Source organism: Podarcis melisellensis (assembly GCF_964234715.1).
Source record: "Podarcis melisellensis genome assembly, chromosome: 10".
Classification (NCBI taxonomy): domain Eukaryota; kingdom Metazoa; phylum Chordata; class Lepidosauria; order Squamata; family Lacertidae; genus Podarcis; species Podarcis melisellensis.
In genome coordinates this window covers 51,184,724-51,415,985 of record NC_138542.1, presented here as the reverse complement: position 1 = coordinate 51,415,985, position 231,262 = coordinate 51,184,724, and the positions used below count along the sequence as shown (strand labels likewise).

The window sequence follows — 231,262 nt, the reverse complement described above, 5'->3', positions numbered from 1 at the left end:
TACTAGAACTGAGTAAAAGTAAAGGGACCCCTGACCATTAGGTCCAGTCGTGGCCAACTCTGGGCTTGCAGGACTTATCTCGCTTTATTGGCCGGTACAGCTTCCGGGTCATGTGGCCAGCATGACTAAGCCGCTTCTGGCAAACCAAAGCAGCACACGGAAACGCCGTTTACCTTCCCGCCAGAGCGGTACCTATTTATCTACTTGCTCTTTGACGTGCTTTTGAACTGTTAGGTTGGCAGGAGCTGGGACCGAGCAACAGGAGCTCACCCCGTCGTGGGGATTCGAACCGCCGACCTTCTGATCAGCAAGCCCTAGGCTCTGTGGTTTAACCCACAGCGCCACCCACGTCCCAAGGTACCATTGTACTAGAACTGAGCTCACAGTACTTTTCCACAAATATCCACTCCTGGTTTTATTCCAGACATTGTTTGTTTCAGGAGTCTGTTTTAGTGGTGAGAGGAGGGAGGGGAAAGAATATTTTATTATTGCTGCTGTTAAACAAAGGGAATTGGAAACCTTTGGCCATTACTGCCACGACAGGAAATGTCACGCCTGGGGAAAGGGCAGATGTGGCCCTCCAGGACTCTGTTTCTGGCCCTCAGGACTCTTTGTAGACCACTCACCCTCCTGAGCCACACCCTCACCAGTTATGCTTTGCACCGGCCTTGAGTGCTTTTGCTGGGCTGCCCGGGGGGGGGGGCATCTTAAACTCTTGGTTGCCTCAATGAAGAACTGAGGTGTGTGAATGTGAAGAAACAAGCCTATTGTACAAAGATAAATTCACATTTAGTTCTCCACCCACCACTGACATGAGGCCCACACAAAGGAACATGGCCATTAATTTCCCACCCCCAACTCTACCGCACATCACCCAGAGATCTGACTTCTCATCCCTGACCTAACAGATTGAATTAACTGCAAAAAAGAAGAAAAATCCTATGCAGTCTTGCCAGGTCCAGGTTAGAAATGCAAACCTTTTCATTTAAACTTGTCACTTAGCACTGAGAAGGAACCCCATCGAAGAAAAGAAGAATCCAGACTCTTTACTTGGTTTATTTTTTTCCTTGCGACTTCCTTGTCGAAATAGCTGGGCATATGTCGGAAGGGATGAATTTCCTTCATGAGCATAAATCACCTAACGGGAGAGGTAATCGCAAATACAAGGTCAAATGAGCCAGTCGCTGTGGTAATGGCTAGTAGCTCTTGCTAGATCTGTGTAATTAATCAGCTAGTGTAGGTATTAGCGTTGCGGTTGAAGCCTTGGAAGAGATTGTATCTGTATCTGAAAAGCCTGCAAGCTGGGACTTGTTTTTCCTCATATGATTTCATCCAGAGCTGTTTGCTGTGTGTCTATTCTTTGTCATTAAAATTTGGACCCTGCTGATTTTACTCCTGTGTGGCGACTTTTACTGCAAGGGCAACCTAGATCCACGCTTCCACTGCATGCGTGTCTTCTCTCAGATTCCAAACATTCCTTTTAAACTTTAAAAACTTCATTATCATTAATGGATATCTGGGAGCAGGTCTTCAATGCCTTCTATGTCCAGCTTCCTTTTCCCTCATCACTTGCAGAGCACCCTCCCTTTTTTGACAAAATGCTGCTTCATGTTTACAGTGTATACAGGCTATGTACATTACTTCAAGGCTGTTGTTTTCTAAAATGTACTCCTGCTGTTTATCTTGACCAAGGCCAGCCCAAGACATTTTGCTGCCTGCATTCCATCTGCAGAAGCTGATCAGCATGGCAGCTGAATCAGATTTCAGTACTCGACAGGACAGTGTCCTCCCCAATGTCAGAGGGCAGCGGACTAGCTTAGATGGTGTGGGGCAGGTGGTGGGGCACACACAGAACTACCGGTATGTCCTCCACAGAGAGGAATAGCCAAGCGTCTGTCACCCACAGCCCCTAACATTTTCTTCCTGAGGCAGCTGCCTAATGGTCAGGCCGGCCCTGATCTTGACAGCTTGTGACAGGTAAGGTTGCAGGCTGAACAAGATAATATTCTCCCATTGCTTCTGTAGCAACCTTTCCATCAAAGTCTTGCTATCAGTCTAGTCTTACAATGGCATATGTATTGCGCTTTGACAGCCCAGGCTGAGATTCCCACATAGCAGGGAAGCTTGCTGGGTGCCCCCCCCCCAACCAAGTCATTTTCAGTTTATCCAACTTCTCAGAATTTGTGGGTTCATGTACACCTGACTCAGCTCTTTGCACAGAGGTTGGGCTGAAAGTAACAAATTGTTATAGGTAAACAGCTGTCACAGCAGACCAGAACCAAAGTTTGTATAACATGAAGCAGGGCAAAGATGTAAAGGATTTTTTTTCCAGAAATCTGGCTTCTTCAATGGAGCTTACTACAGAAAATATGTGCATTAGATTGCATCTTCAATCAAGAAGTTATGCTTTTGAGCTCACCAAGACAAGCATCTAAAATGTAAAATACAACTGTGATTCATTTGTTTGCACACTTGCAGGGAGAAAACCAGCAAGTTATAAAGTTATAAAGATTTGGACCCTGAAACTGTGCAGTCTCACAGGTTGAGAATGAAAAGCCTTGAACAGCAGCCCCAAAAAATGTTTTGAAAATTCCATTTCAGCTCTGGAATTCCTTCATGAGGGACATGGAGGGCATCGAACATCCCGTCTTCCCCTTCAGGGCTAAATAATGACAGGAAAGAGATGAACTGATGTGATGAGGAGCAAGATGGGCTGGGGGAGGAAACTGAAAAACAAAGCACAGGCAAAATAGAAACATTTTCTATTGTGGTTATATAAACCACTTAGCTATTTCTGTTGACTACTGGAAACACTGGTAAGCAAAACCTAGGCTGGAAGAATCTGAGCTGTGCCGATTTGGATGGAACTGGCCTGATCCATGGCTCTGGACTAATGGAACAGACCTGTAATGGTTCTAGGGGTTGCTCGTGTGTAAGTTGCCGCCACTCCTGGCTAGGTTGCCTGGTTGAACCCTTTCTGTCTGGACAGCCTTTCACCCATGCCTGTCTCAATCGCTGGCAGAATCCGTCAGTGGGCGTTTCTTGAACTTCTTCCAGCAAAGAAGTTCTTTGATGCCAAGTCTCCTCCTACTCTCCCTGCGCGGAAGTCTTCTGCGCAGGGAGGATGTGGGCAGCGGAGTAACCGTGCTCTCCCCGCTGGTCTCCAGCGAGGAGTCCTGGAGCCTCCTCTCCGATTCCCCCATCTGCCCCCCTTCTCCACTGGTGTTACGCTGATTTCCTTCCCCAGCAGATGGGCTGCCTCTCTCCCTGCTGGGACCCTCTCCGGCATCCCTCCGGAGCCTTCCCTCCGCCTCTGGCTCCGATGGCAGTTCCCTGACAAGACCGGAATGTACAATGTTCAGAAAGCACAAAAACCAGTGAACTGCAGTTCACAGTTCAAAGAAAGCATCATCAGAATACATTTAGAAGTGTGCATTTGGAGAGGAAAATGCATTTAGGAATGTGTATTTAAATGTGAATTTTCATGCAGCTTTGAAAAGTTAGCAAAAATACTTAGGTCATACATGGGATATGATTTATTGCTTTTTTTTTGGGTGTTCACCCCCCTCCAGTCAGTCTCTAGCCCCCTTCTCCCAGTGCATACTCATCAGTGTCCTGCCAGTCCCTGACCAATTGCTATCCCCACCTTCCACAAATGTGCAGAAGCACTTTCGTATTGCATCCCAAAAAATGTTTGCGATATACATTAACAGAAATTCCAACTGTTTATTAGGCATTACAGATACTGGGAAAAGTTAATTTCACAGTCAACTATACCATTGTTCAAGACTCATCAAAGGAAAAATCGGTGAAGAGCAGCTTAGGAAAATAACAGCTGATCTCAATACCATGGATCTTCCTTGGCTTTTAAGGCTTAGGGTCCCTTGGAAGCAGTTTCTGAATACACACATTGCTGACAACATCCAGATATGGCCAGACATCTTCTCTGTCTCCATCACCCCTGATGCTGTACTGTTTCCAAAAGTAAGTGCTAACCTCTTTGTATGCAAAGAGGTCTTTATGTGCAGAACGCTTCCAAAAAACCCTGTTCCTAAAATTAGGTACCTTTCTAAACATACAAATTTTTTAAAAAGTGAAAAACAAAAATGCAAACATTTTTTTTAACGGAAGTAAAACAAGGATCCAGTCCATGTTCAGTGGTTCTTAAAAATGAACAACAGTTTTTAATACTTCTCATTCTTTCAACATTTGGCCATGCCCAAAGTTATTTTTTATATATAAAAAATCAGGCTGAGGTCCGATTCTATTTCATCGAAGTCAACAATAAGATCAGGCACTTTGTGTGGATCTTAGTAATACATATTATACTTTGCTGCAGCACAGAGGACATGTTAAAAACGAATTGGGGTGTGCGTGTGTGAGGAAACAATTCTGTGTTCGCTACCCACTCTTTTTGGCATGACAATCAAAATGGCACATTTTTATTTAGCTGGTTGGTTTCATCTCCCTGACTTGGTTCCTATAGCTCCCTGCAGAACGAATTAGGGCATCAGAACTGAAAATAAATCCAGCCTTCAATCCAGAAATGGTCCCAACAAGGCTGGTTGATGGCTAAGTTCTATCCATTATTGCCATTTTTTATCCACCTTGGACAATTCAAGAGCACCAGAAGTTGTGTGCTCTTTGGAATAGCAATACTGATTCTAAGAGCTGCAAAGTAGCCTCAACCAAATTTCGGGGAGTCCACATCCTGAATTGTTACACAATAACTTTTCTTCTTAAGCGTGAGCAGAGCCCTGCACATCTCAGCTGTACGCACAAGGCTCCTGCACACACCAGCTGCTTTATTTGATTGGATGAAGCGGATCTGAATGTGCAACGACAAGCACACTCAAGTCTACTTCCTTCATTCAAATAACAGAGCCCCCATGTTTGCCAATGGATCAAGGCAACAGTTGTCATAATTTGGCTTCCTCCTCTTGTACTGTGGATTAAACAGCAGAAGCAAAACGATTTGTCCTAGCAACTGAAAGAAACAAAATCATGGGGGCCTAACTAGAACATGTTACGATTCTTATAACGGCACCAATAGATTTAAGTTTCAAACCCACCAATATTCCATCTCCCCCAACAACAGCAACGAAACTCTTTGGCCTATGAAAACTATTTTTGGTTTTGCAGTTCAATACTTACACATGCTCTACACTAGGTAGCTAAACCTTTTCATGTATCTTTTCTACTTTCACAAACAACCTGTCCAGGTCATTCTTGACATCCTCAAAGGAGCTCTTCAACGACTGAACGTCATTCTCGTTGGTTTCTATTTTCACAGAGTAAGCAACCAGACTGTCAACTGCAGTCCTGAGCATTTTTAAGTCGGTTTCAGCCTGGCCGAGAGAAGATCGTAGCTCATCAACATAACCCATCACAGAAGAGAGTTCTCCTAGATTATCTCTGGATTGCCCTGCATCCATCTGAGGCTTTTCTTTATCCAGCAGAGCACGGACTTGTTTCTGGATGTTATCAAGTGCATCGGCGTTGTTTGGGAAGTCGCTCACGCTCCTCCTTAGCTCCTCAACATCACTGTACATGGAGAGCTGAGATTCACTAAGGCTCCTTACGGTATCTGTCACTGAACGCACCTCTTTCTCTAAATTACCCCAGATGGAGCCTAGCTCTTCCTCTAAAGCAGCTAGCTTGCTGTCATATTTGGAGAGAAGAGATTCCATCCCTTCGGTGTCTTGTGCAGATGGTGACCTCAAAGCCTCAAGGCTCTCTTCTATAGACCTGAACCTGGATTCAAACCCTTCACTGTTCATTTGCAGAGTCGCTACGATGTCTCTGGAAAGAGCATCACCTTCTTGCGCATCGGCAGAAGTCTTGATGTGCATGAGATCTTCCCGCAGTCTCTCAAGCTCACCAGGGAGATGTCCAATAGCCTCTTCTGCTTTAAGAACTTTATCCTGTAGAGCTTGCAATGAAATGTGCTCTGCGTCAGCCACCTCTTTGAACTTATCATGCTCCTGCTTGAGATTGACCAGTTCTTTGACTTCGGACAACACATCTGATTCCATCAAATCTATCATACTTTTCAAGGACTCTATAGTCTTCTCTTTTGCTTTCATGGATGTCTGCATCTCGTCAACGACGCCTTTCAAAGCATGAAGTTCATGTTTGTACACCTCTGCTTCCCCTAGGGAAGCCACCTTCATTTTCACTTCATTGATTTCCTCTTGGCTCCGTTTCTGAACATCTGTGAATTCGGCAATATTGTCGTTTATTGACCTAGTTAACTCAGTTAGCCTGTCTTCCACAGTGTTCTCCAGCGACGTGAAATCTCGCTCTCTGGCGTCTTTTACAACGTGAATGCCGTCAGACAGGTCTTTCAGAATTTCGTTTTGCAGTTTCTGAAGAACCTCACCAATGCGAGCGATCTCTCCCTCCCCTTGCCTAACAGCCTTCTCTGTGACTTCTTGTTTCTGCTGAGCATTTTTCAGCGTCAATTCAAAACCTCCAAATGCAGACTGAAGAGACTGCACCTAAAAGAGAAAAGCACATATAGGTAAATCTAGACATGGAGCATGCATCGCAGGAAGTTCTACAAGGCTCACAGGAAGCCAGATAGGGGGAAATGAGCAGTGGAATGGAACTAAGTGAGCAGAACTAGTGGACAATAATTAATGTGAGTTCAAGTGCACTTATCTGCACAAACCTATGTTGATGCACCCATGATTCAATCATTTAGACTGAGTAAGTTTCCAATTCAAATAATCGTAGAATTGTAGTGTTGGAAGAGCCCTGAGGACCATCTAGCCCAAATACAGGAATCGAGCCTGCGACCTTGGCATTATCAGCACCATGCTCCAACCAACTGAGCTATCCAAACATGTTTTGTCTGGGGTGATTATCCTTTCTAATCTTATACTCTGCAGTGCTTAGGTGCGGAACCAGAATCTAGCCTCAGAAATCGGATGTAGAACCATATGTCCATGTTAGGGCACATGATTTACATGCATAAAAGGCATTAACTTCCTCCATTAAGCAATTCTGAAGAATAGCAGAACAGGGACAGGAATCTTCTGCATTTAATGGCAAATCAGATCTATGGGGATGACTCTCCCCATGCATCTGTCTCCGCACGTAAATTGGGTGCTAACGTATTGATTCGTGGTTCTCAAAGGATGTGGCACGCAACACTAGTGTGGCAAAAACGGAAGTGTTCTGTGTTATAAATCAAGAACTTCTTTGAGCTATTTCTTTTCGTTTTCCAATGTATTTCTTATCGATAAAAAAATTGGTGTGGCACGAGCAAATTTTTATTCTGAAAGTGTGGCCCAGAGAAAAACGTTTGAGAAACGCTGGTCTCATTTCCGGGCCAGCTTTCCCGGGCGCCAGGCACGGGGCCAGCAGGCATGCCAAGCTCCAGCCGAAGCCCCATTATGATGCCCACAGCGCGGCCATGGACGGAGAGGTGGGCAGGTGGGTGGCAAGTCTGGGCCGTGCCTCAGCACGCAGGCAGCGAGGCTTCGGATTGGCTGGGACCAATCAAAGCCCAGCTCCCTTCCTCCACAGGGCAAGGAGAAGCCGGGGGGGGGGGGGGAGAGGAGGCAGCCGAGGAAAAAAAATTGCAAAAAAAATGGCACAGCCCGAACGATCAGGCCGATCCAAGTGGCGATTTCAGGACCGCCCATGGGCCGGATCCAGAGGGCAATTGGGCCTGATCCAGCCCACGGACCTTAGTTTGCCGACCCATGTACTAGAGGCCCAAGTGGCCTATGTGGCTAGAAATGCCTTTCATCAGATCTGTCTGGTTCGCCAGCTATGGCTGTTCCTTGACAGGGACAGCCTGACTACTGTAGTCCATGCATTGGTACCCTCAAGTCTGGATTACTGCAATGAGCTCTGGATGGGGCTGCCCTTGGGCTGGGTTCCAACTAGTGCAGAATGCAGCAGCCAGACTGCTGGTGGGAACACACAGCCAACGACCTGTGACACCATTGTTAAAACATCTCTACCAGCTGCCCATCTACCACCAGTAAAAACTTGAGTAGTAAAAAATTTAAAAAAAAAATGTGATCCAAACAATTCCAAAATCCATGTTGGATTAAAATCTGCTGGGTTTCATATTTTCTCTGCAATTACGCACACTACTCACAAGAATCTGTGTGCGCAGCAAGGGATCATTGTCATTCCCTTAATAAGCAGCAATACAACAGAATAATGGCCCCACTGGGTGCCACTCCAGCAGAATGCAGACTTCCCTATCTTAATATTTAGAATGCCATACTGGCACAAAACCAGGCATTAATTTAGGAGCATTATGGACGTTATCAACCTTAGAAATGCAAATTTCTTCAGCCGGCCTTACTTTGTAGGAAGTAGATGTGGAGGACATTTAAAAAAAACCCAAAAACTAAACTATCCACTTTCACAGCCAGCATTTACCCCATGAGTTGGCAGAGTAAACTCTCTGCCAAGGGCATGTCTAAATTCGTTCTTGGTAATAGTTAACTATAATGTAGAGTTAAATGGTTTCTATTGAATGCTTTTAACTTTGCAGCTAAACACTCTTAGGAGCCTGACCCCAAGGACAACTGGAGCTACACCAACATAGGTATTCACACCATGAATTTAAAGCAACGTGATGCCACTTTTTTCAGCTGGAACTTGCCAGAACTGTTCCAGCACCTCTCAGGCGGGCACCCTTGCCATTATAAGAGAATAAGGGAGGTGTTCATGGTGAGTTCTGGCACCTCTTTTTCTAGAAAAACAGCCCTGTTAATAAGAGACCCCATTCCTCTCAAAGAGCTACAATTCCCAGTATATTCTACGAAGAGGGATTGTTTCTTTGTTTAACTATAATTCAGTGAAGGGAACACCAGTATCCTAAAAACTCTCAGCTCCTGAAAGGAGTTAATATTATTAGAAATATGAATTTGGAGAACTGTTAAACAGGTGATATAATTAAATTCAGTTAGCGGGGACTTGAAGAAGTCAGTTATCAATGTAATGAAATTAGGGATTTGAAGTAATATTTTTTGTGGTTTTTGTGTGTGTGTTTTCTCTGTTCTGTGTTTTGTAATGTTTTTCTTTTTTCTTTGTGATAAATGTGAAAATCAATTTAAAAAATTGGGGGGGGGACCTCTCAGCTCCCTTAACGAACTACAGTTCCCGGAACTATTTCGGAAATGCCGCTTTATGTGTGGTGCAAATGTGACTATGTGGTTAAAGCTCCATATAGCATATGAAGAACCTTATGTAGTATCCAACCATGTAGATTCTCTAGTGCAAGAATGTCTGCTTATGCAATGTAATTTCCCCCTGCAAAGGTGCTCAATTTAGGGGCACCCAGGGAGTGGGAAGGGAAGCTCCACTGCACCATCAGAAATCCTTGCCCTAGTGGATCTCCTTTGTTGGATACCACCCCTTAGGTTTCTTTTAACCAGCCTTTGCCCACTTGGTGCCTTCCAGATGCTTGGACTACAATTCCCAACAGCAAGTGCAGCCATAGCCCAAAACATCTGGCGGACACCAGATGGGCAAAGGCTTCCCTTACCTAAAATATCATCTCACCCATTGCAGATGCCTTCTCATCAGAAGGCCCAGTCTGTACAATGTATGAATCAACCCTTTAACAGGCTGACCCTTTGGAATTCCCTCCTGTGATGTCTCAGACAAATGCTGCCCCTGTCATGTACATGATCAGCACTTACAAAATACCTTTCAAGTCAGGAGTGCGGAACCATTAGCCATCCAGAGGTTACGAAACTACAATTGCCATCTTGCAATTGCAAGCTTGGCCCATGGACAGAGATGATGGGAGTTGTAGTTCAGCAACCTCTGGAGATCCAAATGTCCCCCACACCCTGATTCTTATCCTGGTCTGCATCTATAAGGATTTTAATTGTTTTTATTATTGATGTTTTATTGTTAAGCGCATACAGATGGCTCATGGAAAACAATTCATAAGTTAATGAAATAAAAAATAAATAAAAAGGGGGTGCAAGGCAAAACTGAAGGCGGGGCCTAGATGTGGTCTAAGAGTCATGCCAAGGATCTTGTACGAGGGGCCAAAAGTGCAAGTTATGCAACACGGTGGAAAGGTGAGACTGCACTGGCTTGATACTCCGTGCATGAGGACAAGTTTTGGAAGATGCTAAACTGGATGACTGATTTAGGATGGGGATTTCCCAAGCCCAAAAGGAAACACAAAACATGGTGCAAACAGAATCCACAGGAAGATGGGAATTGGCTGCTGAGGCCTAAGTGCTTTCCCTCCCAGAATTTTCCTCACAAGGAATAAAAACACTCCCAGGCAAAAGCTGTTCACAATCCAAGCTATTCCCATGATTCCATTCAAATGAACGTTTGGCACATCCAACTGGGGCGCTACAAGTGCCAAGCATTCTCCTGAACCAAGTCGCCCTTGCAAAGTTTGGAGGTCCTCGCCAACTTTCTCCCTCCTGGCTTACATCCCCACCCCATCGCATTCATCAGAGGCCTCCGAGGGGGCGGGGAGACCATTGCAAGGCCTTGCAAGACCCATAATTTGTAAGACTCTGGCTTTAATGGTCCTTTGGGGGAGAAGGAAGAGAACTCCAGGGGACGACGTCGATCACTCCACCTATTCCAAAATACAGACTTCGGAGCCAAAGTCCCACCCCGACGGCACCCCTCACCCCCCTGCAACTTCGCAAAAAGTTTTAAGAAAATGCAGAGCCGGTGAGCCTCCTCCGCCAATACCTTTTGCACAGCCCCTTCCAAGGCGCGGGCCAACTCCTCCCGCTGGCTCCCGAAGCCTTCTTGCCGGACGCTGATCCGGTTCACTTCTTCGGAGAGGTGATGGACAAAGTAGCCCGAGAAAGCAGCCGCGGCTATGAGAGCGAGGGACAAGAGGAAGTTGAAGGCTTTGGCCAGGCTGCAAAAGGACGACGACGAGGAGGAGGCTTTGCCCCCTCCAGCCGCCGAGGCGCCTCCTTTGCTCCCCTTGGCGTGAGGCTGGTTTTGCTGCTGCTGCTGCTGCTTCTTTGCCACGTCATCGGGGAGGTTTGAATGGGCTCCCTTGTCGGACGGCGCGGAGCTGCCGCCCTTGCCGCTCCTTTGTTTGGCCGAAGACATGCTGCGCTGGATGCTGCTGGGCGCCGCGAGCCGCCGGGCTTCGCCGATGATGATGGAGGCGGAACGTCGGTGTCTCTCGACGGCGCGGGCGAGAATAGCAGGAGCGAGCGCACCGCAGCCGGCCTCGACGCTGCCTCCCCCATTCAATCCGAGGAGGGAGGGAAGGAAGGAAGGAGGCAGGGGCTTCGAGCGCGCTTCTTCTTCCTGCCCGCCCCTCTCCCAGCACCGCCCCGAATTCCCTAAGGCGCCCGAGAAGGGGGGAGGCGTGGAGGCTGCCACGCGTACTAGGAGGGGAAAGAAGCAGCTGGGGAGGCGGCCACGCCACGGGAGGCAGTTCTGCAGCTCGCTCTCTCCCCAGCGGGAGGTGGGCGTCGGCCTGGGGAAAGGACTGCCATCCTAAGCAGGACCGCGGAGGAGAGCTGGGCTCGAAGGAGAAGCTCGGCTCGGGTCTCTAACCATCGCAGGAACGCGTTTCCAGGCGTGCTCAGTGCTGCTGCTGCTCCCCACCCCCGTTTAGTTCCGCGGGACTTGACAAAATTGCAGAGTTGGAAGGGATCACATCGAGGGTCATCTAGTCCAACCCGCTGCAACCAGTCCAGGGTTCACATACGGGCTGCAGCCCAGGGCCTCATAATCTAGCGAGGCCTAGGCATAGATAGATAGATAGATGATTAGATAGATAGATAGATAGATAGATAGATAGATAGATATTAGAAACAGGCTGATTTTACTATATAGGTCCAGTTGCTTAGTAACATTAAACACGTGACAAATGAGTTAATGGCTGTTCTGACTTTGTATATGATGCAATGCAGCTGCTCACAAACTTTTTTATCTGGGCCACACTTTCAGAATAAACATTTACAGTGGTACCTCGGGTTAAGTACTCAATTCATTCCAGAGGTCCGTTCTTAACCTGAAACTGTTCTTAACCTGAAGCACCACTTTAGCTAATGGGGCCTCCTGCTGCCACCACACAATTTCTGTTCTCATCCTGAAGCAAAGTTCTTAACCCGAGGTAATATTTCTGGGTTAGCGGAGTCTGTAACCTGAAGCGTATGTAACCCAAGGTACCACTGTACTTGTGCCACACTGAAATTTTTATTGATGAGAAATAGATTGGAAAACACCCCCCAAAAAAATCTGAGCAGCACGTTATTTATAACATAAAACTTGCTCTTATTTTGAAGAGATATCTATTCCCAAAAGTATATACTTAAAGAAGAAAACAGGTCGCCTGTATTTACTGTAATAGCTGTACTGGGAGGAAAGAGAAACATCATATGGTGCTTCGGTGATACTGGAGTGTGTTTGAAGTCTTGGGTAACTCTGATAACTTAGTTTGGCATCCTGTCTTCCAAGTAGGTGGAGTCATAAGCTCATGACTCAGAGTTGATTCTAACAAGGAGTAGGTTGGTCATAACAACAAACACGTTGTTGATTGCATAATATAGTCCCTGTGCACTTTTTTTTTTTGCACTAGGTTTTTTAAATAGTAGCAGAAACTATTCAAAACTTTCCACATGAAATGTCTTTCCCTGCAACATGGTGCTAAGTTTAAATTTAACTCTGCATTCCAGAAGCAGGACTTTTTCAAACTACATTTTGTTACCAAACAAATATTTCATCCTTGGATCACACAAAAACATTGACAGTTCTCCTGCAATACTGAAATGCTTAGCGTGAGGAAACATGGAGAAGTACTGTATTGTTGATCAAACAAAAAAAAAAGTTCATTCAGTTTAGCATCCTGTTTCCATCAAAAATCGATCAGATTCCTCCAGCAAATCCACACCTAGTGCTGCCAACAGCTGGTATTCAGTGATATGCCATCTCTCAACATTGAAGAGCCATTTAGCTCTTGGGGCTAACTGGTGTGAAGGCACATGAAACCCCATGTTTCAGCTAAGCAGGTCAGATGAGAGACTGCTTTGGAAGCCCATGCACACTGCCTTATCCTGCAGGATCAAATAAAGGCAGAATACAAAAATAAGAGTGGGGTATTAGATCTTCTATTTCAAATTCTTCTTTTCCCATCCAGCTGGTGTCCATCCCCAATAGGGCCGGCCCAAGACATTTAGGTGAACCGCAAAATGGTGCCCCCCGGCCAAGGAAGAAGGTGCGATAAGAGCTACATCAGAGTCTGCTGTATCGGGATCTGCTGCCCCTGTGGATCCTGCCGCCAGAGGCAGTCACCTCAACCTGGTCCGAGTGGACCGGCCCTGATTCCCGGTCGAAAAACATGTTTTTATTTAGATAATTCCAAACCAGCTCACAATTGTTTTATGCAGAGAATCCGAAAGCCTTTGCCAAAGTGGCGCCCTCCGCGGCTCCCACGTCACTAAGCTGCCCTGGCTGGAGCTGATGGGAGTTGTGGTCCGAAACGTTTGGCGGGCACCAGATTGGCGAAGGCTGAGCGGAGATAAAAGTAATATTAAGTGAGCATCCACATAGGCAGCGGCTCCTTGCTTGGCGCCGGCTTGGAAGCAGCAAAGGCTCGCGATGCCCGGACGGAGCGCGGGATGGCGAAGAGGAGAGAGGTCTGCGTTGGCCACAATGCTGGCAAGCAGCCCAAGACCCGCGGCGGGAGGCGGGCGGGCTGGTAGGAAACCCACCAGCCCAGCAGCCAAGGGAGAACTGAGGACACGGCTCTCCTTCCGTAAACACCGCTCAGTCCCCTCCCCTCTGCCGGGAAAGCAGCATTTCACCCTACGGGGGTGTGGAAAGAGCCCTGCTTTTTGGACCCACTTTCCTCGTTCCCCACGATTTGAGTTATGCACCTTGCTTCATAATAGCCTGAAATCCATTGTTTCCCTGCTTCTCTCTCTTCCGTGCCGACAGAGCTTTGCCACATACGGGAGTAAATCTCTTTCCTCCCCCCCCCTCTCCCCAGGGAAGTGGAAGCGTCCAGGCAGCTTGCTAATAGACACCCGAGGACTATGTATAACTAAGTGAAGCGGGGGGAGGGAGTTAAAGCCCCGGTGAGAACGGCTGAGTAGCAGCAGGAGCAAAGCGGGGGGTTAAGGCTGACCCTGCCTGAGGCTCTCTTGGGGTGAGTGGATCAGGCGGTTTTTGGGGGGGGGGGAGGCGGGAAGAAAGCAGGTCCCTTCCATCTCTTTCGCCTCTTTTCTCGCCTCCCCGGGGGAATGTATCTATAATCCGGTTCAGCTCCGCATTCTCTCTCCCCCCTCCCCGCACTTCAGTTCCCAGTGTGATGGAATCTTGGCTTGCAGAGGGATATTCCAGAGCTGGTTTCAGCGCGGCTGGGAGGGGGGAGTTCAAGGTGACTTATTTTCTCTCTGTTTCAAGATTAAAACAAGCCCTGCCGCTCGATCCTATGACCGTCCTTTTGCAAGTGAGCCGTCCTGTTATTCAGTGCGCTTACACCTGAGTAATGGCGGTTAGGGCAGTAGGCTTTGCTCCGAGCGGTGGTGGTAAACAACCCCGCTGTCCTCTTGCAGAACCGGCGGCGGGGAGCGCTCGTGGTTTGCAAGCCTTATTGTGGTTGAGTGTGTTAAATAAAATAAAAATAGGCCCCTAAAGTTTCTCCTCTCGTCTCTCCCTTCCCCCCGATTTTCCTGGGGTGTATAATTAAGGAACCGGCAGATGCTTTTTGTTGTTTTTTTTAAAGAAAGGATTGTGTGTTTAACAAAGAAAACAAAACAGATGTTAGCAGAAGAGGCAACGGCGAAGGGGGTAGGAAGGGGGTAGATTGGAGGCTGTGTGTGTGTGTGTGTGTGTGTGTGTCTGTGTGTTTAAATGCTTTCCTTGGAAACGCTGCTTTTGTTTTGGTCGGTCAATGCCAAAGCACTCGTACCTCCGAGTAACTGCCAAAAATACATCTGTGGGGAGGGAGTAACTGAAACAGATGGAGGAAGAGGAGGAGCTTCGGGCAGCTCGCCTAAATGGGGGCCAGCGAGAGCCGCTGTTGCTCGCGCAAATCATGCTCGACGGCTGAGCGCTGGCGATTTCGGGGAGCAAGGCAGGAGAAGGCTGCCAAATTGTGCTGTCTGATCCTATGCGTGTTTTTTCTGAACTAAGCCTCCGCTCGGATGGCCGAGTTCAGCGTGTGGCCTTTCTTCTTTTTACGTCCTGCATTTGCAGGCGTCTACAAACTTTCCTGCGCCTCAGCATTCATGAGGATGTCAAAAGATTAAGAATCGGGTTGACATAGGCTGGACTGATAGGAGGAGTGAAGATCTTGAATTGGGAGTGCGGGTAACTACCCCAGATGAGTGGTTAGACCCAGGGTACACCACCCCACCCCCAGAAATGTGGTGGTGGTGGTGGTAACCTGTATGCCTGTATGTCACAAATAAAGCTGAATACTGTACAAGAAAGAAAGAATTTTTTGTCAGAGTCTAGGAAGCTTGGGTTAATTTTTTAAGAAGCATTTAAAAGTCATTACGTCTCCAATCTTAGTGTTGGAGAAGTATTTCTCTGTACTATATATGGGTAAAATAAAGTGATATAGGCAAAAAAAGCTCTTTGCGGTATGTCTTCCACAGCAGAACACTCAAAGGTCCCTTAATCAGATTTGTGATTAGCTCAGCAAAGAGCAATGGGATGACGGGATACGCTATTAGTGGATCTAAGCTGAATTAGCCAATGTGACAAACCCAAACTATGCTTAATGGGTCACAAGGCTAGTAGGAATGGCAGGAGATGGGATGAGGCAGGCCTGGTTATCTGGGGAAACATATATGGGTTAGAAAGATCAACAGGCAAGTCGAATATCTCTTCCATCTAATAGTGAACTCAAGTGGTAACTGGTAACAGCAATGAAGCAAAACCACAGAGGAAAATGAAAGTAGGTAATAGACTTCCTCATACCAAGTCAAACCACCCGGATGGTCCATCTAGCTCAGTATTGTCTACATCAGCTCACAGAATCTCTCCCCCAGTTTTGGCAGGGGTCTTTCCCAACCCTAGCCAGAGATTGAACCTATCACAACACTACAACCCTTCAGGAGACCCCTGAAGAAGTACAAAACAACTTTATACTGGGGTGGGGAGAGAAACTGCCAAAACAGCCCAATGAAGATGGAGCATCCTCAGTAACTTGACAGTGGTGAGTATAATTTGGAAACATAAAACAGAAGACCATGGACGGCAGGGAGAGTGGAATGCGTAGCTGTAAGGGAAAGGCTGGCTGGTTGGAATCCTGAGGGTTCTTCTCAGGAGAAGAGACCAACAGCAACATTTTGCTGCTGGTCCCTTACTGATGACAGCCAGCAAAATCTTCTGCATTTTTATTTTTGCTCGGGAGCAAATCCCACTGAATTCAATGGGCTTTCCTCCCATGTAAGCATGTTTTGCAAGTTGCTAACGCCAGGAGAGAGAAATTCCAAACCGAAAATCTTCAACAAATGTTGCAACATTGCATTTACAGATTTTTCTTGTGTGAGGTTTTTCTACTTTACATTTGCAGAGAATTACAGAGAATAACAGAGAATAACATGTTTGCATTTTTTCTACTGGGGCCCCCAAGGCACAGTTGGATAAACAATTTAGATGTAGAAAACAGTATTGTGAGACAGGGAAGGAAGGGTTAAGCCTCCACTCCTCATGTACTGCTCAGTTCAAAATAGACACTGCTTTCTTGGGGGGGGGGGGGAGTGTCAGGCGATCCAGTTACTGATTACCCACACCTTGTCTGTTGCAGCCCTAAGAAAAACCAAGGGAAACCCCAGCAAGGACCTAAGCTTAGTAAACGGCATTAACTGTACAGAAGAACAAAGAATGTAGGTTAAAAATATACCAGAATCACCTACCTAAAAAACCTTGTAATATTATTCAGTGTAGAATAAGCCTTTTGCCTGTACAGTCTTTTTGAAGGAGGCTAATTTGTTTGTCAAATGAAGTCTCCCGAGTGCCACCAACCATTAGTGTGTCCCATTTTTAGAAAGACCCTTTCTGATGTTTACATGAATGTAATCACCGAATTGAGTAGTAGACATTTGAAGTGAAAATTGCACTTAATTATCAATTATCTACAGCTACTGCTGTGGAATTATTGCAATATGGGATTAAGGTGCCAAGGGCTACTGTCCAACTTCCATTCACTGGAGGGCCAGATTAGGTGCCATGGTGGCAGGGCAATCACTTTAAATGTGGGTCAATTTAAAGTATGTATCACAAGTGTGTGTGTTGTGATGGTGGGGTGTGATATAAGGAGTAAAAACAGTGTACAGGTGAGAACTGCAGAACCCTTCCATGCCTACTGCTTACTTCCCCCTAGTCTGTATCCCCTCGAGATGATCTGCCCCGCTTTCCAGACCAGACACACTTGGTTTATATGTACTTGGAGCAGACCTTTCTGTTGGGCCCTTCATAGCCTTTGCACAGAGGCCCGGTGGAAATGAATGGAGGCCACGCTGCAGTAGCTCTTGGGTGGGTTTTGCTTGAAATTGATTGGTTTTTGTCTGCACCAAACATGAAAGCATGGAGCGCTGATTGTTAACGAAGTCATTGATTGAAGAGAGGGAAGAGTCGATTTGACTGGCAGTCCATTTACCCTAATGCCCATCATGAGCTGTTAATAACCAGGTCACACTAATAACGAGGCACAGGTCCCAAGAGGAGAAAGATGAGGGCTGATTGGAGTTCTGGGAGAATCCCCATGGGGAGGGCCAAGAGGCAGCCAGAAATCAGGTCATCAAGTACCATGGAGAATTGGCAGGTCATGGGAAGAACCACAGCTCAAAAGTACAGCACCTGCTTTGATTGCAGAAGGTCCCAGATTTGATCCCCAGAATCTCTAGACAGGCTCCTGACTAAGACCTGGGAGAGCCTCTGCAAGTCTGTGTACTGAACTATAATGGACCAATGAGAGTTATGCAGAGCATTAGCTACCAACCTTCTGCTCCTTCCCAGTGCACCCAAAGTAACTGCTTGGAACTCGCTAGAGGCACAGGCTGCTATAGGAATAGATGGATGAATAGCATACAGAACTGAATTTGTTCAAGGAAATCTCAGTGTTCAGGTTTAATGATCACAGAATCGGTCTCCTTATCTTCCCACGAAGACAAGGCAGCTCCTGCTCAGAAGGTGCATCACCCAATTCAATTGCAGGCACTGATCATAAATCTTATTTTCTTTGTCTCCATCTGTAGACCTGCTGGGCGTCTGATTAATGTTCTCAAATGCACCAAGTGTCGAAAACATTGCCTCCAATGAATTGCATCGGATTCTGTTTGCGGAACAACTCTTGAGCAGGTAGAATGGGCAAGCTAGCCCAAGTACATCTTCTACTGCAGACGCATGCTGTAGATAAACATTATAACCTTACAGCTGTACCTCGGAAGTCGAACAGAATCCATTCTGGATGTCCGTTTGACTTCCAAAATGTTCGACTTTCAAAGGGCAGCTTCTACTTGGCTGCAGGAAGCTCCTGCAGCCAATCGGAAGCCGTGGAAGCCCCACCGGATGTTCAGGTTCCAAAAGAACGTTCAAAAACAGGAACAATCACTTCCGGTTTTCGATTGTTCGGGAGCCGGAATGTTTGACTCCCAAGGTGTTCGGGAGCCGAGGTACGACTTTACTATGGTTTGTTATGTTTCTCTTTCTACATTAAAAGTGGCTTATCTTTTTAAGTGTCAACCAGGCTTGATTAGCATGGTCCAGATATTTCAGCTGGTGTAAAACATCTGCCTCCAAACAGATGTTGGTGATTGAAAAGTGGTTGGAGCACATAACACCAATATTGTACAAGTTGCTCTGGTTGCCGGTACACTTCTGGGCACAGTTTAAGGTGGTGGTATTTACCTATGTAGTTTGGGACCAGATTACCTTAAGAAGCGCCTTCACATGTATGAATCTGCCCTTGCCTGAAGATCAGCTTTGGAGACCCTTCACATACAACAGCCATTGAAGTAAGCATAAATGATGGGGCCTTTTCAGCAGTGGAACCACAGCTGAGGGACATGTGGCCCCTTCACCACAGACCTGTGAGCCTGTAATGACATATTTCAGGTTGCTTCCCCCTCAATCTCTAAGCTGGTTCTTTTGGTGTTAACTGCTGTTGAAATGTTTTGACTGGTTTTATTCTTCCAGCAGTGGTTTCATATTTTTGATACCTCTATGTTCGATTTAAGTATATTGTTGTTTTTCATGGAAGCTGCCATATGAGGACTTTGCTCCTAAGAGATGGCCTGAAATGATATTAAATAAATATATTGGAGAAACATGAGTGCTGATTGCCATTTCACTGTCCATTCGAAAGAAAGAACGTGATGATGGGCTAGCGAGGCTGTATTTAGGTTAAGAGCTTATCCAGTATATCTTATTATTTTTCTTTAGCGGAAGCTAAACCATATCCAGTATGTGTCTATTAGGATGAATGAATGAAACTCTTAGAGCTCTTGATCATATGCCTCTCCTTTTTTATTTTGGCCATGAGTCTTGACTCTATTTTTAGTCCCTCTCTAGGTCCCTGATATATCCCTGTGTCAAATTTGCACAGATTGCAAGCTTGCCCACTACAGTTTTCTGGCTGATGCTAGCCTTAGCAGTCAGCTAGTATCTGGTGTCCAATATGCTGTACAGATTGTTCTGATAGATCTCTTTTAAAAATCTTACTCAAATCTAAAGTGATACCTATGGGAATCCAAAGAGTGCTTTGTCAATAATAAATTGTTTTTATATATGACGTTGCTTCATATATATGTTTTTAATTGCAGGTGTTAAATTGCTTTGAGATGTTTCACAGGAAGTGATTGATTTATTTAAAGATCATTTGTTTATTTATCAAATTGGAGTTGGAAGAGACCATGAGGGTCATCTAGTCAACCCCCTGTAGTGCAGGCATCTTTTGCCCAATGTGGGGCTCAAACCCATGAGCCTGAGACTAAGATGCGTTCTTTCTGTTTCTCTGTGCAGTGATTTGTAGCTTTTGAAAAAAAGGGTTTTGTGTGCTCTAGGGTAGATGTGTGAAAACACAGGACACCTGAGTTGTGGCTTTCTGCTCTGCATATTGCCACATATATTTTAAAGGAAAGCTACATTCTGTGCATTCTGTAATGGTTTTTGTTTCAGAATATGGGATGTTCCTTAAAAGTAAGGGACACCTGGCAGATTTATTGACTGTAAACAAGACACCTAACTCTGGCACTTCATGCAAGTATATGTTTGCTGGCTGGTTAGCTATGAAATAGCTTGAGTCATTTGCACCATGTGAAAATCTAAATTCCATTTGGTTGTTTTTAATGGGATGATGACATATTTGCTTCCTGTCTTACACGGGTTGACTCAGGTGCATACCTGGAAATCTTTTTCGTTGTTGAGCTACCTGAGCCACATTGAAAATGATTGCTGTTCCTTGGCACAGGAAGTGATTTCACCACATTAAATCCTGAGATGTAGAAGCTTCTCCCTACTATCTGTGTGAAGTGTTTGGAGGTGCTCTTTTCATCACTGGCTCCCCAAAAATGAGAGCAGGGGCCAAGTGAGCAGCTATGCTGGATAGTGGCTTGTCCAAATCTGTCCTTATTTTGAACTTTGGTCACATTCACAACATACATTTAAAGTAGTATGATACCACTTTATACAGTCATGCCCCCCTATAATAATTATGGGAGTTGCAGTATGTTGCAGAATTGGTAAAGGTAAAGGGACTCCTGACCATTAGGTCCAGTCGTGACCGACTCTGGGGTTGCAGCGCTCATCTCGCTTTATTGGCCGAGGGAGCCGTCGTACAGCTTCCGGGTCATGTGGCCAGCATGACTAAGCCGCTTCTGGCGAACCAGAGCAGCGCACAGAAACACTGTTTACCTTCCCGCCAGAGCGGTACCTATTTATCTACTTGCACTTTGACGTGCTTTCGAACTGCTAGGTTGGCAGGAGCAGGGACTAAGCAACGGGAGCTCACTCCATGGCGGGGATTCAAACCGCCGACCTTCTGATCAGCAAGTCCTAGGCTCTGTGGTTTAACCCACAGCGCCACCCGCGTCCCTTGCAGAATTGTTAGGAGACCCCTATTCCCCTCCCAGAGCTACGGTACCCTGGAAAGAGGGTTTGCTTGTTAAACCGCTCTGAGAATTGTAGCTCTGTGAGGAGAACAGGGATCTTCTCGCCATCCTCAGCACCCTCAACAAACTACAGTTCCCAGTATTCTTTGGGGAAACCATGGCTGCTTAAATGTACAGTGCTTTAAATGTATAGTGCGAATGAGCCTTTAGTTAGGTGGTCTTCAAGTGGCCTGTCAATTAATTGACTGGTCTTTTGACTGCTTATTATTTGATTGTGCTTAAACATTGTCAAATATTTCACGAAGCTGATTCCTGTGTAGGTGGCAGCTTCAAAAAAAGAAAGCATTGTGGTGTCATTTGCTAGCCAGAGTAGGAGTGAGAGCTATTTGCTTTCAGCACAGCAGCAGTGGGGGTGGGGAGAGGCAAAGCTTCTTACTGGCCACCTGCTCTGAGTGCCAACATCTGCAAAGAGAAAAAGGAACAGAAACAACTCTCAGTCATTTTAAACAATAAAAAGCCTCAAGGTAACTTGACAGGATAAAATGCAAGACATAAAAGCAATGTCAGGAAACAATGCAGAATGCTCATTCAGTAATATGTTTCATAATAGCAAGTTTTACCCACCAGTGTTTGAAATTCGCCAGGCACATTTTGCACCTGGCTACCAGCCACCTGACGCAGGTGGCGCTGTGGGTTAAACCACAGAGCCTAGGATTTGCCAATCAGAAAGTCGGCAGTTTGAATCCCTGCGACGGGGTGAGCTCCCGTTGCTCGGTCCCAGCTCCTGCCAACCTAGCAGTTTGAAAGCATGTCAAAGTGCAAGTAGATAAATAGGTACCACTCCGGCGGGAAGGTAAACGGTGTTTCCATGCACTGCTCTGGTTCGCCAGAAGCAGCTTAGTCATGCTGGCCACATGACCTGGAAGCTGTATGCCGGCTCCCTCGGCCAATAAAGCGAGATGAGCGCCGCAACCCCACAGTCGGTCACGACTGGACCTAATGGTCAGGGGTCCCTTTACCTTACCAGCCACCTGCGACCAAGTGAAGATGCCTGGGTGCCAGAATGGCGCCAGACATTTCAATCATCTGGAGGTGCATTCCTGGAGATCCTTGGATCTTGACTATTTTCACACACTAGCAACACATCCTGTAGAATTATATTAATGATACTTTATCTGCCCAATCAGAATGAATTTCAGGAACCAAAAGGTTGTATTGAAAAATACGACTTTTGAGCCGTCTGGCCCAAAAATGGCAACTAGGCATACCGTTTTGGCGACTGTAACCCTGGTTTAAGGAGCCATTTGGCACCTAGCTTATATATCTGAGTTTCTAACCCACAACACAACATAGGAAAACCACCGTAGGAGGCAACATTAATTAGCCAAAGCCTGAGTAAATAAAAAGGATTTGCCTGGCGCCTAAAGACTGGCAGGGATGGTGTCAGACATGTCTCCCTGAAAAGAACATTCCATAGATGGAGTCAACCCTGAAAAGGTCCATTCTCATGTGGCCACCATTCACACCTCCTTTGGGTGGGGAACACAGAGAAGGGCAGGGTTTAGGTTGGTTCATATGGAAAGAAGCAGTCCCTGAGGTATTGTGGTCTTCAGCCCTATAACTTCCCAAACGTGAGTCTCCAGCTATTGTTGGACTAGAATTCCCATCATACCTGGTTAGCAGGATCAGTGGTCAGGGATGATGAGAACTGTAGTCAAAAACAGCTGGAGACCCACATTTGGGAAACCCTGCTGTAGGGATTTAAAGGTCAAAGCCAACACTTTGAATTGAGCCCAGAAACAAATTGGTAACCAGTGCAGTCAGGCTGGAGTCGATGTAATCTATTCAGGCCTTCTGGTCCCAGTCATTAACCTATGACCAGCTAGCCATGGTTGCTGGAGGAGCCATGGACGTATAACCTATGGCTTCCATATTTCATTGGACTAGAACGCCCATGATTCCTCGCCATTGGCTATGCCGGCTGGGACAACGCTTGGAGGACCACATTTTCCCCATCCCCAGACTACCCTCTGCATATGATCTGAGCACAGGACAGCAGCATTAATGGGTTCCTGAACCTAGGAAGCTGACTTATACGGAGTCAGGCCATTGGCCTGTGCAGCACTTCTTCACCATTGGTCTTCCAGTGGTGGGTTAGGACTTGCTGTTAGGTTGTAGCCTGATCTAAGGTGGGTTGCAGCAGCATTACTACCATATAAATCTCCAGGATTTCTGGGAGGGGTCTTTCGTAGTCCTACCTGGAGGTGCCAAGGGATGAAACTGGGACCCTCTGCATGCCAAGGAGGTGCTGTGCCCCTTTGCCACAGCCCTTCCCCAATGACTCTCTGATCTGTTAAATTCCTGGGAAGGGTTGAATTTGAGTTAACTCTCTTTCAAGTGAGACCATTATTTCACAATACACAAGCAGCCCAATGCCCAACCCTAACTTTGGCAAGCCATTGTGTTTGTCTTAGCCCTGCCTCTCCCGGCTGCAAAATAGATGGAATATCAGCACACTTAACAGTTTTGTTACAAGAATTACAACAATAATGTATGGACCTTTGAATCCTTGTATTACATAAATGTTCAGTATTTTATCTGGTAACTCCGGGGGGGGGGGGGTTCTGTTTTTTTGTTTCGCAGGAGAACTGCATCTATCTCCGCACAATTGTGAAAGTCACATTCTGTGAGCTGCTGGCCTAAGTAGGTTAGTCTGATGTTTTACTCGGTGACAAAGAATTCCCCTCACACACACCTTCAAAGTCCTCATTTAAAGTCCCCCCTCTCCCACTCCAAAGGACTAATTGCTTCTTATCAAACAAAATATATTGGTGGGGAGAAAAAGCTTTGATTGCATGGTGAGCTATGACCTTGCCCCATGGAGACAGCCGTTTTGTGTGCTTTTGTTTAAGAGCTATTTCTAAAACATCCAAGCTCTATACTGTATATGCTTGTTATGAAAACCAAAGGCCAAAACAGGCTTAGTATGGCTTGATTCAGCTTCATACCAAAACTAAACTAAATTCTGTTTCAACAGGCAAGCACTGCTTGTTTTGTGCAATGACATCTGTGCGTAGTGACTTAGGGCACCACCCACTTGCTTGTGGAAGGACTTTAGATCCAGTGAATGCCCTCTGCTAATGGAAAAGTGGGGAAAGGGGTTTTATTTGTGGCAGATTCCTCCTTCCTCTTCAGCTGCAATACTTTTTTAAAAAGAAGATTGACTTCAGAGGTTTGGGGGACCCCATACAAACAGGGTGAAAGATGGCATGGGTGGCCTTGGAATGAGAACCACATATTGGTAAAATCCTCATGCCTCTCCTTTGGGTAATGGCTTTGCCCATTGGATCAAAAACACTTCTGTGAGTGGTGCAAGAGCACCAACCTGGATTCCACCTTCTAATAATAATAATAATAATAGTGCATTTTGTAAAAAAAAAAAACAGGTCTAGATGACTTCAATATGTTCCCTCACCCCAGGTTCTGTGTACTGTATTGACAAAAACGATCCCAAAATGCCTCTCAACGATGAGCAGAACGGTGACTGCGATTCTTCCCGGTTCTCCGAAAGCACAGCTTCTTCTTCCAGCGACTCTGAATATTCAAGACAGAGTTTCACCAGTGACTCTTCAAGCAAGCCCGGCTCTCCAGCTTGTAAGCTAGCATGAGCTACTGGTTCATATGGCAGGAAATTTGAGAACGACTACCTTGTGTGCAAAATTGATGTTTGCATTTGGTTTCCCCCACCCCACCCCGCCACACACACACACAGTTTCAAGGGTTTCATCTGCTGGCTTCACTGTACAAGAAATATCCAAGCTGTAGGCTGGTGTGGGGAAGCTCTCTCTGGTTGTTGCTAGCCTTTATCTTCCATGAAAAGTCCATATTCTCCAATCTCTGTTGGAGACAGTTGGAAATCCCAAGTGGGGAGAATGCTATTCCTCTCGGGAGCTGCTTGCAGGTTTCCAATAGGCAGTTGGTTGGCTGTAATAACAGGATGCTGAACTAAATGGGCCACTGGCCTGATCCAGCAGGACTTTTCTTAGGTTCTTAACTCCCATCAGGTCCAGCTAGTGTGGCCAATGGTCAACAGGGATGGATGTTGTAGTCCTGCAACATCAAAGGTAAACGTAAAGGGATCCCTGACCATTAGGTCCAGTCACGGACGACTCTGGGGTTGTGGTGCTCATCTTGCTTTATTGGCCGAGGGAGCCGGCGTACAGCTTCCGGGTCATGTGGCCAGCATGACTTAAGCTGCTTCTGGCGAACCAGAGCAGCACACGGAAATGTCGTTTACCTTCCCGCTGGAGCGGTACCTATTTATCTACTTGCACTTTGACGTGCTTTTGAACTGCTAGTTTGGCAGGAGCTGGGACCGAGCAATGGGAGCTCACCCCATCGTGGGGAATCGAACCGCCAACCTTCTGTTTGGCAAGCCCTAGGCTCTGTGGCTTAACCCACAGTGCCACCCGCATCCCTTCTCCTGCAACATCTAGAGGGCCACAAATCTAGATCTATGCTTTAGTTGAAATTCCTGCATTGGGTTGGACTAAATGACCCTCGGCGTCCCTCTCTACTCTCCAGTTCTAAGACTCTTATGAAATTCTCCACCTTTGCTCCAAGCAGTTAACTACCATTATGGAAAGAGGCTGAATGTTTATATAAATTGTGTTTATGTATATTATTGGGTTCACCCTTTATCATCTCCACTTACAAAGGACCCATTCAGAAATACAAAAGCTCTGAAGTGTTTTCATGTTAAGCTTTCACGCTAGACATGTTTTCCCTTCCTTTGTCCCAGCTACAAGCCCTCCCAAAGTGGTTACATTTGATGAAATGATGGCAGCAGCAAGAAACTTGTCAAACTTGACTCTGGCTCATGAAATTGCTGTAAATGAAAACTTTCATTTAGAGCGCACTGAACATCCGCCAAACAGGTAAGCAAGAGGGGTTTAGTAATTTCACAGAAGGGACTTTAGGGCCCCAGACAGGTTTTTTAACCATTTAGGGTTGGACAGGTATACTGAGATGTTTCAGTTTGGCCAACACAACAGGTAGATTTTAATAAGGGCAAAATGCAGTAAAACAATAAATTCAGTTTTAAAGCAAGAAAAGACACTAGGGGCTCTTAAACCTAAAATGTATGAATCACTGCTGCTTGGCAGCTAAAAAATATTAAATCCACCAAGTGACTCCACCCATTCTGATTTTCCTATGGGAATGGAAACAGGATTGAGGGAGAGGTTTATGTTGTTGTTGTTTAGTTGTTTAGTCGTGTCCGACTCTTCGTGACCCCATGGACCAGAGCACGCCAGGCACTCCTGTCTTCCACTGCCTCCCGCAGTTTGGTCAGACTCATGTTTGTAGCTTCGAGAACACTGTCCAACCATCTTGTCCTCTGTCGTCCCCTTCTCCTTGTGCCCTCCATCTTTCCCAGCATCAGGGTATTTAATTAAGAAGAAAACCTAAATATGCATAGAAACTTTGCAGTATTGCATATCCAATTCTTTCTCTTTGGTAGAAACAGGAACAATTTTTTACTAGTTTTCTATTCTAGCTGCAGTTGCTCTGGTGGGACCACTGCCATGACTTCAAATTATATAATCTGGCACAACACTCCTTGGCATCAACCCAAATGCCTCTCCCACAGGGATGTGAGGAGGCATCAGTTTTCATTCCAGCCTGTGTTTGTCACCTGCAGCGCTGTTTCCATCCTGCTGCAGCTCAGTCGCTAACAAAAAACACTTATTTGTCTCTGTGTCTGCTGTGGTGGAATTTTATGTAATTACATTATTTAAAAATTGATTGCTTATTGCTGTTGTTTTGACTCTCATGGTTGTATCAACCACAGAAAAAAAATACATATATATACAGATACAATGTGTTTTATTCAGCACCATTCATTTCAGTGCAAATGTCAACACTGTTAACTATTTACATTATTTTCCTGCCTGCCACAGCTTGACTAGAAGGGTGAAGCAAATTATGCACCAGGCATTCTGGGATCGTTTGGAGGAAGACTTGAATGAAGATCCTCCTGAATATGAACATGCCATCAAGCTGTTTGAAGAAATTAAAGAGGTGAGTTAACCTTGGGTTTCTTTTTTTTCTCTTTTTCCCTTGTCAGCTTAGGTCCAGCTATATAATTTTATCAGTACAGCAACACTTCTGTTCTAATCGTGCTCACACAAGACCTGCATTACCATGGTGAGCCAGTTTAACTACAGCTGCTGCACCTTACTTGATTTGTGTGTGTATTTAAATATTTCAGATTCTTCTTTCTTTCCTGAACCCTGGGGCTAACAGGATGCGAAGCCAAATCTGTGAAGTTCTCGATGCCGACCTCATAAGGCAGCAGGCCAAGCACAATGCAGTTGACATCCAGGGTCTCGCAAACTATGTCATTAGCACCATGGGGAAGCTGTGTGCTCCAATAAGGGATCATGACGTCAACCAGTTAAAAGCTACTGGGAACATTGTCGTATTGTTCAGGTTGGTGTGTGGTTTTCCTTTTTCACACTGTTCTTTAGCATTGTTCAAAGAATTGGCGAAAAACTTTGGATTTTCCAAATATAGTGATCTGGAGTGGGATCCAGAGTTTCCCAAACTTGGGGTCTCCAGCTGTTTTTGGACTACATTTCCCATCATCACTGACCACTGGTCCTGCTAGCTAGGGATGCTGGGAGTTGTAGTCCAAAAAAAACAGGAAACCCAAATTAAGGGTTGCCGAGAGAGTGCACCTAGGCCAGCAACCTTGTTGCATTTTATTTCCCTTCATGCTGCTTGTTTGTATTGATTCTAACATTTGTAGTTTTACTTCTCAAACATTCTGCTCCATCTAGTAGTGCTTTCCATGAAGCAATCATTTCACAGAGGGCTTGCCAATGTGGCACCCACGGACGTCTTCCTCTGATGCCCACAAAGCCTCCGAATGCCCCACTTGCTACCCACTTGGTCATGAGGTGGTGAGAGTGGTTGCCTTTTTCTCCTTTGAAAAGTAGAGCTGAAGGAGGATGTTGCAAGAGTGATGCTTGTTCCTCCCTTCAGCTCTCCGTGCTCTTCAAGATCAAAATTAATTCTACTGGACCCAGCTTCTACGCATATTCCTTGTGTGGGGCACACAAAAATACATCTGAGCCAAACGGGTTTTGCAGGCAGCTGCCAAGCCCTGCCCATAGTGCTTTGCAAGCACTGATCACCCGCTGTACCTCAAAGTGGGTCTGATTTTGTATTAAGATGTCTATTGAAGCCATTGTGACATGGTAAATCAAGCAGTGATGTGAAGGGGAGTCCTTGGATCATTTTAGTGGGGTTTTGCTGGCTTAAGTGCAAATACACTATTTTAAGTTGGTTGTAGACCAGAATATTTTAATTGCACTGCTTGTGAGCATTTAGAAGTTGTGCATTATATTAACACAGAGATACTACAAATGCACAGAGTAAGTTCATGAATTGCCGTGGCGGTGTCTAATAATAGTTGGACTGTGTTGCAATTTATCTTTGATGCTTGAGCAGTGGGGCGGTTGCCCTTTGCAAACTGGACTACTGGGGAACTGAGATAAGCCTGTGTCTCTGCATATGCTGCGTGGTGGGGAAAGGACAACATACTGTAATCAAGTTTCCTATGATGACATGGCTGCAAACTATTTTTGTTTGTTGTATTCTTACAGGCAAATATTCCACGTTCTGGATCTCATGACAATGGATATGGCTAATTTTACTATTCGGAGCCTTCGACCTCATCTCCAGCGTAACTTGGTGGATTATGAAAGAGCAAAATTCCAAGATATACTTGAAGAAACGCCAAGTATGTCCTTTGTTTACATAGGCGGGTATATAGCCAATGGCCTGGCGATGCAGGCAGCTGCCTGGGGCCTCTAGTTAAGAAGAGGTCCAAGGGGAGATTTACATTTTCCTTCCTCCTCAATGAACTAAAAGCTCCAACAGGAAGAAATTTGACCTTTTAAGCCACCTTCTAAAACCTGTTCGTGGCGCTATAACAGAGAAGCAACCTTTAAAAAATGCTTTGGGTCAGGAGTGTTAGCCAAGTCTCCTTATTCAGTATACGAGAGACCTGCAAGCTATACAGTATTTGTGCAAATCCTTGGACTCCAACCTACTGACACAACTGATGATGGGAATTATTATTATTATTATTATTATTATTATTATTATTATTATTATTATTTATACCCTGCCCATCTGGCTGGGTTTCCCCAGCCACTCTGGGCAGCTTCCAACAAAATATTAAAATACAGTAATCTTTTAAACATTAAAAGCTTCCCTAAACAGGGCTGCCTTCAGATGTCTTCTAAAAGTCTGGTAGTTGTTTTTCTCTTTGACATCTGGTGGGAGGGTGTTCCATAGGGCTGGTGCCACTACCAAGAAGGCCCTCTGCCTGGTTCCCTGTAACTTGGCTTCTTGTAGCAAGGGAACCCCAGAAGGTCCTCGGCACTGGACCTCAGTGTCCAGGCTGGATGATGGGGGTGGAGACGCTCCTTCAGGTGTACTGGGCCAAGGCTGTTTAGGGCTTTAAATGTCAACACCAACACTTTGAATTGTGCTTGGAAATGTTATATTCAGGCAGTGTTTTCATCAGGGGATGCTGTGAGTGCTGCACCATTTTGTCAGGGATGGGGGGAGCAGAGAAGTTGGGGGGTTTTGCTTCGTTTCTGGTTGAGAGCTAAAGCACATTCAAGGAACATGTCGTGTGGAGACTCAAATATAGTTAGAGGAAAGTCATGAAAAAAGAATAAACTGTCATGTGAATGCAGTTGCTCTGCCAGAAGAAGGCCCTGCCTTCCTGCTACACAGTCTGTTGTGATGCTATATGTCTTGTTGTGCAGGCAGAACTTGTGCTGACAGTGGCTACGGCACAAGACAGGCAGCTTCCTTCTTGTAGTGAGCGCTACCTCCATTGCAATACACGCAGCGGCATTATAATACAATGCAGGCAGAATTGCAACTGGTCTGCTATGATGTGATCTCCATCAAAGAGCACTGTAGCTGTCCTGTGCCTTTCTGCAGTTCTCTACTTCTACCTCCTTTTTGTGAGCAGGGCCTTGGGGTTTGCCTTCCTCCATAGAGTGTGCCTCCCCCAGCTGTGCAATAATAAAACATGTACTACAGTTTCTGTTTTCTGTCTTGCAATGTTTAGGTGCCCTGGACTTGACCACAGAATGGATAAGGGAATCTATACAAGATGAACTGTCTTCTCTTTCCTGTGAAACATCTTCGCATGCTGGTGCTAATGGGATGTCCAAAACAAATCTGAGTCCTACTTCGGTGCTAACAAACAGCTACTTGAAACTCTTGCAGTGGGATTACCAGAAAAAGCCTATTCCTGAGGTAAAGCTCACTAAGACAGGGACAGGAAACCTGTGGGCCCTGCAGGTGCTGGGGGACTACAACTCCCATCATCCCTGACCACTGGCCATGTTTGCCGGGGCTGATGGGAGTCCAACAACATCTGAAGGGCACAGGATCCCCAGCCCTGATTTAAGAGCTTCCTCCTCACCCACCATGACCAGTCCCAGAGCATAGTTTTCTATATCCATGTGAAGAAAGTAGCCTTGCTGCAAGTTTGTGGGAAGGAAGGCTAAGTAGCCAAAGGAACTCTTATGTGCTGGAATGTGCAGTCCTACATTTAAAAATGAAGATGCAAAATAAACTATTAAAAAGGCCAAAATGCACACAAGAAAAGTGGGAAGTTGTCATATGGATGGTTACAATTCAGTGTGCTTTCAACAATCAATCCATTTGACAAAGGGCACATTCACACAATGCATTTAAAGCACCATGATGGCACTTCAAACAGTTATGCATCCCTCAAAGAATTCTGGGAGCTGCAGGTTGTTAAGGTTGTTGAGAGTTGTTAGGAGGTCCTTGTTCCCCTCACAGAGCTACAATTCCCAAAGAGGTTTAACAATCAGCCGCTCTTCCCAGGGAACTATGGGAATTGTAGCTCCGGGAAGGGGGAATAGGGGTCTACTAACAATTATCAGAACCTGTAAAAATTTCAGAACACAGGTTTATTTGGAGAACGTCATGACTTATTTTAAAGTGGGATAACTTAAATGTATGATGTGAATGTGGCCTAAATGAACTCCTTTGACAATAAATTGAACTCCTGGTAAAATACATATCTTTTATATTCAGTCTCATTGGGGATTTGACTGTTTTGTTGACACTCTTTTCTAAACATCTTATTCCAGACATTAATGACAGATGAAGGTCGTCTTCAGGAGTTAACAGAGAAACTGAATCAGTTGAAGGTTATAGCGTGTGTGTATCTCATAACAAGCAACATGTTGGCTGCAGTTATTGAGGGCATTCCCAATTTTGTAGACAAACAAAAGCGGATTTCATTTGTGCTACTTGAAGGAATGAATAAGAAGTAAGTATTTAGACTTGAGTGTTGGAACTTAGAGTTTGGATTTGAAGAGTTTGGATTTGATATCCCGCCTTTCACTCCCCTTCAGGAGTCTCAAAGCGGCTAACATTCTCCTTTCCCTTCCTCCCCCACAACAAACACTCTGTGAGGTGAGTGGGGCTGAGAGACTTCACAGAAGTGTGACTGGCCCAAGGTCACCCAGCAGCTGCATGTGGAGGAGCGGAGACGCGAACCCGGTTCCCCAGATTAGGAGACTACCGCTCTTAACCACTACACCACACTGGCTCCCTGAAAACCTATATGGCTTACTGAAAACCTATATGAAAAGTCAAGATGGGGGCAGGAATCAAAGGCAGTATCTGACAGAATTAACATGGTTTTCTCCTCACCCCCCCCCCTTTTGCAGGAGTTTTGATTTGAAAGAAGCTCTTAATGCAATAGGTATTCGTACGTGTAGTGAAATAAATGAGTCGGTGACTGAGAGAGGCTTCCCACCACTAAATAAGGAAGTGCAAACAAATTTAGTAGGGCAGCTCTGCAACATCGTTGAGGAAGACAATCCTATCAACTCCTTAATTGGTTAGTAACTTAACTTACTGGCTACAGGCATCTTAATGTGTTAAGTGTATATGCCACTGTCATGATTTCAAATAAAATTGTGATTTCCAGTCACTATTATCAAATACTGTGGCATGAAAAAGGCTGCCCTCATTGACCTAGTTCTCATGTAATGCTAAGCCATGGCTTAGTGTGGATGCTCAGGTTCCTAGAGAGATAATGGCTGCTTTGTTTCTCCTCTGGTCTTGTTGCTACTGCAGTGCTGTGAGCTAAACCATGGTTAGACTTAGTGTATCATCCGAATCAGGACTCATGGTTTGTCTTGACAAGCCAGGAGCTGTAGCCAAAAAGTTTGTTCTATGTCTTATGCCTTGTGGGTTTATCTGGCTTCGGATGACACGCTAAGCCAAACCAGTGCTTAGCTTGCAGTGGCAGGACTGAAGCAGGAACACACTGGCTATGATATCCCGTCTAGGCTTAGGGCATTACATGTGAACTTAGCCACTGTGCAGTTCAAACTTTGTTTATAGTTCTTTGTATAACAGATAACTTCAAATGGATTGAAGTCTGGAATCAGTGTATGTAAGCCCCCATCTCTGCAATTGGGGAGGACAACAGACTTTGTACCTCTCTCTACACACATTCGTTTATGTGTGAGCAGAACTTCCACACACTCAGCTGTGTGTGCAGAGGGATCTGTCCATGTGTTTGGTTGAAGGGTTTCTGACTGTAGATCAGGGGTAACTAAATCCGTGTGGTGGGGTTTGCTCCTATTACTCTTTGACCTTGCCTGGTCACCTTACCAGTTCTACAGAGGAAAAAGGCAGTGGTTATATAATAACTACAGGAGGTTAATCTCCCTGACTACTCCTTGGCTGGTCTAGGCAACTGCACCCTGAAGATTCTTGTTCTTCTCGCCCTCTAAAAAAAACCCCACCATACCTAAATGCCACGCCTCCTGTCTGGGACAGAAGCGCAAGGAGTACGTTCAAAAGAGCAGAGGAAACAGCTTGCTGTAATAAGGACTGGCCTCCTGATTTCTGTCTCTGCCCCTTCAAGGCCTTGTTGGAAACATGCAAACCCACGCTTCAGTGCAGGAATCGAACACAGATTTAAATTTATCTTCACCGGAAATGCAGAAACCTTCCAAAGGCTACTGTACTGTAGCAAAACAAGTTGCAATCCCAACCTTCTTAAAATGGTTGATGAGATGTCCACAGCACTATATGTGGGTGTCTTGAGATAGTGACACCTATGTATGTAGACCTCCTCAGCAACTTGATCATACAGGGTTTCAATTCCTAGGAAGTCTGTCCACATAGATGGACATAGGGCTCAGTTGTCCACTCTTAGCACATGGGATGGGGGGTGGAGCCTGTGCTGCTTCTTTCTATCTATGCATAGATGCTTTTTGTGCAGTTAAAACATGTAAGGGCCTACTTCATTCATATTTAGAACATTATGCTGTCTGTCTTGAATGATACAAGCCAAAGTTCAGTTGCGCTCAGGTTCTGTTTGTGGGTGTTCCATGAGCCTTTGGTCGACCACTCTCAGAACAGGATGCTAGGCTAGATTCACTATTGGCCAATTCTTACTTTCTTAAATTCTAATTATGTGACATATTTCCCCCCCTCTCTAGATAAACGGATTCATTTGTACATGAGAAGCTTGCTTGCTTCTCCAGGCTTTCAAAAGTCTACGCCCACAATTCCAGGAGGCCTTGCTGTGATTCAGACTGAGATAGAGACCATTGGATCGCAGTATGCCAACATTGTTAACCTGAATAAACAGGTGTATGGACCATTCTATGCAAGTATTTTCCGAAAACTGCTCTTCAGTGAAGGAAGCAAAGCAGAGCCTGAACCTTCTACTAACTGAAATATTTGGGTCTCTTTTGTTCCTTCCTGGTCACAGTATTTATATTGTGATTTGTATTCTTCTCAACATGCATGGCTTGCAAAGATGACTGTTACAGAGAGATAAATCTGTGTGTCTAAGTGGGCTAGACCAGAGATACTATATATAAATAAAATGTCCCTTGAATCTGCAAAGTTACTAAAAAAATTTTTAAAGAAATAATTTTGTTTATAATGGCAGATTGTAACATTTATTGCACTTGCTTACTGTAAATGTATTCTCTTGCAAACAGTTGTGACATGTTGGAGAAATGCTTGCTGATGTTTTAGTAACATGCTTATTTCAATGCCTTCAGAGCAATAAAACTGAAGTTAGTGGTTCAGATTTGATCTGAATTAAAATATTAAGCTCTTAACCCCAACCCCACCGTTCTTTTCCAAATTGGCTTGTTAACAAAACCCTATTTTCCTTCCTCCATATCCCTCCTTTGGTTCTGTGTTGGCAACTGTGGGATGGAAGGGGATGGCACTCATCAGATTGCTCCTGAACTGCTGCCTGCTTCATGAGCAGTTTTCATAGCAGCCCAGTTCGAACTGCTTAGAGGTATTAAAAAACAAACAACCCCCTGCATAGTCTAGCTGGCACATGGAAGGGTAATAAGTGTACATTTTTCAAGCAAGCCACAGGAATGTTTTGATGTAGTAGATTGCTTGAGAGCCTGCATTATTATATGCAAACTATATATTTATATATATTTGCATATCTCGAACTATTCAATATAGGAAAGCTTCATTACTTTGGTTATCTAATCATCCCTTTTATACCAGAAATGAATAATGACTTGAACAAAATTACTTCTAGGAAGTCCAATTTATAATACTAATTCACTGTGATCTTTTTCAATAACAAACTTGTTAAGTATATAAACCTTATATTGGGATTTTCTAAATACTCCCAATTGATATTTTATATCCCTAAAGTGTGTTTTTGGTAAGAATGAATCTTTATTCACTTTGGGAGTAAGGTTCAAAACCATTTGCCATACAATGTTTTTGATGTGTCTATCGCAGAGGACCTTGATATAAAAAGCATTGTAGTTTTATTGGCAATTTTGATTTTTTTAAATAAAGAAATGGAAATGTACGAACTTCTTTTAAAAATCTCTACACCAAGTATATCTCAGACTAAGGCTGACTTCCTGCCTGAGGGTGGGGAGAGGCAGAATTTTTTTTTTCCTTCCTACGAGTTTTGATTTCTCTGTGGGATTAAGCAAAATGACAAAATGGTGAATGCGTATTCAGTTATTGTTCAGTTCAATGAATTCAGTGGTGCTAGTGATAGCCATATGTGACTCTACAGACTACTCTCTCAAACCACACAATCCTTTTCAAGATGCCTTTGGAAGAGAGTGTTCCTTGCCCTGCACTTGCCTTGCACTAAGATAGCCTTCCCCAGGCTGCTGCTCTCCTGATGTTGCGGGACTCCAGTTCCCTTAACCGCTGACCACTGGCTATGCTGCTGGGGCTGCTGTCAGTTGGGACACAACTACATCTGGCAGGGCAACAGGCTGAGGAAGGCTGCTCTAAGATTTTATGTCCAGTTACAAGAAATATGAATTTAATATATATTTTTCACGTTTTAAAATTGTTAGGCTGACTTGGAGAAACTCTCCTTTGTGGGAGCTATTGCAATATAAAGCGTATGTTAACAATAAATAATAAGACTTGATGCACCTACTATTTGTATCAAGAAGCCAATAGCACCCCAAATTCTGATAAGGGAACTCTATACTTTCTTAAATTTGAAAGGAAAATATATTAAATAGTCTAAACTAATACGTGTGGCTTAGATATGGCTAGGTTATGTTATAAGCATCCACAAGAAACCTTATTGTAATCATTTTATTGTGGTATATATCTTTTTCTGTTTTCTTAAGCACTCTGCAGGAGTCAAATAGAGCCACAGTCCCGCCACAAGATTCTAATTTACCTGGGAAACAATATTTATTAGAAAACACTCATGCAGAGGCCTAAGAGAAAGCAAGCTTTGTTTTGTGATTTTATAAATGACTTTAAAGGGCATTTTATATAGCATGGTATGTCCATTCAGCAATATTTGAATGTTTCTTAGCTAATGTTCACAGCCTTTTGGATGTTGAAATTAATCAGTTAACTTGTCCCTCCTGCATGTTGTTTGTTGAAATAATCCAAATATGTTTACTTTTGTTAGCTTAACGAAAGCAAGATATTGTATGTAACTGGTTTGTGAGATGGGTTTTTCTGTGTGTTAATATTTCGTATTCATTAAAATTTGTTTGTGATTTGAAATGTTGTGGAGATTCCCTCTCATTTAAAGTAGTAAAACAAAACAATGCAACTGCAGAGACCATTTATTCTTGGCTATTTTGAATGTGGACACTGCAGCCCAAGTTGGGAACAGGTCAACTGATGGCTAAATGAAGTTCAGCTCTGCACAGACCTATGAGAAGCCACCATTGCTAACAAATTCAAAATCCAGGGAGATTTAGAACCAGGGAGGGCCATAGCTCTGCAACAGAGCATCTGATTTGCATGCAGATGATAGCAGGTTCAATCCCTGGCATCTCCGGGTAGGGTTGTGAATGTCCCCTGTCTGAAATCCTAGGGATCTGCTCCAGTGTAAACAATATGGTAGATGGACCAATGGCAGCTTCTGATGTCCCTAATATGGATCACCCACTGTGCTCCACTTTTGCCACTATTCACAATGGTGTGAACAGCTGTGGGCAGGCCATATCAAATGAAGGAAATAGGCTGCCAGTGCAGTTCATAACCTCTCCTTTTGCCACTATTCACTATGGTGTGGGCAGGGCATATCAAGTTAAATACAGTAGCTGCATTTGTTTCCCTATGAGCTATCCCTATGAGCTGCCTATTGGGCACACTTGGCATCTTCATATAAAAGCAATACTACTTTAGCCATGGCAGTGTGAGCATTTGTTTTTAATTTAAAATTACTATTAACAATAAGCAAAAATGGGCCACCACAAGCCATTAGTATGTACCTGTTGCCTTCATTGTTTTTGGGACTAAGGAATACTTAGCAGCAGAATGAAAACAAACTGCTGCCACCTAGACATATGCAATATGGCCGAGATGCAGAAATGGGCAACTATACACACACCTATTGTACTTCTGCCTATCATGTAACTCTCAAAACATATATAATCAATTAGGAAAGAAGTGGCATGAACATTAAGTATCTAATACTGTAGTGCAATCACAAAAGAAAGTTATATTTGTTCCATTTTACTCTATTGTGATGAACGGGGATGATTAGCAGATTCCTGGGGAATCTATACCAGTGGTTTGTGTTTCTATTGCTCCCATTCGAGCAATTTCACCAAAAAGCTTTTATGTTGTATTCCTCCATTTCGATGCTGATTGCCGCATTTACCTTTACCTTACACCGGAACGTACTCGATGCGCCACAATTTCCTGTGTGTTAGGAAACGGGGGACAGGAAGACGCTTCCTCAGTTCAGGGATCGGTTTTGAGGAAAGTTGAGTTGTAAAGAGGAATTCCGGCGTTGAGATTAGGCGTTATCACACTCGCTCCTGGCCAAGCAGCGCTTGAGGCAAAGACGGATCACTTCTGCGGGGGAACCTCTGCGCTGCGGGCCCAGTTGCATCAGGGGGCCGGTTTCACAGGCGTACTCGGTGCGCTCTGCACAGCGCAGGCCGGGCTTTCGTCGCTTTCCCCCCGGACTGGCTGGTTCTCTCTGCCATGGAGACGCTGGCGGCGGAGCTGGGAGCTTCAACTCCGGAGCAAGCGGCGGCTCCCGTAAACACGGTGGAGGTGAGAACTTGGTAAAAGGAAGCAGGGGAGAGACGGGGGCGGCGCCTTGGGGGCCGAGGCGCCTCCTCGGCGTGGAAAACTAAGTACGACGTCTCGGTGCGGCTTCAGGGGGAAGCGCGCTCCGGATTCGCGCTCCGGCTCTTTCGGGCCTTTGTTTAGCCCCCGAGGCAGAGGGAGGGAGCGCATGCGCAGAGCTCCCCTTGCACTCACCTGATACACTTCCCCGTTTCAGGGACAAGGCTGGCGGGTCCCAGGGTAGTGATGGGATGGGGAACCTGTGGACCCCCAGGTGCTGCTTTTTTTTAAAGACTCCAACTCCCATCTTCCCTGCTCGTTTGCCATGCAGGGTGTGGCTGATGGGAGTTGGAGTCCAATAGCCTTTGGATGGTCACATGGTCCATATCCCTTGTGTATCTGCACATCAGATGAACTGGAGTTTTCCCATTCAGTATAATTGTAATAGTGATGAGTAGGACTTAGACATCCTTAATCTTCTTTAAGCTATCTTGGCGAACTTGTTGGCATTGTCCTTGCTCCTAGGTAAAGGTACCCCTGACCATTAGGTCCAGTCACGGACGACTCTGGGGTTGCGGCACTCATCTTGCTTTATTGGCCGAGGGAGCCGGCGTACAGCTTCCAGGTCATGTGGCCAGCATGAGTAAGCCGCTTCTCGCGAACCAAAGCAGCGCACGGAAATGCTGTTTAGCTTCCTGCCGGAGCGGTACCTATCTGCTTGCACTTTTGATGTGCTTTTGAACTGCTAGGTTGGCAGGAGCAGGGACCGAGCAACGGGCGCTCACCCCATTGCGGGGATTCGAACCGCTGACCTTCCGATCGGCAAGTCCTAGGCTCTGTGGTTTAACCCACAGCCCCACCCGTGTCTACTTACCTGTTAATCCGAATGGCACAAGGCACTTCCACCCACTCTTGTCACATGGATGCTGTCTGGATAATGTTTGTTTGCTATCAACTAAAAAATGCACGTTAAAAAAGAAAGAAAGAAACGTTACTGTAGCGCACATAGACAAAAGCCTGCAAGCAATACCATCTCTTTTTGTGTCTCTGCTGTTCTGGATCTCCTATGACCGATAGCTTCCTAGGTCTTGAGGTTTGATGAAAAGTTTCAGGGGCTCTAGAAAAGAGGAGCTAAAGTGCAAGGACTGAACTGGTTTCTCTTTGGCTTAATGGGTTATTTTGCAATTTATCAGGAGGGCCATAGCTCAGTGGTAGAGCATGCAGAATGTCCCAGGTTTGATCCCCAGAATCTCTAAGTAGAGCTGGGAGAGACCCTTGCCTGAAACCCTGGAGAGCTGCTGCCAGTAATGTAAGCTATGTACATTGCCTTGAATTCCATGATGGAAGAGAAGACGACACAAATGGACTTAATAAATAATTAAACCTCAGTCATCCACATCTGTGAGTTAGAGTTATTGACTTTAAGAGCTTGCTTGATGATCTAAAAAGTGTTATTACTACTAATAAGATCAATATCACCCTAGAAGTGAACTAAGCATTTTACATAGAAGAGTATATACCTGTTTAGCTTCTTGAAAATTGATTCCCTATCTTTTAAAAGTTGTTTTATCCTATACCTTTGTTTTCAGGAAAAATGGAGATTACTTCCAGCATTTCTGAAGGTTAGTATATTTGTGCAGTTGCCATTGATGGCATTTACAGGTTTTAATAAATTGAAGTAAATTGAAAATGAAAATCTGAAATAATCTCATTGTTTTCATTAATGATAAGTACTGCAAGCACTGAATATAGCTGGTGTACATTTTCAGTCATGTAAGTGCCCTTCTTTTAGGAAGCATAAATTCATTCTTTGAGTTGGTTGAAAAATTGGTTTTCATGAGTGAGGTTTAAGATTTGGATGGTAAATTTTATTTTGAGTGCTAATTAAATTATGTCTATGCATTTGGATGTTTTTGTTCTGGGCTTTCGCCCCCCTTTTTTCTTTTTAATACCCCAGGTAATCTTCCTTTGTGATTATTTTAGGTGAAAGGTCTTGTAAAGCAGCACATAGATTCATTCAATTATTTCATCAATGTAGAGGTAAGATTTATTTTTAAAAGCAACATCAGAAAGATCAACACGTGTAATAAATTGCATGCCCTTCAGCAATGTGTAGACTTAGACTTCTTTTATTTCCAGATTAAGAAAATAATGAAAGCCAATGAGAAAATTACAAGTGATGCTGACCCAATGTGGTACTTAAAGTAAGTCTGACTTTGATTTTGGTGGTGGTGACAGAGAATGTGGGTGGACAGCTGACATAAGAGCTTTGTGCTTGAATATCCTGATGTACTTTCTGTGTAGCCCTTAGTCCTTAGGTTAATCTATTTTAATTTAATAAAGCCCTTAAGGTAGTGGAAATCCTGTGTGGAGCAGCATAAATGTACAAAATGGTCTATGGTGTCACTGGTCCATTATGTCCTTTTCTGAAGTTTGGTTTAGGTTACATTTAGCTTTAGGCTTCATTCCTACTTACTGGTAGGCTGCCCATTCTGCTTCATGTACATGCATGCACCCCATCTTAAATGATACTCTTGCCTTACTGTTAACAGATGCGGGGAACCTTTGGCCCTCCAGATGTTGCCGAACTGTAGCTCCCATCATCCCAAGCCATTGGCTGATGAGAGTTGCAGTTCAGGGATATCTGGAGGGCCATTAATTCCTCACATCTGCTGTTAAGAGGGTCCCCCCCCTTTGGTTCTATACAAAGAAAGATGTCAGCCCAGGAATCTTCCCATTCTTCAAGCAGAATCTGGTGAGCACTTGTATAGCTGAGGGGAAACTATCCCTTTATTTGCTCCCATTAAGATTATGGTGGTTCTTATATATTTCTCATTGGTTTTTAGTAAACCAAAGGTTTAACAAAATGGAATGTGAGTTGGGCAACTGGGTTGTATCCCATTTTTAAGTTGGGTCTTTCATTGCAGATACCTCAATATATATGTTGGTACTCCAGATGTTGAAGAAAGCTTTAATGTAACAAGACCTGTTTCTCCTCATGAGGTATTTGCATCTACTCAGCCTTTTTGTACTTTTGTGTGAACCAGCTAATTGAGCTTCTTGTTGTAATTGATGACTATGAAAGAACTGTGACTGATTTTTTGTCATATTATGTCCCAAAGAGTATACTACAGTTGCATGGTGCATTTTTGTTACTCATATTTTGTCTTCAGTTGTTAATTGTATATTGATGTCTGAAGCACCTGCAAGACTAGGTTAGACTTTTCACTGCTGCAAATAGTCAGATCTTTGGAGAGAGAAGTTACCATGTCTCATCTGAAGGAGGACTTGCATGTGCTGTGTGTGTTGCAATATATAGACTTGCTTCTTTGCAGTAACTTAAGAAAAAAAATCTAGCAAATAAATTTTAGTCTCTGGGATTTTTAATGATTGAGGATTGGAAAGAGAACAAATATGAGGACTGCAAAGGAGTGTTGCGTTCCACCTGAAAAATATTTAACCGTGTGGCTCTTCTCTTTAAGTGTCGCTTGAGAGATATGACGTATTCTGCCCCAATTACAGTAGACATTGAGTACACCCGAGGTAGCCAGAGAATTATTCGCAATGCATTACCTGTTGGCAGGTAAGATACCAATATAAAGATAAATACTACTTTTGTGTGTTGGTTACATTCTGTGTTAATTGCTGTGATAAAATGTGAGAGATTTGTTTTGCTTTTAATCAAAGAGGGCAATCCAGTGTGTACTCTGAGCCTGCAAGGTAATTTTTACTTTGGTGTTCTTGCAGGATGCCAGTAATGTTGCGCAGTTCCAATTGCGTCCTTACTGGAAAAACTCCAGCAGAATTTGCCAAGCTTAACGAATGCCCTTTAGATCCAGGTAACAACATTTTCTAATAGTGTTTGTTCCTTTTGAATGAGTTGTGATCCCTTTTACTATGTTACTCAATGGAGCCTTCTAACATGTGAGCTGCTACAGATTATGGAATGAGAGATTTTCAGACTGTAGAGGGGTCTTCGTGAAGTTTCTGCTTTGATTAGAGCAGTTTACTAAGGTTCCTACGCAGGGACAGGGAAGTACCATTGGTAGCTGCAAGCCTTGTCATCTGCTTGCTGTACAGATTTCCCAAGTATTCCTGGAATCTTCCAAGACTTTGTCTATGCTGCTTCTGGTTTCAGGAGGTCATGATAGCACACTGGAGAATTTCACTAGATAGCCATCTTAAGTTCATACTGAGGGAAGTAGGTCCATGCATTAAGGTGCCTTCTTCGGTTTACTGAAGACATTGTATAGCAGTCTCTGCAATTACAAGTGGAATCAGAGATTTCCTCACTAAATACTGCAGGCCAGTGCAGCCGACAAAGCAAAAATGTACATTTCAGAGGTTTGCAAAGTCCATTAATGTTTAAAACTAATGTCAATTGAGATTTTCCATTCTCCACTGGACAGGTGGCTACTTCATTGTCAAAGGTGTAGAGAAGGTAATTCTTATTCAAGAGCAGTTATCGAAAAACAGAATAATTGTGGAAGCTGACAGAAAAGGGACGGTTGGCGCATCAGTTACCAGGTAAAAGAACTCATTAGTAACTGCAGGCTGGTTTCCTATGATACCATGGCTGGGATCAAAATAATTACTTTAAGCACAGCCAGGAGTCTGGGCATGCCTAGTATGATGAGGGTGCTATTTATGCCCTACTTTTCCTCCAAGGTGGCATTTCTCCCTTCTCCATTTATCCTCACAGTCCTCACAACAACTAGGTGAGGAAAGTTAGGCTGAGAGAGCATGATTGGCCCAAGCCATGAAGCTTCATGGCTGAGCAGGGATTTGAGCCTACACCTCCCTGGTCTTAGTCCAACACATTAACCACTGCACCACACAGATCCCCCCTTTTTTTCTTTGAAAAAAGTGGCACCCTGCTCAGTGCCATATAACAAACTGCTTTTGAACATTACTTAACTGAAAAGCGGCTTTCTATATGTCATTGTGGTGGCGGGGTGAGTTTGAGAAACTTGAGTTCAAAGTTCCATACAGAACTAGTTGTACGCTCATACAAAGATCATAGAAAGAGCCTTGTGTTTGAATACGTATTTCATGCACATTTGGTAACCATTTGTTAAACGTAATTCCAAATGTTTGCAACTTGGTCCTTAAAAATAACAGAGCAGAAGTTCAACCAAAGCTTTGTGGAAGGGGGAAACCACTTTGGTTAGTCTAAAATAAGTGGATCAGTAGAAAATGCAAAGTTTGCTGTATTTTAAGTGCTCCCAAAAATGCAACATGCCTGTGTTCTGAAAACACCGGCAGATAGTCAGACAAAATTATTTATTTAATCCCTGCAAACCAAGAATTAAATATGGTACAGAAGACAGAATAGATAACCACTTACAGTAGCAATGGAGAACAGATGGCCCTCCAGATCTTACTGGACTCCAGCTCCCTTCAGCCCCAGCCAGCTTGGCCAGCAGCATCTGGAGGATGATAGGTTCCCCTTCCCTGGCTTACAGGTTTGCAATCAAAGAAGAAAGACATGAATTGGAAGGAGGTTGGCACAGTAATAAGATCCTAGGTTTTATGCACAAAAAACCTTCGCAATCCTGTGTTCTGATGTACAAAGCCATGATATGTTTCCCCCCTCGCTGTCAGGGTTTGTAGAATTAATGAGGTCTTTCCTTTTCTTTTTACAAATGTGTAGTTCTACTCATGAAAAGAAGAGCAGAACTAATATAACCATGAAGCAAGGAAGATTCTACCTTAAGCATAACACCCTGTCGGAAGATATTCCCATTGCAATAATCTTCAAGGTAATTTTTTAAAAGAACAATCTCCATTATCAGTGCTTGGAGTACAATCCTGTACATGTCACTGAGTTCAGTGGGGCTTTCTCACAGGTAAGCCTGTATAAAATTACAGCCTAGAACAGTTTATAGAAGAACTTCAAATACTTAGTATAAAGGGGGAAATAATAGAATCGTAGAATTTTAGAGTTGGAAGTGGCCCAAGGGTCATTTAGTCTAGCCCCTGCAATGCAGAATTTTTTTTTGCCCAACATGGACCTCAAACCCACAGCCCTGAGATTAAGAGTCAATATTTATTTATTTTTGTTCTTTGTCTATGTTCAAGTTTCTTTTAGCTGTTTGCTCTACACCGTAGGAAACTTTTATTTGCTAGCCTTGAAGTATTGGGTCATACCTTGACATAATGTGAGGTTCATCTTTGGCACAATTGCCATTACTTTTGCCTGGGGTTTTTTTAAGCCAATAAAAATGGAAATGGAGGAAAAGGCAGGGGTAGGGGAGATGGGGGGGGGGGAATAAAAGTGAGTTGCAGGCAGGGATGTTTGAGAATTTCAATTTGCAGGTTGGAACTTACCATATTTTTTGCCCCATAGGGCGCACCAGCCCATAGGGCGCACTTAGTTTTTTGGGGGGGAAATAAAGAAAAAATATATATTTCCCCCCAGGCCGGGGCTGGGGTGGGGGAAGCCTGAGCTTCCCCAGCCCCCAGAACAGGCTGCTATCCGCAAGCCTAGGGAGCCCTGCGGGAACTCCCGCGGGCTCCCCAGGCTTGCGGATATCTGCCCGAAGCCTGGAGAGCGAGAGGGGTTGGTGCGCACCGACCCCTCTCGTTCTCCAGGCTTCAGCGAAAGCCTGCATTCGCCCCATAGGACGCACACACATTTCCCCTTCATTTTTGGAGGGGAAAAAGTGCATCCTATAGGGCAAAAAATACGCTAATTTTTCAGTGCTTTCGCACTTCCTGAAATTTCCTACACAGTTCTTGGTTCAAAAATAGTATCAAAATGCCTTGAGAGAATGCGTACCTTGAGAGAATGCAATTTTTTCATGTGGATTTTTTTCCCCCTTTAAGATTTGATTGGAATCTTTCCCAGTGAGAGCATCAGCTATTGGCCAGAATGTTGGCTTGGTCATATTGGTTCTATATTTAGTTCATTTCCTGTTTTATATAATGTACTCAGCTGCTAGAACAGCTTTAGGGATTGTGCCAAACAATACCCTAAAAAGATCGCAGAGCACTGCCGGAAGAGGGCAGCACTTGCTTGTAACTTAAATGTGTAAATAATGCTGTGTGGATGTAACAGGGTGGGATTTGTGGACTGGGACCTTATCTATTTTAAGGTAGAACATCTGTAATAGTTACGGGTTTACTGCACAGGATGCTAATTTGTGTCACTTTCAATCACATTATACTTTAAAATAATTCTTCCCATTTATATATTTTTTTAATTAGGTATTGTCAGGGTTTCTGGGAGAGAGGAGGAGATGACAGAGGAGACGGAGAGCGAGTGGGAGGAGGGGCAGAAGGATGAGGAAGAAGATGACGGAATTCTGAGGGAATCCACGAGTCTGAGCAGCGAGTCAGAGGATTCTCAAAAGGGGGTTACCTTAATCAAGCAAAGGGGAGGAGAAGGGAGAAGCGGAGAGGAGCCCAGTGGAAGACAGAGGAAGCAAGAGACGTCTCAGCCGGAACGGAGTAAAGGGGGTGGAGTCGTCAGCCTCTCGGAGGGAGCAGGATTAGGAGAGAACAGAGAGAGGGGGTTGGAGCAGGGTGTTCAGCCGGAAAGGGTGGAGAGCAGAGCAGGGGGTGGTGTAGCGGTCGAAAGAAAGGTCAGCAGCAACGTACGCGCGCCAAGTTCAAACGTAGAGGCGCGCGGAAGTGGAGAGAGCTCAGGGGAGGAGCCCGGCCCTAAAGCCAGAAAGAGGGGGGAAGAGGCGGCAGAGGATTCAGCCTCAGGCGAGTCACGGAGAGAGGGAACCCAGGGGGGCAGGAAGACCCTGCGGAAAAGAAAGGAGAGGAAGAGGTGGTCTAGAGCCAGGCTATTAAGTTGGTGCGGAAGAGGGGAGGAGTCAGAGGGGACTTCAGCGGTCTAACGTGGCAGACGTACGGCCACAATGCTGAACTGTATGAGAAGCAGAAATCTTCAATAAACTTTTCCGGTAAATAAGCTGCAACGGAGTGAGGTCTCTTGTGAGCTGGGACCAGACCTGGGTGGCCGTGACAGTAAGTCCCCTCTCTCAAAGCAAAAATTTTTTTTTGCGAAGCTCACGAACGGGAGCAGCCATGAGCGCTGAGGAGCAGCTGGTTGCATTGCGGAATCAGGTTACCGCTCTCACATCGGCAGTCATTGCTTCGCAGAAGAAGAATGACGACTTGGAGAAGACGTGCCAGGATTTGCAGGCAAGGTGGGAGCGCGCGGACAAGGCGGGGGCCCCAGGATCCAGAGCGGAGGGCATTGCGCTTGGACGGAGGGGGGGTGCCCTAGTTCCGCATTTTAATGGCAACTTGCAAGACTATCCCAATTTCAGAGCGGACGTTGTATATGCACTGCACTTACTCCGTCACGATTTTAAAGATGAGGAGGAGAGAGTGGGGTTCATTGTTTCGCACCTGCATGGGGAGGCCAGGGCTTGGCTACGCAATTTGTGGCGCGAAGATGGACCGGCCCGTCGCGATTCAACTGCGTTCATCAAAGCGATGGATTCTTGTTTTCAATCCTCTGTGGATGTGGACATTGCGCGCCGTCAAATGCACGGGCTGAGGCAGGGGAAAGCGACTGTGCGCCAATACCACTCTAAATTTTTTGCATTGCTCACCGCCTTAGATTGGCCAAAGGACAGTAAACCGGTCAGAGATCTTTTTTGGGAGGGATTGAGCCCCCCCATCAAGGATGAGATCGCTAGGGGGGACAGACCCCAGACCCTAGAAGACGTGGTGCAACGGGCTTTAGCTCTTGGAATTCGACATGAGGGGCGTCCGTGGCATGAGGAGGACGGGCCCCAAGCGCGTGCGCAAGCAAGGACTCTCCCTTTTGTGCACAGGGACTTCAGCCGTGCGCACCCCTCGCCAATGGGGAAGGACAGAGAGGAGCCAATGGAGATTGGTGGTGCTAGGGCTCAGAAGCCATCCCAGAGCCCTGTCCCTGGTGCAGCCAAAGCGAAGCCTCCTAGAGGAACCAGGAAGTGTTACATCTGTGACAGTGCGCACCATATGGCGAAAGAGTGCCCCCAGAGGCTCCAGAAGCACACTGCAGCGCTGGCAACTGTAACAGCAGAGGTGCAACCAGGGGAGCAGCTTCAGGGAAACGACAGTGCCTGGCTGGAAGCAGAGCTACTGGGGCTCAGCCAGGCGGATCTGTAGACAAGCCCCCAGCATCACTGCAGAGCGTGGACCCTTTGCCTCCCAAACCGGCAGTTCTGCTCACAGCAACACTCCAGTTGCCTGATGGGAGACTCCTCGAGGTTCCAATAACGATCGATTCGGGAAGCAACGCCGACTTCATGGGACTGCAGTTCGTTAAGCAGCACAACATGGCGCTCCTGCCTGCAACGACGCCTCTGAACGTGGTCACGGTGGACGGCAGGAAGTTGCTGGGGGGGCAAGTGGTGCAGCAAACCCCTCCCATGATGATGCAGATTGGCAACCATCGAGAGCTTATTAGTTTCAATGTCACCCACTTATCGGACACACCCATCGTGTTAGGCATGAGTTGGCTGGAGAGGCACAGTCCCGCGGTTGCGTGGTACCAGAGGCAGATCAACTTTTGTTCATCGTATTGTGCTCAGCATTGCTTTCAGACCGATCAGGGAGGAGAAGCTGAGCAGCCATTGCATCTGGGTATGGTGCAAACAGTGCCTCACAAGTACCAGGAATTCTTGGAGGTTTTCTGTGAGAAGGAAGCTGACAAGTTGCCGCCTCATAGACCTTACGACTGCGCGATTGATTTAGTGCCAGGGGCGCAATTGCCTGCTGCCAAGCTGTACTCCATGTCGGAGGACGAAATGCAAGAGCTTCGGGAGTTCATAGACCATAACCTCAAGCGCGGTTTCATCCAGGAATCTAAAGCAGCGGGAGGCAGCCCTGTTTTCTTTGTGAAGAAGAAGGACACGCCCCAAAAAAGGCTTATAGTGGATTACAGGTTCATCAACAGCTTGACTAAGCCCAAAGCTTTCCCCATGCCCAAGATTGACGACCTTTTAGCGACCGTCAGGAGGGGCAAGATTTTCACCAAGCTGGACCTACGTGGAGCTTACAATCTCATCCGCATCCGGAAAGGAGATGAGTGGAAGACCGCCATGTTCACCCCTCTGGGCACATACGAATACAGAGTCATGCCTTTCGGCCTCCAAAATGGCAGCCACGTTTTTCAAGCATTTATGCACCACGTGCTAGCAGGTCTCCTCTACAAAAAGTGTGTCTGCTTTCTCGACGATATCCTGATTTTCTCGGAATCGCCGGAGGATCACGATAAGGACGTGAGGGAGGTCCTGCAGAGGCTGAAGGAACACAGGCTGTACGCCAAGTTGGAAAAGTGCCAGTTTGATGTCAGAGAGGTTGATTTCCTTGGCTACAAGTTGTCCGACGAGGGACTGGCCATGGACAGGGCTAAGGTTCAAGCGCTGTTGGACTGGAAAAGCCCTCGAAATCGGAAAGAGGTCCAGAGGTTCATCGGCTTTGCCAATTTTTACCGCAAGTTTATTAAAGGTTTTGCGAACGCGACGGCGGCGATCACTGACACCCTCAGTTCCAAGAAGAAGAAGTTCGTCTGGACCGAACAAGCGGAGCGGTCCTTCCGGACGCTTAAGGGTCTTTTCGCCTCCGAAGAGCAGCTGCTCCACGTGAATCCCGGCAGACCCATGCGGGTAGAGACCGATGCGTCAGATAGAGCGGTTGGGGCCGTTCTTTTGCAAGAGGATTCACAAGGCAACTGGAGACCGGGTGCGTTCTACTCCCGGAAGCTCAGCAAGACGGAGCGCAATTATACCATATGGGACAGGGAGTTGTTGGCCATTCATGCAGCTTTCAAAGCGTGGCGACACTTCTTAATAGGAGCCAAGCACACGGTGCAGGTCCGCACGGATCACAAGAACTTAGAGTATTGGCGGACGGCTAAGTTGCAGACCCAGCGACACATGCGCTGGGCGGAGTTCTTTGCGGACTTCGACTTCAAAATAGAATACATCCCAGGAGACTCCAATGTTATTGCAGACGCGCTGTCCCGAAAGCCGCAATACTTGGAGGAAGCAGCTCCAATCGCAGCAAAGCACATTTTCGCACCGCAGGCGTGGACGTGCGCTACCATCGCAGTCGACCTGGACGCGGTGCGACGCGCGTTGCAAAGGGATCAGTTTGCACAGTCTAAGATGGAGGAGCTACGCGGAGGGTCGCGACACAACGATGAGTTTCAATTACAAGATGGACTTTTGACTCGTAAGGGTGCCCTTTACGTGCCCACCGACGATCTTCGAGCCAAGGTTCTGCAACAGTTGCATGACGCCCCTAGTGCAGGCCATTTCGGCAAAGAAAAGACGATGGAGTTGGTGGCTAGAGACTTTTGGTGGCCCCAGATGAGAGGAGAGGTGGCGGACTACGTCGCCAGGTGTGATATCTGCCAGAGGTCCAAACCAGTGCACCAGAAGCAGGCGGGATTGCTAGAACCGCTGGAGACACCGCAGCAACCGTGGGAGAGGGTAGCGTTGGACTTTGTTACGGACCTGCCCAGCTCCAGAGGTAAGACGGCGGTGTTAGTGGTGGTGGACTTGTTCACCAAGATGGCGCATTTCATCCCTTGTGCCAAGGTGGCGACGGCAGAACAGACCGCAAAGCTCTTCATCGATCACGTCTTCAGAGTGCATGGACTTCCGCAGTCCGTCTTGTCCGACAGGGGGCGCCAGTTTGTTTCCACTTTCTGGCGAAAGCTTCTGGGCATCTTGCACGTCAAAATCAACCTGACATCGGCGAGGCATCCACAAACCAACGGTCAAGCGGAGAGGGTCAACGCGATCATGCAGCAGTACCTGCGGTGCTACGCCAACCAGCGACCTGCGGCGTGGGTGGACTATCTGCCGATGGCTGAATTCGCCTACAACAACACGAAACACGCTTCCACCGGGGTGACGCCTTTCTTCGCGAACAATGGCCGTCATCCCAGAACCTTCCCGAGATTTGCGGCACCAGGAGGGGGGGGGCCTCAAGATGCCGACCAGTTTGCAGCGGAGTTGCAAGAGGTGCACGAGGAGCTGCGGAGACATTTGGAGCTGGCAAAACAGGCGTATAAGGTGCAGGCCGATAAGCACAGGAGGGCGGGAGAGGACATCCAGGTTGGGGACTGGGTGTGGTTAGCAGCCCACGCGATGCCGGCCAGGTCATTGGCCAAGAAGAAGTTAGGACACAGGCAGCTAGGGCCATATCAAGTTGAGGCTAAGATCAATCCGGTGGCTTTTCGTCTAGCCCTTCCGGAAGGTTCCAGGGTGCACCCGGTCTTTCATAGGTCGGTGCTCACTCCCTACAAAACCCCACACAGGTTTCAAGAGTCAGGAGCACTCCCAGAGCCACGTAGGAGGGCGCCTGAGAGGGGGGAATCGCCAAGACCAGAACCTCTTAACGAGGTCACAGAGATACTGGACTCGAGATGGGGGGAGGAGGGAGTTGAATATTTTCTCGCCAGGGAGGGCACACCAGCCGCTGCTAATAGTTGGGTGCCAGGCTACGAGTTAGACGAACCCCTTTTGAAAGAAGAGTTCCATGCACTTTTCCCACATAGACCCATGCCAGCTGAGTACTTTGATGACTGGCTTTTCACACCCACATTGTCAGATAGCACGTTCAGGGGTTTCTCTTCCCCCGAGGAAAGAACACCAGAATCAAGCCCGCCCAGGGGATCGTGCTCGGGGGTGGACACGGAAACCCCTTATTGGTGGGAGGAGCAGCCAGAGGAGGAATGGCGTAAGAGGTGGCTGATAGGTCCTTGGCGGGCAGCACCGGAGGAAGTAGCGATGGAAGCAGAGACTGAGAAGCATTTGGGGGAAGAACCCGACTTCGAATACACTTACACAGAACTGCCAGCAGAGAACATTGACGTAGACGACCTGTATCCTGAGCCTACCCCCGAAGAGCCGCAGTTTCCACAACCGGTCCCCGGCGAGCGGGAGGGGGGAAGGGGGGGCTTCGAGGGGGGGATGGATGTCAGGGTTTCTGGGAGAGAGGAGGAGATGACAGAGGAGACGGAGAGCGAGTGGGAGGAGGGGCAGAAGGATGAGGAAGAAGATGACGGAATTCTGAGGGAATCCACGAGTCTGAGCAGCGAGTCAGAGGATTCTCAAAAGGGGGTTACCTTAATCAAGCAAAGGGGAGGAGAAGGGAGAAGCGGAGAGGAGCCCAGTGGAAGACAGAGGAAGCAAGAGACGTCTCAGCCGGAACGGAGTAAAGGGGGTGGAGTCGTCAGCCTCTCGGAGGGAGCAGGATTAGGAGAGAACAGAGAGAGGGGGTTGGAGCAGGGTGTTCAGCCGGAAAGGGTGGAGAGCAGAGCAGGGGGTGGTGTAGCGGTCGAAAGAAAGGTCAGCAGCAACGTACGCGCGCCAAGTTCAAACGTAGAGGCGCGCGGAAGTGGAGAGAGCTCAGGGGAGGAGCCCGGCCCTAAAGCCAGAAAGAGGGGGGAAGAGGCGGCAGAGGATTCAGCCTCAGGCGAGTCACGGAGAGAGGGAACCCAGGGGGGCAGGAAGACCCTGCGGAAAAGAAAGGAGAGGAAGAGGTGGTCTAGAGCCAGGCTATTAAGTTGGTGCGGAAGAGGGGAGGAGTCAGAGGGGACTTCAGCGGTCTAACGTGGCAGACGTACGGCCACAATGCTGAACTGTATGAGAAGCAGAAATCTTCAATAAACTTTTCCGGTAAATAAGCTGCAACGGAGTGAGGTCTCTTGTGAGCTGGGACCAGACCTGGGTGGCCGTGACAGGTATGTACTGCGTAGGGAAGTAATGTCTAACCCTTCCTCCTATTGTGATTGTAACCACACATCTGGTGGTACAAGTGGAATTATAAAAATGTTTCCTTTGGTACCAAGTTGTGACTGCAAAGAAAATTCTGCCAGAAGCAAGACTGGCATTTGGTGCTGGATTTAAATCCAGTGCTGACAGCAAGCCCCACTCTTGACAGGGATTGGCTCTGATCAGGTACTGTTCACAGGAGCCAATCCTGTGGATCTCTTCTTGCAAACATTGGCAGAATTTAAAGGACACAAAATGTTCCCCATGCCTGCTTTAGAATGTCTGTAAACCACGAGGCTGGTGGAAGTAACACCCCCCACAGTGTTTCTGCAACACACTATAGTTTACCACTGCGGGAGGAGTTAAGAATAAACATTTTATTATTTTCTTGTACTTTTTTTGTTTGATATGGTGAGGATCAGCTGGAGCCCTGAGTAAAAATCTAGGGCCAGTTGCCACCGTTTTACACAGACTTCATGTGCACTTCTCCAAGACTTAACTAATGGAATAATCTCCAAAGCCTGCGTGAGGCCGTTTCTCCCCTTACTTTAGAAAAAAGCATGAGTGCCTTCTTGAGGATTCTGTAAGCAGGAATATATTATATCAGTGGCAATTAAAGTTTAATTTTAATTCTTTGGGGGATTAGTTCAACTGAGTTCACTTGGAAATGAATAAGTTTGCATCTAGTACAATTTGACTGATTAGTTGGGCTGCTGATTGGGTATACTGGGGAAATAAATGAATTAATGTTTATTTATAAATAAATGATCTTGTACAGCTTTTGAATAATGAATTGATCAGTGGGCATACCAGGGAAATAAATAAATAAATTTCTGTTTGTGAATAAATACATTTATATTTACTCTCTTTTGGAGATAACTACTTGGGTTGTTGATTGGTGTGTACATTGGGGTAATAACTCACGAACAGCAAATGCTACTCAGAACAACAGACAGCCCCAAAAATTACTTCCCCAAAACGACCTAGGCCATTCTTATGTATGATGGAAGCCATACAGAGTGGCTATGGTAACCCAGTCAGATGGGTGGAGTATAAATAATAAAATCATCATCATTATTAGAAAAAAGGCACCCCCCCCAAAAGAACAAGGCAACTCCCATCCACATAATTCATCCCAGTAAACCCCAGAAGCAATCCCCAATAATGCCAGGTGGCGCTGTGGGTTAAACCACAGAGCCTAGGACTTGCTGATCAAAAGGTCGGCAGTTCGAATCCCCGTGATGGGGTGAGCTCGCGTTGCTCGGTCCCTGCTCCTGCCAACCTAGCAGTTCAAAAGCATGTCAAAGCGCAAGTAGATAAATAGGTACCGCTCTGGCAGGAAGGTAAACGGCGTTTCTGTGCGCTGCTCTGGTTCACCAGAAACGTCTTAGTCATGCTGGCCACATGACCCAGAAGCTGTACGTTGGCTCCCTCGGTCAATAAAGCGAGATGAGCGCCGCAACCCCGGAGTCAGTCACGACTAGACCTAATGGTCAGGGGTCCCTTTACCTTTTTAAGGAACCTGAATGCAATCAGTAATTAGGAGGCAGTGGTTCTGGAGATGCTGTTGTGAAGAGGGCAGCAGAGGAAGTCAGTCACACACTGGCCAGAGGAGAGTTACTCACAAACCCCTTACTCACAGCCTTCCAGGGGTCTGCAGCCCACTGATCAATATCTAGTACTATTAGAAAGCTGTTATACTGGTGCATGTCTTCCAGTGTGGTGCTCAGCACATGCACTCCCACCCCAGGGTTCTTTTTTATGGCTGCAAATCAATTTGAGTGGTACATAATGGAAATATAAATAATATAAATAGAGCTGCTTCATAAGCTGCACGCCTTTGGAATGGCAAGCCGTGTCTAAGCTATCACATTCACGTGCTGGAGGGAGCTGCAATCTGCTGCCATTCCTTGTATATGCAACTGCTTCAAATGCAACTGAATACTCAGCATGTGTGTGCATGCAGTGTAATATATGAAATGACCTTTAAAATTGTGACATTCTGCAGCAAGGGCTATAGTTTTGTAGCTAGGGGGTCTGTGGAGTCTGGGACCAAGGGACTGGAAGCTTTCATCTAAAGCAGGAATGGAAAACCTGCTTGGCAAGCCAGATGGTATTGGACCAGTTGCATGGTCATTGACCATTGGCAATGCTGGTTATTGGGAGTCCAGAAACATCTGGAGGACACAGAGGTTCCCCGGCTTCTCTAAAGCAGCTAAAGCTGCCTGATGCCTCCTGCTTGTATCTGTTATCTGGGGGAAGGAGTTGCAAGGGAGAGGGCATAGCCGTAGGCAGTACTATTTAAAGTCCTTCGTTGACATGCTTGGCTTGAGCATTAGGGACAGCTTCTTCTACCCTCAACTACTTGCTGCATGGCCAGGGGTTGTAGGTGGAGTTGTTAGCAGCAGTAAAACCAGCTGTTTAGAGCACCACTACTGTCACTTAGCTGTGTGGGGTCTGGAACATCTTCACGGCACTGGGAGTATGTATTTCAGAGCGCTGCCATGTGCTGCCTTCTGTAATGTGTAATTTCCTAAACAACATTTTGTAGGGGCCAATGGCTGCAGCAAATGCTTTCTAAAAGGAATAGGCCCAGTGATCACATTTAATTAGGTAGGAATTTAATGCAGTTTAAAGAGAATGTGAGTTGGAGGTGCATTGTCTGTTTACAGTGAGCCCAAGAGTACACTGTGTGTTCGCTGGTGTATCTTTGTTATGCCTAGTTTAAAGAGAAGTATTAATGCAAGGCATAGCTTTTCACCCTTCCAACTTCTGAGAAGCATATTGTAGCTCTGCCAAAAAGAGGTGTTATTGACTTTATTCCCTGTTTCTTGATATGGCAGAACTCCAGACAAATATGTGAAAGGAGAAGCTTTAGCATTATCTAGAATGTACAAAGGCCCGCACTGCTGGCTGCTGCCTTGAAGCACTTTATTCACAGAGAGATTGGGGAGATTTTCCTTTCTAAACCTGTTAAACATTTTCTTAACGTATTAAGCCTCTTTTACAATATCAGCTATAACCTGGTGCTTAAGGATCTATGGAAAAAACCGAGATAAAACGGCTTTCAAGACTGCTTTCTGTGTGAAATCCTTTTTCTTTGCCTTCCCTTTCCCTCTCTCCAACCCATGTGAGGCAACTTGTGAGGCAATTTACCAGTGTCTGTGATTGAGTGCACCTGCCTGGGGACGGAGCAGAGCTGCCTCCAGGTTTGAGGGTTCCTGGACAAAGTGCCCTCTAGTGGGTCCCCTCCTGTGCCAGTTATCTCTGACAGGATTTTGTGAACTTGGCAAAAATTCTTTGGGCAGGCAGACATGTAGCCACTATTACGCCTTGCCGCCATTATACAGTGGTACCTTGGGTTACATACGCTTCAGGTTACATACACTTCAGGTTACAGACTCCGCTAACCTAGAAATAGTGCTTCAGGTTAAGAACTTTGCTTCAGGATGAGAACAGAGATCGTGCTCTGGCGGCGCAGCCGCAGCGGGAGGCCCCATTAGCTAAAGTGGTGCTTCAGGTTAAGAACAGTTTCAGGTTAAGAACGGACCTCCGGAATGAATTAAGTACTTACCCTGAGGTACCACTGTAATGCAATGCAGGGGGTTTGGCCCTTGAGGCCCCTTCCAACTCCATGATTCTATAATTTCCTACACTGTGTCATTGACACTGTGGGAAATTAAAACAGTGGTTCCAAGTACCCTCACATGGGGCCCAATGGAGCAGCATTGACTCTCGGCTTGAGGGAGCAGACCTCAGCGCAGTTGTGGTGGGACCTGCCATGGTGTTAGGACCCCAGCAGCTGCCTGAAGATGTCGTGTGCTGACATTGAGCTTGGTTGGGGAAATCTTACCAGAATGCATTTTGAGGCAATGGAAGAAATGTGGGGGAGGTTAATTCAGCACGGTACAGGTGCAAGGCTGCCGATTGGCTGGCAGCGTCCACATGATGTTCATGAGTTCCATGAACCTGCACAGTGCATGCTGAAGGAGTGTCTCCACACCCCCCCCCATTGTTCTACCCGGACACTGAGGTCCAGCACCAAGGGCCTTCTGGAGGTTCCCTCACTGCGAGAAGCCAAGTTACAGGGAACCAGGCAGAGGGCCTTCTCGGTAGTGGCGCCCGCCCTGTGGAACGTCCTCCCTTCAGATGTCAAAGAGAAAAACAACTACCAGACATCTGAAGGCAGCCCTGTTTAGGGAAGCTTTTATGTTTGATGTATTACGGTATTTTAATATTTTGTTGGAAGCCGCCCAGAGTGGCTGGGGAAGCCCAGCCAGATGGGCAGGGTATAAATAATTTATTATTATTATTATTACTATATTCTTATTATTACCCTCCCTTATCTACTTCAATAGCACCAAGTCACCCCTCCTTCAGGCAGCAGTGTTCAGTGGCAAATGTTGGAAGCCTCCTGTGAACCACCTAACTGAGCAGCTACTGCTGAAAAAGGGAGCTAATCATCGCCAGCTATGCACAAAATCGTTAGCAAGTTTGCATAACTTGAGAGAGAGGGTGTGTGTATAAAAAGATACCATTCATTCCTTTCCTGTAGCTCTTCAACAGGCTTCCTCTGTTGCATTTGTCCCATACAAATACTGGAGCAGAGCATTGCTTCTTATTAAACTATATGAGGTTTCTTCTGCAAATGAGCTGCCATTAGCGTTACTCTGCTGCTTTCGTTTGTGCTTCCTGCTGGTGCTGCTGCTTTGGCTTATCAAGATTTCCATTTCATAGTTTGAGTATGAGCTGCTGCCAGTGCCAGATGGCCCTGTTTCTGAGGAGAAGTCGCTTCGGGTTAGGAGTAATACTGACTACAATGACAAAATTAGCATAAGCAAATGTCAGCAAGTTAGCACCAAGCCAACATTCTTTCTCTCCTTTTCTACCTTTCCCCCCCCCCTTCCCTCTTCTAGGCTATGGGCGTTGAGAGTGACCAGGAGATTGTGCAGATGATTGGTACAGAGGAGCATGTGATGGCTGCATTTGGTCCCAGCTTGGAGGAGTGCCAAAAAGCTCAGATTTTCACACAGATGCAGGTGTGTGACATTTCAAAAATGGCTTCTTAGTTTTGCTTGTTGTGAGCTGATGGAACGGCTCAGAGAATGCACTGGCCACAGTCTTCTGTCTGTCAAGCCCCTTTGCTTTCTGTAGATTGGAAAAGTTATTTTCCAAGGAAGAAAGTCCATCTCTGAGAGCTGATCTGTGCATTACTCAGGCTGAGGTGGAAGAGTTTTGATCATGGCTAAAAGTGGACATAGAATGAACATTACGGTGCAAAAGATGGGGAAATTGTTTGGGAGGACTGTGTATGTAAGCAGCAAAATTAGCATGACCTCAAGAGATCATTTTATACATTTTGACTCTAGCTGTTCTTTCCTGTTTCAGTCCTTCTCAGAGTCCAGTTCTTTATTAACAAAATTCTACTTTGGCTTGCATGATTAGCAGAAATGTTGGGTATTCTTGAGCCTTTCAGACAGGAGTTATTACAACAGTAGTCACTAGAGGACCACTGACCAGAACATGGGGTTTTTGTTCATGGAAGGTTAAAACCATACTAGGAAATATAATTATTGTTAGTATTGTTAGATGTTTACCTTTGGGCAGTATCCAAAGAGTAATTCCATTAGTGCAAGGACTCCTGGCTGTGCAATGGAACTTCCTCCTCACTCCTCTCCCTGCGCCCCCTAAACCAGTTTGAGGGGTGACCCCAACCTTCTGGAGCAGATTTGGGGGAGGTGCTGGGGGATTACTAGGAGCGGAGAGAGAGAGAGGAATATCCGTGGTGCAAACAGAAATCCTTGTGCTAATAGATCTTCCTCGTTAGATACCAGTCCCAGATTGGCCTAGTCCATTTTCACTGGTCATCTTATTAAAGAAGCATCTTACACTGCTGTCTTGTTTTACATTTTAAAAACTTAGGTTTTGGCATGCTGATTATCTTGTTAATACGCAGTCATCTGTTGTTAATACGCAATGTCATTCCTTGAAAGTGGAGACTTCCAAGAAGAGTTTTTAACTTGTACTATGCTAACTTGGATTTGGATTTCTCTTTACAGGCACTGAAGTATCTGGGAAATAAGGTCCGAAGGCAGAGAATGTGGGGAGGACCCAAAAAAACCAAGATGGAAGAAGCAAGAGAGCTGCTGGCAACAACCATTCTTGCCCATGTCCCTGTACGACCGTAAATCTTAGATTTTGGGGCAGGGCCCCGGGGTGTGTGGGCTGAAATAGGATTCTTACCATACAAGACCTGAGTGGGTTGAATGTCCTCTGGCAGAGCACCTTCACTAATCCATGGTGAACTTGTGAGGGTGACTGCATCTTCACCTGTTGTTCATCAACCCAATCTTATTTAGGAAGGCACCTCAGGAAGAGCTGCTGCTTAGTTCTATCATTAGTTCTTTGTGTGTATTAGAGGAGAAGTCAGATACTTCCTGCTCCTGATCTAATGCCTGTGTTGATTAGTACAGTGGTTCCTCGGGTAAAGTACTTAATTTGTTCCGGAGGTCCATTCTTGACCTGGAACTGTTCTTAACCTGAAGCACCACTTTAGTTAATGGGGCTTCCTGCTGCCGCTGTGCCGCCGGAGCCCAGTTTCTGTTCTTATCCTGAAGCAAAGTTCTTAACCTGAAGCACTATTTCTGGGTTAGCAGAGTGTGTAACCTGAAGCGTATGTAACCTGAGGTACCACTGTATTCTGATTCATTATTTTTTGCATGCAGCAGTAGGGTATGTGCAGCTCTGTATGTGATTCTCTGCACACTAACCTGTGCTTACTGGTGTTGGGCTGAGGGAACACTATGTAAAATTCATAAGCGGGTGTATCTGTGTATGAGTGTGTGTGTGTGTGTGTGTGTGTGTGTGTGTGTGTGTGTGATCTAGCCATAAACTGACCTAGTGATCTTCTTAAGCAAGGTGCTATTGCTTGATCTCTACTTTCTCTTCGTGAAATGAGAACTATTGTGAAAGCCTAATAGGGCTTTTGGAAGGATGAATGCAATGAGAAAATGTTGCCACACTGTTCTGAGTCTGGGGAATATCGCAGAACTGCAAAATGAGTTTAACCTAAGCTGCATTTTGGACAAATGACTAGCTGTTCCTTACTAGAAACTGTTTACCCCCCTTTTCTGTGTTCCAGGTAAAAGAGTTCAATTTCCGCTCAAAGTGCATTTATACAGCTGTGATGGTCCGCAGAGTGATTTTAGCTCAGGGGGACAACAAAGTGGATGACAGAGACTACTATGGAAACAAACGATTGGAGTTGGCAGGACAGGTAAGTCCACCCTGGGGGTTTTTATACAGCATGGAAACATCGATATGGAGTTACCATATTATTTATTTATTTATTTATTTATTTATTTATTTATTAAATTTGTTGGTTGCTTTAACTTGCCCAAGGCAACCCAAATGATGCCCCAGAATCAGGCTACAGCACAACAGGTTCAGTGTGGAAAAATAATCGTGTGTGTTGTGGTCCCCAGGTGCTTCTGGTTCAGACACACTTTAAGCTTGTTGCAGTGGGTTCTGTTGATTAGTGATTCTGAAACGATAAAGGTTCATAAATACTGGCATATGCCTAATATGTTGAGAGTTGTGTAACGGTTTAAACTGTTTAGTCTAGCTTCGTAAAAATACATCTGAAAGCAGACTTCTATCCCTTATGTGTGTGTTTTTTCTGTTGTTGACATATCCTTGGCTGTATTTTGCAAATTGATAGAACACCTCACTTTAAGCCTATTGCTCAGTGATTTCAGCTAGAGTTTATTTCCAAATAGCCTATAACACACCACACACCCACACCCACCCCTGGTTGTGTTTCTGAGCTAAAAATCCTGTTGCTTAAAAATTTGAATGAAAAAGACTGTTCCTGTATGAGGAGGAAAAGCATAGCAGTCCACACAATGTGAAGACATAAAAGGCATTGTGTCTATAAAAATGTGTGAAAACAATAGCAGCTAATTTCACACCCCATGGGACAAGGGAGTACGAAATGTGCTTTAGCTTTAGATAACAGTTGTTTCCGCTAGCCAAGCTGGTTTACAGAGCTTTCTCTTAGTCTTTCTGCCCACTAGAGGCTTGGCAGGCCAGGTGCCAGCAGAGGTGTTAGCGAAACCTACCGATTCCAAGCTTAATCTTTTCACCTACCTTTTCTCTTTCCTTAATGTGTTCATTATTTGCCGAGCATTTCCCTCGTCTTTGTCCTCAGGGTTTGTTTGGCATTTTTTCCCCTTTCTTTCTTTCTAATTCAGCTTGCTTTGTATGGGCGAGATATGGAACAGCACCAAAATCCGGCACCCTGGAAAGGAAGGGATTTTTACCCTGTGACAAAAGAAAACCGCCTTGACTTCAGAGATTGACTAATCCCAGCTGTTCTGATAATATAATTAAGGCTGCCTAATGTCTTTAATTTTGCAACCAGTTTGTGTGAAAAGGAGAATTTGGCACTCTAAAGCCTTAAACACTAAATGGCAATCTCAAGGCGCCTAATTAGAATTCTCTGACATTAAGCTAATTGGTGAAACTGTATTTCAGCAGCTTAACTACTTTATTAATTTTTTTCCTCAGGATTTTCAATGGAAATCAATTGATGAGCTGTCAGTTCCTCTCCCTTATGTTTCGCCGCCACCACAACTCAAATTTAATTTGCTCTTCAATGCTCCTGTCTGAAAGACCCTGGGTTCACTACAAAAATTAAATGAATATTATCACTGGCATTCCATCCCGTTCTCTCCTTAATCACTTACTCCTGACCTAAAAACGGGCTATTGTGAAACTTTGCTATGTTCTTAGAGAAAGCCTGTGGATGTATTGGAATTAGCCAAGGAATGCTTTAGACTAAAAAATGTCAAGAAGTTAGTGTATCCCCCTAACGTAACTTTATTATCTTGAACAGGAGGGGCTGGGAAATGGTGTTCAGTGGTGACTTCTTCTGAAGTCAGTGTTGAAATTTTTAGTTACGTATATACTAATTATTTAATAATCTTTTATGCCATCAATGAAACAGCCCTTTTCCTAGTACTTGTTTAAAATATAGATAGAGAAAGATATGGGAAGGGCCATAACTCAGTGGTACTTTGCGCCGAAAGACCCCTATCTTGGTCAGTGTTGACAGTAGTGAGTTAGATGGATCATAAGGCAAATTCCTGTTGCTTACCTAGGCTCATCCAATGAAGATTCATTCTGATAGCATTCACATGGGTACCCAAGCCCCAAAGTAATCAGAGATCTGCAAGTAATGTGTGAATGTCCAGGGCATGCCATATTGGCCTCTTCCCAAAGTGAAGTGCACTTCAGAATCTGAGCATAAGAAGAGTCCTTCTGTATCAGACCAGAGGCTGATCTAACTCCAAGATCCTGTTCTCACAGTGACTAACAATATCGGAAGCCTACAGGCAGGAACTGACAAGTGTGTTAGCACTCCATTTGTATTCCTGAGGCATGCTGCCTCTGAGACTGGGGGTAATACAGAGCCATAACGGCTAGCAGCCATTAATAACCTTAACCTTGATGAATTTCCCTGAACCCCTTTAAAATCATCCAATTTGTGGGCTATTAGTGCATCCTGGGGTAGCTAATTCTTTACTTTTAACTGGGGGCTATATGAAGGATCGGGTATTTTTCTCTGTCCTGAATCTTCCAGTGTTCAACTTCACTGGATGACTTCATGTTCTAGTATTAGGAGAAGGGATATAGAGCATCTGCATTGCACACAGGTTCTGCAAATGAATTCACATTAGTAGATTAATCTACATTACCATTTACTTGCCACTGTGTGATCCTTTAGGAACTATCCCATGGGAAACTCAGTTTTGCATGATGTCAGGAAAGATTGACTATCAAAGGGGAAAAGATTCCAGCGCCCAGCACTGGTTTTGAGTAGTCACTGATATGTGCAATTGACACAGAATCCCATCTACCCTTGACCCATGATTGACCTCTGTGACAGTTCCCAACTAGATCATTATAGCTGACCTAAATTCAAGTTACTATCCCACATAAATGTCAACTTTAGTCATCAAATGAATTCTCACGATTATGTTATGCAATGGAAGGCAAAGAAAGGTCTGTGCTTTTTGCAAATCAGCAGGGACGTGATAATGATGAAAATATGGCAAATACAGTGAGTGGAAATGTTCATTGGGAGAGTAGATTCAGTTACTGGCCCATGGCCAATGGGGGGGGGGTCACAGTAGTGTTAATGCGTCTTCGAAAATGGAGACAGTTTTAAATTGGTTTAATTCCATGGAGGAATTAAATAATGCAATAGACTCCAGAATGTCTTAACAGGGCCCGTTTGAATACCTAGTTTGTTTAGCGGTTAACAATGCTTTGTATACTGGGAACTTGTATTTTTGGCATTCGGTAGCTGCTGTATTTTTAGTCTTCCTGACAGAGCTGCTGTAAAAACCAAGAGTTAGAATAGAATTGCCAAGTTCTAGAGCTTATACTTCTTCTTTAGGGGATGCAGGAAAGGCTTTTCTTTGTAGCAGGGGTGGGTGGGGAGTGGGCATTCAATCCATGTGTAGCTTGCAGTGCAAAATTTTAGATGGATTAAGTTCCCACTAAAGATCATTAGTAGAAGTTGGGTGAAATGTGAATGGGTTAATTGGAGAGCAAACCAAAAGAAGAGTGTGATGTTAAAAAGTGAAAGAAATAGCTGGAAGGAAATAATTCAATAAAGAACAAATACAGATTTACAAAACTAGAAAGGACCATCCTTTCCCCATTGTTATTGTTGCTGTTGTTTAGTCGTGTCCGACTCTTTGTGACCCCATGGACCAGAGCACGCCAGGCACTTCTGTCCTCCACTGCCTCCCGCAGTTTGATCAAACTCATGCTGGTAGCTTCAAGAACACCATCCAACCATCTCATCCTCTGTCATCCCCTTCTCCTTGTGCCCTCCATCTTTCCCAACATCAGGGTCTTTTCCAGGGAGTCTTCTCTTCTCATGAAGTGGCCAAAGTATTGGAGCCTCAGCTTCAGGATCTGTCCTTCCAGTGAGCACTCAGGGCTGATTTCCTTCAGAATGGATAGGTTTGATCTTCTTGCAGTCCATGGGACTCTCAAGAGTCTCCTCCAGCACCATAATTCAAAAGCATCAATTTTTCGGCGATCAGCCTTCTTTATGGTCCAGCTCTCACTTCCATACATCATGGGGACTTCCTTTCCCCATACTGATAGTTATTCAAGGAGTTACTCCCGGTTCAATTTTCATAACATATTTTGGCTACTGAGACATTTACATATGTGTTAGCAATTCTGAAAATGAAAATGTGTTAGAGTAGTTCTTCTATAGTAATGTGGCATATCTATTTAAAAAGCTCTACATTTAAAATTTAAAAGATGTCATTTGGTGAGCCAGCAGATGAGCAGTTAGGTTTATAGAATCCAGGGTTTAAACAGGCCTATTCTGGTGTTTTATATATCTGTTTGTTAGTTATTTTTACAGTACTTTTCAATAGAACTTTTCTGTGTTGTTTACATAACAGTTTAGCTGTTTTATTTCAAGTATTTAAGAAGAGGCTGAAAGGGTTCTGACTCTGTCTTGTTGAAAATCAGATTACTACTTTACCCAAAAACTAGAATTATTTGTTTATGTTGTAGTCGTTTGGTCAGATTGTGAAAAGTGCCATTCTTATTTCAGGATGAGCAACGTAAAGGAATGGCCCTCCAATTAATGCATCTCCAGTGTGACTTCCATTGCTTGCTGTAAATCTCCTTTTTTCTGTTGCAGCTTCTTTCCCTTCTGTTTGAAGACTTGTTCAAAAAATTTAACTCTGAATTGAAAAAGATCGCTGACCAAGTAATTCCCAAGCAGAGGGCAGCCCAGTTTGATGTAGTTAAGCACATGCGGCAAGATCAGATCACCAATGGCATGGTGAATGCCATCTCCACTGTAAGTGTTTCATTTGCTGTGGAAGGGGTAGGAGAGCAGCGGGGAATTTCTGACCCATGGGCCTGATTAGGCTGGGCAGGGGGTCCTCATTTGGCCCATGAGAACATTTTCCCCAAGCCATGCATGATGTCAGGAGTGGGGCAGGTAAATACATGGATGCAAAGCATCCTTCAGGAGTGCTTCCATTTGCCCTTGACAACCAGGCTTTCATTTGGCACCTTTTAAAGTTGGATCCCCTTGGTTGCTTCCAAGTGATGTCTATCCCTGCCGAAAGTGTGGCTTGGAGTCTTTGCCAACCAGCTGACTGGTGGTTGCTGCAAACTCCACTTCCAGTTCTTGCACAGTTTGATTTCAGAATAGCACTGGCTTGTATTGTTTCTGTTTATTCAAATATTCACCAGGCTTTTCTGCCCTAAAAGCTTCAGCTTTCCGCCTGTCCTCAAGACATTTTACCACCGCAGTTAAGAATCACCCATGTTTTCAAATATGGATTGATCTGTTTTCATATACTATTTTACCACTTTTAAAAGTAGTTACAGTCTCTACTGCATTTTGACAGACTTGTGTCGTTCTTGACTTTTAGGGGAATTGGTCACTGAAGAGATTCAAGATGGATCGTCAGGGTGTGACTCAAGTATTGTCCCGCCTGTCCTATATTTCTGCTCTGGGGATGATGACAAGGATCTCTTCTCAATTTGAAAAGACTAGAAAAGTGAGTGGTCCCCGATCTCTGCAGCCATCTCAGTGGGGTATGCTGTGTCCATCAGACACGCCTGAAGGAGAGGTAAGAAACATGAACTTATTTTCCTCTATCACAGTTTGATATGCTGAACCATTAGTTGAACTTGAACAATTGCACTAGCAGCCAAAATAGTGGAAACCTTTTGCAAAATTTGTATTTCTGAGGTTTGATGGCTCAAGTCTTCTTTAGAATTATTCCATAACATAATTCTGAAATATTGCATATCATTAGAAAGATTGTTTGATGCAGAATATAATGCAACAAGCTGTTTTGGATTGTCTTCATCCTATCAAATGTTATAGCCAAATAAAATCGGTTATACACAGAAAACCACAATAAAGGATATTTTGTAACTTCTCACCATTTCTGTCAGGACTTAGTGTGAAAACCTTTTGCCGCAATCACAGCCCTAAAAACTGCATCCCGTGAAGTGAACCAAGGATTTTAGTTCATCCAGTGTTATCGTGTGAAACTAAAATTGTATGCTTGCTTCTATCAATTGTGCTTTATTCCTTGGTTGCTTCTGACTAACAAGTTTCTGTAATCGGTTCCAGATTTTCTGTTGGATTAAGGTTAAGGCAATTACGTCACTTTCTAAATGACCTGTCAACTCCTTAAACTCAGTTTGTCATTGGTCAGTTTTGAGTTAAGGAAATCCACTTCTCGTTACATAAGACAGTTGAGCTGTCTTTTTCTGGTTATTTGGCTATAAATAAAATAATTTTATATGAATTAACTGTGTGTATATTTTTTCATTATTATTTCTTTTCCTTTCAGGCCTGTGGCTTGGTTAAAAACCTAGCACTCATGACTCACATTACGACTGATATGGAAGATGGTCCTATAATTAAATTAGCTGGTAACCTAGGAGTAGAAGATGTAAACCTTTTGTGTGGAGAAGAACTTTCCTATCCAAATGTGTTCCTTGTTTTCCTTAACGGTATGGCACTTCTGAAATTTTCTGGGTCGTTTAGCTTAGAAGTATAGGTGGAATATTAAATTTTTATTTTGTTTGACAGAGTTTGTATGCCACTTCATTGCAAATGAAACTTCTATGTGGTTTACAAATGATAGCACTGCAGCTGTCAGAGCCATGGATTCTGAAGTCCTAGGAAAAATTGGGATTGAGCAGGATTGGCAGCAACATAGGCTGTTCACAACCATAGAGAGCCATGGTTGGCCCCTTCTGTCTGAAAGGTGGCAGAGTTGTGCAATAGCGGGTAATGGAGATGAGAATGCTTAACATAATTGCTTTATTGAACAGGCAACATCCTCGGGGTCATCCGAGACCATCAGAAGCTTGTCTACACATTTCGGCTAATGCGCAGAGCTGGTTATATCAACGAGTTTGTTTCAATCTCTACAAATCTTACCGACAGATGTGTGTATATTTCCTCCGATGGAGGGCGATTATGCCGGTAAGGAACTTGAAATATAGTTTCCCTGAATGACTGCAACTGCAGTTTCATGTTCGTTCAGCTCATTCTCAGGAACAGGTTTTGTATAAACTCACTCAACAAGGTGACTGCTAAACAACCCTTTTTTGTCCAGAAGGTCCAGCATGATGGATGCATGTTTCAGCAATAAAAGGCAGCACCAGTGTATTTGATATTGGACCAGTTTGGATGATTGTTAAAGGCTTTAAGGCAGAAATGAGCTCATCTCCTGCCATCACATGCCAGCTTCATTTTGAAGAACTGAGCTTGGAATTATAGCAGAGTTCCTCATTCGGCCCAAACGGGAAAAATCTATTTTTAATGGCAGTTGTTAAACCAATAAAATAAGCCACCGTTAACGAAGTTAACCAGCTGACTGATATTTAGTCTAGTTCGGACATAACAGGAAACTCTGGCTTAATTTTAAGTCAAGATTTACAACCCTAAGCCAGCAAGTACTGGATGGAGGAGAGAAGGAGGACTGCTAAGTCCTAGTGCTCATTCCCAGCTTTGCAAACCATGTTTTATGAAGCCTTGAACAACTGTCTGAACTGGGCCACTGGGTGACTAATAAGTTTTGTCAGTTTTCCTGTGGCTTTTCCCAACTCCCTTGTAATCCTTTTGCAGTGGTTCCGATATCCACTTCAACATTTAAAAGTGCTAATTAGCCTCTGAACTATTAGCATGGACTCTTGGAGTGGAATTCCCAAGTATATTGCAGTTATTTACTGCACACTGCGAGAGCGTCTTGTCCAAACAGAAACAGCCCTTGACGTTTTGATTGTGCATGCCATTCTTTGTATCAGTGTTTCTGTGTGGTGGTTCTGGTAGAAGCCTTTTAGAAAAATCATTCCTGCTTAAAAGCTATGCTGCCAAATAGCAATTTTTTTTATACTTTTGTTCTCCAGCGTGGAGCTGGACTTAGATAGGTGATATCAACGGAATGTTATATTCGCTGATCAATATATTATATATAATACCCCTCCTATTCCCTTGCTAATGTTTCTTAGTTATTGCATTAGCTGCTGTATTTGTTTTGGTGTTTAGGTCTCCTGCATGGTATAATAAACTTGACTCGGCTCGTCCTTTATATATAAGCTTAATGAATTTTGCGATACTCATCGGCAAGCTTAAATAATACTGTTCCGTTAGAAGGAACACTGTACAAGGACTTGTTATGATGAACGGAAACCTTCATCTGAAATTAAAATATGGTCCCTGATTAAGGAGAGGATTGAGAAAAGTGAAAACTGTTTGGATCTACAGCTTTTGAGGCTCCTGAAGGATTTATCAACCAATATGCAACGTGTTGCTTAACTCTCTTCCTTTCCCCTAATGCAGGCCTTACATCATTGTAAAGAAGCAAAAACCTGCAGTTACAGGCAAGCACATGGAAGAACTTGCACAAGGTTATAGGTAAGGAACTGGGCAAGATGCAGTATGCTTGTCTCCTTGTCTAGGTATAGCTATGCAGAAATTAGGATAAATCACAGTATGATCCTGTAGCAATTAAAAAAGAAGATGCTTCTGTCAGTTTGGACCAGGGAGGGGGAACCTGTCCCTCCAAATATTTTTCAGCTGCTGCATCATCTCTGACCATTGGTCATGCTGGCTGAGGTTGATGGGACTTGGGATCCAGTGACATGCGGAGGGCCACAGGCTTCCCCTCCCTGGTGTAGAAAATGCTGAGCTAGTGAGACCAACGCTCTGATCCTGTATCAGGCAGGCTCAAACCCCACTTTCATTTCATGATAGTATACAAGCCGGTTTTCAGAAGAATTTAGTTCACAGTAGTAGTAACAGTTCAGTTTCTACACAAATTGGCCATTCACTTTTTAAAATAGATGCGATAACACAGGCTTAATGTGGAATTTGTAAGTTATTTTTACACATTCATGCTCTGCCTTCAGGAATTTTGAAGACTTTTTACACGAAAGTCTGGTTGAATATTTGGATGTGAACGAGGAAAATGACTGCAACATTGCACTGTATGAACATACAATCACAAAGTAAGTGTTCTGCGTTAAGAAATTTGTGTGGTAAAGCTGGTAGTGGCATAGGAAGGAGTTCCTCATGTTGTGTTGAGTGGCCTACAGGAGTGAGAAAGCAGGGAATGATGCATATATGTGCAGATATCTGAGATAAAGTATGCTATATATTTATGAAAAATGCTCCTCAGGGATATTTATGTTGCCTTTCATTTGTATACCTGATGGAACTAGGAATGCACTCACGGGGTTCCTGAACAAGCGTGCTTCCCCATTTAGATCAGTCATATTATATTGTTATTATTTATTTAATTTGTATGCATCCCTTCATCCAAAGGTCCCAGGGCGGCATCTCTCTTTACATTTTCCCACTATGGAAACCCTTGGAGTGGGTGGGGGATTTCTTGTACACCCTGGAGCTTCCAGCCTATAAGGCGTCACTAGATTACTGACTTGTAAAATGCAATAGAGGAACGTTTTGTGTGATTTAGAATGCATGGTCGCAGTCACACCATGATGATACTGTTTTGTCACAGAGCTACAATTCCCTGGACACTTGACAAGCTGCTGTCCCCAGGGTTCCCACCACCGCTCAAGTGGAATACTAGTGCTTCAGATGTATGGAGTGGATGCAGCCCTTATATTTGCCATTTTCTTCTTCGCTGTCTAACTGTGTGACTTTTCCATTATTTCCCTGGTTCATGAAAGCCCTGAAATACATATTTGAGCCTTTGTGTTTGTCAATACAGTCAAACCTTGGTTGTCGAACGTAATCCGTTCCGGAAGACCGTTTGACTTCCGAAACGTTTGACAACCAAGGCTTGGTTGCAAGAGCTTCTTGCACTCAAGCGGAAGCTGTGTTGGAAATTCAGGTTCTGAAAAATGTTCAAAAGCCGGAGCATTTACTTCCAGGTTTTCGGCATTTGGGAGCCGAAACGTAACGACATACTCATGATCTTTTTGTTTCTCTCCCCTTTCTCCCACCTCCGCTTAAAAGAGAGACAACACACCTGGAGATTGAACCTTTTACTCTTCTTGGCGTGTGTGCCGGCCTCATTCCTTACCCTCACCATAACCAGTCTCCAAGAAACACTTACCAGTGTGCTATGGGGAAGCAAGCTATGGGTAAGACCTGTGCCTCCCATCTGAGTAGTTGCTTTGTTATGCAAGCTCTACAGTATTAAATTATTTTAAAACCATTGATGATAAGCTGATTTTTCCATAGTGGAATGTGAGATTCAAATTTGTTTTTAAAGATGCTTAAAACAGCATTGCTAGTATGAAAGTTACTGTACCTGCTTTTTCAGTGTTGCTGGAGAGCTAGCAAGTGATTTTATGTCACCTTGCACTGCAGCGTTCTGTGCTCTATATATTTTTCTAAAATAAAAATAAAAACTGCACACAAAGACTGACAGAGAACATGGAGATTTCCTGTCAATCACTAATGTGTGTAACCTTTCAGTATTAATTGCTAGTTCTTTAACAACAAGATCTAGATATGGAAATGTAGTTACAATGAATTTTCCCTTTCTGGGAAAAGCTGGAATGCACTCGTTATCAGTGGCTTCTTAATGTGGTAACAAATAATACGAGCATTGAAATCTTAAGTACATTTACAGATCTGAGTTCAGTGGATGATACCTTTGAGCAAAGAAACATAATACCAAACTGCAACTGTGGAAAAGCAGCAGATTCTCATATATGCTAAATTTCAAATAGTAATGCATCGCTGTCCTATTTCACAAATGTTTTGCCATCTTTTGCTCGCTGGCTAAACCTTTCCCCATTAGTTATTTATTACAAATACATATAAAGTAGTGTATAAGGTTCACAAAAACAAACAAACCCACCTGCCAGTAGTTCATATTAGTGTGTGCTAGTTATGCAGTTCATACGTCAATGCAGGAATACAATATCGCCTTCCAAAAAAGATATTTTGTCTCAATCTAGCAATCACTACTATTTCGTTAAATGAGCATGGTAATTCCAGGGGTGCAAATCCACCTCCCCAGTCTGTAGAACCTGTGGACACAAAACTTGCTCTTTCCATTGAAATGAATAGGGCAGTGCATGGGTGCATTGTGTGCATGTTGACCCCTGTATCATATGTTTGCTCATTTATGATAACACACACACACACACACACACACACACACACACACAAACTTTCAAGCCTTCATTAAAATAAACTTAGCACTTCCTGGGCTTACCAATTTGCATTGTATCATATAGCTTTAAACTGGTTCATTTACCCCTCCCCCCGCCCCAAAATAATCTTTGTGAATAAATCTCTCCCATCCCATCCCCACTCTTGGACACTGTCCTTGAAAAATTTATCTGGAGCAGTTTCAGTTGCAAGCAGTGCCAGAGAGTTGTGTTCTTACTATCTCATGTTCAGTTATTAAGACTTACTCTTGTAAAGTTAACACCAAGTTGTGTTTAAAATATTTACTAGTAATACTTTACTATTATGTATGTGTTATTTCTGGAAATCACATTTCCCTGAATAAATTTTTAAACTGAATCGTGTTCCTTCTCTGTCACTTCTTCTGGCAGAAATAAAAAGTTGGAGGAAAAAACTTATATATATGCGTACTTTTTATTTTATTTTTGCCTCTCTTTTTTACTGTGTTCCTCCCCGCCCCTGCCCCGGGGACTCTATTTTAGGACTATTAGCCTCAGAAGGTTTGGTTAGTTACCACACACAGTTAAGCAGGATCAGTGTGTACAGAAAGCCAATTCAGTATCTGTAGAGTTCTTTTGTAGTTTTCTGTGTGAAGGTCTTTTTTTCTCGTTTTGTTTTCAGTGTCATTTGCAATTCATTGTCTGTGTTTTCTGAGGTTGGTGTATTCAGCTGCTTTGACCCTGGGTCTTGCACATTTAGCTCCTTGGATACAATCCTCTGACGTTACTGCTGACGCTGGGAACACAAAAGCTGCTGAATATCTTTAGTAATATATTTTTTTTAAGGCTTTGTTTCTGTCTGCTATTGCAAAGCACCTGACTCTGAAGAAAGAGCAGGGAGACAAAACTGCATTTCTAAAGTTGGCATATTACAGATTTGTTTAAATTGAGTTTTAACATTGTGTGCGGAACGTTTGCGAAAAACCTATGGAGTCTCCTCCCTCCCACCAGGGGAAAAAACACCCTATGTGGTCATAGTTGCAATTCTCTCCCAAGTCCTCCTAGATTTGCTAGGATATTTGCTAAGTAATATCAGCACGGAGGAAATTTTGTGCTGAGTCTCATAAACTGACTGTTTTGGGTCTGTCTGCAGTGATTCATCGCATCAGATACATTTGCCCTTTAAAAAAAAATCACCCCAGCCCTCTCTATAGTCGTCTTTGCCCACCCCCTGCTGCCACTAACTGTCTTTGTATTGTCCTGGAGTAGATCCATGTTCAAGTCCATTTAGTCACTTCCTGGGCTGTCAAGAGCTTGGGATTATTGAGATAGCATTTTAGCTTCCTGCTGAGAAGAAAGGACCCATTGCTCAGCCTTGCCCCATTCTGATCACTGAAATGCTTTCATTGCTTGCAAAAATTGCATCCTTAGGCTTAGCAGTCATTCAAGTGAGGGAAATGGGTGTGTCCCATAATATGCAGGTGCTATAGATGTATTTTGGAAAGTATAGTGGGCATACTCAATAGTGAAAAATATGGTTTTAGGTTATAGGCTTGGGTGAGCTGTTGCAAGACTATTTAAGCATTTTACTTATAATGCTTATATCCTGGTTTTCCTTCAAGACGCTTAGAATGCAGCTGATCTGAGGCTCCCAGGTGGTGTTGCGTCCAGGCACTGAGCAGGGTGACACCATGCTGGGCTTCATCAATGTAATAGTATCATATTCCTCCAAGCAGTCTCTGGATGAATGATGACAGGGACTCTTGAGTAGCTTCTATATATGCAGCAGAACTTTAGAGGTTATGGAGAAGCTGCTCCAAATTCTGGAGGACCTTCAAGTCTCTTGTCTCATGCGGTGTGCGTTGTTTCAGTAGAACATAATTGGAGGAAGCTTTAGTGCACATGTGGAAATGCTTGGATGTGCAAGGCTATTGGATCCCAGCTATATAATATTAAAAGGAACTCAAAAGAGATAAATTATCCATATAAATAATACATTCAGTAGCAGCAGCAGCAGCAGCAGGAGTATATATTTATTTATATCCCATCTTTTCCCCAGTCCAGGACTAAAGGTAGCTTCCACAGATAAAACAGAACAAGCTAAAAACATAAGATGTCACAGCAAACTATGGTTTGTTGTTACAAGAACATGCTGCAGCCAGTGTTTGCAACTCACACACCACCCTTCCCTTCCTCTCTGCTTTCCCACACAAAGAGAGGAAATGTTAACCTGCCATTTATGGTTTGTAACAAACTGCTGTTTCCTATTTTGTCTTATTACAGAAAACTAATTTGTGCAAACCATAGTTTAGCAAAGAAGGATATCAGATGAGGATTCATAACTATGGTTTACACAAATCAATGTTTCTTGAATTGTGTTAAAAACACAAACTTATACTGTACTTTAGCATTCTTTCCTCTGTTTATGGAGGAGTGGGAAGAATGCATACAGTGGTACCTCGGGTTAAGTACTTAATTCGTTCCGGAGATCCGTTCTTAACCTGAAACTGTTCTTAACCTGAAGCACCACTTTAACTAACGGGGCCTCCTGCTGCTGCTACGCTGCCAGGGCACGATCTCTGTTCTCATCCTGAAGCAAAGTTCTTAACCTGAAGCACTATTTCTGGGTTAGCGGAGTCTGTAATCTGAAGCGTATGTAACCTGAAGCGTATGTAACCCAAGGTACCACTGTACTTCCAAAAGCTCAAATGGAATAGGTACCTAGACTAGTTAACTAGCATATTAGCTTCCCATGCAGCTGTCAAATATGTTCATATTTAAGAAATATACATGTTGCTATTTAAAATGTTGGTGATGAATTGTTCTGCTTATTAAAAATATTTGAGGGTTAGATCCAAACTTAGTCATGCTTAGAATAAACGTATTGAAATCAATGGGAATGTGTCTGGATCCAGCTCTCTGTGCCTTGTTCATTAGTAAAGTTCCAAACATACAGGAAAGGTTGACCTTTTCAGGGAGCGATGTTCATACACTGATTGCTATCTAAAGGTTTTATGGAACCTCAGGAATGCACTCACCATTCATGTCTCTGAAAAGGGAAACTTTTACAGGCACAGCTCTGGATTGCAGCCATTATGCCTTGCCCCATGGCTAATCCACTGAAATAGCTGTTGTATTTCTAACTAGGTTGCTGCAAGCCCAGTTCTTGATAGAGAAATAGACTTTATAGTGGCTTTTGCAGCCTAGCTCTAGGGTGGGTAACACAAGGGCTGACAGGTGATACCTTGAGGTAAATAAATGTTGCCGAAAGTAGACTGATGCGCTCAGGCCTTTGGAGATACAGTGGTACCATACACTTCAGGTTACATACACTTCAGGTTACAGACTCCGCTAACCCAGAAATATTGCTTCAGGTTAAGGACTTTGCTTCAGGATGAGAACAGAAATCGTGCTCCAGCGGTGCGGTGGCAGCAGGAGGCCCCATTAGCTAAAGTTGTGGTTCAGGTTAAGAACAGTTTCAGGTTAAGTACGGACCTCCGGAACGAATTACGTACTTACCCCGAGGTACCACTGTACAGCCATGTTGTCCAAGCATTTCTTGATTTAGGTTTAGGTTTTTATGATGTTACTGTTTTAAGAAGAGAGAAGAGGGAGAAAGAAAAGTCATGTATTGTAAAATTTCGTTTGGTTAGTGAGGTTGAAAGAAACACTGAGGCAATGGTGAACCCAGCGTGGTTGGGTTTTATTTTAAATATAAAGTTGTTTAGATGGATAGTTTTATTATATTGTTGTTGTTTAGTCGTGCCTGACTCTTCATGACCCCATGGACCAGAGCACGCCAGGCACTCCTGTCTTCCACAGTTTTAATAATAACATTTGCTTATTGGCACTATGACTGTGAGTTTTATTCAACTAAGTTCTACTCAGCATAGATCCATTAGGGATTAGACCCACTGTCTCCAATACTAGTCATACTTGAAGTGGGCCCAAACTGATATTAATGAACATGACTAATTTAAGTCCATTAATGCCCATGGGTCTACAAATATGAACGACAGTCCTTTTAAAACCATGTGTATATATTGCTGTTCATTTGATATGTATGCCACTTTGCTGCATTCTTCTATAAATGCTGCATACATAGACAGAGGAGGAGACAAATTATAGAGCCTGGTACTTGCAGCTTTTTCTGATGACTTTTCCATACCACTTACTAGTAGTTGGTATTGTAAAAAACAGCGTTTTCAAGAATCATCCAAGCTATTTTGCTGATGATAATTGCCCAGCATGACTTGGGTCCAAGCTATCTGAAAGACTGTATTCCCTCATATGAGCCCATCTGGGTTTTGAGATCTTCAGGGGAGGCCTACCTCTTGGTCCCACCACCCTCACAAGAACGCTTGGTGGGGATGCAGGACAGAGCCTTCTTAGTGGCTACTCCCAGACTCTGGAACTTCCTCCCTGGAGAAGCTAGATTGGCTCCCTCCTTTCTTTTCCATTGGCAGTCGAAGCCCTTGTTCCAACAGGCTTTGGGGAAACTGTCTGCTTTTAGTGAAAGGGCTGGTGCTGTGCTGTTTTTATTGCATTTATTTGTATGTTTTAAACATATGTTCTGCATGTTTATAGTTTTAATTCTAGTTTGCTTTTACTATTGTTTGCTTTTATTATTGTTTTCAAAATGTTTTTAGCAATTCTTGTTTTTATTTGTAGGCTACCTTGAGTCCTTACAGCAAAAAAGTCAGTGTATAAATGAAATATTATTATTATTATTATTATTATTATTATTATTATTATTATTATTATCTTTTTTTAATTGCAGGTACCATTGGATATAATCAGAGAAACAGAATAGATACTCTTATGTATCTGTTGGCATATCCCCAGAGACCAATGGTTAAAACAAAAACCATAGAACTCATAGATTTTGAGAAATTGCCGGCTGGACAGAATGCCACAGTTGCTGTGATGAGTTACAGTGGTTATGACATTGAAGATGCTCTTGTGTTAAACAAAGCTTCTTTAGACAGAGGTAAGAAGGACCTCATAATGATCTGTCATTATCAGTGGATTTATTGTATTTTAGTGTTTTGTTGGAAGCCGCCCAGAGTGGCCGGGGAAACCCAGCCAGATGGGCGGGGTATAAATTATTATTTTTATTATTATTATTGAGTGCTATGTTTCTTTCTTCAGCTCAATTCATTCAACCATGGTAAATAAATTTAACTACAGTTCAGTGGAGAGGGTAGCCATTGTGGTATCCTTCAGACATTTTGCTGAACTACAAATCCCATCATCTCTGACTATTGGCCATGCTGTCTGAGGCTGATTTGGGCTGGAGTCCAAAAAGTACTGGAGGGCAGAACATTGGCTACCCCAGATTTAGGGTAATATTTCACTGGACAAGCCATGGTTTGTGACCTGTCATACATTTTTAAACCCGTGGTTTGTAAAAGCTATGGTTTGGTGTGATTCCTGAACCAGAAAATCATAGTTATGGCCATTGCTCTGATTTCAGAAGCCCCTGCAAGATAAAACTGGGAATGCTGAGCTGATTGAAAACAAATGCAAGCAGGCATCTCTGAACCCAATTGGCCTGTACATTTGAAATTATGGTCAAATTAAATCAAATTATGGTTTAGGGCTAAGCTATTACCATAGTTTGACTTCTTCCCATAACAATAAACCATCGTTTACCATTACACCTAACTGCAGCCACTGTGTTACAGCAAACGAAATGGGAAAAGGCAGTATAAAATTGCCTAGCAAATCTCTATACTTAATCCTGAACCAGAGCACTTTTTGAAAAGGAAGCAAGCTCTCTAAACCAGTGCTTTTTAATGCGTACAATTGCAGTGTCATATATCCTTTAGCGGAGCTGGCATCTGACCAAAAGGAACGTACTAAATTTTGCCGGAGGTTGGTGTGTGTGTGTGTGTGTGTGTGTGTGTGTGTGTGTGAATGTATCCTGCTGTCTTCACTTTGATGAAGCTTGTCTGGATGATCTGGTTTTAGTGTTGAGCTAACAATCGTTTTCAAAGTGCCATCTCCCTTGAGAAATGCCTAACATTTATTTTGCGTGGACACAAAACTTTCCTGCCAGCTTGTTCTGATACATCCTAGCACACTTCCCCCAGCCTTTGCACCCCTCCTTGCTAGTTGCCAGGCAGCCATACTCGTATTCCTAGACATGTATCTTTGGCATTAATGTCTGCACACTTAATTTATTCTTTTTTTCTAAAACAATGGCAGACATGATTTAAAGCAGAATGTTTTCCTTCTTGCAGACTGCTAACATTGGGGAGAAATCAAAGACTGTTCAGAATTACTCCGTATCACTGAATAATGTAGATACGTCAAGCATAACTTACAGCTATTTTTGGGTTTTCAATCCAAAGTTTATTCAGAGGCATTCTACTTGTGTTTAGAAATATGTATGCGTTTTAGTCAGTTAGGGCTAAGGAAGGAAACTCAGTGCATTTGTATGTTTAGCTCTAACTTTTAGTTCTTACAAGCAAAAGTTATCATTGACTGATATTTTTAGAAGGGCAAACTACAGGTGATACTTCTTTTTTAAAAATACTTTGAGGCCTTTATTAAAACTATGGAAAGTTTCTGGCCACTTTGAACTCACCGTTTTAACAAGAGTAGCCATATTAGCAATCTCTGATGCTTTAAAACTAACAATTTTATTGCATGATAAGGCCCATCGCATTTTCATAGTACTTGTTAGAGACGTTTTTAATTGTTTTACAATGTTTTAAATGTGTTATTTTGTTTTATTTTTAATTGTGTTGTTTTTATCTTTGCTGCCCTTGGAGAAAGAGGAGGATATAAATTTAACAAATAAATAAATAAATGCCGGCTTTTGTAGCCTGCAGAGGTCCATGCCAAAATTGCTGTAGCCTGATCCTTTACTTGCAATTACACATAGGATCTAGATATGTGAACGCTTGGGGGGGGGGCCAGAAAAATTGGGCAGGAGACCTACTTCCCACACCAATTTTTTCCATATATATTTTTTCAGGTCCTCTCTAGTAGGATCACAGCCCTACACTTATAAAGGTGTCCGGGAAATATATTTTTAGTTGCATTATCTTATAAATCAGTGCTACTCAAAGTGGTGGTCCACGGACTAGTGCTAGTTCACAAGCCACCAGCTGCCAAACCCCAGTGACTCCACCACAGCCCAGGTTGGGTGGGATGCTTCAGGGACTCAATAGGGTACCAGGCCCTGGTACCTTGGGATGGGAATTGCCGGTCTACCACATCAGACAGCTTGAGAAACACTGTTATAAGTAACTTTTCAGAGGGCTCATTTCTGTACTGTAGAGGTAGATTGTGAACTTGCAACGTAATAGTCACTTAACTATCTAACTCTCATGGTAGGAATTTTGATCAACTTGTTTGCTTTCTCTGAGGTTTTGGAAGGTGTCTCGTGTACAAGAATGCCAAGTGTACTCTGAAGCGTTACACAAATCAGACATTTGACAAGGTGATGGGACCCATGCTGGATGCAGCTACACACAAGCCAATCTGGCGCCATGAAATTCTAGATGCTGATGGTATTTGCTCTCCAGGTATAAAGTGATGTTTTGTGTATTTTAAGAAACTATCATTTTGCGCAAGTGTGCTAGGTACATTACAGAACATGGCAGCCCCATGCCCTGTGGCATTCCATCAAAGTAACAGAGTAAATATGAAGGGCTGAGGGATTAATAATAGTGGGGAAGCATTCAATGTAACAGAAAGTAGATGAAATTATAATGCATGCTTTGTCGAAGTTGAGTTTTAAGATGGATTATACCTAAACAAAGTGAAAACTTTGTGCCAGGCAAATAAGTTCTTGTTTGCCCTGGCATTTGGTTCTTAATTGGTGGGGTCGGCCCACCTATGAGGCAAGGTGAGGTGACTGCCTCAGGCACTTGGAGTCACAGGTGCAGAATATCCTGATGACAATCTTTCTCCCCTCCTCCCCCTTGTTCCTGATGTAGATCTTCCTTCACCCCTTCTTCCCTGATGGGGAGGGGGCACCATTTGGAGGTCTTCCTCAGGTGCCAAAATGTTTTGGGCCAGCCCTATTAATTGGGATCAGATGATATGATGAAACTTTAGCATGTATTGGTGTTCATCTTTTAGTATGATGGAGTAGGCTTTGTCATTAAAATGATCGCTTTTAGTAAATAATACTATGTGTTCATCCTTTAGTGGGGTGGAACATGACTGTCCTTTTGTAACATTGCAGGATGAGCACTTTCAGTCATTGATGGGGGTTTTATGTTATTTAAAATTTTGTATTCAATGTTCTTTTACAACTCTATGTCTTTTTGAGACACTTTATGTAACATTCAACAGATAAGTGCAATAAATAATAATAAGAAGCTTATTGGTGGCTTTTTAAAGCTGTCCACTTAGAATAATAAGATCCAGTAGTCTGTTCACTGCCAATTTTTTCTTTACTTGAAAACTTTTAAAAATACAGTGGTACCTCGGGTTACATACGCTTCAGGTTATATACGCTTCAGGTTACAGAATCTGCTAACTCAGAAATATTACGTGGGTTAAGGACTTTGCTTCAGAATGAGAACAGAAATCGCGCTGCGGCAGGAGGAGGCCCCATTAGCTAAAGTGGTGCTTCAGGTTAAGAACAGTTTCAGGTTAAGAACGGACCTCCGGAACGAATTAAGTACATAACCAGAGGCATCACTGTACTTCATAATTTTGATCAACTTGATGCATTAAAAAAGCACAACCTGTTTTCTTCTTCCTACATCCTTACAGGTGAAAAGGTAGAAAACAAGCAGGTGCTTGTGAACAAATCAATGCCAACTGTGACCCAGACACCTCTGGAAGGCAGCAGCATCCCGCAGCAACCACAGTATAAAGATGTGCCCGTAACGTATGTCACACCATCATACTTTATTTCTAAAAGCCAGAGGGGGAAAGGAAGAGTGGATAGTTCATGCTTAGTTCTGGAAAAGTGGGAAATAAAGCTGAGCAGCAGAAGGCAGGGAGACCAGGTCAGGAACTTCATTGGATCACAGACAGTGAACTTAGTTTTCCAGGTTGTGCAGTGTAGAATAACTGTAGGCTAAAGTACACATTCCATTAATCATGCTGTTAAAGTGCTTAGGCTGGCCACTTTTATTCTGAAAGAAAACTAGCTCCATTCTGGAACATGCTGTATACCTCAAATATATAGAATCACAGAATTGTAGAGTTGTATATTATTTGAAGAGAACATCCAAAACTCATGTAACAATAAATGCAGAAGTTGTTCAGGTAAAAGTCATTTCTATTATAATTTTCACTTATCGTGGAAGGGCTGGGCTGCAACTTATTCTTTATTTATCTGTTAATGTTCTTTTTTAATATTCAAGCGCAGTGGTATCATTTTTAAATCAGGGACAGAAAGGTGTCTGTCATTCCGTTCCTTATAATTTAATTCCAAATGCGTTTTAGCTGTAGTTTTAGTATAAAAAAGTACATTTGCTGTCTGAGCTTAAAACTTGCAACCTGATGTCCCACACACAATGTGGCTTTATTTCTGAGAAATGAAATATGTGTTTTCTCTCCTAATCGTTAGTTACAAAGGTGCAACTGATTCATACATTGAAAAAGTCATGATATCTTCAAATGCTGAGGATGCATTTTTGATCAAAATATTGCTGAGGCAAACGAGGCGGCCAGAAATTGGAGACAAATTTAGCAGTCGCCATGGGCAAAAAGGTATATACATTGTTATGTTTAATTTTTTTAATTTGCTGTCCTTGAAATAATGCAATATGCATTGCTTATTTTGTAGCATATGGGGGTATCTGCATAAAATTGGTATATACATATATGCTGCTCTCAGCTATTCATAAGTACATATGCTCATGTTACTAAAAATGTGTCAGTGGATGCAAATGACTGGGAGCCTAATACTGTAAAATATAGAATATAACAATGCTAACAAAGAATGGAAATTGCTCTGTTTTGAAATAACAATTCTGCACACAATTGGCCAAAATATTCCAATCTCTTTGTCTTTGTGCATGTACGTGTGTGTGTGTGTGTGTGTGTGTGAATGCATATACAGTGGTACCTCGGGTTAAGTACTTAATTTATTCCTGAGGTCTGTATTTAACCTGAAACTGTACTTAACCTGAAGCACTACTTTAGCTAATGGGGCCTCCTGCTGCCCCCGCGCTGCCGGAGCACGATTTCTGTTCTTATCCTGAAGCAAAGTTCTTAACCTGAAGCACTATTTCTGGGTTAGCAGAGTCTGTAACCTGAAGCGTATGTAACCTGAAGCGTATGTAACCCGAGGAACCACTGTATCCAAGTGGAGATGGAATTGCAATCTTACTTATCACTGATCTGTTGAAACTTTAAAAGGGTTACTGGACTTTAAAGAACAACAGAGCTGAGTGCAACCACCATTGTGCTGCCTTTTGGTTTACTTTATGGGTGTGTGGCAAGCAGCAGTAGCAGGAGATTGAAATAAAGCAATTGACTATCCCTTCATGATGTTCACGATGCTTCTAGCCAGCTCTGCCTATGAGGATTAGGAGTGTTTCAGCACTTCCAACCTGCTGTCCAGACCTTAGGTGGTATTTCATCCCACTCTGGTCACTGCAGGGCCACTTGGCTAAAAGATGGTACAACATGCAGAGTTCATTTGCAGTGACGGACTGATGCTAACTGAATTTAGACCCCTTACTTATAATTCTCAATTGTGTAAAACTCTCTATATCTTTTAACTTTTTATTAAAGAATATTTAGCTGATGAAAAACCTGCCTTTCAACAGCTTGGGCAATTGAATAAATTCTAATATTGCCAAGACCTTGATAGGGTTGCCATTTGGATCATGCCTGGAATTTTTATAAGCAGAAGCTACCAGCTATCTTTTTTGAAAGATAATGCATCTTTAATGCTGTGAAGCTCAGTGGGTGTCCTTGGACCAGTCACTATCTTTCCACCTAACCTATCTCACAGAGCGATTGTGACAATAACATATTGGAAGGCAGTGACCAGCATCGTGTGTGTCAACTTTAGCTTTGGGAAGGAATGGCAGGTTGTAAATGAAACAAACAAACAATAAATAAATAAATAAAGTTAGGAATATTGTCACATAAGCGCTCCATTTGCTTTCTGTTATCAGGCATCAATCACAGTGTGAAAATGAGGTTGTTACCTATAAACAAACCACTTGCTCAGATGCATTGCTGATAAGGCCTCAGTGTCTACCTCTTCCCTTAGCAACTCTGCAGCAAAATTAAGGTAGCAGACCTGCTTTTCAGAGAATCTAGGGGGAAACCAATAGGAATCCCCCAGGTGAAGTTTCTTGATAAGGACATCTCCTGCGTAAAGCATTCAGACTTGTTAATTTCCCCAAGTGCTCTACAAAATATATGCATTGTTTTCAGTGCACTCGGAATGGTATGCTTGACTGCTTTGCATACCGTGCCTAATTATGTTAATCATAGGAAAACGTGGAGCTGGAGCTTGCTAGATGCCTGACCACTTTCCAAGCCGCAGTTCTGCTGTTGGAAACAACTCCCAACAAATGCCCGTCAAGCCTTTCTTCTTCAAATGCTTCAGTGCAGGAGATGCCATAGCATACCTTGGAACTTTAGACCATTGCTTAGTCTGCATGACTGTTCCCCTGAACCCACCCCATAATGTCTAACCTAAAAAATATATCTTCTTGCAAGGGAAGGGTACAGTTGCCCTTAGGTTCAGTATTGGTTCCTCCTTGTTTTATGAGACCCTTTTGAAAACATACCACTCGCAATCTTCTCTTGCTCTGTGCAGCATGAGACAATATCGAGTACATTCAGAGCCTCAGGCAGTGCCCCCTGGGAGCTGAGTGTATGCTGCAAGATGCCCCAGAATCTTCTGCAGCACCCACATTTCTGCAGTTGACAAAACAGAGTGGAAATTGTATTTACTGAAAGGAGGTAGCTGGGGGAAATACTGCTCCAAAGTCATTAAAAAAAAAAAGTTGCTTCAATAATATTTCAGAATTCTGTATCTTCTGAAAGTTGTGGATAAGCAGATGTAAAACCAAACTCTATTCAGTAATGATGCACTTTGTTGGTGCTTCTCATTTTTACCCTTCTGTAAAGGGTGCAGTTTAGGGGATACTTGAAATTTTGCAAGGAACATCCTTGCATTCTTTTGGAGTGCCAAACAGAGAAACCTAAACCCATTTGAGATAATATTCCTGCTGTTATATCAGTAGCTTGACTTCCACCAGATAGCTTTTGATTGAGCTCAAACAAGCAAAAGGAATGATTTAGCAGTCATGCTTCTTCTTTTTCAAATTCACAAAAACTGAAATCAGTTCTTGATTTCACAGAGGGCTGGGAGAACACAGAAGTTCTAACTTCTATATTCACCAGATCATTATATTTCCAGATTTCCTCTTGCTTCTGTAAAAGTCCCAGTGAAGGGGGAAAGTTAGGCTCCTTTGATGTGAAAAAAGCAATATATCACTTCTCTGAAAGAAGGTTTTGCAGTCTCTCATGTGAAAAAGGATTAACACCTCCAACAATGGTCCTGCAGATCACAGAGCTAAGCAGCAATGCTGAGCAGTATTCCTGAAGTGGAAGAACTGTATTTAAGCAAGGAGGATTGAAATGGCAAACAGAAGCTGTTTTAATAGCTAAAGATCCCAGATAAAGGCTTAAACATTTCTTGAAGTATTTGCACTAAAATGCCTCTAAAGACAAGGAAATGACTTCAAATTCATAAATGCTATCTTTAGGAAAACAAAGTTCTGTGGCCCTTAGCATTGAGATAGTGCGCGTTCACTGTAGTGCAGAATAAAGATACATTATTCACAATATCCAGTACCTCTTACAGCCTTTTTCTTCTCTGGTATTATTTAATTAGTGTATACTATTAAAAGCACAGGTCTGACAAACTCAAACCCAGGATGGTAGACATATTCCTTTAAAAATATATGGTGGCCTGAGGACCACATGAAGTATCTTTCTTAGTCTATTTTTGTCCTGCTTTTCAGCCAGCAGGCTTCTAAAGCAGCTTACATAAGCCAATCCAATTAACTGAGGAATCCTATGTATGTCTGCTCAGAAGTAAGCCCCAGTGAATTCAATGGGACTTTTCTAGGGAAGTATGTATAGGATTGCAGCCTAAAAGCGCAATAAAACTGCAATTAAAATGCTATTAAAGGCAGAACTCAAGTTAATCCATTGGAAGACAAATACATAATTCTAGTAGAAAGAATTAAAATCATACATGAAGCTCCAGTGAAGAGGCCTTGGCCCGCTTTGGGGGAAAAAACAAAACCCAGCAATGAGTTAATTGGGCAAATATACAGAAGGAGGTTTTGAGGGCTGGGGGTGGGTGGGCAGGAAGCATTGCTCATAGTTTCTAAGCATAAGTGAATTCATTGTTTTTCTTTTTCTATTCTTGTCACTTTTGCCACACACAAGCGTCTTGTATAACTCCATGCAGTTTTGGAGCTTTAAGATTCCTTGTGAAAATGGGAGTCAATCCATTAAGTTCTAAATAATCTGGAGTAGTAGCAATATATTTTAGACCCGGGTAGCCCACATGGTGCCATCCAGATGTTGGGCTTCCACTCATTAGCCCTGCCCAGCAGTCGGAGTGATGGGAGTTGCAATGCGACAACTGGGGAGCACCATGTGGATTAGCTCTGCTTGAAGAGAAACGGCCATTGATACCTTAGTGGAACTCAAGAGTTGGGGGACAAGTTGTTTTAACCATAACATCTGGTTCCATCTTGTTGGATCTCTTAACCAGTGGTGGCCAAACTTGGCCGTCCAGCTGTTTTGGGACTACAACTCCCATCATCTCTAGCTAACAGGACCAGTGGCCAGGGATGATGGGAGTTGTAGTCCCAAAACAGCTGGAGGGCCAAGTTTGGCCACCACTGTCTTAACCCATCTCATCCCTTGGATCACAGCACTGAAAGCATTACAAAATTGTATTGAATTAAAACGAAGCACAGAATTATCCCCCCTTCCCCCCCTTTCCACTTGAAGCATGTCCATACAAGACTCCCAACTTTCGTAACTTTTTTTTTTTTTTAACCACTGCTTAACTTGCTGTTCTGAGTGTCAAGTAAGCATTTTAACTCAAATAACAAACAGGTAACCTTCTGACCCTTTTCAGTAAATCTCTCCCCCCCCCCAATTTCCCCCCTCTCCTCCCTTCTCCCAAATTACGGTAGTTTAGCATTTTATGGCACAGAATAAAAATCTCCCAATTCTGTTTCCAAATAGTATATATCCTAAACACATTTTTCTGAAGCTCTTGAGTCATTCAGCTATGTGTATTTTGTAAAGTTCCTATGGTTATTGTTTTACAATAGCTGCTTCCAGGAGCATTGTAGGGGTTTCAGTTAATCAGCTCTTTGTGTGCTTCAGACTATGCAAATTTATCACACCAGACCATTCAGCAGCTCATGGGAAACCAGTGTACAAGCTGCATTGTCTTCTAGCGCCTCCTCTAATTTAAAATGGTTTTAATAAAGAAGCTAATCAAGTTTGCTTATGTATTATTTATCTGTCAATTTTAATTCTGGCCATCTCAATGTCATATGAGAAGTACTAAGTGGCAGGATAGATCCACAAATGATTCAGCAACGGAACAAAACTAAAATTAATTGGTGCTGCTTTGCCCTTGTACATATTTAAGCAAATAGTGTCTGCTAACTAGAAGACCATGTAGCTTTGGCATTTGCAATAATTTATTTTGCTATAGTGATAAACTGGATCTCCTAAATACTTCCATACAATTCTGAATTAGCAGAGGGTTGGGGGGGTGAGGGGCGGGTTTAAATCACATTATCTGGGTCTCTTAATGCCAGGAATATCATTGAATCGGTTCATTTATTTAAATCATCTTTATCCCACACCTTGAACATGTGGCTCGTAGGTGAACTTTGAAAGCATACAGTTAAAAGCATTTTTGGACATTCTGCTTGAGCGGCATAGAAAAGTAGAAGGTAAAATTCAAGATAAATTGTATTTATTTGCTTTGAATGGCCATCGTAATGTCCTTTTTTTTGCTCTTTAAAATATGGCAATCCTACCCAACAGAAACTAGCAGCACTGCAGCTGTTGCTTCTGATCCAACAGTGTCATAGTTTGCACTCTGTATACTATGGGGCTGAATCAGACTTTAAGCATGATAGGATTATTTGCCTTATTTAGAACCTTAAGAGCTTTGTCATTATGAAAAGTATCTTATGCTTATGATTTTACTCCTACTGACAGGTTTTTCTGATAGCTGAGCAGTATGGGATTATGATTATGATTATGATTATGATTATTATTATGAAAGCAACATATTCTGCTATAAATGACATGGATCCTTGGATTTTGTACATGGAGGGAAAACACAAAACTGGTGCAGGATATATCTGAAAGCTTCAGGATATCTGCCTAAGACTTTGGGCTTGAAAACTGGAACCTAATAGATACACAGCCCCATTCAGTCTGGGCTCTGATATTTACGGGGCCCTTCACATGGACCCTGGACACATGGAAACTGCTTCTTCATGAGCTACAGGATGCCATATCAGTGGATCAAGGGCCATGAGCCCAGCACTCCCCATGTGATCATATCTCTCAATAATAGCTAAGCTATGTGGGAGCATCAACAAAAGCAGCCAGGGTAAAATTTTAAGGTCTTTATGTCTTAGAGCAAGATCTGAGGCCACTAACTCCATGACCAGCAAAGCCCAAACAAAAGGCCCAAATACTTTTGCAAAGTATTCTAAAATATATGTGGTGCTTTTGATTTGTGCTACTCCCCGCTAAAATATTTTGAATGGGGCAAAATTATCAACAGTTGTCTGATTAAATCTGGTGCCTAAAAAAAGAGATATATTTGTGCAAAACATGTACACTATCTTGCATGCTCCTTACAAAAAGTTACTTGATGTGTATTCCACAGAAAATGGGGCATATTGGATTATACTTTTTACTACATAGAGAATACACAGATAAATGATATCCGATCTATAAAGAACGTATGTTGAAACATAAATTGGCAATGCCTTGCTGGTGTCCATTTCTAATCACCTTGAATTATGAGCGAAAATAATACCAAAATATATTCTTAATTGCAGAATCCAATAATATAGCTATTGTGGTGCTAAGTGTGAGAGCTCACAGTATTCAGGATCATTGTATACGCTAGGAAGCTGCAATATACCTATTCAGCTCCGTAACTACACCGACTGGCAGGAGCTCTCTAGAATTTCAAAAGGGTCATTCTCAGTCCTATCTGAAACGGCCAGGGTTTGATCTAGAGCCCTTCTGCATGCAAAGCAGATTCTCTACCACTGGGCTACAGCTCTTCTCTTCTGCACATACTCAACAACTCCACATAATCTGAGCATGTAGGTTTCCCCCCTTCATTCATTTGTAATCTGCCCAGAGGACTTTTATTATTGGGCAGCATCTAAGTGGCATAAATAAATCACATTTTAATTGTGCCCTCAATGACCCAATACCCTTGTTGTGAAATTCAAAAGAAAAGAAAAGAAAAAGCAAACTCCATGTAATTGAAACAGTACAGAATTGTTGAATCCCTTACCATAGGAAGAAAGCATCTATCTAGCTTGTCTGTCTAATGTTCATTCATTTGAGGATCTGTGTTTGGGGATGGATCTAAGCACGTCCAAATCACACAGATGAACTCCCATATGCCTGATTTAGCTTCCGGTCACCCTGCTGGGATAATATGTGAATTGTCCGCATTGATCTGATTTGGATCTATAATTTCTCTTCTAGAGGGGCTACGTAGGGGGCTGCCTTGTACACAATCCACTGGGATTGCCTCTTGGAAAGGAATTAAAATTCCGATTTGTGCTCTTGCTCTTCTTCTCCTGCAAGACTGGGGAACCACAGGCTTGGGAGGCAAACACAGCCCTCCAGGGCTCTCTTGCGGCTGTCCCCACCCACCACTGACGAGTACCCCTGGAGTTCGCCCAGATGACAGGGTGCTCCCCCCAAGTCCCCAAAAAAGTTCCTACCCCTGTTGTAATGGTTTTGGTAGTTTATGTGCAGGAGAACCACCTTTTGAGTTACGTCCTATGCTAATCTTTACACATTGAGATCACTCATCTGTTAAGATGATCAGGAAAGGTTCTTCTTTGTGGTGGGGGTCTTTCTTCTCCCCCACCTCTCACGTGTACCTTGTTGTTGCATGGGAGCCACTTCCTTCTTGCGCAATCCTGCACAGGAGGGAGCATGACATCTGTGTGGGGGAAGACCCAGCCAAAATTTGTGCATCATGCGGCTTGCCAGCCACATGGGACTGTACCCCAGGCAACTGTCTCTTTGGACCGGAAATCTAAGATTGGTGTGTGTAGAGTTTTCTCAGCTGTGGCTCCTTGTCTTGCAGAACTGCTTTGTTTGTTTTGCTAAACTCGCACGCTGCTTTTCCTTGTAAAATGCCCAAGCTGACAAACGACAAAATGCAATTAAAATACGTGGTCTAAAAAAGTGATCAATGATTATAACAATAAATATAATAAAGAATAACTCACTCCAAGAAGGCACACCTGGCTCCATCACTGTTCATTTACAGGCACCAGGCAAAAACATTCTTCCTCATCCAGCCCTTTGGATCTTCATTTTTTGCTTATCTTCTAGTTAGGTGGGTTTGAGATGGGTTGGGTATATATGTGTGTATTGTATTTTAGGTTCTTTTACCCATGTTTTTAATGTGTGTGTTTTTTGGGGGGCGGTTACAAGTTGCTTTGAGTTTCACTTTTTTGTGGAGTGGGAAGTGGCCAATAAATACAATTAACAGTAATAACATTATCCATTATTACTATTATGAAATAGTTATAATCCTCTAAACCACCTACATTAGAGGATTGGTGGCGAGTAGTACAAATTATAAAGATACAGAGTAAGGGAAAGTAGGCAACTTACTAGTCATTTTATGGACAAGGGTAGCCTCTTTATCATATAGTTTGGCACCACAAAATGTAAGATAATGTTGAACTGCACACATTGCTCGGGACGTTGTACTTTTTTTGTATATTATATATACTGAGTTGTATCCAATGCTAGTTCTCAGACCAGACTCGTTGAAATTAATAGTCATGTCAAACTGTGGTCCATTCATAGCTGTAGTAAAACTTCATTTGAATATAATTCATTTCACTTATCGTTTAACTGTATCCTTTGTTTTATATCTTTCTCACGTGGTTGTTTCTTATGTCTTCAGTTCTGTATGGTGTTTCCCCCTCCTAAACAAATAAGTAATTTTTAAATACAGTGCAGCAGAGCAAGACAAATTAGCTCAATGGGGCAAACACCTGTTTAAATACTAATTAAAAAAAGGTTTCTACTTGTCACTTGAAAAGAACCCGAAGGTTAAGCAGACCTTGCTCAATAGGGAATTCTGAAGTTTGTGCATACCTAGTGAGAAGGTCTTCTCTCAGGTTCCTGCCAAATGCACATCAGATGGTGCTGGGTGGGAGAGGAAAAAATGGGTGAAGTCCTTTCTGAAGGACCTCATCACCCAAGCAGGCCGCTGATCTGTGGAAAGTCCACTTCCACTCTAATGCTTAGGAAGCAATACAAGGCATTTTTATTAAAGTGTATACCTGGTGATCTTCCATAAGCAAGTTCTATATTTTAGTAAGGTCAGGCTACTTGATGAAAAAGTGGTGTTTTGAAATAATTCTTAGTTTTGGATTGAGTCACTGTGCTGGATTTTTAATGTTTAAGCATGGTGGTTGTTTTTTTTACCGTTGGAGAGCTTTGTAAGCACTGTATATAACTAAATGGAATGTATCTTCAAATAAGGAGGACAACGTAATCCTATGCACATATATGCAAAAGGAAGTACTGTTGATTTCAGTAGGGTTTACTCCCAAGTAATGTGTGCAAAGGACAGCAGCAAAAAAAAAAAAAGGTTCTTGGAGATGTTGTCCTGCAGTCATCGTAGCCCCTTTAGAAGACTGCTTTGCATTATTCTGTTTTACTCAAAATACTTATTGTGTGGCTCATGAAATGAACCTTAAAACAGGTGGCATGGCAAATGTGTCCACAGTTTCTGTTTCTTTCTAGAACTTGAGAAAGACAGAAAGCTTGTTTTAAAATAGCCATGAACATTAAATTTAAAGTAATATGTAGACTGGCATTATTTATATATAAATAAATAAATAAATAACTCTCTGATTAAAGAAAATATATATATATATATATATATATATATATATATGGCTGAAAATAATTTAAAATAACTTCTAGCATTCACAGAAAAAAAGTTTTTTTGCAGATGTACAGTTGTACTTTGTCAGGTCTTCACAGACTGATGCTGCTTTAGTTAGTTAGGAAGCTAATTAGTTATATTTACAAACAAGAGCGCTAAAAGATTTTTCTTGGAATTAAGAACTTTTAACTTATTTTGGAAAAAAGAACTTTCAAAGTTGCCCGATGAGTTGGATGGGGGTTCACTCCGCTCGCCCCATCTTCCAAATCTGTCTAAATATTTTGTTTTAACGTCTAATCTCATTATGCTCTCTTTGTGTTTAACTTGTATTAAAACCTGTCAGCTATGACTGGTCTCATAAGCACAGTCAGCGGACCAGAATAAGTTAATTATTTACTTGTGTCACTAGTACTCTTCATCTAATGAAATGCACAGCTGTGTTAGATCTGCAGTTGGACGTCTCGATTCCATTGTTATACAAGTCAGCAAAGGGTAGAAGCTGCTATGATGGAGGGGCCTCGGTTCTTTCTGCTGTTCTGCCTTTCTGTGTCGATTTCATGGATCTTTTATCATTCACTTTCACACAAAACAAACAACACAGCGCCTGTCTGCTATGGGAACCGTCTTGGCATATAAAAGGGTTTCCAGCGCCTGAAGTAATTTTAAGTTAGTGCAGATTTAATTTTTGGCTTACAGGTGCCCTTTCCTCCTCATGCAACCAAACACAATTTCCTAGTCTGGAGGAGGGGGAGGGATGGATGTTTGGCCAAACCCACAATTGAAGTGGGTGTAAATTTTACGTGTTATTCTTTTGTATATTTCTCACACGTGAGAAAATTACTAAAATGATTTTTGTCGGTATGGTGTTACCACCCAAAGATTGGTTTGGCGGGGATTTTTTATGGGGTAGGAACCAGTAATAATGGTAAAAATCATGTGGTTTTTTAAATTGAAAAGCACAAAATAAACTATAGAAATGCTTGATCTGCTTCTTTCATTGCATCGATCCTTCCACATACTGTTAACAGCTATCCCATGCACCTAGGCCCTGTTCTTATTTTCTTTTGTGTGTGTGTGTGTTTTTAATTGGGCAGTGGATGTTGGTGTTTTCTCACCAAGCTCCAGTATCACAATCTCTTTTTGCCCTTCCCCGCAAGTGCCTGGTAAGCCCTTGTTTAGAGAGTGTGTAAACATTGCTTAACCTTCCCTAGTCCAAAACTCTTTTCTCCAGTTATAAAATGTATTGCCCACTTTACTGTACAAATCTACAAACTCTAAAGTATTTTAAAACATTTTACTGTGCCACTCAACTAGTTTTTTGCCCACCTGTAATAAAGCCACCATACACAGTGAGAAAATTTGGTTTGCATAGACGTGGGAAAGAATAGATGATGTTTTTTTCTAAATGTTTGTGGTTCGATTGTATGCATCCTTGTGTTTTTTATAAACACATACGGTTTTCAAGTTATTTAGACGCATGTAATCCAGTATTGCAGGGTGGCGCTGTGGGTAAAACCTCAGTGCCTAGGACTTGCCGATCGCATGGTCGGCGGTTCGAATCCCCGCGGCGGGGTGAGCTCTCGTCGTTCGGTCCCAGCTCCTGCCCACCTAGCAGTTCAAAAGCACCCCTAAGTGCAAGTAGATAAATAGGTACCACTTTATAGCGGGAAGGTAAACAGCGTTTCCGTGTGCTGCGCTGGTGCTGGCTCGCCATAGCAGCTTTGTCACACTGGCCACGTGACCCGGAAGTGTCTCCGGACAGTGCTGGCTCCCGGCCTCTAGAGTGAGATGAGCGCACAACCCTAGAGTCGGACACGACTGGCCCGCACGGGCAGGGGTATCTTTACCTTTAATCCAATATTGCTAATGTTTCCCCAACCTTCTGCAGGGCAGGGAGGGAAGTTCCTTTTACAAGCAGAAGTCCTTCCCTCTGACAGGTGGACCAAAGTTGTACCCCACTCAGTAAATAAAGACAAGGAACATTAGAGGATTCCCCCACTCTCAGTTTCCTCAAACTTTCTGTGTTGGGCCTGAGTTTAGAAGGAATACATATTCTGGGGTCAGTAGCTCAGATAAAAGCCTCTGCAAAATAGCTTGACTCTCACAAAGTACAGAGTAGTCTGGATTGTAGGATGCTAAGTGGTGGTGTTAATCACTGCAAAATGATTTTTTTTTAAAGTCTGCATCTTTCATTTATCCTACTCAGTATTGTTAGCTACATTTCCATGAACACCTTTAGTAAGGGAGTCTCTGTTTTTGAGTGAACTATTTTTAATTGGATAGGCTAAAATAACATCTAACTCTTGCCCAGAAGCATCATTTTGGCTCTGCAAAATGAATTGCTTGCTTCTGTCATTTGAAAAACCTGTATATATTCTGTGTTTCAGGGGTTTGCGGCCTGATTATGCCTCAGGAGGACATGCCGTTTTGTGATTCAGGAATCTGTCCTGATATTATCATGAATCCCCACGGCTTCCCATCTCGCATGACGGTTTGTAACATTTTTACAGTACTTGACCTTAATGCATTATTAAAAAGTGCTATTTACCCTTTTGGGGTAAATATCTTTTTACTGTTAATAAAAGAAAAATGCAAGTTTTTACACTGTGCATTATTCTTCATAGGGCAGAAGGTGGAATGGGAAAGTTGTGTATCTTGACAGGTAGTGCTCTCCAGTGCTGACAGACATTGGTCTGCGTGGGAATAACATGAAGAGGTTCAGGAGAACTGTTTGGCGAAGTGCCAGCTCAAGGCATTTTGCAGCCTGAGGTGGAGCAACAAGTGGTGTAGAGGTTAAGAGTGGTGGACTCATAATCTGGTGAACCGGGTTCGATTCCCCGCTCCTCCACATGCAGCTGCTGGGTGACCTTGGGCTAGTCGCACTTCTCTGAAGTCTCTCAGCCCCACTCACCTCACAGAGTGTTTGTTGTGGGGGAGGAAGGGAAAGGAGAATGTTAGCCGAGCGCACACACAAACATATATATTGTAACAACAAGCTGCCTTTTTAAAATATCTAAATTCAATCTACCTGAAACAACTCACTTGTTCTACCTGACATTGGCCATGCTTACAGATTATAGGATCAACTTCAGGTTTCTGTCTGGGATCTGAAAAGCTGCTTTAAGTATGCCCATGGGTTTGGGCCCACCCAGTGGGACATATTAATTGACTGATTAGAACGGCAGCCTCCCCTTCCACCTCACAGGCTGCTGCTGAAAGTCCCTTCAGTTTGCCATGCAACAAGAGACACAAGCCCAATATCCCCTTGGCTATGCGGGCCTAGTTGCCTGTCTTGTTTGGACTAGTATTTGCCCACAGGATTTTGTTTATCCTAGTCAGTTGCTTCTCTTTGCACCTTAGACAGATGTAGGGAAATCTCTAGAAGACTACAATATTTGGAGAGGTCTCGCCAAACTTAAAATATCTCTGCTTTCTGCTGCATAGGTGGGGAAACTAATTGAACTTCTGGCCGGAAAAGCTGGTGTCCTGGATGGCAGATTTCACTACGGAACTGCATTTGGCGGGAGTAAAGTGAAGGATGTGTGTGAAGATCTTGTGCGTCACGGGTATAACTACCTGGGGAAGGACTATGTAACATCTGGCATTACTGGGTAAGAACCTCCTGCAGGCGACTGCTGTGCCGTGTACATGTTCCTGTTTCTAATGTCTAATAGTCCCATGTGTGCATACCTTTAATGTGAATAGCTGCACATGGTTTTTTTATTATTATTTAAAAAGAACCCTGCCACTAGAGCTTCAAATAAAATAAAGAAGCCAGCTTCTTCTTGCAGCGGAGGTTTTTTTTTGTCACTTAAAATACAAAAAGTTATAAGCAGTTTTGGCAGAGGTGCCGTGTGCTCTTGGAATATGATTAGCAGCCTTAAACCAAATGCAATAGCAAAATACGACATTGAAGGCAGGTGCTTGTCCGTTGGGAGTTTTTGTGAGCGGCTTTTGCCAATTGTGGAGTCGGTCTGGCATAGTTGGCTGCTGTGTTCACTTCCTGCTGTGTTGATCAGACTGTCTTCAGAGATGTGGAGTTCAAAGGAATATGAGAAGGTTTAGGAAGCAAGACAAGGCCATATGGCCCAACGCGTCTGTGTTTTTAAAATGTATCTTAATCCTACCTTTCTATTTTCTACCACATCCTCCCCCCCCCCCCAACACCAACATAATCTGGGCCACTAACCTGTTCCATCTGTCAATTCTTCCTCTTTCATAAACTATATCTTTGCTTGTCCTAAATCTGGTTTGCTACTCCAGTTAAGGATAGGGGGAAATACATTTATTTATCTTAATGAACTGCAGGTGTTTTGTATGAATCTCTTAATGGTATAATGCATTTGCATTTTAAAATGTGTTGTAAGTCACTTGGAGACCTTTCAGTTACAAGGCTTAGTAGATGAGGATGATCCTAGCTGAAAAACATGGGTAGTATGACTCCTTTAGGGAAATTATGCAGGGTGGAAAATGTTTTCTTTTGCCCCACAATGTGTTTTTTGAAATCCTCTAATTTGTCTACATTTGCTTCGGGTGCCTAAAACTGCTTCCCTTCTCCCACACTATCATTTTCAGTTCCAATAATTTTCTTGAAGATCATGTAACAGCAAGGGATTGCAATTGTACCTACCAAGAATTCAGGAGCAGTTCCACATGTCAGCTTATAGACTGACTTAGACTAACTTAAGAGGATGACTTATGGAAACTCTCCCATGACCTGGAATCTTAATAGCTGGAGGAGCTCTCTTGAAGCTAGTTAACATTTTAGTTATTCTCAGATGTATCCACAGAGGTATCATCTTTCCCTGCCCCCATGAACTGCAGATCATTCCACTTCTTCCATAGAAATCAATGAAACACATGCTCCTCCAGTGAGCTGTATGGAAAGTGTTCTTTGATCACAGAGCAGTGAGTGAGAGGAAAAGAGAAGGCACTTGCCATACCCAAAATACCCCTTTTGTCCACAGAATCTAGGGCAGAAGAGGCAGGTGTACCAACCCCTGTCAGGTAATTTCCTGCTTCTGGGGCTACCACATTCCATTGTTCCTGCTTACTTTCCACTTCCGTTCCTCCCATCTTCCGGCTTTCTACCTCTAGTATCTGCATCAAAAGTCTTTGCCAGGAATTTCTACTGAAAGCTGGATTGGGTGAGGGGAAGGAGAGAGAGATTGGTTTGGCTGACTTGCTGTGTGTAGTGTGATGCCTGCTTGAAGTCCAGAGCTCCATGGCATTGAGATCCTGAAATAACAAGCTGTTTGTATTTGCAGTGCACCAGCTCTAGGGCTCTTATGCACCATGATCTGTGTTGAATCCTTTCATGTTTTGCAAGATCAAGTGTCTGGCTGAAGCTTCTCAGGTCTGCAAGGGATGGCTCCTGAAGTTCTCCGTGGGTTATTTCTGAAGGGGGTGCAGAGAATGTGGTCAACCAGAAGCCTAGTGGTTGGTGAAAGTGCAGGACTTGGGGAACTGGGATTTATCCGACTCACTCTCACAGTCACTAATACCTATTTTCCTTTTTGTAATCTTATTTATATAAACAATAATTTCTTAGCTTCTCTGAAACAAACTTTCTTCTTCCCTCTCAGGGAGCCATTAGAAGCCTACATCTATTTTGGGCCAGTGTATTACCAGAAACTGAAGCACATGGTTTTGGATAAGATGCATGCAAGAGCTCGAGGGCCCAGAGCTGTCCTTACCAGGTATGGCAGAGACAGGATCACAAGCACAAATGCACAGCACCAAAAGGCAGCCTTCAGGTCTGCTCCATTTCTCAACAGCTATACACGTGTAGAATCTTGCACAGAATTCAAAAGCTTCAGCTATAGCTTGAAAATATGTAAACGGGTCATTTTGAAGCCAGGGAATGACGTGTTGGCGTTCTTTGATTTGAAAAGGGAGGGGGAGTCAGGTTGCTACTTAAAAAGAAAAATACACAATTCACATAGCAGGTGGAGAGACATTATTATATATATTTGTGGTTAGAAGCAGTAAGTGGTCTTCTAGCTGAATCGAAGCCTCTTCCCATTCTTCTACTTCTCCACACCCAGTCACCCTTTATAAGCCGAATGAATGAGGACCAGGGAGCAATGCATGCCCCTTTTCTGCTGTATGTGCCTCTTCTTAGGCCAGCCTCATTCCTTTTGGATCATTGGGCCTAACTACAGCCTTAAGTTAGACCATACATAGACCGGGGATAGCCAGTGTCATGCCCTCCAGATGTTGCCGAACTACAAGACCCATCATCTGCCACTATTGATCGTGCTGGTTGGGGTTCATGGGAATCCATCGACATCTGGAGGGTCCCATGTTGGCTAATCCTGCTCTAGACTCCTGTAGTAGAGATAGACACTCTTTTGATGCTGAACATTTAGCAGCATTCTGGTGTGGTTTATTTTGGGGGGTGGGATTACCTGTTTCAGTGGGACAACATTCCCAAAAGTCTCTACCTGTTTGATTGAAAGGCAACCGACGGAAGGCCGCTCCCGTGATGGAGGCTTACGGCTGGGAGAAATGGAACGGGATTGCCTGATAGGCTATGGAGCTAGCATGCTACTGCTGGAAAGACTTATGATTTCAAGCGACGCATTTGAAGTGGATGTGTGTGGCCAATGTGGATTGTTAGGCTACTCTGGCTGGTAAGCAGACAACTGAATTTTTAATGTTTCAATGTGGTTTACCCAGAAGCTTGCATATGTGTGTGGTCCCTGCTTTTACGTTAAGTGAGAGCTTTCCCTCGACAAATGAATGTAATACGGTGCTTTGCACAAGTTGCATTTTGACCTGTGACACAGAGGATACTTGTAATTCCAAACTCGAAGGAAGGTAGCTCTTTACAGGACTTTTTTTTTAAAAAAATGCTTATAATTTATTCTTGGTATTAATGTGATGCCTATGTTCTTCTTACAAAGCAAACCTCAAAGATTATTTAGTACTTCTAGTTAGGGGTTTAGTGAAGTTTTTGTAGTGCCCGCAGAGCTTCTGGATTATGTCTTTACAGGACAAAAATCATTTAAAAGGGAATTGGGCTCTCCCTTGTGTTTTTGGCAGAAGATTATCTACTTTTCTGGAGATATTCCAACCATATATATATATATATATAGAGAGAGAGAGAGAGAGAGAGAGAGAGAGAGAGAGAGAGAGAGAGAGAAGCTACCATCTAAACTTAGGCAAACAAAAAGGGCTGAGTGTAGGAATTGAGACAAAGATGTGATTGCATGTATCACCCATGTTACAAATAGCTGACTTATCACAGTGCTTTCAGAAGAGAGGAGACCAGCTGTGTCAATGTCCTTTTCTCATCTAAGATCCAAATTAGACCACACTGAAAAGGCTGGCAAAAGAACTTAGTGGGACTATACCTTTTGTTCAGTGGCTTGGACTCGTGCAGAGCAAAAGCAGAGGGAAGGGATGTAACAGAGATTGTGAGGGAGACTTTTTTTCCTCCCTGCAAATTTTGCTTGTAAAATCAAGTCGCCCTCCCTGGCCTTACCTGTGAAGAAGAAGAAGAAGAGTTTGGATTTGATATCCCGCCTTTCACTCCCCTTCAGGAGTCTCAAAGCGGCTCACATTCTCCTTTCCCTTCCTCCCCCACAACAAACACTCTGTGAGGTAAGTGGGGCTGAGAGACTTCAAAGAAGTGTGACTGGCCCAAGGTCACCCAGCAGCTGCATGTGGAGGAGCGGAGAATTGAACCCGGTTCCCCAGATTACGAGTCTACCGCTCTTAACCACTACACCACACTGGCTCCTGTGTGCATGGCTTTTCCTGTTTAACCTAGAAAATTCTTGAAGCTTTTCTTCTTTCTCATGGCACAGATGGAAAAGGACTTATAGACTGTTATTTGCACGGGGCAAGACTCCTATTGGCTTGCACAGTCCTAAAAGCTTTATTCAGTTACTCTTCTTTTAATCTTAAAAAACAACTGTCAATTACAAACCACTGGATGAATTGCTGTAGTGTAATGGAACGTCATGAGAATTTTCTCTATTGCGGGGGAAGGCACCTGCAATAGAACGTTGGTAAACACTGCTGCTTCTGTTAAAAGATGTGAAAGTCACTTCCTCTGGGAAGAAACCACGATACAAGGCCCAGAGGAAAGGAGTACAGAGGTAGTGGTACTAAGCTGAAAGATCAAAAGGGAGGTAGAGAGATTAGAAGCTCAGAAGTGACTGAATGGGGAACAGATTGCTACACAGTGTACTCAAAACACTTAAGACCTGATAAATGGAGGCAGACACCTGAAGTATTACTAAGGTAATGGAAAGGGGAAAGGCTATGGGTTGTATCCAGTGCTGTGCAAGCAGACTTCCACTCGAGCAACAAAACTCCTACTTCCCCAGAAATCTGCTCTAAAGGGCCTCCTGACCTCCTGAAGCAGAGTTTTGAGGGTGCATGGTGGGGGGTGGCTACAGGGTGAAGTCCCATTACATGAGCAGAAGTCTTCCCCCATCTGCACAACGGCAACATCGGCCCAAACCCAACTACCTTTTCCTTTAGGCAGAAAACATGTCAAACAATCGGTGGGCTTCCTTAAAGGACTGTATGCCACCACGCCCAGTTCCAACTCTGACAACCAGCTTTTCGTGCCAAGACAAATTATACATATAAACCATCATCATGCGGCTTTTCAGGCACTGGGCATTTTGAATGTCATTTCGCTCTTTTCATAAAGCTTAAAGGCTTTAATTTAGACTCTCATATATATATTTTCCTTTGGTATTTGGTGGATGTAGAAAACATAAAGGCTAGCATTATACACGGCATATATTTATATGCAAGTGCAGAAAGGGTTGGTTTTTTTCCTCGTAGCAAAGCAGAGAAGATTCTGCATCCTCAATATGCTTGCAGATGCTTTGCCAGGTGTAGTATAGCCTCAAAAGGAAGAAACGAGAACTAGAGGTCTTTAGAGGTCAGAGGAAAGCAGTTGAAGACTATAAAAAAGATGCATGTAGCCATGGAAGGGTGTAGGAGCTTTGCTTCTTGAACATTTGAATTTGGAATCTTTAGACTACTTTTCATACTTTCATAAGGATTATAAACTAGTTTTTGTTTTTTGTTTTTAACGCTGAGGTTCCCATGATTGTGTCCGTTGTTGGGTTCCATTAAAAAAAATTAAATGATAAATATTCAGAAAATTACAATCCATAGCTATGGCCACTTACTACAGGAAAAGATTACAGTTTTAAGGGAAATATGAAGAATGGCATTTGCAATTTTACAAAACTTGTTCAAATGTTGTGATTTGCCCTATTTAAACTCTGGAAAGGCATGCAATTCTGGTCTTCTAATGTATTTACTGGTTGGGGGAGCATAACCTGTAATTGGGTTTCTTATCCAGTTATTAGGTTCTTATTAGGTGATGATGTGTTCTGTCTGTCAATAGTGGGAGCCAAGCAGCCCTGTAATGAGCAACACAATAGAAACTAGGCAATTACAGCAGCTCCAGACCTCTGAAATGGTCTTGGCCAGCTTTAGTGAGGAATTGGTATATAAACAAGCTTATTGCACGACACGACTCTAAAAACTGCATGGAAGACTGAAAAGGAAGGTGGCTATTTGAGTTGGACGTATCGCCAAGAACCATCAACCAGATAGCATTTCTAGTGCAACTTAACAATGGACAATTTTGTTGGCACTAGGACTGGGCTCCTTCAAGGAGGGGACAGCAGAGTAAAAACATTGCTATCCAGAATGTTTTTACTTTATGCAATCATCAGCTATGCATTGCCTTAGTCCAGAATTTCAAGCACTCAGCAAGGACGTTAACACCAGCCTTCCCCAACCTGGTGCCCCCAGACATTTTGGACTGCAATTCCCATCATCTTTGATCACTGGTCATGGTGGCAGGGCTGATGGGAGTTGCAGTCTCAAACATCCAGAGGCCCCCAGGTTGTGGGAAGCTTCCTTGCCTTAAGCTGGAGTTTCTAAATGCTTATTTTGGAAAGCCATGCTGAGAGGGGTGGAATTGGTGACTATATGGAAAGCAGATGCCAAGGCTGAAAATCCAGTAGAATGATGATGTGTTGAGCTAAGCCGATTTTTTATTTCACAGATCTGGAAGTATTTGGCTTTCTGGGAAGCCTTCAGCACAGCCTTTTGCTCCACATACCCTTTTGTAGGCAGGCCTAAGGGAAATAAGCCTTCATTCTTCACCTGCTGTCTTCCCTGTGTGGAATTATAGATTACAAGCCCCTTGGGGCAGAGACCTGTCTCATCATTTGTAAAGCATCATGCACATAGATGGCGCTATATAATTCACAGGGAAGTAGGAAAGGGAATTGGATAAACAGTGTGGGCCCAAAAGAGTGCACATGACCTCTTGGCCTTTCTTTCCAGTCGGTCGAAAGTGCATTCTTCTTGACTCTGCCATCTTCGCATGAAGAAGCCCTGCAGTGGGAGGCAGGGCACATAGAGAGGCGATCTTGGAGTCTGCTGTACCACTAGCAGACTTCTAGGAACACAGGAAGTTGCCTGATACCAGGTCAGACCATTGGTCCATATATCTCAGCATTGTCCACACTGACTGGCAGCAGCTCTTCAGAGTCTGTCCCAGCCCTGCTTGGTCTTGCTGGGGATTGACACTGGAACTGTCTGCATGCAAGTCAAATGCTCTACCACCAAGCCGCAGCCCTTGCCCAAAGCAGTTAGGTCTGTGCATTATCCAGAAATGCAACCAAACTGTATACAAGAGATGGTTGCAGTTGATAATTTTTATTATTTATTTTTGTCTTAGAATCATAGAATTGTAGAGTTGGAAGGGACCGTGAGAGTCATCTAGTCTGACCCCCTGCAATGCAGGAATCTTTTGCCCAACAGGGGTTTTGAACCCATGACCTTAAGATTAAGAGTCTCATGCTCCCAACTGGGCTACTACCCACTGAGCAAACAAGATCTGTGGTCTCATATCTCCAAGCAACACTTTCTAGAATTAGTCTTCAGGTTGCAATTTTCTCTTCCCAACATGCTTTGGGTAGGCTCTAGGATGATGCCTATGGGCATTTCAAAGGCACGATAATGCCCAACTTAATGGTCTCCTTAGCTACATCCCCAGCTACATATATGATCAACCCAGGAAAACTGACATCCTGGAAGCTCTTTGGAAATTTTCTAGCCCCCTTGCTCTTCTACCTGCAGTGGGGGAAACAGGACTCAGGCACACACGCCTCCCCCCCTCTATTGCCTCTGCTTCAATGTGATGCCAAATGACTTGTGGGAGGAAGATTTTAATCTCCCTACACAGGTTGGGGAGTAAGATCCAAACAGCCCAAACCACCTTCTTTTTCTTTTTTAATCATCCCTAAAAATGTATGTGCTTGGCCGTAATGAAACCATGAGCAACTGAATTAGTGGGCTCCCTTTTGCTTTTGGTCAGGCGTACTCGGGGAAACCTGTTAATTGTGGTGTGTGGGTGAACGTATTGTTGCCTTTCCTCTCAGCTCCAGCAAGTACAGGTCTGGCCATTCATTCAGCACACAAATTAGATTGAGGGGGCACCTCATTCTTCACCCCTAAATTGGAATACCACAATTAACATTTCTGTGCCTCTGACTGAAGGTTTCCTTGGTAATACAGGGCTGCAACAGAGACTTGTACTGCAGTTAGGGGAGCGCACCAGTTTACATTAAACATTTACAGCAGGTGGGCCAGTAGTGGAAGTAGGGTGGGAGAGGAAGGGAACTCGTACAGAATGACCCTTCTTTGTAGACTGGAATTAGCTCATTATAAGATAATGCTGACCTATTTCATACTTAAAATGTAATTTGCAAAGAGGTATAAAATAATTACTCAAAAGCGGCACTTTCAAAGCCACCAGTCGCCAAAGTGATACTATAATCCAGTTCCGAAATTGCAACACACAAGTTCAGCATCAGCACCAGGTGTCATCAGGCAGCTGTTTGGGGTTCAGCACCCTGACAGGGAAGGACTGTCCTGCTCCGCTCAAGGGGAAGAGCGGAGTCACTGTTTAAAAATCCTACTATGTCCCTGAATGCTTCTATCATAGCAGTTCTCCCTGGGATTGTGGGAAAATTAAATAGAACTGCTGTTGAAGTGGGGGAAGAGTTGAGGTCTTGGTTAGGTAAGATGCTATTCTTTTCCTTGGCTGCAAAGGCAGCCAGTCTGCCTTCTGTAGGGAAAGTAATGTACTTTCCTTCTTCAGCTGTTCATCTACCATAGGAACAATTTGCCTGGCTTTATTTTACATTAGGTTTAGCTCTGTAGTGCCAGTATACAGAGTTTAGCTCAGGGGTAGCCAACATGTTGCCCTCCATAGTTTTGTTGGACTACAACTCCCATCATCCCTGACCATTGGCCTTGGTGATGGGAGCTGTAGTCCAGCCACATCTGAAGGCACCACACTGGCTAACCCTGCCTTAGGTGACCACAACTGGATGACTTTGGGCAGAGCAGTAATTTTTCATAAATAGCAGTGATTAAGAGAGCATGGGTCTTATGATTTGCCACCTTCATTGGGGCAGCTACCCCAAGCTAAACATTTAAATAGCAGTTTCTACCTCATTTCTGAGCACAATTTGAAGTGTTGCTGTTGACTTTTTAAAGCCCTGTGTACCTTGGGATCCTCTGTACCTGGAGGAACACCTGTTCCCATATAAACCTGCCTGTTTTTTGAGGTCATCAGCAGACTCTCTCTCCTCCAAGTGCTTCACCATCGTAGGTGAAGCAGGTAGCAACCAGGGACAAAGCCATTTGGGCGGTGATGCAAATACTCTCACCTCTCTCCTAATTTAACATTTTATAAATTAACCAATATAAAGGCTGATTGAATTTTAATTGTTTTTTTCTGTATTTATTTTATTGCAATTAATTCTTAACCAACTTGGGAGGAATTTAGCCAAAAGATGGTGATAAAATGCAATGAAGAAATGGATATATCTCTTTGTCCCTTTTACGTAAATATGCAATGACCTTGGTGTTTCTTTCCTCTCTTTCAGGTGCCATTACTGCAAGTCTTCCTGTCATGTGTCTTCCCTGCGCATACCATATGCCTGTAAACTGTTATTTCAAGAACTCCAGTCTATGAACATTATACCCAGATTAAAACTGGCCAAGTATAATGAATGAAAGTGTTGCGGAATGAAGGGACAAAATGGCAAGCGGAAATATAATCGGAAAGAGCTTAAGTGGCTTCAGAAGTGCTAAAACCGAATTGGCCCCTAATTCCGTACTGTTTTTTTCTTCTCTCTTTGACTGCGGGACAATGCGGAAGAAGAACAGTTGGAAGCTGTTAGCGCAAAGACTCAGGCAGTGTTTATCTGTGGCACTAAGCTAGGTGCCCCCTTCCACCAAGGCACTGGGACTATGCAAACTCAGTTTCCACTTCAAATGGATGGAAGCACTGCAGATCAGCCATGCTTAGTGGATTGCTTCCTTTGTCAACACAGTATTTAAATATGTGCATTAACTTAAGAGTGGGAACACAGTATTGAAATCAATAGGATTTCAAGGAACAGTTTTGCAGAGTCTTAACTGGTGCACAGTTTGGGGTTAGTGTAATTGTTTTTGCACAATGTTTGGGTTTTTTTAATGAATAAAAAATTTCAGTTACATTTTTCAGGTCTTGAGCTTTTGTGATGTAGCAATACTGAGATCCTATTAAGAGTGTCAGCCATAGGTTCAAATCAGAAGGGGAATAGTTTTACAGAGCTCTCCAAATATAGTGCTTTAAGGAGGATATGTTGAAACAACTTATCATCTTGTTCTTGTCTGTTTTGTGATCTTATCATAGCTATTTGCTTGGAAATGCTGGACATTCAAGTCCTTCTGTGGCACATTCTCACACATTCATACCTATCAATAGGTGTCTGTGACAGCCGCCTCCCAGCACCCTGGGTCCCATGCTTCCAGGGGAAAGAAGATCTGGCCACAGCAGAGTACGCGCCCATGTCTTGCACTCTCCCTTTCCCCTTTTAATAACTTGCTGGGGGAAATTCTCTCTGCTAGTGTGCCCTTTCTCTACCAGCCTAAACTCTAGCCTTGTGTCTCCCTGAAGTCTCTCAAAATAGCACAGTTTATGGTTTCCAGACATGAGGTTGTTTACAATAAGCTGAGGCCACACAGGTTTATGAAACAAATCAATGGTATACTAAGATGGGGGGGAAATACAGAGTTTCAAGGAAAAATGCAAATTCAGCAAATTCCCCAGTGGAGCAAAATAACAAAATAAAGTAGATTAAAGTACCAGCCACTTTCCCTGAACATAAACCATCCCTCACTTTACCAGGCTCTCCTTTCTTCCAAGCTTACAGAGCATTTTCTTCTTATGCTAGATCCACCTCCAGCCTGGCTCCCTTTTCTATATCCTTTCTCTACCTGCTCCCTGCCAATCACATGCTCTGCCCCTTGAGCTGCAGGCTTCAGGAAATTAGTGGCTTTTAATTTTCCCCACTCTTGGACAAGAGATCTCCCATTTCTCACATACACAATGAAGTTCTGCTGAGCCCCAAAGCAGATCAGGCTTCACACGTTAACTCTAAACTCCTCAAATCAAGAAAGAGATGTAGCAGACAACAAAGATGCAAATTCCCATATGCTTTGCATCAGTCCATCATACAAGGCCCATTCAAATAGTCCAGTAGGTTCCCATTCCTTCACAGTGCCAATTGAGCAGAACACCAGCTTGAAGTTCCCCACACATTTATCATTACTCCCTTGTTATTGGCCCCATGCTTCTGAAAATGCTACTTTTCCAGAGACATCTGCGTGATGTATGCCATATTCGTAATTACCCACAGAGGGCGAAGCAAATTTCTTACCGTTTTCCTATCCGCACAAACTGAACTTTAAAGGTGCCTGGACCCATTTGCCTATAATTTGGCAGGCTTTATCCAGTTTGTAGGGGCTACTATACCTGCAGATTGCACATACTTCTGTCAAGGGGGGGGGGGAGGGGAGAGTTGCAGCTATTTTTGATTCCCCATAATAGTGGGGGGGGGGGGAATGCAGCAGATTCAGGCCCTGAGCCTCCTAAGTGTTTCATACCAGAGCAAGCTGCTTTCCAAAGTGCTGAACTGATCTGAATCTAGTCATGTAGCTACTGCATCCCCTGACTATCTGTGCTAGTGACATTAGGAAATATCTCTGTAAGGTCCTGGAAAACAACTGTGGGTAAGAAGCTGACGCTGAGGACATTCTAAGATAGCATTTCTAGAAATGGTATCTGTTCTGTCCACTTTGTTGTTGTTTATTCGTGTCCGACTCTTTGTGACCCCATGGACCAGAGCACGCCAGGCACTCCTGTCTTCCACTGCCTCCCTTAGTTTGGTTAAACTCATGCTGGTAGCTTCGAGAACACTGTCCAACCATCTCGTCCTCTGTCTTCCCCTTCTCCTTGTGCCCTCAGTCTTTCCCAACATCAGGGTCTTTTCCAGGGAGTCTTCTATTCTCATGAGGTGGCCAAAGTATTGGAGCCTCAGCTTCAGGATCTGTCCTTCCAGTGAGTACTTGGGGCTGATTTCCTTCAGAATGGATAGGTTTTATGATCTTGCAGAGGCTGCTAAAACAGATAGAGTCGTGTATATTAACTAAATATGTGGTGTCAGGATGAAGAGTTCAGATCCATAAGCAACTGGGGATCATTTTGGGACCAGCTGGGTCTCTACAAAAAAGATGCACTGCGGTGGAACTAGACTGTTGGCACTTAACTTCACAAAAGTCATTTGAAATGTTTTATATTTTTGTAAGCCACTTCGAGGAGTGGGGTTTTTTAGTTTAACAATGAAGCCGTATGTAAATTTTGGTAAATAAATAAATGTGAAAGAAGAATAGAACCAGAGTCAGAAAAGATCTTAAAGACCATCCAGTCTAACTGTTTATTGATGCAAGAAAACCAGTACTACAGTATTTCTAATAGGTGGCTGTCCAGCCTCTGCATTAAAACCTCTACCCAAGGAGAGCCTATCACTTTCTGCAGCAATTTGTTCCATTGTTGAGCAGCTTATACCATCAATAAGTTTCCCCCTAATGTTTAGTCTAAATCCTTTTTCTTTGTAATTTGAACCCACTGAGTAAGGGGCTACCCACTCTGGAGCAAAAGAAAACAAACTTGCTCCATTATCTATGTGGCAGCCCTTCCAAGTATTTGAAGACAGCTATGCTATCGCCTCTTAATCATCTCTACTCCAAGCTAAATACATCCAACACCTTCAACCTATTCTCATAAGAGCTGGACTTCAGATCCCTCCTCATTTGTTGACGTCACACTCCAGGCACAGAGATAAACCAGAGGAAGAGGTCCCTTAATAACACAAACATAATAACCAAATTATGGATTAATAAATAAATGAATGGTGAATTAATAAAATGTATATACAATAAAAGATTCAACCTAATATAAAAGAATGTAATGCACATACATATAAATCCAAAACACACAACTAATTCTCAACAAGGTACAACAGCCAATATAATTAGTAAAGTTAATATCCGTATATGAAACAAATTCCATGCATCAGTAGAGTTGAAATACAAATTTCATGCAGTAGTACAGTTAATATTTATGAAAACTCCAGAATGTATTTTTGTTTGAGTACTTCCTCAGAAAGTACTGTAATAAATGGCAGCCAAGCTTGACTCTTCCCAAGATATCGCTGAATACATAGCAATGTTAAAAAAAAGAAAAGATTAATTAACAAAAACCAGGAAGCTACCCTCCAGACACCTTCCAGTTTGTTGATATTCTCCTTAAACTCTGGCATCCAGATCTGAACTCCAGCTGAGCAGAACAGAGAAGTGCTATTACAACTGGCAAGCTGGAAATTCAAAATTGCATTAGCCTCTTTAGCTGCCACACCACACTGCTGGCTCACGTTTCATTTGTGGTCTACTAAGAAAGTGTTTTGAAACTCTCAGGAGCTGGAGAGCATCTGATGCAGCTAAATTGTCACTCTTGAGCAGCTTGCAGCACATATAAAAAACAAAACATCATACATTAAAAAACAGAATATCCTATACAGGCAACAAACAAACCAATAAATCAATAGAAACCAATAATAACAACAAAAATAAACAGTTTAAAGTTATACCCAAATTAAAATAACTGCCAACCCCTAAACATTTAACTAGCCCCAGCCTGACAAAAACAAAACAGAGGAACCAAAATTGGAACTGTTTTAAACATTGTAAAACATTTTAGCCAGTTTCCCCGACCCAAGAGTTGTTCCAGCAATGTCCCAGTGGTCTCCCAAGAGCCTCTTGGCTTTTCAGGGTGAGTCTGGGACCCGTCCCCTAGGCCAGGTGGAAATGGGCCTTGCAGCAGGGAGCAGTCTTCCTTTCAGCACTCGGGGCAGCAGCCATGTGTAAATACAGTGGTACCTCGGGTTACATACGCTTCAGGTTACATACGCTTCAGGTTACAGACTCCGCTAACCCAGAAATATTACCTCAGGTTAAGAACTTTGCTTCAGGATGAGAACAGAAATCATGCTCCAGTGGGGGGGGGGGGGCGGCAGCAGGAGGCCCTATTAGCTAAAGTGGTGCTTCAGGTTAAGAACAGTTTCAGGTTAAGAACGGACCTCTGGAACGAATTAAGTACTTGACCCGAGATACCACTGTAGGATGTCAGAAACATGGTAAAATGCTGATAATTACTGAATGAGGATTAGAAGGCTAACATGAACCAACTGTTTAGTCAAGCTAAACCAAGCCTTTTACAGTGCAACCTTATCGAATTGAATAAGGTTTACCTCTGAATAGGCATGTATAAGATCACACTGGGCAAATTTGTCAGTTTCGGTTTCAGTTTCTCATTTTTTTCAATCTTAAATACAGTACAGTTCTGCACTTTTCCAGCCTGGGGACTTTTTAAGCATTTTAGGGCACACTTCCCCTAATGTCCACATGTTTGCATGCAATTTTTCCTAATGTGCATGTTTATGCAAAGCAGTCTTCCAAACAGAACTCCTTTTTGTATGTTATTTTTGCTAATCAATGCGCTTTTATGCACTCTTCCCCCTACTATATGGATTTTTGTAGAAATTACGTGGTTGGGGGTCTGCATTTCAAATTCAGAGAGGTGAAAATGTCAAAGGAAAATCGTGTTTCAGTTTGCACAAAGTGTGAATCAGAGAGGTTCACCTATGACACTGAACAGTTAGCAATGGGGGCCTTTCTCCCCCATCGCTAACTGTTAATTATTTCCACGGTGTGGTTGGATTTCTGTCCAGTGACTTTTCTCAGATAGTTGATGAAGATGGGATGGCCTGAAGAATGCTTCAGGATCTTGTGGTATCAACACAATGAGCTGTGGTAGGCAAAATGTTGGCCACCAGAGTTTTTGTTCCAAGTCCAGCTTCTTTATCACTTTGTATTCCAGTGTCCAGGCAAAGCTGTTTACCAGAAATGTTATTCAAAGTGAAGGTCACTAGGATGTTAGTCCAGCTGAGATGCTGAATGCAGTTTGTGTCCTGTCCTAGCCAAATCCTCACTTTGCTGTTGGAAGTAATGACCACCTTTATAAATTATTTTCCAGAGTGGTGCCCTTAGTCTGCAAACAGACTTTTTTTACTAGCTTGAATTACTGCACTAGAATAAAAAGGCTGTTGGCATTCCTGAATTTAATGTACTATAAATGTTGAGGAATTAAATGAGTTTATATTTTTTAAAAAAGAAAAGAAGAATGGAGGGGTGGGCTTGACAGTAAAAGTCTGAATAGACCTAACTCACTGCATGCAGGAGCAGCAGATATTATTTCACAGGTGGGTTATTTTTATGAAATGCAGTACTTCACAAGACTACGTCACAAATGAAACGGTGGTAAGGGGGAAGCCATTAATGCAATGCTAATAAGATAAGCAAAAAATAGAAGTTAAATATCATAAAAGCTATATTAAAAACATCACACAAAAGGTTGTCATCAGGAAAAAAATATATACAGTATAAAGCAAAAAAAAAAAAGAATATAGAAAAAGCTTTTAAATAACTTGATCCAATAATGAAACCTAAACTGATTTAATCTTAGGAGCATAAAGGGCTGTCGTGTAAGAAGTCAGATTTTTGGTCCATCTAGCTCAGTATTGCCTACCTACACAGGATAGTTTCAGACAGGTGTCTTTCACAGCCTTAAGAGATGCTGGAGACTGGATGTAGTACCTTTTGCATGCAGATCAGGTGCTCTGCAGATCAGCTATGGGCCTTCCCCTGTTGATAAAGGAAAGCAGTAACAAGAAAATGACTACCCCCAATCACCCCATGTTACCTGCTCATCCATTGATATTCTTAGGAGCATCTGATCTTCTTGGTGATTATGAAGATCACCTGCTTTCCCCCAATGTTACACAGTCTGCAAAAGTGTCTTCGCTGAGCTTGGTGTGTAAGCCTTCCTCTACAGCAGCATTGTTAAGATGGGGTGTTCTGGCTTCCTCAAGAATGCAAGGTATTTGATGTGTGGGTGAGGTTGAGATGATAATAACTTGTGGGCTCCCTTTGCTTCCCTACAGCACTACAAGGCTGTCTGAACATATATCAGATGGCACAAGACCTGACAACTGCCTTAGAGGCCTTTCCCCACACTTGAGGATGCAAAGTGGGTTCAGCTATGTTCTCATTTTATATTCACAACAACTTTGCAGAATTTGGACAGGGTGACCTGCCCAGAGACACTGGGGACCCCGCTGGGAAATACTTCTTCCCCACTTGCCACTTCCATGTAGCTTTAGCAGCAATTCCTCACCTCACCAGCCATTCATAACGGAGGCTCTGAGTGATACTGCTTCATTGCTGTATCATAGCGCAAAATGTATTGGCAGAAGCTGCCAAGCTCAGTATTATAGTTGCCATTGTTGTTGTTGTTTAGTCGTTTAGTCGTGTCCGACTCTTCGTGACCCCATGGACCAGAGCACGCCAGGCACTCCTGTCTTCCACTGCCTCCCGCAGTTTGGTCAGTTGCCATAGATTGGGCAAATGCCCTCAGAAAAGCAGAACAAAATAAAGAATATCAAAAAACGCATTTGTGGGTTGTGTGTGCTACCAGGTTGATTGAGAACTGAGACACACACACCCCTTCCAGAAGTTATTTCCCCATGCATTTGCAAGGAGACAGGAATGTGACCCTTGTCCCCACCAGAGGTGGGTTTAGGGGGGGCGCAACCTAAATCCGCATTGCACTGGGCATGGATCCACAGGAGCGCCGCAGGGGGCTCTGCAACTATTATGTAGAATGGAAGGTGAGGCAGGCGATGCAGAATTTTGGTGTTGCACAGGGCACTGCTGAAATCTGAGACCCCAAGGTCCTCCACCGCACCCATATCCTTATTTACATTGCTTCTACCCTCCAACCCACCCACTGGATGGAAGGGGATGTGTTCATGCAAGTTCATCTGAATATGCACAGGCTCCTTCCTGTGGTCCAGAACTCTGCCAGGTAAGGATGCCCAACCTTGTAAAAGAGCCTACATGCATTCAGCCAAATGCATGCAGCCTGAGGTCCCTCTTTCAGTGGTCGGGTTGAGATCCCACCACTCAGTATGCAAAGGCTGGAGCCACAGGGATGCCACACTAGGAGCCCCATGCTTTCAGTTCCAGTTCCAGTCAGTAACTATCCCTCCCGAAGAGCCAGTCAGTGCTTTGAAGCAGAGGAGGCTTGTCCATTAGGGTGAATGGGATGCTACACAACCTTCAGTCTGCCCTCAGCCAGTCCTCACCTGCCAGCTGCCTCATGTACAACCAATCAGAGGATTGCTCTGCCTCATTTTGGTTCTGGTTTCCCCTATTGGCTGATCTCCCTGGCCCAATGGGCACCTGCCATGCTGTTCTGAAGGGCTGTGGAAGGACTTCCAGAACTGCACTGAGAGCTTCAGCGGAGACCATGGCTAGCTACCAGCCAAGGGTGCTGATTGGCAGGTCTGTTCTGTGCCACTCTGGTTCTGGTATTTGGTGAATGCCTGACCACCCTGCTGTTCCTGGTCATCACCCAACACATCATACTGGTTCTCCTAAAGCCGGAAGGTGGTGGCCTGCTTAGCTTGGTATGACTTCCTGTGCCTACAGCAGAAGTAGGCAACCTTTTTTGTGTTCAACCCATCTTGTCACTGGGTGGGCCCTGATCTGGTGCAGGGCCAGAGAAAACACACCCTCTTAAGTATCTCAAGAAAGAAAGAGAGGAGAAAAGAGTATGGGGTGGTGGTAATTCAAACTCCTTCCATCCTCCTTGTCATCTGCATGAAATCTGCTTGAGGGCCGCATGAGTCCCCACGGGGCATGGGCTGCCAACTCTTGGCGCACAAGGTCCATTGTAAAAGATGACCAGTGTAAGGTTACATGAGATGTTTTGGGAACTTAGGAAAACTCCTCCGTAAAGCTATTTGGATATATTATCATTCATGAATGGCTCCCTATTAAGCCTGGGCTCCAGGTCATTTCCTGCCTGTCCTGCTGGGGCATTGCCCAGCAATGCAGACATGTGCCCACCTAGCCAGGGTTCGACAACAGAGGGCACTTTGGGTGCCTTCTCCACCTGCATCAGCAGCTTCTGTTACTTTCAAAGCATTAATCCAGTAGGAGACCCCCGGAACAGTCTGACATTTATTTTTCTCCTTGATCGCAAGTGTTTTCTATCTCCTCCCTGTGATATCAGAGAGTTTGCTGCTGCTGCTTTTTCTGTTTTAAACCACCTCATTGGAATTTATGAACCAGACATCCCCTCTGGCTTTTTCTTCCATTCTGACTCCAGCTTCTCTATTTAACTTTGCCCCCCAGGACTTTGATCTGCAAATTTCCACCGGCCTTTCTTTCCTACCCCTTGTTAGTTTTTTGTTTTGTTTTTTTACTTTCAAAATATTGTAAAAGCATGTAGCGAATTTGCTCCAAACCGTTTTGAATCCCTGCAAAGGTTTACATATGCTACATTTGGGGCATGGGGTGTGATGGGGGAATGTGGGCATGGTGTGTGTTTGTGTGTGTGTGTGTGTGTGTGTGTGTGTGTGTTTTCCTGCCTTAAAGAGAATATAGGGAGAGGAGGGGGAGGAGAGGGTGGCTTCCTCCCTCCCTTTTTAAAACCATGTTGGCTCTGTCCATGGTCAAAGTAATTCAGCCGTAATCCCCTTTTCTCTTCCTCTCCTAGCCTTCCATTCATATTCTAATCACAGCTTTCCCTTCTCTCGAAACCAGCCACTTTATCAGAGCTCCAGTTTTGCTACTCGCTTGAGCCCTTCCCAGCACACAGAGAGACGCCTTCAGAAGAAACGGGCAACTTTTCTCCCATCTTCCCCCACCAGCCTGCACGCATCTCTGCCTCCAAACAACCCTGCGAGGGGGGGGGGGAAGTCTCTGGGAAATCTTCAGACCTCGGGAGGGATGGGATCAGCATCTATCTCTTCCCCTCCCGGGAACACACGCACTAACGTCTTCCTTACTCTAATAACCGAAAGAGCAGAAAAGAAGCGCTTAGATTTATCCCAGTGATGATGGAGAGACGGGTTGGTTTCCTGCTCCCGTGTGCATTTTAGGGCCTCTTCACACGTTACAACCCAGCAATACTCTAGTCTGGAAGCCTATTTCTGTTGATGATGTTTGAGAAAAGAAATCTGTAGCGTTCACATTTCGATGGGTATCTTAAAAAAGATTGTAAATGTGTGAACAGTTTACACCTAGCATGGACTCCTTAGTCCAGAAACAACCTGCACTTCCAAGATGCTCTGAGCGATTCCCTAAGAAGAGGTCTAACATAGTCTTTACATGCCCCCAAACAGTGCCCGAGAGAGAGAGAGAGATCTAAGCCAATTTTGATCTCAGCCTGCAAGGAGCCAAAAGCTGGGTGGTGGATGGGGGAGCAGTGGAAGAAGAGGGGGCGTCTCTCTCTCTCTCTCTGGAACTTTAACCAAGACAAACGTTCCCTAATGGCAAGTGGGGAGGAGGGAGAGGCAGCCGGGGAAGGGGGGGGAGTGTCGGGCTTGCGTAGATCTGAAGCCCCCCTCGCTGGGGGAGCGCTTTTCTTATTCAAAACAGTGGCACAATGGGGTTCACATTGAGCCTTGCCACATCCCCATCTGACTAGCAGCCATTCATCAGGCTGGCCGGCCTATCAATGACATTTCTCCCATCAGGGCTCCTATAAAATGACGCTTTTTCCCATGAAACATCCGCAAACATTTTGACGGCTCTGGCGTTGCCCTGTTGGATTTACTGAGGATCTCTCCCTTTCTCTCTCTCTCTCTCTCTCTTCTCCCCCCTTCCTTCTCTCTCTCTTTCTCTCCCCCATCTCCCCCCCTTTCTAACCTCCACCACCCCCACCACCCCCCACACCAGCACACCTCCTTCTCCCTCTTTTCTTTCGCCGGCATCTCTGAGCAAAAACAGGGGAACTCCACCAAACTTCAGGACTTTGGGGGCTCCTGCACTGTCCATGGGAACAGCATGCATTGTGGGTTGCTGGAGGAACCTGACATGGATTCCACAGGTCAGTCCGAAGCCGTCGGGGCGGCAGGGAACAGACTCCGTCTGTCTTTTTTTGCGCCCAAAGTTTGGCAGGGATCAAGGCGAGAGAGGGATCCACAGGAAAGCGAGGCGCGCTGGCCTGGGAGCCATGGGATCCCTCCTAGGGATGCGCAGGGATGCGCAGGGGATGCGCCTGGGTGTGGATCCCCGAGGGCTGGGGAAGGTTCACTGGTTGTCACTGGAGGGAGGAGGCCCGATCCGAGGCACGTGGACTCGGAAGACTTGCTCTCGAGGGAGGGTGCCTCGGCTTGCAGAAGCCCCCCATCTCCCAAATCCAGATGGGCAGGATCGAGCTGGGCAGCCTCTCATTTGAAGGAATGCGAGCAGAATTGAATGAGCAGAATTGATTTATTTATTGAGAGATTGGCGAAGTTAAATTTGGGGTCTGGAATGCAGCTTGCGAAGTGGGAGGTTAGTTTGGGGGTGTTCGTCGCAATTCAAACGTCTTTGGGGCGCAGAGCTTTGAGGTCAGCTGGAGGGGGGACTAGGAAGCTGTTTCATAATGGGGGACGATGAGGCCCGTTTTGATACTGAGCCCCTTCCCAAAGGGCTGAAATTCCGAGATTTTAGTCCTCGCCTCCTGCCAAGTTCGGGGGCTATCGGCCTAGGACGGCTTTTGGGGATGGAAATTGCCCTAACTTTAATAATGATAATGATATTATCATTATTAATTGTCATTACTATTTCTGGGTTGGATTTAAAGTTTCTAGGCCTTCTAAACTCCCACCATCATCTGCACATCCCAAACTCCCCTCTGTTTTCCTTTGGAAGGGAAAGCCTCCGTCCTTGCTGTGCATCTTCCTCCCAGGGGAATGTACTTAGAATTTCACCCTTAACCTCTCTCCCGGCCCCCTTTAATATCGACTGATGGTTCCTATCCAGTTTGAATTCTGTTTACACGGTAGGTGGGGGGGGGGGGGTTGGAATCCTCGTCCCCATCTGTTCTGGGCGCCCCCTGCGCTGCTCACGATCCTGGCAGCAGAGGTGAGGATCCCGCGCTTCACATGTGGGGCGTCTGGCTGGAGAGACACCTGTGACTCGGCCTGTGCCGAGAGCGATGGGGGCTCCCTCGGGGCAGAGAGAGGGAAAGAGAAAGAGAGAGGTTCGAGGCTGCACTGTGACTTACAGGCTGCAATCCTATGCAATACACACTGACCTGGAAGCCGGCTCCATGGCCCTCGATAGGGCTTACTTCCGAGTAGACCTCCCTAGGATCGCGCGGTCTCGTCCGAGGGCTGCGGAGTCCAAGAAGATCTGGAAACTGCAGGTGCCGCCTCGCCCAAGAGATGGGGCGGCCATCGCCCTCCCTTCTCTCTTGAACTTTTTAAAAAAAGTTGCATCGAGGGTGGCATTTTTCTACTGCGGTGTTAACTTTTTTTAGTATTTTTATAGCATTTATTAGTAATTAATAAATTATTTATTCATTACTACGAAATAAACATTCCCGCCCGCTCTCCTTGGATTGCTGACTTTGGAGCGACTCCCTAGAAGTCACCGCGGGACTGTCCTTCCACGAGGCCCTCGCAGTTTTGTTCTTAGGGTTTGTTTTAAAAATATATGATTTCTTTCCCTTTAAGCACTGAAGTTTAAAGTTGGGTCCAGCTGTGAACTTCTTTTTGGGGAGGAAAAGAGAGGTCAATCAAAACAAAAAGGCGCTTGAGCGACGGATTCCCTTGGAAAACGCGCCTGCTTGGAAGAAGCCGAGTAGGCCGGAGGGACTCGAGGAAAACTCGGGGGTCAGGCCTATATCTCTTTCCCCCCCTCCCCAAGCCCTACGAGGCCAAGCCGGCAGCCAACATGCTCCCCAGAGACACGGGGGGAGAAAGAAGCCAGCCGGGAGAGTGCGCGTGAGGAGGGGAGAAGCGAGGCACCCGGAGGGGCTGCTTGGCGAGCCCGGCCTCGGCCCTCTTGTTTTAGGGGTGGCGTCCCTAACAGCTCGCCTCTCTAACTTTAAAGAAAAGAAGGGTATAAGGTACAGTTTTGTTTTAAAGCATTTCCTATGTTAAAAAAATATACTTTGAACGGACTGAGTGGGAGCGAAGGAAGAAAAGTGTCTCCACTTAGGGGTTCCCCGTTTCCATTTTAACGTCGGAACCGGGAAGCTAGACCCTGGTGTTCTTAGGACCCTTTTGCGCGCGTTAAGCAATGAACGCGACACTTGGAAGCAGCGAGACTTTCGGGGAAATGGGTGCGGGAAAGCGTGTTCCGCGACGGGGCGCGCAGTGGTGGTTTTCGGAGCCATGAACTGAGCAGGGCTGAACTGCGCCTTTCGTGTAAGTCTCTCCAAAGCCGACTGCTCTAGTGTAAGGCAGCCTCCGGGCCGGGGGACTTGGCCGCGCTCCGGGCCTCGAGGTGGCGGCGGCGGCGGCGGCGGCCTCGGCTGCGTGGCCTCGCTCGGTGGCGGGGACGACCGACCCCCAAGCGAAGGCCCGGCCGCCCGCTGGCCTTGAAAGGCGCGCCGGGCTGCGCCAACCTTCCCGGGCGGCGCGCCTGATGGAGGGCAGCGGGTTTGATTAAGATAATATTAATCAGAAACCACTTTCGCCTTGCTCAGCAGATGGCAGGGAAAGTGGAGCCTTTGGCGTTGCCCCATTCAGACACCTTCACCTCCTTTTCAGGGGACTTAATCCAATTAGGCTTTCCTCGGACTTTTCAGTTGTTATGTAAAGAATCCCCTTTTTGCGTTTGGGGAGAAATATGGCTTCATTGGAAGCGAAGGGGCGGCGGCGGCTGTGTGTCTTGGGAGGCGCGGGGGGGGTGTAGTCTCGTTTTAATTTTTCCTCGCCATTCACCTCTTCTCCTTAATCGCTTAATGAGGAAATCAGCTGGAACGACGAACTGCCCAGCATTTCTTGGGTTGTGTAAAACTCTAGGAACCCGTTGCAAAAAAAACCCCGTGTGTGTGATTGAAATAATAGAAAAGAATAATATGTCTCTAGAAATGAAACCAGTTCTTCTGAAGCGACCCCTGCTCTAAACAAACCCATTCTCTTTTCAAGAACATCTACAGCAAGGTGCTAAGAGAGAGACCTTGAAACAGATTTAACCCAAATTTAGGTACAAAGTTGAAATCCATTGGGGAGAACATGCAACAGGTTGGTATTTGAAAGGAAGTTTGCCCAACTTGAATGGATTTGTGGAAACACAGTGAAAAGCCTAGGGCACTAAATAAAATGGGCATATCTTGCTTTTCATTTTTTTTAAAAAAATAGGAATGTAGAATCATAGAATTGTACAGTTGGAAGGAACCACGATAGATGTACAAATTTGAAATAAGGAAGGCGGGGGATGGGGAGAGTCGATCCACATGCCCAAGTAAATCCCTAAATTAAATCTCTACCAAAGAAATTGTTGGGGAAGGGAGGGAGGGTCGTTTTCTGTTGAGCAGCGGGGAGCTGAAGACTAATTGAAATATGCCAGTGGCGGGACTGAGCCCGGCAGTCCAACTGGTGGTCATCCTCTACAATGCTTCTGAAGCCTGTTCCCAGGATCCAGAAGCAAAAAAGGGGGAAGTCCCATCAAGTTAATTCCAGTTATATCTCCTTCTGAGAAACTGATTAGCTGCAGAACCTATTTTTAACACTTAAGCTCCTTTCTGGAAATATTTGCAAACACCTGTGTGCATGCCTAGACTGCTCCCTAGTACCTACCATGTAACAAAATATTGACCTCAAACACCGGTGATTAAAAGTTAGGGCCTTTAGGAGGGGTCACCTTATGTGTCAGCACCCATCTTTTTAGAGCGGAATTGCTAAATATTTTTCTTTCTTTTTTTCAGTAGAGGGCCACATTGACCCTTTATCAGCACTTTAAGGGTGACATGCCTGTGATGGGCTCAGCCACCCACAACTCTTGTGCATGTGCGTGCACACGCTCCCTCCCTGATCCATGCAGATCAGCTGAGGAGACGGGTGCAATGTGCACCCCGTCAGAGCGCTAGGTGCTGTCCACCCCATCACTGTGCCTACTTCCTCCCCTTGTATTTTTTTACAGTTGCTAAAAATGGAGCAAAATGAATAAATTGGTTGGAGGCTGGATCAGGCCCCAGAACAGGGGATAGCCCCCTCTATTTTGAAAGCATTAGCCATTCCTGCCCATGCTACATCCAGTGGGTATGATTCTGATGAGCTTGGGGATAGCAGTTTAAGTCCTTTTTAGCTGGTCCCTTTTTCTTTACCTTGTTTACACCCAAGCAGAATTTACAACACTAAGGAAGAGAGAAAGTCTGTGCAACAGGACCAACAGCCAGGTTGGTGGTGATCATTCATTTATTGTCTTTCTAACTGGGGGTGAGATGAAGGCATTATACGCCATTCAAAGGGATGCAGCCCTCCGATCCTCTTTGTTTTAATTCGACAATGAAACCAATGGAAAACAAAGGTTGTCTGTGTGTTTGTAGGGCAGGGGGTTGTTTATAGCCCTAATTAGTGAGCTGGTCCCCCTCCCCAAAGAGGGAGACATGCTCATTAAACAAAGATCTTACTCAGTCTACCCACCAGATGTAGAAGGGCAAGACACCTTTTTCTCAATCCGGTCCTCTTATCAACCCTTCAACCTGTCAGGTAAGGGCCTAGTCCAGTTTCCTCATAGGTTATACTCTACCCTTCTTTCAGTGTCCAAATAAGGAAATACAGCCCTAGAATTCGTCATCTTAGAAGATGCTGAAGTTGGTGACTAGTTCCCAGTTACTTACTTGTTTCAAATTATTGCACAAATAAGTTGGTGGGAACCAAGTAGCCAACTTCAGCAGCATGTATAAAGGACGTTTTACAATGTCTGCAAGGGAAGAGGGGGCAGCTGTGGCTACAGGGGGTTGGGTGTCCCAAAGCGGTTAGCCTTGTCTATTATGACAGTCCCAGGAATGGCAAAGGAGGCCATGGGCTTGGGGAGGCCTATCCTTGTTTTACAGCACAGGGTTGTATCCTGTAACCTAGTACATCTCTTGACTTGCAACTAAAGAGGCATACTTTCTTATAAAACCCCCTCCAGACTGGTTTTGTTTGCAGTTGTTTTACGCAACATGTAGTTGAAACAAGCATAGTGAATTAGTGGTGGTTTCATAATAGCTTGTCTGCATGTTGTTCTGCACTGCTTCCCTCAGCTGCCAACATGAAATACAGTGGTACCTCGGGTTTAATACGCTTCAGGTTACAGACTCCGCTAATAGTACCTCAGGTTAAGAACTTTGCTTCAGGATGAGAACAGAAATCGTGCTTTGGCGGCGCGGCAGCAGCGGGAGGCCCCATTAGCTAAAGTGGTGCTTCAGGTTAAGAACAGTTTCAGGTTAAGAACAGACCTCCGGAACGAATTAAGTACTTAACTTGAGGTACCACTGTACCAATCGAGTTTCATTCGGCATTTAATGGGTGACCTGTTTACTGAGCATTCTGACTGATTCGTTTACAGGGAGGTTAGAAGTTGGTTAAACCAAGTGTCGCCTTGCACTTTCACAGCCCGATCCTGCAGGTGTGTTGCACAAGACCTCACAATCAGCTAGAATTGCACAAGCTGGATTTACCCTTCTGTGGTTGAAAAATACCAAGGGTTTGGAAGCACCCACTGAGCCAAAATTGATCAAAAGGGAATTTTCTGAAACTGTTAGGTAAAATGCTCCCAATCAGCTTTGCCACCTACAGAATTTTGAGAGGTGATGAAGTCTACCAAGCTACCGTTCTGCAACCTGTTTCTTTTTAATGCAATCCCTGAGGAAGTGGGTGAGAGAGTTCTCTCTTTCATTGTGAAAGTACATCTCTTTCAGACCAGTTCCTGTTAATCTGCAAAATTATATTTAAAATCAGTATTCCTCCTTTCCCTCTCCCTCATCTTAGCCTGGAAAATTTGTCAGCAATTCATGTGGCAAAACGAGGGCCATTTCAAAAGTGTGGAAAACTTGAATAATGAGATTTTTTAAAATTATATTTCAATATTTCAATGGTGTTTCTCCATTATTTTCCACCTGACAGGCTATTAGTTGTAAGTGAAAAGTATATGCTCTTCCTTAGCAATTCTGAATCCCTGTTTACAGAAAGTGCTATGTTTTAAAGCTGTAAATAAAAAAGTCATTGCAAAGTTTAATAATTTAAGCTTCACAATGAGGGAAATGCTTGTCATTAAAGAAGTTGTAACTTTGCATTTTCTGATCAAACCTCAAGAGTTGGTCATTATTTCTGCACCCCCAGTGTCCCTGATTCCATCTTGGCTCATTTAGGATTTTCTGTCACGTGGTTTCACGTGGGGTCATGTCTGCGTGCAGAATGGCTAAATGGAGAAGAGCATTTCTGTCAAGCCAGTTGACATTTTGTGTGTCCTTGAGGCCCGTATTCTGCTTTTTCACCAGTTTGACTGAGAACAGGGTCAGCACCTGTTCTGTGGACCCTCCTGATTTGGTCTGAATGTTTGCCATTCATTCTGCCATCCACGGTGGCGCCAGCGAGACTCCACTGCTGTGTGAGTCCTTGGAGGAGACAGCGGGGTGTGAATGTTTGTCTATGTTCTAAAAAGGGGTTGCGGGTGTATGAAGGGAAAGCACCGCCTCTTTTTTCTTTTATTTTTTTACCTTTTCCCACCTGCCAGAGCCTTAGGAGGGAAAAGTGAAAATCTGTGTTGCATAGATTTAGCAACAAGTGTCTTGGAAAAAAAGTAGTGGAAGAAGCAAACAGGATATAATGGGGGGGGAGGGAGAGATTTGGCTCTTAAATCATGGGCGATTTCTGCCACGTTTCGGAATATGCAATGGGGATTAGCCTCCCAAAGAGATCTGGAAACAGAGATGGACCCGATAGTCTGATGCTGTTACTGCAAGTGCTTTATGCCAAGTTGCCAGTGCTGGGATTTGAAATCAGCCTATATGTTCTGCAGAATGAGGGACCCTCCAGAGTCCAAATGGGTGTTTTATTGCCGCCTTGAGAACCAGTTGCGGGACAAGGTGGGCCATTTGCCTTATCCAGCAGGCTCTTCTTAGCACTACAAAAGCAAGATTTGGACATTTGTGATATAGAAACTTAAGGGATTTCAGCAGGAAGATGCAGGATATGCAGTGATTGGAAATGAAGCAGTCTGACTACCCCAGGCACAAGTTGCATTGAAAGCAGGATTGTGTATTATTATTATTATTATTATTATTATTATTATTATTATTAAATGATTGCCCTCCCTGCTAGCATCATGAGCCCAAATCATCTGGAGGAGCTGTGAGTACCCTGAGCTGGTAGAATTCTGAGTTTTACCAATTCAAACTTCAGAGTATGTGTTTGTGGTGTAGATGTGATATATTTTGAATACTCCCTCACATGAAGAAGCTTTCTGTCAATTAAAGCAGGGCTGGGCAAACTTCAGGCTTGTCAGATCGACTTTGTTTCTTGCTAGAAAATCTCCTTTTCCCAAGACCTACCAGTTTGAACCAGGTGCAAAAGGCATGCACTTATAATTATAGAACAGAGTTCTGAACCCTTATACTTGCTTTCACTACCAGAACTGAACGGAATTGAACACATAGTCCTTTCATGCAAAAGGCAACTCCTGGTTAGCTTACTTTATCTCATCATCAGTCAAAACTCTTTGTGGAAGTCACCCAGAGATGTACCTGTAGATCCCAATCTACCTTCTGCCTTAAAACACTATGAGAAAAGGTTTAGAAAAAACCCTTTATGTGACATGCAGGGAGGTTCTTTTTAATGTGGCAGAGCATTTTAAAAAATGACACCCACACCCACACACCTGTAGCTTGAAGTGGTGCCATTCAGAATTCTACCCCTGCCTCCTGCATAATGTGTAGAAAGAATAATGCCAGAACTCATGCAACCTTTGACCTGGAAGCAATTCCCACTAATGGCAAATGTGTGGAAATTGTTACCATCACCAAGGACCACTTTTCACCTTACTGACAGGCGGCAATGGTGTTTGCACCATGGTTTGAGCATCTGTTTCTCTCTTTTGCACTTTCTGTGTAACGGGCACAATGGTGAAAGGAGTGAATTTCAGTTGGGTGTAGCTTGGATGGGCACATTCTTGCTTCAGTAATTAAATAAGAAGTGGAAAAGGAGGAAGCTGCTTGTCCTCTGTCATTGCTGGCTAGTGATGTATGAAACTGCAAAGGAAAATTGTTCTTGGTGGTAAACTCTTTATTAAAATAGGCTCCAAGTCTGAGGGCTCATCCAGACTTCAGCTTAATGTGAATTGTGAACCCCTTGTGTCTCCTTTAATTCCCCTTTGTACATGTGGTGTTCTCCTCCAACTCCTGTGCTTTCTCCTCCCTAATACCAGAGATTCCCTATGCTCTGAAAAATCCAAATCGGAGAGCTACATCAATTGCATAGGGAATATTGGGTTTTAGGGAGGACAAAGTATGGGAACAACAGTAGTTGAAGGAGATCGCCATAGGGATGAGGGAAAATTAAAGGAAACAGAAGGACGAGCCCTGAGACTTGGTTCAGATTAAGCCCTGCTGTTCAGTTTCAGTGATGACCAGTCCACAAAACTGATCACTTTCCTGCCAAGTGGTATAGAGTGGTTAATTCACATACACATGAACATTTCGGCAGGTTGGTATCTGCAGTGGCGTCGCAAGGGGGGCGGTGCACCCCAGGTGCCATGTCTGGAGGGGTGACAAGAAGGCCCCCTGCGGGGTGCTCCCCCCGCCACCCCTGGGCACAGCGGCGCAAGCAGCCATCGCGCCACCGCATCCACACGTAGAGGATCCCACCACTGTCCATACGGTGCTCGGGCGGTGCTGGCAGCAAACCTCTATGTAGTGACACCACACATGTGTCGTATGTAGCGACGCCACACATGCATCGTATGTAGCAGCGCAATGCATGTGCAGCCGGCAGTTTGCCCCGCCCCGGGTGTCGGTTAGCCTTTGTTTGCCCCTGGGTATCTGAACTTACCTGGGGTGTCAATATGTTCCTGATGGCACAGTTCTCTGAGTTGTTCATCATCAAAATTCATTGAGCTCCACATGGGCTCATTGACACTTCAGATTGTGTTAGGCTTCCCCTTCCATCAGCCTCAGCCAGCACAATGTTGCGAGTTTTCGACCAAAAACATCTGGAGGATAACAGGTTATCAATTCCTGATCTAGCAAAATTTTGGCACAACTAACCAGCCTAGATTTGATTGAAACAAGGATCGAGTTCATGCAACCACTTTGGGCCATCTTCCATCTGTTCTGGCAGATCGTACAATTCCCAAAGTTCCCTGGGAAGAGGGATTGATTGTTAAACCACTCTGGAAGCTGTAGCCCTGGAAGAGGAACAGGGGTCTCTGAACAACTCTCAACAAACTACAGTTCCCAAGATTCTCTGGGGGACGTCCTGACTGATTAAAGTGGTATTTTACTGCTTTAAATGTATAGTGGGGATAGGGCCCAATATTTGTTGGATCTTCCCCAAGACCTCTGTACAGCTAGATCTCAGAGGGCTTCAGAAATATTGACATAATAGGGGAGATGGAGAAGCACTATTCAAGTCTGATGCCTGTCCATAGTCCGAGTGCTCCCTATACCCTGACCAAGTGAGAAAAGTTTGCAAGGAAGAGTAACTACTAGCAGGTTTTCATAGCCACAGACTTGCTCCTAGTAGTGACATCTCCATGGTGATTGCAGGGAGCCGTGTTTTCGGAGTGAGGTAGAGGGGTGCCCAGGGAAATAGCTGCTTGTAATTGTGGGAGGAAAGAAAGCAAAATATTATGAGTTTGCAGTTGTGCTTTAAGCAGCGATTGGAAGCAGGGGGCACCCGAAGAGAGGCCATGAGCCCACAACAAAGGGGGAAGGAGGAGGGAGGTGGAGAGCAGGGATCCAATGGAGCATGCGTTGCCCTCCTTCCTCGGACAATGAGGGAGCCCCTGCAGCTTGCTGTGAAATAAAAACCATCCAGAAGAGAAGGGAAAGGAAACCCCGCAGAACAGCTCCCAACAAATCATTCTTAATCACTCATTAACAGTCCTGTCCAAACAAACTTGGGAGGGGAGCAGCAGCATCACTCCGGCCACCTCAGAGAGAGAGAGAGAGAGAGCGCAATATTCACCCAGGCCAAATTATTACTGGTGTAGCTCATTTCTTTTCATTCATTCTCATGGCCCTGGTTTGATGTTCCAAAGCTCCTTTCATGGGAGCACATTGGTTGCTCTGAAATGCTTAATGGGGTTCCCTTTGATCAGGGTAGCACTGAAAGAAGCCAGAAAAGAAAGAGCAGTGTAAGGCAGAGGGACAAAACACACACACACACACACACAAATAGGCCCTCAGGCAGCAATCCTGTACACACGGACCTGAGAGCAAACCCTTTCAAGGTAGACACGCATAGGATGGGACTGCTACTTCTGCATTTAAAACAAGCCACGCTCGTGACATTACTGGGACAAAGTTGGCCTTAATGGCGCCAGAGCTAAACGCTTCTTTTCAATACGATGTTTTGAAGTCAGTCAGGAACTGGGGAGGCAAAGAGAGCAGTGATCTTTTGCCCGTTTGTTGAGCTGTGTCCGGGCAGTGCCAAGGCCGTCCCATGTGCATCTGTAGTGACAATTGTTTGCCTTTCTGAATCAAAGGGACTTAGAACCTGGCTAGTGGAAAGCGAATCCTTGACCTGCTTAAAACTCTTTGTGGCACCCTGGATCCCCTTCAAATGTCACACGCTTCTTTCGGAGATGGTGCAAAGCAGCCATTGGGTGGCAGAGTGCTGAACAGGGTCACATCCATACTGTGTGTTTAAAGTGCTCTTGTACCGCTTTAACAGGCATGGCTTTCACCCCCAGGAATTCTGGCAAGTTCACGAAGGGAGTTGAGAGGCTCCTCACAGAGCTGCAATTCTCATTGCTGAAAATAAATGATGCTTCTGCTGAAAATGCTGGAGTTGGAAAGCAAGCATTTTGGGGAGGAAGCATCATCAGATACTTTAATAGCCATTCTGATACTGGTGTTTACAAAGTTGAGAAATGAACAGGTGAATGATGTGTTGTTGTTTTTATTTATAGTTTAGCAACTGGGACCAGAACTTAGTGATGGAGCATGTTTTGCATGTGAAAAGTCCCATTCTCTAGTATCTCTTGTAGCAGGTGATATGTAAGGCCAGTGCTGGAAACCTGTTGTCAGTCAGAGTGGACAATTCTGGGTTAGATGGATAATTTAAGCATCCGACGGGGCATAAGGCACCTTCCCTATGTTGTTCTCCCGATATAGTAAGCAAAACTTATATTCCCATGTCGAGTGGAACAAATCATCTCTTTGTTTAGAACACATGAGTGCACCATCTGCACCTGTACATTGAAAGAGGATCATACCACTTTGAAAAGTCACAGCTTCCCATGAAGAATTCTGGGAACTGTAGTTTCTTAAGGGTTGCGAGCTGCCCATTCCTCTCACAGAGCCACAGGTCCCAGAGTTCTCTGGGAAGAGGGGTCGATTATTAAACCGCTCTGAGAATTGCAGGTCTGGGAGGCGAATAAGGGCCTCCTAGCAACTCTCAGCCCCAAAGAACATAGTACAATTCCCAGGATTCTCCGGGGGAAGCTACGACTGCTTAAAGTGGTTTGATGCTGCTTTAAATCTAGAGTGCAGATAGGTCTGAGGCCTACACTTTTACGTAGCCAACCAACCATATCATAGCCTCCCATGTGCTTAGCAACACCTCCCCTCCCCCTGACTCTTTGCAGGCATTAAAAATGGTGAAGGAGGTTATAGAGTCTCTGATGGAGAAGTAGTATACTTCTTTGAGACATTATATCACAGTCGTTGGGAATTGCTAGTGAGAAGATGCTGAGATCCTGCTTGCGGGTTTCCCACAGGCACCTTGGCTGGCCACTGTGAGAACAGGATGCTGGACTAGATGGGCCATTGGCCTGATCCAGCAGGGCTTTCCTTATGGTTTTATGTCCATATCCCATACCTGATTAGTGACTGACTGTGCTCAGCACTGTGGGTCTTAAGTTGTGCAAGACTCCTTTAGAACCATTTAAACACAAGATTCTTTTGACATATAAAGTAGAATATAATTGAGACAGCAGCATCACCACAGCTTACCTGGACAGGACTAGGCTGGGACAGGAGCACAACAAGGCTGGGGCCACACTGGTGCACCAGCAGAGTCAAACTGGTGCTCCCACCAGTCTATCGACACAGCCCCAACCATGCCACCATCCTACCCAGCACCAACCTTATTCAGGAAAGCTGCAGCAAAGCCAGTACTGGGAGGACAGCTCTGCCCAAACTTGAAGTTTACAAGCTGGCTTTCAGTGTTTTGAAGGAACATAAGAAGTTGCCTTATACTAAGTCCAGACTATTTGTCCATCTAGTCCAACAATCGCTGCCCCAGTCAGCAGGTGGTCTCTAGGGTCTTGGGTGGAGAGGGATCTTTCTCATTAACTGCTACCTAATCCTGTCCAATGGTAAGGTCTGGAACTGAACCAAGGCTCTTTAGCGTGCCCAGCATATTCTCTGCTACTAAGCTACGGCCTCTCCCATTCACTCAACCACATATTTTAAATCCGAGTTGATTTTGTACCATGTCAGCCTTCCAAGTCTTCGCTGAGGGTCTTCTCTGTGGTGGCACCCCAGTTGTGGAATGCCCTTCCCTCTGAAGCCCACCTGGCCCTGATACAGTGGTACCTCTGGATACGAACGAGATCCGTTCCAGAGCCCCGTTTGCATCCTGAAGCAAACGCAACCTGCGTCTGCGCGTGTACACAGGACACTATTCGCCGCTTCTGCACATGCGCGCGGCGTCATTTTGACCGTCTGCGCATGCACGAGCGGCGAAACCTGGAAGTAATGTGTTCCGTTACTTCCAGGTTGCCATGGAGTGCAACCTGAAAGCACTCAACCTGAAGCAACTTCAACCCAAGGTATGACTGTAATATCTTTGTTTCCAGTGCCACGTTGAAGCTAGGCTGTTGATTCAGGCTTTGGAGTAATGTTGAACCTGAACTGTGATTTGCCTGATTTTTTAAGACTGCTGCTTTTTATTGGGGGGTGGGCGTGCACCTGCAGACCATTGATTGAAGATAGATGGTGGGTTAGAAATAGATATATAGACAGACCGAAAATGAATAGTTCAAGGTATGTTCAGATCACAGGCCAACCTACCCTCAGAACTTTTGCTTTAGGCCATGAATACGTTCGACTATTCAAAAGGTTGGGAGGAATCTTCAATTTTATTTTATTTTGTGGACTGAATGTAAAAACAAGAGACAACCCAGATAAACTGAACCCATAAAAGGAAAAGAAGAAGCTTGGTAGGGGAGGCTATTTGCTAATGAAATGATGTGCTTTATGGTAACACTATTCACAAGGTAAATGTGCATGCAGTGAGTACACTTGGAGGAATGTTCCCAACCACATGTAATTATGTACAGTTCAGTTTGGTCATGTGTAGTGACTAGACAGAAAGTTAAGTGAATTCACAGAGGTTGGGGATGGGACTTGCTAACATATGCCCACATATGTACAGACACATACTTGACTTTACAGGTCTTGTATGATTGCAATGATTACTTGCTTTTTTTGTCTGTGTTTTATTTGTTTTCTGGTTCTGTGTGTGAGATAGATGCATTGCTTGTTGTTGGTTATGGGGTTCAAAGCATTGTCAGCTTTTCTTCTGTGAAATGGGCTTTTTTGTGGTGCCGACAGTTACTTAGATTTCCACATGCACCCCCTGGAGAACTTCTTGATGTACCTGCTGGACACATTTAACACCATATGGCCTCGACCTAGAGGATAGTACATTACCAGCATTGTATAGTTTTAGCAACTGAAAGCCTTCTGAGTATTCCATCCTCAGAGCTCAATACCTGCCACCTTGGAAACAGCACAATTTTTTACTGCTGCTGAAGGCAGAAGGCGAAATGTTTGCCATAAAAACCTAAATTCTCTGTTTTGTTAATCACTGCAATACATTTATTTCTACAATTTGCACAAGGTTTTTCAACCAAAGTTCTCTAGGTGACTTACAGGGGTTAAAGCAACCAAAATTGCAATGGGACGAACTAACCCACACAGCACCACAAATTAAGGAACAGAGGGAACTCGGCAGCAACAAACTTGAATACAGAAGACTAAAAGCCACAGAGCTATAACTGTATGTAGCCATAATGTAATTTAAAAGGGTCTTGCTGCACGAGGTATTTCACAGCTGAAGGGATGCCGACAAAAGGTCCTTTCAATATGTAAGTAAAACAGGCCATCCACACAAAAGGGGGGCATCCTCAATTTTGGGGGAAGCTCCAAAGTTTGCAGAAGTTGGGGGGGGGGGAGATTGAGAGAGGGGAAAGCCCCATGGATGAATTACCATAACCCTTAGAGAAGGTCACCAGTGAGGACTGAGCATGCTCAGTGAGCACGGAATGCTTGTGGAATGTTGAGAAGAAGAAAAATGGAAAACTGGGTATGATGGAGAATGGACCATCCTGAACAGGAAGATCCTTCCAAGTTCTTTAAAATTCCTTTCCCCCCTCTTCATCCCATATTACATAATCGCACCAGAACCAAAATAGCTTCTAAAAATAAGCAAGCATAGCCTGAACTTGTTGTTTCTGACCCAGGTTGACCCCAGCCAGCTAACTAATCCATCAATTCAAGCTGCATATCTTTAACGTGCTAAATTCAGCTAATTTCATATCCAGCGATGAAGGTCTTGATCCTCTGGATCACAATCTGCTTCCAGTACGCACAAGCTGGCTCGTAGTTTCAAAGCTGTTGCAATGCACCCTCGGGAGGAGCCCTATTAGTGAATATAGTAATATAGTACATTAAATTAAAAATCTTTCCCCCATCCGTGCAAACAGTGAAGTATTGTTAGTTCTCTGACTGCTTCCCACTTGTCTTTCCATTCGTCTGTACCGAATTATAACTGGAATGGAAGACACCATCGGCTTTGACACTGAAATCTGGAGCAGCTGAGTAAACTGCCTTTTAAAACGGTAGCTGGGATGAAAGCTGATATAATGGATGTTTTGTTATTTGATGGATAATAAGGGGTGGAGGCAGTGTAATTGGTGGTAATTACAGCAATTGAGGTTTATGGACTGCTTTCTAATATATGTGTATGCAAGGATAGCCAATGTTGCACTACAACTCCCATCATCCTTGACCGTCGGTCATGCAGGCTGGAGCTGATGGGAGTTGTAGTCTGGAGGGCTCCACCTCAGCTACCCCTTCTCTAATGTTTTGTGTGTGGATGCATAAGGGAGCATGAGCTTTCTGTTGTGGGAGATCTCACTAGTGTGAATCTGCCTGAATACCAATTGTTTCCCCCTTGGTAGAGAAGGAGAAAGGATTATGTAATGTGCTTCCAGAATGCTTTGCCAGCAAGGCAGTTAAAAACAAAGTTGTTTAATACATTGTGCAACTCGGCAGGCGGCACCTTGTTGGTGGTGCCTGGTTGGCACTGACCCATGACAGGGCCTTTTCAGTGGTGCTTCCCAGTTGTGGAATACTTTTTAACTGTAACTGGTTTTAGCCGCATTTAAGTGTAATTGTTCTTAGAATGGTTTGTGAGTGTTTTAGTATGATACTGCTTTAGTTTTTGTTTTTAAATTGTGTATGTGTTTGCCTCCCTGGGGTACTTGGGGAGGATTGGTGCTGCCACACTAAAAGACTATCAGTTGTTCAGATGCAGGTCAGCACACAAGATGCAAAGTTCAGCTGTGTAGCTAATTCTTTATTCAAGAAAATGGCATACAGCTCAGCAATACTTCCTGACCAGGCTTGCCCCTATTAAGCAGCTACCAGGACTGACAGTCCCCACCTTCCACTAGATCTCTGTCCCTGTTGGATGTTTCCCAAGCAGCCTCAAACTATGTCAGGGCACCTGTAATCTCTGTGTGTCCTTGGAGTCAAGGCAGGAGTGGAGCTTGTCACCACAGGAGAGGCAGACTCCTGGGATTCTCCCTCATCCTCTTGCCCCTGCTCCTCTTCTTCAGCCTCTGAGTCTGAGCTGTTCCCTGTCACAGGCTCACCTTGCTCACTAGAGCCTGTTGCTTCTTCAGCATCCAACCATTTCTCCCACCCTTCTCCCGCTGACCTCTCCTCAGTGTCCCCCCACCAATCCCCGGGCTCTGAGCCTTCCTCCTCGGGGGCTTCCCTTGGGGGTTCCCCAGCTGGTACCTTCCACCAGTCCTCGTCATCTAGCCTGTCCAAAGCTGGCCTAAGGCATTTTGCCACCTGAGGTGAAGGACAATGTGGAGGCCCTCCTTCCAGAAGCTCACCAGACTGGCTGTCAAATCTTATTCCAGCACTAGACAGTATCCTCCACCCCACCTGAGAGAAACAAGCTAGCTGTGTTGTACACTTGGCTCTGGCCTACAACACCTTTCTGCCACACCCCACACATCTTGGCCCCTGCTGCCTGGGGTGGTTGCCTCACTCTTCCCAAAGGTAGGGCCACTGCACTCAAGGGCTGCAGTCTATCTTAGGGATATGGGGGTGCTGCATCTGTCTTCCAACAGAGATGAGGGGCTCAAGAGCAATAACTGAAAGAGCTCACCCCCACTGCCACATACATAGTAGCACCTGCCGCCTGAGGCAGCCACTTCACCTTGCCCAATGATAGGGTCGGTTCTGAACTCTGTTGGTGTCATCTCTAGGATTCATCTCTGTGCATGCTCGGAATTAATATTTATTTTGCAATGTGAATGAGAACCTTGCTCAAGCACTTTCTAATTTAAGAAACTCATCCATTTTGTTGGGGGCTTTTTTGGAGGGGAGTTGCTGTTGTTTACCAGCATCACCTCTTATAATATCCCCCCACACACTTACTTTTCTGAGATGGCACATAGCTGTGCAAAACTGTTATCTGTTACATCCAGGTTCAAATTGGTAAACAATAATTAAAGCAACAAGAACCCCCCCCTCTTTTATTATTTGTTTGATTACCTTCTTCCTTAATTTCTTCCACCTATTGCTCATGCATGGATGGACAGCTTGCTTTTAGAAACAATCTTTTGCATTAACTTAGAATAAAAGCTTTGCACATTTTAAAAAGGAACAGGAGTTCTGTCAATGGAAAGTTTTGGCTGACAGTTGAATGTCCAGGCTTTGCAAGCTCTGTCTCAGCACTGCTGTCCTTAGACTGACAGAGACAATAAGCAGGCATCTCATAATCTAAACCATATATATATATATATATATATATATATATATATATATATATATGAATGATGGTAAGGACAACAACAAAATGCTTTCAGTGCTGGGTGGCAATGTGGGGAACTGAATTTCAATCACATGGGTGGCCCAGTCTGCTCACCTCTCGCTTCTCTTTGTTGGATCATTTCCACTATGAGCCTTGGTACACAGACCATCTATTGAGCAACTTTGTATTCAGCGGCAAGTATTATTCAAGACTAGATGCTTGTTTTGTTGCATCTAAAGGAAAAGAGTAAGAAGACTCCCCCTCCCCCCTTTTATGTCCTCTAGGCTGTCTTCCACTTCCATCAGAGGAGAACTGAGCTCCACAGTTTTGAGACACGATAGCGCAGAGCCTTTTCGGAGGGTGGGCCAAAGGACGGGGGCGGGGGGAGAGAGAGAATGTGAGATAGGACAAGAGAGAAAGAGAAACGCATCATTACTTTTGCATGAATCCTTTTGTATCTATTAGCAGGAAAACATTTGGGAGCCCAACTTTTTCTTTACAATAAAATAACCAGATTAAAAACTCTGTGAGTGTAGCAGAAGCAGAACACTCCCTGGAATCATTTTTATAGCCCACCCTAAGTCATACAGCTGGAACGCTCTCACTAGAACTCAGGGACAGGTGATGAAGCTGAATTTTGGAAGAGACCGACAAAAGAAAGCACTTCTTCCCATAGCACATAGTTAAACGGTGCCAGCATTAGCTCCCACAAGAGGCAGTGGTAGCCACCAACTGAGGTGGCTTTAAAAGAGGATAAGACATATTAATGGAGGAGAAGGTTATCAGTGACTGCTAACCCTGATGGCTGTGTTCAGCCTCCCAAGGTCAGAGGCAGCAGGTTTCTCAATACCAGTTGCTGGAAACCGCAGGAGGAAATAGTGCTCTTATGAGAAGCTCCTGCTTGTGAGTTTCCCATAGGCATCTGATTGGCCACTGTGAGAATGGTGGGTGAGGTGAGCTTGATTAGATGGGCCATTGGCCTAATCCTGCAAGCTCTTTTCTTATGAACAGCATCTATGTGGTTGGTGCTTCGTATCATGACCCTTTTGTGTGCAATGGCTCATTGTGCACATTGACTACTAGAGTAGTGAACTTCTTGCTACCTCCAAGCCACTGCCAGGAATGTTTTGTGGTGCTGCATGATGAGAAGGCACACCAGAGTGCTGAACGCATCCAGTTGCCTCAGGCAGCCTGAGCTGTACTGATTTCTGTAGAACAGGGATGGGGTTTTTTTTCAGTCTGAGGGCCACATTCCTTCTTTATAAGCCAGCTGGGGGCTGCATACCAGTGATGGACAGGCCAGAGACAAAAACTAGGTGGTGAAATTTATGTGGCTCTTACCTTTGAATGGTAAGCAACATTTCAGCTACGCTAAGGTCACAGACTTCTGCAGACATCCACACCGTACACACGTCTTTCCATCTTCCACCCAGGCAAGAAGCGCCAGGAGGCTTTGGTGTAGTTTGGGGAAAGGGAGCATGGACTGCAACAGGGTGTGACATAGAGATTCAGCTCTTGGGCCTGAGGTTCCCCACTGCTACTGTAGAATTTACAGGGACCTGCTAACTTCCTCTCGGACTCCTGGGAACTGTGGCTTGTTAAGGATGCTAGAGTTGTTAGGAGACCCCTATTTCCCTCAGAGAATTACAGTTCCCGGAGTAGTACAGTGGAACCTCGGTTGTCGAACACTTTGGATGTCGAATGTTTTGACTTTCGAACACCAACAACCTGGAAGTGAACGCTTCCATTTTCGAATTTGCCTTGGAAGTCGAATGGCTTCCGAGGTGCATTTCTCCATTTTTTCAGTGGATTTTACTGAGCGGCAATTGTGCCTCGGTTGTTGAACGTTTTGAAAGTTGAACAGTCTTCCAGAGTTGATTATGTTCAACAACCGAGGTTCCACTGTATAACTATTAATTCTTTTTCACAAGGAACTCTGGGAATTGTACCTCTCTGAGGAGAATAAGTGTCTCCTAACAATTCTCAGCACCCTAAACAAACCACAGCTCCCAGGATTCTTTGAGGGAAGACATCACTGTTTAAAGTGATATGATACTTCTTTAAATGGATGGTTTGAATGTGGCCTTTGTCTGAATTATGTCCCCATGCAACCATGGTGCCAGTTGGCTTTGTAACCAGGATCTGCGTAATGCGCACATCAGAGAAAAGAAAGACCACATGAACCTCTAGCGAACCCCTTGGCCTTGTTTACTGACAGTGACGGATAGTGCGTGCACCCAGCCAATTCACAATAACATTCTGGGACTGTTCCTGCTTCCTTAAAAGAGTTGATCTATTTTGCCCATGGAGGAATCCTGTGCCTTTAACCAAATTTTGAGTGCTGCTCCGTAATGTAATGTAACGTAACATGGCAATGTACAGAAGAAGGCAACAGGTGGCAGTTAACCCTGTAGCCTTGGCAACCATGACAATAATTAGCAGGGGGTGGAAGACTGAATAATGTGCTGGCTGGGGGGGGGGGGGGAGAAAGAAGAGGGAACAGAACTAGAACCCAAGGAAGAATATGTTGGTTTCATATATGAGACTGAGACTTCCTGTGTGACGTTGTCACCATGCCCTTAACAGAGCTTAAGCTTAAACAGTGCTTAAACTCTGCAGCTGTCCATTCTGTCTTTACTGGGGCCCTATATTGGATATGGTACTGCTGCTCATCAATATTATACAAAGGAGTTTTTGTAGTAGAGGGAGGGAACCTAAGCTATGAATTCTAGGGGAAATGGAACTTTTTGTAACTTCAATCCATGGCCTTTGGATGGAACCAGCTGATGAAGCCTTCCATCATTTGGAGGATAGTATAGGTAGACCGGACATGGGGAAAAATTAGAGGTGGTCAAAAGCAAATGGGCAGCCATGACCTTCTAGGCTATATACTTGGAAAGGGGGGAGATCTTCCATTTGATTGCGTAGGTGATAGACAAAAATATAGATAGATGATAGATAGATAGATAGATGATAGATAGATGATAGATAGATAGATAGATAGATAGATGATAGATAGATAGATAGATAGATAGATAGATAGATAGATAGATAGATAGATAGTATACAAAAAAATAATAAATAAAAAGACAGACTTGCTCTGCTGATTCTCAGATTGAGTTTTGCCCTTTAAAAATGGCTCTATTTTCAGAAATGATAGTCAAAGCATCTTGTAAACATCACTTTATCAGCAATTTATTATGGCTTGTAATAAGGCCAAAATAGCAGTCTTCAGTTAGAATGGAGTGTTGTTCATATCTTTCCACCACCCAGGCTAGATAACTGCACCTTGATGTTGAATGACATGTGTACTTCTCTGTGACTAAATCCCACTGACATCACTAAGTATGCATAGGAATGGGGTAACATCCCATTCCATGCTGGAACCTGCAGAGGTGTACTAGCCAAGGACAGCAGAAGGTCACAGATGGTCAGGACCATAGACAGCTCACTGTGGAGCTGCTTATGGTTACAAGTCAGGCTAGATACACACCAAAAGAAGCTAAGAACTTACTACTCCAGCAGCTATTCAAAGTGGACCAGATCCAAGGGAGCCTTGGACAAGGGGCCTTCATCCCCATCAGTTCCCACCTTGCCCCTGTCCAAGATGAGCTGTATCAGAGCCCAGAAGCATACTGGCAAAATGGTGGCAGCTTCAGATGCAGCTGCTTTGCCAAGTGCTTCTATTCACAGTGCTGGCCAGCCGAAAACATACTTCAATAATTTAAAGGGATGTTGGCGACTGGCACCAGCCGCCATCAGGCCCAATGTCAGCATGCAGCACATGGAGACAAATGCTGGGGTCCATTGTGATCCTGGCCATGGGAGTGCATTCCAGCTTTATTGGTAATAATCTGCTTTGTTTGTATCAAAGTGTTTTTGGTGTTGCTCAGGGTTGCTCCAAAATGGACCCATTAATTAGTCAGCCTGTATGTCCGTTTAGCCCAGTACCCTCTGCTCGAACAGGATCCCCCCTTCACCTGCTTCTACGGTACCTTTTAACTGGGGAGACTAGTGGTTGCAACCCTCCTCAGTCAAAGCGTGTGCTCTCTGACTGAGCGACAATCCCTCCCTTAAAAAGAAACTCCCTTATACTATTGTTGTACTAGGAACTATGGTTTCTCCAAATCCCTGGTATGGGCAGTTTGAAAGAGGATCAAACAAATTCATGAAGATAATAGATCTAGAGTGGCTGTTAGTCATGGTCGCTAAATAGGATTGAAGCCCCGTCGCAGCAGTCCAGGATTGGAAGCAGTGTACTCCTAAATGCAAGGTTCTGGGAGTAAATAACTGGGAATAGCCATTACTATCATGCCCTGCCTACAAACTGCCTAGAGGTGTCTGACTGGCTGGAATGATGGACTCTCTAAACCCTGGGCTGATCTAGCAAAGCAGTGCTTATGTTCTAATGATGAAGGTGAACTGGCCCATAGTTTTGTCTAGTCATGTAACTCTGTGCACGCACATGTGTGTGTGTATGTGTACATGCATGTACACAATATTGTGTGAGAGAGTGTGTGTACATGTGTGAGTGAGATATCCCCCCCTTTTTTTCTTTTAACTGGATGGTTTTAATGAAAACACAACCCTCCTGCAACAAGGTGAGCGGAAGTAGACCAGGTGGCATGCCTTTGTGTTGAAGATAGTAATTTTTTCATTTACTAGTGTCTGTGTTTCTTGCTTCCTCCTGTCTGTTTTGGGAAATTGCCAACCACTTTGCTATCTCCTGTCAGTGATGGATTGAGGCTGAAAATGGGTAAACAAAACTTGCATTTTGCAAGCATAGATAGTCACGTGTTGGGAGCTGCCTTAGGCTGAGTTAGACAACTAGGTCCATCAAGTTCAGTACTGCCCACACTGACTGTGGCAGCAGTTTTCTGAGCCATTAAGCAGAGGACATTCCCAGTCCTGCCTGGGGCTGCCAAGGATTGAACATGGAACTGTCTGCATGCAAAACATGTGCTCTACCACTGACCTTACTGGCTGGCTGTTTGTGAGACATGCCACCCCCAATTTACCCATATAAGCCTAATTAAAGATGGACATGGGGGGTGGAGTTTCCCACCGCCCAATATTTTATCCCATGCGTGTGGCTTGTTCCTTTTTCTGAGGTGGAACACAGGCTTCTGTTATGAGATAAACTTGTAAGTGTCATGTCTGGAGTGTTAGATCCCATTTTCAGACTTTTCTAATAATACAGTGTCTTGATTCGAACCATGTGCCTGTCAGATTCTAACTTGCAGGCTAATATTGAAGCACCGTAACAATTTCCAGAGAGAAATTGTCAGGGCTGCCTCTAGGTCCCAGCTCACAGAGGACCAACGCTAGTCAAGTAGTAACGTACAAAAGTCTTTATTGACGATTAGTTTCCATTTCCAAACCGCAGCGTGCAGCTCTACGTCTAGAAGCTAGACCGGCGAAGCTCCATCTGAGTCTCCGCCCCCTGTACACCAGTTTAAGACTCTAGCCTTACTCCACCTCTTCCGTTGCTCTTTCCTCCTCTGGGTCCTTCTGCCCCCTGGGGTTTCCTCCTTTCTGGACTCTTCTGACGCTGACCCCCCTGATTCTTGCCCCTCCTTTCGGCGGGCTTTAGGACCTGGCTCCCTATCCGGGCTATCTGCTGTGCCGCTTGCCTGTACATTTGAACTTGGCGCACGCGCCCAGCCGGCAACCTTCCTCTCGACCGTTTCCCCGCTCTCCGATGGAGGCGTGGTCAATCCTGACGCATCTCCTCTCGCTGGTGGTGGGAACACTGGTCCCGATGCCTGGGACTCCTCCCCCCCACTGCGCTCTGGTGGGGAAGCTGGTCCTGATTTCCAACTGCTGCTCTGGGAGTCCCCGCTGGCCCCTTCCTTCTGGGGTGTCCCCTTTGGCACCCCCCTTGCCCTGGCCATCGGCGCTCCCTTCTGCGAGTCTTCCGATTCGCCGGACAGACTCCAGGAATCCCTCGGGCCACTGTCACCCCCTAAACTGCCCTCGGATTCCTCCCCCTCGCTCTCCATTTCCTCCCTCTCCTGTGCCTCTGCTCCTGAGCCCCTGACAGAAATGTAGAATTTTTCTATCTTTAGACCCTTCTAGTAATGTTGGTTCATATATTACCAAGTGGAAACTTTTAAGTAACCTAACAGTTCTGACAACTCCCTGAGAAGGGTTAGTTGCAAGTGGCTTTATACCAATAATGGCATGTGCTGGAGTCTCTGTGTTTTATAATATATACACCAAATGTAATATACACCAGAGATTTTCCTTAAGAGAATTTGCATGGCACCCTGGCACCACCCCTCTTGAACATCGGTATAATAGCATTTGGTATATTTCAAATAAGTAGAAAGGGTGACCCAGTAATATCAGGCTCTGAGAGGGCAAAAAAGGACTAATCCTCTGCTGAGTGACAAGTATTTATTATCTGCACAAATAAACAGTGTCATCTCAAACTGTAAAAATGGGGAATTTGTGACTCAAGATAGTTACATAGGCTGCAAATGCTGGCACCTAATCCTACAGTTTTTGTTCAGTTCCTCATTGTAATCTGAGGAGGGACTTTTGGACTCCTCAGTTCACCTTTTGTGGCCCATATTGGAAAAGAGAGGAAGAGCCAGGGCTTTTTTTCCCAGCCAGAACTCACCAGAACTCAGTTCCGGCACCTCTCAGGTTGGCGCCATTGCCATTATAAGAGAACAAGGGAGGTGTTCATGGTGAGTTCTGGTACCATGAGTTTCTAGAAAAATAGCACTGGGAAGAGCAAACTATTGATACGCATACACTTGTTTGGTTTGTAACTGATAACATTATTTATTGTATAATAGTGAAATAAAAGGTTTGCTGTTCATGGGAAACATCCTGCCTTTTTAAAAAAACCTTCTTTGTTCTTTTGCAGAGAGTTGGATTGAAAGATGTCTCAGTGAAAGTGAAAACAAACGTTATTCCAGTCATACATCTCTGGGGAATGTTTCTAACGATGAAAGTAAGTATATGTCATTTTCAGTAGACTTGTATCGTCAGAAAGGACCCAAAAGCTGTACAGTAGTGTCCAGTTGCATCCATACATCTGATTGGGGCCATAGTTAGGATAAAATGACTGGTGTTGCTACCTATAACACAGCATTATTTTATTTAAACAGTTTATAGGCCAGAGTTCTTCGGAAGACTTGTCATGTTTTACACCATTATTCTAATGTACTATAATGTCACTTTAAACAGTCAAAGCTTCTCCCTCCAAAAAATTTGGGAGCTGTAGTTTATTAAGGGTACTGATAGTTGTTAGGAAACTCTTGTTCCGTCCTCAGAACTACAGTGCCCAGAGTTCTCTGTGAAGAGGGATTGATTGTTAAACCACTCTGGCAGTTGTTGCCCTGGGAGGGGAATAGGGGTCACCTAACAATTCTTCGCACTCTTAACAAAAAACAGCTTCCAGAATGCTTTGGGGAAAAACCCATGATTGTTTATACTGGTATCATAGTGCTTTTCAGTGTGAAGTATGAATATGGCCAACGATATATGCAACATGATATGTGTGTCTTTTGTCCTTTAGCTTAGTATTGTAACGGTTTTCTTTCCCAATACCACAGTCCAGTACTTATTTACTCCTAAGTAATTCCAACTGAATTCTGTGGTGCTTACTCCCAAGTCATTGTACATGGCATTATAGCTTTAGTGGTGTGTGCATGAAGCTGAGATGAGGCAATTTATTAAGAGAAAATGGACAAACTGTAATTTATTTTTTAAAGGGCAGGGTCTTGAATCTGCTTTTTGCAACTATCTCAAGAGCCAGTTCACATCTGCATGTGCAACATTTGATGACACTGCAGAATGTGAACACTCCAGTAAGAAGGATGGACTTTCAGGCAATTTGAAAGTGGATATGAGCATTTTGTCTGTGGCACTGTCTCTGCGATGGCTCTTATTCACCATCTGTGATGGCTCATAGAAGACACGTGTTTCTTACAGTCATTATGGGTGGGCGCAGATGAGACTTCCAGAATGGTCTCGGTAAAGTCCCTCAATGCAATCCTATGCATATCTACTCAGAAGTAGACTGATTCCAGGGTGGCTTAGTCCCTGGTATATGACTGTGTTACATCTCCTAAGAGGATGATAAGGTTATCAGTGACTACTAGCTATGATGACTATGTACTAGGAGGCAGTATGCTACTTGCTGGGAATCATGGTGAAAAGAATGCTGTTACACTCAAGCCTTTCTTCCCATAGGCATCTGATCAGTGAGAATAGGATGTTGGACTAGATGGGCCTTTGGCTTGATCCAGCAGAGCTCTTCTTGTGTTCTTCTGAAAGGATATATTAGTTGGCTTTGAAAGTGGAGGATGGTTAATGGAGAATAAGGCTCTCAGTTGCTACTAGCCACCATTATTATTATTATTATTATTATTATTATTAGTCAACCTCCATGCCCACAGACAGTGTACAAATGAATAGCAGCTGGGGAGCAACAGTGGAAAGAGGTCAATGGACTCCGCATCCTGCTTGTGTTTTAATACTTCTAGGTTTAATACTAGGTTTGTAGGTTTAGTACTTCTAGCATGTTCAAGTGGCCAGATCTGACTTGCTGGGCTTCTAAGGCAGATCATCCAAACCCTGTTGAGAAGCTCCCTGGAACCCATTCTTGTGCTTTGTTTGGCTGATGTTTAGCCGTAGGCTGTTACGTGGCCACTGGGTGCAGCCTACTGGCCAGCTTGGATGATGTCAAGACCTCTGTGAGGTAGTTTGATACACTCTACCTCACGTTTGTTAAGCTGATGTCAACCCACTGTCCTTTGTGATATCATTGGCTCAGCAGTCTTAGCTCACTGAGCCCGATTTTAAGGTGCCGGCCTCTGTAAAGATTTTCACCTGGGTAATTCCAGTTTGATATGTGTTAATGACAAAGCCCCAGGCAAGTGAAACAGCCTTTCACTCCTCGATGGCTGTAAATGGAAAAGGAAAGCTAGCCATGAGGGAAGGGGATCAGATGCACCAATCAGAACCAGGTAACTCCATTGTTCTGCCTCTGTAGCTCCTTCTCTCTTGCCACAGTACCTCTGTGAGGAAGGAAGGGGCCAGTGTTTGCTCATCAAACCTGTCCTTAGGCTTCATAGGCCTCAGGAGGAGGTGGACCATTGCATCACAACCACCCCCTCAGCATCTGACCCACACACTCTTTGGATGGGCTCACCTCACCCATATATCAAATGGGAGAGGAATGGAACCCTCAAGTTGTCTGTGAACGAAATAAAATACTATCTGAAGAGTAAAAAAATAGAAAATAACCTGTAGTCCCATAGCCTTCTGACAAGTGGCTGAATCCATAGCAACGGCTGCTTAATATCAAGTCAGACTGATTGCCCAGTTCACCCATTATTGTCCACTCTGACTGGCAGCTCCATCAGGATTTTTCTGGGGTTCCCTATCTTTGAAATAAATTCCATAGTGCCTGTCACACCTTTACAAGCTCAGTTTTCAGAGAGAAGGTGATGGTATCTTTCGCTTACAGCTGTTGTTACCATCATATTAATTGATTAATTTCTAAATATAGGCCATCTATCTCTCTACATTGTTCATTTCAAAGAACAGGCCTGACAAGGCCCCTAGCTGAAGTGACTTACATTCCGAAATAAGGGGAAACAATGGAGGAAGGGGGAAATGGAGGAAGGGGGAAGCAGGAGATGAGTATATGATTATCTTGAATACTTGTACTTTGGTTCAGTTACAATAAGGTGTAGGGAGTGATACTAAGCTCCAGGTCAGCCTTTGCTGGTACCCTCCAGATGTTTTAGACTGTGATTCCTTTGGTTAGCAAAGTCACACAAACAACACAAATAGAATCCAGAGAGAAAAGTCTTGAAAACACTATAATCTCCTAAAACAGTATAATTTTAGGAGAAGCAAATGGAGATGTTTTGTTTTTCTTACTTCAGGCCTTGTACATTGCATGATGACATTCAACCAAATGCACAGAGGAGAATCTCTCAGAACTATACAGCCAATCAGGGTACATGCTGCCTCAGTGCATCAAGGCAGAAACACTCAAGGAGGATGGAAAGTAGGGCTGGTGAAGGGATGTGGCCAAGGAGAGTTCCGAGGGCCAGATAAGAGAGCCCCAGCGGTGGCATTTGACTCCAGATCTGAGGCTCTGCAGCCCTGTGTTAAACAAATGACACGCTGATTCACACTGACTCCAGCTATACTATGCAACTTTCAGAGTTTATCCTGGGAAGCATGAGATTTTATGTACAGTGGTTAATCCTGCATCCCCCTTGTCGGTGCTTTAGTGGTTTGACTGAAAATCTCTTCTCTCGTATTGTTTTCTCGCAACAGATGAGGAGAAAGAGAATAACAGAGCATCCAAACCACATTCCACTCCAGCTACTCTGCAATGGTAAGATTTTTATTATTGTTTTTAAAGGATAAGATGTGAGCCTTTTGTATTTCCAGGCTACTTACATCGGTACTCAGAAAAGCAAGTGCAACTGAAAGGATGATAAGAAAAGAAAGGATAAATGAAGATGAATGTAATTGAAATCTTAGAGGAAGTATGGGGAACCTCTGGTCCTCCAAATGTTGCTAAACTAGAACTCCCATCGTCCTGGGAGTTGTAGTTCAACAACACCTGGAAGGCTAAAGAGTCTCCACACCTGACTTAAAGTAAACACTAGTCCGAAAGCCAGACAAGAACTTTCTCTCTCTCCATCAAGAACAGAACAGGAAATTCCTTACTCCAGATACAACTAATGCCATCTACATAAAAGCACTATCCACACCATGTTCATAGCAGCCTTCCCCAACTTGGTGCCCTCCAGATGCTTACATTTTCAGCATCCACCAGCCCCTGCCAGTATAGCCATATTGGTTTGGTCTGATGGGAAGTATAGTCAAAAGCACCTGGCGATTGAGGAAGACTGGTCTGTGGTGAGCACAACTCCTGCGTCTTTCTAATAACCAGCAAAACCAACATAAGCCAAGAAACTCCTCATTTCTGAAGACCGGGGCACCCAGAAAAGGCTCTCCCAAAAAGAATTTTATAAGTGATCAGGGTTATGTGGGCAAAAGTAGTCCCCCCCCCCCACTTTCAAGCTACGCTAACAGACTGCTAGCAGTTTCTATGCATTCAAACAGCACTTGTCTTTCCCCCCCTTTTTCTTATTTTGTTAAATTTGATTTCTCCCACTGACTAGTGCTTCCAGTTATCCGACACCCATACAGGAAAAACAGGCCTTCTGCGTCAGTCTCTCCCATAATTTGATGGAGTCTGGAGATAGCTTGTTAGCCAGGACATCACCCCTAATTAGATCATGGAGCTCTGCTCCCAAAGGAAAACAAGCAAATACTGGTGGCAGCAGTATTTGAAGCATTTTGTTAGCATCCACAGTCTTGGAGGTTAGTGGCCAGTCCCTAAACCCCTGGGATCCTTGGCTCTGTCAAAATGCGCCCATTGTTTACTATTGCATCCCAGATGTCTGAGAGGGGCAAAGCATATATTATATAATCCAGTCGACTCTCCTCACCAGAGCGACTGCCCCTTCTATTTCCTCTTTCCTGCGGTCCCTGTTCTGGCTTGTTGCCACCAAACTCTACAACCTTCGTTTAGGACCCATGTTGGTATAGTTTGTTCCTAGTTGCTCCATCCTCAATTCTAGTTGCTCAATCCTAACAAGCCTGTTGTGTAGGGTTGTTCACAAGTAGGGTTCTTGGGCCCAGAACCTCTAGGCCTGAGGCGCGACCTTTGGGTCTTTGAGCCAGAGGTACAAAATATCTGGGCTGTAGGACCTGCTATGGAGGAAGGAGGGAGGGAAGGAAGGAAAGAAGGTGAAAGGGTACTATTACATACCACACCAACTCCTTTTCCCTTCCTAATTTGCCACCATAGCTCCATAAATTCCCTTTTATTCTTCCAGGCAAATTGAATTCTACAGTCTGCCTGGGAGCAGAGGATGTGTGGAGCAGTGTGGAGGCAGAAGTTGCAGAGGGAAGAGGAAAGGCAGAGTAGTGCCGTGGTGGAAACAGCAGTGTGGCTGCTGCATTTGGGACCAGCTGACATATGTCAGCAGCAGCTTGGGTGCTCTACCTGCTACATATTTCAAAAAGGCCAATAAGCAGTGGCAACAGCAGTACTCTGGCATGTCTTTCTGTTCTGCATTTCACGTTGTTTGGCCAATGCAGATGGGGCCCAGCTGTCAGTGGAAGTAGGAGCAGAGGACTGTGGGTGGTGTTGGTGGAGGTGTTAAGGAGAAGAGAAGGGAAGAGAATTGAGATTGTACATGTTTGCATGGATATAAGCACGAGAGAGGGATGTGATAACTATATATATTGTTGATTTGCTTATGATTTGGCTTTGAGTTGTCTTCATGGGTTGAGTGGATCTGAAGCATATAGTTTGGTTCGCTTCCTTGAGTGATGTTCTGTGCATGGTATTTTGAACTGGCTGCCATAGATTATTAACTGGATCGTTTTTTTAAATCTGCTTTGCAGATTTTTCTGCAAGGATTCATTGGTTGTTTTGCAGCAGGACTTGCTTGTCTGAGTCACCTATTCTTATATTTGGCTTTATGGTGTTTGACACAGTTGGAATCCAGGATGTATTGAACTGATCTGGATTGGCCTGAATACAATAAATGTATATTGTGATGACAAAAGAAATAGCTGCATACGTTGGACTAACAGAGTGTTTCTCCTGGACACAAAGACCATTTGTGATTACATTATGCAACTACTGTGATCACTTAAAATGATTGTGCAATATTTCTGTGTCTTGATGTATTCTTATATTCTCCTAAAGTCAGTGGCTTTTTTCTTTAGCAGATTTCCAAAGATAAGAGAAGGTGCAATAGAAATGTAAAACCAATGAAGTAAGCCCCATTCTTCACCTTCATAATATGAGATGTCCACTCGCCTTTTATGGTGGGGGGTGTTGTGGCCAGGCATCTGGGCCGCCACAGTGATCCGGCAGGGGACAGAGATTGACGTCCTCCTCGTGCTGTCCCGGCCACATCACCAGCGCTGGGCGGGGTGATGCCCAGAGGTGGTCCTGCCATCCAGCCAGGGGGCCCTCCTCTCTCACCCTTCGCCGGGCAAAGTAAAACCACTGTAAAACCAGTGAAGTAAGCCCCATTCTTCATTTTCATAATATGAGATATGCTGCAATGCTATGAGTAGCCTCAAAATCTTATTGCGAGAGCTCATATTGCTTTATAAGGACATTCCTCTACTACGTATAGGGATAATAGTCAAAGTTCATTATCTTTACACAATACTGTAGGCTAGAGCTGAATTCAACTTATGATGAAGGTTCCCCCCCCCCCTTTTTTAAGAGGGGGCAAAAAATTGAAAGACATTCTGCAAGGTTGGATTTTTGATCATTAAAAAAAGAGTTCAGGTATAATGGAACATTGTCCAGTGTCAAACTAATGACTCTCTGTGAAAGACAGAGGGGAAAAGGAAGAAAAGAGAGGGGAAATTCATGAAATATATGATGAAGAGAAATAATTAACACGGCCTTTCTATCCTGTCTTGGTCAGAGAAACTGACATGCCAATTAGCAGTTATAGCATACAAGCAAAGTCTCCGCGCTTTGAAAAGAGGTTTTGTTGAGGTCCATGAATTTGGGGAAAGATGCAGAGATGATATTCCCATTGAAAGAAAGGAAGCATGGCTGCGGCACCCTTATTGAGTCTATTCATACCACCAAATATCTTATTGAAATAGTTTGCAGGGACAAATTACCACCATAAGGGAGAAAATTCCTAAAACCAGCTAGCAGGACATAAATTAGTGTCTTCAAGATAGGTTGCTGCTTAGTAGGTTTGTGCTTAAAAAGATAACTTAGTGTTTAAAGAGAGGTGTTTATTTTCAAATCCAGGTCTGTTGAACTACTATCATATTCTTATGAGTATGGGGAGCAGTTAGGGTGCATCCTAATTCCTGGAAGAGCCAGGCTAGCTTCCTGTTGAAGTAATGGGCCTTTAAGGAAGCAAAGAGAGTGGCTCTGTGCTAGATGGCAAATGGGTGGGCTCCCCACCCTTCAGTTGGCTGGAAGTTAGAAAGACAAAGGCCAGAGTTAAAAGTTGTGTGTGTTTGTAAGCTAGAAGTTGGAGCGAGAAGCAGACTGAAACCTGTGAGAGGAGGGAAAGATATGCTTGCTTTCTGCTCGCATCCAAGGCTGTGGCTGTGGGTGAAGCGAGACCCTTTATTTGGGGTGCTAATGCTGTGAACCAGCTGACCAAATCCAGATGTGTCCAGTCCTCCACAGGCCTCGTTGAGGGGTCAGCAGGGCTGTGATTCTTTTCCAGGCATCTGACACCGTACAGGATATCAGATGTGGGGAAAGTGGGCATGGCTCACCAAAAAAAAAACAGCTTTGCGGGCCACCTTTCAAGGCCAGGCAGAGGACTATTTTATGATTAGTGATGAACTGGCGCTGTGGGTTATACCACAGAGCCTAGGACTTGCCGATCAGAAGGTTGGCAGTTTGAATCCCCACGACGGGGTGAGCTCCCGTTGCTCGGTCCCTGCTCCTGCCAACCTAGCAGTTTGAAAGCACCTCAAAGTGCCAGTAGATAAATAGGTACTGCTCCAGCGGAAGGTAAATGGCGTTTCCGTGCGCTGCTCTGGTTTGCCAGAAGTGGCTTAGTCATGCTGGCCACATGACTCGGAAGCTGTACACTGGCTCCCTCGGCCAATAAAGCTAGATGAGCGCTGCAACCCCAGAGTTGGTCACGACTGGACCTAATGGTCAGGGGTCCCTTTACCTTTACCTAACACCAGTGCCCTGCTGACGAGTACAAGAATACAAGGGGCTGAATCCAGCTCCCCATTTCTTCCTTAAATAGATAATTGGTGCTGTCAGAACAGACAGCATCAACCTGCTTGAGTTGAAGGTAGCTCAATGCAGTCAAGGCATGCAGAGCTTCCTGCACGCACACCTTGGTGCTGCTTTTAAATGATAAGAGATCAATATATGCATTGTTATTACCATGCAAACTGAAATATAACAAGGGCATTCTTGAGAGGCGACTGTGTTTCTTGTTTTCGCTCCAACAGACTCACAGTTCAATCCAGTGCATTCCTACTCAATGCTACCGAGCTCAGTGGCACTTTTCCACAGCAAGTTATGTACAGGATAGCAGCCTAAATCTTTTGGCACCTTAAAATACTAGCAGATTTATTGTGGCATAAGCTTTTGTGCGAAGGTCACATACAGAGTATGGCAGAACAATATTTTACTGCTTGGTTTGGTCTCTGGTTGCATTCCTTTCACTCAAGATGCGTCATATCAGAAAATAGTTATAAAGTGCTGAAGGACATTTTAATGTTTGACTGCCTTTAAATGTGTGCAAATGTTTTATTTCAACTTTTGGATCCTTAATTACTTAGTATTCTAGTGATGTAAGACATTTTGAAGTGCTACAGGAGTCTGACTGCAAGAATTTGTGGCACATTGCAGCATCACCATTGATTTTCATCTATATTAGTCTTATTTATATATTAATAGAATTGATGATGGTGTTGGTGTGCAAAGTATGCTGTATTTCAGTACAGAATAAATAGAACACATTTGACTAATTTTTATGTATGAAAAAACAATGTCCTAGCATAGGGGCTGGCCCTTCAGTCTGCAGATTTGGAAGTTGAAATACATAGCAGCCAACCTATTTGTAGTTTTCCATTGTTCGATCATTGTTTTTAAGGCTGGAGGAGAACTACGAAATCGCAGAAGGTGTCTGCATTCCTCGAAGCGCCCTTTATATGCACTATTTGGACTTCTGCGAGAAAAACGACACACAGCCAGTCAATGCTGCCAGCTTTGGAAAGGTGAGTGTCAACCAAACCTCACCTCAAGTGGGGTTTTGGGAATCTGAAATAATAATGGCTGTGAAATATACAATCTCCTACATGTGGACTGCAATCCAAAGCAGCAAACTGTCAGGAGAAAAACAGTAGGGGGAGGAGATTCCTTTTGAAGTTTTTGATAGGAGGCAGTGCCATGATTGGATTATTAGTAGCATCAGTTTTAAGAAACATTTTGGTGAGCGTGAGACTTAAAAGTCAAAAAGTAGCTGAGTGAATTTGACTAGTGTTAATGAATTGTGTCACCAGTGCATGTGATGATCTTCTATTCCAGATCAGTCACCCTGAATGACAGCATTGGGCTCCATCTGCTCTATACACTTAAAACAGTACCATACCAGTCATGGCTTTCCCCAGAGAATCATGGGAACTGTACTTTGTTAAGGGTGCTGCAAGTTGTGAGGAGACCCCTGTTCCTCTCACAGAGCTACAATTCTCAGAGTAGCTTAACAGTCTCAACCCCTCTTCCCAGGGAACTTTGAGAATTGTACCTCTGTGAGGGATGACTGTTTTTGTATTGTTTCAGAAAGTTAAAAAAAATGCCAAATTTGACTTTAAATGCAAACTGAATTGAATTTCTTCCCCATCCCTGCTCACAAAACACAGTGCTCATTCCACTTAACGCGTGCACATCACACCCGGATTCTACCTTACATTTACACAAATCATACCATACCTGCTGCCCATTCAATATCACTCATCCCTTTCTATTCCCACACAACCCGCCCCCATCCAGCAGTACAGCCAATCACCAAACAGTATTGGCACCTACTTCTTCCACCCCACAAAATATGCAGGAATCTTTTTCCTTTTTCCTTCCCCGTTCATAATGTGAGAAAAACAGCCTATATCTATCGGTGCTGGACTGTGGCTAGCGCAAGTGTAGCTTTAAGAGAGATCCAGGATTTTTTTAAAAAATAAAATCATCTGGAAGGTCACCAAAGGTGCATTTTGGTACACAGATAATTTTTTTGCTAAAGCCCTCTTGATTTGCTAGGGTTGAAACACTGGAAGTGTAAAGGAACTTGTTGGGTTTTGTTTGTTTCTCGTACTTCCGAAAGTGAGCTGGGATGTTTCATTTTGCTTTAGGTCTGTTGAGGTAATATTCTGCTTTGGAAGTACGTCCTGAATGACAACATGCACCCCTCCCCCCCACAAAAAAGCCCAGAAAATGCTTTTTTTCCCACAGCCCCTAGGAACCCCCATCCCCGTCTGCACAAACTGAAAGAGAGAGGAGTGGGATTAATGTGTAATTAAAGAGAATTTGGAAGGCTGAGATGTTGCGGAATGTTAGATCAGTAGCTGGAACAGCATGTGGTGTTCTTTAGGTAGGCTTCATTGAACCCGCACAAAAAAGAGAGGGAGAAAGAGAGGCAGCTTGCCTGTCTGCTCATTTATCAAATAGCTAGCCTGAACTTTCACAGCTCAACAAAAGTGTTTTTCTGTTTGCTGATTTTTTTCCCTCTTCCCTCCAGAAAATAAACCAGAAAGGCTAGTGAAATCCACACTTCTGTAACATGTGTGGACTATTCTGGATAAGACTCGTGAACCAATGCCAGGGGGGCTTCCTGTTATGAGAGAAAAAAAATAAATAAATAGTAAAATCAGAGGGAGGGTGGAAATTGTATGTAAATGGTGTGTGATCCCCCCCCCCATTTTTGCACAGCAGTTGTGATCCAAGTGTACAGAATTTGGGGTGTGGGCACTTTGCCGCCATGATGGCATTTGCAACAGAAAGGGTTAAAAGCCAATGGAAGCAACAGATTATTTTAATCAGTTTCACGGATCTAAAATTTAAAAATGAACATAGTTTAGGAAGAATCTATATTATTTTTGTAATTTTAATTCCCTGTCTGAAACATGGGATGGATTCTTTTTCGTGCTTAACACATCTTGGCAAAATAATACTTTCCACTATTTGATTTTTACCTCTTTATTGCTTGTGGGGCCCTTGCTTCAACTGCAGTCTTGCCATCCATGCTAGAACTTAATAGGGATAGATCTTCCTCCAGGTTGATGTTCTCAGTAAATTGACAAGTGTGTCCCATTTAAAATTCTGCTCCATTATTTTCATTAAATATGGATGGGTTGTTGAGTATGGGGGAATTTCAAAATGTGGGAAATAGAATCATTTCAGGCAAAATAACGTAACAAGTATCTCCTCTGTAAGAAGTATCTGCAATCAAGCTAATTTGAATAATAACTACAGGCAATCTACATGATTTGCATATTAGGAGAATAAAACTGGGATATATCAGAGGATGTATATGGGTGTTTTGCCCAAGTTTAAAAGATTGGTACCAGCCCTTTAATTTTTTTGCTATACTGTATATACTTAACATTTTTGCTCAGTGTTACCCATTTACCAAAACTATTGAAAAAGAATTAAGTCACATGAAATATTTAGCCCCCAAGTAAATATTCCTCAAATGGAATTCTTTAAGTGCACCTTCCAAAGGTCTCATGCACTGTAAATAAACTTTTCCTTGTACGTTGCTGTCATGCCTGCTGCAAGATGAAATGAAAATTGACATTAAACGTGTTGGGTTCATTTGCCACACAGTCGTGTGAAATAATGTGTCAGGTTTTTTGAAGTTTGTAGCTTTAAATGATTCCACCCCCAGTAAAATTAGTTTCAAAAACCAAAATCATACAGGCTTCAGCCTTACAAATCTTTAGCAGTTATTTTATCCGTCACGTTTTCAAATCTATTTTTGCAACCACCTGGGACTACAAAAAGCAAATAAACGAAAGGGACACTAAGGATTCTAAGGATGCTTTTTAGCCAGAAGTGTGACTAAGGGCTGCCCAGCAACCCATAAGATAAAGGGGCACAGTACAAATCTGCCTGAAGATAATAACTGGTTCCTAAGTGGAACAGTGACTGCACATGAAGCTCCATCCATACACCCCATGCAAGAAAATTTATATTTGAAGTACTTTCTGTTCAGCTCACCTATGTTGGCACTACAATGACAGGAGAAGCAACTGTGGATAGGCTCACCATAACATGCTTCTGAATTTGCCGTAGATTTGAGATTTTCCTTGCAGCCCGTTCACACAATATGGATTCTGGAGGTACACTGCTGGTATCCCATGTATATTTGTAGGGATGCACGAGGAAACTAATAACTGTCTTCCAGGATCAGACCAAAGGTCCATCACTCTGTCTTCCATACAACTAGCCATTGAAGTGCTCCCAAGTAGACAGGGCTGGCATCAGCAGTTGGCATCCCTGGTTACCTGTTCAGGCCCGCGCTCCAGTGTGAGGCTTTGGAGCCTCCTGGTCCTGTTTCTGCTCCTCCTCCTTGCTATTTCTGCTTGTTTAGCTACCATTTTTTCAGCAAAGGAACCTGCAGCAACTCTTAATAAATGGTGCATTCCTTGCCCTACCATTGAGGCATGTGCTCTTACATACACTGCCCCACACTGGAAGCAAGGGGCAGGGGCAACTATATAGCTACCAGGTGTTAAAGACCCACCTGCTAACCATGTTGGAGTGGTTAGTTGCTGATGCTGTTGTTTATCTGTTTTAATTATTGATGCATTGTTTTATTGAACCTTATTTGTTCTTTTAACTTTCTTGGTTATCCACCCTGGGTTTCTTTGGATGAAGCAGGGAGGATATAAATGTATTTACATAAATAATCAAAATCAAAATATTTGTATACTCTTGTTGCGGGTCTGAGTCAAAGGCTGTGTTTTTAAGCTTCCAGCCTGTTTTACCTTTGCCCCCCCCCAAAATAATCCATTGCTAAATTCTGAACAGAGGGCTTTGTTTTTTAACTTGTTAACTCATGAATATTATTTGCAGATAATAAGGCAGCAGTTTCCGCAGTTAACAACAAGAAGACTCGGAACCAGAGGCCAGTCAAAGTAAGCAATAATGTGTGTTTCATAATCACGGAAAGGCTAAGTATGGTCGTAGGTTATTCACTGGGAGCCTTTTTGTAATATGGCTTTTGGTGTGTGTTGGAGGGAGAGACACCAAACAAATCTGACCTTTCTTAGGTCCAGTAAAGGGCACTGGCTCTTTTGTTCGATATGCTTTGTTCTGTGGGATCAGCAGTGCTACTGAGAGTCTGATATACAACAGAGCGACGGAGCGCCTAAACTTCTAATAGTTGCAGAGAAGAGATTGTTTTAGCAGCAACCAAAACTCTTTTCCTCTCCAAGCCTTTTCAAGGTGTAGAAACACTGCCTTCTGCTGCAGTGGGTCACCTTGGACTCGGATTTGGGCAGAAAGAATGCCATGGCTTTACAATTCGCAAAAGATAACAAGATGCTTGCTTTCTCTTCATCAGAACAAGAGATCAGTGGCCATGTTGCCAGTTTTCGCATGGCTGTGTCTGGATGCTTCCAGATTGGAAGGGGCCTGAATACTGTAAATGGGTCATCCATATATGACAAACAGGTCGTTGGCAGCAGGCTCTTTAATTGGATTTTCCTGGTTTCTCAGATTAAATTGGAGGGGGATATAGACTGGGATTTTTATGCCAACAACATTGTGTGGGTGGGAGAGAAATGCAATTCAGTTTTTTATTTAAAGGTAAACCTTATTCACACTTTCTGAAACACTGTGCCCCCAAGGCAGCAGGAGGAAGGACAGCTGTAGCTTCTCCCTCTCCTGTAATCTCCCCTCTCCCCTGCCTGCTGGTTGGTACAACTGGAGTCCTCCCAGCAGACAAGGGAGTGGGCAGCATATGGCAGGTGAGAGGAGTAGCAGGTAAGCGAAGCTGTGTCCCTCCCTGTATTGGATATTTAAAGCTATATTTCATATTTCATATTCTCTAGATTGTTATTAAACTGCCTTCCTTCCATCCAACCTCAGACATGGAAGGAAGGCTGTGGCATTGCAGTTTTCGCTTTTATCAGCTGCCTGACATCCAGAGATAGAGGAGGTCAAGTTTTTTTCTAACGCTTCTCTCCCCAGGCTAGCCTGATGCATTAGGGCTGTTCCACACATTACGGCATGGAAAACCTGGCTTTGCTGCCACAAGTAAGCTGAACAGGCAGCTGCAGCCACTCACAGGTCCCTGATTTCTGCCCCCACCTGTTTGTCACAACCACATATTTCATTTTAACATGTGCACCGATAGGGTTGCAGGAGGTTGAACTAGATGACCCTCCCAACTCTACAGTTAATGGGACGCGGGTGGCGCTGTGGTCTAAACCACTGAGCCTCTTAGGCTTGCCAATCATAAGGTCGGCAGTTCGAATCCATGCGACGGGGTGAGCTGCCATTGCTCGGTCCCAGCTCCTGCCAACCTAGCAGTTCAAAAGCACACCAGTGCAAGTAGATAAATAGGTATCGCTGCAGTGGGAAGGTAAACGGTGTTTCCATGCACTCTGGTTTCCATCATGGTGTTCTGTTGCACCAGAAGCGGTTTAGTGATGCTGGCCACATGACCCAGAAAGCTGTCTGTGGACAAACACTGGCTCCCTCAGCCTGAAAAGCAAGATGAGCACCGCAACCCCATAATCGCCTTTGACTAGACTAAACTGTCCAGGGGTCCTTTACCTTTTACTTAGATTCTGTGATGTGGTGTGGACAAGGAGCACAAAAAGAAAAGAAACACTGGCCCTCTTGTTTAATGCAGTGCCCTGCTGCCATGGGGAAGGGGTAGCCAATGTTTTGCTCTGCAGATGTTGCTGGACTTACCTTCCATAATCCATGATTATTGGTCACATTGTCTGGGGCTGATGGGGGGTTTGAGTCTAACAACATCTGGAGGCCCCACTTTGGCTACCCCTGCCATAAGTGGCTTTGTGAGACGTTGTTAGAAGCCATTCTCTCATGGCTCTTCCTTGTATCCTCCTAAGTAACTGTATAGACCATTTACCAGGAATTAAAGGGAGGTCTGTACATCTGTGGCTTAGTTTGCACTAAGCATCTGGACAGGAGGCTTCCTTGGGCAGGAGGTAAAAGCACTGGGCTCTTCCACATTTGGCAGCCCTTAGGATACTTCTCCAGCTGGACTGGACTGTGAAATGCTTTGAACATTGCAGTTACATTCCGTTGCTGGATTTTCACTCGTGCATCAACTTGTGAATTGGCGTAAAATCTGCTTCGTTAGCAGTTTCCTTTTTAAAAACCATACTGAGTGAATAACTCCTTTCTGAGGGTCCCCACCCCCTCCCGCTAACAAATGTGTATTTCAACATTTCAGGTACCATTACTATGGGATTGCAGTAAAAGAAAGCTCCCAGTATTATGACGTGATGTATTCTAAGAAAGGAGCAGCCTGGGTCAATGAAACAGGAAAAAAAGAAGTCACCAAACAGACAGTGGCGTATTCACCACGATCCAAACTGGGGACGTTGCTGCCAGAGTTTCCAAATGTCAAAGATCTAAATCTGCCAGCCAGCTTGCCAGAGGAGAAGGTGACTCTAGTGAAATAGTCTCTGGCTTGCCTTCCCCCCATCCCCTTTTGCTCCTCTGTTGAGGAATGGTTGGTCTATTATATGGTGGGGGTCACCCTTTGAAAAGAGTGAGCTTAAGGATGCTCTGACTTTATTTATGGGGTGGAGACTTAACTGCTCGCTGCACCAGAAACAAGTATATCCTCCTCTTATCTTAAAGTGTTTGTTTTCCAATGTATATGTGGTGGGATGCTTGCCAATCTAGACATCATGTGGGAGATCTGTGGCTGTGTCTCCCAACGTGACTTATTTGGGTTAAGAACCAACCACAGGGAGCGGAGGAGGTATGTAGCTCAAGGCCAAAGGGCAGGGCGTTAATCCCCTCTGCCTATGCCATTTTCCTGACTTAAATTGCAACCGCATCAGGTATCTCCCACATCATGTCTAGTTGGGCATATTGGTGATTGTGAAAAATATGTGTGTGTGTGTGTGTTTGTGTGTGTGTGTGTTCCTTTTAATCATAAGGCTAGATAGAAAGATAGAGCAGATAGATATAGCAGATAGCCCATGATTTGTTTCTATCTGGAGAAGGAGAAAGAGCCCCTTATCGATATATTTCCAGCACTCATCCTGTCTGCAAACGGAAGCCCATTTTGCCAGAGAAGATTATGGGCCAAAGTGGCAGAACCTCAGGCAGCTTCAAAGAGACAGTTTGCTCTGATGAGGTCCAGAGCCCAGCCAGACCCTCTCAGGCTCTGCTCATGTGCTGGGAAACAGAGTTTTGAATGGGCCGCTCTTGCAACCTGGACCCTAGCCTAGTTCTCTGTCACTTCTCCATTAGTTTCTCACTGGCTGTGTTCCATATATTGGTCAGTATAATTGGGGGAAATCTAATACAAGAGTCTTAGGTTTACAGTTGTCTAGTGAAAGGTCTCCAGCTCAAGGCGTTTCTCTCTGTGTGACTTGGGCCTTCCACAGTCTGTGCCCCTGGCCCTCCTGACTCAGCCAGACTCTCACTGTCTGTGTCATGGAGGAGGATCTTAGCTCAGTGGGAGAGTATCTGCTTAGCATGCACAAGGGCCCAGAATCAATCCCTGGAATTTCCAAGTAGGGTTGGAAATGTCTCATGTCTGAAAGAGAGACAGCAGCTGCCAATCAGTGTGGACAATACTGAGCTAGATGGAACAGCTCCGTATAAGGCAGCCACTACCTGTTTCCTAATGGCCGAGTCGTTGCCTGGAGTCATGGCCATGATGATCTTAGATTATTGCTATGAAAAGAATATCTTTTAAAAATATTGTTTCCCTCCCTTGCCAGGTGTCCACTTTTATTATGATGTACAGAACACACTGTCAGAGGATACTCGACACTGTAATAAGAGCCAACTTTGACGAGGTTTGTAGGAAAATAATAATTAAAAGTTTCATGGGAAACAGAGTAGCCCTCTGTATTGTACTTGTAGATAGTGGGGAAGCCTCTGGTATTTATTTGTTGGCTGAGCTGCTGTGATGGTTTAAAATGCTGAATTTCAAACACTGACCTGGTTGCACATCATGGTAAGCCGCAGTTTGTTTTGAGCCATGGTTTGATCCTGAACATGCCTCCCACTGCCGCAAGGGCCTCCACACAGCTTCTCCCCCTCCCCATGTGGCTCCTACATGGTTCAAATAAGCCATGATATGGCTTATCATGTTGTCTGAAGCCATGCCGTTGCTTGTTTGCTTCAAACAAAAGCACAAGTGGTAAGCCAGAAATAAACCAATGGTCTTATCTTAAACAATGGTCTAAGATAAACAGTGTTTTACTGTGATGTGAGGATGAGGCCATTCTCAACTACAGAATCTTCTCCCTCCCAGTCAGCCCACCTAACCAGTATCTGTGCACCAGTATCAACACATTTTCCTAGAGTATGTTGTTGTTTAAAGGTATGAGAGATAGTCGGAGTTGTTTGCACAGGTTCAAGGTCTGATGCAAGGTCTTTAACACAGGAGTAGCCAATGTGGAGCCCTCCACATGTTGTTGGGCTATACCTGTTGCCAACGCTGACCATTGCAATGCTGGCTGGGGCTAATGGGAATTGGAGTCCAATGACACCTGGAATCCATATCGGCTACCTCTACCTAAACAGTTTGGGATCAGATCACATAAGGGATCACCTTGCCTCATACATTTGACCACTTTGACCTGTGGAACCTACACTTTTACAAGCGCCACATAATGTTCTGCATTTTAATGATTGTTGTATGTATGTTTGGTTTTTTTAAAAAAAAGTTTTGTGGATTTTCGCTGCATTCTATCTACAGTTTTATTATGTACGCTGCTTAGAGAGCTCTTTGACTAAGTGGCTTCTGAATCTTTGTAAATAAATGAAATGCAATAAATAATAGTCTGTGGCTGACAGCTGCACACGTGGAATGAGATAAACTGGGGGTGGGGGAGAGTCTGATAGCTGTTTCTCTGTACCCTGAGTTCAACTACCTTCCTGCTGTGAAGTGATGTTATTGGTAGTGGTCGGCGGAGTAACAACACTTAACCTGACCTCCCATTGCTGATGTCATCAAGGAAGAAGGAGAGGTGTGAGGGGACCACAAGGTTGGTGCTGTGCAAACGCATTGGGGTATGTGTGTCTGATCAGCTCCACTGGTGCATTTGCACTGCACTGACCTCTCTTGTCACCTTGCCCCTCTCCAAGTAAGGGCCACCCCCCCGCCCTGCTGACCGCTAGTGGATGTGGCTTGGTTATCTAGGCAATAAAAAAATATTACCAGTTCCATTTCTTCCTTATGTCTTGGCACACCTCTAGGTTCAAAGTTTTCTTCTGCACTTTTGGCAAGGGATGCCACCTCACATGCTTCCTGTATTGGGTTCTTCCACAGTAGTAAACATTGTTGGAGTTTGCGATTCAATATTGTACAAAGCTATTTCCGGAGTCTTGATGCCAACGGTGTTGCAGGCATTACCTGATAGGTGAGTCTGTTCTGATAGGCCAGTCTGTATGTGCATCTGTGCTCATACACATGTCTTTGAGTCAAAGAACGTTGCACTTGCACAATGTTTAATAAAGAGGCTTTCCAGAAGTGGCTTGTCCCGTGGGTCACAGCTGTAGGGTCATTGCTGCTTGACGTTTTCCAGGAGGGGAAGGGGTGAGGTGGTAGGATGCTGGATTGGTGGTGGGATACTGGATTTGCCCACACCGTGCTGACCTCCCAGCTGCATAGCTGCTCCGCTTTTTGGTAAGTGATGCCGCTACTGGGAAGCTGGCATTGCAGCTCCAGCCCACTGTGTGAGCAGCTTCTGGGGAAGTGTTGGTGCTGACCTTTAAAGCCCTAAACGGCTCAGTCCAGTATACCTGAAGGAGTGTCTCCACCCCCATCGTTCCGCCCGGACACTGAGGTCCAGCGCTGAGGGCCTTCTGGCGGTTCCCTCGCTGCGATAAGCCAAGTTACAGGGAACCAGGCAGAGGGCCTTCTCGGTAGTGGCACCCGCCCTGTGGAACGCCCTCCCACCAGATGTCAAAGAGAAAAATAACTACCAAACTTTTAGAAGACATCTAAAGGCAGCCCTGTTTAGGGATGCTTTTAATGTTTAATAGGTTATTGTATTTTAGTGTTTTGTTGGAAGCCGCCCAGAGTGGCTGGAGGGACCCAGCCAGATGGGCGGGTATAAATAATAAATTATTGTTGTTGTTGTTGTTGTTGTTGTTGTTATTGAAACATACATTTATAAATAACATTAGCATTATTATAAAGAGCAACCCAAATGTATCTGATACAGTATGTTGTTTCGGACTGAGTTCAAAGGGGAAGGAGGGGAAAGGGGAAAGTTGCACATACAGGAACATAGGGCAGAATAGCCAGGAAGAAACAACAACCTTTATATTCTGTGCAGATTTCACAAGCAAGATAGTTATATGTTTTAAATACTAAACACCTGCATGTTTGAACTACCCTGTTTCTGTCTTTGACTATTCTGACAAACTACTTGCCTGCCTGCCTTCAAGAATGAGTAGAGTTGATCGATGTTTTGTGTGCTTTTGTGTACACTTCAGATTGCTCTTGCTTTGCAACACATTCTGGGTACAAACCTATACATGCATATTCAGAAGGAGCAAGTCTCACTGAGTTCAGTGGGGCTCCCCCAACCCTCTTAATTGTGTATGGGACTGCAGCATCAATAACTTAAAAGGTCATTGGGGCAAAGGGTAGATTAGGTGAGCCATTAGTTTTTCATGGCTGCAGGCATGAATGCAGAGAAAGAGGTTCAGCATAGATTTCTGAAGTGGTACTTTCCTTTTCAGCTTGACACAGGTGATACGCAAGTTTGCCAAACAACTGGACGAGTGGCTAAAAGTAGCTCTTCACGACTTGCCGGAAAACCTACGAAATATCAAGTTTGAGCGTATGTATTGTATAATTTCTTACTTTGGTCAGGAAAACAACATGGTGTTACCTGTTATTGGTAACAAACATAGAAACAATTTAAAAAATCAACAATAAAAAAATGCAAAAAGTTCATAAACAATTTTAAACATTTCATTTGAAAAACCATTTCAAATTTGACACAAGCTGAGGTAAAAAAATAAATCCACATAAAAGGCTTGTTGAAAAAGTAAAGTTTTCTGAAAGCGCCAAAAATGCAATAGAGATGGTGGCTATCTGATATGAAACAGGAGTTCCAAATGGAAGGTTCTTCCATGCTAAGGGCCAAATTCCAGCATTGTATAGGATAGATTTGAAGGAGTTCCTTTCTTACAGAGCACAGTGATCACGAACCCTCCAACATTTCTCCGATGAAAATAGGGACGTCCCATTCCATAATGATAATTTTACTATTTATACCCCACACATTTTACTGAGTTGCCCCAGCCACTCTGGGCAGCTTCCAACATATTCAAAAACATAATAAAACATTAAACCTTAAACAAACTTCCACATATAGGATTGCCTTCGGATAGCTCAGGGATTGGATAACTCCATACCCTCCAACATTTCTCCAGTGAAAATAGGGACATCCTAAGGAAAAGTGGGACATTCCGGGATCAAATCAGAAACCGGGATGGCTTCTCTAAATTAGGGATGTCCCTGGAAAATAGGGGCCCTTGGAGGGTCTGTGATCAGTCGGGTATATAAGGGGTGTGATAATCTTTTAGGTATAACATTTGGCACAGCACTGAGTCAAAATTAACTGATAATTCCTTTTGGCTATGTGAACCAAGCTGAACTTTCTCTTCCATGATGGCCTGGATGTAGTTTTAGTGAATCCAAAACCATTAAACAACTCTCCAGATTTTCGGCTGTTTGAATACAGCTCGAGGCCTTTGCTCAGAAAAGGTGGCAGAGTTAAAAATGGAGGCGATCAAATTACCCTATCTCCACGGGAAAGGGCACCGCACTCTTTTCAGGCATGCTTTGTAGATGCCTGCAGTGCACATCACCTATTGATAAAGTCTGCTTTATTTCATGGCTCTCAATTCTTCTCCTTTTATAAGTGCCAAATTCCACATCACAAAGTTAAAAAAGAGGGGGGAAGAATGAGAAGGAGATGAAAGGGGAGGGAAAACTAATTTAGGAAAAGGATTAGGCATTGATTAGCATGAAAAATTAAAATAACCTTTTGTGGAGGAGACGGGATATAAACTTCTCAATAATATTTTTGTCATTTCATAATTTATTCAAATATTATAGGTTCAGTCCTTCTCTCAAAATTAATTGTGGTTTGCTATTAGCTTTACTAAAGCAGAACTGCATCCAGAGAGAATTATTTGGAATGTTTTCCCCCTGGTTAAGTCAGTACTAAGTATATGATGTATTCTACATTTGTTTTACAGATGAGATTTTTATTGTTGGTTTTTTGTCATGCACTACTATGATGATATATATATATATTTAATGTTGATGGCATAGAAAACTTTGCAAGTAATAAATAAATAACTTGCTACAGAAAAAAAGTTTTTTGTGACTGTAGGTCTGTGCAATTTATAAGTTTTGTTGTTGACCTAATTAAGCATTTTAAATTTTTTTGTACAACAATATTCAGTTGTGGATTACTGCAGTGATTCAGTATAAAAATACTCTTAGCATGTTTAGTTTATTCTGCAGAGCTTTGGGTGCATCAACAAGTTCATAAACATCAACAAATATTTGTTTACATTTTTCGTAAAAGAATATGAAAGATTAATCGTGTAAATTACATTATTTGGATTTATTCCTGAAAATAAAGATGTGAATTTATATACCAGTAATAAGCAAACACACACCAGCAAATAATGTGGATTTTGCTTGCATAAATGGATCCAGATTTCAGGTGATAAGTGTCCTACAGTTACTAGCCCCAAATCAGTCCCACTTAAGTCCACTGAAATCAACAGGACAGGATGGTCACAGTGAATCCTGCAATCCTATACCTTGTTAACCTGAGGCTATGCCTCATTGTACACAGCAGAACTTACTTCTGAGTAGATAGGATTGTGCCGCACCATGGATTTCAGTGGCAGATTGGCCTTGGTCCATAGAAAATTAATTGTGCTGATTTGGATTCCAAAAACAGGAATTTTAGTAAAAAGTCAAAAAGTACCACTCCAACCAAGATACTTTTGTTTGTTTGATAACAAAAATAACCAGTCTGGTTTATTATAATAAATATCTTCTTCATTGGCAGTATCCAGAAGGTTTTCTCAAATTCTTCGGAGACAGACATCCTTAAATCATCTTTGTCAGGTATTTTGTCTGTTTTTATTACAAGGTCACTTTATCTGTGGTTTATTGATCCTTTGCTTTGGCAGCTGTATAAATACCAGGGCCGAGTCAAATTTTCTCAGAGAACATATTTCTGACATAATTTTCTTTTATGAGCTCCTCTCCCCTACTGGAGAAATTCAAACATCTCCAGAATATTTGGTAGAATATTTGGTAGAATAGCCTCTCTCACGTTGCCTTCCATGGTCTCTAGACACAACTGTTTTAATATTGTTTAAAGTATATCTTTAGGTTCATAGTAGAGTAGCCACTTAAATTTTGGTAAAACTGCTGCCACCTCGGGGAAAAGCCCCCAAGAGCCGCGCGCTCTTTAAAGGGTGTGTGGCTCCTGCGGGCTTTGATTGAGGAGGGAGAAGGAACTGACTGGCCGCGTCAGTCCTTTCTCCCTCCTCGGGGAAAAGCCCCCAAGAGCTGCGCGGAGCGTGTGTCTTGGGGGCTTTTCCCGCCTGCCTCCCGTCTGCATTCGCTCCATAAGACGCACACACATTTTCCCTTACTTTTTAGGAGGGGGGAAGTGCGTCTTATGGGGCGAAAAATACGGTGTTGAAGGCCTCGTGCAGCGGTGAAGCACGCTGATCGGGCGCCTGGGGTGGCGCATGTGCCCTGCGCCCAGGGGCGGGGCCAGCCAGGGCAAGACGCTCAGCGGGGTCTCTGAGGAGTCTGCCTTCCTCCTTCCACTCAGCCGCCCTACAGCTGAGGGGGGAGGCGGCGGGCGGACCATTTGGGGCAGCGTGCAGCCTGCAGGCGCTCAAGCCACCACATCACTCTCAGAAGAGACACGTGGCTCAGGCCTGCTGTGAGTGCTGCCCGGCATTTTGTCACCCCCCTCAGTGGTGACACTCAGGGCGTCCCACCCCCACCACACACCCCTTCCTCCACCCCTTCTCACATGATGATGGTTCGCATCCCCGCTCCTCCACATACAGCTATTGGGTGACCCTGGGCTAGTCACATTTCTCTGAAGTCTCTCAGCCTCACTCACCTCACAGAGTTTTTGTTGTGGGGGAGGAAGGGAAAGGAGATTGTTAGCCGCTTTGAGACTCCTTTGGGTAGTGATAAAGCGGGATATCAAATCCAAACTCTTCTTCTTCTAAAAAGAGAAGTGCCAGGAGACAAGCGCTCTGCGTTTTTCCATCCTCTCCCCTAAAAGCCGTCCCCCTCCCTGGAGCATGAGAGCTAATTAAGGTCATACTAGTCACCATTATTATTTCACATATGGGGGGTGGGGCAGAGCTGCAAATGTGTTTGTGTTATTGTGCCTGCAGCCTCATTTTCATGTGGAAGGTGTGTGATTTCAGGTGCCTCTTTGCATGGAACTGAAGTAGCAAATTCACAGTGTGAGGATTTTGCTTTTGATGTGATAAAAGGTACGGATTAGCCTTTGGTGTGTCTAAAGGAGTAAGCCTACCGACAGGGCCCTTGCAGGCACAGTTCAAGGGCGGAGATTCCGACTCCAGTGTGTGTTTGTTCTTCAACTGATGTGGAAAAAGAAACAGCATTTATTTGCAATTAAAAAACAACAACACTGTAGAGCAAACAACACTGTAGCACAAACAAATGGAGGTAATCTGTTTAGGTGAGTAGAGAAGGAGGGAAAATTCAATTCAGTTTGTATTTAAAGCCAAAGCTATCAAATTCTCACTTTTCAAAACAATTTGCAAGTCAAAACACAGCTATCCTTCAAAAGACATACCCAAATTTTGCGATGCAATTCTTCAACCAACCATTGTTGGGGGAAGTGTGCAAGATGTTCTTGAAAATAACATACAAATATGCATTAAATTGGGGGAAATTGCTTGCAAAAATGTGCGCATTGGACCAAACTGCATATAAACACGTGTTTATTGTGAGAAATACAGACTTAAATGCTGTTGAATTTTCATTCAGATTAAAAAAAAATGCAAACTGTTGCAATGTGGATTGTGAAAAAGAGAAACTTATGGAACCGAAATGGACCGACCCTTCCATCCCTAGTAGTGAGTAGATAGATGCCTGTTGTGACCCACAATGCTTCTAGATTAGAATCCATGAGAAAATCAATTTAGTGAGACTTGCCAAGGAAGCGTGTAAGGGGATAAAAGTCTATTTTTCAAGCTAATAAACCATGAGCTAATGAGTTGCTTGGACTGGATTATAGGCATCAAGAACCGTGATCCACAGTGCGGACATCACATTCCAAATGCTGGAAGACTGGAGGAATGTGGACCTTAACAGCATTACCAAACAAACACTGTACACCATGGAAGACTCGCGGGAGGAGCACAGGAAACTTATAATACAATGTAAGGATATAAAAACCCTCAACTCTGATGAGAGAGGGCAGCTCTGGACCTCATGGCAAATACAGAACGTGCCAAAGTAGTTGCTCTTTGACATCAGCAAGACTCCTCCGTGCATCCTAATCTGTTGATTAAAAGCGCAAAAGACAACAAGTGGCTGGCAGTAGGAAGATCCTTGGGGAAAGAGCAGCTGCTTAACCCTTTCCCTCCCTGCCGTTGGTCCACTCAAATTTCCTCCCTACTCTCAGCAGCTCTCCCACCTGCAGGACAGAAAGAGAAGAGGAAGTGAGTCAATTACATAGGAGAGTCTAAAATGCTTATATTCCTTCTGCCTCTTCTAATGCACTTTTTAAAATTTATGTAAGCTAAGTACAGGACCCAGATGTGAGATAGTGTCTTGGAAATGGCGCCAAATGCAAAATGGTGACTCAGGAGGTGGAGTTTAAGTTTTCTGGAAAACCATATTAAGCAAGAGAATACGATGTAGTAACTCCCACTCTGTGCAATGGGGCCTACTCCCAGGCTGGTGTATTTAGAATTGCAGGTTTAATCACATTTTATTTTCCTGCTGTGTTTTAAATGGACTGTTGCTCTTGTTGGTTTTGAGCCACTTCGATCCATTGCAAAAAGCAGCCTGGAACTTTTCATAAGCAAAGCCATTGCAAATACATATGTTTAAAGTTTACCTCCCTGTGGCAAATCTGAAAGATGGCATTCGTCTTGTAGATAATATCCAGTAATCTCTTTGAAGTCATTAAATATGACGGTTTTGTAGGTTTTGATAGGAAATAGCTTGCCTTTTAGCTATGGCAAATAAATAAATGTTGCTAGCATCAGTTACGTATTTGTGGAGCATTTACTGATGGGAAGGCCGTCAGTTGCTCTTGGGTTCCAATAGCATCTTATGCATTTCTAAATCAATTTCATGCATGACCTTCTTTATCAAAAGGGTCAGAGCCTAGCTTTCGCTCTTGGAAGAAAGACGATCATTGCTGTGTCTCTAATTTACTTATAGGCAGCCACCGCTGGAAAAATGGGGGGGGGGGGAGTGAGGGAGATCAAACGCAGCAAATGTTTTTTGCTTTTCCGTGTTTTTAAAGAAAGAACAGCACGTTTTAATAAAGTGAAGAAACTGTCAAAAAAATGGTGCGGAAAACAAGGAGAGTGTTACCGATTTCCCCCTCCCCATTTTCCTTCAGTAAGAGGGCAACAGTAATTTATTATTTGGATTTGGGTTTTCTTTCTGCCAGTATATCAAGAGTTCGATCACCTTCTGGAAGAGCAGTCGCCCATTGAATCCTATGTAGAATGGCTGGATTCCATGGTGGACAGATGCGTCGTAAAGGTCAGTAGGAAAAAAGAATGGTGAAGTGTGGAGTGTGGAGCTCTGTGTCCAGCCATTTCCTTTCTAAAAACAAAGCTACAGCACATGGTTAGCTAGGAGAACGCTTAACCATGTATCCTTGTTCAGATGACATGCTAAGCCAGACCTTGGCTTAGGTTGGTGCCGCAGTGAAAATGACCAGGGAGATGCAAAGCAGCTGTGAGCTCCTCTGTGACAGCAGTTTGCGTATGCACACATTCTCACTAACCCATAGTTTGACTTATCTTGTTGTGTCGCATTGTACTGGTGGGCCAAAAAAGTAGCTCTTGTGGGTGGCCTTGACTCCGAAAACGCTAACGATAAAAAGTGATTACTAGTTGCCGGCTTTCAAGTGTTGATTTTTAGTTATTCTGCTAGCAGAAAGCCCACCAAACAGCTGGAATGTAGCTACGGCTGTTGCATATATATCTGTGCACATGCTAATTTTTGACCCTTTGCTTCCAGGCCTGGTAAATATGGCAGTTTCCCCTTTCCTTGATGCAAGGTGTCCTGGTTGTTTGGCATGCAAATAGGTCTGAGATGAGCATGACAATTGGTGTGATGATTGTTGGTGTCATGGTGGCACTTCTGATATCCCCAACGTAGGGGAAAGCAGAGGGAAGGGGCACTTGTGGTGCTCTCCTCCTCTGGATGAAAGATTGGAGGTCCCCCAAAGACAGATTCTCTGTTCCCTCTCTGCTTTATGTTAGCATCTCTCCCACCCACACCAGTGAAATAATTCAAAAGGAGAAGGTAGACTTGCAGACTTTTATTTTTATAAAAAATCTGCTTTATAACTATTCATATGAAATTACAATTGGACGTAGCTATCTAAAAAAGAAGATAGCAGAACACATGCAATGTTGTCCTTGGCTGGCCGTAAGTAAGTACAGTGATCTGAATCACATCCATTTCTTTTCATTGGCAGGTAGCTGCTAAGAGACAAGGCTCTTTGAAGAAAGTTGCTCAGCAATTCCTCTTGATGTGGTCCTGTTTTGGCACCAGGGTTATTCGGGACATGACGTTGCACAGTGCTCCCAGCTTCGGTACTTTCTCTTCCTATCATCAGTAAAAATATTTTTAGAGAACAATTTAAAAATAATAATAAAAACAGGAAGTGGAATTAAGATTTTCAAAATATGCAATCTAGCTGTTTTGTTTTCCAGAGCAAAAAGCTCCCCCCCCCCCACCTTCATAAGGATCACCAATTACCAAAATTTGGTCTGCTATCAAAACTGCTGCCGCTCAAGTGGTTACCTGATTTGCTCATGGAACCCTAAGATTTAGACTACCATTGAATAGTGCCCCATACTCAATTTCTTTCTGCATTGCCACGCACAGCCTGTTGAGTCAGCAAGCTTCAAACCACTGCCCATTCAGTTCTACTCAAAAGAAGAGACAGAGGACGAAAATGGCAATAAATGTCTAGTTCCCAGAGTTTCCACCTGTTTCCTCACCCTTTCTTTTTCTGGTAGTTGGTTGCAAAAGAAAAAAGGCTTAGTGAGGCTAAAAGTAGATGTTTAACTGCTGTCAAAAGAACACAAGATGAGCCCTGCTGGATGAAGCCAGTGTTCTCTTCTCAGAGAAGGAACATAACACTCTGCAGATCTGGAGAGGTAGCTCTCTAGTAGCAACTACTAGTTACCCTTGCAGTTCAACTGAGTGGGGAAGGAAGCAGATGGGAGAAACCAAAGCAAAGCAAAACAAAATTCCACTTCCTCTAGTCTGATCCCAATTGTGTTTGGGCTTCCCTTTCATAAAGTGACCGATGGAAGGACTACATAGGACCAATGAGTTTCTAAATGCAATGGAGATTTCATTAACTGTTTTATGCTCATGCTGTTTTGTCATCAGGATCTTTTCACCTTATTCACCTGATGTTTGATGACTACGTATTGTACCTGTTAGAATCACTCCATTGCCAGGAAAGAGCCAATGAGCTCATGAGGGCAATGAAAGGAGAAGGAGGAACAGGTAAGCTGCTTCATTTGCGCTTAAGAACATAAGAGGAACCTCCTGAATGCTCCTGCCATTGGCCCCTCTAGTTCTGTATCCTGTTCTCCCAGGGGCCAACCAGATTCCTGTGGGAAGCCTGCAAGCAGGGCACTCTGCACACCTGCAGTTACCCGCAACTGTTATTCAGAGGCATACTGCCTCTGATGGAGGAGGTAAAGAAAAGCCATCAAGGCTAGTAGCCATTGAAAGTCTTGTCCTCCATGAATTTGTCCAGTCATTTTTTTAAGCCACCCAAGTTGGTGACCAGCCCTGCCTCCTGTGGGAGTGAGTTCCATAGTTTATATGCTGCATGAAGAAGTACTTTTATCTGTCCTGGATCCTTCATCATTCATGGTTGTCTACAAGTTCTAGAGTTAGGAGAGAGGGAGAGGAACTTTTCCCTTTCCACTATCTCCATGCCAGGCATTTTTTTTTTAACTTCTATCATGTCACCTCTTACTTGCCTTTTCTTTAACCTAAAAAGTCCCAAATGCTCAACCTTTACTCACAGGGGAGTCGCTCCATCCCCTTTAACCTTTTAGGCTGCCCTATTCTGGACCTTCTCCAAATCTACTATACCCTTTTTGAGGTGGGGCGACTTGCATCACTATTAAGCACAAAGATAAACTAAGTGGTCCATTGGGGAAGGGCCTTAGGTCATTGGCAGAACATGTGTTTTGAATGTAAAAGGTCTCAGGTCCATCTCATGTTAGGGCTGGGAATGACTCCAACCTGAAACTCAGGGGCCAGAGGCTGTTACCAGTCAGTGTCCACAATCCTGAGTGGGACAAATGATCTGACTCAGTAGAAGGAAAGCTTTCTATGTTCCTAAATGCATCTCCTCAACACTATTCTGGTGGGATGAGGGAAGCCACAACTAGGAAACCTACTTTCATTTGTGATACACATGCCCCATAGTTATTCTTCATTCATACCACCTACTTATTTTTTAAAATCACAGTGTTGTAGTAGAAAAACTACAATAGTTGTCGTTGGTGTCAGATCTTACAATATACAGGATTCAGTGCTTGGCAAGGTGGGCCATACCTTTCAACCCAACAATAGTGGATCCTGAGTAAATCCTTACTATTAGTAGTACAAGTAGTAGTAGTAGTACAATGTAGTAGTAGTACGATTGAATTTTGAAGTCCATTGTCAAGGTACTCAGAGCTTCAGATTTTCCCTCTCTAGAGAGAAGCGCTGAGCCAGGCAGCTGTTCGGGAACGCCATAATCCTAAATGTATGTGGACAGGCCATGCTTGGTTTGTGATCAGACACTCCACATAGGCTTTGAGAAAATTTTCTTTTATTATGACTTCACAGGTTCTTGGTCTGATCTCTGGGGCAAACTAAGGGTCTTATTTAGAATCCGCTGGAAGAAGAATAGTAATCTAGACATTGTTATTGAAGTTTGACATCCTTTTAACAGAAAGGAAATAAAAAAGGAAAGGCGGCATGGTATTTCAGCATCTGTTTCTTCCCCCCCACCCCCACTTCTTTGCAGTGGAAGTACGAGAAGAGATAATACTGGCAGAACCAGTTCCTCCAAGTCCTTCCCCAGTGCCTTTCTCTCCAGCTAAATCTGCCACCTCAGTGGACGTTCCATCTGCACCCTCGCCTGTAAGCAACCAGTCTCCGGAGTATGTTGCCATAGCAACGACAACAGGTTGGTAAGGCTGAAGGTGTCTGACTGGTAGTTCACTTTTCAGTAAGCTTCAAAACCTGAAAAAGCATGGTTGTGTGTTTGCTGCTCATTTACAGCGAATGAAGAAGATGGATCTTGCTTATGACGTCCAATCAGGACAGGGCAATGCTCAAATTACAGGAGGGACAGGGGGAACAACGTTATTTTTTGGGGGTGCCCTTAGCTACTGTCTTTGAAGGCCATGTGATGGGGGCATGATTTTGACTCAAGTCTCCCCTGTCATCATTTGAGTACTGGAATCCCACCAGAGGGGGAGTGTGTCTGGGAGACTAGCTGAAACGGAAAAATGGCAGGCAAGGAAAGCATTAAGCACCCCTTCTCCACACCACTTCTTTGCTCCAAATTATCCCCTCCACAACTTGCTTTTTATTTGAAAAGCAGCTGCACGAGTTCTGTTGCTGCACCTTTGAAATCTTCTCTTTCTGACCTTCAGCCCTTTATCTGTGCAATAGATCAATACTATAGAACAACTTTGCAGGGCTGTTGTACCTCTTGTAGGGAAGGCCCACACCTCAGTGGTGAAGCACGTGCTTTGTGTTTCATAAAGTCCCATATGCAATCACTCCTGGCATCACCACTTAATGGGTTTTTAGGTAGCAGCACTGAGAAACTCTTCTGCCCAGAGCAGGCTTGCTCAGCCTCGGCCCTCCAGATGTTTTGAGACTACAATTCCCATCATCCCTGACCACTGGTCCTGCTGGCTAGGGATCATGGGAGTTGTAGACCAAAAACATCTGGAAGGCTGAGGTTGAGGAAGCCTGGCCCAGAGATTTGCTAATGCCGATTAGTTGGACCATTGATCTGACTGAGTCTGAGAGAGCTTCTTCATGGAAAAGAAATGGGCTGCATAGACACCATACATTTCAAGCACATGGCTTCTTCAAAGAATCCTGTAATTAGCTCCCTCATAGAGCTGCAATTTTCAGTACCTGTAACAAACTTAAAATCCCCAGGATTCTTTAGGGGAAGACATGTGATTTAATTGTTTGACATATACACAGCCTTGCTGAAAGAACATATATGAATCACTCTGAATGCATGCGAGTATTATATAATTGTCAGTATTATTAAGATTGGTTCCGGTAAATTTAAAACTGAATACCTTTGTATAACTCGGAAGCTAATCAGATTTTATTCCTAACAGATTGCTCTTCCCTTCTTTCCGCTTCCATTAAGACACTGCTGCTTATTGGTAGCATTAACTATACATGTTAACTCTAAAGCCCGGCAAAGTACAATTTCTGGAGACAATCAGTGACACACACAAAAAGGCAATTAAATCCTCGAGTTTACATGACATCACACTCCCTAAAGGCAAGCCATCGCCAAATTGCTCCGTTGTAAAACATCTGGCAAGACCCAGCAACCTTTTCCCCTAAATCTTTTTGTTGAACTTCTGCATTCTGAAAAGGGATAATTAGGCCTTAATTCTTTTTTAAATTACAAAGCCTCGATTAATGATTGCTCAGACAACATCAGTTCTGGAACAAAAGCAATGGCTATATGGTGTTCTCTCGCCCTGCTTTCTATAGTCCTGGGATTACTCATTTGCCAGGTTCATTGTCCTTTGATGGGCCTGAACCCCTTTATAGAAATCATAAAACTTCATCAATGGATAACTAATAATTTTGCTGCCTACTTATCAGTGTGTCTTCTTGTAGTAGGCAGAATTGGGCTCAATATACATTACAGGTTGTGATCCTAGAAGCACACCTGGAAGTTCTACTAAAATCATTTGTAGATAAAGGTCATTTCTTGTAAAGGTGCTTAAGATTTGTATGTCACGAAGTGAAATCACTCCCCAAAAGGCATTGGGGGAGATGTTCAATTCAGTCCATATTTTAAATGCAAATCTACCTATTTTGCACTTTCTGAAACAATGCACGAACCAAAACCTTCCACCTTTCGAAATCTGCACCTTTCTGAATTTTGAAGTGCAGTTATCCAGCCAAGTAACGTGTACAAAAATGCATATACCAGCACAAACTGTGCATATTAGTGAAAATCATATACACAAGTGCATTCCATTAGGGGAAATTGCTTTGCATGAATGTCCACACTATGGGAAATGGCAAACAAAACAAAAAAGTGTGATTAAGAAAGATTCACACTAAAATGCTGATGAATTTTCAAAATTAGAAAAGTGTGCAACCGGGAGAAACAGGAATTTGTATATTCAGCCATTCCCTACTCATGAGGGGCAACAGGTAATTGGCTCCATATTCTAAGGCACTGTTTCGTGTCTGGTTGCATATCCCAAGATACTGACTTGCACCAAGATCCCAGTTAGTTGACCCCACACACCTGGCATCTGCCACATTTGTAGTGCTTGCATATTTTAGTGGAGGTTCACAAAATACATGAATGCTAACTGGATCTTTCTATTTTACGCAGGGGCCATGCAGTCTTATACATGGTCTCTCACATACACTGTAACAACAGCTGCTGGGTCACCTGCTGAAAACTCTCAACAACTGCCTTGTATGAGAAACACTCATGTGCCTCCTTCATCGGTTACACACAGAATACCTGTTTATCCACACAGAGAAGAACACGGGTAGGTCGCTTAGCATCAGGTTCATCCACTGCATTTTTCAGCATAGCTAGTGAATAGAGTAATTGAACAGCCATGCTTGCATTCCCAGGTTTGTTTCCTGGTGCAGCAGATACAAATATGTATGGGGGGTAAAGAAAACTATCTCTTTTGAAAACAGTAATATCTGTATTAAGAGACGCAGGTGGCGCTGTGGGTTAAAGCCTCAGTGCCTAGGACTTGCCGATCGAAAGGTCGGCGGTTCGAATCCTTGCGGCGGGGTGCGCTCCCGCTGCTCGGTCCCAGCGCCTGCCAACCTAGCAGTTCGAAAGCACCTCCGGGTGCAAGTAGATAAATAGGGACCGCTTACCAGCGGGAAGGTAAACGGCGTTTCCGTGTGCGGCTCTGGCTCGCCAGATGCAGCTTTGTCACGCTGGCCACGTGACCCGGAAGTGTATCCGGACAGCGCTGGCCCCTGGCCTCTTAAGTGAGATGGGCGCACAACCCCAGAGTCTGGCAAGACTGGCCCGTACGGGCAGGGGTACCTTTACCTTTACCTTTAATATCTGTATTATCAGATATACCAAATGTTCACCCTAAATTAGACTGTATGTCTAAAGGGACAGATTTGTTGCATGTCTGTGTGTATTGTAGAGGGCCTCATCAATATTATTATTATCATCATCAATAATCACTTTCTGATACGTCATTGCTCATGTCAAAGTTCCATCTATTCCAGTATCTTGCTTTCTACAGTAGCCAAATACCTACATGAAGCCTATAAGCAGGAGATGAAGGCAGTAGCCTCCTCCTGCTGTTGATACCCTGCAAATAGTATGCAAGCACAGAAGAATTTGCTGGTGGATTGTGCCCCTTTTCCATTTGTAGATGGGGTAGAGATTTGGAACTTTCCACCTAAGGTACGACTGGGACCTCCAGTTGTGGTTGGACTACAGTCGCCATCATCTCTGACCATTGGCTGTGCTGGTGGTGAGGCGCCTGATGAGAGTTCAAATCCAACAACATACTGAGGGCCAAAGGTTCTTCAGCCTTAACCTAAGGAATAAAAATGTCCTAAGGGCATTTGCTTCCAGGTTTCAGCCATGGTGGAAGGAGTACCATGAGTATTTGCAGGGCCAGGCCCTGAGCGCAGTGAGGAGTTGCAGAACCAGGCCCTTGCTGTGTTTGTCTTGGGGGAATCAGGTATGGCCTGGCAGGTGTGGCCAAATCAGGAGATGTGCAGTATCTGGAGATGTGCAGTATCTTTCCCCTGGTTCTTTGCCATAGCAATGTGGTTTATACCCTGCTGTTGCCAGTTCCTGCTTTTGCTCCTGATCTTCTCCAGTTCCTGATCCTGCTTAAACGCTCCTGTCCTTGCTCCAGTTCCTTCTCCTTTTCCAGTTTCTTTTCCTGCGTTCTTTTCCGTCCTCCATTGAACTGCTACTATTGTTACCATCCGTACCTTGGTCCCAGCATGTCATATCTGGACTGCTGCCACCTACAACCCGGACCGTGACACATGTGGTGCTGAAGCTGGCAAAGCCCTAGTCCTAGTGGAGTAAAAGTGATAGTAATGGATATGTTTTGAACATGGAGAAGGAAAAGATAAAAGATGGTTAAGAGAAAAGGAAGGGAGGAAATACCTTAAACACAAAACAACTACAAAGCTACACTATGCTCTGGTGTAAAAATGCAGTGCAGGTATCTTGCAGCCAACCCTAACCATGTCTATTCATGGCAGTAAGAACTACTAAATTCAATAAGACTTACTTCCAGGTCAGTGTGGTTAGGATTACAGCCTTTATAGCACATGAGGCTTTTTAAAATATAATGCTAAGGATCTTCTGTTTCTTTTTAGGTACACAGGGAGCTATAACTACGGCAGCTATGGAAACCAGCACCCCCACCCAATGCAGAGCCAGTATCCATCCCTTCCCCACGACACCACTATTTCTGCACCCCTCCATTACTCTGCTTATCACAGAAGCTCTTCGCAGGTCAGTTCCGTGGTCCGAGTGCTGATCCTTTCATTATTGCTTAGGATTTCACAAACAACTCAAACAGACCAAGATTCAATATGACGGCTTTTATTTTTTTACAGGGGAGACAGTAAAGAATTCCCCATTTTTATTTATTTGAGCTTTTGTATCCCGCTTTCAAAAACCGGAATTCCAAAGACAGCTTTAGTATTTCCACATTTCCAAATCAGTTACTCTCCTTTTGTTGAGATAAAACATCACCTTCAGTTCAATAGGGCATGCGCAAGAGATCCTTCCCTCAGATTGTGTACCCTTCATCCTCTGCTCCCATCTGTAGGTAGGCATGGAGGAGAATTTTGTCCATTTTGCCTGCATTTTTAGGAACGTAAGAAAACCCCTGCTAGATCCCCTGCCAATGGTCCATCTGCCAATGGTCTGTTCTCAGGGTGCCAATTGGAAGCATTCGAGCAAGACCTGAGCACAGTGGTGCTCTTTCCACTTGCGATTCCCAGCAATTGGTATTCAGAAGCATCACTGCCCCCATCAGTGGAGGGAGAATTTTTAAGTGAACCAATCTAATTCACACCACCTGGACTCATAAGCAAGCAAGCAAGGAGGTTGGGCCATGACAACATCAGGGCCTGCTCCACACAGATTATGTCTTCCTCACCGAAGGGCCAACCTTGTTTTATTTCAGTACTTTAACATTGTAAAATGCCTTGGGAGAAAGGCAATATATAAATGCAACAAATACGTCTTGTTAAGGCTGCTGTTAAATGCACCCAGGAGGAGATCCAGGTAGCGGTCCTGACACACAGGACAAAAAGATCCGGTGAAGCTGAAAAGGCTGTACTATATGTAACCCACATACACATCAATCCATAAGCATAGAAAAGAGGAAGGAGCTAAACATTGAGATCCTAGGCAATGAGAGAGACCATGTTACTTGTGGATCCTAAAAGACCCACTGCTCAGGATGCTGAGAAACTATTGTGAGAGAGTTTTTCTTGGGGATCTAGATTTAATTTTGCAGGTGTTTAATTTTTGCACTTATTGATATTATGTTTTTTTTATCTTTATTGCTAGGCCTAATTATGAATTATGTGGGGTTGCGTAATCTCATTGCATATTGATATGTTTCATGTATTATTTATGGCTGCTTAAATTTTGTATTATTTTTGTAAGTCTTCCGATGTTGTAAACTGCCTTAAACATGGCTTAACTATCAAAAGATAGCAAACATCACCATGATCCAACATCACCCTGAGGTCACCAGCAGAGTTTTCATTGATTTTGATGGATGTGGGTTAGAGTCTATACTATTTTAAAAGCACTTTGAACACTTTTCAGTGGTTCCAACAAGGGACAGAGAAGCAATAGAGACAGAAATATGTTTATATGCCTCCATCCATTTAAGATTTATCCTAAGTCTGCCCTGATTTTGCAGTGCAATTTTAAATGTAGTTAATAGACCTTTATTCTGAAGGTGGCTGGATGTACGTTATAACACCACAACAAGACCAAGATGTTGAGAGTACATGTTGATGTACATTACAAGGGCAATAGCACGCTTTCCAAAGTATGAGTAAAATCAGCATAAAGTTAGAGCCGCATTCAGAAGGAAAATATTTTGCTGTTTGAACAGAGACACCTTTCACCTCTTTGCATAATCAGCCGGCAAGCTGAAGGACAAGAATAAAGGGATTATTATTCAGCCTGAAACTGAAGGAACTCAGGCTTCATTGGGTGGAGGAGACACTTAAAATAGTATTTTCTGAAATAATAACGGAAAGAAACAGAGCTAATTTTAATTTGGGGCGTAGGGGGAGAAAGAGCCTTAACAATAATCGGCTTAAAGTCACCCCAACTTAAAGGGGTTAGTGTTTCTTGTCAGGTCTCAACAGCGTGGTGGTGGCAAGAGAGTTGACCCAGAAAATGGTAATTTCCTGTGAAGGGCTCTCCAACAAATGTCGCCTTTATATCTGGCAAAGATCACTAGGCCCCAGTGTTTTGAGATCAGCATGCTTAAGCACTCTTCATTAAACCGGATGCAAAGTGTGAAAGGTGATTCAGGCAGCATGGGCCGGCATCCGCGCAGATGGCGAAGCTTTGGACACTCCAACAAGGCTGAATAGATGCTTCATTGGTTGAGCTAATAGTCAGGCAGGGGCCAAGGCGGACTTTAAAAATATTGTCTCTCAATGGTCTCTTCACTAGAAGGAAAAAGAAGTCACTGACTCATTTGCAATTAGTTGACCCACCATTACAAATCTTTCCATGTTGGGGATTCAGCCGTCACAGATTTTATTGTAAAAATAGTCGATATTTGGGAGTCCGTATTATTTTTGAGCAATTATTCTTTTTTATATTCATGACACATTCATAAACACAGCTGCATCTGGGGGTATTTGGCCACACAGAGAAGCAACACACTGTATTCCTGTCGTCGCCCCCCCCCCCCCTGTTTTTGCAGTCATTTATTAGCCCTTCCTTTCTGGTCAGGCATGCTCACATTGGAATGTTAATGAAAAGTGGAAAGGCAGATCAGCACGCCACACCAACAACGCATTAGGAAGTCTGTTCTTCTCTGTGCCAAATGGCACTGCCAACGAGACGAATGAAATGTGGCCCATGGCTAGCCTAGGGCTTCATAGACTTAGGCTGCAGTCCTAACCATATCTGCTCAGGAGTAAGTCCTATGGAACTCAGTGAGACTACTCCCGGGTAAGTGAGTTTAGGATTGCACTGAACTTGATGGGTCTTATGGGTAAATGGGGTTAGAACTGCATCTTAGACTGGAGCCACGTCTGAAACTGTGGTGCCAGGTGTCCTGCCTGCCAGAGGGCTGAGCACACTCCCATCTGATGAGCTCAGGAGTAGATTTGTGGTTCTTGCCTATGAGCATCTCTATAGATGTCTTGCCTTCGATGCTTTACAACCAGACCCAGACTCTTCCCTATTCAGTGGTTCCCCCTCGTGCAATTCCGGTTGTGTGATCACAGAGAGTGTGGGCATGCACCTTGCCTTTATTCCTGTAGCCTTTCACATGTTCAAACTGAATTCCTTCAGAGGGGAGGCTGACCTGCTCATTCTGGCTTCCTGTGCAATTTGAAACCCTGTACCATTGGGGGTTCTAAATCGCATGGGGAGCCAGCACAGGTTAAGTAGAGATTTATTGTATATTAATCTATTATTATTAGTTAAAAATGCATTAGGCTAGCTTTGTTGTACCTGATTTTTGTTAGTGCAGGGGCTGTTGGTTGACAATAATCAGCTACACTACAGCTAAACATCAGGAAGAACTTTCTGACCGTAAAAGCTGTTTGACAGTGGAATGGTCTCCCTCGGGAGGTGGTGAACTCTCCTCCCTTAGAGGTTTTGAAGCAGAGGCTGGATGGCCATCTGTCGTGGATGCTTTAGCTGAGATTTCTGCATTTCAGGGAGGTTGGACTAGATGACCCTCGTAGTCCCTTCCAACTCTACAATTCTATTATGCTACTATGAACTACATGAAAATGGACACTGTGCTGACAAAATCCGTGAATCCCTCTTTGAGGCTTGTCATTAAAAGGGCTTGCATTTTCTTTTCCTCCAAAAAGTGTGCGTGCCTAACATTTTTACAATGTCATTTCATCTAGTACCCCTTCAACAGCCCGTCGTCCCGGATGGAGCCGTGCTTGATGGGCAGCACCCCAAGACTGCATCCAGCCCCAGTGACTGCTCGCTGGCCAGAAGTGCCCTCCGCAAATGCTTGCTACACAAGCCCACCCATGCACTCCACGAGATACGGAAATTCCAGTGACATCTACACGCCGTTGACCACACGGAGGAATTCCGAATATGAGCACATGCAACACTTTCCTGGCTTTGCCTATATCAATGGGGAAGCCACCACAGGATGGGCAAAATGAAAATGACTTGGTAAATAGTATCAGCCTTACATATTTAATAAAGACAGACACACAAAAACTTTTCAATGCCTGGCTTGTAGGTTAACAGAACTCCTACATGGGCCTTTTTAATGGCTATGAAGATTGAAAAGATCCTGGACACGAAAGTATGAGTAAAGTAGAAAGGTAAAGGACCCCCTGGATTGTTAAGTCCAGTCAAATTCAACTATGAGGTGCGGCGCTCATCTCCGCTTTCAGGCCGAGGAAGCCAGCGTTTGTCCACAGAGAGCTTTCCAGGTCATGTGGCCAGCATGACTAAACCGCTTCTGGTGCACGGAAACGCTGTTCACCTTCCCACCGCAGTGGTACCTATTTATCTACTCATGCTAGTATGCTTTCTGTTATGTACTAAGCTTGGATCCTAGAACAATAGGCAGGTAGGGGTTCCTGGTTCTGGCTCTTGTTCCGGGGCTGCTGGCTGTTCCGGGGCTGTTGGGTCGGGCGCTGCTGGTCCACTCGGTCGTGGCTCTGGTTCCTGTGGCTGCTTGGCCTCGGGGGTCACCTCTGGACTTCCTAGTTCTGCCTCCCTTACCTGCTTCTTCTGCTCTATAGGCCTCACCCCTCTGCTGTCCCCTTGGGATTCCTCTGCCCAGCCCTCTTCGCGGTTTCCCCCCAGGAATCGTTGCTGTAGTTTATCACAGTGGTGGCGCCAGGCTTGCCCCCCACCGTCGTCGCCAGTGAAATATACTCTGAGTCCTACAATGATTTCATGCTCTCTATTGCAGCTTGTAAAACAGTGATTGAATTTCCCCCAAAACCTCAGGCTTTTATGTACAGCACATTATTTACACAATGAGACCCAACTGATTGGCTTACAGGAGAAGACCCGATCAGGCTCCAGGAGGAAGTTAATCAGCCTATTAGGCTGGTAGGATCATAGAATGCAACAACTGATTGGCCTGCAGGAAAAGACCAATTAGGCTCCAGGAGGGAAGCAGAATCAGCCAATCAGACAGGACTCATTGTGTAAATAATGTACATAAAAGCCTGAGGTTTTGGGGGAAATTCAATCACTGTTTTACAAGCTGCAATAAAGAGCATGAAATCACTGCAGGACTGAATATATTTCATTTTCAAACTGCTAAGTTGGCAGGAGCTGGGACAAAGCAATGGGCGCTCACACTGTCATGCAGATTTGAACTGCCGATCTTCCAATCAGCAAGCCCAAGAGGCTCAGTGGTTTAGATCACAGCATGACCCGCATCCCTCTATGGAATACAAATGGGGTAGTATGGTGGGTTACTCCAACCAAGCAAGATTTTACTGCTGCTATAAAGCATGGTTATTTTGGTGTTTTCTACAGGTGTCATAGGGACGCGGGTGGCGCTGTGGGTTAAAGCCTCAGCGCCTAGGGCTTGCCGATCGAAAGGTCGGCGGTTCGAATTCCCGCGGCGGGGTGCGCTCCCGCTGCTCGGTCCCAGCGCCTGCCAACCTAGCAGTTCGAAAGCACCCTCGGGTGCAAGTAGATAAATAGGGACCGCTTTCTAGCGGGAAGGTAAACGGCGTTTCCGTGTGCAGCTCTGGCTTGCCAGAGCAGCGATGTCACGCTGGCCACGTGACCCGGAAGTGTCTTTGGACAGCGCTGGCCCCTGGCCTCTTGAGTGAGATGGGCACACAACCCCAGAGTCTGGCAAGACTGGCCCATACGGGCAGGGGTACCTTTACCTTTACCTTACAGGTGTCATGCAATTGCCCTAAATTAGTTACAGCCTCACCAACCATTGAAAGTTGCTGTATCTGAACTGAGTTCCTGCTCCGTAAACATAGCTGTTGCAATTTGCCAGCTTCACAAGAGCCAAAGCTCCTCAGAGAACGCTAGAGGTGTAACGGACTTGAAAACGATCCAATCTAACTCTCAGAAATAAATCTACAAACTCCTCCGCTCATTAACCCACATCTGCCCCAAATTACGATAAATCTTCCTCCCATTTTCCTGCTTGTGAGCCCCAATTTATAGTAGCAGCTGTATGGAGTCTGCATTTCTGTAATCACACCACAGGAGTGCAGAAATGGATATTGAGTGGAGAAATAGGTATCCTGGGAAAAATTCATTGATTGTAAAAATAAGTTTCTAGCCCTTGAGAAATGGGCAGGCCTGGGAGTGTTGGAGAAATTACAGTGAGATCTCAGAGGTAGGAGAAGTGGATTTCCCAAGGCCAGAAATGAACACTTCAATGCCTTGTACATCACGCTAGTAGTGTCAACTGGATAGTTCCAACCAGGCCTCAGCTATTAATTCACTAAGGTGCACGGTAGGCTTGACTGCAGCAAGCCCATGCCTTAGTACTGAGTCATTGCCAATTTACCCTAAAGAGAGGTAGTTGAGGAATTAAATGCAGCATAGGTGTGTGGGAGAGGGGTGTTTATATTCTGCTCCCACCCATCGTTCCCCACCTACCCTGCAAAACGCTTCCCTGTTGTTTTCCTTCCAGGGAGTGCTAAGGCTGGAAATAAGCCCCATTAGGAGAAAAACATCTGTGGAGAAGTACAGGATGTTGCACAGATGAGGGAAAGGTGCAGCATGTCCCTCCTGCCTATGCTGTGCTTTAAGCCCCCTTCCTCGGCTTTGTGGGTGTTTGGCTGTGCCTGGTACTAGGCTACCCACTCTCTCTCCACCAGCCTATCTCAGACAGCAGTGATATTAGCCTGCCTTTCCAAGCCTTGTAAGGACTACGGATAATATATGGGAATATATATGTACAATATATACTTGCTAAATATTAGTAGCCTCAGAACAAATTATGCAAATTGAGAAACTATATGCGAATACAATTAATTTGCATAAGGGACTCAGATTGAACAGTGTTTTGTTTTCTTTGCACAGGTTTTGGTATTGTTATTGTTATTATTAGTGCAGCATACACACAGCCCTAATTATTGTGCCCCTCCAAGCAGAGTGCAAATACAGAACGCAAGATGTGTCCTACACGGGGGTCCTGGTATGTTCAAAGAACGAAGCAAACCAAATAGAGCCAAGCTGTGACGTGAAGGGGAATGCAAGCCATGCTCTGCATCGCTAGCCAATGTGACCTGCTTCGTTTAAACACCTCAAAGCAGCTTTCTGAGCAGCAAGGAGATATCCCACTTAAGCACTCTTTGGCAGTGTTTTGATTTAGTCGCATCCTAAGTGCGCCATGTTTTAGTCCACCATTCTAATCTTATTCATAAATTTTACATGGTCTTTAAGGAAATGTGCTGGGGTGAGAAATCTAGTCCATATTTTTAACTAATGGCAGACGGATCCAAATTATTGCCTCCATTCTTTAACTTACCCGTATAGCTCCTTAAAGATGCTTTGTTGGGCTTCTTCTGTTGCCCTCGGTTTCCTCTTTGAGGCTTCTTAAAACGGCATGTGGCAGTGCTCCAGTTTACATGTAACTTTGCATCCATGACACATCTTTCTATTGATCAAATAAATGTTAGTTTGCAAAGAGGAAGACATAGAGTACTGGGTGAATTGCTGACTTGTCTGCTGTGTTCCCGTGCTGCGTTATCACCATAAAGGTAATGGGCCCATAATAACAAGGAATGCCTTGCTACCTTGCGTGTGTCAAGAGCTCATTGGTACCAACATACCTTCCCCCCAGTTGGCAGTTCCACAATTCCGGTGGGCAAGTAGCATTGGCCAAGCGACTCACTCCAAGGTGAGGTCCTTCCACACATTCACATCTTGGGATTATCCCAGAGATTGAGCTTCTCTAAGCCCCCCCCCCAATCTCTATTCCCGCCTTCCCTAGGAGTTGTCTGTGAGGTCTTGGGGAGCGCAAGATGCTGGAACTTTGGAAGGGTCTCATGGACTGAACATCTTGGTCTAAATGCACCCAGCAGGGTAGCAGCTGAGAAGAGGGAAAGCCTATACAAGCTCCTTTGAGGCACACTTCTCTGTGTTGGGGGGACAAGTATTTTTGCAGCCAGCCTAATGACACACAGGAAGCCTCATTATCAGTATTGTCAAACTGCACAAATGTGTGAGAGTTGCAATGCAACACATACACACCTAAACAAATCCTCTACTTACCTACAGCTTAGAATGAACTTCATTCCCAGATCTCTTGCCAGGACAATTCCATACACTTGTACAGAACTCAAAGTTGTGCCTTTGAACCTATGCTGTGTTATGTATGTGTGTGCGGGAAATTATTGTATTTTGGGGGGGGGGGGTTCCCGTTGGTATTTTTTTGTCAGATTCATAGCTCTTTGTCAATTTTGTTTGTTTGTTTGTTTGTAGAAAATTATTAACATAGGGGTTTTTTGCTTCTGTATTATATATATAAAAAAGAAAAAGCAGCAAGCAATTATGGTGGACTTATTACCCTATGGGTAAGATATAATTACATGGAAATATGACATCAGGCATTTTAATAATTGTTTTGTAAATAAAATATTTGATAGCACTCAACAGTGGTGATAACCGTGTTTATGGTTAAAATGGAAATGTGTTATTTGTTACCCAAGGTCTATGAAGGATTTTCACACTTAAATAATAAAAACAATCCCCCCCAAATGAAATCAAGGTTCTTAGCTTGATTAATAGGAGCAAGTTTGAGTTGCAAGCTGGTGATGTGTGAGTTGGTTTCCACACTGTAGACCAATTCCCAAATTGTGTTCCAGGGGACAGCAGGTAAACCGATTTGCAAAAATTGCCCTAAATTAGGCTTGGATTTTAGATAATTTAAGGACTTGAGATTTACAGAAAAAAATGGTGGTATCCAACTAAGATGTATCAGTGCAAAGATTAATGCCCAAAGGAACTTTCCCCCTGCACTCTCACTAATTATGAAGAGTTGAGGCGATCCCCAAGAACAGATTTAGGGGACACATGGACAGGGAAAAGAGAGAGGGAAGTTTCACTGCACAAGTGTAAATCCTTGAGATGACAGGGTGAGTTACTCATGCTATGTTGGATACAACCCATTGTTTCCCATTCTCCTTTCCCCTCAAGCTCTCTCTGTGCCTCATCCCACCCCTCGTCTCCAGGGTTTCCCCCCAAGCAATCAGAGAATGAGTCTGCACATTGCCACCAATCTCTCCTCCGTCCTTTTCATGCTTCTGATTCTAGGAAACGAGGGGGGACGGGAGCTTTTTGCAGTTGGAGGGGGAGACATCCATGACTTTTCACCAGCCTGACTCATATCTGCCTCTTGGCCTCCCTCCTTACTTGCTTCATCCTCTGTCTCTGATTCTGGACTTCTCTGGCACAGGCTCTCCCAGCTCACTATGCCCTGTTACCCCCCCCCTTCAGTTTCTGACACCTTCTCTTCCCCATCTTCTCCCTGTGACCAGTTTTCATTGTCCCTGCTCTGAGCCTTCTTTCCTTGGTGGTTCCCCAGCTGGTTCCTTCCACCATTCCTCTATATCCAACCAGTCCCTCAAAGAACTGTGATACGATGCCCCTACTGTTTACTCCCATTCCCACTTGCATCAGGTCTCCAGGCTCTGGAGCATTGGTGGGTGGGTGGGGACAGTCTACCTCTGGCTTAGAAGTTATTCACCTTTGACCAAAATGACCCCTGACTTTCCCCAGTTCAGCAATTCCATTATGATTTACCCCGCCCCCCCCCAAAAAAAACTGCTTTCAGAAGCTGAGCTAAAGCTGTTTTTATTTATTTATTGTACAAATTTATAAACTGCTTCACAGCCTGAGGGCATCAAAGCAGTGTTTGCTAAGGGTTGTTGGGAATTGAGACTGTGTTTCAAAATGTGCTTTAAAGCTATAGCCTGTACACAGCTGAATGAGGCTTAGTTCAGCTCAGTGCAGCAGCAAAAATATGGGAGGCTCTAAATTTCACTGTGGGAGCCTGCATGCCATGGTTTTGGCTTAGCAAGATGTGTGAACCAGGCCACTGAATCTAGGGACTAATACCAAAAAAAGTTTATTTGAGGACTTACTTGGATTACTTTTGGGAATTCTGTGAAATGTTTTCCTTCTATTAAATTAGGAGGATTGAGTGGCAAGATTTCCCATGGTCATTCAGAAAGTAAAGTGAATATTTTTCAGTATTCAAGCTGTAGATTGTAAGCCCATACATTAGCCAGTAGGCTCTTTTATGTTTGATTTTTAAAAATATTGGTATGAGGGGTTATGCTATAAATTAAATTTACTGAGGGACTGTATTGTAGTTAAGGGCAAATGTCGTTTTGATGGCTGTGCTCTACTTCTGCAGCTGCAGGCAGCAATGTTTCCATATATCAGTTGCTGGAAACCACGTGAGGGAACCTGCTTGCTGGTTTCCTATAGGCATCTGGTTGGCCACTGTGAGAGCAGACTGCTGGACAAGATGGGCCATTGGCCTGATCAAACAGGCTCTTGGGTGCTTATGATGAGCCCAGTCCAAATCTCACTGAAAGTGGCTAGGAAGGTGCAATATAGGTGCAAAGGTGTGCAGTTAGGCGGAGGCACTGCCCGCTGCAAAACACTTCTTACGTAGCCTGCAATCCGACATACACTTGTAGGTGATATTGAAATCAATGAGGGTTCCCTCCTTTCTTCTGAAGACACATACAGAACTGAACTAAAGCAATGACAAACCTAGACAGCATCTTAAAAAGCAGAGACATCACCTTGCCAACAAAGGCCCGTATAGTAAAAGCTATGGTTTTCCCAGTAGTGATGCATGGATGTGAGAGCTGGACCATAAAGAAGGCTGATCGCCGAAGAATTGATGCTTTTGAATTATGGTGCTGGAGGAGACTCTTGAGAGTCCCATGGACTGCAAGAAGATCAAACCTATCCATTCTTAAGGAAATCAGCCCTGAGTGCTCACTGGAAGGACAGATCCTGAAGCTGAGGCTCCAATACTTTGGCCACCTCATGAGAAGAGAAGACTCCCTGGAAAAGACCCTGGTGTTGGGAAAGATGGAGGGCACAAGGAGAAGGGGACGACAGAGGACGAGATGGTTGGATAGTGTTCTCCAAGCTACCAGCATGAGTCTGACCAAACTGCGGGAGGCAGTGAAAGAATGGAGTGCCTGGCGTGCTCTGGTCACGAAGGGGTCAGACACGACTAAACGACTAAACAACAACAAGAGTTTAAAACTGGTCCGTCAACCCTAGAACAACAACGTCAGTCCACCAGATGAGCCTCCCGTAAGGTATTCTTTTGTCAAAGATGACCGCGCCCTAATCGGTAGCTAGGCAAGGTGCCCCACCATGCACTGCGCTCCGCCGGAGGGTTTGCAAAGCTCCTCGGGAAATGTAGTCTTCTCTAAAGAGCCGCCTCGGCGAAGCGCTCCCCGAGGTAAACAGAATCCAGCCAATAGAGAGTGGGCCGCCCGCCTACTCGGCCCTCTGCCAGCCAATCGGAGGGCCAACACTGCTGTCCGCGGGGCGGGGCTTGCTGCTGTTACTGCTGCTTCTCCCACCGCGCGTGGCGTAATCTGAGGTGAAAGGTAGAAGGGTCAGGGGAGGCGGCGACGGAGGCTGTTGCCGTTGAAGCTGCCGCGCGCCGGCGAGGGAGGAGGGGGAGGAGGAGGCGGCGGCAGCGGAGCAGAAGAGGCGGGAGGGGCTGCCTGGCCGCGCCCTGCTTCAGGGATGGCGTTGGAAGCGGCGCTGGCGGCGCTCGGTGGGCGCGGCGGCGGGGCCGAGCGGGACCTGAGTCGCTTCAATGAGCAGGTAACGACGAGGCAGCCGGCTGGGCTCGGAGCGCCTTTCTTTGCTCATGGCCCCTCAGGAGAACGCCCACCCTTCTCTCGCCCCTCGAAGCGGCGCCGCGCCGGGGGGTCCGTTGGAATGCGGAGGGAGGGGCGGGACCCTCGCGCTGCGCCCCAAGTCGCCTCCCGCTGCTGCTCTTTCCCGGTGGGCTGGTACTTGCAGAGCACCCGGAGGCCCAGTTCTTGGGTCTCCGAAGCGATTCGGAGCCTTCCCCCGCCCCCCCCCAACAGCTCCTCTCTAGCCATGGGGCATTTGGGCTGCATTTGGCACTGGCTTCCCAGCAGAATTGGGTCCTCGGTGCCCCCTTCGTGGCTGTGAGCAGATCTTTGCCGAATCTAATCTGAAACAAAACAAAATTAAATAATTAAATAAATATTTGATTTTGTTTTGTTTTTGAAAAATCAATAAAAAGCATTTTTTTAAAAAAGAAATCTATCCAATCTGATCAACCCAGATTAATTCTTGTAGCATTTACACCAGTATCTTAATATTTTGCTGGAAGCCCCCCAGAGTGTCTGGGGAAACCCAGCCAGATGGGCGGGGTATAAATAATATACTGTATTATTATTATTATTGTTGTTGTTATCAGCAGCAGCAGCAGCCCTGTGCAGCCTTAGCATTTCTTTCCCTGTGGGAAGCATTATTTTTCTAATCTACTGCGTTTCGTATTGTAGGTAATCCTAATTATACTTGCCCTCCTTCCCCTGTCACCACCATTAGCAGCCTGCAGTTTCTCTTGTATTTATTTAAATAGGTTCTTTTTATGTTTTCCAATCATCTTCAGATCTGATCTTGACCACAGCAGAACGCACACCTTCCTAATAGATGTTATTTTTTCTTTTCTTTAGGATAATGGTCTCTTCCCTTTCTTAAATGGCTGTATAATACTGCAAAGATCTGTAACAAGTTCAAAGAGTGTGTTGTAGCAAATATGTGTGGCCATAAGCTATGCACATCTCTGAGTAGACTAAAGGGCACGTATTATAGCATGAGGAGGTTTGGAAACAAGAAATGCTTTAAAAAAAACACCAAGGTACATTAAAATAATGGCTATCTTCCTACAGTGTTGTGGCTACTAGAAGATCCCTCCCCCAAATTTGTAGTATTTCCTGTTAGTTAGATTATTATTATGTAGTATTTCCTGTTAGCTAGATTAGACAGCTGTCGCCGTCCCCCGTCCACCCCCCCTCTTGTGCTGTGGATTGATCCATTAAGCATCCATGCTGCTTTGAGTTGAATGCTCTAAGCAAGGTTACCTTTGAAGCTTCAGTTGGCCCACCAAGCTGGTTGCTTAGTTACTGGAGTGCCAGCTATAGCAACATTGTTCCACTGATCTACATTGCTTTCTAGTGTATTGCAAAGGTAATTAAAATGTCTGATCTAAAGCCGACTGGTTGAAATATTTATTTCTTGATAGGTGTGTATTATATTCAAAGTGTATTATATCTGGGTTCAGGTTGCAGGTTGCAGCCCATACCAGGAGATAAAGATACATGTTTAGTAGTTTTAGTAGTTTTAGTAGTTTAGTAGTTTTATATTTCTATATGGAGGTCAAATTGTCAGGCTCCTTACGCACTATGTTTAAAGGCCCTCTCTCTTGTTCTGGTCCAGCTGTGCATTCATCCTGGTAAAGGTAAAGGGACCCCTGACCATTAGGTCCAGTCGTGACCGACTCTGGGGTTGCGGTGCTCATCTCGCGTAATTGGCCGAGGGAGCCGGCGTACAGCTTCCGGGTCATGTGACCAGCAGGACTAAGCCACTTCTGGTGAACCAGAGCAGCGCACGGAAACGCTGTTTACCTTCCCCGTCGTGGGGATTCGAATCACCGACCTTCTGACTGGCAAGTCCTAGGCTCTGTGGTTTAACCCACAGCACCACCGGGCCTCTCCTTCTGATCTCCGGGAGCAAGCAGGATAGGAGGAAGTGATCCTTAAAATATCCTTCTAAGCCAGGGGCCTCCAATCTTTTAAGACCAAGGGGCACATTTGGAATTTTTGGGAGGTTGGGGTGAGTATATGTCACAAAAAATGACTGCTGAAGGGGTGTGGCATAATGGTTTCAACATAGGAGAAGCTGAGCCAGTGCAAACAGGAACTGAGCAGGACACGCAAACAGTCTCATAAATTTACCAGAAAATTTCCCAGGGACTTTTTGTTTTTCTTTTCTTTCTTTAATAAATTTCAATACCACCCTTCATCCAAGGATCACAGAGGAGGTGGGGGTTTACAATATAAAAACATAAAAAATAATTCTTCCCACACAGTTGAAAAGGTCATGCATAGATTGTTTAATTAGCCAAAAGCCTTGCAGAAGAGGAATTAACTGGTGCCCCCTGTCCTAAGCCATTTAGGGCTTTAAAGATAATAGCTGGATCGGTGTAATGTGATTAAAGGCCGTCTTAGCAAGTGGTGTACCTATAGTCTTGGCAAGCATCACTTTGCTAATAAATTGAGTATCATAAATTGAGTAAACGCATATACTAGGGAGTAAGCCCCACTGTGCTCAATGGAAATAACTTCTGAGTAAATGTGTGTAGAGTTGCACTGTTGACATCCTAAGGTTAGCCTCTGAGGGGATGATAAAGCATTTCCTGACAAAATCAGAAAGCTTGTATGTGGACTATTAAAACATTTTTAAGAATGGATATTTGTTTTTTGTTTTCAGAATAGGTCCACCTTCAAATTTGAAGCATCAGATGAAGAGAAAAGAAAGGTAAGAAACACAGAAACAGCCGTGTGGGGGTGTTTCTTCATGGTACACTGAGATATAGGGTTCTTACGGGCTATAGGTAGTCTGCTTTTCCTCTCCCTGCTTTGCGTCTGTTATAACAATGCCAAGATTTGTTGGCGACCATTATACTTAGGGTTGTTTCTGTCGTGTATTTTCAAGGTTTGTTGAATTTAATAACTTAAAATCAAACTTGGGCCTGGGCCTGTTGTTGTTCAACATCTTTATAAATGACTTGGATGAAGGTATTGAGAGAATGCTCATCAAATTTGCAGATGACACTAAGCTAGGAGGGGTAGCCAATAAGACAGAATCTGGTTTCAATATGACCTTAACAGATTAGAGAACTTGGTCTAAACTAAAAAGAAAGAAAGAAAAAGAATTTCAATAGCTGCAAATGTAGGCAGGAAAAACCAGCTGCACAGATATAAAGTGGGGAATACCTGTATTGACAGTAGTACATGTGAAAAGGATCTAGGGATCTTAGAAGACCACAAGCTTAACCTGAGCCAAAAGTGTGATACAGAAGCGGAAGCAGCTAGTGCTAGAGTGGCATTGTACCATCAGCAGGTGTTCTGTTCCCTTAGATTAGAAGATGTCAGTGTGGAATCAGCCTCCCCTTTTTTGTTTGTGTATATATAGGTTTCACCTTTTTTTTTGTATCATAATTTGTAAACACAAAGTTGCTGAAATTCATAACAATATTCATTGTTGGGCATTAGTAATTTTGGGCTTTTTAAAAGTCACACCTTCCAAATTGCAGTGAATCCAGAAAATAAGCATTAATATGTATAGAAGGGCTTATTTTTGCATGTGAAATTATACAGATAACTATATCATCATGTTTTATATACTCTGATTGCAGCAGTAGTAAATTTGTTCCTTCCGATCAATAATATAGCAGTTGAAAGCTGTGGGGAAATGGGCAAGAAGGTAAAATAGGAAGAGACATAAAATAGGAAGAGACATAGTTGCCACGTATTTAAAGAATTAACATTTCATATCAGTTGTCCCAATGCATACATCTGTAGTTAATGTCAATTGATCATTTTATTTTACTTTAGAAGATGTATTCGTAAAACTATTTGGATTTAAGAGATGATGAGTTATGTTTGTGACAGTACACTTCGTTTGGAAAAAAGGCTTCATGGAAAGGCTTCATGATAGTGACTCTGCCTTCTCACCTTATTTGTGGTGAAGTTTAACATAATGATATAGACAAGTAGCTTTCTAATTTGTTACAATGGTAATTTGCTAGTTCATGGAGATGTCTGTAGCCACACTCTGTGACTTCCAAGGATTTTTAAAATTGTGCCTTGGGTTGCCTGTTCACCATAGTCTCTCTTTAGGGCAGGGATGTGAAAATCTGTGGCCCCCAGATTGTTATTATTATTATTTTATACCCCGCCCATTGGCTGGGTTTCCCCAGATGTTGCTGGTCTAGAACGCCCAACATGGCCACTTGTCACGGATGATGGGTGCATCAGGAGGGCAACTGGTTTTTCATCTCTACTTCAGCACATCTAGATTATGGGTCACATAGGGAGACACCATAGTATACCTAAAGTCAGTGGAAGATGCAGGTAAATTAGTGAATAATATTCACCTGCAAATTTCACATAAGCGCTAGTACTGTTGGCTGATAGAGGAGCCTTTTTGGCACTGCTAGTGTATGTATAATTACTGCCTAATGCATTAGAGACCTTTTTGTTGTTCCTCAGAGTCTGCTCTTCTCCCTTCTCTCTCCCCTCCCCCCTCGCCCCAGTAGATGAGTCATCAGTTGCAATGCAATCAGGGGTTTCTCTGGAGAACATGCTTTAAAAAAAACCCCACATATTACAAGCTGTCTTCTAACTGTAATAAGTACATATCAGATTCTTAAAAGATAGGTGAACGCTGATTGTCTAGGCATGATTGCTTTTGCCTTAAGGTGGGGAAATAAAAGTAATTGGGAAAATAAACGCTAAAAACAGGAACTGAGTGTAAAGAGATGACTTATGGCTCCCTGAGAATGCTGGCAGTCTGGAACAATATGGAGGCAAGGCGTATAATTCACTGACTCACTAAATAAACTTAATCTGCAACTTAATAGGGGTGGTTCAAATTCTGTTCTTTTAAATCCTTAATTGCTGGCTGTTCTAGTCACTAAGTTATTCAGCATAATTCATTTTCTCCATGACTAAAACGTTTGTCCTTGTTGTCTTCACCATTATCATACTATGCTGACAAAAGAACCCCTAAACAATGCAGATAAGAAAAGTGTAAATATTTTTCCCCCAACCCCAAATTGTGTTTTGCTAACCATAGGTAGCATAGGTAGCAGGAACAAATTATCCGTGTAGGGCTCCACACAATGTGACGTGCCTTCTTACCGTGTCTTGTTCCATTCTCATGCTCTCAATACTCCCCCCGCCTCTCCAATTTAGCCACCCCAGGAGCACAGCATGCAAAAATATTTGACAGTGGACTCTATTATTAGATTCTAAATCACTAGCATGCAGCTTAAATTAAGGTGCCGTGGTTTCAGTGGCACCAGGGATCAACAAAACCCACCTTTCTTGCTTGTCGCAGTAGATTAATGAATTTCTCTCTCTTTAATATATCTTAGGCCAGTGTTAGCTAGGTGTTGGCTGTTATTTTAGATCACAATTTCCCACCATCCCTGGTCATTCACCATGTTGTCTGTGGCTGATGGGAATTGGAGGTCACCATGTTGGATACCCTCTGCACACCTGCTTTGGCAGCAGTTGCTATCCATATTGTGTGTAGCTGGGCAATTCCAGAAATATCTAGAATCCTCCTGCATCATAGAGACTTACGTTTTTTGTGTTATATATTTTCACTTTGTCAGATATATTAGGTGATGTTTGTGTAGGTGTGGCTTGTTATGGACAATTGCCAGCTACAGTTTGCATGGCACAACAACTTGCTGGTCTGTGTTTGGCAGAATAGGATGTTTTGCCTCCCTTCCCCACCCTCCCAGGCCAACTTGGGTTCAACTTGAATAGCACTTGCTATTTTCAGGGGCTATTTTCAGGTCAGATTTTAACTAACCTCTTTATCCTGCATAGGCAACAGTAGGAATGCTATTAGCCCATACAAGAGTGGTGTGAGAATTATAGAGTAAATAGACAGAGATTCCAGCTTATTTATGGACTACTTTATTCCCAGAGTTCTCATTGACTTGATTATAGTCATTCTGACCAATGAAAGGCTGCAGAACTCAATTGAATTCAATAAATTAAGAACATGCCTATCTCATGAGCCCCCTAGGGAGGGCTTAATTAAAATCAACTGAGAATTTAAAATTGAGAAGACCCTGGGTCAAAAGACATAATGAACTGCAAAATCTTAAGGCCAGGCCAGGAGAAGGAAGCATGACATGATGCCAATTATTATTTGTTCGGGAAGCTAGGAACATCATGTACTTTAGTAAATAATCCCCAAGGAGACTAAAATACTAGGGGCTGCCAGTGGCCCTGTGTAGTGTGGTACGTGACACTTTTTTCTGGCTGGGCAATTTTCTAGGGTGTTTTTTGTTTTGCTTCCCTGCTCTTTGTGCTTCCCAAGTGTTTCTAAAGCAAAAAACACCCCAACATGTAGAATTTTCAGTGGAAGCTTCCACAAAACAGTCCTTTTTGTATTGTTTGGTCTCTACATCGATGAAAACAAAATGGCTGCAAGGTTCAGTAAGATATTTGCAATTCCAGAATGGCTAGATGAAGTATTTTACTTTGCTATATGTGGGAAACTGCATTTGGACAACCCCATGGGGGTTCTGCATTCCTGCATGCCTTTATCTGATCTGTTTACGGTAATGGATTTGGAGTTGATAGCAGAATGCTCTTTGGCCAACATAGTACTCACTGGTTTTAGAGTGATACTTGTTGCTTTATTTCTAATCTCTTATTAAGCATTTATGAACCTAACACAAATCAATGTCTGAGTTAGTGCACCAAGCAAATAATAGAAAGTTCAGCTGCGTAGGTGATAAATGTTGAAGAGAGAATTTCCTCATGTCTCAGAAATTATCTTTGTTGTACAGAGTGCACACTATGCTTACATTTGTTAGCAACCTGGCACTGTTACTTGAAAATGACACAAGCCACTATACAGCTTTGTAGAGCTTTAATATGGTCATCAGCCCTTGAACTTGGCCATGATTTGTACATAAATGCGGTAGGTTTGTGCCATATACTTGCAAGTTTGTGAGAGCTGTACCCTAAGAGGCAGTCTAAAACTGGTAATTTAAAAAAAAAAACTTCTTGATTTGATAACCACTTTATAATGTGGTGGTACATAAATTTTGTTAAATAAATAAAATATTTTGTTTGTTTTTTTAACCTAAGTTAAAGGATGCATCAATAGTAGTAGTAGAGTAGTTACTGTAGTCCAAAGTGCCTACAGCTATATGCATGGGAGCAACTTGCTTTTTACTTAAAAAACTGAGTTCCTGTGATTATATCATCCTATTCAGGAGTATCCTATACTTTCTGTGGCACAACTGAAGACATTCCTGTATTTTGATGCTTTAGATTAGAGCCAGCAATTGATATGCTAGAGAAAAGCCAAGTTGTACTATTATTATTTGAATCCATTTGTTGACCAAATCAGACATAATCTAGTTCTGACTGATGCAGCCTTCCTTTTGATATAATTTCACAAACTGTGAGCCACACAGCATACGATAAGCTGAAGCTAAAATATTTTTAATACTATTGATACTCTATGACAAATCAGAGGTGGGGATGGGTTATGGGTGTGTTACATTGCAGGGCAGAATGGTAAAATCTCATTCCTTTTTTCCTGTATGTTCAGCAACTATGTGAAGGAATATTGCTTTTACTGGACAAAGATATAAAAACATCCTGTAAAGTCATTTGCCTGGAGGCTCTCCGCATACTCTCAAGAGACAAAAAAGTATTGGTTCCTGTAACAACAAAGAAAAATATGCAGATCTTGATGAAGCTGGCAAAGCTGGACACTATGGAGGATTCTTTGGAAGATGTGACAGATTTCCCTGTCATAGTGGAAGCTTTAAAATGCCTTTGCAACATTGTTTTTAATAGTCCGGCCGCACAGAAACTCAGTCTGGAACTGAACCTGGCAGCTATGCTTTGCAATCTCCTGAAAAAATGCAAGGATCAACAATTTGTCGAAGACATTAAATGCTTTGATTTGCGTCTCCTCTTCCTCCTCTCCCTTCTGCACACAGATATCAGGTCACAGTTGCGTTATGATCTCCAGGGATTGCCACTGTTGACTCAGGCCTTGGAAAGTGCATTTAGCATAAGATGGACAGATAAATACATCACAGCTGAAGACCAGGAAATGTCACCGTTGTCACTGCAAGAGACAGATTGTGCCGTCGAAGCACTGAAAGCTCTCTTTAATGTAACTCTTGACAGCTGGAATGTACACAGTGAGGTAAGATTTGAGTCTGACATATCTTGCCCAGGGTTATTTCTCTGCCAGAGGATTGCATCTGAGACTACAATTTTACATCCTTGCCATTGCAACAGTTGATTGGGAGTAGCATCCCAAACGCAATGCAGGATGCAGCATAAATTTCAAAAGCAGAGTCTTCTGTTTATCTGAAACTGAATTTTCCAGTTTCTGTAGTCCAAGCTCAAGTGTCCAGGACAATAGGACCTATGATTTAGCTAAGTGTTGCATAATGGTGCCCTCATTATATGGCACAGAATATTCTGTCCATATTATTTAATCTATTGTTTGGATGCAGTTTGGCTGACTAGAAAGGCCCCACCACCACCAAGCAAAAAAGTAATTCTTCTTGGGAGATGTGGACACACCAGAAGAAATAGGAGTAACTTAATCTCCAATGTGCTGGCCTGCAAACAGTGCCAAAGAGAAGTACTAACTACTCCTGTTTGAGTGTGAAAGAAAACACACCATATGTAACTTTTAACTGCCAAGTTTTAATTGTAAGTGGACATTTCCGAAAGATATTCAGCATGGCTCATTATGAAAGAAACCTTGTCTTACGTTTCTAATAATCTAAAAGTACTGTAAATGGTACACTAACTACAGAATTGCAAGGTGTTGCAGATATACCGTATTTTTTGGCCCATAGGGCGCACCTAGTATGAGGGGGGGGGAATAAAAAAAATCGGGATGTAGGCAGCTCTCTGCAAGCCGTGGGAGCTCAGCGCGAAGTCACCCGGGGCGCGCTCCGCTGTGCACCCCGGGTTTCGGGATGCAGGCTGCTATCCGCAAGCCGTGGGAGCCCAGCAGGAACTCCTGCGGGCTCTCAAGGCTTGCGGATAGCTTCCTGAAGCCTGGAGAGCGAGAGGGGTTGGTGCACACTGACTCCTCTCGCTCTCCAGGCTTCAGCGAAAGCCTGCATTTGCCCCATAGGACGCACACACATTTCCCCTTCATTTTTGGAGGGGAAAAAGTGCGTCCTATAGGGCGAAAAATACGGTAATTCAGGATGGAAAGATGAAATCTATAAGGGAGAAAAATTGAATTGGCCTTTATTTTCTTCCCCCCTTTTTTTGTAGTGATTTTCAAAATTAGAATTTGGGTAAGAGTTTCAAAGGAGAGTATTGTTGTACTGTACTGATGGGAGAAAAGAATAATGAAGCCAGTAGTTCTGTGCCTATTTTTCACATTTTCACTACACACAGTAATTCTAGTGAAACCTTACGTGATTAAGTACAATTGAGTTGTTATGGCAATACTATGACCTAATAAACGTTGCTCTTTGTGGGGCAAAATGAATGAAAGTAACATACTATTTCTTCCCATGGGCACAGTATTGCTTCTTGCATGTTCTGCCCCATCTTGTTTTGGCCCTTAGTAAGGAGAAGAGCAAAGGAAGCTATGGGGAAGGGCAAGACTGAACCGTGGATGATCCGACTATGTATGTAAGAAGGCCGGGTTGCTGCGGTGGGGGAATTGTTTGTTTTAACACCAGATTTGAAGAACTGTCAAGAAGAGCCAATTCAGTTGTGGAGAAAATAATACCTGGCAAGAATGGCATGATTTTGTATGAATAATAATTGAAGCCTTACTTCTGTTACTTATTTTGAAGACTGAGAAAACATGTGAACATATGAAGCAAAGTTCACACACCCATATGGGTTTTGTACTGTGCCAGCCCTTTTAATTTAATCCCTGTTCTAATTAGGACTCTTAGAAGTCCCCATTTGCAGCCTTGATAATTAAATATGTTTCTCTTCATAATTTGTATGTCCACAGAACGATTCTCATGAATTTCGTTACATGACTGCCATTCTTCGTCACTGCTTATTAACTCTGGGTCCTACTGAAGACAAAACTGAAGAGTTGCACAGGTTAGTGAAATTGCAGGTCCATTTATTTTAGAAATAAATGCTTCTTGTTTGGCTAGGTCAGGGTTAGGGAACTGGTAGCCAGGCATCTAGCAAAATCTGCAAGGCCGCAAGTTCCCCATCCTTGGGGTAAGTGCTTGTCTGCTTGATCTAATACATCTTTGCTTGCAGCGCTCTGTTAACCTTTGGGTTGTTTTTTACAGTGAAATCAAATACTTGTAAAATCTTTTTCTTTTTCTTTGAATAAGTAAAACATAAGGGTGTGGAATTATTGGAATAAGACTTTTGCCAGTTGCCTCAAAAGCAGTACTGTTCAATGGCAGTAGTTTGCTTAGCACTTGGACATGTTGCCAATCAAACGACTTACCTAACAAGTGTGTACATGTGTGCAGAGAAGTGAAGTGGATTACCTCTGCTGGAGCAAGGATGTATACTGAAAGCCCAGAAAGGCTGATGATTTGTTTTTTTTCTTGGCACTGGATACTTATTGTCTAAGCCAGGATTAATTTCCATCCTTCCCGAAGCACTCACAGTGGTGAATCTAAGTAAAAGTGTGGATCTTAAGATACAACCTTGTGTTGGAGGATATTTGAAAGCTTTTTCCTCTGTTGTACATATTAAATAGAAGATTAAATTTTGATTCAAAAGCTCTGGAAATATAAGACTGTGTTGTGTGGCCCTGTACCTGCCATTGCAGATTTCCTTTGTACACCGGACCAGCACATGGCTTCCAATGGTGGGCTCTCCTTCATTAGAGGTTTTTAAGCAGAGGCTGAATAGCCATCTGTCATGGATGCTTTAGTTGAGATTCCTGCCTTGCAGGGAGTTGGACTAGATGACCCTCTGCGTCGTTTCCAATTCTGTGATTCTGCAGCCTTGAAAAAATGGTGGAAGGGCTCACCTAAGTGAATTGGCCTTAAGGATAGATAGGTTTGCGGGGGGGGGGGGTTGGGCTGCTGCTTAAGGCACAGTCCGGTAAGAATTCTAGTTCTGGGGTCAACAACCATAGACAGCACAGTCAAGTCATTTGTGTATGGGCACACAAACATGCCCCTTAATACTTTGGTCCTCAAGCTCTGATCCTCCATATGTATGTATGGTACTTCAAGTAAAAGTCAGAATCTGCTGTAAATAAGAACATAAGAGCCTGCTGGGCCGGGCCAGTGGCCCACCTAGTCCAACATCCTGTTCTCTAAGTGGCCAACCAGGTGACTGTAGGAAACCCACAAGCAGGATTCGAGCACAAGAGCACTCTCCCCTCCCACCCCAACCCCATGGTTTCCAGCAGCTGATATAAATAAACAGTGGCCTTCTGTACCAGGTACCATTGAGATACCTAGAACCTCATTAATTGCTCACTTGTTTCCCTTCTTCCCTGCCAATATCTCAAAACATTTGTGGGTTGGCCTTGACATTAAGAGCATAACCTGAAGCAAAGCCTGCCAAAGGTGAGTTTCTTTATCTTGCTAACGCCTAGCTCTGCCTGATCCCTTATGTTAGGCATTTAACAGCTGCAGCCAAACTACCGTGTTAGTAGCGCTCTGTGATCAACCCTGCTCCGTTATTTCTGACTCCAGACCCAGTTCTGCAGTCTTCCCTGGCTCATCATAACCTAGTCTTTCTACCCTGCACTCTGTAGTTAACAATTCCGTTCCTTGTTCTCAATAGCCCTATTCAGGCATTCTTAATGTCGCTTAAATGAATACATGAGGAGCATAGAGCATGCATCAATGTGCATAACTGTTCTCCCTCTGCATATTCAAGGGCAACTGTCAGCAGTAGGAAGCCTTCCCTTCTGCAAACAGTTGCCATTCAACACATGGAGATAGGAATGGTGGAGCAGAGCTAACAAACTTGTGCACTCTTTCCTTCTCACCTGTTCATTTAAGCCCCATTTACGTACACCTGAATAGGGCTAATATGTTGTTGTTTTGTGCTGTTCCCTTACCTGCTCATATCTACCTTAAGACCTGTTCAGGCATTACTTTGCTCTTCCCCTACATGGTGAGTTCAGGGACAGTCCTCAAACTCATGCACTGCATCTCTGCTCTGTGTTCCTGTGCATAAAGAGGGTGATGCCCAAACCATCATTTGAACACTTGGTCTCTCTTGACCTGGATATCTAACACACACACACACACACACACACCCTTCTGACAGTGAATGGGGAACAGAGAATGAACACAACCTCAAGGTTCATCTTGCTTGAAGGGGAGGACGGGGGAGTAACATCTGAACAGGCCGTGGGATAACAAACCCTTTAGGATTCTCTCCTGTTTGGTACTATCCAGTGGTTGGTGCTGTAGTAGTAGTAGTGTGTAGCCGTTTTAATATTTATATTTGGCTCTCACATGACTTGATATTTCTTCATTTGGACCTTTTTTGGCTAAAAAGGCCAGGTGTTTCTCTGCTTGTTCTGTTATGTCCCTGTTCTATATCATCCTGAAACATGTAGACCTGTTAATATATCCTGGAGGAGGCAATTTTCTTTCTTTTTGCTAATACTCGCTTTCTTTTTGGTCAAAATCACTGTGCTTCATGCTCGCTAAACTCAAGCTGTCTGGAAGGCTCAGGACTGTAGAAGACCTAGACAACTACATGTCCTACCAGGTGTTTCCATGAGATTTTGTGAGGGAATGCTCCTTGCTCTTTGAAAATTTAATGGCAGAAATAACATTAAGCCTAGTTCTGATGTGATGACACACCTGCCTTTTTTATTTAGGAAGTATAAGTAGTACTTACTCCACATTTTTGTTCAAGAGCAACTGTCTGAACTGAAGTTTTATGCTTGTTTCTGATATATTTTTGAATGATATGTTAATTGTTAGTATTGGAGTACATAACCATAAAAAGTTACTATGACTCTATTACAGACTTCTTATTTTAGTAAACTGCTTTGAGCACAAAAATGGTTTGTACTTTAGTATTTTTATTTTGCTTTTTATGTATTCCTTTGAAGGCCTATAAGGTGGAAAAGCAATCTAAAAACCTAAAAATATTTTGCTGCGGGTTTCTTTGTAACCATAGAGGATTGCAAACTTTATAATGAACACACAGATACTTGACTCATTGTGGTTAGCATGCAAATGATCAGCCTTGTCAACCCAATGAATTACATAAGATGGATGGAGGCTTATTGGTGGTAGAGTCCTGTGCTCGAACAAAAAATCTTAATGTGCGCAGTGGGGTGAGAGAGCACAGAACTGCTTCACTCTCTTTGCATGGAAGATTTGGGTCTCTTAACAGAAGGTGTATCAAAGTCGTCAAAGAGAAGGGTTGGTTTTATCAAAGAAATTTATTGGTGGTTATAACAATTTAATTTTTTGTTTACAAATGTTGCCCCCTATTCACCGACCCCAAATTGCTCCAGAGGATTGGGGATCATATAGGAGGAGAACAGGGAAGTTCTCTTTCACTCACAAACTGTGTTCCACATACACCAGGGGTCAGCAACCTTTTTCAGCTGTGGCCTGGTCCACCGTCCCTCAGACCATGTAGTGGGCCGGACAATATTTTTTTGGAAAAAATGAATGCGTTCCTATGCCCCACAAATAACCCAGAGATGCATTTTAAATAAAAGCACACATTCTACTCATGTAAAAACACCAGGCAGGCCCCACAAATAACCCAGAGATGCATTTTAAATAAAAGGATACATTCTACTCATGTAAAAACACGCGTCCACAGGCCGGATTGAGAAGGTGATTGGGCCGCATCTGGCCCCCGGGCCTTAGGTTGCCTACCCCGGATATACACAATTATTTACTCAGATACAACCCAGAACATTTTCATTGTCCAATAACACAATCCACACCCTTGGTTATGCCGCCCTCAACTGCTTATGAGTGCAATTGTGAAATTAAAAATTAAAAATTTATACCCATGTAAGAAACACGCGGGTGGTGCTGTGGTCTAAACCACAGAGCCTAGGACTTGCTGATCAGAAGGTTGGCGGTTTGAATCCCCATGACAGGTTGAGCTCCTGTTGCTCAATCCCAGCTCCTGCCAACCTAGCAGTTCAAAAGCACGTCAGAGTGCAAGCAGATCAATAGGTACCACTCCAGCAGGAAGGTAAACGGCGTTTCCGTGCGCTGCTGTGGTTTGCCAGAAGTGGCTTAGTCATGCTGGCCACATGACCTGGAAACTCGGCCAGTAAAGCGAGATGAGCGCCGCAACCCCAGAGTCGTCCATGACTGGACCTAATGGTCAGGGGTCCCTTTACCTTTAAGAAACTAAAGAACCGCTTGAAGTAGAATTTTCTATATGCGAAAACTGATATTTATTTCAGAATAGTGTGTGTGCATGACATAGAAAGCAAATAGCCATTCTATTTTATTGGCCTAGCCTGAAAATTTAACATTTTCAAATAGAAGGACAATACAGTCATACCTCGGGTTAAAGTTGCTTCAGGTTGAGGGTTTTCAGGTTGCGCTCCATGGTGATCGGAAATAACGGAAGGTGTTACTTCCGGGTTTCGCCGCTTGTGCATGCGCAGACACTCAAAATGATGTCACGCGCATGCACAGAAGCAGCAAATTGCGGCACACGCAGGTGTGGCTTGCGTTCTGCTTTGGATGCGACTGGGGCTCCGGAACGGATCCCATTCGCATCCAGAGGTACCACTGTACATGCCATTTTATCATAAGTTGAATTCTTGACCTTTAAAAGTAGGAGGGGATGGAGAAGTCTACCTGAGACCCCAGAGAGCTTCTTAGGCATATACTTTTTGCTTTATTCATTCTTCTACATTGAAAAGCAAGCTCTAATTCTGTGTGCTTGTTATATGGACATGGATTTAGTTTTAATAGACCGTGAATAGAAACCTATATATATATTTTTGGAAACTTGGATATATATGTTTAAATTACATTTACATTTAGAAATCATTTTAAGGGGGAAAAATAAGGGACAAATGACTTTTAAAAACACTTATATAAATTGGTTGCCTTTAAATTATAGAATACTTTTTATTCCTCCCTGTTTCTAACAGGATGCATATGAGAAGCTTATATATCTTATAGTGTTATCCATCATGTCACTTAAAATATTTGAAGGTACTCTTTAAATTATTGTATGCATTAAAGTAAATGCCATGTTTGCCAACTAACAAGATTTTAATCAAGGCTTTCAGTGGTGCTAAACAGTTGTTTGCTTTCACATTTGCATATCAGGAGGGGGCTGAGAGCGTGAGTAGGTGGATGTCATGTCCCAGTGATTAATGATCTCTAAGAAGCTGAGAGAGGGGATAATATACACAGCATTTCTACCCCCTGGAGGAAGAATGCAAACACCATTGTGCAGATCTGTGCACAGTCACTGACTTCCTGGTAGCTGGAGAATTTCATACACTTCTTGGCCACAAATAAAACTGTCAGGCGGAGTGACAAAGATCAGAAAGCCAAGCTTTGGTTATTGAAAAGAATAGCTCGAGCACAGTGATCCAGAAAATTAATTTTGTAGGTGTTTGGGAACACCATTCTTATTAAGAAACCAGTAAAAAGGGGCCTTCTGTGGAAACTATCCAAGCTGCCAGTCCCCGTCCCCACCCCTGATTCGATTTTGCTGTTTCTTGCCAATTCAGTTTTACTGAAAGCAAGTTACCTTACAAAATGTGAGGTAGCTGCAGCAAAACCCAGCCTCCCATCTTGTGTTCTGCATCTCACTTTCTCTTGATGCTGCTTCCAGAAAGTAAAAAAAGGAGAATGAGCTATACAGTACTGTGGTCACAGGCATGGTGAAAGATGTTGTGCAAAAAAGAACTTCTGGTAACTACTTCTAAGTAAAATGTTTGCACAAAGTGAGATAAAAGACAAGAATTAGTGACTGAAGCCATTTGCTGACTTAGATACACTAGAAATCAGTGGAACTTGCCTGTATGGTCTGTATGAATCAGAATAAAAGTGAATGTATGTTTGCTCTTTGCCTGTGCTAATGTTGTGGCTTAAATGCCTTCTAGGTACATAATGCAAGCAGTTTGTGAACTTCTAAATTTAATGCCAAGAAGAGATGTCTAGGCTACAGTGTTATCTTTCAGCCATCAAAATTGTAACACACTTTGGAAGTATGATTTTAAGATTAGCTAGCTACACAGGTAGTTTGGGTGGGGGTGGAGGTTGAGAGAATGGAGATTTTGAAAAACAAAGCTTATCAAAATTGCTTAAGAAAGCCTTTTGCAATGCTTTTCAAGCTAACAACTTCCCAGAATGGAAATAAACCACAAAACAAGGAATACAAATGAGCTAGACTAGATAAGCCTAAATTGCAGTTCCCACTACATGATATCTTAGTGGTGTGTATTAGAATAACAATGCAATTTTCTCCTAAAACCCTTCTCTAGGTTGAATCTTGCTATTCTAGAACATTATTTTTTCAGCATGGGGACTTTTAATTTGCTTAATACATAGAAACCATAAAGTGCTGGGTCATAAAATTTATATACGACAGGAAAAGGAATGCAAATTATACACAAACAGAACAAAACCACTTATCAAAATGCAATATAAATCCTAACACAACTGCCAGTGCTGAGTAAGCATTGTAAAGGTTTTTCTTCTTTTGCAAAAAACAAACCCAGAACAGACAAATTGGTATAAATTGCTATTCCCAGTGCATTTCAAGAAGCATCTCTTATCTAGGGAACTGAAGCCTGCTAACAATCTTGACGCTGCTGTTTACCAAAGCAGCTATTTCCTTTGTCTCCAAGCTATTGCTGTATAATAACGTAGGATGACTCCTGCTGAAGCAGGTCAAAGGCCCATCTAATCCAACACCCTGTTCTCACAGTGGCCAACCAGAAGCCTGAATGGGTGGTAGGGTTATATGTATAACATCACTGGTGCACAAATTCTAATGCAGGCTGCTCACTTGTGTTCTTTTCCCCAGACTTCGCCTTACCACTTTCCCATAAGACTTTTCTCTCTACTGCCAGTTGCCTGTAGGATTGCCAGTTCTTGAAGTAAAAAATTATGGAACTTAGGCAGGGCCCACCTAGGGGTGTGTGATCCTTTTGTGGCTTCACAACAGTCCTTGCTGCCCTAGGGCTTGTTTGAGAGAAATGGTGAGATCTGGATTTATTATTTTTTTATCACATCATCTCAGGAAAGCCTCTATTTCATTTGAGTCCCTGCCCACCAAGTAGTACTATCTGTGCATGCTGTTGGGCCCCTGCGCAGACCACAACACAATCCAGGCTATATATGTGGCACAATGAGAAGGCAAAACATACTCACAGAATATATGCTTCAAATGGGCCAAACCCCAGACTACATGCGACATCATGTGTTCGTTACATGGCCAAAGACTTCGGTGTGTGTGAAAGAAACAAAACAGAGGTTTTGTTTGTGTGCCCATTCATGGGAAGCTCTCACACCAGGGAGTAGCTTGGTCTCTTCAAACAAGCCTTTAAAGTAGAGATCTTTCCCAGTCTGCATCTGTATTGGAATTATTTGTAGACATGTTATTCTTTGGGCGTTTGCCACTCTTGGGCTCCTTTGAGAGGAAGTGTGGCATATAAATCTAATAAACAAATTTCAAAAAGGCTAAGAACTTGCTGCTGCTTAAAAATGCTAAGAATTTTAGGAAGATGAATTCCGTACCTTCTTCTATGCTTCATGCTTCCATTCCATTGAAGTATACCTGCAATCCTGTTGTTATTTAAACTTTGGAATTTACCTTTTCCTTTATTTGATAATCTCCCCAAAGTCTACCAAATCCCTGAAAATTCTTTGGAATCGAAGATGAAATCTTAGAATGGGGTGTACTATGTGTTATACAGGTACAGCATTATAATCTTCTATTATGCTAGAACATACAGGTTCTTCAACACAAATGCTTGGCATTCAGATGTGGTGTTTGCTGGCACAGTATGAAGAAAATAGTGTCATGAATGAGAATGTTTTTAAAATCTGTTTCAGCAACGCAATCAACCTTTTAAGCAACGTTCCAGTTTCTTGTCTGGATGTCCTTATCAGTCCATCGACACAAGAGGATCCCGAGGACACAGATATCAAATATAATGGCATGAATATGGATGCAATTCAGGTGCTATTGAAGTTCATGGAGAAGAGAATTGACAAGGTTAGATTGTTTTATATAAGAGCTAAAATCATTGTTTTTATACATTAATTAGATGTTCGTTGTCTTGTGACAAATGCCATCTTTTAAAACAGCTGTGCGTGGAAAAGCCACCTCTGGAAAGACTTTGATTTGGAGAAAAGCATTAAGCATCCCCCTCACCTCCTGGTCACATTCACAGCCTTTTGTCACTTGAATAAAAGCACACATTGTTGCGAACCTGTTATATGGTTTGCAGTAATAATGTCTTGTTGGGCCTTAAAAGCTGACACAAGCTATCTCTTAATAACAAAAATGGGCCTGAATCAGAAATCCCCAGGTTTTTACCTATTCTTAACCATCTAATATTTTCGAGTTTGGAAGATGGCCTTGGGGAAATGCAACGTCAGGTAGTTGGGTCTACCTAGGTTTTTTATTTTTAAAAATTGTGTTACATATTCAGTGTTTGCCTACAAACCAAATCACATACAAGTGTGTAGAAAGATGAGTGTCATTGATATCAATATTTTGATTAGATACTAGGGGGGCATAAAAACAAATATTTATGCCATATTTGAGGGATCCTCTGTGCAGAGCAAAAAAAACAGCACGTGCACACACAAACATACAGCTATTTCTCACTGAAGCACTGCTTTTAATATCAAACCCACAAATGAAACATAGACTGATTAGTTTTATTAAAGTAAAAGCTATTTGTTGCTTCCCACAATCAGCAGAGGTCCTCGTGTGTGTACACACACACACACACACACACACACACCCCAACATATCATCACATAGCCATTAAAATAATACAGTACAGATGGAACATATTGTTCATCCAAAATCAGAAAATATCATTTCCTTATCTAGACAAGAATGAACACTAAACAACTAGTGAAAGGCAGACCACTAGTGCTGTCTAATGCATGGAAGGCAGTGGTGGGACCAAGTGAGCTTCCTTGTGCAAGGTGTTCCATAATTGGGGGGCTACCACAGAAAAGTCCTGTTATCTTGTTGCTCCCTACGAGTATCTCTTGGTGGAGACACACAGGATGTCTTCAGATGATGATCTCAGTGTCTAGATAGGCTTATACAGGGGAAAGGAGGCCTTAAGGTATTGGTGTCTTAAACCATGCAGGTCAAAGGCAGCACTTCAGATTGGCAGCCAATGTAGTTTAGACTGCGTAGTCCCAGTTCATGTTTTGGCTGCTACATTCTGCAGTAGCTTTGATTTCCGAACCTTTTTCAGAGACAGCCCAATGTACAATGCATACATCTTGATCAGGAATATTTGAAAATCATCCACATGTCTGAAAACATGTCATAAACACGCCTGGGAACATTAGCCAATCACAGCTCTGGAGGCATTCATTTGTGAATTTTCAGGTGTGGAAATGCTCTTTAAATGGTATGGGAAAGACACGAGGGACCTGCTGTGGAAACTTGGTGACCTGTTTTGAGAAACACTAGAGCAGGAATATGGAGTATGACAGAAAATCCCAGTGTTCTTGGAAGAAAAATGATGTGTCTTGTGATTTCTTATTCTAGGGGAGCAGCTATCGGGAAGGTCTCACTCCAGTTCTCAGTTTGCTAACAAGATGCTGCCGATCTCACCGGAACATAAGGAAGTTTATTAAAGCTCAGGTGAGATACCACAGAGATGAAGGTAACAAAGGAATACAAACACTTGACAGGAAGGCTATTTTAAATATTAAGGGATCTTGTTTATATTTTCACAAGGTATTATAATAGCTTTATCTTTCTTTATAGCCTTGGGAAGCCCTTAGAGTTGCTTGCAAAAAACTCACACTCAAATGGGGGAACCTTTGGCCCTTGAGATGGAGTTGGAATCTAGCAACCATCGTCCCTGCCCATTGGCCTGGCTGACTGAGACTGACAGGAGTTAACCAACAGCTTCGGGGTGGGGGCAGGTTTCCCATCCCTGGAGTACAGGAACGGAAGCTGCATGATGCCCATATGGAACCAAGATTATTCAGGCAGCATTTCTTGCTCTTATCCTTTCCCCTTGGTCTCCTACCTGGCACTGTCTCCCACTGATGACCTCTGAGACAAGCGAGTGGGTCTGAGCAACTGGGTCTCTTCCCTGTATTCTCTTACTAGTAGTTGTTCAGCAGCAACAAAGGAATGGGGCTAAGACCTCATTGTAGAGCTAGGCAGAGTGTTAAAGCAGAATTTTTACAAATACTTTTGAATAAGAAAGTGTGGTGAACACTTTCCACTGGAGATTAATTGCTCTTATTACTTGTTTTTGTCTTTAGGTGTTGCCTCCCTTGAGAGATGTATCTAATCGCCCCGAAGTTGGCACAACACTGAGAAACAAACTAGTGCGACTCATGACTCACGTTGACCTAGGAGTGAAGCAAATTGCTGCAGAATTTCTTTTTGTTCTTTGCAAGGAGAGAGGTACAGGCTGGTTCTTATAATAAATGTGGGTGGTTATTCCAGACTTCTGAACAATTGCTTGCCTGGTTATCTCCTGACAAATAGAATTTGCTTCTGAACAATCACAAATGAAAGTTTTTAAACTGGTAGAGAGTTTATTGAAGTTGTTAATATGTCACAAATGCCTACTTGAATATGGGCAGGTGGGACAATAAACCTTTTCTTTAAAAAAAAAATTATTAACAGGCCAATCAAATCAAATTAATTCCAAATCACATTAATTCCAAATTACACAGCCAAATTTTAAAATTTTTGTTGGGGGTACCCATGCTTCGAGCTCCGAAAGGGATCCAAACATCACTCTTGCTGCTGCTTTAATATACATAGTTCTGTCCAAATAGTATTCACAGTTCTATTCAATCTTCTCTTTGTTGTTTTCCTCATCTTCTTGTTGTTATCATATATTCCTTTCTTTGTGATCTCTGATAGTCTCCACAAGCGGGTTGAAAACAAATGTTGTTATGTTCTGTGTGGATTTTACACTCATCCAAGAGCCATATCAAAATAAAATAAAAAAATTCCTTCCAGTAGCACCTTAAAGACCAACTAAGTTAGTTTTTGGTATGAGCTTACCTGAAGTATCTGAAGAAGTGTGCATGCACACGAAAGCTCATACCAAGAACTAACTTAGTTGGTCTTTAAGGTGCTACTGGAAGGAATTTTTTTATTTTGTTTTGACTATGGCAGACCAACACGGCTACCTATCTGTAACCATATCAAAATAGACATCATTTCAACACCTCCGTACAAAACGTTTCTCACAGTCTGTCCTGATCTCCACAGGCCTGCCGCTCTCATAAACTTTCTCTGGGGGCCCTGCCAGGCCGAACTCACATTCCGATGATAGTAACAGCCATAGTCCTCCCCCTCGTTCCTCCTGCGGGCAGGCCTGCCATAACAATCTCTTTTTATGACTGCGTCACAGAGAACTTTCTTTCCTTTCTCGATGTTCCCACAAGCCATATCTTTGATTAGTAATTAATTTCCACACAGTTCTTATCCTCCTGCTTGTGATCAGTAATTTGCAACGATTCTTTCTTAGGGGGGGAGGGATTATTGGGTAGTCACAAACACAAAAAAACAAAAGTTTTTCAGGTGGGACAATAAACCTAGTGGGTTTATTTTGCACGTCTGAATTAGAGGCAACTCTGTAACCCCACACACACACACATTAACAGTGTTCTCATTTCACCAGTATGGACAGTTGTACTATATAGTTATATATAAACATCTTGCATTTTATATAAGAAATTGGAAACGCAAGTATTTAGTTGCCACAAGAAGTGTAAAATTCTAAAATCAAGGTTTAAATTAGGTTATTTTAGGTGACAATATTTTCCTTTAGCCATGCATGCTGCTTTTCTTAGTTGAATAACTTTTTTCTCTTTTCTTTTTCTCAACTCTTAAGTTCTGTAGAAAAGCAGAAGACATGCCAACTTCACTGGCATCTTAAAAAGAAAACTGTTCCATGCCACATCAGGCAGGGAGCATTCAGACAATCTGAAGACTTCGTTTATGTTTGAATGTGACTTAAATTTAACAAACTTGTAGAACTCTCTCTCTCGCTTTTCAGTTGACAGCTTACTGAAGTACACTGGCTATGGCAATGCAGCTGGGCTACTGGCAGCAAGGGGCCTATTAGCAGGAGGAAGAGGGGAAACCTGGTACTCGGATGACGAAGATACAGACACTGAAGAATACAAATCTGCAAAGCCAAAGTATGGTACTGCTTGGGTCTCTCACCTCAACCCCTCTCCCCTCCAGTGCATTAAGCTTAGACTAGTTGTAGTCAGCTTTGTATCCTCCAGATGTTTGGACTACAACTCGTGTGACCTTTGCTGATGAGAGTTGTAGTCTACAACCTCTGGAGGAGTACCATTTTAGCCACCCCGGTCTTGTCTCTAACGTTGTCTAAGATATGTTCTTTAATTTTTTGGACCTCTGTTTTATCACAAAGGGCTGAATTGTGGACTAAAACTTTGATTACCGTATTTTTTGCTCTATAAGACACACCCGACCATAAGACGCACCTAGTTTTTAGAGGAGGAACACAAGAAAAAAAATATTCTGAATCAAATGTTGTTGAAGAGGCTTTGCGCGGCTATCCCTGAAGCCAGAACAGCAAGAGGGATTGCTGCGCAGCTCTCCCTCTTGCTTCAGCGATAGTTGCGCAGCCTGCATTCGCTCCATAAGACGCACACACATTTCCCCTTACTTTTTAGGAGGGAAAAGGTGCGTCTTATAGAGCGAAAAATACGGTAGCTTCAAGTGACCTTGATTGCAATGGGTGCCCAAGGTACTCCTAAATTGCCTGCCTGGTGAGCTTATTATTAAGGGTTCTTTGGTAGATAAGCCAAACTAGATAAGCCAATGTAGATTTGAAAGTTGGGGCTACTCACAGGTTTTGGTGCCGTTAAGCATTTAGGTATGTTCATGTGTCTTAGATGTCAGCTACAAAGTCAATAAAGAATAAGCTTTGTGAAGGATTATTGGTTATATTTGGTTTTTTTAAAGCTGCCTCATGGAAAAAAATCTTATTTTTTCTTACATTCTCTTTCCCCTTCCCTCCCCGCCCCCCCCCCCGACCACAAAGCATCAACCTTATTACAGGTCATTTAGAAGAACCAATGCCCAACCCAATGGACGAAATGACTGAAGAACAAAAAGAATATGAAGCAATGAAACTTGTCAATATGTTTGATAAGCTTTCTAGGTAACGTAACTAAGTTGCTTTTCATTTCTGAGGGAGAAGTTCTTTGGCTCAGTAGATTGGGCTTGAGACTAAAATGGCCTGGGTAGCCCTGAAAGATGATTTCTGAGATAGATGGAGTCTCTTATTAATTTTCCTGGACCTGTCAGTGGTTTTTAATACCATCAGCCATAGTATTTTACTGGACACACTCGGTGGGTTGGAAGGAGAAGGCACGGTTTTGCAGTGGTTCTGCAAACCAGGCCAGTTCCAGAGGATAGCATTGAGAGGCTTCTGTTTGATTGACCCTGTGGAAGTTAATCCATGGGTTTCCTCAGGGTTCCATTCCATCTCCAATGCTGTTTGACATCTGTATGAAGCTGCTTGATAAGGTTACCTGGAAATTTGGAGGCTAGGTGGCATCCTATTTCGAGAGACAGCGGAGGAGTGTGCCTTTGGGGGTGAGATCAAGCTGTTGGAAGGTTGTAGCACCTGCCTGTGACTGTAGAGACTGATATGGGAAAGATATGTTTTGTTGCAGCTGGGGCAGATGAAGACATCCAGCTGTGCTGTTGCAAATGCACAAACCCAAATATTCCTCATTAGCCATATATGAGCATGGAGCTTTCCAAATAATTGGATAAATGTTTTGTATTCTTCTGGGCCTAGACACATTTTCTTCATAATTTAGATGTTATGAAGAACATCAAGGTTGTTTGACTTGGAGAGTCTTAGTAGGATTCCTTTTAAATGATGAATCATGTAAATACTCAAAAGAGTAGCGGTAGAAAGCTTTGCACAGTATTCCAGAAGAGTGCTAGATATCTAATGTTTAAGAATCTGTTTTTCCTAATCTGTCAAACACTGGCGTTTCCAAAACTGCCGTCTGTTTTATAAAATGTAAAATATAGCTAAATTAAACAACTAGTCTGCAATTCTTTGTTTTTACACATCATGCATGCCTGGATGTTTTCCGTATTAATTAAAATGCTTATTAAATACTTTTTCCTGCAGTTATAAATTGGTGGCACAGTTATGAATTAATAGTCTGAATTAAAACGACAGAGTGCTTTTTCCAAGCCAATGTTGTATTAATAGCAGGAATGCTTTTGCTGATGAAACAGTCCCAATTACCATAGTTTGGGTTTTGTTGTACATTGACACGAAGTCAACAAAACAAGTATGCAACAGAACTGGCCTAAGTAGCAGCCTTACTCATTAAAAATACAGAATTAATCATGGCAGTGACTGAAGAAAGCAACGCTTCCATAGGTTTTTTCCTCGCCTTTTCTAATTGTGGAACAAAATATTGTACATAAAAGGATTGGCACTATTATGTAGCACTCAATTATAGGGAGGTGAATAGGTCCCCAATACACTATTTTATCAAAGGAACAGGCCGGTGTTTGCAATGTGATTGTTTCATTACAGAGAACCGCCATTAGTTCCATGTGTTAACACTGACCTGTTGTGCACAGGGCAGGCAAGAAAGAAAGACCCTTGAGAACAAGGGAATGGTTTTGGAGTCGTTATCAAGCTAAATGGCAAGCAGGAGGCAGAAGCAAAGATTGTGTAGGTGAATCTGAAGGGATTAATGGGATATCTGCTAACAGAGAAGGAGAATGCATCATGTTAAGGTTTACATTATGGCATGTTTTCTAAGAATTGTTGAATATAATCCTTTTTTATTTATAAAAAAATCCTCCAAACTTATTTGGCAGTTCTCAGTCAAGGGTCAGTCAAACATGTTCATAAAATATATTAATACATGTGTCTCTGTTTGGAAAAAAAATATGAAAAGTGCCCCAGAAGTCATAATTCTGCCTTGCAAAATGTTTGGTTCTGATGATTTTCCCCTTGCTTCATTTAGAAGATTAAAATATTCTGTGTGTGAAAAAGTTTTCTTAGAGTGATGGATTATGGGCCGTACTTCATATTTTAGAGGACAGAGCTAAAATTTCTACTCTGTGGTGGTCAGGTTTTTGGAATGTGGCAAGTAGTTCTGTATTACGGAAGTATTGCATAGGAATGAAGTCCACTATTCTCTTAATTTTCCTGTAATCTTCCTGGCACCTGCATTACTCAGAACATGTGTTGCTGCACTATTGGGTTTGTGGCTATATTTTTTAAGAAGTTGCTACTTTTCCTGCTTCCCTGACATCACTCACTTACAGTACACTCCGTTATATATGTTTAATCAGAAATGAGCTCCATTAAGCTCAATGGAATTTACAGCCAGGTAAGTATAGGGGTTGCAGCCTTAATTGGTGGAAGTTGTTTCATGTCTCTCTCATAATCTTGGTGATTTCATTCTTTGTATAACCAATTTTGACACTGTGATGGGCCTCTCCTAAACCAGTTTTGAAACACCTGAGAGACACCTGTGAAGAGTGATGTATACTTAAAAAAATAATCTCTGAAAATATGGTGTGGGGGTGATGGGATGTGTTTTTTTGTGTGTGCGTGTTTTTTGGAGGATCAAAATGTTGCCCTCCTTGGCCTTACAGCTTTTTCCATAATCCACATATAATAAACGAGATTATAATCAGATGTGAGGCAATGAAAGGCTTAAATAAATCTTTGCTAATACTGTTTGATTGGCTTAATCAATAATTAATCATCTTTACATAAGGCTGTAGCTTGTGGAGTAGATATAATTGGATTAGCTGTGAGAGGCCTTCAGAGCTTTGAAGAGATTAAAATGGCTGTCAATCCTGTAATTAAACAGCTGCAAACAAAAGCAACAGTTTAAAAAAGAAAAAGGAGGGGCAGCAGAGAGAGAGAGAAAGCTGACTGAATCTAAATGAATCCACAAGTCCTTAAGCACCACTAGAGGCTGGCTGTGTAGCCCAGATCTCTCTTCCTGACTGACTACTTTCACTCAGTGAAATGAATATGTATGCAGTTGTGGTTTTGAAGCAGGAGGGGTAGCTGCTCCCCACATGACAGGTGGGACATCAACAGCCATGTTAGCAGGATTTAAGAATTAACAAAGGCAGTTTCTTTATTTCCCTATTTTTACTTAAACAGAGAACCTGTTCTTTGTCCTTAGCCCATTAGTGGTTGACTTCTCTTTTTTTCATATTGGTCTTAATTGGCTCCATGAATGTGGCCTGCCTGAATTAGGTCTTTATTAGTGTTGTGCTCCTGTTTCCCCCTGCCCTCCAATCAATTTTGTATGAAGCTCTGTTCACTCTTTCATAGTAAGGATTTGAGCTCCCTCAAAAATGAGAACGACTTAATATCTGGATTCCCCCCCCCCAATTAGTGTTGGCTTTTTCATTTAGATAATTATTCTTTATCTAATGAAAACATACAGTTCAGTATATACATAATTGGTCTATTTGCTAATGCTTTTATATACTTCTAAATATACATATTAAAATTATGACAAATTGTCAATAAATATAAAACATGTTATTACCTAATTATGCTTCAGAGCAAGAGAGGGTACTTCTTTTCATTCCTTTCCTTCTTTTAAATAAACAAATGATCTACCCCTTGAGATTTTTAATCCTTTTTTGTATGTTGTGTTACTAAATTCAAACTCCTTATAATTTCTAAACATTTTTCTGTCTTTAGTCATTTCAGTTAATTTTACTAAAGTCATTCGTTCCCAGAGTTTCCTTACTAAATGCATTCTATTAGGTTTCTGGCTATTTTTCCAGGGTTTTTACCATTGTTATAATATACAGTGCCTGGATCTGATGGTTTGGTTTTATTTGATTTTATTTTACTTATATAATTCAACAAAAACAAGAGGGGATTCAATGAGATTTCACAGAAAAATAAAAATTAAGAGTGTCGGAGACCATGGACCAGAAAAATATGCATCAGAAGACATTTTGAATTCTCTTTTTAATAAGGTCTGCTTTTTCAATAGCTACCTAGGGGGGAAATGAGGATAAGAGATGGCAAATGTTGGCACTGTGGTAGAGATAAAAGTGATTTCATCCACCTGTGGCGGAAGTTTGGAAAACCTATAGTTTTGTTGTAGGCCTACAATTAATCTGACACACAGAGTTACTGAAGTGAGGTGAATAGGCTAGTTCTCTCTGCTCTTTTTTCAATAATAAAAAAAACTTATATACTTTTCTTGTTTGCAGGGACAAGGTTATAACACCAATGGGAGTGCGACCAGATGGCACAATGACGCCTTTGGAAGAAGTAGTCTGTCAGTATCAGACCAACGAGCAAGAGAGTTCAGACTCTGACTAGAATATCAGCTGCTTTTCTTTCTCACCCACCTTCCCTTCACCCACAGCATCTTTTATTATCTAAATATTAGACCCTTCAGTGTTGCAGCAAATGTTTTATCCATCAAAATGGATTGAATTATAAATTTTGTGGTGTAACTATACTAGCATTTTTAAGGCCTCGATTTATATAGCAACAAAACACCCCATTTATTAACTTAAAAGCTAATTGTATTTCAGTGGGATGAAAAGTGTAGTGTGAAATTTAAAAATAAATAAATGTTAATATTTATCTGATACACACTCCCCTTTTTTTAGATGCCTTACATCAGCCCTCTGTCAAAAGGCAGGAAATAGATTGCCTAATTAGATGGATAAATGTTAAATAAATGTTAGGGGAAATGCTAAATAAAAGTTGTCACAGTAAAATTGTCACTGGCCTAGGAACAAGCTACCCAGACGGCACAGATTTTTTAAATCTCCGGTCTGTGTGTGTGTGTGTGTGTGTGTGTGAGCGCGCCTGGCTGTCATAATTAAACAGTCTCTGAAGGATGACCAAGTCTTTTTAAAGCATTCAGATTTAGATCAACTGAATATCTATTTTGTTAGCACACTTTCATTTGTCACCAGATCCAGATTAGATAACGGGCTTGAATCCTGTGACTGCAGAGGGGCTCTCTACATGGCCTAGGTCAGGCATGGCCAAACCTGGCCCTCCAGCTGTTTTGGGACTACAATTCCCATCATCCCTGACCACTGGGCCTGCTAGCTATGGATGATGGGAGTTGTAGTCCCAAAACAGCTGGAGGGCTGTTTGGCCATGCCTGCCTAGGTGAATAATTCTGTTGACAAAACCACCCCCTGGTCTTTGGGGGTGAAGGCTGGCCTGAAACCATGGGTTGACAAGGCTTGATAGAGGCTTAAACTAAAGAGTTGGGAAAATGCCGTGTTAAACATTCCTTTTTTGCTGCTCGGATGTCTTTATAAAGAATTATGTATGAAAATAGTCTCTAATGTATGAAGCAATGGAAATGGAGGGCCGATTGTGTTGAATTATGTTGCTTATGTGGAAAGAACCTAACTATAATAAATGCTCAGTGGAGGACGTGTTGCATTCTATCAATAAAACTTTATATAAATTAAATATGTAGCATTGTGAATTTTTAGAACTGAAATTCCCATGTCATTTCGCCACTCCTCCTTTCCTCCTTAATCTACCAAGAAGTGTTTGCTAACTTCAATGGGGTTTTCACTGTAGAACTTCCTAGTAGATTGTGTCCTTGCTCAATTCATTTCCCTGTCTGTAATAAGTTTGGGTTCAATACATTGAGGCAAGACTTAAAATAAAAATAAAATAAATTTTATTTAAACCCTGCCCTCCCCAGCTAAGACCGGGCTCAGGGCGGCTAACAACCAATAATAAAAACAAGTTGATTAAAATACAACTTAAAAAACAAGATTAAAATACAACATTAAAACATTAAGATGCAGCCTCTTCACAGGAGGTGAAAGGAAAAAAGAAAGAGGGGGAGGGAATCAAATCAATTCTAAGCCAAAGCCCAGGCGGAACAACTCTGTCTTACAGGCCCTGCAGAAAGAAATCAGATCCCGCAGGGCCCTGGTCTCATGAGACAGGGCGTTCCACCAGGCCGGAGCCAGTGTTGAAAAGGCCCTGGCTCTGGTTGAGGCTAATCTACCGGTAACTTCCTTAGGGCCCGGGACCTCTAGGGTGTTGGCTAACAGTGAATTTCATGAATTTGCAGCCACAACTTGTTTTATGCTGAAGCCTCTTCAGCCAATTCACCCCACTCTCCAGATACCATCTTGACACTCCCATCACAATGTTTCTTTTAAAGAAATGTCTTTAAATTACTATAGTCACGACTGTCTAAATCGCTTGATGGGATAATTCATGGTTCCAGTCACTGGGCTGTACCCAAAACTAGTTCTACAGACCCATGGAGAGAGCCAGTGTAGTGTAGTAGTTAAGAGTGGTGGACTTGTAATCTGGTGAACCAGGTTTGCGTCTCCACTCCTCCACATGCAACTGCTGGGTGACCTTGGGCTAGTCACACTCCCTTGAAGTCTCTCAGTCCCACTCACCTCCCAGAGTGTTTGTTGTGGGGGAGGAAGGGAAAGGAGAATGTTAGCCACTTTGAGACTCCTTCAGGTAGTGATAAAGCGGGATATCAAATCCAAACTACTACTAATGGACATGACTGACTTTGGTCTATTAAGGTCAGTGGATCTGCTGTGAATTGAACTTTGATAGATACAACCCGTTGTGTTTGTTCTTCACCCAACCACATATAGTATTGTTTGTATCTTTATTTAGGAATAAGTTGGTAAAATTTTTAAGTTGATGAAGTGATTGCTGTCCAATAGCTGTTGCTTTGCATGGTTTGAGCACTAATAAGTTATCTATTCTATGGGCTGGTTTTATACCAAGTAGCCCCCCCTCAGTCATCACTAGACGTATGCAGCCTGCTATGGCAGTCGTGTGCAGTTGTCATTTGTGTGGATCGGTGCCACGTTGTGGGGAGTTTACATGGTGTTTAAGGACCTGGGATAGTTCAGTCAGTACAGCATGGGACTTTTAATCTCAGGTTTGTGGGTTCGAACCCCTCACTGGGCAAAAGATTCTGGCATTGCGAGGGTTTGGACTAGATGACTCTCATGGTTTTTTGCAGCTATGATTCTACGCTTAGCCATGATTTCCAGGGCAGACTGAAAAGAGGCCCCTGTACCAATTTTACCAATCCATGGTGAATCCATCACGTTCCTCCATCAGACCTATTCACAATAGCCAACTAATAGTACAGTCTCTGGGCCTTTATTGGCCCAGATATTTCCCTTTGCACTTCTTACCCCAGCTCCATCAGATCTAATATTGTAGATGATGACTGTATGAGACTTCCTGCCTCAGGGGCAAAGGGCATGGAGAAAGTGAGTTAAGTTGTTTGTAGTTCTGCATTAAGATTCTCCAACATACTTGAAGTTTTCCTGTTCTAAATCTCTCTTGTTTTCAAACAGTCTACAGGTGGGGTAACATGAATACAAGCTTTCTTCTTGTAAAGAGAGCTTATAGGAATTGCTCTAAAATATCACGGTTTGGAGGGGAACAGAGATCTTGCAGAAATCGTCTGTTGAAAAGGGAGTAGAAATGAAGCAAGGGAAATGAAATCAGCCTCTGCTTCTTGATACTGGTCTCCTTGGTATTCTTTGCAAAACAAGTGTGAACTCAAGGGATCCTATTATAACAAGTGTATAAATTTTGTGTCTGATGTAAGAGCACATGTGTATTCTTATACGCAACTATATATATGTTGCACGATTCTGTGATTTGCATGGTGCAGATGCTGTGTGCAGAATTCAGAAGCTTGACACCTTTAAAAAAACTTTTTAGCATTTGATGCTAGAATGAAAGTTAAGTATACAAAAGTGGGCTAAAAAACTGAAGCTGGAGGGCAGTGGTTTCCGGTGGTTTCCAGGCATATGCCTTCACTGTCTCCTGCAGCTCTATGCTGCTTCCCTTGACAGTCAGAAAAGAAATGTGTGTGTGTGTCAGAACAATGCTCCTTTTTCTCCAGTGGGAACAGAAAAAAAGAGATAGCAAAACTATTCTAGAAGGTGATGAACCTGCCTCAATTCCCCAATACTGCATGGACATCATTATTACGATGTTATGCAGTCACAGCAACACAGGCAAATCTGAGCTTTGGTGGAGCATCACAAACAGGACGGCACTTTCTAATATGTGGACCTGATGGAAATCATTGTTCTTTCCTCAGTTTTTCAACAACTGTGGATATTGATTTTTTTAATTAAAAAACCAAACCTTTAAAACTTTAAAAACATTTTTAAAAATGGATTCTCCTATCAAATCCTGACAAGAGGCCTACTCAATGGTTTCTGCTTGTATAACGGGGATTTCCCCTAAAACTGGCTCTGGGTGAATCAGGATAACACCAGAACAATCTTGCTTGAAGGAAATGTTTGTAATGGCGCAATGTTGAATTCTATCCATTATATTAATAATGCAAAGAAGCTGCCATTTTAAGAACCACATTTTCATGTGAGGCCATTTTTCTTTTTCTTTTTTACTTAATATGGATTTTGTATATGTAGACCTGCCAAAAGTTTTTAATGAGTTCTATTTCATCACTACCCAATTATCATTTTTTTAATTAATGGCTATGAGCTACCTCGGTAAAATAGTAAACACCCACAATGGTTTTAATGTACGACATTCCCTCCCCCCCTTCCAGTAGAGCAAACATTACCATATTAATCCACCCCTTGCATCTTATTCAGAAAGAGCAAAGTAAACTGTAGTGTATGCAGAATTCTAAATGAGAATTCCATCGGATTCTCTTAGCACAAAACAGCTAATGAAATCCTGGACTTTAATAAGACAGGCTGTAAAAAGACTGTTCTACTGCTCAAACTGTGGAAAAACAGACTTTACAAATCTTCGATGAATAAAAAGTTAAACAAGCCAATGTGCAAGATTGAGTCTTTTCTAATGCACCTGTGAAAGATACACATTTTTATTTTATTTTATTACATTACATGTGCATACCACTCTTCATCCAAAGATTACAGGGCAGTTCACAACATAAAAATACAAAATACATATTAAAACAAAAAGAAACTAACAGCCCCCCACCCAGCACATTTTAAAATGCATAGACATTAATCAGCCAAAGGCCTGGTTATAGAGAAACATTTTCACCTGGTGCCTAAAGATGTATAATGATGGTGCCAGGTGAGCCTCTCCGGAGAGAGCATTCCACAAATGAGCAGGTATGTCAGCATCTCCCTAGAATCTGTTAATGGAAAATACCGTATTTTTCCATGTATAAGTCTAGGGGTTTTTTTTAACCAAAAATTAAGTTTAAAATTGGGGCTCATCTTATACACAGGTAGTGCTGAGGGGTGTTTTCTTAATTTGGAATCCCCCAAAATAGGGGGGTGTCTTATACATGAGGGTGTCTTATACACAGAAAAATACAGTAATTGCTAATATTTGCTTAGGGATTTTTTATTTTTTTAAAAAATATTTTTATTAATTTTCGTTAACCAATCAAACGCAAACAGCAAAAAAACAAAAACAAACAACAAAAAGCATCATGCAAATAATTGACTTCCCTCCACCTCAGTTTTGGATTATATTTTAGATTTTTAGAAAAAGAAACTGATTTGTGCCAGCCAGGTATGCAGCCTTTGGATCAGCAAGTTCTGAAATTAATTTGACTTTTACACTGCTGTTACACCACATTGAAACCACTGTGATAGGAAGGCATGTCTATCAAAATTCACAACCCCCCAAAAGCAGACCCTCCAAGTGCCCCTAATTTCCAGGGATGTCCATTATTTAGAGAAGCCATCCCGGTTTCTGATTTGATCTCAGAATGTGTCGCTTTTCATTAGGAAGTCCCTATTTTCATTGGAGAAATGTTGGAGGGTATGGAATTATCCAACCCCTAAGCCATCTGAAGGCAATCCTGTATAGGGAAGTTTTTTTTATTTTTTAATGCTTTTTAATGTTTTTATATATGTTGGAAGCTGCCCAGAGTGGCTGGGGCAACCCAATAAGATGTGGTGTATAAATAGTAAAATTATCATTATGGAATGAGAAGTCCCTATTTTCATCGGAGAAACATTGGAGGGTATGTAAAAGTAAAGGAGCAGAACAGACCACCTGATCTCAAGTTTAGGTTCTCCTTATAACATATAAAAATCATTGAAGCACCATTCTATGGAAGAAGCATTAACTTGATTAAAAGCAGACAGATTAAAATGTATTCCTCTGCTAATTTAAAAGGCAAAAGTATGATAGTTTGTCTTAATTTAAAATCTGCTAGAAAAGCATGGTTGTCGAATAATGATTTCAACGGTTCCATATGATAACTGCAACAGGTTGTAAAATTAACAGGCTATGCCCTACGTAGTACTTCAGCATCAATGCCCATGAATTTGTAGGTGTGTCCTCTGTCCCATCACAGATAGATGTGCCAACCATATAATACTTACCTGAGAGTAAACTGCACTAAATAACGTTTCTGAATAAATATGTGTGGGATCATATGTTATCTTCTAATGCTGGAGTCTCCCCAGCACACCCAGACAAACACCCTTCCCTGCACCTGTCAAAGTCTCCTTCACCTCTAATAATAATAATAATAATTAATGTTAAGAGTTCTTGACATTTTGCTGTTGTTTGGGAGGAATTTGTGCGATTTGGAGGTGTTCCCTGCTTTTTTGCCTGTTTTAATTTTTGGGGGGGAGGGGAGGGCTTGCCTGTTTTGAGGGAGATTCTGAGCATTATCTATTTTTTTGTCTATGACCTTAATTATTATTGTTTGAAAAATTCATCCTTCCTTCTTCCCAGAGAAGCCCAGAGGAACACAAACAACAAAGAGGCAAAACAATGCAATTTAAAAAAAATAAACATTTCAAAACATTGGGTGGCATTCAACTAAGCTTTCTGCAGAGCAGGCCTATTTATATTAATCAATCTAACTCATTCATTTCAGTGAATCTGCTCTGAGTAATAGTTAGTTGAAGACCACTCATTAATAATATCTGTAAACATCTGCCTATCCAAACAGCTAATAATTTAAAGATTGCCCTGTCTCTCCTGTTGGATGAAGAGGAATGCTTTTAAATTCCGCCTCTAGGTTTATAATGAGGAAAGCAGGTGTGCCTCAGGGAGATTATTTCACAAATTGGGAGCTACCATCAAGAAGGCCTTGTCATGGGTCAGCACCACCAACTTCCCTGCTAATGGAAGGGCAAAGGTATTCAGTGGTGCCCATGACAGTTTGTTAGATTTTGAAAATCTAACCGCCAAAAGATTGGGGATTGTTTGAGAGAGGCTGGGGTGAGAGAGTGCTCAAAATGGAAGAATTGCAGCGCCAGAAACTTGCACTTACAAACATTTTAACAAACCATCCCTAAAAGGCCAAACCAGGGACAATTTACCAGCAACAACTTCTAGAAATGTCAACCGTAAATAGGGAGAGTTGGGATGAATGCTTTCCTTCCAGATTTCTAGACCTCTTTAAGGGCAATTAGTACTTTCTTTTACAAAACACAAATGCTGTTCTTTTATTTATTGTTATTGAGTTGTCCTTAGCTCCCAACTGGAGAAGAAAGGTTTGCTCATTCCAAATTGCTATATGCATGCTTTATACAAGAAGGAATTGGTGAGCACAGAGCCAAACAAACCCACATCTTCCTGGGCACACATCACACTGTTGTGTGTTTTGTACAAATTAGCATATTATGAAGCCTGATTGTTGCTTTCTTTCTTTTTTTTATTCTTCAGAGAACTAATATCTGACAAGCTTTTCTCAAGCTCTGAACTCTTCCACACTTTTGCTTGATTACGGCCAAGTGACCCATATTTTTAAAAAAGCATTTACAAAAAAACGAATAGCTCTTGCTTTTGTTCTCCTGGCTTTCCCAGTGAAAAGCTAAAATGTTTTTAAATTGTCACTTTTTGACGGAGGTAATGGCTGTAATATATTTAGTCTCTTTCTCCTTCTTGTGCTTAGAATGACTATGCTAATAAAGGCCACAGCTGTAGATTCTTTATGGCTTGCTTTTGTGGGGGGGGGGGGGTGATGGAGGACATGGGGGGGGGGGGAGAAACCTCGAGCCCAGAATGACTGTGTGTGTGTGTCAACAAATGCAGCTGGGAAAGAGAAAAAGAAGCCCCTTGCAGGCCTCTGCAACTTAAAGTCCAAGATAAATGATGTCCCCATTTAAAAAAAGAAAAAGAAAAAGAAAATGGAGGTTGGAATTCAATAAAAGGGAGGCTGAAAAAATGGGAGAGAATTGCCTAAAACTAAAGCCTTTCTCCCTGTCCAGACAGCTTACAAGAGAAATGAGCAAAACTCAGCACAAAAAGAGGGGAGAAGCTCGGAAAAAAGGGAAAACAAAGACTTATCTTGCAAAATATATTGCACTACCAAATTATCAGGAGTGCATTATCCCTTGTGGCTAGCGAGAATACAGTTAGATGGGGATGCAGTAGCCAACTTTTAGAACCTTATCTGTTGGCTAGGAAAGGAATAGGCTTTATTTTTTGGTCAACAAAAGCCAGTATTTCTGTGCACTATGAAATATGGTTTATTGCAACTGTAAAAGTCAGCTATGGAGTCAGTTCAAACATGTATTGAAGAGTTTCCGAAAATATGCAGCTCAAACGTGGTTTTGCTTGGTGCCAATTGGGGACTAATCCAGATTATACATTTAAAGCACACCCAACACACATTTATTTCCCCCTAAGAATCCTGAGAAGTGTAGTTTAAGGAGGCTGAGAATTGTAGCTCTCTTGGGAGAAAATTGATGTTGATCCACCCATAGTGGGCATGAGGGAACTTAAAATTGAATTTGAGTTTTAAAATGAATTATTTGAAATTTGGGGGGACACTTTCCACTAGAGTCACCTTTTGGGAATCACTATTTATATCTACCAGCTTCTAGCGCTTTGAATTGGGCCCTGAACCTAATCAGCAGCCAGTACAGTTGGGACAGAATTGGTCTCATAGGCTTGCCCCAGTGAGCCACCTAGCTGCTGAATTCTGCACCAGTTTAAGTTTCCAAACCATCTTCAAAGTCTTGCCAGGGGAAAAGGTGAGGTATAAAATAATAAGAATAAGGCAGTCCCATGTATAATGAGTTGTAATAATTTAATCTAGTTTATGGACTTTTCGGAGCTAGCCGACCTGACAGGAAGAGTCTGCAACCAAAAGGAGGAGGAGTACCAGGAGCAATGGATGAAATTTAAAGACTATTTAGTTAAATATGTTAAGATAACTTAATTGGAAAAAACTTGCAAACACCAGATTGGTTTAGGATTTAAATATGTGATGTTAGAGAATAATATGTTTAAAGTTAAAATGAAAAGAAAGAAAGATGTTAGGTGATTAAGTTAATTTTATGGGAAAATTGGTTTTGGAAAACTGTTACAATGATATACAGTACATTGAAATTCATCCAAAGGGATTAGAGGAAGTCACTTAACAATGTTACTAAGATTGGATTAAGTACAGTTAAGATTTTTGTTTGTTTGTTTGTTGAAAAAAAATGGAAAATCAATAAAAAAAATTGAAAAAATAGCAATAATCTAATCTAGAGGTTACCAGAACATAGACAACAGAAGTTAGGCTATCTCTGCCCAGTTAGGGGTGCAGCTGGACCACCAGTTGAAGCTGATGGGAGGCATTCCCTGCCACTGAGGCCACCTGAGCCTCATGAGACAGCAATGGATCCAGGAGTACCCCCAAGCTACGTACCTGCTCCTTCAGAGAGAGTGTAACCTTGTGAAGAGCAGGTCACCTCCCATCCATTCATTTTAGGGAACCACCCACTAATCCAATCTTATCTGGATTGAGCTTCCCCCCGGAAATTGATATTTCTTTTGTGAAATGGTTAATTTCTCCACAAGCACGATGTCTCATACTTGCAAAATCCAGTCTTCAAAAATATTTGCATTCAAAAAATTCCAATTTGTTGCAATCGCTAATCCAGCTGCAGTTAATAAAAGGAGGATGAGGTCGTTCTTGGTTATGTTCTTAATCTGAAGAGTGGAATAATATGGTAGAGCTAATTCTTCCAGTAGTGATTGTTCCATCATTTGATTGTATGTATATTGATAAATATTTATGTTGATATCAACCCTGTGTGGGTCTGTAATATATACATTTGTACTCCAAGCAAGCAATTTACATACTCGGTTTCATTTCAACGGGTTAGGCCAACAACTGCTCACAAGACGCAGTGTATCTGTTATCGGTGCCTTGTTCTTATTCATGCTTCCGCCTTCTTTGCGAAATCTTCTTGGTTTTGTTTTGTTTAAACCCCCAGGGGAGACTGTTTTTTAAGAAGCTACTCAGGCTGACACTCCCCCATTTTCATTTTGAAAGGTCAGGCTGAGAGTTGGCAGTTGTATAGGAGCCTGTCCCCTGTAAAGAAAGTCTTAACTAGCCAGGCAGGGACTTAACCCAGCCATCTAAAAACTAACATTGTCACTAGGATATGGAGAAACCATGGTGAAGAACTAGCAACAGCCCGGCCATGGCAGAGTGAGCGGTCGGCATCTGCTTGGCGGGCCTTTATCGTGTCGTGTTGTTTGTACGATTCAAAACGCGCAAGACAATTGTTGAGATGATGTAGACAAATTGACTCAAATTAGTTTAGCATGGGCCAAGCAAAGTTTAAACGCGCTGAGTCCAGACACATAGCAACAAGTCCGCTGCACTTTTGGAAGGGAGCGTATTGGAATTGCTAATTTAAGAGCGAGAGAGGAGATCGTTGGGAACGCAATGAGGGCTGCTGCTTTTTTGCTTTTTTAATACAATAATAATTACAGTGGAGTTTTCGTTTAAAATATTATCCATCTTACAGCTTTATCTCTAGCAGTAAATTAATTTGTAGGAGTACTTATGTGCTTGGACAGTTTTATCTCGGGAGTGTTATTTGATGGCAAACAAATTCACAAAGAACTACTCCCACCAAAAAACCCCCCAAAAAGATTTAAAGGATTTTGAGGGTTTTTTTTGTTCTTTGCTTTCAATCAAACTTTCCCAAATCCTGCAGCATAATACTTTAGTGCCCTATGCCATCCATGGACCACCAGGGGTGAGCATCTTATAGTATTTACAGTAATCTAATTACACCAGGTCTTCAATTCACAGCCTGCTTTGGTATACAGGCTTTCAACTTCCAGTCAGGGTTTCAATTTTTTAATCTTTTAAAATAACAGGGTAACAGACAGAAGGGGAGTGAATTGGAAAAAGAATGGACACAGTCCTGCATAAGTTAGTTGTGACTAATCCAATTCCATTGCTTTCATGACTAATGTTTATTGAATTGTGCCTAATGTGTGAATTGCCATATTACCGCTTTTCTATTTTAAAAAAGACACTTTTCTATTAATGTTGCTTGGCCCTTAGATATATGGACATTTATTAACTTCTAAGAAGATACTCCACAGGTGAGAAAAAGTGAGAAATGTGTCCTCCTGAAATCAATGGGACTTAGATAAGTTTGGCTGGATCTTTCCCAAACTGTCAAATGGAAAAAGCCATGTTGGTACTTCTAATTGTCTGTCTGCATGGCTACAGCAGGAGAACACAATGTTGAAATATTCTGATTGAATTAAAGAGTACAATTTTATTTTCTGTATTAACTTCTAGGAAAGCTTCAATATTCAAACTTGTTACTGATACCTACTTAATTTTTTTATTTCCTTTATATATAGGTTGGGAGAGATGAATGGAAGCCATGAATGGAAAATTGGCTCCCCCAATTTTCACCAATTCCTCCTTCCTGTTGCAGCCCCCCATGCCACATTCCACACCTTTCCAGAGGTTCCCCCAATCCAATTGAATAGTTTTTCAGAGTGCAATGAAGGCAGGAAAACCCTACCATGCAAGTGGAGTTTAATTTGCACATGTTTGGGTCCAGTCCTTAGAGCTTGACCCAAACAAAGCTGTATGTGTTGCAGTCCAAGCCTATTCACATTTACCGAGAAGTAAATGTAACAAGACTAATTCCCAAGGAATATAACTGTAGCATTAGTGCCACATAAAACCATTGAAGTAAAATATGCAGATACACCATTGAAGTCTCTTGAATAAGACTGTTATCTTCTTCTAGATTGCACGCAGTGTTCCAAACTACAAATTCCACACCCAACAACAGCATCAATAACCTAATGGGGGCACCTGGCATGCAACAAACATGCCAGATTTATGTTTTTTGCACATGTGGTCGTCTATGCATCCAGAGCCATGTCTGCATGTATATTTCCAGTGAATGCACACACAGAGGTAATTTGGATATATATGTGTATATACAGTAGGGAACATACAAGTAGGGAACATCCCATCTACCTGAAATACTTAACTAGATATGCCAGTGATTGAATTTGGGATCTTCTGTATTCAAAACATGCATTGTATGTGTTTATTTTAGCAAGATTTATATATCACTTTGTCTCCAAAAAAGTCCTAAGTGGTTTACATAACAGTATTTTAAAGCAGAAATAAAAACAGACTTCTTCAAGATAGCTTCAAGTAGTGGCACCAATGTGTGCTTCTCTTTCCCTCTCTCTTCTGCTTACCTTCATCTCAGCAAATTCACTTTGAGCCACTGTAACTGGGCATGAAGTTTTGTGTATTGGAGGGAAGAACTGTAGAGACCTTGTCAGCTCCAGAAGAGAGCCCCGCTCCTTATGAAATAGTTTGCTGGCATTGTTTCTGTCCCCTCTGCTGACAAGTGACCTTCTGCGTCAACTATACTGGAAGAGGCCTGTGTGGACATAGGAGGTCTTTCTGTTTAGGTATTGAGATTTACCACCTGCCAAAGGGATCCAGAAGACGAAGGAGCCCAAAGGAAAAATAGACAAGATCCGAAACAAACATGAAGGCATTGTTCCAGCTCCATCTATACAAACTTTGATCAAAGATACCTTTACTTTTATTGTAGATTGTAAAAAACAAAAGCCAATCCTTCAAGAAGCTACAAAAACTACCTAATGGATGTGCCATTACTGCCATCTAGCTGTACAAGGAAATGATTCTTCCTTGAGGATATTGTATTTATTTGGTTTTTAGCTATTCTAACCTGGCTCTCCAAATGAGCCCAAGGAGGCTTACAATAAATGAAATTAGTGTCATCTGAGACCACAAACCAGCAAACTAATGCAACACAGAATGAAAAACCAAAACAGCAACAGCAGCAAAATCCAAAAACAAGAGAACTCCCAAAGATAGAGTCTCCCCATGACAGGGGAGCTTAGGATGCCCTTCTAAAACCAAAAAGGAAGTGCACTGATGGGCCTCCTTTCAAAATTTTATGAGATGGCACCACTGCTAAGCTATTTTATATCAGGTCAAACTGTCCATGTAGCCCAGTTTCGTCTACTCTGCCTGAGAGTTCTGTGAGCCACATTGTTTAATTATTCTTTTCCCCTTACTAATCCCACCTATCTTCCAAGGAACATATGGTGCCATACATCGTTCTGTCTCTCCACACCCGTTTAAATCTCACAACTGCCCCATTTTGAAGGTTAGGCTGCCAGATGGTCACTCAATGGTCAAATGGGGATTTGAGCCTAGGTTTCCTGGACTGACGCTCTAATTGCTGTACCACATTGGCACCCAGGTGCCTCTTAGACGCTCACTGGCAAGGCATAAGGGAGGCAACCATATTGCGCAGCCTCTGGTAATATAACGATGTGGTTCGTTGGGATCCATTTTTACATTCTTCTCGGTCAATTAAGGATAATCGCATCCACTGGAATTGTGCAAGAAGAGGAAGACGCTAAATCCGGTCAACCTCCATTGAAAGCTATGCAGGTAATTTTGTCTTGCTGTGTGCTAAAGAAATTCCACTGAGCCCAGGACCCATGAACAACATGGGGCTCAACAAATCCTTCACCCACCCACAAACTATGAATGCACATTTCTATCTTTTAATCACTATATTATTAATCCAAAGCAACTATATGATTTAAATTCAAGTACATTGCTTTAAATATTTTGTGGATTGGCCTCATTGGATCTGTTTTTGTATTATTAATATTGTTAACTCATTTGACTTATTTTTAATTTGTTTAAAAAGCAGTTGCTTAGCAGGACAGAACACACTGCTCCAAGGAAATGTTGTTGCAAGAGCTCCACCTGCTGTCATTTTAAAAGCATTGCTTCTCAGCAAACACATTAACAAAAGTGATGCTGGCAGATTCTTTCTAATTTGGGCTGGAGACAGACCAATAACATGTTTTCAGGGAGTTGAAGGGTGGTATGATAAAGGCATTATGGTTTATGCACTCACTTTTCATTCTTCAAACAGGTGTTGTATAGTTTTTGTAGTGTTCTGATAACTCAAGGTTCTTGTCAATTGCAAGAAAATGCAGATGAGCCAGAAAGAACAAGAAAATAAAACAGTCCAGGCCAAGGCACCAATTCACTTATTTCTCCCTGGCTGACTGTTGAACAAAAAATGAGGCATGTGGACGGGTGCCTAAGCATTGGCAGTGCTCTCCTTTCTGGGATAGCAGGGCATAATGAGACATACGCTATCTTCTATGAGGCTAGCTATGAGGCTCAGAAAAGGGTCTCCAGAGCAGAGCAACTGTTCTGGTTGTCAGAACCAATAGTTGCTAAAGTGCAGAGAGACGTTTGGGAATGTGATGCTTCAATCTGAAGGAATCTGAAAAGTGTCATGGGCTTTGAAGATGCTCGAACTCAGGATGACACGGAGAAACGTGCTAAGAGGAAGGCGCGCTTGGCAAACCCTCACCGTGATCAATTCCCGCCCAGAAACTTATGTCCCCACTATGGAAGGGCGTGTAGATCCAGAATTGGCCTCCACAGTCACGTACGGACTCACTGTTAAACTGTGTTCATGGAAGACAATCTTCCAAACCAACGAAGAAGAAGTCTGTCTGAAATATCTTGCATCTGGTAAGTAAACAGTTTTGCTTGCCTTTTGAATGGGACAATTTGAGGTTGGGATCATCTTGCCCTTCTAAAATAAAATCCATTCCATACTTATAATTTTTGCAGTACAGAGAGGGGATTGTGGTTCCGGCCTGTCATTCAAGGGACCAAAAATAGAATCACTGTATCCTTTAATTTTACTAGAATAGATGTGTTGATTCTGCTAGCATCTAAACTTCTTGCACTGAGAGCAGCAACATGCCGAGAACCCATCTAAAATTTGGCACTGAAAAATCTGTTAGCCAAGATTTGGCTTTTAGTTAACTGATGAGGAATCCATTAAATGCACATATGAATAAAACTCTATGATGATGCGTCCAGAATCCTCTTTCCCACAGGGGCCAACCAGAAGCCTCCATGAAGTCCACAAGCAGGCCATGAATGAGGGCAAGGCCTCCATTGTTTACCTTCCCCCCACTGTACGCTTCACCTGCTATTGCCTAAGAGAGATTTACTGCCTTTCACTCAGAGTAATGTATGCTGTTTTGCTGCATTTTTTTACTTTTACTTTCCCCCCCTGCTCAGTTGTTGTTGTTTTTTAAGTAATCTGCCAATCTTTAGGGCTGTTTAAAGTTTTGTGCTTAGAAACACTCGTGATGAAGCAGTATAAAAGTGCCTTAAATAATATAAACAAACACTAAAGGAGCAAAGTTCCATTTGTCTAATGGGACTTCCCCTCCTCCCCATCCCCAAGCATTCCTAAAATCAGCACTAGATGGTCCTCCAGCCTTCTGGGGCAGATTTTGAGGGTACACAGGAGGCTGTAGGGAGTGAGGGGAGTTCAAACAGAAGTGCGGGGTGCAATATTTTTTTCTGCTGCATCAAGTTTTTTTTAGGCAAAAGTGACTAGCAGCAATTTGGAAAGAAACAAATGGATTATGATAAAAACAAAGCACTGAGTCAAAGAAGAAATAATGAAATAAAAAATGGAGCAGCATAAAAAGTTATGAATATTAAGAGACAGGGTCTAAAGTGTTCAGTTACTCAGACCAAAGGCCCAAAGGAAAAATATGTTTAATTATGCATCAAAATGCAAAACAAGGGGCCATCTGAGCTTCTCAGGTAAAGGACTAAAATCTGGGTGTCACAACAAAAATATATCTGTCCCGCACTTTCACTTTAATGGAGTGTTGTTGTTGTTGTTGGCATCCACCTGTCTCACTTCCAGGGGTGAAGTCTAACCGCTGTGTGTATGGGAGGTCCTGGGCTGCCCAGACAACAAGGAAAGCAGAGCAATATGTTTGGCACCAGCTTGGCTGCAGGAGTTGCCAGAAGGTGTACAAGGCACTATCAAGCCATCTTAGGAACTCCCTCCAGATTTATGTAGTTTACTCCTTAGCCTTTTCTTCTCCCAAAGATATCCCACAAGACAGCAGGGGTTTAGGATCACAGTTTTCATTCTCCTAGATGGGCTACCTTCTCAGGTTGACAAGCCTCATCTGCCCCTCACTTTCTGCTACACCACATGCAGAAACCACCTTCTTGACAATATTTGTCCACTCAATCTACCAGAGCCTGTCTTCGCATGCAGGGGAAATCCCTAACTCACTGAGGGTTTGAGACCCATTGACCATGGGCATAGCCAGCATTTTTGTTGGGGGGCAGGACTGACAGATTGGTCAGTTAGTTAAGTATTTCTATTGTTTTACTTGGTCTAGGGTGGCAGCTGCCCCCCTGCCCCCACGGCTATGCCAATGCCATCGGCTAACCTCACCTGGTTTAGCTGGCCAGTAAAAGATGTTCCCAAGGTGTGGCAGCTGTTACATGCTGACAACTTCTAGGAACCCCCAGGTGGACAAACTACCCCAGAAGGAGCATGATACCAGAGATACTAACACCCCACACACCTACTCTGACTAGCAGTGGCTTTTCGGAATCACAGGCAGAGAACAGGCTTTCCCATTACCTGCCTTCTGATCCCTTTAACAGGAGAGGTCAGGAATTGAACTCAGGACCTTGTGTATGCAAAGTATGCCGCTGAGCTATGGTCCCCTGCAACCATGTAACTGGACAACCTTCAAACATAGCTTTCCCGTTACCTAGCTCATATATGTTATTCTGATATCTGAGGACACATTATCAATTGACATGTCTCTGGCTTTCTAGAGAGGCTTGTGAATGAAAATTATAGTTTAAAGATTATGGATTTTTTTCTCCAAGGCCAGCAACATTTTCCTTTTGTGGTATCTGAATATGGCAAAGTGTACACCTGTCTACGCTGCTGTGTACATGATGCAAAATATTCAATTGCCATTTCATCAGTCCCTGAAATGAGTAATTGCTCAAGCATCCTGGGAGAAAGAAATCAGAGGCTGCTGAGCACAAACAAGGCACCACAATAATTAGCCATTAGAAGCCTGGGACAGGCTGCCAACTCCGCTTCCGTTATTGGGACTTTGTGCACATATTGTTGTGGATTTTGGCATGGCCGCTGGAATTCCTGCGCTCATGACTCAGATAGGTTGTACCTGCACAGAAGCCATTGGGTCGAGCCAACCTTTCGGGATCTGATCTCTGACTATGCCTAGGGCATAGTATCCTTATTTCCAAACCCAGCTGACAACTGCTGGCAAGAACTCCATGCATGTGAGCGGGTAACAGCAATGCCACCTCTTTCTCTTGTTTTGCTTTTTTCAGTGGCAGGTGTTGCTTTCCCTGTGGTAGCCCCTTCTGGCAGAAAAGCCTTTGCCTCTCTTGCAAAGGCACAGGGTCGCTATCTTGAGGAAAGAAATGTAATAATTAGCGAGGCAAATGCTGACTTTTGGACACATAAACCCGTCCTTAGTGACGGGAAAATTGGGAGATGGGGGAAAGGTGTGTGTGTGAACATAAAACGTATACGGTATATCTATATCCCTTTCATCCCTCCTCATATTTGCTTCCTCAGCATCAGCGGTCGCCGAGGAGGCGCCGGTGGAGGAGCGAAGCGCCCGTGTGGACGGGCCTGGGCCTAGGCTGAAGCGCCTGCGCGCCCCTCCGAGCGGCGGGGGGCGCTGGGGGCCGGCCCGGGGCGGGTTCTCCGGGCGGAGACAGGGCGAGGTGCGTAGGTCGCCACGTCGGCAGGCGCCGAAGGAGCAGCTTCCACAGCAACGCGAGGGGAGCCCGAGTTCGCTCCGCGGTGGGGGAAGAAGCTGCTGCTGCCGCCGCCGGAGAGGAGAGGGGCGAGCGGAAGATCCAGGCGGAGCCGCGAGCTGGCAGGACGGAGGTGAGCCCGAGACGCGGCCTAGTCAGCCGCGGAAAGAGGGAGGCGAGGAGGGCTGGGCAAAAGCATCTCCCCCCTCTCCATGGGGGAAAAGAGGGGCGCGACCCCCCTCCACCTCGCCCTACCCTTAAGGGGTCTCCTGTCGCCCTCCGCCCGTGGACTCTGGGGGAGGGGGGACAAGGCAGGAGGGAAATGGGGGGCACTGAATGACACCCCCAAGGGTGGCTTTGGGAGGGGAGCTCGTAACTGAATGGCAGGGTGTAGACAAATGGCCAGAGGGAACCAGTTTTGAATAAGGACGCCCACAGACGCCGCCTCTTTTCCTCTGCTCCCAAAACTACAGCTTTTCGGGTTACGCGAGGAAAACGGGGGGGGGGGGCTCGGAGGAGCAGTCTGGAAAATAAAAGAATGTCCGTTTCGTTCCAAAATAAACAAATGCAGTTGAGTTTTTGCCTTGGAACGGCTGCTCTTCTTTGCTGCTCTGCATAAACGGTTTACAGGGCAGCCCCCCCACCCTCCAAAACCGTGTTTTCTCCGAATTAAGTCCCGCTGTGTTCAATGGAGCTGACTCCCCAGGTAAGCGTGCACGGAATAGCAGCAGCCTTAAAAGCTGACCTCCTAAAATGGCCAGATGTAGGTCGTCGTGGAGCAGGAGAACTTGTGATGCGTTTTGTGTGAGAGGGGAATCTGTGCAAGTATCAGAAGCTCCCAAGCTTGTCTTTGCATATAGACGTTTGCCATATATGAGGTCCACCAGCCTTCCCTAGAGAGCCTGTTTGTGCAGTTCTGTTTACAGCTTGAATGGAGCGCGGGGAGGGGGAGGGGGATTTGAGGAAAGACATTAATTCACAGTAGAATTTGCTTCTGAGTGCAGATGGCATGAGAATCTGTAAATGGAGGAGGGGGTGGTGGTGGTTGAGGCAGGGGGGGAGAAGGCGGGGGTTTCTTGCCAGTGCTGTTCTGGCAGGAGACTTTGCGCACCTTCTCTATTAGAAAGGAGCACCGTGTTCAACGTGGAAGAGCCCTTTAGAGGGCGGGCAGCAGCACGTCAACAGCTGCATGGTTCCAGGTTACATCTCTCTCTCTCTCTCCTGCCACGTCACTGCTGTGATATAGATCTGTGATTTTTTCCTTGTGTCTTCAGGGTTCCCATTTAAAGCTTTCTGCAGCAGAAAGTAGTAATGCTCCCAATCTGCCATTTACAGGCCTGTTCTCAGCTTGTTTTTCTGCTTCTTTCTCTCCCAAGACTCCTTTGACTTGATGTACCTAATGCTATTCCTGAAAGTTTCTGCTTCATAAACCTTTAGTGCTAGATGCCTGGCCAGGCTTATTAAACTGTCTGACCATTCATGCAAGGCTCAGTTTGTGTGAGTCCCAGACCTAGAGAAGATTGATAGGGGACACGATCTTCAAATATCTGAAGGGCTGTCCCATAGACTGGAAAACAAAGATTTGACCTGCCTTCAGGGACAGCGTAGCACAAGCTCTAATTGGCTTAAGTTACTGGAAGGTAGATTTTGGTGGAACACTAAAGGAAACTTAATGATGTTAAGAGTGGTTTCACAATGAAACAAATTACTCAGAAACATGATGGGACTCCCTTTCTTTGAAACTATTCAAGCCCTCTAGACAGCCATTTGCTGAGGATTCGCTGATGGTGGATTTCCTGCTTGAAGCAGGTATTTGGACTAGATAGCCTACAATACCACATCTTACTCTATGATTATCTCACCATCTGGATAATGCCCTAGGATCATAGAATTGTAGAGTCGGATTGCACCCTCAGCCCCTGCAATGCAAGAATCTCAACACACAATCCCTCATCCAATTTGAAACCATACTGGACCCTGCTTGGTTTGCAAGTGTGCTAGCAGTTATATGTCTGCACCACTAGGAGATGCTTACTTCAGCTTTTGCTGTTCTAAACCCAGAATAGACAAGCTTTATTCTCTATATCCAGCCGGGATATAGAGCGGCTCGAAGTACATTCTGTTGCTCAACACCCCACACAGTGCTTTATTATAAAGTCTGAGTAACTATTAGCCAAAACGTTTCTTTGGGGGGAAGTGAGTGGAACTATGGAAATTTTTAATAATACATGTAATTTGTTTGGGTAGAATTCAGTGGAGAATTGAGGTGGTGGTGATTTGGCCAGCAGATTCTCCAGTTAGCAATAATTGCTAAACCACATTCTTCTAGACTGTTGCTATTTTCAGGTGCGATTCAGTCAGGTTGCACAATTATAGTTGATTTGACTTTCTTGCCTAACAATCCCACTTATTCGACTTTTTGTGACAAGGGAAGTGATGGGAAAACCACAATTCCCCCCCTCCCATTTGCTTTTCTTCCATTCCTTCTTTTCTGGGACACTAAAGTACATCATACACTTCAATGGTTATACAACCTCCCTTTTCTCTTGATTTTCCAGGCATGTGGGGAGGCTGAGTACTACTAACTGAACTCATAGTTAAGCAGCTTGATAGATGCCCACAGAGATAGAGTGTAGGGACTTGTTTATTAAAGCAGTACATTTTAAATTATGGCTAAATGGAAAACTTGCTCTGGGGCATCCTGATTCGCCTTTCTTAGCAGTTCAAAGCTTTGCATTAATTATAGTTCTTTAAAAACCACATAAATTACTTGCATTTCTTCAGGCCATTGTGTGTTGCAGCTGAGATTTAATTGACATTCTGAGAAGTCTATTGTACAGTATATAAATGTTAATAAGCATGTTACTTTCCTAGGTTTTCATATAGGAAACCACAGTAGGACTTTTGAATACAGAAACAGTTGGTAAGTCTTGGTTTTTATATATATATATTTTATATATATTTAGATTACTTACTTTAATTGTAGGTGTACCGTAAGTAGACACTGAGAAACCTAAATGGGGGCAGAGGGCATCAAGAGAGTACAGTCATACCTTGGGTTGAATATGCTTCATGTTGAGCGCGTTCGAGTTGCGCTCCGCAGCAACCTGGAAGTAACGGAGCGCATTACTTCCGGGTTTCGCCGCATGCGCAGACGCTCAAAATGACATCACATGCATGCGCAGAAGTGGCAAAAAGCAACGCATGTGTGCGCAGACGTGCCATCGCTAGTTACGTTTGCTTCTGGATGCGAAGGGAGCTCCGGAACAGATCCCGTTCACATCCCGAGGTACCACTGTATTTGCCTATGACAGATGCCACCTAACTTTGCAGGAAAGCATTGGAGACAGGGTGATTCTGACCTCGCTTCTGCATTTGCCACCACCAGCCCCCAAAACATGGCCTGCTGCAAGGTTGCAAATGTGCACTTCTCTCAGCTATTGGATAATATCCCATCAGTATAGGAAACTGCAAAGGCAGAAGACTAAAGCTGTGTGGGAAGTCCAGGGAATGCAAAGGCAGGGAATGTTCATAAAGGTGCAAGTCCATTCCAAACTTTGACATAGAATTAATGTTATGCATTTTCGTGTAGAATGTGGTCTTGTATTCAGCTGAATATTTGCGGGGAGGCAGTTTGCAGTGTAGTGATAATACATCAGTCCTGAATTCTTAATTTATTTCAGAATACTAATTAACCCGGTCAAAATAGTTTGTTATGCATGTTGTTGTGTTCCCCTTACCTGTAAATATGAAGAAAAGTACCCTACTGCAAACATTTAAGGTACTGAAAAATCTCTCATAAAACAATAATCTGGCCAGTTTGCTCACTTGTTTTACATGGTTGTTGTTTAAACCATATACTGTGAATGGGGAAAGGAACTGAGGGTAGCTTGCCTCAGGTTGCATCTGGTGTAGGGATGAGGCTCTCCAGATGTTGCTGGACTACGACTCTCAACTCCCATCATTGGCTACACTGGCAGGGCTCACAGGAGAGTGGATTCTAACATCTGGACGGCTGCAGATTCCCCATCCCAGACCTCTTGTCATGGCAGAGGCAAGATTTGAACCAGGAACTCTCTGGCTCACAGCTTGGACTCTTAGCCTATACACTATACAAACTGAGGACCTATTTACGCATTTTTACTATACCAGTATTGGGGAAATTGTTTTCAGTAAAATAACTGAGAGACAGATTTTGTATGGGATACCACTTCATGTCAGAAATGCCATTAAATCTGCTTTTATACTATCACACATGATGGATGGACACACATCTGTTTATGGTGAAAGTCCCAGTAGATGGCAGAGTTCCCTGAAAAAATGGGCTTATGCACATTTGTTGCATATGGTGATGTGTAGATAGGCAACATGCAGCTTTCCACACCAGAAGGGCCATGAAGGACACATGTGCAGCAGCTCCAAAATGCTTATTTTTT

At 43.5% G+C, this 231,262-nt stretch overlaps 6 protein-coding genes and 1 long non-coding RNA gene across 17 annotated transcripts in view; 5 read left to right on the top strand and 2 right to left on the bottom strand.

The window, feature by feature from the left end:
• Positions 1–3,706: 3,706 nt before the first annotated feature.
• On the bottom strand, positions 3,707–11,329 carry CKAP4 (cytoskeleton associated protein 4). The gene is made up of 2 exons (XM_081928729.1): positions 10,705–11,329; positions 3,707–6,500 (listed from the first exon to the last, which is right to left on the bottom strand). The coding sequence occupies exons 1-2, from the start codon at positions 11,077–11,079 to the stop codon at positions 5,175–5,177; spliced, it is 1,701 nt and encodes a 566-aa protein (XP_081784855.1). The 5' UTR covers positions 11,080–11,329; the 3' UTR covers positions 3,707–5,174.
• A 2,655-nt stretch (positions 11,330–13,984) lies between these two features.
• TCP11L2 (t-complex 11 like 2) lies at positions 13,985–36,182 on the top strand. Of its 5 annotated transcripts, none has more exons than XM_081928324.1 (12): positions 13,985–14,131; positions 18,195–18,297; positions 23,691–23,750; positions 24,528–24,701; positions 25,849–25,984; positions 27,008–27,128; positions 27,319–27,539; positions 28,718–28,854; positions 30,205–30,395; positions 31,262–31,443; positions 31,847–32,019; positions 33,638–36,182. In XM_081928324.1, exons 4-12 carry the CDS (start codon positions 24,563–24,565, stop codon positions 33,874–33,876), a joined length of 1,539 nt encoding a protein of 512 aa, XP_081784450.1. In that variant the 5' UTR covers positions 13,985–14,131; positions 18,195–18,297; positions 23,691–23,750; positions 24,528–24,562; the 3' UTR covers positions 33,877–36,182. The 5 variants fall into 5 exon arrangements, with proteins under 5 accessions (XP_081784450.1, XP_081784448.1, XP_081784452.1 ...); XM_081928322.1 differs by having other exon boundaries at positions 23,691–23,754; XM_081928323.1 differs by lacking the exon at positions 13,985–14,131 and adding an exon at positions 15,886–16,150 and having other exon boundaries at positions 23,691–23,754.
• Positions 36,183–37,562: 1,380 nt separating this feature from the next.
• POLR3B (RNA polymerase III subunit B) lies at positions 37,563–102,376 on the top strand. The gene is made up of 28 exons (XM_081928199.1): positions 37,563–37,691; positions 39,296–39,328; positions 39,690–39,746; positions 39,846–39,910; positions 40,634–40,709; positions 41,189–41,289; positions 41,454–41,545; positions 42,116–42,233; positions 43,360–43,468; positions 56,362–56,484; positions 57,505–57,621; positions 58,587–58,721; positions 63,183–63,344; positions 63,928–64,128; positions 64,864–65,026; positions 65,351–65,504; positions 66,864–66,938; positions 67,433–67,531; positions 68,508–68,635; positions 74,415–74,624; positions 77,014–77,172; positions 78,374–78,491; positions 79,179–79,321; positions 91,199–91,302; positions 92,256–92,422; positions 94,397–94,510; positions 95,273–95,446; positions 101,762–102,376. The coding sequence occupies exons 1-28, from the start codon at positions 37,620–37,622 to the stop codon at positions 101,889–101,891; spliced, it is 3,399 nt and encodes a 1,132-aa protein (XP_081784325.1). The 5' UTR covers positions 37,563–37,619; the 3' UTR covers positions 101,892–102,376.
• A 498-nt stretch (positions 102,377–102,874) lies between these two features.
• On the bottom strand, positions 102,875–106,123 carry LOC309379370. Its single transcript, XR_014172456.1, has 2 exons — positions 103,443–106,123; positions 102,875–103,239 (listed from the first exon to the last, which is right to left on the bottom strand). It is a non-coding gene; the product is annotated as an uncharacterized lncRNA (long non-coding RNA).
• A 5,565-nt stretch (positions 106,124–111,688) lies between these two features.
• Positions 111,689–174,155, top strand: RFX4 (regulatory factor X4). 3 transcript variants are annotated; one of them, XM_081928254.1, is made up of 18 exons: positions 111,689–112,218; positions 136,254–136,340; positions 139,688–139,748; positions 145,054–145,177; positions 149,028–149,089; positions 151,384–151,597; positions 152,894–152,971; positions 154,380–154,543; positions 155,874–155,974; positions 158,234–158,292; positions 160,469–160,613; positions 161,861–161,955; positions 162,902–163,019; positions 163,828–163,947; positions 165,473–165,634; positions 168,116–168,230; positions 170,065–170,203; positions 173,824–174,155. In XM_081928254.1, the coding sequence occupies exons 1-18, from the start codon at positions 112,176–112,178 to the stop codon at positions 174,094–174,096; spliced, it is 2,160 nt and encodes a 719-aa protein (XP_081784380.1). In that variant the 5' UTR covers positions 111,689–112,175; the 3' UTR covers positions 174,097–174,155. The 3 variants fall into 3 exon arrangements, with proteins under 3 accessions (XP_081784380.1, XP_081784378.1, XP_081784379.1); XM_081928252.1 differs by having other exon boundaries at positions 111,694–112,218; positions 168,068–168,230; XM_081928253.1 differs by lacking the exons at positions 111,689–112,218; positions 136,254–136,340 and adding an exon at positions 138,156–138,360 and having other exon boundaries at positions 168,068–168,230.
• Positions 174,156–181,557: 7,402 nt separating this feature from the next.
• On the top strand, positions 181,558–210,376 carry RIC8B (RIC8 guanine nucleotide exchange factor B). Of its 2 annotated transcripts, none has more exons than XM_081928328.1 (10): positions 181,558–181,747; positions 184,451–184,498; positions 189,332–189,940; positions 191,738–191,832; positions 199,743–199,905; positions 201,433–201,528; positions 202,164–202,308; positions 203,921–204,065; positions 204,941–205,060; positions 209,143–210,376. In XM_081928328.1, exons 1-10 carry the CDS (start codon positions 181,667–181,669, stop codon positions 209,252–209,254), a joined length of 1,614 nt encoding a protein of 537 aa, XP_081784454.1. In that variant the 5' UTR covers positions 181,558–181,666; the 3' UTR covers positions 209,255–210,376. The 2 variants fall into 2 exon arrangements, with proteins under 2 accessions (XP_081784454.1, XP_081784453.1); XM_081928327.1 differs by having other exon boundaries at positions 181,633–181,747; positions 184,456–184,498.
• Positions 210,377–226,751: 16,375 nt separating this feature from the next.
• TMEM263 (transmembrane protein 263) overlaps positions 226,752–231,262 on the top strand; it is a 13,072-nt gene continuing 8,561 nt past the window's right edge. For 2 of the 4 annotated variants that reach the window (XM_081928477.1, XM_081928479.1), the window contains exons 1-2: positions 226,752–226,959; positions 229,701–229,749. The gene's annotated coding sequence lies outside the window, so the exon portion shown is untranslated. Of the gene's footprint in view, positions 226,960–227,046; positions 227,533–229,700; positions 229,750–231,262 lie in introns of those variants that run through there. The other 2 variants (XM_081928480.1, XM_081928478.1) reach the window with 2 other exon arrangements.

Coding starts and splice junctions, on each gene's coding strand:
- RFX4 (XM_081928252.1), top strand. CDS start 112,176: ATGCATTGTGGGTTGCTGGAGGAACCTGACATGGATTCCACAG. Junction 136,341..139,687: donor GAATGTTTCTAACGATGAAA/GTAAGTATATGT, acceptor TTCTCGCAACAG/ATGAGGAGAAAGAGAATAAC. Junction 155,975..158,233: donor ACGAAATATCAAGTTTGAGC/GTATGTATTGTA, acceptor CTTCATTGGCAG/TATCCAGAAGGTTTTCTCAA.
- RIC8B (XM_081928328.1), top strand. CDS start 181,667: ATGGCGTTGGAAGCGGCGCTGGCGGCGCTCGGTGGGCGCGGCGGCGGG. Junction 191,833..199,742: donor AAAACTGAAGAGTTGCACAG/GTTAGTGAAATT, acceptor AATCTGTTTCAG/CAACGCAATCAACCTTTTAA. Junction 205,061..209,142: donor ATGTTTGATAAGCTTTCTAG/GTAACGTAACTA, acceptor TCTTGTTTGCAG/GGACAAGGTTATAACACCAA.
- CKAP4 (XM_081928729.1), bottom strand. CDS start 11,079: ATGTCTTCGGCCAAACAAAGGAGCGGCAAGGGCGGCAGCTCCGCGCCG. Junction 6,501..10,704: donor TGGAAGGGGCTGTGCAAAAG/GTATTGGCGGAG, acceptor TTTCTCTTTTAG/GTGCAGTCTCTTCAGTCTGC.
- TCP11L2 (XM_081928324.1), top strand. CDS start 24,563: ATGCCTCTCAACGATGAGCAGAACGGTGACTGCGATTCTTCCCGGTTC. Junction 24,702..25,848: donor CAAGCCCGGCTCTCCAGCTT/GTAAGCTAGCAT, acceptor CCTTTGTCCCAG/CTACAAGCCCTCCCAAAGTG. Junction 27,540..28,717: donor AACATTGTCGTATTGTTCAG/GTTGGTGTGTGG, acceptor GTATTCTTACAG/GCAAATATTCCACGTTCTGG.
- POLR3B (XM_081928199.1), top strand. CDS start 37,620: ATGGAGACGCTGGCGGCGGAGCTGGGAGCTTCAACTCCGGAGCAAGCG. Junction 37,692..39,295: donor CTCCCGTAAACACGGTGGAG/GTGAGAACTTGG, acceptor CTTTGTTTTCAG/GAAAAATGGAGATTACTTCC. Junction 57,622..58,586: donor CCATTCTTGCCCATGTCCCT/GTACGACCGTAA, acceptor TCTGTGTTCCAG/GTAAAAGAGTTCAATTTCCG.